Raw genomic sequence first — 288,358 nt, forward strand, 5'->3', positions numbered from 1 at the left:
TGAAATTGTTACAACGTTGAAGAGTTCAGAAGTACACCCATCTACATAATGAAACGAAACATGCAATCACAATTGTAAATAGAGAGGACTGAACAATAAGAAGTAGGACCCAGCTATCTCAGGTCTTAGATTTATCTGAATTTAAGAAAGGAGGGGTTCATGTTTCAGAACGTGGGAATACCTGCCAGACCCCACAGGAGCACAGCTGAGACGTGCGGAAGGGCCAGCTCCCATGGAGGAAACCAGGGCTTTGACGGGAGCATAATGGTGAGGCTTCAGTGTGTACTTGGCAAGTAGGGCCTGGGAAGGAGAGTGGGGAAGAAAAGAGGGAGGGAAGGAACCAATGAGTGACCTAATTATAAGCAGGCTCCTCCTGGTTATCATTTTTTTTTTTTTTTTTTTTAGACGGCATTATGTCCTTGTCCCCCAGGCTGGAATGCAGTGGCGCAAACCCGGCTCACTGCAACCTCCACCTCCCTGGTTCAAGCGGTTCTCCTGCCTCAGCCTCCCGAGTAGCTGAGATTACAGGAGCCCACCACCAGGTCCAACTAATTTTTGTATTTTTGGTAGAGAGGGGATTTCGCTATGACAGCCAGGCTGGTCTTCAACTCCTGACCTCAAGTGATCCACCTGCCTTGGCCTCCCAAAGTGCTGGGATTACAGGCGTGAGCCACCGAGCCTGGCCTCATCTTTTTAACCCTCACCATAAACAAGTGGGCAGCTCGCCCAGCCCCGGTTTTCTCGGTGCAGTCCTTCTGGCAGAAGGGGGAAGGGGCGGGGGGTGCAGCACCTGCAAAGGTGAAAGGCTCTGTACGATTTTGCAGGAAATGCAAAACACAGAGTGCAGAGCTCAGTTTCCTCGTGGCGTGATTCTTCCTGTGCCTTCCTCCCTGGAGCGACTGCATCCACCAAGGACCCTTCTCACCTGCATACCCACCTCCACAAGAGGAATATTCTCTTCCTCAACCAAAGTTCACGTTTGAAAAGATGATTCTAAGAGGCAAAGTGCTGAGTTTCCTCAAGTGAAATAGCACTTAGGCTAGTTAATCCACCCACCTTCACCGCATGTAAAACAGTCAATAACATACATAAGGGTCCTCATAAATGGCCACGCTATTAATGTTTTATTAGGAAAGCTGGTTCTCAGCACAAAATGGTTTCATTTTGAATTAACTTCAGCTCCTTGGTGTTGGCAGTCATACTGATGTCCTACCTTGAAATAGATTAAGAATGAAGCTGGATTTACAGCTACTTATTGGCTAATACTTTGGGTTATATGACTAAGCTTTGCAGAGAAATATCATCTTCCCAACTCAATGATTAGAAAACATCTGAAAATCTCAAACGCACATATGGATGTATCTGTTCCAGTGTTAAAGAAATTGCAGTGATAACATGAGAAAACATGGTTTCCTTGATCTGAAGTGTTGATTTTTAATTACTTTCGGCCCAGAGCTGAAAGTGGCAGAAGAGCAGCCCAGGAGCCGAGGGCTCGGTGCTGGCGTGGACGCTTTCCCAGTGCGCGGGGCATGCACAGGGTGCTTTCCCACTCAGAGGAGAACCTGGGAGAAAACACTACTGGATGTTATTTTCCCTGCAGCTGCTGAATGGGAGCGGGTTGAATCCAGGCCTCCCTCAGGCCATCTAGTTGGTGGGACCCAGGCGCCCTAGACCCTAACTGGACCCAACAGAAAGCTCTTGCTGACCAGGGAGCAATGAGACTGAGGACCCAAGTGTGGTCAGAGCCGTGGACTCGGCCTCGCCTGTCCAGAGGGCTGAGTACCCAAGTGTGAACGGAGCCATGGACTGGGCCTCGCCTGTCCAGAGGGCTGAGGACCCAAGTGTGATCGGAGCCGTGGACTGGGCCTCGCCTGTCCAGAGGACCCCTTTACTGTTTCAAGGGCACTGACAACACAAACTCCTCTTTTCTAGAACTTAAAAACTCCTGACTTTTTGCCCTCAGCACAGTACCCAGTGACTTTCTTCACCCACCCGTGTGGGCTCGCAAGGCAAACTGTCAGATGCACCTTTGGCCTTTTCTGTGGTCTCCCTCTAACCGCTAATGCCTCCTGGCTGCTGGGCTTTGCTTGGGCAGGGATTGGGGGAAGTGGAGACAGGGATGTCCTCACAGCCCTATCGGGAGCTGAGACCCCCGCCCAGCCCCACGGTTCCCCGTCTCAGGGAGGAGCAAAGCTTTCTCCTCCCCTCTTCTAGGCGTCCTCTTTCCTCTCCCGGAGGCTTGGCATGACCAGCCACCCACCGCTGAGCTCTGGCAGCCGCTCAGTCTGGGAGTTGCCCTCTCTGTGAGGCAGAAGAATAGGGTCTGGAGTCGGGGAACCTGAGGCTGATTCACGATTCACGCTGACTTCCTAGAACTAAATCAAAACGAAAGCCCCAACTTTCCAACCCCAGGTGGAAAGGACCAGAGGCTACTCCCTTTGCAATGCTCCCCCCTCCCCTTTTCTGAGTGGCAGATGGAAAAAATGAAAGTACCTCTGATTGGTCCCTTTCTGCAACCAATCAGGCTGGTCCCAGCCTTCATTTGCATAGGAGTATAACTTTGTAACTTCACTTCAGCCTCTGATTGGTCCCCTCCCACAACCAATCAGACTGATTGTAGGCCCCTCCTTCATTTATATAGGGTGTCAACCAAGTAATCAATGAGAAACCTCTAGAAGGTTTTCAAACCCCAGAAAATTCTGTAACCTGGTTTTTAATCTGCTTGCTCGGGTCACCTCCCACGCTGTGGAGTGTACTTTCATTTTCAGTAAATCTGTGCTTTGCTGCTTTATTCTTTCTTTTGTGCGTTTTGTCCAATTCTTGTCCAAGACGCCAAGAACCTGAACACCCCCCACCAGTAACATCTGTACCCTTGGAGCCAACCTTCTAACCAAACCAGAGAGATCCCAGCATGTTCCACCCCGCGGCATCTCCTGGTGGGAAAAGCGGTGCTAACCAGCTCGCGGAGCGGCCCGTTCTGAAATACTGAGCCTGCTTCATCAACGCCAGGTCCTGCCCTCTGCCTGGGCCAGACCTTACCTTGCGTGCAGTTTCCCCAAAGACGTTCTGGAGACGCCTAGATTAAAACCACTTGAGCAGTTCTAATCCTTAAGGGCTGCAACCCGTCTCCAAAACACCAATCAGATTCTCCTCAGGGAAAGGCAAAGCCCTGAGATCAGTATCTGAGACCATCAGATACTCACATTTTGCCCAGACACCTCCACTGAAATGTCTCTGATTTTGATGATGTTAGCTTTGGGCTTTCCCAATTTAACCCAGCACTTTCCAATACTGGCTGCAAATTGGTATCATCTGCAGAGTTTTAAAATAAGTACTGATGCCTGGCTCTTGCCCCAAAGATTCTGATGCAATTGGTGTGCAGTGTGGCCTTGGGAATTTCAAGGATCTGCTGATGGCTCCAATGAGCAGCCAAGGTTGAGAGCGCTGATTTAACTTGATGTTCACTGTTGACTTTTCAGTGTTTATCCTGCTTAGATGAGCTTCACCTGCTCCTGTTTTGTCTAGCGTTTGTATTATAAAGGAAATGCTGAATTACAGCGTATGCTTTTTGGCCACTGATAGATATATAGTAACTATAATCTTTTCCCCTTTAATTTTCCAATACAATAATCTATAGCATTGTTTTATCTAATAATAAGTTATTCTTGCATTCCAGTCAAATTTGCTACAGGATGTGTTGAAAGTAGGTTAGAACTGGGTGCCTCTCCTTTCCGTAACAGTAAAACCTCTCCTTCAAGATGTTCTTTCTCTGTCAGGGCCTCATAGTGGAATCAGACAACCCGAATTTGGATTTCAGCTTGATGGGATGAGAATAGCTCCTACTTCAAAAGCCCATGGAAGAGATAAAACGATACAATGCGTGGAAAGGACTGAGGTCAGTGTCTGGCACATGACAAAGCCACAGTAAATGGTAGCATTGCCATAGTCTCCATCGAGGCAGAAAGGAGATATTTGCCTATTGTGTCTTTTTCCTCTGCTCCTTCTCTCCTGCTCCACCCAGTGCTCCACCCGTGCCCCACTCAGCTTCCAGGATGAGGTAGATGCACACTCCCTGAGTTGCAGCACAAACCTCCAGCTGGCCCTGTGGGAAATGTCAAGCAGGTCGACGAGAATAGCCAGGACCCAGGCACCCTCCACCGTGAGTGCGGTGCAGAATTGTGGTCACTGCAAACAGAGATTGGCTGCAAATTGAAAATGCTCTGGGGAAGACAAGATGTGGGAGAAACTTCAATTCCTTAGGTGAATTGAGAGAAGTAATGATTTTCTGTCTACAGAGGACCTCGCTCTTCATCTGCAGTGGCAAACTAGAATGTGCAATTTCTGAGAGTGTGAAGCATTTTTATTTTCTGCCTTTTTACTGCAGTTGCTAAAAATCTATTTTTCTCTGACAGTTTCTGAAGACTGTACAAGTCGGGGAGAGGAAATTTTCAGCATTTCTGTTAACTCTACCATCTTAACTCAAAGTAATCTGTATAGAAGTTTACAAAAATGTAGAAAGAAAGCAATTTGATCCTATCGCCTTTCACATAGCTTGCTTGCTTCATTCGCACTGGATTTTCATTAGCACTGAGGGTTGAAACCACAGGTGACAAGTGCATTTATGAAGTAGAGGTAGGTGTGTAGGGTAGTATCTCCCTAGAATTCCAGTGATGTGCGCCCTAGATGGAAATGATTAAACTTGCATTTTTCTTTTTCTTTTTTTTTTTTTTTGAGACAGAATCTCGATCTCAGCTCACTGCAACCTCTGCCTCCCAGGTTCAAGTGATTCTCGTGCCTCAGCCTCTCAAGTAGCTGGAATTACAGGCATGTGCCACCACACCTGGCTAATTTTTGTGTTTTTAGTAGAGATGGGGTTATGGCGTGTTGGCCAGGCTGGTCTCGAACTCCTAACCTCTAATGATCCACCCGCTTTGGCCTCCCAAAGTGCTGGGATTACAGGTGTGAGCCCCTTTGTCCAGCCTAAACCTGCATTTTCTGTGCTAATTGTGATGGGACTTTGGTGTAGTCAATAGGTTGCCTGCTCATTTTTGGTTAATTAAGTGTCGCATCCACATATAACCAGTCAGAAATTATCTTCAAGGACTCAAATACCTAATTTCTATTTGTCCAGAAAACCAGACATTTCACACAAATGTTTTAATACATTTTTCTAAATATTTCAAAATATTCTTGGCCCACACTGAAGTTCACTGAAAAACACAATGCATTCATGCTCATGAAGGTCAGATGTTTTTTGGTGAAACCGCTTTCCAAGTAATTATTTTTCTGGTAAGAGTGAGTTGACTGACCTTACGGTAACTGAAATAGCTTTCCCGCGAAGCTCAAACACAACGGCTGTTCACTGTAGGGCAGAGCTTGTTCTTCATCAGAATTAAATTAGTTACCAATTGTTTGGGTGTTTGAAAATGGAAATTTCAGAGAAATAGCAGGAAGCTTTATTTGGAGGCACTTTTAATATCCTACCAGTGTTTATTCTTTTCTGCATGCCAAGAAATGAGTTTTCTCAGTGTACAGCAGATGCACCTGACAGCAGTAACTTAAGAAATGGGGGTTGCTAGGGGGAGGGTGCTAAGCGAAAGTGCTGTATAGACTGCATGCTTTTTACAAACAATTGTAGTTCTCCTGTCCAGCCCACCACCACTGGCTCACCCTCAAATAAACCCTGTGTCTTGTTTGCTGACTCTCTTCTTTGGCCTCTCGAACATGGCGTCATTGCTATTAAAGTCAAGAGGCAACTGGCATGACACTCGGTTTCACCACAGGAAAAACAATTCCATCCTATTAGGAGCCTGGCTGACGGCCCTTTGCCTGACAAAGTTTCTGTCTCCGCATGTTCTGTGTGTGTCTGAACTGTGGCTCCCAGTTAACCTTATCACATCGTCATGAATGCAGAAAGTGGTAAGTGGCCCATGCCTATGGAGAGGGATTCGAGAAGTTACTGCTCACCTCCCCCAGTGCCGCACTTCAGGTTTCTCCCTTGAGCATCATCCTTTGGATTCACGAAACATGAATCTGCTTAGCCCTCCTGCTCCGTGTCTCTGGGAAGTAAAAGGAATCTAAGAAGAAGTATTCATCACTAGAGGTTTTCCCACTTTTCTGCATGCAAAATGACAATTATTTCATAAGAAATTTAAGACCTACTTTTCCTTAAAAGTGTTTCAGTAAATAGACTAGAGCCTCAAAATGAATTTTTAGCAACCTTAATAGAGTTAGAATTTTTAAAATAGGCTTATTTTTAGAAAATAACCAATTGACTCTTTAAAAATGGGTGACCGATCTAGTGTCTTAGAAACAAAAACCAAGATTGACAAAGGCAAGATCCTTCTGTGGAAGATCAAGTGGAAGTCTGCTTTTTGCTTTAATGATTGTAGGGATATTACAGTACAGTCCTTAGAAAGAAACCAGGATGTCAATTGAGTGTAAATGGTATGCTCAAGAATTTAGAGGCTACATGCCTTCCTTTCGGTTCTTTGTACTTTCACACTTTCAAAAATATGTCCCTCCATGGTCAAACCTGAGACATCGTATTAGTCTGTTCTCACACTGCTAATAAAGACATACCCAAGACTGGGTAATTTATAAAGAAAGAAGGTTTAATTGACTCACAGTTCCACATGACTGGGGAGGCCTCGCAATCATGGTGGGAGGCAAAGGAGGAGCAAAGTTACATCTTACATGGTGGCAGGGAAAAGGGCATGTGCAGGGGAACAGCCCTTTAGAAAACCATCAGATCTCTTGAGACTTATTCACTATCACAAGAACAACAATGGAAAGACCTGCCTTCGTGATTCAATTACCTCCCACCAGGTCCCTCCCACGACATGTGGGGATTATGGGAGCTACAGATCACGATAAGATTTGGGTGGGGACACAGCCAAACCACACCAGAAGTGCTCCTCCCTGTGTCTTCTGTTTCAATCCTGGGAAAATTCCCCAGGAGCCCAGTGTAATTTCATTCTGTGAAATCCAAGTCAACGAATATTTAAAATTCCTGTCAGACAGAGAGAGGGTAATGCAATCAGCCTGAAACCCAAGGGCTGCCCAGAAAAACAGCAGACACACAGAGTAAAGCTCCTCACCGCCTCTGCACTGCTGAATAATGTAAAAGCCTGGTCACTGAGCCCCTGGGTCCAGCTCAGCCTCCTGCTAACAGTGGGTCAAACACAGAAAGTGCGTGAGGATTCCTGCCTTCCTCAAGCTTGACTCCTTTCCATTCTCCCAAATCCTGCATTTCTGCATTTGACAGTCATTTTCTCTAAACATGAGTTCCAACAGATCTTGTGTGCTCCAAATACTGTGACTGCAAAAAATCAAATCAAGGTTTTATTTATCAATATCCTCTTCAAGAAAAGATTAGTAAGTATCATTCTAATTATTGGAAAGGTTTACTTCTGAATATTCAGATGTGGCTATTCTCAAATATTCCCAGCTCCGTTGACTGACATATCATCACTCACATCTAGCAGGACTCCAGTACTGGACTAACACATCAGAATGTTCTTTGCTACAACGCCTGGTGGGACAAAATGTTCCTGCGAAGCATGGGGCCTTACATCACCCATGGTCCTCAGGCTCAGCTGACCCCCTGTCCTGGCATCCTGCAATTCTCTGGTCAGCTCACCTTCTTCCCCTCCCCACAGTAGAGGGGATTTCAGGGGAACTTGCAACCCTTCTGTCTCCTCTCTGGCCTTTGTCCTTGCTGATCCTGTCACCCCTTAATTTAAAATCCATAGAAGAACTTCCAGTTCCACCAAAAGTAAGTAGCCCCATTCTTCCCAGGCCTCCTGCTTTACATAATGAATTCCTGCACACAGCCATACTAAGGGACGCTCTGAAAGGCGGGAAGAAGGCAGGAGGCCGGGGCCTTGGTTCTCAAGGCCAGACGTGCCCTGGATTTCTGGCTTTCCCGTGGCTTCCTGCACACACCAGACAGGGCACTGCAGAGCCCACAAGCCAAGGCCACCAGCAGACACAGACACAAAGCTCCGCACACAGCCTGCCCCTGACCAAAGGACCAGAAAAACAGCCTCCAGCCGCGGGAAAACTTGTTGGCAAGTCCCATCCTACTCCAGTGAAACACCAAAGACACAAGTGCTCCCCACATCCGTGATTTCAGTGGGGAGGGGACTAATCCCTGTGAGTGTAAGTTTGTGGGTGGCTGCTCTGATTCCCTGCAGCGGGGTTGGCAGGATGGGGCAGGGAGTAGAACTTCCAGCCTCTACTGGGAGCTTGAATTAGCCATGGTTGGGGAACAGACGCCAGAAAAAAAAAAAAAAAATAGGGCTTCTCTCCAGCCCCACAAAACTGGTTATCAAACAGGAGCACACCAGGCCTACTCTCATGTCAGTCCACATCAGTCCACTGGATTTGGCCACTTTCTGAAGCTCTTGACCATGGGGCTTCTCCAGCCTGTGCCCTAGGGCTGTCTCTGCACCCACGGCTGATAGAGAGCACAGCCTGCTGAGGGGTTCCTCTTACACCATTCTTGCTCTCCTTTCACGCATTAGCCATGCTGCAGTATCAAGAACGACATTCCTAAGATCTAAATCTATCTTTCTGCTGAAATCCTTCCTCGGCTGCTCATTGCTCTCATGTTAAGAGTCAACCGTAATGAAGGGCTGGCCTTTGAGCCCCCTCACCAGGCTTTGCCTGCCTCTCTTGACCGTAGCTCCCCGCTGGCACCTGTCATCCCCCCACACCCCGGCGCTGTGCCTGCGCAGCCCCTCCAGGCTCCTCGCATCTGGCTTGGGCTTTACTCCTCCGGGGAGGCTGCACCCTGCCCAAGCTCAGCCTAACACCCTGCACTTGTCTCTGTAATAGGAGCTTGCCCCATGATATTTCAGCTTCTCTAGATTGGTCTGTGTCTTCCACTATCTAAGATTTCAGGAGGAAGTGACAGTCCCGTCCACAGCCCCATTTATCTGCGAAGAAATGAATAATTAAAAAGAATAAGCATGTTGCAGCCCCTCTAATTCTATTAAAAGTGCCTATTATCAGGACCCTAGCATCCATCACATTCACTCTTGTTAACATCTTTACAATGTTACACATTTTCCCTTATAAAATTCACATTTTTGATTTCCTCAACTTCTTTTTTATTTGCTTCTTCTCTTGCTTCCTCCAGCTTCTCCACTTACATTTTTCGTAGGTTTCCCTTAGGTCCTTGAAATTGGTCAATTACTCAGTCTATTCTAACACTCCAAAGATATTATTTTTCCTTCTCAGCCCTAATGAAAAGGTTAATTTCATGAGGTCTTGGTTGCTTTCTGATAAGTGGGTAAGATTATGGATGAGGATAAATATCTTTTAAGAGTGTTTGTACAGAACACAAAAAGAATTGATTATTCCCCCGCTAACTGATAGTTAGCTGCAGAAGATGTTCTATATAATTTGGATACCCTTCTTTTTTATAACCCTCTTGATTTGCATTTGTTCTGACAAGAATTTTTTTTGTCACTTTAGCAATGAAAACCTATGAAGTTTGTTAAAAGCAATCATCAGTGGAATGACTAATAATTCTGCTCAAAGGTGGTAAAATCTCTCTCCCTAAGACATTTTTTGAAAACATTTTTATAATTTGCATACAGTGCCATGTGTATAAAAGTTTTCCTAAGAACATCATTTTTAGCTAGAAATTAATCTAAATGTTTCATATTAGAAGAATGGTTAAATTAATTCAATTAATTATTATTGCAGCCTCTAAGAATAATTGTTTTGAAGATAATGTATTAACATTGGAACTTGCTAACTGTGTAGTTCTGAAGGTAAGCTGCAATCCATGTTACCATTACAATTATACAAAAAAGTAGAGGTATGGACAACGCTGGATATACCAGATGTTATTGAACTAACCCTATTACTTCACTGTGTGAAGCCCTTTCTCATTATTGTTGGACTTTCAGCTCTATGCTACATCCTCTTCTGCAAATGTTTCTTGAATTTCCCAAGTAATGTCCCCTGAATGCTAAAGCACCGATCTTTAAAAGACGTATGTTAGCTGTGTCTTCTGGCCTATCTCTTTTTGCTGATATGGGTTACCAAGAAACTAGATTACGGCTAAACATCATCAGTTGCCAAACCATTAAGATTACAATGGAGTGTCACCAATGAAGAGAAAAGGGCTTCCCCTGCTCCCATATCCCGAGCCAGAGGGGCTATTTCCAACCACTGCTGGTATAAAAACCCATGATACCAATGTGGCAAAGGATGCCGACCACAGTCCCAGACTGCCTGCAGCTACGGTGACAAAGCTGAACTCTGGTGCTGGAAATACCGATGAGTCCTCAACCTTTTTATAACATAACCTCCCTGAAAGTTCTGCTGAAGCTTATGTACCTCAGGTATGAATAATGTTTATATATATATATAACAAAACCCACAGGATTACAAAAGAAGCCAACCATAGTGAAATCCAGGTAGGTAAATACAAAGAACAAATATTTTATAGTGATACCCATTATAGGAGATCTTGCATTGAGTGTCATCTCTGCCACACCTTTAAAGTAGCAATGAACGCAAGTATTTTGAAGTATCTATGACTGTTGTAATGTGATAGAGATGCATCTGTGATTTTAATTAGGAATAAAACCATAAAGATAAATAGATAGATAAGGAGAGAGATACAGATAGAGAGAGAGAGAGAGAGAGAGAGATAATGATAGATACAGATGGATGGATAGATGGATGGATGGATGGATGGATGGATGGATGGATCAAGATAGATACAGATGATAGATAGATTAGATAGATGGATAGCTACATGATGGGAATAGATTGATAATTGATTGATTGATAGATGTAAATGGATGGATAGATAGGTAAATGGTAGATTAGAAAGATAGATGGATACATGATAAGAATAGATAGATGATTGATAGATACAAATGGATGGATGGATATAGATAGAAAACACAGATGGATGAGAGAGAGATGATAGACAGATAGATGATAGATTAGAGATAGATGGATAAATACATGATAAATGGTAGATAAATTAGAGATAGATATATAGATAGATGATAATTAGAGATAGATGTATAGATACATGATAGATGATAGATAGATAGGTAGATAGATACTGCATATAATACTAAGATTTGTTTCCCATGTTCACAATAGAATGAAATGTAAATTCAAGGTCGCAATTAGTAAAAATATGAATATAATTTTTCCCATCTAAGTTTGCAGACTCCTGAAATTCTACTCACAGACTTCAGGTGCAAGTGCTGTGTAGATGCCAGGGTGGGCTTCCCTGCAGTTTTTGGGTTTCTCTTTTCTGTTGGTCATAGAGCAAGGTTGCCTTGTGCTCCCAAGCCTGAAGGAGACCTTCAGTGAAAGCCTTTCAACTTGTAGTCCTGGCTCTACCTAGCACCTGGACATCAAAGCCCTTACCCTGATGGCATGAGAGTGGCGTTCCTGGACCCAGTTCTTAGCAGGTTGGTTTGCTGGGGGGGCACGTGGTCCCCAGACACTGTGGAGCCGCTTTCCAAACAGATCGTGGCTCATCCGTCATCCTGATCCTCCAGACGTGCCCAGTCATCTTGTTCCCAGCAGCAGAGAGCAAGTTCATGTTGGGAGCCCAGAATAAAGTTTAAATCACAAAGAAAAAATGATGGAAAACTTAGAGAAAAGACAGGAAGCCAGCCTCAGGAAATTAAATCCCTAGTGATCTAGCATAGGAGGCAGGGAATGCAACTTGCTGTGTGTAGAAAAGATGTTTTAGTCTTGACTATGTGTCACTGTAACGCCACGGCACATGGCTCGGTGGAAATCTAGGGGGTGGGGTACTTTATTCTAACCAAGTATCTCACAGCAAGCTACAGATCCACAAAAGTACAGATTTTAATAGTCTGACCAAAGTATGCACCTACATGTAAAAACAAATTATTATTAATTTTATAATAAGGGTACAATAAGAAAGGGTACAAGTTCAAAAATCATCTCCACTTTATTTCTAAAATAATTCTTCAAAAGAAGGCCACTTTAGACCTAATCTCGTACTTAAGATTAAATGCATCAACTGACAAACAGTGGTAAATTGCAATACATAGAATAGTCAGTCAAGTAGAAATTTTAAAGAATAAAATCAATATGTGTCATCACAAGTGGTATTTTAGTTATAAGAAATGACCTATTTTTCTATACACAATTCATTTCATAAAAAAATGTAATTCAAGAACATCACCTCCTTGTTTTCTAATCAATCACACGGCTCGGCACCTTGGATTAATATTTCGGGCTGTCAGACATGTTTTCCCAACAGTCACGCTCAATTTGTTTTACACTATTATATTAAATGCAGCATTATGATGAGTTATCCTCACAAAATACTTTGTTTATAAAATTCAGTAATTAAGAAGGTTCAATAGCATACTCTGAAATAGTTTATCACTGCTAAACAGCTTGATATTGGCTGATTGATGTACTTTTATGCCTATAATCATGTCATACCTACAAATTATGCCAAAGACTTGTTTTCTTGAGAAACAGACTACAGGATGCCAATGATTTCACTATTGAAATAGCACAGTGTGCATGAGCATATTTAAACAGTGTGAATTTGTAGTACTTTTTGGTCAAAACTGAATTTCTGATGGCTATCTAGACACATATAGTCTAGCTGCACACAGAATTTCATGCAAAATGTGCAATTAGTAGGCCATTGTGAAGAGGATAGGAAGGAGAAGGGTGAACTTACTTAGACTCTGTGTCTTTCTTTTTTGTATTTTTCAAAATGTTACTTAATTCTCAGTAAAATTCATATGTATACAAGTATTTTGATTAGCATGGGCCAGTATCCAATGGCCAAATGAGTTAATGTCAAGTGGCTAAGAAGAGAACTGAAAGAACACGAATAAAATTAAATTTGGAAAAAGAAATGACAGGTGCATCCTATGCTATTTCCCCACACTTTGCAGATAATAAATGATACCTAGAGTGCTGGTTATTAAAATCCTAACATTCCTCATCATAATTAAATTATCTTTGCTAAAACATAATCGAAGAAAGATAGTAAAGGATCTCTCCTTGATTGATTTCATGCTAGTTTCTTACTAATATAACGCCCTAAAATCTTTAAAAATGCATTAAACAGGATTTGGTGTTCTATTAATACACACGTCAAAACAATCACTTCCCTTAGACAGAGAACCATAGAATAGACGAGTAGGCAGAAATCTTAGCAGCCACCTCAGGCAATGTGAAATAGAAAAATAGTTAGTGGAATTCCCTCAGAATATTACATCAAATGTATCTCTATGCCATCCTAAATAGAAGACTACATATTAACCTAGTAACTATAGGTTAATACCATTATTGTAGGTTTTAACAAAAATCACTTTCCCTTTGTGTAAAATGTGTTATGTTTCCAATAATAACTCGTATTTTGTAAAATAAAAAAAGACATATGTACAGTCACAATAGTCACATCATTTAGTGACTATTCAACTCAGGGATTATTTAGTGACTATTCAACTCAGGGATTTATTATTACACATTATAGTAAATAATGAAAATGCCTTGCTATCACATAGTGAAGAAAAATATTTCACCCTGCAAAGCCTTTATGAATACTTCTATTAAGAGAACAAACAATCCATGTCATTGCCTTAGTTTTATTACTAAGCCAAAAAATGTATGGGTAAGTGAAACTAATAATTCAGAGATAAGTCTTTCTCTGATTCAGGAGAAAAATGTCCCACATCTTGCTTGAAAATTTTCTCAGAGATAAAAGTGGCATGCTACATTTTGCTTTCTTGCAGGCCTGAGGGGAATGCCTCTAATCCAGTGGTGCTTGTTGGGTGCAGTTCACTCATTCTGAAGTCAGTTCCTCTGCAGGACACAGTTCAGTAGACAGAGTTGAAGGTAAAGGCCTAGGTGTGCAGGTTTCCAAAAGAGGTGCTATAGACCCTCCGAAGAGCCCATGCCTGGACTGACAAAATTTAAACTGTGCAAATACATGTAAGTCATAACTATCTTGATATGAGGCCAAGGTGGGTGGATCATCTGAGGCCAGGAGTTCAAGACCAGCCTGACCAACATGGAGAAACCTCATCTCCACTAAAAATGCAAAATTAGCCAGGCATGGTGGCACATGCCTGTAATGCCAGCTACTCGAGAGGCAGGAGAATTGCTTGAATCTGGGAGCCGGAGGTTGCAGTGACCCAAGATTGCACCATTGCACTCCAGCCTGGGTGACAAGAGAAAAACTCTGTCTCAAAAAACTAAAAAATAATAAATAAAAATAAATACAAGAATAAACAACCAAGAGGAGCTTCTGGAATTCACATATACAGGGAATTTTTTTCACATTTGTAGGTGTCAAATACAAGTAACAAAAGAAAAAATCAGCTTCCCACATTTCTTTTACATTTCAGTTCATTGTAACTATCCCATATTTTATAGATAAAATCTTAAATAGACCTACAATAAGTGTAGCATATCTCATTCATTATAAGAAACAAAAGATAACCCAGTTAAAAGCCGAACAAAGGACATGAATAGATATTTCTCCAAAGAACACATAGAAATGGCCAATGGGAATAGGAAAAGATGTTTAATTTCACTAATCACCAGGGAGATGCAAATAAAAAACCACAATGAGATTTCCCTTCACACCTGTCAAGATGATCATTATAAAGAAAAAGAGAGGACAAGTGTTGATGAGCCTGTGGAGAGGCTGGAGCCTTGCACACTTTCAGTGGTGTTCAGCGATCTCGGGTGTCGATTTTTCTGGCCAGAAACCCCGGCGGTTGTGGTGCCTTTGCCTGAGTTCTTGTCCCACGTCCAGGAAGAATGAGGCATACAGACAAGTAAAGTGTGAAGAAGCAGCGTTCTATTAAGTGTTAGAACAGCTCAGAGGAGTGGGTAGTTCCTCTCTGCAGGCAGGTCATCCAGTGGAATGTTCAGCTCTTTGAAGTGGCCCTGGAGAGGGTAGCTCCTCTCTGCAGGCAGATCGCTTGGACATTTCTGCAGGTCTCTGAAGCTCGCAGCAGAAAGAGTAGCTCCTCTCTGCTGGCAGGTTGTCTCTGCAGCTCTCAGTGGAGAGGGCATTCCTCTCTGCAGCTGGCTGTCCCATCGTCTCCAGCTGTCAGCAGAGAGAGATTCTTCTCTGCAGCTGGTCATCCAGTCCTCTCTCTGCCCTCCTCACCTTCTGGTCATCCTCTGCCCTGGGCTCTGAGCCCAGGGATTTTTATGGACCTCACAGGGGAGGAAAGGCCTGCCAGTTGGTCCATGGGTGGCCATGGGCAGGCCTGGAAGAGGCACCAGGAGTCCCCACTCCAGTCTGCAGTCTGCTGGACTGGTAGCCTGGCCCTCCCTGGCCTGAAGGCGAGCCTTATCGGTGACCCACCGCTTCTGCCCAGGAATTAATCTGCCTGCCACTGCCATTCATGGCCCCAGGGCTCGGCTCCCACCCAGCTCTGAGATTGGAGTGGGCACCGGGAGCAGAGAGAGGCCAGGCAGCAGGAACAGACACCTCTGAGCCTGCAGCGATGGGGGGAAGTGGGTAGGGCCTTCCCGGGCCCCCAAGGGTGCAGGCTGCAGCGATGCCCAGGTCCTGAGCCTTATGCCACTCACTGGGCAGGCAGCCACAGGGGAGCTCCCTCCTGCCCTGCCAACTCAGAAGGGGTAGGATTCCTCCTTGTCCCTGGCACCTGCTTGCTCCATGGAGTGGGAGGCCCAGGTCTGCACCCACCCAGAAGGGTAGATCCTACCTGCTCCTGGCCCCTCCAAAAGCACAACGAGGCTCGGATCTACAGCCGCAGTTTAGGCAGCTGTAGTAGCCCCGCCCAGGAGGGTGGGTCTCCCACCAGCTGCACAGAGTCTGTAGCCCCAGCCATGCCTCCCTGCAGCAGCCGCCGTGATGACGGCAGCCACTGCCAGTGAGAATGGGAAAATGATGCCGCCACTACAGGAAACAGTATGGGGGTCTCTTAAAAAGTAAAAATGGAACTACCCTATGATCCGACAATCCCATTTATGGGAATAGACCCAAAATAATTAAAATCAGGGTCTCAAAGAGACACCTGCACTCCCATGTGTATTGCAGCATTGTGCACAACAGCCAAGATAAGGAAGCTGTCCAAATGTTTGCTGACTGATAAATGGATAAAGAAAATGTGGTATATCCATACCATGGGACATTATTCAGTCTCAACAAGAAATCCTGCCATTTTCAACAACAAGGCTAGGCCTAAAATACGTGATGCCAAAATAAATATCAGCCACAGAAGGACAAACACTGCCTGATTCCTCTACAGGAGGCTTCTGGAATAGTCAGAGGAGGGGATAGCAGGCCAGTGTTTAGTGGGACCTGGGGAAAGGGGTGTGGGGAGTTACTATCCAATGGGCATAAAGTTACAGTTAAGTGAGATGCATCGGTTCCAGAGACCTGCTGTACAGTGCAGTGCCCAGAACTAACACGGTTTTGTGTACTTCCAGTTAGTGTTAACAGGGTGGATCTCACATTAAACAAACAAAAACCAATGAGACACAAGACAACTCTTAGAGGCAATAAGTATGTGTATTGCCTGGTTGTGGTGACAGTGACAGAAGTGTATACAGAGGTCCAGACTGGCCAGATTGTATACATTAATGATGTGCGGTTGTTATATACTAACCATATCTCACCAAAGCCGGGGGTAAAAAAAAAAAAAAAAAAAAAAAACATAGACTAAAGATATATTATGTTTTTACTTCAAACCCCAGGATTAAGACTTATATGCCTTGATATCACATAGTGAAAAAGATTTAGCCCTGCAAAGGTGCAAAGGTTTTATTAACACCACTACTAAAAGAGCAAGTAATTTCCTTAGTTTTATTACTAATCCAAAAATATATAATTAAGTGAAACTAATAATTTAGAGGTAACTCTTTCTCTAATTCAGGAGAAAAATGCCTCACACTTTGCCTAAAAGATTTCTCAGAAATAAAAAGTGGCTTATGGCATTTTACTTTGGCTGATGGTGGTGGTTGTTCTCGATGTCCCGTCAACTCTCTGTGCATCGAGCTGGTAACTTTCAGTGAAGTGATTATTCTTCAGTCTGCAACAATTCATGAAACATGAAAAGTTTATTATTTTCAACCCAATTCAGAATATAAGTCACAGCTTCCAGTTAGATAAGCCATTTTCCTTACCTGAACATGAAACAGAAATATTGAGAAAATTTTAATCAAGTTAAAACACCAATGATTAGACAAATGCTTTTGGGAAATTAAGAAATGGGGCTTGGAATGGTCTTTGTATCCCATTGATTCTGTTCTAAGAATAGTCCCAGGAAATCTTTTAAAAAAATTTAATTGAAGTGTAAACTTTGGAGAGTTCTAGAATATGAAAACAACCACAAACTACCTAGCAAAAGCTAAATTTAAATGAAGAAAGGAATAATTATTATGAGCTCTCCTGGCCCTGCTCAAACTGTTGTCTCTACAACAGTTCTCCAGAAAGTGAAACCCAAAAACCCAACACTGGGATTGGCCACTTAGAAAATCTATTTCCAGCTGTGCATCCTCAGCTGTGTTCCTCCTCCCCTCCTCCCCAAGGCAGAGCAGCCATACCATGCCTCAAAATACCACATGGACCCCCAAAACATGCACATTGATCATGTAGCCATAAACATCAATAGCAAAAAAAAAAAAAAAAAAGCCAGATAAATTGGATTTACTTTTTTTCTGAGACCCCTGGTGGCAATTGGAGGAATGAAGACTGCTCAGTACTGAGCACACCTGCATCCCGGGCTACTCTAGGCCTCTTCAGTTCTCATCTCATTCCGTGCGTCCTCACAACCTCCAGGGAGGTGGGGCCTGCCAGGAAACGGAGGCACCAGTGAGTGAGGCAACCTGTCCAAGGATACACCCCTGGGAAACAGACCAGAGATCCATGGCCAGGTCCTCACTCTCTAGGCACACCAAACACACAAGCAAAGCTGGACACTCCTTAAGGTCGTGCACCTGTTTGGAGGCATGGCCAGCTTCTAGGAGAGCTTCCCTGAATGGATCCGATGCAGCCACACGCGGGCTGCTGTGAGCTCAGTGACTGAGGACCCTGGCCTCAATCACACGGGGCAGCCTGGAGGAACAGCCCAGCCCTCGGGGTGCTCCGCTGCCTGGGCTCCATTCCCCACCTAGTCCCCTCCACCTAAACTGTCCTCCCTGAGGACCCACGCCCCACACTGCCTAAACCCAGCACAGGCTTCCAGTCCCAACCCAGCGCCCTCTCGGCAAGCTCAATACCACGTGCTAATTCTCTGTGGCTTTGGTTACATCATTCTTGTTTTGTTTGTTGTTTGTTTTCCTTTTAACCATGATTCTGTTTGTTTCTCTGCTGGCTCTTCCCTGCCACCTAGATGTGAAGGAGGAGAGGTTTTCAGTTGTCTGTCCTAGGCTTTCTTCCATTCTCCTTTGCACACTTACCCTGGATAATTAGACCCTTTGTCATGTGTTCATCTACATCAGGCCCTCGGCTTCCCACCACACCTCAGTTTCCAGTGCTCTTTAGTGCAGCTGACCCCCATGCCCATGGAGTCCACAACACTCCCTCTCCACGTGGACCAGCTGTGGACACTTCTAAAGCCAGGTTCAGAGATTTCCCACCCACGCCTCCTCTGGCTTTAGTATTCCCAGCCTTTTATAAACCATCACGTGTCCCCAGTTGCTCTAGCTAAACCCTGAGCAACCGACCTGGGCCGTCTCTCCTTCTCCAGGTCTCCTGGACGCTGACTAACTCCGCTAGATGGGGCTCTGGGCTCCATCCCGCACTAAGATGTGCTTCCCCTCTCCCCTGTCTGGATTAGGGGTTTTCCTACGTCCACATTGGTTCTCCTTCAGTCTGCTCATCAGTCAGAACGGCCTTTCATACAAAGTAAGTGAATCCGATCCTTTAACTCACAAGCATCCAGTCCTCAGCAGCTTCCTCTTTCAAGCAGAGTAAAGCTCAAAATGCTGAATGCAACGTGGCCCCTAGGCCCTCAGACCCCTGTGTTCACCTCCTCAGTAGTAGTTATTCCACCTGACACAGGTTCTGTCCCTGCAGGGCTGTAGAAAGCCTCGATTCCTCCCCATGGGAGCTTCCATGTTCCCTTGTGGAGTCGTGACTCTGAATCCTCCTCTGAAACCCCATCTAATGCTGTCCTCGGGGCAGGCCTCACAAGCATCCAAGCCCCCTTCCTCCCAAGGATTATCTGTAGCGTCCCCCAAGCACCCTGTGGTTCCCAGTGAGGTGGTTTCCACACCTACAACTATTTAGCTATTTGTAATCACCTGGCTGAGGTTTGCCTGTGTGGAAAGGTTGCAGACCAGGTACGCCTTCTCAGCTCACAGCCCCACACCTGGCCCACGGCGGGCACACTCACTGCGTGTTTGCTGAATGGCTGATTCAAATCCAGCACATTCTCAGTAGCACAGACTTAAGTTAAAGCAATTTGAACATCAAATGAAATATAACAAGAATGTTCTTAGATGATGACAGAGCAGGAGCACCATCATCTTGGACAAACACCACCATTTTAAATTCCAGCTCTCTTTCTAACCTCATGCATTTCAAGAAAATTAATTCTCTTCTAACAACAAGAAGCCAGAAAAAGCAGACAGTAAAACACATAAAACAGCTCGGGCACAGAAGGAAGGGAGAAGTCTCTTGGGTAATCACCAAACTTCATATTTACACAATGGGCCCCAGTGAGACAGTGGGCCCTAATAAGCACATTCCTTTCCTTTTAGGTGCATGAAGATAGGGAAGCTAAAGGCAGACTGAGGAGTACGCCTGCAGCTGCAGGAAGATGTGTGGGAACAGACACAGAAACTCTTTCTCCCTAATAAGCAAGACAAAGAGATACAGACTAAAAGTTGGCCTAGGTGGTCTGGGAATGGGGTGAGAGCTGATAAAAACTCTGCTCTATACAGATAGCACACCTGGTCCTAACTGAACCATCAGGCCCTAGGAGGATAAGGTACCCCCTCCTCACGAGCCCCTGAACCCTTAAATACCCTTAGTGTGTAAGAGAAAAGGCTCCTGACCTAACTCGGCCAGAAACCTCTCTCAGGTTTATTCTCTAAAATAAATCTTTGACTGTTGAGCCACTTTTCATGTTGCTTTCTTCCTTCTTCAACTCTTACAGATGAGAAAGGTAATTAATCAGAAACACAATTGTGTCTTTCAAGGATCAGTGAGGCAGAACTAAAGCCAATGTTAAAAGCCAAGAAGCACATTTCTGACACTTAAAACATAGCAAAAGGGTAATTAATGCACAGAAAAAAATGAATAGAGCCAAGAGAGGCCAAAGCACATGAAATAGAAATGAGTGCCACACGAGAAAGATTAAAACCAAATTGCAAATGTTCTGCTTACACACTGAAATGAGGCTTCTATTAGGGACACTGAAAAAGAGCTTTTGAAGAAGTGTATTCTGGGATGGCTGCTTTTAAAAGGATGACCTCTTAAATAAATAAATCCAAAAAGCCAAGTTCCCTAGCAACCCGTTAAATTACAGATGCAAAGTAGGTACAATTGTTTCAGGGAATGAGACAGGTTTATCCAATATCAAGATTGCTATGAATATGTGTGTTTGTGGGTGTCACAGATATGTATATATAATAGATATTACTGAGAAGTTTGTCTCTTGTAGATCAATTTGATCATTTTAAACTGCATGTACTTCTGTTATTGGTTTAATTTAGTGTGCAAATATCTAGGTATATAATATAAAGATTAAATATTTTGATATTAAAATAATTTTTAAATTTCATAGCATCATTCCTCTGAATAATGCAAATAACTTAAAAACGTGTACCTGACTTGTTAACAGAATATTTGTGAAATGAGCAATTGAAATCTGAAAATTATTATCTAATGAAATTGACTGAGACCTGATAGAATTACCTGATTAATGTCTGATGATCAAGTAACTTTATTCTGTCTTCATTCATTCTTCTTCAATACATGTACACAAAATCATGCTATGCATCTATAACAGAGCATTTCTAAAATCTCATTTTGTTTTCTACAGGGAGGCTGATATGGTTTGGCTGTGTCCCCAGCCAAATCTGATCTTAAATTGTAACTCCTATAATTCCCAGGTGGGAGGGACCCAGTAGGAGATACTTGAATCATGGGGGCGGTTTCCCCCATACTGCTCTCGTGGTAGTGAGTAAGTCTCAGGAGAGCTGATGGTTTTATAAGGGGAAACCCCTTTTGCTTGGCTCTCATTCTTTCTTGCCTGACACCATTTAAGATGTCGCTTGCTCTTCTGCCATGATTGTCAGGCCTCCGTAGCCAAGTGGAACTATGAATTCAGTAAACCTCCTTTTCTTAACAAATTACCCAGTCTCAGGTATGCCTTTATCAGCAGTGTGAGAGTGGACTAATACAGAGGCAGAGAAAATATTCAAGATATGGGTTGGTCAGGGCCAGTTGTAGAAGAGAGGACACCCAGGGACATTTTATTTGGAAAATTGTCTTAGACATATTTTAAGTTCAAGGTAAAAAAAAAAAAATAGCAGAGGCACGTTCCATTCTTTTTGCATAATGTGAGGATTTGTAGATGCCAGGTGAGCAGTTCCAGTCACGTGGTCATATGGTGGCTCTGGGCTACCCAGGAGTGGCTGAGGGCTACTTTTGAGGGTGTGTGATTGTCCACTCCAAGTTGCTTGTCTTCTCCCATGGGCACTTTCCCTAAGCTCCACTGGCACCTTTTCCCCCAGTGATACGCTGAGACAGCAGTGTCTAGGGGTCGTGCAGCCCAGGTGGCAGGACCCACTCCACTTGGGACCTGCTCATGCTGCTCAAAAGACCATAGTGTCCATTGTGGCTTCCACTCCTGGGACTGAGGAATGAAAAACACGTGTCTCTCTAACACAGTGGTACTATCAAGCTCCTGCATCAGAAACTCATTTGACAACAGAACCTAAGATTGTGATATTATACACTTTTTTAAATACAAAGATTCTTGATACATCATTAGAATGAATTTTGATCTTGCACTCACAGCCATTTGTAAGTACTGCTGTATATCCTGAAATTTATGAAGGCAAGCTGTATAGGATGGATATATATATATATATGTAAACGTCCTACAGCCCTCCGATTTTATTTAAAAAAGGCTTGTATTAGACAGCACAGCTATCATGTTCAACCTTGGACTTGCATGCTGTAGGTTTTTTAGGAGCTGACCTCCTCCCCTTGCTTGCAGTTTGCCTTTGGTCCTCTTGAATCCCTTCTCTAGGGCAAGCTTGCTTTTGCTGTGGTTTGGGTATTTGTCCTCACCGTATCTCATGTCGAATTGTAATCCCCAGTGCTGGAGGTAGGGCCTGGTGGGAGGCATTTAGATCATGGGGGTGGATCCCTCATGGCTTGGCACTGTCTTCATGATAGTGAGTCCTCTTGAGATCTGGTCATTTAAATGTGTGTGTCACCTCCCCACCATCCCTGTCGCTTCTACTCCTGCCATGTGACTTGCCTGCTTCCACTTCACCTTCCACCATGATTGGAAGCTTCCTGTGGCCTCCTAGAAGTCAAGTACACGCCAGCACCAAGCTCCCTTTACAGCCTGGGGAATCGCAAGCCAATGAAACTTCTTTTCTTTATACATTGCCCAGTCTCAGATGTTTCTTTATAGTGATGCAAGAACAGCCTAACACAAAGCTTCTTCCCACAACAGGCCTTGGCTGTTCAGAATATTTGTAGATGGTGAAGATGATGTCTTAAGTTATGCTTCAGTGATTTTATTAAGGAAAGAATACTTCTCACTGGAAGTTTTTGCTTGTTTGTTTTTCCTAGATGTGTTCTAATGTCTGAGTAAAGACACTGAATTGTCATAAACATAAAAATGGGTTCCTTCATGAATATCAGTATGTGTTTCAGTGTGAATGTGAGTGTGTGACTGCAGGCTACGTCGACTAAGACACCTACAACACAACAGCACTGAGCAAGGCTTTAGCAAAACACCTTCGCTAGACCTCCATTTTCATCAGAGAAGGATGAATGGTTTGATTAAATTTTTGCCTTCTGCATAATTTTAAAGTTTTAATAATCTTGATTACTAAATGAATGAAATGAAGTAGAGGTAATAAGATCCTTATTCTAGCACACATATTGGACTGTAAAATTTTAGAAGAACAGCTTGGAAACTTTACTTTTCTGGCATCAAGATAGAGTTTAAAACTTTCTTGGCATATGTATCTTATGAAATGAGAGCCCTCAGACCAAATTATTCTGTTCTAATAATAAAAAAGAGTCATTTTAACCCCCAGCTATGTTGAGTCTCCATAATGAAGGTGTTCTATTTGTAACTGTTAATCAACTTAATTCTGCCCAGAAATTATGAGACTGCTTTGCAATTTTCTGCTACTCATGCATCTCCACTGCCTTGTGATCATGAAGGAAAGGGCTCATCTTCTGCCTTTGTGTCTCCAGCACACCATGCCCCACAGACATCTCTACTGCCTTGTGATTGTGAAGGAAAGGGCTCACCTTCTGCCTTAGTGTCCCCAGCATGTCATGCTCCACGGAGGCTGCTTTAATGAATTATTCACTGAATGATCACAACACCTTTTATTTTGACAGGTTCTCAACCCCATTGCCAGAAACTGTTGCACAGAAGGAGGATAAATGAGGCCCTGAACAAGCCTTTTCCAGGAAAGCAAGTGGCTTGGGTCAAGCACTATGTAAATCAAACTTCACCTTAAGGACTTCTAAAGAATCATTCTGAATGCTTAAGCCATCCAGCATGCTTTGCAGAAAACAAATATAAACCCAGAATCTCCAGAATTTAATTTTCTATGCTGTATTTCCATTTAAGAAATCTTAACAGTAAACTGTGAGGCAATGATATGCCCACGGATTGTTAGGTATGCATTATAAAATGAGCGTCAGTTGTGATGTAGATACATTTTCAACCAACAAAATTCATTCAATTACTAAAGTTTGCATCCCCTTTAAGGAGACAATTTCATCTAAGTCTGTACACTTGATTATTTATTGGACAGACAGGAATTAAATCTTATGAAAAATCTATCTGCCAGACAATGGGAATAAGCTTATTGGATGTAACATGTTCCATGCCCCAAAGAAGCCATGGTAGATGTAGGGGCAGATCACCACAGTAGGGATGCTGTAGGTGCAGTAGAAGAGGTGGTGGACGGAGCACAGGGGAAGGCTCCCACCCAGCCTGGCAGGTGAGTGCCTAGAGATGTCTGTGGAGCATGGTGTGCTGGGGACACTAAGGCTGGGGACACTAAGGGCCAGGGAAGGATTGTTAGATGGGACAACTAAGTGGAGTATTAAAGGATGGGTCTGAGTGGAGGGTGAGGGATACAGGTGTGCTGAGGAGAGTCCACAGGGTGAGATGTACATGGAAAGCACTGGGCGCCATAACCCTGGCAGGTGTATGACAGGTTAGGCAGCCAGGGAAGGAGGCGGGAGGAAGTGGCCCCAGTGTGGAGCCTGGATGAGCCCTGTTAGAGAGTATAGCCCACACCCTGTGGCAGCACGGAGAGGGGAGGGACTCCACAGCAGGTCACTCTGCCTCTGTGAGTTGGAGCATCTGTGGGTATTAGCTCATTCCACAGTCTGCCTTAGTGTGGCTGTGGGAAGTCTGAGCTTCACTGGCTTACTTCCTCCATACGATTGACTTGTTTAGCCAGACGTCCTTAGAATCTCTCTACTACATTTAAAATTCAGTCGATTGACTAGGATAGCTCAGTGGTAATTGATCCAAATCATTGCTTCCCCTTAAAGCAGACTCTGTACTGTAAACCTACTGATGCAATCTTCCATTTTTGAGGAATGTCATTTCTGTGAAAACTTATTTTGTTCTTTTTCAAGAATATTTGCTTCAATGGGTGATATGGTTTAGCTATGTCCCCAGCCAAATCTCATCTTGAATTGTAGTTCCCATAATCCCCACATGTCATTGGAGGCACCTGGTGGAAGGTAATTGAATCACAGGGGCAGTTTCCCCCATGCTATTCTCATGACAGTGAGTGAGTTCTCAGGAGATCTGATGGTTTTATAACTGTCTGGCATTTCCCTTGCTCGCACTCATTCTCTCTTCTGCGACCCTGTGAAGAGATGGCTTCCGCCTTGATTGTAAGTTTCCTGAGGTCTCCCTGGCCACACAGAACTGTGAGTCAATTAAACTTCCTTTCTTTATAAATCTCCCAGTCTTGTGCAGTTCTTTATAGCAGTGTGAGAATGGACTGATACAACCTGCTTCATTCTCACATCTAACATCCTTTCTCTTTTCCATTTAATATTTCTCCATTTTTTCACACTCTCTCTCATGTCCTGATTGCATTTTGAGCAGTGTCTAAGACCACGTCTTCTGCTTCCAATGGGATTTTCATTTGGTTGGGCTTTTCTCTCCTGTGTCTTTCTTGAGTATTGCAGCTCATTTTGCATCTCATTTTGCACCTTGTTCTTTCACCTTACAGTGATTTTCACAATACCAGTGGGAGGCAGTCACCGAGGCTGCCCCCCTCTATTCTGGGCCTGGTGCAGAATGCAGAGACAGTGGCATTCTGAGTGTTTCCAGTCCAGGTATTAAGGAGGCCTGGCAGCTGTGCTTCCCTTCCTGGAAAACACATTCCCATCTATGGTATTGTCTAAGCTCAAATTCCTTGAAATGAAGTGTTGTAAGAGCAGGTGTTAAAAGATTCAGCTCTTCTAGCAGTGTTTTAAACTGTTTTCAAAAGGAAGAAAAAAATGCATTTACCTATAAGGTTTTGCCTCTTGAGTTCATTTCAAATTTTAAAATATCAGAGTCAAAGACGGTAAGAAAATTCGCATGTATTTACACCAACAATTGCAAGTCCCAGAAAGAATTGTATGCCAGATTAGGTCTTCACAACAGATTGTTTTAAACTATTTTCTTTACCCTAACACCTGAGGAATTTGGACTTTTACCAGCAATTTTGACTCACACTTGCAGAAATGCTTAGAGGCAGAGTAAGGGCAGTGTGGGTGGGGAATGGGACAGGGTCACCTCTCGGAGTATGTAGGGACTCTGGGATGCTGGCACCCCTCCTCCCTTATCTACCTGACAAGCCACATTACTTTCACTCAATTCAGACTCTGAAATCCAAAGTCCTAGGCCAGGTCCTTTCAGTCGCCACCCTCTCTGTGTTGATTATGTGTGAAATAAGTCACTCTACGGAATTTCCACTGTGTCAGAGGTCACAGGAGAAGAACCATCACCCCCTCAGGTCAAGAACAGGTTAACTGTTCCAGGATCCTGATGGCTTCCATTTAATTCTTATTTAATCAGAGATTTGCAAAACAGAAACAGGAAGTATTTTAAATTAATTTACGAAGAGCTCTGGTTCTCCGCATCAGAAGGACAATATGACCTATGTGAACGCAAAATAGCTGAGACAGGTCTCAGTCAATTTAGGAAGTTCTTTTAAAAAAGACTAGTGGGAGTTCAGGTGGAGGGTATAAACACTGTGAGGTTAGTTAACCAGAAGCTTCGTAAACTTGAGTGTGTTCAGAAGTACACTTAGTGAGGATAAAATAGGCTATGCTGCAGTAATAAATCAACTGGACACTTCAGTGACTCAATGCAACAAAAGGTTTTTTTCTGGTTCACTTCATAGTGAGATGCATCTCACTGGCATCTCTCTTTAGTGACTCTTTTCCAAGTATTGACTTGGGGATCTTTCATGTTCTTGTCATGGAGCTTCAGAGCGGATGTTGAGGGAGATATATATATATATATATATATATATATTTTTTTTTTTTTTTTTTTTTTTTTTTTTTTTTGAGGGGGAGTCTTGCTCTGTCGCCCAGGCTGGAGTACACTGGTGTGATCTCGGCTCACTGCAACCTCCGACTCCCAGGTTTACGCCATTCTCCTGCCTTAGGCTCCTGAGTAACTGGGATTACAGGTGCCCGCCACCACACCCGGCTAATTTTAGTATTTTTAGTAGAAATAGGGTTTCACCATGTTGGCCAGGCTGGTCTTGAACTCCTGACCTCAGGTGATCCGCCTGCCTCGGCCTCCCAAAGTGCTGGGGTTACAGGCGTGAGCCACCACACTTGGCCGTTGAGGGATATTTTTAAGGGCAAGGCCTTGAAGTCCATTGGCCTTAACTCACTCACACTGAGCCCTGATCTAACTGCAAGGGAGACTGGGGAGTGCGGGCTTCTCGCATCCCCAGGGACAGACATTACCCACCACCCCAGGAGTATCCGGGTAGGTGGGTATCTTTTTAAGTTTGACATATCCAGATACCTATATATTTTTCCCTTTTACTGCATAACAAATTACTGCAAATTTAGTGTTTACAACAACACATTTATTAGTTTCCAGCTTCTTTGGGTCAGGAGGCTGAATGTGAGCTGCTGGGTCCTCCTGGGTCTCACTGGGATTAAGTCAAGGAGCAGGCTCAAGCGTCCCTCCCATCTGAGGCTCACGGTCCTCTTACAGGCTCACTGGCATCAGCAGAGCCATTGCCTGTGGCTGTAGGGCTGAGTTCCCATGTCCTTGACAGCTTTTGGCTACCTACCGCCCCCAGCTCCTGGAGGCCAACCTCAAGTCCCTGCCGTGTGGCCTCCACAGCAGGTCCCTGTGAGGCTGGTGGTCTCTTCAAGCCCAGCAAAGAACTCTCATTGCAGCCTGCAGTGTAACCATGGGAGCCATAGACCGTCATGGTCACAGCCCCCACCTGCACTCAGGGCGAGGACCACACAGGGTGTTTAAGTGAAGGCTCGTGCCTTGGAGGCCCTCTCAGAATTCCACCTACCTTGCTTACCTTCACAAATATCAGCTGCATCTCAAGGGCCAATAAGAGGTCTGCAGAGAAGCCACGAGCCAAAGAAAACTCCTTGGAACTTCTCTGCTCTTGACAAAGTCCTTAAGCGGTTGCAATAAAAACCCCATTGGCCACTCAAGACTCTTTCTGTTTTTGATATCTTTCCGTGGAGTCATCCATTCATTCAGCTGAGTGCTTGCCATGTGCTAGACACTGAGATGACAGCAGGGAACACGGCTGGTCAAGTCTCTAGGGAAAATTCTCCATTCACACCCCACTCACTGTGGAAACTTCCCATTCGCCTATGCTGACACACATGGTGCACAGGACTATGTGTGAATAATCGAATAAACCAGACCTGCATGTTCTCTTACAATATCCAGGAATCCTTCAAGTTAAATGACATTTTATCTTAATCATTCAGGTGATAGGAATACTACATGTTTAAATTCCTTTTGTTTGTGTTACTGCAGTACATGATCACAGCCACACCCATTGAACTGGGCATATTCACCATGCAGAAGATCTTCAAAGGAACAGGTCCTGTTGGGGAACTGAAATCCAAAGACAACCATATTTTAAGTAACACATTGGTGAAAAGACTTACATACCATGGGAAAAACATCTCAAGCTTAATCACCTATATTTAATTTACAACAGAAATAGGACTGCTCTCACATAGTTTCTAAAGCTTATTAAGTCCCTCAGAGAAGTATTAAATTACAGAGAGACAGTTTAGCCTCCCTGCCTTGGAAGTTCCATTTAGGTATTAACAGAGAATTAGAAATCTTATGAAGAGAGGTCTGCAATCATTGTGAGTGCTGCAATCTACACCTACCAAGGTGGAGAACAATATCACACAGGGTTCAAGTCTATGGAGTACTTCAGTCAGAGTAAGTGCTACCTTTGGCATTATTTTGCATCTTATTGAAATTCCAGATATAATATCACTCTACTGAGGCTCTTATACAGGAAGAGAAATTGAAGTTTGCAAGTGTAATCTTTGCAGTGGAGCCCTGTAATGGATCTGTGGATCTGTTTTAAGCCAGAGCTTATTCTGTGTGTCAATCATAAGATAATAGACCCATTAAATGTAACCATGTAAATATCCTCATTTCATTCCCACTACAAAACAAAAAGTGCCTGTGTTGCTCCTGCCTCCCACATTTTTATTGGCCTTCAGATTGGTGTGTCTTCTTTCTGTTTCCTTTCTTTGCTTGTTTAAATTCTGATTTTCGTTCATTTATCTACTTAGGCATATATAAGTTCTGAGTATATTTCGTTTTGGGTTAGACTATGAATTTTTTAGGGGAAATTAATCATGTTTTACTAGGGTTTATATCTAGTAGAATAACACATAAAGTGCCCTGCACATAGACCATTAATAAATGCTTGAGAGTAAGTGAATAAACCCATGAATGAGTATCTTAGTCTTGTAACATAAGTACCAAATATTCCTTAGCAGGAAAAGTCAACAGCACTCTCTCAACTATGAATTAACCCAGTCGTGGGGAAGTAAATGTAATGTTTGGTCAGTAATGTGACCTGACACTTAACATCTCTTAGAAGAAACAGCAGGTCCAGTGTCTAGAATCAGCTCTAATGGCAACAGATTGATGGCACCCTTGCATATTTACCCATTTTTAAGGTTTTTGTTTTTTTTTAGACAGCTGTTTCCTTAGATCTATAATCTTTAATTTATATTCCTGGTTTTGGGGTGGAACTGTATTTTGTGGTCATTTAATGGATCCCATTAAGAGGAGGTTTCAGATTCCATTACCTTTCTTTAGCTCAGTTGAATTATCTATCATTTTTATTGTTTATTGTATATTGTTTATGTTTGAATGTTGAATACTAATCTGCCAGAAGGAGAATTTTTTAAAAATTTCTCATTACGTTGAAAGCAGTCATTTAATTTCATTGTGCCCTAGTTTTATAATTATAATTGCAAGATCCTTGTGAAGAGCATAAGAAAAGCAGCAAAAGTCACTATTCAATTGAACTCAACGAAAACACAGAAGTGTCTTTACATGTATAATTATCCAAAGGTCTACCTGAAGCTCTTTCTACCCTCATCCAGGCTCTTTCGCCCTAAACTCAACCTGCATCTGAATCTTCTGGATATTAGCACAGAGGACCCTAGGCCCCACCCCGAGTGGCAGATTCCGTAAGTCTGTGGTGCGATCCTAGAGTCTGCTGCTCTACCACGTTCCTGGGAGATGGTGATGCTGCTGGTCCAAGGACCACACTCTGAAAACCACTGCCCAAAATTCACTTGAACTTCGCATCTTGGCTCAATTTTCACATCTTCAAAAAAGACTAGTTTTATTCCCAGGTATATTAGTCTATTTTCACACTACTGATAAAGACCTACCTGAGCCTGGGCAATTTACAAAAGAAAGAGGTTTAATGGACTCAGATTTTCATGTGGCTAGGGAGGCAATCATGACAGAAGGCAAAAGGCACATCTCACATGGTGGCAGATAAGAGAAGAGAATGAGAGCCAAGCTAAAGGGGTTCCCCTTATAAAACCATCAGATCTCATGAGACTTATTAACTACCATCAGAACAGTATGAGGGAAACTGCCCCCATGATTCAATTATCTCCTGCTGTGTGCCTCCCATAACATGAGGGAATTATGGGAGCTACAATTCAAGACGAGATTTGGGTGGGGACACAGTCAAATTGTATGACCAGAGAAAGTCAGGATTACCTGAAGGATTCTTTCAAGGTCATTTTTTTCCCTCACAGTGCCATACTTTGCCAATACACATTTGAAGCAATATCTTATTAACATCTATTTCTACTGCAATAAACTCTAAGATCAGCAGCTGGTCCGGAACTAGTTGGCTCAGAGGTGCATCCCGATGCTTCACACACACACAATAATTGTTGTACATTTCACTTTTGACAATGTCTTAGTTCTATTCAGTTGTTTTTTAAAGTAAATAATCCTGCAATAAACATGTTTTCTTTTGTATTTTAATTTTGTTTTATTTTATGGTATTGAATCCCATTCTTTTTTATGGTATGTGAAATACTTTATGAAAAGAAACATGATTTCTCCTAATCCCAATCCCAAACATTGGTAATGATGTGATTGACATATTACACTTTTATTTTACTGTGCATATTCTCAAACATATTTAGAAGTATCACATCACATTTCAAAATCTGTTTTGTAGGTGCTTTTTTCATTTAAAATAACTTGGATATCTTTCCATATCAATGCCTACATATCTATTGTAGGCTGTATGACAAATAGATACCAAGTGATTGGGCAATGTTCTTGTAAAGTATTTCTCAGTCACTTTAATAAAGATCATTTGTGTTGTTTCCACAGTTCTGCTGTGATAAGTTAAACATTTTTCCATATGCTTGTTAGTTATTTACAACATTTTTTCTGTGAATTGTCCTTTCATTTTCAAAGTTTTTGTATTATTATATTACCATTTTATCACAAAAGTAGTTAACAATAATACGTAGTTTTAAACAGAAGGAGGATATTTAATGTTCCCAATACAAAAAAAAAAAGACAATAAATGTTTGAGATGATGGATATTCTAATTTCTCTGATCTGATTGCTTTATATGATATGTATCACAACATCAGTACATACCCCATAAATATGTACAATCATCATGTGTCAATTTTAAAAGAAAGGATCATTTAAAGAGGTCCATTATCCAGCTTCAATAGCTCATTTTGTTAACCTCGTTCCATTCATAACCTCATACACGTGACTCTGATATGTATCAAAACAGCTCCCAGACATAGTACCCCTTTATAAAGACTACAGAATGTTTCTTAAATGGATTATAATATTTTAAATCATAACCATAATAAAATTTTAAAATTGTTTAATAAGCTTTTTTTAGAAAATATTTACATTTACAGGAAAAAAAATGTGAAGATAGTACAGAGAGCCCTTGCTATCCCACATCCAATTTCCCCTTTTATTAAGTCTTGGTGATTGTGGTAGATCTGTCACAATTAGTGAACTAACACTGACACAGTTTTGTTAAATCAAGTCCATTCTTTATTCTGGTTTCTTAGTTTTTGCCCAATATCCTTTCTGTGTTCCAGAATCCCACCCAGGACACTTTATGTTTAACATTCCTGTTCCGTGGGGCTCCCGTGGTGTGGGAGTTTCATAGACATTCCTCATTTTTGATGAGCTTGACATCTTGGGAACTGGTCAGAATGTCTGTCAATCTGGACTTGTCTGATGTGGTTCTCATGATTAGGTTGGGTTTCTGGGCTTCTCAGGAGGAAAGCCACAAAGCATCCACCCCTGCAGGTCATAGCAGAGCTCCACACCATCAGCAGGATGGTCACTGGTAATGTCAGCTTCCATCACCTCATTTTTTTCTCAAGTTTCAAAGCAGTAAAGTACTCTTTTTCCCCCATCCCATGCTGTACTTTTTTTTTTTTTTTAATTATTATACTTCAAGTTCCAGGGTACATGTGCACAACGTGCAGGTTTGTTACATAGGTATACATGTGCCATGTTGGTTTGCTGCACCCATCAACTCGTCACTTACATTAGGTATTTCTCCTAATCTATCGCTCCCCCAGCTCTCCACCCACTGACAGGCCCCAGTGTGTGATGTTCCCTGCCCCACGTCTATGTGTTCTCATTGGTCAGTTCCCACCTATTAATGAGAACATCTGGCGTTTGGTTTTCTGTCCTTGTGAAAGTTTGCTCAGAATGATGGTTTCCAGCTTCATCCATGTCCCTACAAAGGACATGAACTCATCCTTTTTTATGGTTGCATAGTATTCCATGGTGTATATGTGCCACATTTTCTTAATCCAATCTATCATTGATGGACACTTGGGTTGGTTCCAAGTCTTTGCTACTGTGAATAGTGCTGCAGTAAACATACGTGTGCATGTGTCTTTATAGCAGCATGATTTATAATCCTTTGGGTATATACCCAGTAATGGGATCACTGGGTCAAACGGTATTTCTAGTTCTAGATCCTTGAGGGATCGCCACACTGTATTCAACAATGGTTGAACTAATTTACACTCCCACCAACAGTGTAAAAGAGTTCCTATTTCTCCACATCCTCTCCAGCATCTGTTGTTTCCTGACTTTTTATTGATCACCATTCTAACTGGCATGAGATGGTATCTCACTGTGGTTTGATTTGCATTTCACTGATGACCAGTGATGATTAGTATTTTTTCACGTGTCTGTTGGCTGATGCATGTCTTCTTTTGAGAACTGTCTGTTCATATCCTCTGCCCACTTTTTGATGGGGTTGTTTTTTTCTTGCAAATTTATTTAAGTTCTTTGTAGATTCTGGGTATTAGCCCTTTGTCAGGTGGGAAGATTGCAAAAGTTCTTTCCCATTCTGTAGATTGCCTGTTCACTCTGATGATAGTACCTTTGGCTGTTCAGAAGCTCTTTAGTTTAAGTAAATCCCATTTGTCAATTTTGTCTTTTGTTGTCATTGCTTTTGGTGTTTTAGTCATGAACTCTTTGTCCATGCCTATGTCCTGAATGGTATTGTCTAGGTTTTCTTCTACGGTTTTTATGGTTTTAGGTCTTACATTTAAGTCTTTAATCCATCTTGAATTAATTTTTTATACAGTGTAAGGAAGGGATCCAGTTTCAGCTTTCTGCATATGGCTAGCCAGTTTTCCCAGCACCATTTATTAAATAGGGCATCCTTTCCCCATTGCTAGTTTTTGTCAGATTTGTCAAAAATAAGATGGTTGTAGATGTGTGATGTTATTTCTGAGGCCTCTATTCTATTCCATTGGTCTATATATCTGTTTTAGTACCAGTGTCATGCTGTTTTGGTTACTGTAGCCTTGTAGTAAAGTTTGAAATCAGGTAGTGTGATGCCTCCAGCTTTGTTCTTTTTGCTTAGGATTGTCTTGGCAATGCAGGCTCTATTTTGGTTCCATATGAACTTTAAAGTAGTTTTTTTCCAATTCTGTGAAGAAAGTCATTGGTAACTTCATGGGGATGGCATTGAATGCATAAATTACCTTGGCCAGTATGGCCATTTTCATGATATTGACTCTTCCTATCCATGAGCATGGAATATTCTTTCATTTGTGTCCTCTTTTATTTCATTGAGCCATGGTTTGTAGTTCTCCTCGAAGAGGTCCTTCACATCCCTTGTAAGTTGGATTCGCAGGTATTTTATTCTCTTTGTAGCAATTGTGAGTGGGAATTCACTCATGATTTGGCTCTCTCTTTGTATGTTATTTGTGTATAGAAATGCTTGTGATTTTTGCACATTCATTTTGTATTCTGAGACTTTGCTGAAGTTGCGTATCAGCTTAAGGAGATTTTGGCCTGAGATGATGGAGTTTTTTAAATATACAATCATGTCTCCTGCAAACAGGGACAATTTGACTTCCTCTTGTCCTAACTGAATACGCTTTATTTATTTCTCTTGCCTGATTGCCCTGGCCAGAACTTCCAACACTATGCTGAATAGATGAGGTGAAAGAGGGCATCCTTGTCTTGTGTTGGTTTTCAAAGGGAATGTTTCCAGTTTTTGCCCATTCAGTATGATATTGGCTGTGGGTTTGCCATAAATAGCTCTTATCATTTTGAGATATGTTCCATCAATACCTAGTTTATTGAAAGTTTTTAAAATGAAGGGCTGTTGAATTGTGTCAAAGGCCTTTTCTGCATCTATTGAGATAATCAAGTGGTTTTTGTCTTTGGTTATGTTTATGTGATGGATTGCGTTATTGATTTGTGTATGTAGAACCAGCCTTGCATCCCAGGGATGAAGTTGACTTGATCATGGTAGTTAAGCTTTTTGATGTGTTGCTGGATTCAGGTTGCCTATATTTTATTGAGGATTTTCACATTGATGTTCATCAGGGATATTGGTCTAAAATTCTCTTTTTTTGTTGTCTCTGCCAGGCTTCAGGATCAGGATGATGCTGGTCTCATAAAATGAGTTAGGGAGGATTCCCTCTTTTTCTATTGATTGGAATAATTTCAAAAGGAATGGTACCAGCTCCTCTTTGTACCTCTGGTAGAATTTGGCTGTGAATCCATCTGGTCCTGGACTTTTTTTGGTTGGTAGGCTATTAATTATTGCCTTAATTTCAGAAACTGTTATTGGTCTATTCAGAGATTCAACTTCTTCCTGGTTTAGTCTTGTGAGGGTGTATGTGTCCAGGAATTTATCCATAACTTCTAGATTTTCTAGTTTCATTGCATAGAGGTGTTTCTATTATTCTCTGATGGTAGTTTGTGTTTTTGTGGGATCGGTGGTGATATCCCCTTTATCATTTTTTAATGCACCTAGTTGATTCTTCTCTCTTTTCTTCTTTATTAGTCTTGCTAGAAGTCTATCTATTTTGATGATCTTTTCAAAACACCAGCTCCTGGATTCATTGATTTTTTGAAGGCATTTTTGTGTCTCTGTCTCCTTCAGTTCTGCTCTGATCTTAGTTATTTCTTGCCTTCTGCTAGGTTTTGAATTTGTTTGCTCTTGCTTCTCTAGTTCTTTTAATTGTGATGTTAGGGTGTTGATTTTAGATCTTTCCTGCTTTCTCTCATGGGCATTTAGTGCTATAAATTTCCCTCTACACACTGCTTTAAATGTGTCCCGTAGATTCTGGTACATTGTGTCTTTGTTCTCATTGGTTTCAAAGAACATCTTTATTTCTGCCTTCATTTCATTATTTACCCACTAGTCATTCAGGAGTAGGTTGTTTAGTTTCCATGTGGTTGTGCAATTTTGAGTGAGTTTCTTAATCCTGAGTTCTAATTTGATTGCACTGTGGTCTGAGAGACAGTTTGTTGTGATTTCTGTTCTTCTACATTTGCTGAGGAGTGTTCTACTACCAATTATGTGTTCAATTTTGGAATAAGTGCAATGTGGTGCTGAGAAGAATGTATATTCTGTTGACTTGGGGTGGAGAGTTCTGTAGATGTCTATTAGGTCTGCTTGATGCAGACCAAGCTGAGTTCAAGTCCTGGATATCCTTGTTATCTTTCGGTCTTGTTGATCTGTCTAATATTGACAATGGGGTGTTATAGTCCTCCCATTATTATTGTGTGGTAGTCTAAGTATCTTTGTAAGTCTCTAAGGACTTACTTTACAAATCTGGGTGCTTCTGTATTGGGTGCATATATATTTGGGATAGTTTGTTCTTCTTGTTGAATTGATGCCTTTACCATTATGTAATGGCCTTCTTTGTCTCTTTTGATCTTTGTTGGTTTAAAGTCTGTTTTTTCAGAGACTAGGATTGCAAACCCCCCCCCCTTTTTTTTTTTTTTTTTGCTTTCCATTTGCTTGGTAGATCTTCCTCCATCCCTTTATTTTGAGCCTATATGTGTCTCTGCACGTGAGATGGGTCTCCTGAATACAGCACCCTGATGGGTTTTGATTCTTTATCCAATTTGCCAGTCTCTGTATCTTAATTGGGGCATTTAGCTCATTTACATTTAAGGTTAATATTGTTATGTTTGAATTTGATCCTGTCATTATGATGTTAGCCGGTTATTTTGCCTGTTAATTGATGCAGTTTCTTCATAGCGTTGATGGTGTTTACAATTTGGCATGTTTTTGCAGTGGCTGGTACCAGTTGTTCCTTTCCATGTTTAGTGCTTCCTTCAGGAGCTCTTGTAAGGCAGGCTTGGTGGTGACAAAATCTCTCAGTATTTGCTTGTCTGTAAAATATTTTATTTCTCCTTCACTTATGAAGCTTAGTTTGGCTGGATATGAAATTCTGGGCAGAAAATTCTTTTGTTTAAGAATGTTGAATATTGGCCCCCACTCTCTTCTGGCTTGTAGGGTTTCTGCCGAGAGATCCACTGTTAGTCTGATGGGCTTCCCTTTGTGGGTAACCTGACTTTTCTCTCTGGCTGCCCTTAACATTTTTCCCTTAATTTCAACCTTGGTGAATCTGACCAAGTGTCTTGGGGTTGCTCTTCTCGAGGAGTATCTTTGTGGTGTTCTCTGTATTTCCTGAATTTGAATGTTGGCCTGCCTTGCTAGGGTGGGGAAGTTCTCCTGGATAGTATACTGGAGAGTATTTCTAACTTGGTTCCATCCTCCCCATCACTTTCAGGTACACCAATCAAACATAACTTTGGTCTTTTCACATATTCCCATATTTCTTGGAGACTTTGTTCGTTTCTTTTCACTCTTTTTTCTCTAATTTTGTCTTCTTGCTTTATTTAATTAATTTGATCTTCAATCACTAATATCCTTTCTTCCACTTGATCGAATTGGCTATTGAAGCTTGTGCATGCATCACAAAGTTCTTGTGCTGTGGTTTTCACCTCCATCAGGTCATTTAGGGTCTTCTCTACACTGTTTATTCTAGTTAGTCATTCATCTAACCTTTTATCAAGGTTTTTAGCTTCCTTGCCATGGGTTTGAACATCCTCCTTTAGCTAGGAGAAGTTTGTTATTACCAACCTTCTAAAGGCTACTTCTGTCAACTCAACTCGTCAAACTCATTCTCTGTCCAGTTTTGTCCATTGCTGTTAAGGAACTGCAATCCTTTGGAGGAGAAGAGATGCTCTGGTTTTTGGAATTTTCAGCTTTTCTGCTCTGGTTTCTCCCCATCTTTGTGGTTTATTCTACCTTTGGTCTTTGATGTTGGTGACCTACAGATGGGGTTTTGATGTGGATGTCCTTTTTGTTGATGTTCATGCTATTCTTATCTGTTTGTTAGTTTTCCTTCTAACAGTCAGGCCCCTCAGCAGCAGATCTGTTGGAGTTTGCTGGAGGTCCACTCCAGACCCTCAGCCTTCCCCAGCGGAGGCTGCAGAACAGCAAATGTTGCAGAACATCAAATATTGCTTCCTGCTCCTACCTCTGGAAGCTTCATCCCAGAGGGGCACCCACCTGTATGAGGTGTCTGTCAGCCCCTTTTGGGACATGTCTCCTAGACAGGCTACATGTGGGTCAGGGGCCCACTTGAGGAGGCAGTCTGTCTGTTCTCAGAGCTCGAATGCCATGCTGGGAGAAACACTGCTCTCTTCAGAGCTGTCAGACAGGGATGTTTAAGTCTGCAGACATCGTCAGCTGCCTTTTCTTCAGCTATGCCTTGCCCACAGAGGTGGATCCTTGAGAAGCAGTAGGCATTGCTGAGCTGCGGTGGGATCCGCACAGTTCAAGCTTCCTGGCCACTTTGTTTACTACTCAAGCCTCAGCAATGGCAGATGCCCCTCCTCCCACTAGGCTGCAGCCTCACAGGTTGATCTCAGACTGCTGCGCTAGCAGTGAGCAAGGCTCCGTGGGCATGGGACCCACCAAGCCAGGCACAGGAGGGAACCTACTGGTCTGTCAGTTGCTAAGACCATGGGGAAAAGCACAGTATTTGGGCGGGAGTGTACTGTTCCTCCAGGTACAGTCTGTCATGGCTTCCCTTGGCTAGAAAAGGGAAATTCCCCAAACTCTTGCGTTTCCTGGGTAAGGTGATGCCCACCCTGCTTCAGCTCACCCTCTGTGGGTTGCACCCACTGTCCAACCAGTCCCAGTGAGATAAACCAGGTACCTCAGTTGGAAATGCAGAAATCACCCATCTTCTGCACAGATCTCCCTGGGAGCCGCAGACAAGAGCTGTTCCTATTTGGCCATCTTGGAAGCGACCATCCTTTTTTTTTTTTTTTTTTTTTTTTTGAGATGGAGTCTCACTCTGTCACCAGGCTGAAGTGCAATGGTGTGATCTCATCTCACTGCCCATGCTGTACTCTTAAGAAGGAAGTTCCTGTTCACAACCCACACTGAAGGGTGGGGAGTGATGACCCTCCTCCTGAGAATGGAATATTTATATAAATTATTTTGAATTATTCTGCACAGGATAGTTTGCTATTCTGCTCTGTTCAGTTACTTGTTGATATCGTTTTCATATCAGTATGGACCCGTGGATGTTCATTGTATACTTTGGGTTATAATCCAGTGCTACATGGTTTGTTTTCTTGCTTTCATTGTTCCCTACTTGGCTATTCTGAGCCCTTCAGTTGACTCCTGTGTCTCTTGACGTATGCTGTGTGTGTGTGTGTGTGTGTGTGTGTGTGTGTGTGCGTGTGTTGAGCACTCCCTTGCTTTCTGGCAACAATGTGCACCTTGGATATTTCCTGCCCCAGTCCTAGCATCAGCCATTTATCCAAGGTGCCCTGCTGCCTTTTATGGAAGAATGGCCTTAGAAACCAAGATCTGCACACTAGGTTCACACGGCTGCTGGATGGCCAGTGCCCCTAGTCTCATCCTCTTCTCAGCTGACATGGAAGAGAATGCGTGTCTGCACTCTAATTCAATTACATGCGTGTATCTATAAACTCAGACGATTCTGCAGGCCTGTTAAAAGTAGAAATGTATGGAGCACTTGGGTGTCAGAACACAGGGAGCCTTGGTACCTGTGGTCAACTACAACACACTCATCTTTCACGTGTAGTGTTAATTGCTTCGCTTTTTATTTTTATCTTCTCCAGAATATAATATTGAATTGTTCATTCATCTTCCTACTTATTTTGTATTTCTATTTTCCACATTTACTCCCTAAGCCATTTAAAGTATGTTTTCTAAAGAAACAGCAGTGCCACCCACACCAGAAATAGAAACCTGAAAATGTGATCATTAGTAGCAGTGACAACAGTGTCCACGTGGTAAAGCACAGAGACTAAGCACATGCTTCTCGTTATTAACCCTTCAGCATGTCTGTTCCTTTTTGCATGTTCTTAAAGATCTAATTTTATGGTTTGGGAATCTCTAAAAACTCACAGATGCTAGAAACACCTTTAAGCTAAACTCGGTTTTCTTGAGAGGTTCTCTGTGGCCTGAGAAGTCAAAATTTTTAAAAAATATTTACTTGTCATGAAATATTCACCTAAAGTAGTAAAATAAGACATGTACTAGACTACTCATTTCTTAATGCCAGAAATCAAGTCTTATTAAAACTTCTATCTCTATTATTCAACCTAATACACCAGATACAGTCAACACTCATACCTCTTCATAGAACAAATTGGATAAATGATGAAGAATGGACAAATTAGCCCTGTGTCATTTTCACAAGTAATTGGAACTCAGTAGGTACCCATTACACTGATGACTGAATAAACATGCACTATAAAATATTTACATTAATATGCAAAATATCCTGTAGGGCTTACAGAAGGGATTAATATATTTAGCTATATAAGAAATATGTTAAATTGTTCTTATATGAAAATTTTTGTACGATTCTATTTGTGTTTGTATCAACTTAAGATTTAAATAAAATAGTATAAGAAATATCTACATATTTATGGAAATTTTCCTAGTACATTGCCATTACTTGGTTTTTCTTCCTCTTAGAGAATAAGGGCAAAGTTATATTAATGTTTATTTTCAAGCAAGAAATATGTTTTGGCTTCATGTGTATCATGAACCAAGAATAACTCTGTACTTATCACGATGACTCAGTCCAAAGAATGTTCTGATTTATTCAATTTTTCTCCCTAAATAAGTTAGAGTAGTTCATTCAGGAGCAATTAGAGTCTCACTTTTTAAATTGGATCTTAGGAGGGCATAAGACAATAAGAGAGAAGCATTTTTCTTCTGGTCTTACCTTCAGGAGACAGAAAGCTGTATGGCCTAGGAGAGGAAGGCATGGAGTCAGGGTCCTGGTCCCAGATCAGAGCGGCAACTTGCACATTGTGCTTAACCAAGAGGAATAAGCCTGACAGCTGAAAGGGGGACGCAGCAGCAGTCATGTTCCTGTCCAAGAAATTGATGTTACTGATTATCAATGGAGTTATTGATGTTCAATTTGTTTGTACAACACTTTCCCCAAGCATGCCCGGATTCTGAGAATCTCCAACCCAGGAATGGGAGAAGGGGTGTGTTAGGGACATAAGTGATTGGCTTCACTTCAAGCCCCTTTGTCCCTTATACCTCTCTACTACTCCAATAAATGCAATGAATTTTACAGTCCTTTTTCCTCTGGGTCTCTCCACCCCTCTCCATTCCTTCTGCTCTCATTTCTCCCTGGACTCCTGTTGAATCCCTCTGGGCTTTCCACACCCACTCTAACCTTTCCTGATGCCTTCTTCACACTTCATGCAGAATGATTTTTTAAAATTTTTATGCAAATCTAGTTGCATTATTTCTCTGCTCCAGACATTTCACTGGGTTCATGTCATGCTTAGAATGATGGTAAAAATCCTTAGCAGGTCTTGTAAGCTTCCAGCAGTCTGCTGCTTCTCCCTGATTCTCCAGTTGTTTCCAACCTGTCCTCCTTCCTGGATTTTCTTGGCATTCAAAGCTGGCCTTCTTTACATCCATCTAACAGAACATCTCTGTTTCTTCTTTGGAGATTTCAACATGCTCCATTCCTCCAAATCTATCCCCAACCCCAGGTTAACTAATATTCATAATACATTAAGGTGGTCTTCCTTGAGCACTCAATCAGGAGATGTCTCAGTGTTGTGCATCTTAATAACACTTGGAATGTTCCTCCATAGCCTGTTTCTGTTAACAGCTATTTATTGATGTGATTGCTTGTCTAATGCTTCTCATTCTCTTATTATAGAAGGACCCTGTATTTATCAGTCCTCACACTGCTATAAAGGAGACTGGATAATTTATAAAGAAATGAGGTTGAATTGATTCACGATTCTGCAGGCTACACAAAAAGCATGGCAGCCCATGTTTGGTTTCTGGGGAGGCCTCTGGAATCTTACAATCATGACTGAAGGCAAAGGGGCAGCCAACACTTTACATGGCTGGAGCAGGAGGGAGAGAGAGCAGGGAGTGCTACACACTTTTACACAACCAGATCCGATGAAAACTCACCCACCATCACAAGAACAGCACTGAGGAGAAGGTGCTAAACCATTTACGAAGCAACCACCCCCACGATCCAATCACCTCCTACCAGGCCCCACCCCAAATACTAAGAATTATATTTTGAGATGAGATTTGGGTGGGGACACAACTCCAAACCATATCAGACCTAAGGTCCTGACGCACCTCTGGTTCTCACACAGCATCCCAGTCTCCACCAGAGCAATGGGCATCTTGAAGACATTCAGTGACTATTTGTTGAATGACAGAAGGAAATGAATACTTTCCCAAGCTTAATTGTCCAGATGAAAGTGTTCTTTTCCATCAGATATTGTAGATGTGGAAGGAAGGATCAGAATGGACTATGATGAATTACGCAAGCCAGTGCGTCATTCACCCAGTAATAGTGTCCAAGAACAATAAGTATCCAAATATGACTTGAGGCACCCTCCTGGAGCCTGTGGGTTCTTCTGATGCAAAACGTGGTCTTTTCTTTCTGTTTTTAGGGGAAAATGCTTCATGATTCCAAGAACTTTCAATTGTATATTTGATAAAGTCTTCATCCTAGTTAAGTACTAATATTTAGGATTCATAATATTTGCCATTTATAGTTGCAATGACTGCTTTAGCAGGATTTACTGAAATGTCTTGCTAAGTACTTTTCTAAGAAATCTGGCTGCTATGCAACTCTTGGAAATATTGTCAAACTCACACTGTGCATCTACATAGACAGTTGGTATCCCCCAACTGTGTTTTCCAAGTAGGCTTTCTAAAAATCAGTTTATTATCACTGTTGTCATAAGGTGGTCAAGGAATTTTCAGTTGTTGTTACTCTTGCTTTTTAAACATTTTGATTCAAAACTAAATGAGTGTTTTGACTTCTAACATAATATACATGTCGCTGTTTGCATTACACACAGTCCTGCACTATTCAATTGCCAAAGCAGAAGCAAAATCATCCAAATATCCTTTGTATTTATTTATCAAGTGAGAATTCACTATTGTCACTAATTTATGTTCCATTTTTAGAATGGATAAGCTGGGGTTGGTGGTCCTTAGTGTTTCCTATCCTGCTTTCAATGCAAATCATCTAAAGAAATAACGCTTGAAAACCACAACTCCTGCTTATCTTTGAGAGGTATTGCTTTCAGAATTATTTAAGGTCTGGCCACCGAGTCATCACTAAATCAGCATAACAGATAAACTAATCACATAGACAACATCTGCAGAATTCAATAAGCATGTTGGTGCCTACATTGTCTGTTGCTGTGCAAAGAAGTAGCTAGGGATGAGATCTTGCTCTCTGGAGAAAAGAAAGTAAGAAGGGAAGAAAACAACACACCATTGAAATGCTGGATCTTATGTACCAAGGAATGTTTGCTATGGTTGGGTCTGGGGTGCTGGTGGGTTATTATGAAGCTTGGAGTTGGCCACAGAACAGCATTCAAGAGAGAAGACCACATACGTGTGTGTCTGCATTTGAATGGGAACTATTAAACTTGCCTGAATCCAAAAGAGGCAATATTCTGGAACATAGTTTAAAGCCAATTAATAACAGTAGCAGAAAACCACAATTGTGACTAGATGCTTGCTGAAAACCAGTTGTTCAGCAACCTCGGGCTGTATATGAAGAAAGAACACATGAACAATTATTTCAGAATTTCAAAACTGCCAGGGCTGGGAACATGGGCTCAGTGGAACTCAGGAGCAAGAGCTGCAGCCGTGAGGATAGACTGTCCTCGGCTTTGGTTCCCCTTGGCCCTGACCTTGATGGTGTGGGCATCTGGCACAACTGAGGCCTTCATTCCATTGTGAAGTACAAGCACCTGGCCAGGAACTGGAGATTCTGAAGGGAGGTAACAGGGAAGTTGGGCAGTTTGAGGTTGACCAGCAGAAAAGCAACAAAGTCTGTGGGCTCCAGAGAGCTGCTGCACCACTTCCACCCTCCACCTCTTCTGGAAGAGTTGCTCTCACCCACAGGAAAGGCAGCACTGGGAATTCCCTAGCTCAGCCAAGTGGACACATTACGTAGGCCCACACCAAGGAAGGGAAGACTGGAAACGCTCTCCATGTCTGCATGTCGTGGGGCTGCATGGCCCTTCCACCTGGGGACCCGGCCATGCCTCAGTCAGTGGGTCTAGATCTGTAAGCTGACCCAGACCCAGAAACGATGCAATAATGGGTGAGTTTTTGTGGGAGTGACAACCCCACTCTCCCATCATCCATCTTTCCCATCTGTTTTTTAGAGATTCGGTGCCCGTGCCCCCTCCCCGCCCACTGTCTCCATCTCTCTGTGCAGGGAAAGGCATCTGGGCTCCACTGTGACCTGCCCCTGCTCACCTGCCCAGCCTCCTGTGGCCAGGGTCCTGTCCTCCCCACTGCCACTAGCAAATCTCATCCCATAACAGTCTCTGCTATCGGCGGCCCTGCTTGACAGAGGAGGGCCACTGCTGGAAAGCTTAGAGACGGGTGCCCATTGCACCAGCACATCTCCTGGCTGTGAAGTGGCATCCCCTCCATCCTTCCACACGCACATCACTCAGTGGATCACGCAGCCACTTACACTATGATCACTGGAGCACACCCGCATCCCTCCACCACTGACCACAGAAACGGTGGTATTTCAATTTCACACAGCATGGAGCATCGCCTTTTCTGAACCTTGAGCTGCCATCCTAGCAGCAAATCTGCCTCCTGGGTTCTTGCCAGAGGGTTATGTTCTGTATCTCATGACTGCAGGGATGAGCATCTCTAAATAATCCTGAACCTCCCGACCTTTCGATCATGCGCTCCAAAAACCAGAGCCATTCACCTTCCCCATCTCAAGTTGGATATTCTGGCTGCATCGTGTGCCTTTGGGATGCTCCTGCACCTCCTTTTCCTTCTTTATCAGGCCCCCCATATTTCTGCTGGATATGTGACATTATCCTCATCAGCCTAGTGGCCAAGAGAAGTGAAGGCTGGACCTGAGGAAGATGCATGGCTCATTGTAGCGAGAGGTGCCACGGTGTCTCCAGGCAAGGTACAAGCATCGTTCCTTCTCGGGAAGGGCATCTCCTTTCTCCAGGCTTCAGGGGTTCCTAAGAGTCAGGGGGGGTTCACAATTTTCAGGGGCATCTCAGTCACCATACATGGGCATATTGGGCATACAAACCTGCACATACACACAAGTACACACATATATGTACACACACATCTCCACATACGTAGACACATATGTGAGTAGACATTTATTATTCTACATATTTGCAATTACTAAGTAATCTACATAATGTATGATCTTAAGCATAAACCTTATAAATTGTAGTTTATTTGATTCTCTGGGCAGTTCGTCTTCTTAATAGAGTAGATTTACATCAGAAAAGTATTCTGAATCAGAAAAGGTAAAAACTACTTTCTGGCTACGTTTCTGCCTTAGGAATCAAGGCAGAAGGTGAAGGGGAAACAGGCACGGCTGTCACACATCCTAAGTTTCCTACGGTCTCCCCAGTCATGCCTCCTTTACAGCCTGTGGAACTGTGAGTCAATTAAACCTCTTTCTTCATAAATCATCCAGTCTCAGGTATGTCTTTATAGCAGTGTGAGATCAGACTAATACAATCTCCAAGTAGTAATAAAAGCCTAGTTTTAAAAAATAGAGTGCAGGACACAGAAAAGACAGCCAGTGGGACCCAGAGGAGTGACATGAGCCAGACCCGGGCATGCCATGCACCACAGGTGCTCTCACTGAGAAAGGACTGGCAATTTGTGTTTGATCTCCTGGTATATAATGTTCAGTCTCTGGTGCACGCTGAAGGTAACTGCAGGTTGACAGGGCGTAGGGTTTCCTCATGAAGGTGGCTCATTCTCACCTAATGCTCTACTTGCCTGCAGTTAAAGGATCCATCTAAATATTTTCATGGATAGACATGACTTTAACAGTTGTGTCCAGTAATAAGGGTAGAGCCTTATTTTAAAGCTTATCTCATTTGAATGTGGACTTTAACAAGAATTCTGTTCAGAGGCCGAGTGAGGTCCCAGGAACCTGGTTTCCACTTGCCTGGTTTCCACTTCTAGTCCCAAGGATTTCAGATGCATTGTGAGTGAATGTTCTTCTCATCATTCCCACTAATACTTTTATAAACAACTCTTTAGGAAAAAAATCCAACTGTGAATTGGCACCCGGGTCACTGTTGACATTTATTGGGGGGACCAGCCCCCAATATTTCAATGTAGGTTATTTTCTATTTTCCCTAAGTGTCGGCCAGTCTGAGCAATAAAGAGAAAGAGTACAAAAGCGAGAAATTTTACAGCTGGGCCTCCGGGGGTGACATCACCTATTGGTAGGTTCCATGATGCCCTCTGAGCCACAAAACCAGCAAGTTTTTATTAGGGATTTCAAAAGGGGAGTGGGGTACAAACAGGGAGTAAGTTACAAAGATCACATGCTTCAAAGGGCAATAAAAGATCACAAGGGCAGAAGGGCAGAGCAAGATCATAAGGCCAGGGTGAAATTAGAATTACTGATGAGGTTGCATGTCCCGCTGGGTACATATTGTCTTGATAAGTATCTTAACAGGAAACAGGGTTTGAGAGCAGACAACCAGTCTGACTACAATTCACCAGGCTGGAATTTCCCAATCCTGGTAAGCCTAAGGGCACTGCAGGAAACGAGGGCGTATTTCATCCCTTATCTTCAACCACATATGACAGACACTTCCAGAGCGGTCGTTGATAGGCCTAGCCCTGGGAATGCATTACTTCCCCAGGGTTATTCTTTGCTGGGAAAAGAATTCAGCAATATTTCTCTTATTTGCTTTCTGCAAGAAGAAAAATATGACTCTGTTCTGCCCAGCTCTGCAGGCAGTCAGACCTTATGGTTATCTCCCTTGTTCCCTGAAAATCGCTGTTATCCTCTTCTTTTTCAATATGCCCAGATTTCATATCGTTCAAACACACATTTTACAAACAATTTGTACAGTTAAAGCAATCATCACAGGGTCCTGAGGCGACATACATCCTCAGCTTACGAAGATGATGGGATTAAGAGATTAAAGACAGGTGTAGGAAATTATAAGACTATTGATTGGGGAAGTGATAAATGTCCATGAAATCTTCAAAATTTATGTTCTTCTGCTGCGGCTTCAGCTGGTCCCTCCATTTGGTGTCCCTGACTTCCCACAACAGACATTGACTTATTCAGCAGCTGCTGCATGCCCCTCTCCAGGAATCTTCATAACCACCCAGAAAAGGTCATTTTGCTACAGCAGCCACAAAGAAGTTATTTCGGCAGATAGTGAGGGTAAAGGAGTCCTTGGCAAGGCTTACCTTTTAACAAAGAGCAACCCCAAATAATTTCTTTTGTAACAAAGAGCAGCCTGCAAGATGGAGCTGCAGACATAGATAAGCAAGGCGGAGGTTTGCACACGGTGAATGCCGGCAGCTGTGCCAACAGGGAAAGCCTGTGGGGGACCAGTTGTGTTCAACATGGAGGCCCCATCTTCCCTTTTCTTTGTCACTAAGTGTACAGCAAAAACAGCAGACAACGTGGCCCCGGCTGAGTAGAGAACCCATCTGCGTAATAAAAGACTGGGGGTGTGTGACCAGCCTCTTCGCAGGCTATGCAGACGGCACACCCAGTCCTGACCAGTTCTTCTGGGGCTGTGCAAATGGCACCCCTGGTCAGACCAATCTTTCATGCCCTCTGTAAATCACAGGGCTGCCTCCTCCAGCTCGTCTATAAAACCTCCTGCTCTTTTCCACAGACTGGAAGACCCGCTGGGGACTCCTCCGTCTGTAGGAGAGAGCACCTTTCTCTTTCTTTCATCTATTAAACCTCTGCTCTTAACCTCACTCCTTAGCGTGGGTGTCCCTGATTTCCTTGTTGGAGCCAACGAACCTCGGGTATTACCCCAGATGAAGGACGTGGCTTCAATGTTCTGTCCATCCCACAGAGCTTAATTCTTAGAACTGGATGTAGTGAGTGGGAGGTAAGAGTGAATACTCCAAAGTAAATATGATGTTGGTTTCCAGTAGTCTGCAACGTGCCTGCCTTAGCAGGCGCTACCTGGGGAAGTGGCTGAAGCACACAGGTAGAACTCAGTTGAACTGTGGACTGCAGTGGAGCTGGGGGTCCTGAGACAGCCAGGTCCTGCCCTCTACACCTGGGGATCTCTCAGACCCCAATCTCAGATTGCCACGTGGGCACCCACTTGTTTACCCATCCAGCACACACTGTGCTCCAGGGTGTTGCAGGCACAAAGCAGCCAAAGATCGTGAACCCCAGCAGTCCTGGGCTCTGAAGGGGATCATCCTTTCATTCATAAGGGGCTTGGCATGGAGAGGCTAATGCAGGCATTGATGGAATCTGACTTGTGACAATTGCAAAGAATAGAACAGGCCCAAGTGAACTGTCTCATGGACAGATCTGAGCTCCAGCTCCAGTCTCTAGCTGTTTCAGTCCTCCTGTGCCATCAAAGCCATTTATCAAGCACCCTCTGTGTACACACTGAGGTGAACACAGCACAAAATTCAAAGCATTATGCTCCCCAAATCCTAGAAGCATGATCTTTCTGAAAGGAAGGAGGATTATAACTTATGAAAATTACAACTAATATTATTTTTTATTTTGTTTGGATTTTCATTGTATTTTATAAAGAGATATTAGAAAATACAACCAATTGGTCCAGACAGTTTTAATACAGTATTGTAACTACACAGGTAGTTAAGCTCTATAAACACGTGCTATCCATTTACAATAAATGGAACATAATTTTTAGGAACTGGGCAAAGCAGAACATGTTCAAGGTGTGTTTCTGCATGTGTACTTGTGTGCATGTGTGTGCCTCTGTGTTGAATAATATGCACTGTGTGTATGTGTGTGTGTCTGTGTCGAATGAATGGCTTTTACTCAAATAGCTTACGTGTTCAAACACCATGGACCACTTTTTCCATACTCAAAATAGCATATTTTATTATGTTAAAATATGTGGATCCATTGTGGAGGCTAATACCTAGAATCCCAGCACTTTGGAGGGCGAGGCAGAAGGATCACTTTAGGCCAGGAGTTCAACACCAGCCAGGGCAACATAGTAAGACCCCATTTTTACAAAAAATAGAAAAAATTTGCAGTGTGTGGTGGCACACGCTTGTAGCCCTAGCTACTGGTGAAGCTGAGGTAGGAGGATCACTTGAGCCCAAGAGGTCATCACTGCAGAGAGCTATGATCATGCCACTGCACTCCAGCCTGGGCACAGAGTGAGACCTGTCTCTAAAAAGATAAAAATAAAAAATAAAAATAAATATGTGAGGAAAAGTATAGAAGATGAAATTCTTTTTCCTAGAAAAAAAGCGGCAGGATGAATTTCTCTGAAGTTCTTTTTTGTTCCAGTCTCAACTCAGGCTTAAATCAAAACAAAAAGATAAAAAGCGTCTTTCCCTTCACACTTAAAGAAAGGTCTCTACAGCAGCTTTTATCAATAATGAAATGATAAATCAAAAGTGATTTTGTTTTCTCCAAAACTCAAATGATTAAATATTAAATTACTTTGAAGAGTATCTGAATGCTGATACTCATAGAATTTTACTAAGTGGTTTGTCTACATCTTATTTCAGATGGGTATCTAGGAAAAGTTTCCAACAAAGGCAGCAGTCACTAGCAAGTGATAACTGATACGGCAATTACCGAGACTATAACAAACTCTTTTAGTGTATTTGCTTCATAAGCAGAGTGTGGGTAAGAAAACACAGAAAGGTTCAGGATGAATTATCTGGGGGGATGATTGTCCCTCTGAAAACTCACTTAAATTCCATCCCAACAGAACTTGGTGTTCTCTGGCCCTCGGTTACCTTCTGTGCTTTTCCCGACGCACACTAGTTTTCAGCCAGGGTCAACATTTCATGACACATTTGTTCATGGTCTGTCTTTGTTATGACAGAGCCAGTAGAGAAACAATGAAGTGCTTCCTGAGTAGTGTCTAAGTGAAGATTTAAGTCACTCATCTGGCACAAAAATTTTGTAAGTTGGGCAAATCATAGCTAAGAACTTGGTATACCATGTGGTTGCTGTAGACATAACCCCTCTCTTTGTTATAGGGGATTGGAGTTGGGATGCACCCTGTACCCAGAAGATGGATCTCCCCTTTGCTGAGGGAATGAATCCTCGCTGGTTCATTGTAAGCTCAAAATGCTCAATAATCACAGAGAAATGCCAGCCACCTCACAGAGGGCTGGCCAGGAGAGGAATGTCAGAGCCCGAGGCTGGCAGAAGAGTGTTCCAAGCATGAGGGGATGGGCATCTGCAAATGGAAAGTCAGAGCTCAAGCAAGGAAGTCAGGCATCCAAGTAGGGTGTGGGCCTGTGCTGGTGCAGTGACAGCATTGGGGGCTGGCTGAATGCAAGAGGATTGAGCATATTAGTAAATATCTTGTGTTAAAAAGAGCGAGTTTCTCAGTGTTGGAAAAGGGAACTGCAAATATGGAAGAGACCAGAAAACGTACTGTGGCATCGAGTGGAAATTGAAGTCATTGGTGTGAATTTATTAACTTCAATATAGATAAGCAGACTAGATGATTAGATAGATAGAATGGATGGATAGGTAAGTAGGTAGAGAGATTAGATATAGAGAGATGGATGGATGGATGGATTGATAGAGATAGATGGATGATAGATAGATAGATAGATAGATAGATAGATAGATAGATAGATAGATAGAGATAGATGATAGATAGATAGACATGTGTATGTATGTACATATTACACTCATATGTATATTCCCTAGTTCTGTCTACTGAAAGTGAAACCCCAATAGCCTTAAACTCACCAAATAAATCATGGCTTCTGACTTATGTTCTCCACGACAATAAACCAAACTTCCTTGCGGAAATGGCTAATTTTGAGATTGTAAAAGAAAGTGCAAGATGTGTGGGATGAGCCTAGAACATCTTGTGCCAGAAGGCAGAAAAGTGCTCGAAGAATGATGGAAACATGTCACAGGGACACAGAAGCCAACTGGAAGGGCTCCCAGTGGCCAAATAGAAGACAAATTGAGCCTCAGAATGAAAAACGACAGTGGGGAATTTTGATCTATTAAATAAAATAGAAAACTCTGAGTTCATTTTCATGTAAATAAAATGATTAAAAATTGATGAGAAATGGGACATTTAAACAGGTTATAATTATATATAAATACTTATTAATTACAAAAGTTAAAGAAAGGAATTTTAGCCTGAACACTGGAAGATACCACCTTGGCTAAGTGATCAAGGTGAACGTTATGAGTAATGGACCAATGTCAAAATCATGTTCCTCCTGATAGGATAGAGAGAATAGAACATCACTTCTGAGATATTCCTATCAAGGATGTACACCGTGAGTCCAGCTACAAGTAAATACTAAAGAAACCCATGTTGCGGGACTTTCTGCAAAATCACTCTTCTCTAACTTCACGAAGGTCAAGGAAAAGCTGAGGAGCTACTCCGGACTACAGGAAACTAAAGAGACACCACAGCTAAATCAACCTTGTGACTCTGAACAGCATCCTTTGCCATCATGAGACAGAGGATCCAACCTGAACAGGGCCCGAGGCTCAAAAGGTGGTGATGCACCCACACTAATTTCTTGATTCTAACAGTTACATGTGGGCCTGTTCTTGTTTTAAGGAAATGCAAACTGATGTATCTGGGGAGGACAGCGTATCGATTGTGTTGCCAACTTACTCTCAAGTGATTTGAGGAAAAGTTGTTCAGATTATATGTATAATTTTTCTATATATTTAGCATTGTTCTCAAAGTGCAAAAATAATTTATATTACTGAAAAAGATGAGAACTACCAAAAAAATCTTCCAGTCATAAAATTCTGTGAGTCAACAGATCCTCAGAAAAGAAATTTCTAAAAGACACACTTCAGGAGAAAATAAAAACTATTTTCCAGGAATGCTCTGAGTTGCAAGAAGGAAATGTTAAAAAAAAAAAAAAAAAAAAAAAATTTCACTGGTAAGCATGTGACTAAATCTATACTCACACAGACTGTATAAAACGGTACAGAATGCATTTCATTTGGTGGTTAGAATAAAAGAAATTACAGCTAAAATTCTGGACAAAATTAACATATTAAGTAGAAGGAATGCAATTGGATTTAAGTTGCCTAAAGCCCTTGTAATGCACAAGAGAGGCTAGCCATATTAAATTTGCATCTCGTTAAGTATGTATGTTAAATTTTTTATAACTAACAGAAGTAGGAAAACCACCAGTGGGTCTTTTCCATTAACCTGGTGTTTATTAAACTGCTGCTCATAAATGAAATCCAAGAGTTCCATGAATATCTTAGTAATACAGATGGAATATATGTATGATTATATTTACATTTTTGAGTAAGAGTGTCCATTAATCATAAAAATTTTGACGAGGTGGGTGACAGCTGCCATAACTATGAATCATTAAACTAGACTAAATTCTATAAGAAAAGGGTCATTGTCAATTTTATTCTGCCTCTCATACTGTTACCTATTCTTGAAAGCCTGATAGAACAAATGCATTCAAGGTATTAGGCATCTGTGATAATATTTACACATTTTTACTTGTTAAATTTGTTAGCCCATCTCTGATGATGAGGAAGTGACACGAGAGATTTTCACACAGTAGACAGAATGGAGAATGTCCTTGTCACACAGCCCCTTGTCAGTCTGGGAGCAAGATCAAAGTCTGTCTAAGCAATACCTTTGCCTCTTTGGAACTTATCCCACCACTTCGATGGCTAACCTTGGACTCTTCCTATAGAAACTGTGTACCCCTGGTCTTTAGCTCCTTTCCTTAAGCCATTTTCATGGCATCTTGTTTGGATATTTGTGGCTGATTTTGTTCTATCCTTGTTTCTTTCTTTCTGCCACCTTTTTCTTACTGTTTTCCAGGAAGCCATGCTGTGTCTCCATAACTTTGCCACCAGCAGCATTGGCGCACTCGAGTTCTAACTGAGTTTCTGGGTCTGTCCCCATCCAAGCACTCACAGGCACGGCCCATTAGCTTGCTGAAAGTGCCTACTGTTTGGTCCTAGATTAGCTTCAATTGCCGTCTCTTACATGATATAACATGCAGATTACATTTGTTTTATAATGAATAAAGGTCCCCTGTAATCACTGTATGAAAAAAAAAACAAATAATTTGTCACAGAGTATTGTCCCTTTTATAATTTGCCACTGAAAGGAATATTCAGAAACGTGAGGTATCCTAGCATTCAAGTGGGCTTAGTATTTTGACAACCCAGTGAGGGAAATGAAACACTGGCAGCTCTTAGTCACTCCATGATCCTTCAGCAGAAAAACATGAAATTGTCAAGAAGCCCATTCCTCTTTCCCGTTTCTTTCTTACTGTATAAATGTAAAGGATGAAATGACGGATTCTACCTTCTCTGAAGTGTGTCCTTGTATCTCTCCTAAAACTGAATAGTCTAGGAACCATGAATACAAAACAGTATGAATTGACCTATGATGCATACTTCAGTTATCATGAGATCTCATCTGGCATTATTGTTGTTAGTATTACGAATTCATCCTATCCTTGTGTCCCCTTTTCTTTTTCTACTTATTTACTATCTGCACTTTTTTCCCCTTAGGTACCCAATCAAAAACTACATAAAACAGAGAAAATAAAAGCTCATTAGTTTTCGTTGTTCCCACTGGTAGTATATCGAAATCTCAGTGCCATGTTCACTGACAGCCATAACAAGGCCTGATGCAAAGATCACCATTTACACATGCCTTTCATATGATTTCCCATTTTCTTAGGTCTACTGATTCACTATGTTGTTTTGCAACACTCATCTCCTGCAGTTATTCTCATTTGATCTCATTCTCTGTTTTCTAAATTAATGTAACCTAAAAATCAAATAAATCGAATAGATAAATGGCTCAGTAAAATATTTTTTGTTAATGTCCTAAGAGTTTTTTGTTTGTTCTTTCACATCTGGTATTGGTAGTGATTATCCTCTATTCCCCAGTTAAATTCATGGAACATGTTTTTCAGAAACTAATTCAAAATGTATATTTGACTGGATGAATTCTCATTACTTTTCCCACATGGGTGTTTGCTGACATCATAGCAGTCCGTACTGTATGTTTGAACAGCCTGTTTGTACATGGGCACACTTCCTGTGGTGACGGACTCACTACCTCTTGCGCTGCGAGGCCCTCTGAGAGTAAGGGAGGTCTCAAGACAAAGACTTGAGTCGTGCAATTGCAAACATTACAAACATCTTTCATGCAATAAAACTGTAAGAAATAAGAAAGAAAAACACAAGGAACCTGAATAAATATGAGAAATATGAGTGAATTTGAGCATCTTTTCATATGAAACTAGAGAAATGAATATCAAAACAGCAGAGGCTTATTTTTCACACCTCAGATTGTGAAAATTAAAACATGACCACGTTGTCACAGTAAAACTGAAACACACTCATATTGCTTGTTGGAATGCAAACTGGTACAAAGTTTGAAAAGGAATTTGACAATATCTAACAAAACCACATATGCACTTACCTTTTAATGCTGCTTTCCCATCTACCCTGAAATATTTAACAATTCAAAATACATGTCCACAAAGTTAATTATTGCACAATTGTTTGTAAGTGCAAAATAGTAGAAAAAATATCAATGCCTGTATGTTGGAGAAAAGAAAACTAAAATATAATGTATTCATGCAATGAAACACTATGCAGCTCTAAATAAATTATGATGATTCCTATGAACAAGTATGGAGTTATTTCCAGAACATGTTGTCACACACACACACACACACACACACACACACACACACATACACACACACACAGATAAATCCGAAACTATTAAGGAAGTGGAAAAATGGGGAAGGAAAGAAAACAGCGTAGAAAAAGGAGAGGGCAGTAGCATTTCTACGAAGATACATTTTTGAATGGTCCTGGATTACATGAGTGTAGAGAAATATGTATTTATATTATAACTGTGGGCCTGGCAGAAACATTCTCACCAGAGAATAGAGCCAGAGCCTATGCATATTAGAACTTTGAAAACTTCTGTTTCTTTGTTGTTGTTCATTTGTTTTTCTCCCCAATGATTTGTTTCACCACAAATGACTAAGGATGTAAACTGTGAAACAATGGCTCTCACTGGTGCTATCCCAGAAAAGAAAAGCACCTTCCTTTCTGTTCAAACTAGCTTGCACTCTCCATTAAAGAGAAAGCCCTGGAGTGTGAGGCGGGGGCAGATCCATGCACTAAGAGAGGGAAGGCCTTTTAGTATAGTTTGAAGTCAGGTAGCGTGATGCCTCCAGCTTTATTCTTTTGACTTAGGATTGTCTTGGCAATGCGGGCTCTTTTTTGGTTCCATATGAACTTTAAAGCAGTTTTTTACAATTCTGTGAAGAAACTCATTGGTAGCTTGATGGGGATGGCATTGAATCTATAAATTACCTTGGGCAGTATGGCCATTTTCACGATATTGATTCTTCCTATCCATGAGCATGGTATGTTCTTCCATTTGTTTATGTCTTCTTTTATTTCACTGAGCAGTGGTTTGTAGTTCTCCTTGAAGAGGTCCTTTACATCCCTTGTAAGTTGGATTCCTAGGTATTTTATTCTCTTTGAAGCAACTGTGAATGGAAGTTCATTCATGATTTGGCTCTCTGTTACTGGTGTATAAGAATGCTTGTGATTTTTGCACATTAATTTTGTATCCTGAGACTTTGCTGAAGTTGCTTATCAGCTTAAGGAGATTTTGGGCTGAGACAATGGAGTTTTCTAGATATACAATCATGTCATCTGCAAACAGGGACAATTTGAGTTCTTCTTTTCCTAACTGAATACCCTTTATTTCTTTCTCTTGCCTGATTGCCCTAGCCAGAACTTCCAACACTATGTTGAATAGGAGTGGTGCCAGTTTTCAAAGGGAATTTTTCCAGTTTTTGCCCATTCAGTATGATATTGGCTGTGGGTTTGTCATAAATAGCTCTTATTATTTTGAGATACATTCCATCAATACTGAATTTATTGAGCGTTTTTAGCATGAAGGGCTGTTGAATTTTGTCAAAGGCCTTTTCTGCATCTATTGAGATAATCATGTGGTTTTTGTCTTTGGTTCTGTTTATATGCTGGATTACGTTTATTGATTTGCGTTATGTTGAACCAGCCTTGCATCCCAGGGATGAAGCCCACTTGATCATGGTGGATAAGCATGATACTGGTATCAAAACAGAGATATAGACCAATGGAACAGAACAGAGTCCTCAGAAATAATACCACACATCTACAGCCATCTGATCTTTGACAAACCTGAGAAAAACAAGAAATGGGGAAAGGATTCGCTATTTAATAAATGGTGCTGGGAAAATTGGCTAGCCATAAAATGTTAGACCTAATACCATAAAAACCCTAGAAGAAAACCTAGGTAATACCATTCAGGACATAGGCATGGGCAAGGACTTCATGTCTAAAACACCAAAAGCAACGGCAACAAAAGTCAAAATTGACCAATGGGATCTAATTAAACTAAAGAGCTTCTGCACAGCAAAAGAAACTACCATCAGAGTGAACAGGCAACCTACAGAATGGGAGAAAATTTTTGCAATCTACTCATCTGACAAAGGGCTAATATCCAGAACCTACAAAGAACTCAAACAAATTTACAAGAAAAAAACAAACAACCCCATCAAAAAGTGGACAAAGGATATGAACAGACATTTCTCAAAAGAAGACATTCGTACAGCCAACAGACACATGAAAAAATGCTCATCATCACTCGCCATCAGAGAAATGCAAATCCAAACCACAATGAGATACCATCTCACACCAGTTAGAATGGCAATCATTAAAAAGTCAGGAAACAACAGATGCTGGAGAGGATGTGGAGAAATAGGAACACTTTTACACTGTTGGTGGGATTGAAACTAGTTCAACCATTATGGAAAACAGTATGGCGATTCCTCAAGGATCTAGAACTAGAAGTACCATATGACCCAGCCATCCCATTACTGGGTATATACCCAAAGGATTATAAATCATGCTGCTATAAAGACACATGCACACGTATGTTTATTGTGGCACTATTCACAATAGCAAAGACTTGGAATCAACCCAAATGTCCATCAGTGACAGACTGGATTAAGAAAATGTGGCACATATACACCATGGAATACTATGCAGCCATAAAAAAGGATGAGTTTGTGTCCTTTGTAGGGACATGGATGCAGCTGGAAACCATCATTCTCAGCAAACTATCGCAAGAACAGAAAACCAAACATCGCATGTTCTCACTCATAGGTGGGAACTGAACAATGAGATCACTTGGACTCGGGAAGGGGAACATCACACACCGGGGCCTATCATGGGGAGGGGGGAGCGGGGAGGGATTGCATTGGGAGTTATACCTGATGTAAATGACGAGTTGATGGGGCAGCACAGCAACATGGCACAAGTATACATCTGTAACAAACCTGCACGTTATGCACATGTACCCTAGAACTTAAAGTATAATAATAATAATAATAATTAAAAAAAAAAAGAAAAATAAAGGGCCAAAAGATGTCCACATCGTAATGCCTGAAAACTGTGGATCCATTAATTTATCCAGCAAAGGAGGATTAAGGTTGCCAATGTCATTCACTGATGAGCTGACCATAAAATAGGGATGGTATCTTGGATTATCCAAGTGGCACCAAGGAAATCATCACAAGTCTTTAAAAGTGGAAGAGCAAGTCAGAATAGGAGGTCAGAGTGACGCAATGTGAGAAAGACTCAACCAGCTATAACTGGCTTTGAAGATGGGAAGAGACCAGGACCTCTATATGCTGAAAAATTAGAGGAACTGATTCTCTTCTAGAGCTTCTAGAATTGAACACAGATTTTAGCCTAGTGAGTCCCATGTCAGATTTTTAACCTCTAGCATCATAGAATCATAAGTTGGCATTGTTTTAAGCCACGCAATTTGTGGTAGTTTGTTCCAGCAGCAATCTAAAACCCATATAATGATTTGTCACTATATGAGTGTTTTATTTTCATTTACACTAAAAGGCATAGTCTTTCCTTTGACAACCATAAAATCTGCCTGATTTTTAATCTTTCTCCTTGATTTATTTGTGAAGTAAAATAGAATTGTATTATGAAAAATGCTGATGAAATTCTCCTCAAATTCAGTATTTTGGAGGAAATTATTTAGTCTTAAGAATATTTCAACTCTGATTTACCTTATTCTCTCACTGTTCTTCAGCAGACCTGCTTTGAAGTTCCTTGGACTGAAAGTTAAATGTGTAAAGTAGATCAGTTCCCATCAGTCATTACTAATGAACATTTCTTATACGCCCAAGCCCCCAGAAAAATAATGGCTTAAGAAATCTACAGCTTATATTGGGAAGACAGAATTATCATAAACGAAACTGTTAGGAAACAAGTGTTAAAACACACGTAGACTAAAAATATAATGTGAGGGAAAGAGTAACTTCGAATCCTCATTAAAATTAAAGAGTAACTTCAGAAATCTTCATTAATATTGTACTTGAGGGACCTCAATGATGGCTAAGAAAGAGGTTGATATACAAGTAAATAATTGGTGTCATTTGTTAAGAAGTCTTGAAAACTTTGCCAAGCTAAGAACTGAAATTATTACAAAAATCACAATCCTCCAAACTCTACCCATTGACATTTTGTTGTAGAACTTTCCTTAAACTTTTAAGTATTAATTTTTCAGTGCAAATCTATTTTAAAATGAGATAAAATATACATAAACTTTTGACATACGTGGACGGGAAGATATCCAACTTCTAGTACAATTCACTTCTGGAATAAACTCTCCAGGTGACTTTAAACTCTAGTATCCTTAGGTCAGTTACTGTGGCCAGGCATCATATTACCGTATAACTTAGTGATACAACACAGTTGTCTCTTTCTTTTTAATTTTAAATACTTTTTCTGTTGCTCATAGATTCTATGGGTCAGGAATTTGATCAGAGTATAGTGAAGATAACCTAATTCTCTTCCACAAATCCTGGGGCTTCAACTCAAAGATAAAAATTCCGGAGTCTGGAATCGTCTACAGGCTTGCCCGCTACACCGGATGGAGCCTCCAGCCTCTCAGATTCTCTCCACTGGGACTCTCCAGAGGGCTACCTAGGGAGCTAGTTCAAGCTTTCTCATAATTTGGATGCTGGGATTGACAGGACAGGGACTATAGACCCTAGCAGTAGTATGAGTGTTAAGTCAGAGTAGAAGAAAAACACATGTGGGAGAGACGTATCTGTCCACTCTGTTGTGTGTGTATGTCTCTCTCTCTCTCTGTATGTCTCTCTGTGTGTGTGTCTGCGTTATTCTCCAACTATGCAAACCATAATCCACTAAGAAACCAAGGAGGTTGACTTTCAGCCCCCTGGTGATGAAATAAACATAACCTTACATGAAAGGTATTAAGGATTTCACATATAGATCACTTAGATTTTTTAATTGACTGGCTTGGAATTTTTTCAGCTCAGGAAAGCCATGACTCCTACAGAAAAAGTTCTTGGACCTAAAACACTGTTGGCATTTTCACAGATTCATCTCCAGGATAAAAACTCCACACCGTGGTAACAAATTACATTTTTCATTTTTATTTTTACTTTTATTTATTTATTTATTTTTGAGACGGAGTCTCACTCTGTCGCCCAGGTTGGAGTGTAGTGGCATGATCTCAGCTCACTGTAACCTTCACCCCCCAGGCTCAAGCAATTCTCCTGCCTCAGCCTCCTGAGTAGTTGGGGATTACATGCATGTGCCACCATGCCTAGCTAATTTTTGTATTTTTAGTAGAGACTGGGTTTCATCATATTGGCCAGGCTGGTCTTGAACTCCTGACCTCAAGTGATCTGCCCACCTCGGACTCCCAAAGTGCTGGAATCACAGGCGTGAGCCACCGCGTCCAGCCACACATTACATTTCTAACGGAAGGCTATGTCAGTGTGAATACATTGTCATCTTACAGTGGACCACTCTGCCATCACCAGGAGTGAGAAATCAGAAAGCCTTCTTGAGTCTTCCAGTTATATCAATAGCTTTGTTTTGCGGATGGATCCAGTTTTGTTATTATGAAGATTTCTAAAAGGAACCAATGATATTATACCAAACGCATCCCACATTCTAGGATGTGAAATCAAAACATATAGTCATAAATGAGACATTACAGAGACTAGAAGAGAGACAGAAGTTTTTCTCAGTAAAGTTAATGCAACACTAAATTATTAGGGCATTTCGTATGTATCAAAACTAGAAACAGAATTGGAATCAGGCCAACTGATAAAAAATTAACCCGAACTGTCATTTTATTTGCAAATTTAGTATTATTTAATTCATCATAAAATAGCATTGTATGAACATTAAATCTGAGGGATCCGAAATACCAGAGCGGACTGACATTTTGCTCATATTGTGAAAAGAAGCACTAGAGAAACTGGGCTATTAATGGGCTTTCGGGCATTTCCAAAGGGACAGGACAGTGGTTTTGTGAACAAAGAGGTAATGCTCACCATTAAAATGTACTTTCAGAAAGTTACCAAAATCTATTTCATTGAGAACTGACTAAATTCCATTGGATTTTCATCTGTTTCAGTGAAACGCAGAATTATTACAAAGCAAAAGATAAGAGTAATTTTGACCTCACAGAATATCCCAGTTATTTAACCTGAGTTTTCACAGACCCGTTCTGATGTGGCTTTTCTTAGCATGAAAGGAAGGCCATTTGTAAAGAAAGAGGAAGAAGTAAGTCACGGAATTCCGTAATGAGGCCAGAGAGTAACACTAATCCCAAAGAGACAGCTGAGACTTTCACCACCCCACGGCTAGGTGGAAATTGACAAGAAATTATAAAAAATATTATGCATATTTTAATAACTTCCTGCTTCAGAAACATTTGTAAAGAATCAGGAGTTGGCCAGGCACAGTGGCTCATGCCTGTAATCCCGGAACTGTGGGAGGCCAAGGCGGAAGGATCACCTGAGGTCAGGAGTTCAAGGCCAGCCTGGCCAACATGGTGAACCCCCATCTCGACTAAAAATACAAAATGAAGTCAGGCGTGGTGGTGCACATCTGTAATCCCAGCTACTCGGGAGGCTGAGGCAGGAGAATCCCTTGAACCCGGGAGGCAGAGGTTGCAGTGAGCCAAGATGGCACCACTGCACTCCAGCCTGGGCAACAGAGCGAGACTCTGTTTCAAAAACAACAAAAAAGAATCAGGAGTCAGAAGACAAAGCTCACTTTGGTTGTATTTTACCCCTCTAATAGGTAAACCTCTGGTCCATTTTAAAATTTGCTTCTCTACTTTCACTTCTGATAACAGCACTTTAAATTTGTATATTGAATAGAATGAACAAGTTGCTTTCTGTCTCACCTGATTGGTATGAAGTTGAAGAACGAAGCTTGAGAAAGAAAACCTAACTTGGGCAAGTCTTTCTTTGTAGTAAGGGGCAAAACTCAGACTTGGACAATGGGCTTCTGGACTGGAGCCGTAGTAGTCTTGCTGCACCATTGCCCTCAGAGCCCTGTGTCAACACCAGCACCCCGTCAACTCACACACGAGCCTGAGGAACAGGGACGCGCTGGTGCCATGGAGGATGCAGACACACAGAACGAGGGCTTCACCTTGAAGGAGGATTGAGACAACGGAAGGTTACAGAACTAATTAATTAATCCATTGAATAATTACTGACAATCTACTGTGTGTCAGGAAATATTCTAGACTCCAGGATACAAGAAAGACGAGGTCCCTCATGTCATCTGCAGAGAGAGAAGACAAAACACAGTGGCAGATGATGTCATCACTGCGTTAGGAAGATGGGCTCAGATTCTGACCAGCCTCCCACGGCTGGGAGTGGGAGACTGGGAGGCTGTTCCTCAGGAAAAAACTAACCTGACAATAAGCCAGTGACCGGGGGAGAAAGCAGAGGGCAGGGAGCCTTGGGGAGGATGGGAGAAGTGGGGGCTTTTAGAAGGGATGGGATTTCCAGGAAGTTTTGAAGAAAGGGTTCGATTTGCTTAATTGGAGGGGGTTAGGAAAACTGTAACAAACACCACAACCTCCCTCTGAAGTGTGGGCGCTTTTTTTGGCTACAGCGTGTTGTAGAGAATGCTTCTTTAGAGACAGAGACGTGGCAAGCATGGAATAGAGGATGTCTTTGTTTAGAAATAAGAGAGAATTTCTTTCATGACTGGGAAGAAAATTGCATCATTCCAGAACAATCGGAGAAGGTCACAATCAAAATGGTAACTCATGGGACAGATGATCCCTTTTTTAACCACCATGCCCCTCTCTTGAGATGAATAGAACCATAGTTGGTGGGACGAACTTGAAGTTTTACTTGGGCCAACATTTTAAAGTTGTATAGTCTTCCTCTGAAATTTACCATCTCATCATTTTTAGAAAATTATGATCATGCCATTGCCATTCATCTATGCTATGACAAATTACAGCTCTTCACATTAACAGTGTGCAATTCAGTTTATCACTGAGCCGCTTGCACCTAATGTACATTAAATTGATATTTTTTCTCAATTTGTAGAAGGAGGACACTGGCCTTGCAGTTGTAAACTCTGAGTTCAAATCTCGGTTCTACAATTAGTTATGTATCAAAGCCTATCTAATGCCAGGTTTCTCATACTGGAAATGGGTCTACGGACGTCTATCTGGCCTGTCTACTGAGGCTGTTGTAAACATAAAACATGTGAAAATACTTTAGAAACAGCAAAGATCTCGAAAGATCTATAAAGCCAAAGCTTTCTAACGTCTAACCATTACCATATGAAAATCTTATTTATTCTTTTCTTTTGAGTACTATTTCTAGATGCTTTTAGAGCTATCAAGAAATAAGCAGCCTGAAACCACATAGGATAAAAAGAAGACAAAATCATAGTGATGTTTAAGAGAAAAAGTTACTCATAACTTTTAAGTATATACAAGAGGCCTTGAAAATGTTAATATACACAAATGTCATGTTTCTAAGTACTTAGAACAAGCTTGACTAATTGGCATAAATATTAACCACGACTTTAAAAAGATTAATGTAGAACTCTTCCCTTTTTTCCATTTTGCTTCTCTGCAGTGGATTACAAGTGTAAATGGAGGAAACGCTAAAGCCTACATGCCGGGCCTTCGTATCATGATTGGTATCTTTTGGCTGCTAAATGGGCTGTCTTATTTCAAACTATGAAAGCACTGAATGCCCATCTGTGTTTTTGTAGCTATAAATACACACTTTTATTAGTATAGTTAACTACCTCGTTATAAAAATCTAAACTGTGGGATTGGCCACTGTACAGTCTCTCTAAAGAAAAAACAACTGAGTAATAACCATAATATTATATATATTTATAATATAATCATAATAATAACAAAAATCGTAGAATCAATGCCCTACCATTGTGTTCAAAGGAATGTAAAGGTTTTGGAAAAGGTGGCACAGAATTACTAAGTTATCATTATTTGGTTGAAAGTCGACCCAAAGTTAGAGAAGTTAACAATGATCCCACAGCCCTCAGGCAAATCAACAACGGAGTCATGAAGAAGTCAGAGTGGTAGGAAAGGTGGGGCACTGGGCTCCTCAGCCCTCCCTCCCATCACCACTGAGACGTCCCAGCCTTCCCACAAAGCTAGCAAGAAAAACACGCTCAGGAATTCTTCCAAGGAGACAAATATTGACGATGGAGTTCTTGGAAATCAAATGACATTGTTCCTTGCTTAACGCTTTCTCAGTAATGTGATTTCAATAAACATATTTGCTGAATTAACTACCTTTTTTAAATTTTTAGTGATTTTTTAAAAGTACATTTTTGGGCAACAGGATACCTGGAAATGGATAAATATGAAAAGCCAACAAAACCACCCACCATCACACAATTTCCTACTAGGAAGAGACCAAAGAATATTCAATCTGTTTCCTTCTAGTCTTTTACAGATAGATAGATACATGGCTTTGAAACATTGGGATAATCCTATATATGCATCTTATATTTTTCCTTAATATTTAATCAACATTCAATACATTTTTGTAAATAATTTTAATGTCAGCTATAATTCAGTAAGAAAAGTTAAAATTACGATAAATTAAGTATTTCTTGATGGTTAACTCTTTGGGAGTGAACACTGTGATGAATATCTATACATCTGTATCTATATCGATCTATACTGGTCTGTATTTCTGTTTTGTGTTAGTGCTCTAATTGGCACTACTGGGAAATTTTTACACATCAAAACAGATAATTAGATGTTGTCTTATCTTTCTTATGATATCACATCTCTAAAAATAGTTGTTACCCATAAGCAAGCATTCAAAGTTGGTGATAAAATGTGATCATCTTCTACTTTCTTGAAATAAAAAAGTCATTTACTTTTACTTTTAAAAATAAGTATACAAGATTTTCTTCTTTCTACATATATTTAATTTTCTAGTTATCACTGATTTCTATTAAAGGCTGATAAAATTGGGTTTTTACCTAATTTCAATTCTAATTGAAATTAGAAATTCCAGTTTTCTTCCCTGTCATAATTTCACTCAACAATGACCTGAAACAATGCAATTGTTTCTAATACGTTAGTTTTCACATGATGAGATCTATTGGCTGAATAAAACAGCTTTCATTTTTGTTAGCGTCTTTTAAGATGGGCTTTTTTTTTTTTTTTTTACTTTAAGTTCTGGGATACACGTGCAGAATGTGCAGGTTTGTGACATAGGTATACATGTCCCATGGTGGTCTGCTGCATCTAAGATAGGCATTCTCTATACGGAATGAGCTGATTAGTAGAAACACTGTTCTTTGATAAAACTGTAACTGTGATTTACTTTTCTTAGGGGAGCCTCACAAATATGAAGTTTTTATTGCCAAGCAGCAAATAACGTATTTTTTTTAATCACTGGTGATGTTTAGTAAAACATGTCTCTACAATTTAAACCAGAGAAACTGAAAACAATTGAGGGCAGAATTACATTGTTTCTGTTGAAAAACATATTTCAGCCTCCATCCCTGCTGAGGACAAATGGCACAAGTCCTTTATACTTGTCTCTCCCTTCTCATCCTACCGCGCCTGTTTTTATTAAACACTTTACATTGTCAAGGTTTGTGCCATTTTCTTTCTCCTTATTTCCCCGCAGCCGTTTGCTTTTCTTCCCTGGGAAAGTGGGGTGCATCTTCACCGCAGGGCACGCACCTGGCTCCTGCATCCCACAGCCCCCGATGCTGGCTCATTTCCCATCGGCTTGGGTTTCACGAGAAGTGTTGGTCTTGGGATGAGCCCCAGAGGCTCCTGGCTGCTGAACACCTAGATACTTGAACTCCATCTTGACTTGTGGAATATTCACGTTCCCAATGGCCTCATTTCAGAGCCCATCAAACCTGCATTCTGAGATCAAAGGACCTCACATCCTCCCTCTGCAGGTCTCTTGCTTCTGAATAAATATCCCAGGGATACTTCGTTTATCCCAGATATTCAATAACGTAAACCAGGATAGGTCTTGGTGTCTCTCCCTGTATCACTTTCTTGGAATAGACTGAACTGAAAAAGAAAGACTTGGAGAAATAATTTTGGTAGTTTCAAATCTAATGATAGTTTGGACCATTTTAATCTATTGGAAGTAGATTATTCTAAGCAAAATTAAAATGTTTGGATATTGTGTTTTTACTAAAACTGATGTATTTTAATTCAATAATGGTCCACAGGAAACAAAATGTGTTTTAATGAAAGAATACTATGTACTTATAATTAATATTATGTTTTTCCCAATAATTTGAAAAATGTATGTCACCGTCATAAAATTAACCAAGGGATATAACTATCTTCCATTTGGTAAATAGTTAACCACAAGCAATGCACATGGTTTAATATTTAGGGTTAAGTTTTCAGTATATTCCAAGAGTTAATGACACTATCTTTAGATGTAGGAGAATCAAGATTTTTTCTAGAAAGCTAGAATTCTAATTGTGATAAAAGGTTATTAACAAGTCTAAAAGACCAGAGGCTAATCAGTTATTTTAAACAATCAAACCAGGGTAAATGATATCTTGCTTTCCTAAAATTTTCTTACAATTTCCTTTTCGGGTAGCTTGATTTGACATTTATTCCATCCTTTATAAAAGCTAGTCCAAAAGAACAATGGAATTTTTATGGTACAGAAAACCACCTTTTCAAGTGACTTCAGTATTTGAATCAGAGGAACAACATTGTTTCACCTTGATTACCCAAAATATAATGCTTTTCCACTCTAGAAACACAGTTTTAATTTTTGGAATGGTTTAAGGTTAACGCGAGAGAAGTGTGGTTGATCTTAACACTATTTGACAGTGTGTGATCAATCTTTGGACACTTTTCTGCAGAGAAAAGTGTCTTTCTCTCACTTTTTAATAGTATATGAAACTTAAGAAAAGATTGTGTTGGGTAGACAAAACCTTTGATTTACTTTAAAGTATGATTATTTTATGTATGTTAAGTTGCAACATCTAATATTAAAGATGACGACTGGTATAGAAACATAGGTTTCATCCAATTGAGGCAGAAGTGATCTTTGTTAACATGAAAAAGAAAGATTTTGACTATGAGTAATATTGGTTGATATTTTGGAAGTTAGTGACAGAGAAAGATCTGTTTTTGGGTTGATGAATCTTTCTAACAAACCTTGCACAGGACCAGGATTGGGCACCACCCTCCTGACTTGCACACTGACAGTTCTTTTATGTTATTCATTTGAGCCATCTTTCTACATCCCTCTCTACATTAGCATAAAGTCCCACTGCACAAAACAGGATCATTTCCAAACCCACATTCCAATAACTCTAAAGATTAGGACTCCAGCCTTCTTTCTACTCAAGCTCAGAATGTCAGACGGACTTTTTCTTGCTCTATTACACTTGCTTCTCCTGCAATTTTCTGTAGAACATTTAGATCAACTCCTGGCTTACAGAGTAGTGTGTGTTGTGAAGCGTAACTCTGGGAAAAGTTACTCTACTAGAAGCCAAGAGATCTCGTTTCTAAGCCCAGTAAACGCAATGACCACCGGTGGCTTGGCAATCACCGCGCCTTTCTGAGATGTTGTTTGGTTTCCAACTGCAATGTGAAGATTTTACATTAGAATTAGCTCATCTCTGGATTCCTTTTAACTTAAAAAATGTGAACTTCTTGCATCTTTAATTTTAGAAGACTTTGTCTCTAGAACATAAAACACAGATTCCTGCTTTCACACTTTTCACATCTTCTTCGTAGCTTGGGATGATCATGAGAACATCATGCCTTTTGCGTTCTGTAACACGGTAAGAGCACACAAAGTTATCACAGCAGACACACATCGTGTGGGCATGTAGGGTGAAGAGGAGGCAGTTTTGGTCCAAGTCTGGACTTCCTGTGTAATTTTGGGCAACTCCTCCATCCTCTGTTTGTTTCAGCTGTAGTGATGATAACACACATGTCTTAGGGTTGTTGAGAGGATTCAAAGAAACCATTGGTTAAGGCATTGTTAGAGGGTGCAGTAAATGTGTATATTTGAATTGATTGTTTCCTTGGCTGTGTGGAATTGACCTCAAAAGATTCCACACAGCAAAGAAAACAATCAACAACATAAAGAGGCAATCTAGAGGAGAGGAGAAAGTAGCTGCAAGCTATTCAACTGACAAGGGATTATTAACCAGAATACATAAGGAACTCAAACAATTTGATAGCAGAAAAACAAATAATCTGATTAAAAATTGGGCCAAATATCTGAACAGGCATTTCTCAAGAGGACATACAATGGCCAATTGGTATCTAAACAAGATGCTCAGCATCACTAATCATCAGAAAAATGCAAATCAAAACCACAGTGAGATACCATTTCACTCCAGTTAAAATGGCCTTTATTAAAAAGATAAACAATAATGGATGCTGGTGAGAATGTGGAGAAAGGAGAATCTTCATATACGGTTGGTGGGAATGTAAATTAGTATAGCCACTATAGAGAACTGTACAAATGGTCCTCCAAAAACTAAAAATAGAACTCCCATAGGATCCAGTAATCTCACAGTTGGGTATATATACAAAGGAAATCGGTGTATCTAAGAGACAGTGTTGACTGTTGAAGCCCACTGATGCTGACTGGTTTTAAATTCTTGCCCAAGAATTCCAACAGTTGATTTTTCCTGGTGTCAGCTTTAGTTGTTTGTGGTTTCTCTCTCAGATCGGGGTATTCCTGGCTCTTGACATAGTGATTTTTCAACGGCACCGGGACATTGAGGTCATTGTCTTAGGAGATTCCTGATCCTCTTTCAACACCCCTTTGGAGCAGGCGGCTGCCCTGCCCTGGGCTGGCTTGTGGCCCTGGCTGCGTTCTGAGCTGCAGCTCCAGGCTGGTTTGTTTTTTGGAGCCATGCAGGGTTATTCCGAGCATCTCTGTTCTCCAGATGTGTTGGGCTCCTGCTCTGTCCCTGCTGGGGCCACGCTTGGGACTCAGCCACCACCCTGAGCCCTAGTGTCACTGGTCCTGGGTTCCCCATGGCCTTTGTGGTGGGGGAGGGTCCCTGTGTGGGCAACCACTCCTGGCTCCAGTGGGCAGTGCTGGCCGCCTTCCGGGCCCCTTGGATGCATGGGTGCCCGTAGTGGAGTGGGCATCAGGCTCCCCACCAGGTCTCTGCAGGGCCCCTTCCCACCCTTCAGCCGGAAGGAACAGGCTTTATTTCCTATGTCATTTTGTCTGAGCAGTTGAAAGCTGAAGCTCCTTTCAGTGCCAGGTGGAAAGGACATACGACAGAAAGGAAACCCAGGAACTCACGGCATCCTCATCCCTCCTCTCCTGAAGTCATGGACGGTCTTCCTTCCCACCTCCCAGAGCCTTTCTTGCCATCCTGTTCCCTAACATCAGAGGGACTGAGCTGTACTTACAGGAGAGGGCAGGGTATGGGCAGTCTACCCCTGCTGGTCCAGAAACTGCCTACAGCTTATTTATTTCTGTATCAAAAATGTCGAGTAACATCAAAGCAAAACTCAGACAATTATAACTGATGATGCGATGATGCCACTGCATTGAATAATGTCGGGTCTTCTTTTTTTCTGTAATTTCATTGCAGTATTTTCCTGTATAGAGGTTCATAGATGAGGGTCTGGAAAGTGGAGAGAAAGCCGGGAGCCCAGATGGAAGATGAAGGTCTACCCTCACCATCCTCGTGTCCCCAGCACCTGACAGGTAGGAAGCACAGGAGCTGAACATTTGCAGAAGTTGTTCTGAATCTCTGAAATGTGCACCATCTCAGGACCAGCACTCTCTCTTATCAAATCACAGAATCAGGAGAATAGTTATCTTTTTAGTCTTCCTTCTCATATTAAATGCAGATTATTTTCCTACAAGTATTATCTCATGTACTTAAAGTGCACAGAAAACTTAGAATGTGCAGATTATTACTTTCATTTCCCAGATGAGGAAATAGAAGCCCTGGGGGTATTTTGCTTAAAACTCATCTAGAACTTGGTAGAGTCAGAATTTGGACTGGGATCTTCTGATTCCAATCCTAGCGTGGCTTTGTTAGAGTTTAGGCTTGTTTAAAGGTCCATCATCCTGCAAAACCCTAATAACAAGTTGTGGGATCCAATAAATTGATGATTACCAGTAACTTCTGTCTGTCTCACAGGTAGAGGGAAAACACCATTGTTACTATAAAGACCTGACAACTTACTTTCATGAAGAATTACTACAAGTCTCTTAAGAGTCAACTTTCTGAGAATGATGGTTTCCAGCTGCATCCATGTCCCTACAAAGGACACGAACTCATCCTTTTTATGGCTGCATAGTATTCCATGGTGTATATGTGCCACATTTTCTTAATCCAGTCTGTCACTGACGGATATGTCAGCAAACTATTGCAAGAACAGAAAACCAAACACCGCATGTTCTCACTCATAGGTAGGAATTGAACAATTAGATCACTTGGACACAGGAAGGGGAACATCACATACTGGGGCCTATTATACTTAAAGTATAATAAAAAAAAAAATAAGAGTTAACTTCCTCACCTCGTCAGGCCTTAATTAACTAAACAAATATGCAATTACGGGAAAAGAAAGGGAGGGAAGAAGGAAGCTTTGTGGAGTGAAGTCATTTCTGAGCATAAACCTTGCATGAGACTTAAGTGGGAAGGCTGGTTGAAAACTCAGATTCCTGGGCCCTAGCCCTGAAAGCCTGCTGCAGGTAACCTGGATTCGCACCTCAGAATGCATTCTCATGATGTAATCCAGGTTGTTAGGGCAATGGGCAGTCCAGATATGACAGTTCCAGGATCTTTAGGATTCAAGAGGTAAGCAGGTCTGTATCCGGGATGCAATTCACCAAAAGTTAAGGTTGAAATTGAAATGTTAAAATTCCACTAAAATGTCTGACAAAAATTAGTTTTCAATTTCTTATGCGCATGCCAGGCATACTACACTCTGAACACTACAGGTAAAATTAATACATTGGTAACAGGTAGACAAGCAGAAGATAGGAGGGTCACTTGCTCTTCACCTTTTTGTTCAAAACCAGTTTTCTTCAGGTTGCAAAGTGAAGTTGCACCAGGTCTAAATTTACTTTATCTGTGGAGTCTGATTGCAACACGAAGACTGGCGAGGATTATCAACTGAAGCCACTTAGGTCCCAGCCGAAAACGGAAGGGAGCAAAATCAATCAAGCACCACCAGTCTTTCATTTCTCAAAAAACAGAACAAGTGCCAGAAAACTCTGTGGGGAAAAAAAAAAAAACAAATCTATCGCAAATCGGGGCTGGCTGGCTCCTGGCAACTCTCTTTCCAAGTGTTGTTCCATCTACCTTCTACGCAACTCTCAAATCTTTGTCTTCTGTTTTTTCTCTCTGAGCTGATGAAACTGATGGACAGCCAGTGATCCCAACTCCATTCTCAATTCACTGTAAGCATTTTCTGAAACACTGTTGCTCACAAGGTCCTTCTTAACAGTGACTTTATTGCACACTCTCCTGCTCAAACCCTTCTGGGCCGCTGCAGGTGGGAAGCAGACCCAGGACGGCCTGTCTATGAGTTGAGTGTTCCACGTTATCATTCACACCTGTGATGTACGAGATAGGCCGGCATTTAATGAAAATTGTCTGCTCATACATTCCTGGTGAATAATCCAAACTACAACTCTTTTTGGAAACAGTACAACATGCATTTGTTTAAATAAATAAGAGGGATTCATGCAGTTCATTCATATGCTGTACTCAACAGCCAACTACTAGGAAATCAATCCTGTGTCTAGTACTTCAATTCAGGAGATCATCAGGTTGCTATTAGAATTAGGATTACATGAAAAATTCTAAATTTTATTGTTAAGTAACAAAGGATGCACAAAGAAGAGCAGGTCTATTCTGGTAGCTTTGGGGTTAAGCTATGGTCAACACACTCACACATGCAGTATTGTGTATGCAAGAAATGGCTTTGCCATTAATGCTCCCAAGAAACTTGTAAGACAGTGGTTGCTTCTTTGGGGAATTTGAAATTAGGTGTACAGGAGAAGTTTATTTTTAGTTATATTTTCACTGCTTGCAAGTTTGTGTATTTTATGAATATTCTTTTAGTTAACATCCTATTTATGGAAGATGTTAATTGTAACAATGTTATAACAATATTACATTCTAATTATAATATAATGATATAATATAAAAATATAATAGGATATACTGTGAGAAGACAAATGTACATAAAAGTGCAATTAGATTTTTGTATGTTAGTGCACTCATAATAATCATTTAGTAACTCCATTTACTGAGTCTACTTTTTAAAATATTTAACATATTTCATTTTAGAAAGCAATACTATCCATGTATAATTAACACAAAGGATACAAAATTTTAGATATGAGAAGTAAGTTCAAGGGAACTGTGGTATATCATGATGACTACTGTTTAAAACAATGTATTGGATAGTAGAAAGTTGCTGAGAGTAGATTTTACATGTTTTCATCTCACCAAAAAAACATATGTATGTGAGGTGCCACATATGGTGAAATAGCTTGATTTAGCCATTTTACAATGTATACATATATCAAAGCATCATTTTGTACACCATAAGTATATACCATTTTTACTTGTTAATTAAAAATGATTAAAATAAAACTCAAGACCAAAAAAGTTTGAGCCACTTCATGTATGCATAGTGTTAATAATAATTTCTGAAAATTACAAAAACTCCCAAACTGTGCCATAAAATTAAGAAGTGAAATGTGATCGTTTAATAATAATTTTGCACATTTTATTCTTTTACTTAGGAAAAATCTAATAACAAAGTTTCTTATTTTTTCATGTTGAATAGAAAAATATAGATTCAAATATGTTTATTTTAAATGTTGTTTTGAATATAATTAAATACTTTTAATTAATTTATGCTTTTTTAAAAATGCTAGAGGCCAGATGCAGTGGCTTACGCCTGTAATCCCAACATTTTCGGAGGCCGAGGTGGGTGGATCACGAGGTCAGGAGATCAAGACTATCCTAGCTAATTTGGTGAAACCCCATCTCTACTAAAAATACAAAAAATTAGCCACGTGTGGTGGCATGCACCTGTAGTCCCAGCTATTCGGGAGGCTGAGGGAGGAGAATCGCTTGAACCCGGGGGGCGGAAGCTGCAGTGAGCTGAGATTATGCCACTGCACTCCAGCTTGGGCAACAAAGTGAGACTCTATCTCAAAAAAAAAAGCAAAAACAGAAATGAAAATATAATTTATATTCATAGGCAGAGAAACAGCATGGAAAATTTTTCAAATCTCAGGTTGAAAATGAAATAAGCCAAAGTATGTTATGACAGTAATGTCAATGAGACACACGTTACTATTTTAAAAGGTCTCATTTTCTCAGTTTGACTTTTTAAAACTAACCTAGGAATAAAAGTGGTAAACATTGTAGAGAAGCTCTAAGATGTAGCAATGATAAACATCATAGGAGGCGATGGATAAGCTGAGAAGCACGCAGTGTTACTGAGGGTGAAGTGTGGAAAATAGGTCGATTCTTGTCAGAGTACTTTAGAAACACATTCCAGTTCCATTGAAGATTCTTATGAAATTTTAAAAAAATAATTCTACAGTTCACTTTAAAGTTACATGAGCATCAGTAACCACCAAAGCAGAAAAAGATTAAGAAGAAGGGTCTGCTTTGCCAACACTAACTGTAGTTTAAAGCTTCAAATTTACACTGCTGCTAGTCTAAAAATAAACAGGTAGATTAGTGAAACAGAACAGAAAGCTAAGAAACAGATTGTAAATTTTAAAATATACATAACTTCAGTAAATGGCAAAGTGACATTTCAAATTAATGAGAAAAGGGTTCATAATTCAATGTTATTTCAGAATAATGTATTATTTAATACCTCTCTCATTTTACATTAGATACCAAAATAAAATGTATTAGCAACTAGATATAAAAGTATGAAACCATGAAAAATATAAAAATATATAACAATATTACAGCCTCTGAGTGAAGTGTACTTTTGTTATTGGTATAAGAAATAAAATGAACAAAAAAAGGAAACTATTCAATGATTTTCCTAAATTACAAACTATGTTTTATTTCCCTTTACTATGCATAATTTATCTCTAAGGAAAAAGATAAGAAAAAATGGTGAATTCGGAGTAATGCTTACTGTCTGGGAAAATTTCTTAAGAATTTTACGATTATTACCTTGCCCTGAGGTAAGCAGAACTGTAAAAAAGTGAGTTAGCTTTTAAATTCCAAATATTATGGAAAAAAAGAATGAAGAATCACATTAGCTAGACGGCAAGACAACAGCAATCATGTGAAAAATTATTTGAATACCAAACTTTGTTTCCTTAAAATGCATTAGTTGAGCAGAAATTATTATGCTCAGCAATTACAAATAACTTGAATGAGTTTTAGAAGTAAAATAAATCAACGTGGAGCCTTTCAGTGTTTCCTGGAATGGTCTCCTGAAGATGGGTCAGGGGGTCCACGGTGCCTGGGAGAACTCGGAAAGGATGAAGCCCTGGTCTGAGGTGGAAGCTCGGACGGTTGCACACCCACTGGAGAGGCGACCTTGAGACATTGCCCCAAACCTCGAGTTTTCATCCACAGTCAGGGAGTCACCTTGGAGGGATCAGGCATGTGACAGCTGGTCCAGCCACTTCCATGCAGGCCTGGACGGGCCTCACCTTCCCCTGGAGGAGGCCTGGCCTGGGACAGTTGGGCAGAGTGAGTGGAGTTGGAGCAATGCAGGCTCCACAGCCTCCTGCCCCTCCTTCTTTTCCCAGGACACCAATAAACCTATCTTCCTTCTTCTTAATATTGTGTGTTAAGTGCTTAAGTCAATCCTTCCACAAGGCGAAACAAGAAAGATTTAGATAAGCCTTTTTGCTTTAATTCAAGGTAATAGCTAGAGTCATCAAAGAGAAATCAAGAGCAACAGGGTGCTCAAGAAATGGGGATTTTTACAGATTCTACGCAGCGTGAAGTTGTGAGTGAAGACAAACCCGGAGGCTTGGCACAAGGCTGCAGCACAGAGAGTGCAACAAAGAGTTGATTGTAAAGAAGCTGAAGGTCAAGTTTCCTCCAGCTGCACACTCAGACCAGAGAGGCATGCTCTGGTTTCACATTGAAGACACAGGGATTCCAATGAATGAGGAAAAATGCAGCCCGTTATGGGGCCTTTTCCTTAGGCACTACTGAAACTGTATTCATTTGGAAAACACAATCCTAGATTTTTCAGACGTTCAGGATCGTGAAGACAGGAATAACTATCACAAGACATTTCAATATGTGAGTTTTCGATATTCTTACCAATCATATGCAATTCAAAATTAGAAAGAAGCTCATGGAAGTAGGTTGTAATCTAAGAATTTGTCAGGAAATGGTAAGATTTTTATAAACTCAGCTATTTAGGTTCATGCTTTGTGCCCATGGGCATACCTTCATGGTTTGTTCAAACTATTGTTTATCAACAAGGAGTCTCCAATTGAGAAGAGGGAGGCAAACAAAAACACCGTCTGTAAATACCAGAAGTCATCACCGAAAGCAAAGCTTCTGTTGCAGCTAATGTCAGACCTATGCAGTGTTAATTGGATATGGAGCTATAACTTAATAACTAAGACAGCCTTTCAGCACAGATTCCATGGCAACAAAGTCATACCTAGAAACCAGGCTTCACTTCCTTAGTGATAAGTGAATCAAAATATGTTTTATTTTGACGGCATGGTCAGTTTAGTAGAGGAAGTCACGTTGCTTTTACAAGGGAAAAGGAATTATATCTGAGGGGGAAGCTCTAATGTATAATCTGCTTTCATACTAACACAATTAGAAGTGTACACGGTTCGCCTGCTGGGGTTATCAAATGGGCAGTGGCTCTTGCTAGGATCAGTTGCACGAACACATTTAGACATCACTGTTTACAGCATTTCTGCCACTGAAGTATGTGGAAATTCAATACAGTAATACTACTTGCATGTTCTTAGCATTACGACAAATACCTAATGCTTGTAGGGCTTAAAACCTAAACGAGGGGTTGATGGGTGCAGCGAACCACCATGGCTCATGTATACCTATGTAGCAAACCTGCATGTTCAGCAAATGTATCCCAGAACTTAAAGGAAAAGAAAAAAATGATAATATGCATATTCTTATTTCTTATTCTCTGAAGCCTATTAAAATGCCTACCTAAATTTCCCTCAACACTTCAGTAAAGAAGGAAAAAGAAAAAATGGATTTGATGCTAACTTTTTATTTTAAGCAAAAATATTTCTCTTTTTCTAAGGTCATCTTAGAGTTCATTTAGAAAGCGTCCTTTTACTTAAGATAAACTTGCACATTTTTGCTCTTTTTTGGAGCTAAGATATATCTTATTTAATCTCGTCTCCTCTGGGTGTGATATTTATTTAGAGGGCCTTTCTAAATTTTGATACAGCTCACAACGTTAAACTTACTTTGAGATTCTCAATAGCTTTTAAGAGTAAAAGGGGATCCAGAAACCAAAAAGCTTGAGAAACATTGCCATCGGTTGTCACCTGATTTCACAGCATGGGGCTTCCGGCCTTAAAGAATGAGATACGGTATCGACAATGGACTCAAATACCATCCCAAAGCATTTTCTGCCATTAGAGGAAAAAGTTCTTCCCTCCAGCCCTGGAATAGGAAATTGCTCCAGGCCAGACTGATGCTCATTTGGAATCCCCCTAATTTGCACGTACATTTAACAATAATAATGCCAGCGTCAGTCTTTCCCAGCCTCTCCTTTTCCTCAGTATCTGATTCCTGCTACTAATTAACTCTGACTTTTGAGATAAGCGAGTTTGCCAAAATATTCCATTTGGTCTTGATTTCTTCTTAAGTTCCTTCAACTTTAAATAATAAAATAAAAGAACAGATGCACCACATTGTATTAATCAAGGAGGCTGCCAGCTCTTTTGGCCCCACAACAGCAATACACAGCCCTCAAATCCAGGGTTCTGCCAGGGCCGGGCTGAGCGTTTCATTGCATTCTCAGTTCCACGAGATTGATCGACGTAAACATCTCGGGGCACCTGTAGGTTCACTATACCAGATGCTGGGGATAACGGTATCAACGTTTAACATTTATTAACGTTATTGTGCTGCAAGTCATTCATAGCCCGGCTTATTGAAGCCACATGGCAATTTAGAGGGTAAATCCTCTTATTAACTTCATTTACAGATCAGAAAACTGGGGCTTGCAGTGGTTTATTAATGCATCCAATGATACAAAGTCTGCTTGCAATTCAGCCTCTCAGATGCCTAAGCTCTTAGCCACAGTATTCTCCTGCCCTAAAATAATGCTAATGATAACAATGATAGTAATAGAAAGTTGAATCCGTTTCTGCCCAGGAGAGGCTCACACCACCTAGAACGGAGAGAGAAAATAATGCAAACTAGAAAATGCTACTGTAAAGCTTTCCTATATGCATTTCATAAAGATTTGATGAATGCTTGAATAAATTAAGGATCTTGTTAAAAAGTTATCAAACTATGGCAAACAGTTTAACTGGTTCAACCCAGACGACTTGGAGAGGGCTGTAACCACATGGTGACATGCAAACCAAACCTCAATTCTTAAGAGTTTACGTCAGAAAAATGTGGGGACTTTCCAGGGAGCAGAAGGAAAGGAGAGCCCAGGAATGGTTTTATCCTGAACAAAGCTGTAAGGTGGTGAAAAGTCTGAAAAAAGGTAAGGAAAACTGTACCCAGGAGCCCAGTGGGCACCCATTGGGGCAGGAGACGAGGCTGGCACAGCAGGTTATGATCGACGGGGAAGAGCCGGGTGGCCGTCCCAGGATGCCCTTGACTTTCTCTAGGCAGGAAGAAGCCAGGGCAGGAGAGCCACGAAGAGACCTGACTCGGTGTTTCAGAAGCTCCAGTAAGGGTGGGCAAGGCGGATGTGTGAAAGAGAGCTGAGCAAGCGGAGCATTTAGTGGGCTGTGTGGGGTCCTGTGGTCCATTCATGCTCACAGTGAAGGGCTAGACGCTTGGTTTCCATCGCTATTCTGAGTCTCTGTGGTAGCTGCGAAGATTCCTCCAAGTTGTCTCAGGTATGAGGACTGACCCTGATCTCCGGATGGACCTTAAGGACCTTAAGCTCTGGATGCAGGGGGAGGGTGGACGCATGCACACGTGCACACACACAGACACGTGCACACAAGTACACATGCACACACACATAAACATGTGCATGTGCACACACACGTGCAGACACTTGCACACGTGCACACTCACAGACACGTGCACACGCACACACATGCACATGTGCATACACACACGCACACATGCACAAACATGCACACATGCACACGTACACATACATGCAGAGACACACATACACAAGCACAGAGACACACGCAAAGACACATGCACAAGTGCACAGAGACACATTCACAGATGCAGACATGCACACAGACACTTGCACACGTGCACAGACACGTGCACACATGCACACACACATGCTCATGTGCACACACATGCACATGCACAGACATGCACACATGCACACGTAGACACATACACACATGCACAGAGACACACACACATGCAGAGACACATGCACAAGTGCAGAGACACAGTCAGATGCAGAGACACATGCCCACGTGCACACATAGGCGCGCACACACGCACACACAGACACATGCTCACATCCACACACACATTCACAGATGCACACACACATGCACACTCACAAACATGCACACGTGCGCGCACACACACACGTACATGTGCACACACACATGCACACGCACAGACACATACACACGTGCACACACAGATGTCTGTTTCCACAAGAAGGAGGCTCTGTCTGGGCTATGGCCTTTAGTGTATTCTGCTTTTCAATGAAGTTTCATTTCTTGTTACCACTTCTGTCTAAGCCAGTGTATTAGTCCATTTTCATGCTGCTGATAAAGACATACCCGAGACTGGGAAGAAAAAGATGTTTAATTGAACTTACAGCTCCACATGGTTGGGGAGGCCTCAGAATCATGGCGGGAGGCGAAAGGTACTTCTTACGTGGCAGCAGCAAGACAGAATGAAGCAGCAGCAAAAGCGGAAAGCCCTGATAAACCCATGAGATCTCGTGAGACGTATTCACTATCATGAGAAAAGCATGGGAAAGACTCGTTCCCGTGAATCAATTATTTCCCCCTTGGTCTCTCCCACAACAGGTGGGAACTCTGGGAGACACAATTCAAGCTGCGATTTGAATGGGGACATAGCCAAACCATATCGGCCAGCAATCTGGATTTACCAAGGGCTGTGATCTCTTTCCTGAATTACGATTCTCACACTGTTGACCGAACACTGGGAAACATTCTATTCCATTTGCAGTACAGCTTCATGGCTCCTGTTGCTGCTGGGTAGTCTGAGTGTGGATCCAGGGAATTGCTGGAAATTCCACATCACTAACTATATTTCCAGTAGCCAACAACACAAAAATAAAACGGCGAGCTGAAAACAGAATAAGGCATCTTGGGCCTAACGCAATCTCCTGAATCTGAATTTGCATCTTGGTAAACCCTGTGGCAATGCGGAGACCCAGCCAGGTACTGCTTTTACATGTAAAGAATACTGTGAAACAACCTACAGTGCTGTGCACTGGGATTGCTTTTCTTGTGTTTTTCAATACTTTCCTATTTCCCACGAAGTATTTCAGAACTGATAATAATTGTCGAATGGCTTCCCAAATCTAGGGCCAACCTCCTTTTCCATTCCTGCCTCTCGTTCTACGCTTCTCGGTGACATTTTTGGGTCAGATGGGACTACCGGCTCTCTCTTGAAATACGGTGGTAATGTCTCTCTGCATTAACTTAATAAAGTCTTTTGTTTGTTTTATTTCACAGCTTTATTGTGGTATAATTGGTACACAAAAACCCTGCACATCTTTAATGCATATGATTTGATGGATTTGGGCATAGCTTACACCCATGAAACCATCACCAGATCGAGGTGATGAACATACCCATTCCATCCAAAAGTTTATTTGTGTCTCTGTGTATTTTTTATTTTTTTGGTAAGGGAAGACAAAGACAAGGCCAAGAATAGCACCAGAAAATATAAGAGGGTAGATCTCATGTAAAATGAGATTTACATTTCAAGTGCACGATGCAGTATTTACATTTTCAAGTGTGCAATGCAGCATTTTCAAGTGTACATCAGTGCAGTATTGTTAACTATAGGCACGGCGCTGTACTGCCGATGTCTAGAGCGATCCACCCTGCACAACTGAAACTCTACCCACTGAACAGCAACCCCTCCCCCCTCGCCCTAGTAATCACAATTTTACTTTCTGCTTCCATATGTTTATTTTAGAGACCTCATGTAAGTGAAATCATGCAGTATTCATCTTTCTGTGGCTGGCTTCTTTCTGTTAACATAATGTCCTCAAGGTGCATCCCTGTTGTTGCACGTGGCAGGATCTCCTTCTTGGTTAAGGACAAATAATATCCCACTCTAGGAATATACCACATTTTCCTTATCCATTCCTCTAATGATAGCTGTTTGGGTTGTTTCCATATCTTGGCTATTGAGAATAATACTGCAATGAACATGGGAGTGAAGATATCTTTTTGACATATACATTTCACTTCTCTTGGATTTTATATTGAAAAATGGAATTGCTGAATCATGTTGAATCAATCTATTTTGATTTTTTCATGAACCTCCATACTGCTCTCCACAATGGCTGCACTAATTTACAATCCTATCAACAACGTACAAGGTTTCTAATTTCTCTGCAATAGCATCAACACTTCTCTTTTTTAAATAATAGCTATTCTCACAGGTATGACATAATATCTCATTACGGTTTTGACTTGCATTTCCCTGATAATTAGTGATGTCGAGCATTTTCTCACAGACCCTGTTGGTCAATTGTATGTCTTCCTTGAAAAAAAAAATGGTTACTCAAGACTTTAATTCATTTTTAAAATCATATTATTAGACTATTATTGTTTTACTACTGAGTTGTAGGAGCTTTTTTTGTACATAGTTTGGACGCAAGCCTTTCATCAGCTGAGGCTGACGATGATTTGCAAATAGTTTTCCCCAATCCACAGGCTGCCAATCAACAAGGTGAAAAGTTGACCTATGGGTTCTGTTGATTGCTTTCTTTGCTGTGCAGAGCTTTAGCTTGATGTAGTACGACTTCTCTCTTCCTGCTTTTATTGCCTGGGCTTTTGATGTTCTGGTGAAGAAATCATTGGCAAGACCAACATCAAAAAGGTTTTCCCCTATGTTTTCTTTCAGGAGCTCGATGGTTTCAGGTCTTACATTTAAGATTTCTGACCCAGCTTGAGTTGATTTTTGTGTACGGTATAAGATAAGGCTTCAATTTTATTTTTTTGCATGTGGACATCCAGCTTTTCTAACACCATTGTTGAAGAGACAGTTCTTTCCCCAATGTGTGCTCTTGGGAAGTTGTCCAGTATCAGTTAACCATGTGGTTTGAATTTATTTCTAGGCTCTCTCTTCTGTTTCATTTATGTATATGTGTATTTATGCCATTGCCAGACCTTTTTCAATTACTGTTGGTTTGTAATATATTTTGAAATGAAGAAGTGTGATGGCTCCAGTTTTCAGAAAGATGTGATGTTCATGGATTGGAAGAGTGAACAACATTGTTAAAACATCCATGCTACCCAAAGTGACTCACAGATTCAGCGCAGTCCCCATCACAACCCCAGTAACATTTTTTACATAAATAGAAAAAAATCAATTCTAAAATTCACATGGAACCACTGAAGCTTTTTCTGTACCTGATATACCCCCAGCCAGTCTCTCTGTCTAGTCAACTCTTACTCATTTCCTTACTCATACCCATTAACTATTTTATTAACTCATTGACTATATTAAAATCCAGAGTGCTTTTGTTTTCTGAATTGGCCCCTTCTTTATGATTTTGCTCATACAATGTCTCAATACATTAAATGTATTTTAAAAGAAAATTGTTTATAAATCTTACGAATTGTAAAGTGATCCTCAAGGCATAGACCACACAGTGCTAGAAGCCCAGTAGGTGATGAGCAAGTATCTGTTAAGTGAGAAGGCAACCCAGTGGATGAAAGTCTCTGAGTGATTGGTCACTTCAGGTGTTGACTAGTTCCTCTCACCACCCCCAGCCCCATGGCTCAGCCTGGTGGTCCAAGAACTCTCCTTTCTTGACTACAACTCTGCTTCCAGCAGTGCCCTTCTCCCCTGACGCTGACTCTAAAATGGTGAGCTATAAGCTTTTTGAGAACAGAAGCCATAAGTCAAATTTTTCTTTATTCTACAATATTTGAAAATTGGTCTTGCACAGAACAAGTTCCAAATTTTGTTCTTGCACAGAACAAGTTCCAAATTTTGTTCTTGCACAGAACAAGTTCCAAATACAAGACTATTGACTGATTGAAAAGCATGTGCTATGAGTTGCTATGACTCAAACTGACGAACAACACCTGAAGTCCTTTCAGAAGAAAAGTTCCCTGAAAAGAACGTAGGAGGTTCTCATCGCTTCGCCAAATACCACTGTGCTTAACCTCTTCCCAAAGAGGAAGAAAGCCTTCCCTTCTGGCTAATCAGTTTCTCTTACTCATGTCGTCATTTGGCCACTTTTTAGAATACAAGATTACAGTGATATGACACTATGTTCACTGTCAGGGCAGTCACTAAAGATGACTGTCTTAAATTTAGAGTTTCTGTGTCAGAATCTTGACTCACTTTTCTCACACAACAAAGTGGGAAGAAGCAATCACTTGCTCAGGCTGGAATAGAATGAATGGCTTGGTGGTCATGGGCGTCTGTTCCTCACAACCAGCCTCTTCCTTTAAATGACATGGATGGTATCAACGTGCAGGCTGCCCAGAAGAAGGGGTGACACCTGTCACCATGGAGACCAAGAGCAGCTAACCATGCTGTTGGCTCCAACCTCTTCTCAGTGGCGGTGGGAACTGGATTTTGAGGACAGTGTTTCACAACTAACGGGATAAACCAATCGCTTCCAGAGTCGCTTCCAGAAGTGCTCTGAGATGCTAGGAAATGTTGGATTTCATTCCTAGCTGCAGAACTCCATTGCGGCAGGGCTTCTGACAATTCATTTACCTTCTCCGTGCTTCGACTTTCTCTACATTTCTATCAAATGTGTGCTAACTCAGGATGGAGTTCAGCTGGATACAGAATCAGAGGATAATTAAGTGTGAGAGAAAACTGCAAATCCACCATATATTTTTTAAATCCGGGTGTCAGTTAACTTTTTCAGCAAATAGAGCTTTTTACTGCGATTGTTGTCACCAATTGTTGGAGGGTGGAGGAGGGAAGTATTGTGGTGTGAGTGACAGGGCAGTTATCTTTGGATGCAGAGTTGGGACAAGGATAATCCCCTCCGTCCCCATACAGGCCAACTGCTCCTGTTTTGTTAACCAACAAATGGAAATTCCACCCTCTTGAAGAAATGATTTCAGGAGGAATATACACCTTACTTTGCAAATAATCACATAAATTAGTGGAAAATCTGTGTCTGGTATTTGTGAGAGAAGGCTGCGCACAAGTAACCACCCAGCAGAAGGTGCAGGAACTCACAAGTTGTTAGAACAACTGGACCTCCTGTTTCAGAGATGGTTCGATCAGGCAGGTGTAAAAGGAAGGATGGACGGATTCTAGCAACCCCGAGTTAGTGCGGGTAATAAATGACAAGATTAAAAGAAGCTATTGTAAATAAATCAGAGAGAGATAGTCATCAAGAGGTTATTTGTTTCTGTGGGATGAGTTGTCAGAGTCACTAAGTTTTTGGTGGAGAAAGGCATGTTAATATTCATGCTAACCTTGGAATGAGTGAGCTGACTGTCTGTAGCAGCAGCTAGCCCAGAAGTGGGTCTGTGTGTAAAGCCGGTGGTAGGTGAGCTGGGGAGGGAGCCCCTAGCAGTCAGCACTCACCCCTGGGAGCCCCACTCAGAGTCTATGCAAATCCCTAGAAAAGGCATCTCATTTCAGTAGCCAAAGCCCACCACCAGAATTATCAATCTTATTAAGGTTTTCTTTCATTGACTTATGCTAATTAAACAAATGTAATGCAAAACATTAAAAATGTGTTGTACAAAGAGGGCCTCATTTTTAATACAGAAACTTCCTATATTACAGATCACCCTAAGACTAGCAACGGTAACCAAAATGTGCATTGTTTTAAGTAAACACCATGGACATAGCAAATATTTATGCAACTTCTGTGTATTCAGAACACAAAACAGTCATTTTTTTCCAAATAACTTCACTGAGAAACTTCATAAACGACATTATAATTGCTCTCTTCAGGTGATTTTACTTTTACATTGGTGTCATCTTAGCCTAGAATCTCCCCGTGGGATGTACCACACAATGCAAGGAGAAGGTTACAGAAAGGCAAAGTCGCTGCAGGCTGCCTGGCTTTTAAGCTATGAGAGATTTCCCAATATATGATTTAGTTACGACTGTGTTATAACTCAAATCACGTGATATCGAGGAGTGATGCAATTGCTTAAAAACACTATGAAACTATTTTTATTGAGCCTAACAATGTCAACAGAAACAGACAATAAAAATTTCAGTCGAAACTTTACAAATTTTATGTAAATTAAATGACTGCCTTTTAAATTCACTAAGCTAGATCATTTAATTATTTCTATATGAATGATACTAGTTCAGAAAAACATTGTGTCGAAAGTTTTTTGTGTTAATATTAATACATAAAGCATTGAGATAGGGATTATTTTGAAAATGAATGCAGTCTAGGTTTAAATGCTTTATGTGTGTGAGTGGGTGTGATAGTGTGGTTGTGTGTGAAATATGATTGTGTGTGATTGTGTAGTGTGAGTATACGGTTGTGTAATTGTGTAGTTGTATGTGCATATGTGAGCACGTAGTTGTTTGTATGTTTGTGCAGTTGTTTGAATATATGATTGTGTGTATGACTGCATAGTTGTATGTGCATGTGTGAGTATATGGTCATGTGTGAGTGTGTATGATTGTGTAATTGTGTAAGTGTAGAGTTGTATGTGTGATTGGGTAGTCCTATATGCATGTGTGAGCATGTTATTGTGTGTATGTGATTGTGTTGTGTGTAATTGTGTATTTGAGTGTGTGAGTATATGGCTGTGTGTAATTATGTAGTCATATGTACATGTGAGAGCATGTGACCGTGTATGAATGTGTGTGATTGCAGTTGTGAGTTTGAGTATATGGTTGTGTGTGTGTGTAGTTATGGGTGCATGTGTGAGCATGTGGTTGTGTGTGAGTATAGGGTTGTGTGTGTGATTATGTAGCTGAATGTGCATGTGACAGCATGTGACCGTGTATGAATGTGTGTGATTGCAGTTGTGAGTTTGAGTATATGGTTGTGTCTGTGATTGTGCACTTATGCATGCATGTGTGAGCATGTGGTTGTGTGTGTGTAGTTTTGTGTGACTGTGTAGTATGTGTATGTGTGAGCATGTGGTTTTGCATGTGTGTGTAGTTGTATGCATGAGTACAGGGTTATGTGTGTGACTGTGTAGTTGTATGTACATGTGTGAGCATATGGTTGTGTATGTTTGTGAGGATAGGGTTGCGTGTGTGGTTATGTAGTCATATATGTATGTGTGTGCCTGTGGCTGTGCATATGTGAATGTGTAGTTGTGTGAGTATAGGGTTGTGTGTAACTGTGTAGTCGTATGTGCATGTGTGAGCACATGGCTGTGTGTATGTGTGATTGTAGTTGTGAGCTTGAGTATAGGGTTGTGATTGTATAGTTATGTGTGCATGTGTGAGTGTGTGTTTGTGAGTGTGTGTCTGAGCTACTGTGTGTATAGGAGAGGAGAATGGGGAGGGAGTAAACACTGCCTGTTATTAAATGTTAATGTTCTGCAAATTCCAAGTCTATGCAGCCGGGCGTTTACTTGAGAAGCTTCTCTGAACCATATAGACATCTAACAGAGATTCTTCACAAAGATTTTCATCCCTCTTTAATTCCATCATTAGGACCAAGATGAAAGGAACCCAGGCCAGGAGTGGGGGACAGTGCGATGTCCCCGCGTCCTCCTGGGCCCGAGCAGAGCTTGGCTTGGCACCAGGCTCCCCGGGTCGGCGCCTCCAAAGTGCGGCCAGCGCTTCCCTCTCAAGCATGAATTATTCACTTGTCATTTCAGAAGCGCGAGCTAGACTTCAATTTTAAACACAGGAGTAAATTTCCTTTGGGAGTCTTGATCTCACAATAATAAAAGGCATGAAGAAGGAAAGTGGATTGGCTTCTGACGTAAAGGTTAAGGAACCTATGAATATATGTGATACGGACCTGGCAAGCCTGACACTGTCTTCAGTCAAATGTGTTGGAAAGGAAGACGCCCTCTTTTTTGTGCTAGCTCATCTGCCTCGGCGAGCCCTTCTTCCCACTATGGAAAAGAAAATGCATCTTGTCTCTTCAAAGCGTTCTGGTTGGGTTGGGTTAATGGTCTCTTTCCAGTAAATATTCATTCGCATTCTGGAAGGGTCCTTGAGGCCCCCACTCAGCTCCGAGCCTTGTGGCTCCCCACTCGCTCTCCTTCCCTCTGGGTCACTCACTGCGAAGAATTCAAGGAGCGCCTAAGAGCCCACTCTGCAGAGCGGAACCCCTGCAGGGGCTGCCCGGGCCCTGCTCGCAAGAACCTGGCTGTCTCAGCAGGGACAGCATCTGGGGATGGGACCTGGCACGGCAGCTCTTCCCAGCACCGTGTCCCCTGCACCACTGCACAGCTTCGGTGGACGCGCCAGGGACCCCCGTGCTCAGCTTCCCGGCCACACACACTCAGGTTGCAGGACTCGGGCAGACCCGTGGAGCTCAGTTCCCACAAGGAACGAGCGCCTCTGCTCTGCCCTGCAGCCTCTGGGTAGGACCTTCCAGCTGTGCCTCGGTGCACCCGGTCTCCAGGTCCTGCCCGTTGAAGACCAGCCCCGGAGCGAGGCACACGTGCAGTCCGAGGTCCAAACGCGCACAAACGCTACACACCTCAAGAAATGGACATTTCTAGCCCCGAAAGATTCCACGTCTCCTCCTGTCTTCTCTCCCAAGTTTCTCACTTGGAAGTCGTGCCAGGTATGTGCCTGTGGGAAGGTCTCTTTGTGAACATAGAAAAGCCACCGCAGACGGTGTATAATCATTTGGTGTCAATTCTTTCACGCATCAACACGTTTTGCGATTCATTAGTATTGTTTTACAGAGCTGCAACTCTTTCATTTATATTACTGTATCGTTTTCTCTAAATGAATCATTACTCTACTTTTTTGTTTTACGGTTTGTTTGTTTTTAGACAGGGCCTTGCTTTGTTACCAGGGCTGGAGTGCAGTGGCATGATCTTGGCTCACTGCAACCTCCACTTCCCAGGCTCAAGTGATCCTGCCACCTCAGCCTCCTGGGACTACAGGTGCATGCCACTATGCTCAGCTAATTTTTTTTAAATTTATTTTTATTATTTTATTTTATTTTGAGACAGTCTTGCTCTGCAGCCCAGGCTGGAGTGCAGTGGCGCGATCTCTGCTCACTGCAAGCTCCGCCTCCCGGGTTCACACCATTCTCCTGCCTTAGCCTCCTGAGTATCTGGGACTACAGGCACCCGCCACCACGCCCGGCTAATTTTTTGTATTTTTCGTAGAGACTGGGTTTCACTGTGTTACCCAGGATGGTCTCAATCACCTGCCCTCGTGATCCGCCCGCCTCAGCCTCCCAAAGTGCTGGGATTACAGGCATGAGCCACTGTGCCCGGCCAGCTAATTTTTTAAAACGTTTTTTGTAGAGACAAGGTCTCACTATATTTTTCAGACTCATCCATCTCACTCTTGATGGCCCATGGGCTGGTTTCACCCTGGGGTTATTTCGAACAGTGCTGCTGTGGGTGGGTTTTGCATGTCTCCTGGTGCATGTGTGTATGCATTTCTGCAGCATTTCACATTTTTGGTGCTATTGTAAATGAGGCATATTTTAAAATGCTTACTTTTAAATCATTGTTCTCAGTAATGCCACATACTAATTTGTATCCAGCAACCTTGCAAAACTCACATATTATTTATAATATTTTATATAAAGATTTATTTTATTTTTCTAAGTATATAATCTTATATGAAAATGATGAGTGTTTTTCCCTTGCTGATTTTTTTTTTCTTTTTTCCATATTACACTGGCCTGATTTCCCATAAAAGGTTGAATGGAATTGTTGAGAATAGCTCACCTTGTTTCTATTCTCAAAGAGAAAGCTTCTGCATTTACCTTTTGAAGTCAGTTGTTTCTTAGTGACCGAATTCTCTCCTCACCTTGCTGCTGTAAGCACTCGAGGACGTTTCTCTGTGGTTCCTTCTTTGCAGGGTGGTCATACTTCCCTTTCTCTATTATGCACCCGAGGAACACTTCCTGATGAAATAAATTTGAAATTATGGGTGGTTTCTCTATTAAAGGAAAATCACCTGTGCTGAGAAACTGCTGCAACAAATACTGATCAGAGAATAAAGGGATGACTACAAAGATGATTAATAGAATTAATACTTTCTTAAATGTTAGGACTTGGCTTGAACCTTAAAAAGGAAAGGTTGAGACTTGGTTTCAGGAAGTTTCATCCAATATCATGACTTTTCATAAATCACACTTGGGATTGGTTAAGAGACTTGAGACTTCAGTAAAGGTGTACTTAACTGCGAAAGGTTTTCCTTGAGGACAGTATGGCGATGTGGCCCCAGGCTACTCACCTGTCTCAGGTTAGAGTTCTGCTTCTCTCCAGCCTTGGTGGAGGACATGGAGGGGTCAGCAGATCTGGCATTCTGGGTAATCCTGGCTTCTTGGGTCATTCCTAGGTCCCAGGGCAGAACTCGTCACTGGCTCTCTTTATGAAGATGGTGATGGCCCCTGTCAGAGAGGAGAGGAGGATGGGTTTGCAGAAGCAAGAGGTTAAAGGAAGGCACAGTAAACCAAGCAGGCGCAGGCAGCACAATGCTTCATGGCCATGTGGCTTGGAAGGCTGGGCAGAGGGCTGGGTCAGGTGGAGAGTACTGAAAGCAAAAGCAAAAGGTAGGGTTTAGAACAGCTGTGACAAGACCATCAGGATAAGGAGTCTGAAAGTTGTTCCATGAGGAACGTTCATCAACGCTGTGGGCAGCAGAGAGGAAACTCACGTAAAGCAGATTCTGAGAAAGTGAATGGGATTACAATGGATAAATTTGATGAGTGGAATAAAAACACGATGGGCAGAAATAATAGGTTTAATAATCTCAGTCTCAAGGAATGATGAATTGAACTAGGATGGTGCATTTGGAAGATACGTGGCAATGAATGCAAAAGACGTTTTCTAAGTAAATCCAGGATGATGTGATGGCTGTTGGGAAAGAAGGAAGGATCTTAGGTGTTTCCCACATTTTGAGGCTTGGAGATAGGGTGTTCTTGGCAAACAAGAGGTGTAAAGGAGAAACAATCAATTTGGATTTCAAGAATTAGGCAAGTATGGTATGTCCAAGTGGGAGTATTTAATAGGTAGTGAGAGAACAGCACGAGAATCTGAATGGAAGTATTGATTCAGGATTCGGGTATAGATTATTGGAACTATAAGAGCTGATATAATCACCAAGAAAAGGAGATCTGCAAAGAAGTTTAACCAACTGAGTTCTGTGGCACATTTAGATTATAGTAGAGGAAATGGAACCAACCAGAAGACAAAGAGTAAATGTCAGAAAAGGAAATTAGAAAGATAATATTCAAACCGTGTGGAATCACAGTAGCTAAGGAAAGAGAATTTCAATCAGACAGTGTTAAATGCTTCAGAGAAGTCCAGGAAACAGTGAATGGCTGAACTGGACCAGGACAAATTCATCATCACTTCCGTGAGAGAGGCACTGCTCTCAATAGTAATGGGTCAGCAGGATGAGGAGAGACAGACAGACGGACAGATGGATAGATAGGCAGACAGATGCTTTTATTATTTATTTATTTTTTTTTTTTTGAGATGGAGTCTCTCTCTGTTGCCCAGGCTGGAGTGTCGTGGTGCAATCTTGGGTCACTGCAACCTCCACCTCCCGGGTTCAAGTGATTCTCCTGCCTCAGCCTCCCAAGTAGCTGGGATTACAGGCACCCGCCACCATGTCCAGCTAATTTTTATATTTTTAGCAGAGATGGGGTTTCACCATGTTGGACAGGCTGGTCTCAAACTCCTGACCTCAGGTGATCCGCCTGGCTCAGCCTCCCAAAGTGCTGGGATTACAGGCATGAGCCACCACTCCCGGCCTCATATATTTTTATATATAGGCTTTCATATAAGAAACTTCCATATAAGAGACTTTCATATATGTTTATATGTGGGCTTTCGTATAAGCTTCTTTTGATAAACCCTGACAGAATTTTTTTCAGTTTTTATTTTAGGTTCGGTGGTATGAGGGCAGGTTTTCTTCTTTGTTTGTTTGGAAATTAAGTATATGTTTAATAGTTTATATGATTTTTAAAATTTATTTTTATTATACTTTAAGTTCTAGAGTACAGTTCTAGACTCCCTCAGTGGAGGTAATTATAAATCATCTTTCATTTCACTCTCAAATCTGTCCTTGATGATAGATTAAATGTTTACCACACTTTTGAAGTTTACAAGGCATCTCTATTGCTACATATTAATCTATGTGCACAATGTGCAGGTTTGTTACACAGGTATACATGTGCCATATTTGTTTGTTTGCTGCACCCATCAACTCATCATTTACATTAGGTATTTCTCCTAACGCTATCCCTCCCCCGTCTCCCACCCCACCTCAGTTCCTGGTGTGTGATGTTCCCTGCCCTGTGTCCATGTGTTCCCATTGTTCAATTCCCACCTATGAGTGAGAACATGCAGTGTTTGGCTCTCTGTCCTTGTGATAGTTTGCTGAGAATGATGGTTTCCAGCTTCATCCATGTCCCTGCAAAGGACATGAACTCACACCGGAAGACAGTGTGGCGATTCCTCTAGGATCTATAACTAGAAATACCATTTGACCCAGCGATCCCATTACTGGGTATATACCCAAAGGATTATAAATCATGCTACTATAAAGACACACTCACATGTATGTTTATTGAGGCACTATTCACAATAGCAAAGACTTGGAACCAACCCAAATGTCCATCAATGACAGACTGGATTAAGAAAATGTGGCACATATACAACATGGAATACTACGCAGCCATAAAAAGAGTACAGATTTGTTTAAATGGGTATATTGTGTGATGCTGAGATGTGGTGTGGAAATGATCTCATTACCAAGGTAGTGAGCATAGTGGCCAATCGTCAGTTTTTCAGCTCTTGCCCCACACTTTCTCCTTCCCCTTCTTTTCATCCCCAGTGTCTATTGTTGCCATCTTTGTGTCCATGACCAAACCCAGTGTTCAGTTCCGACTTATAAGTGAAAATATGCATATTTGGTTTTCTGTCCTGTGTTAATTTGCTTAGAATAACACTTCCACTTCCATCCGCATTGCTACAAAGGACATGGGTTCATTCTTTTTCATGGCTGCATAGTATCCCATGATGTATATGTGCATCTTCTTTATCCAATAATATGCTCCATTACATTTCTTTTGGGGGTTAAATCATCTTTTAGTTCATTTTTTGGTCTCTTTGAAATCCAAAAAAACAAAACAAAAAAGCAAACAAAACAACAACTGAAACAATGAGCTCACTACTTATGGTAAGTCTCTCATTCAATTAGATTTACTTTCGAAGGATAAATATCTCATGACTTTTTTCTTAGAATCCACAATACCTTGTTGGAAGGTCTCCCCCACCAAGTGTGTTTGTACCTTTATTACTTCCCATTGATCTGAGGACCAGAAACTCTCAATAATCCCAGAGCTCATTATTGCTCTCTTGTCATGTGTTGCCGTTTGTATAAATCATCCACATTTAAGTGGATGATGCTTAAGTTATTTTTAAGTAACTTTTTTTATGACAGGGTCTCAGTTTGTCACCCAGGCTAGAGTGCAGTGGCATGATCATGGCTCACTGCAGCCTTAACCTCCTGAGTTCAAGTGATCCTCCCACTTCAGCCTCCCAAGGAGCTGGGACCACAGGTGCACACCACCACGCCCAACTAATGTTTTGTATTTTTTTGTAGAGATGAGGTTTTGCCATGTTGCACAGGCTGGTCTCAAACTCCTGCGCTCAAGCAATCTGCCTGCCTCAGTCTCCCAATAAACTGGATCCCTTGAATAATTTGATTGTTAAAAGTTGAGAGTCCTAAGAGGCCAAAGCCTCCATGTTTCCTAAGACTCCTGAGTTACAAGTATGTCATTTGTGTATGCATGTAGTTATGGGTTCACTTGGAAGTCACGGCCCCTGAGTGGGCTGACCACACATCCTAGCCTGGCCTGAGCAGTTCTAGACTCCCTCAGTGGGGGTAATTATAAATCACCTTTCATTTCACTCTTAAATCTGTCCTTGTCTTGATGATAGATTAAATGTTTACCACACCTTTGAAGTTTACAAGGCATCTCTATTACTACATATTAATCTATATTACTATATTACTACATCTATATTATCATACAGTAATGTAAAAAAAAACTTCCAAATTACACACAAGGAATCCATATGCTGAAGATTCTGCCATAAAAATTCAGCATACCTCAAGTACCCTGCCCACGTAATTACTCAGATGGTTAACAGGGATGTTTCTAAATACATTATCCCTTTAAATATATAGATAGACACTGTTAATCCTTGTTCCTGTCCCAGTTCCCTTAGGTTTACAACATATTATCAGGGCATTAGTTTATAAAAAATAAAAATGAATAATATAATCAGGACATTAATTTATAATCAGGGCATTCATTTATAAATGCCCTCATTATATTATTCATATAATAAATATATATGGGCTGAATTTAGTGGTTAATACACGTTCTTTGGACAGATAATCTTTTGTATTTTCTGATTAAGCGTGTGTATTTTGAAAACTTTGGTAACAGTGTTATAATTTAATGTTAATAATTTTTTTCAAAAAAATTACTTGTATTAATGCTTGGCTCTGATAAACATTTTATTTACGCAGACTTCCAGAAGCGCCGATTAACGTCTTCTAAGTAAAAACTCAAGAAACTGAGTAAAACAAAGGAGATTTAGGACTCACTGAAATACAACGATGAAGAATAAATATTCAGACAAAAACCTGGTATATTGTCTTGCTTCAGAGGAAGATGTCAGATACCACTGCATCTGAAGACATTTTGAAAACAAATTGTTGAATTTTTGGTATGCGAAGTGTTTTATTTGTGACTCAGATTTCTTCCTCTTACAGAAAATCATTTCACTCTGCGTTAACTTTAATAAGGTAAGACAAGAGCAAAGAAGAGGTCACCACGGCTTACCCGGGTTCCACATGGTGCAGATTTCATGAACCCTGACACGAAGCAGAGGCAGAGGCAGACATTTGTGTTCTCTTACTGACACTTCACCAGGTTTCTCTCAGTCTCATCAGGAACCTGTGGGAAATTGAGTGTATTTTCACTGGCTGCAGTTTGAAACACTGCCCTACAGAATGTCTTGCTGCTGTCGGTCTTCACATCCACACAATGTACTGCAAGAGTCTACGTTTACCTTCAAGCCAGCCCCTTCTGTGAGGTCAACATTTATTCTCTCAGTGTTTTGTACATATTCATGTGGGTTTTTTAGTTTTTTTTTTTATTTCATTTTTAAATTTATTTATTTATTTATTTATTTATTGAGACAGAGTTTTACTCTTTCGCCCAGGCTGGAGTGCAGTGGCTTGATCTCAGCTCACTACAACCTCCGCCTTCCTGTTTCAAGCAATTCTCCTGCCTCAGCCTCCCAAGTAGCTGGGATTACAGGAGCCCACCACCACACCCGGCTAACTTTTGTATTTTTAGTAGAGACGGGATTGGCCATCTCTACTAAAAGACCACGTTGGCCAGGCTGGTCTCAAACTCCTGACCTTGTGATCTGCCCACCTCGGCCTCCTAAAGTGCCAGGATTACAGGCATGAGCCACCACCCCTGGCTCAGTTTTTATTTTTATTGATACATAATAATCATACATATGTATGGGATACATCTGATAGTTTGATACATGCATACAATGTGCAGTGATCAAGTCGGAGTAACTAGGATATCCATCACCTCAGACATTTTTCATGTATTTGTGGTGGAAACATTCCATGACATTCATTCACTTGCATAGATACAAAATGCTAAATGAATGAGGATAAGAAAACCATGAGGAGTTCTAATGGTGCTGAAATTGCCTTGGGTCCAGGGTCGTGTGAACCTCAAAACTGAAAACCAGACACCTTCCAGAACAAAAGTCTGCACATCAGGAAGATCCAGATAAAAGGAACAAGAAGAACAGAGAAAACAACCTCAGAAATTGCGAGTTCGTCTCTTTTATCACACCCTGAAGCCCACATAATTTCTTTTTTAAGGGACAGGGAGAACTCTCAAGCTGTGAGACTAGAAAGCTGTCCTGGTTCAATTATCCCTCCAAAAAGTAAAGGAAAAACATTTCACTTAAAAATCAGCAAACACACAGAATCCCAGTCAATTCTCACATAAAATTACAAGAAAAAGAATTAAGTACAAAATAATTTATCTGAAAAGAAGTACATCACGGGCAATGAGGTTTACTCTAAAAATTCAAGAGTGGTTCAGTATTAGAAAGTACATTGACATGGTTTGGCTGTATCCCCACCCGAATTTCATCTTTAATTATGATCCTCACATGTCGTGGGAGGGACTGGAGGGAGGTAATTGAATCATGGGGTCCGTTTTTCCCATGTTGTTCTCGTGATAGTGGGTGAGTTCTCATGAGATATGATGGTTTTATAAAGTCTAACATTTCCCCTGCTCGCACTCATTCTCTCTCCTGCCGCCCTGTGAAGAGGTCCTTCCACCATGATTGTAAGTTTCCTGAGGACTCCTCAACCATGTGGAACTGTGAGTCAATTAAACGTTTTTTAAAAAATCACCCAGTCTCAGGTATTTCTTCATAGCAGCATGAGAATGGACTAATACACACATTAACGAAACATTAAAGGTAAGAAAAAAAGCATGATTTTCATATATATATACACACATACATATGACATTTGACATAATTCATCACTCGTTAATGTTAAAAACAAACAAATAGAAATTTGTGATATTTCTCGTATGCCTCAGCCCAAATGCATCACCTCTCTTAAGGAAGAAAAACTCGAGGTTTCCACTAAAGTTAGGAGCAAGGTGTTAGGAATAAAATCAGAAACAAACAACTAGAAAGGAGGAAATGAGCTAACTGGAATTTATGATGTGAGCATTAACACAAAAATAAGATAATTTAATAAGGTAGCAGATTGTAAAATTGATATAGAGAAATAACTCATATATATATTATATACAAAATATCTATTTCTACATATACATAATGGATTAGAAGATACATGTGTGTATTAGAATTTATAACAAAAGAGATCACTTCATTAATAACAAAAAAAGAAAAGATAATATCTAAGTGAATTTAATAACAAGTAAACTCTAAAATATTTACTTAATGAACAATTAGAATTTAAAATTTAGAAAAGCCATTTGCAACAGCACCAAAAATGAAGCACTTATTAGTATAAAGCTAACAAAATATGTGTAGGATTTTTATGGAAAACTGTAGAATTCTAATGAAAGAAATCAAAAATCTAAAGAAATGGAGTGACAGTCTATGATCATAAATTGGAAGACTCAATATTGCTAACATATCAATTATTCCCAATTGGATCTAAAGATTCAACTTAATTCCGAGAAAATTCCCAGCAAAATATTTTGCAGATATTGCAAAACTGATTCTAAAATGTATACGGAAAGAGAAAGAACCTAAAATAGCCAAAACATTACTGAAGAAGAACAAAGATGGAAGACACACTACGTGATTTCAATATTTACTATGAAGCTACAATAATCAAGACAACGTGCTATTGCTGAAATCATAGACAGATAGATCAATAGAAGAGAATAGAAAGCCCACACAAAAATAGTCAACTGATTCTTAAAAGACCTGAAGGAAACTCAACAGAAAAAGGATACTTTTCTCAACAAATGATGCTGTAAATGTTGAATGTCCTTATGCAAATAATCATAATGCTGATTAAAAAAAATGTAGACACAGATCTTACATCTTACACAGAAATTAATGCAAAATGGATCACAGGCACAAGCGCAAAATACAAAACTATAAAACTTTTTAAAGAAAGCTTAGAAAATATTACAAGACTTGGTATTGAATGTTTCAATAAACGTTACTAGGTATATTTAAGGTATACAACATGATGTTATAGAATACATATGGTTTGCTAGGCCACTCTTGTGTTGCTATAAAGGAACACCTGAGACTGGGTAATTTATAAGAAAAGAAGTGTAATTGGATCCTGGTTCTTCAGGCTGTCAAGCACGGCACCAGCATCTGTCTGGCTTCTGGGGAGGCTTCAGGAAGCTTTTACTCATGGTAGAAGGTGAAGCAGAAGCAAGTATTAAGTGTTGCATACCAAATGGTGGTTGGATGTGGAGAACCATGAACTCTCATCCACCGCTAACGGCAGGTCAAGTTTTGTTAGCACTTTGGAGAACTAGTTTTCAGCCCTTTATAAAGTTGACAATGGGTATATCTCAGGACTAAGCATTTCTGTGCCTAGGTATATTGCCTCAAAGTATTTTCAAAAACAAGCATCTCCAAAATAAGAAAATATGTAAAAGGAATGGTTAATGCAACAATGGTTTACAAAAACACTAATAAGAACCTAATTGTTAAAGTCAGAGGTAACTGAAAAGCACATGTGGTAGAATCAAAGGCTAAGCACTGCATCTCAGTTCCCCTCACTGATTTGACCTATAGAACTTGTCAGAAACATAACTTCAAATAAACCAGGCATCTATGCATGTTTTCTAAAATCACACTGAACTGCGCTATTTGTTAATGGCTTTGTAACTAGGAAAATAATAAAATTATGCAGAACTATAGTTAATAATATTGCATTGTATATTGAACATTTCCTAACTCTAAAGAATAGATTTTAGGTGCTCTTACCACACACACACACACACACACACACACACGGACACACAGTAACCAAGATTATAAGTATCTTAATTCACTTGTAGCGATCATTTCACTATGTGTGTATATTAAAACAGCATAGTGTACACATTAAATATTATATATATAATAAAAATATAAAATAAAATAAGAATACAAATGTGGATGTGAAGGTTGTTCCAAGTGAAATGGTTACTCATTAGAAACATAGGAGGGGAATAAGAGCTGGGAGGAGCTCAGGGAGCATGTCACCTGTGTATGTAATACTTTAGTTCTCTAAAAACAATCTAAAATATGTATGCCACAATATATTAACATTTGTGCATTCAGTGGCAGTCATGTGGGCATTTATGTTCTCCTCTCTGTACCTATGTATAGATTTAATACATTTTATTTAAAAAGTTAATTTCCCTAAACTAATTCTTTCTTTATATCTCTTTATGCTTGCTTGTGGCACCTTCACCTTGAACACACAGCAATAAAAGAAATCTTTTACTGTGATGTTTTTTCCTTCCCTTACTCTCTCACATCCAAATAATTACCAACTCCAGCTAATTCTCTGTAGAGTTTCTTATATCCAAATGTGCTTTCCTCTTTCTTCTGTCATTCTGTTACCCATTGACCCAGCCCCACATCTCACCTTGTGAAGATGCATAACCGGGCCTGCAGAGACGGGGAATGGGCCACACCCCATGCAGGTGGGTGGGTGCGGACAGGGATGGGCCAGGGATGGGGCAGAGTCTCTGTCTCCCGGAACCAAAAAGGGACGTGGCTATGGGGATGTAGTAGCAAGGGTACCATAAAGGATTGTGCTAAAAGAAACAACACAGAGGCCTAAGTGCTAGAATGTGGAAGAGTAGCTGGGAGAACCCACACAAGGTTGCTCATGAAGCAAGCAACAAAAGCACACAAGCCCAGCGTTGGCAGGACCTGTTCCATGTGTAGGACACTGTATTTGCTGCTTTCATGCATGGTCCTTCACTCGGCCCTTCCAGAAACTCTTGAAGATAGATGATCATTTGTTGAAACTCAGGGAGTTTAAACATCTAGTCTACTGGAAAAGTTCCTATGAAGGTTGTTAACACCATGCACTCACAGATATATGTAATACAATCTCTCTCTATTAAATATGATCATGGTTACTAATTCTAGAACCATTCAGAAATTTAAAATAGAAACAGTTACAATGGCAATTTCTAAGTTTTAAACTGTAAGATGATTGAGAAATTTAAAAGTCTCAAAAGAAGGAAATAGTCTTACAACTTCAATAAGAATTTTCTTGTCACAAAAATGATATCGCCTCTTGCCTAGGGTAGACTCCTATTTATGCTGGGTTCAGTGTAGTCCAACATCAACTAGGTTGAATTCTCTTGAATTTCAGAATTCCCGTGCTGCAGTATAACGGATGATAGTGAGCAGGTGTTGGCAACCTATAGCCTGAGGCCCAAACATGCAGAGTCTACACCAATGACACCGTCTACACCACGTTCACCCTTCTACCTTGTCATTAGTAGCAAATGTTGGACAAAGCGGAGTGACACCTTGTGAGGACATTCTCCCTTCACAAATGGAATCGACAGCCTTGTAAAAGGGTGAGAACTTTTATTGCAATTATGCATCATCTCTCTCTATACTACAATCGGGTGATCTTCTTCAATGGCATGGTTTGAATTTGCATTACAAGAGAAAATATAAGGAAGTTTCTAACAGCGCTAAAATAATGAACTGAAAATCATCTTTTATTTATAATCACTCTAAGAAAGGTCCTGATTGGTGAATCTCAATCACTGCATTTTCCATATGTTAAAAACTGTGGTGACTGAAAGAGCTGATAAGTACCACAGTTTCCAAGAGACCTTTTCTACCTCATTGACCACGTAGCCAAAACCCCACTGTGCAACCTGATAAATGGGGTGCAGGCCCTCAAACCGTGCGTGCCCAACTGTGTAGAGTAGCTGGTGCAGGCTGTGCAGTCACCTCACTTCAGCCAAGGTTCAGAGCTGGGTTAAGCTCTGAGCTCACAGGAGCAGCCACAGGCTCGCCCTCTCCTTACAGAGTGCCATCCCTAATCCATTGCTATGCAGCCTGCATGTCCCCAAAATGTGTGTCCCTGACATAATGGATAAGGAATATTTGATCCAGAAGTTCAGAGGATCAGAGTTCTTGGGGCACAGAAGAATATTTTAGTGTACTTACAAATGATTCTAAACGCCAATGCAAGGCATTCATCATAAACAATAATTTCAGTGCAAGAATAATCAATTTGGTGTATAATGTATCAGACAACAGAAAGGTGCCAACTGAATTATTTTCTCCTAAGACCTTCCTAGTACCCTCAGCATGTCAGGTGACTAACAGGCCGTAAGTAATATATTTGTTGAATGAAGAAATGTGCTGAGAATTCAAGATTTTACAAAAATTTACGAGAGTTTGTAAACTCCATTAGGCTAAAAAAATTTTTTAGAATTACCACTTGTTATTCATATTATTAGAATCTTATACACTAGACTATTTATTTATAATAAAGATATTTTATATAATTATACTTATAGTATTATAAATATACAAAATTAAATCACCTCCCAATAACGTGGGTTTACATTGCCAAAGGGGTAGAAAAGGAGAATTACCTGGTTTTCCCTTAAGGATTGTAACATTCTATGCCTTCTCCAAAATTGTAAAGTTTAGCCTTGTGTATCAAAGAAGCAACTGATCTTAAATTTACAGACCAATAGTATATGATTTGATTTGGGAAACTGGAAGGGACAATGGCAATTTAAAACAATTATTTGGGGCAATTTTTCTTATCAGTAATAAGAAAAAACAACAATGCAGGTTCCAGTCGTTAAACTTATTTAGCTTAAGCTCTTGAGTAAGTTTTGGGAACAAACAGTTGATGCACATATTGTGTGCAAGTTGTTACTTTCTTATTAATATCATATCCTTGTATTACTAATAATGTCAGTCTAATTAATAGACACAGAAGAAGCTGAATTAGGAGGAAGATGTTTAATTCAATTTCTATCATGCTTTGTTATCTTTATCATTATCAAAATGGAGAGGCCTGGAAAGCATTTGAAGATTTTTAGTTAAATACTGCAGAACAACCTAAGCAGGAGATACACATTTGAGGTTAATCATCATATGGATAATAATTGGTATCTCAGAAGGACATGAAGCCAAGTGAGTGTCTAACTTCTATCTCCCTCTCTCCTCGATCTAGAAGGAAAAATGATTTCCTGCTGAAAACGAAGGATTTGTCAAAGGCAGTCTCAGACAACAGTAACCACGTTTTCCAGATTCCTGACTTTTGACAAAACACAGAGAACTCCACAAAGTTGCAAATTTGATAGTACCTTAAGATTTGTTTCAAATATGTACACTTAAGTATATTAAAGATGGCAATCTAGGGAGAGTATGTTCTGGGTATGGTCTTGCCTGCATTCCACATTGGTTGATATTGATCACAAGAATTTACAAATATTAACTTTTTTTTCTATTCTCTCTATCACTCACAATGACCGACTCATTTCTTCTCTTCCAAGATGGCTGTTTGGATAAGAAGAATGACGGTTCCTGGTGTAGTCTGCACTTCAGGCAATGGAGTAATACGGAGTATTACCAGGTTTCCACATTCATATCTGGCGTCTGGCATCAACCTCACCCACAGAGACTATTCAGTACTCACTTTCTTTTGTTTGTTTGTTTGAGATGGAGTCTCGCTCTGTCGCCCAGGCTGGAGTGCAGTGGCCGAGTCTCAGCTCACTGCAAGCTCCGCCTCCCGGGTTTACGTCATTCTCCTGCCTCAGCCTCCCGAGTAGCTGGGACTACAGGCGCCGCCACCTCGCCTGGCTAGTTTTTTGTATTTTTTAGTAGAGACGGGGTTTCACCGTGTTACCCAGGATGGTCTCGATCTCCTGACCTCGTGATCCACCCGTCTCGGCCTCCCAAAGTGCTGGGATTACAGGCTTGAGCCACTGCGCCCGGCCCAGTACTCACTTTCACCTGGACATCATCCCCTCCAAACACAAACGTTACTTGGTGTCACTGTCACCCTTCTTTTCCTCACTAACCTTTTTAAAATCAAAATCTCTAGCCAAGCCCCCACCAGCATCTTGAAATTGTGTCCCCAGAACAACAATGTTCAAACCTAACCCCCAGTACCTGGGTGGCCTCACTTCAAAAGAGGGTTTTTGAAATGTAACCAAGTTAATATGGGGTCCTAATGAATATGGGTGGGCCCTAATACAAGGACTGGTGTCCTTGTAAGGAGAGGGGGTCACGGAGCCACACAGACAAGGGGAAGGATTCCATGAGAAGGAGGAGGAAAAACTGGAGTGATGCAGGCACAAGCCAAGGAACTGAGGAGCTACCAGAACCCAGAACCACAAGAACACGGAAACACCAGAGCCAGGAACCACCAGGACCAGGAGCCACCAGTAAATGAAACTACCAGAATCAGGAACCACCAGAACAAGGGACCATCAGAACCCAGAACTATCAGAACCTGCAACACCAGAACCAGGAGCCAGCAGTACCTAGAGCCACCAGAACCAGGAATCATCAGTAACTGACACCACCAGAGCCTGGAACCATCAGTACCTGGAACCACCAGTACTTGGCACCACGAGAATCTGGGACCACCAGAACCTGGAATCACCAGAACCAGGAACCATTCGTACCTGGAACCACAAGAACCAGAAACCATCAGTACCTGGAACCACAAGAACCAGAAACCATCAGTACCTGGAACCACAAGAACCAGGAACCATCAGTACCTGGCACCACCAGAACGTGCAACTGCCAGTACCAGAACCAGAACCAGGAACCACAGCACCTGGCACCACCAGAACCCGGAACCATCAGTACATGGAACCGCCAGTACCTAGAACCACCAGAACCTGGAACCACCAGAACCTGAAAACACCAGAACCTGAAAACACCAGAACCTGGAACCACCAGAACCTGGAAACACCAGAACCTGGAAACACCAGAACCTGGAACCACCAGAACCTGAAAACACCAGAACCTGAAAACACCAGAACCTGGAACCACCAGCACCAGAAACCATCAGTACCTGGCACCACCAGAACCTGGAATAGGGAAGGAAAGATTCTTCCTAAAGTCTGCAGAGGGAGTGTGGCCCTAACGACACCCTGATTTTGAACTTCCGGCCTCCAGAACTGTGAGCGAATAAACTTTATTTGTTATAAGGCCCGATTGTGGTAACGTGTTACCGCACCCACTAGACATCATTACAACCCCTATTGGCTCTCCTGCCCCAACCATCATAGCTAAAGTTTCTAAGAAGCTTAATCTCTCCCTCTGAAGTTCCATAACAGACCAATCTCTCTGCTACGTTCTGGCAACTGTGAAAGCAGTAAGTAAGTGGTCAGGACAAGCTTTGTATTTAGTGCTCTTTGTTTCATAATCCCAGAGATAATGATGCAGACCCCTTGTCCTCTCACCTGCTGTGGGGCCCTGTTCATATACAGGGGCCAATTCCATTCACCACATAGTGAACAAATGCAAGACCTCTATGGCCCCAGGAGAAATAATGCATTAATAAAATTAAACTGCCATGTAACTAGCTGAAAAAGCCTCCCCAGGAAGCAAGAAAGGGCTTAAGGCAACTGGAATACTGGCATCCCAGAGGCCTTTGGGAGGAAGGTGTGTGAAAATTAAACATGAGAGACATTTAACTCCCACACAGCCACTTCCTTAGCCATTTTGACTTTGTTCAGTTTTAGTTTTGCCCCCAGGATCAGACTCGCTACTCCCTGTAGATGGAAGCTGCAAAACTATAAATCCATTTAGCTGCAAACCCTTGGAACAATTTTTTTGAATACTCTTGGTTTATTTGTTATTTCTTACATAGATAAACAATGCAATGCAATAAATATTCCACAATACTATGGGCGGCAAAACTAGTATTTGGAATAATTATTTTTCCAAATTCCTTGTGTGCTTTTTTCTCTTTGCCTTCCTTACTGCTTTAAAAAAAAAAAAAATCCCTGTTCCTATGGAAACAATAATGGTACTACTATTCCCTGAGTGTAATGCCTAAGACAAAAATGATTGTGTAGAAATATACCTTCTAGGTATGGTCTTTTATTCCCAAAATGTCTATTCATATCAATACCTTGTTATAATACCAAAAAATTAGAAAAATAAAATTCAAACTAAGACTATTCTTTAAATAAGACTAAATTCACTTTCAAAATTCTTAGATATGAATTTTTATCCTTACGTCATTTCTTCATTCATCTGTTCAACAAATATTTACTAAATGCCCACCCTTTGGTAGTGAATTTATCATAGTGAATCTATTTTCTGCTAATATGATGAAGCTTTCAAAAAGAAGCATTAAATGTGTGACTTATAATTCCATAATCCTTAAGGACTTAAAATGACAAAAGTGTCCTTTAAATTTTCACATTTTTAGAAGGATTAAGAAGCTTCATTACTTTTTAAAAAAGAAATTCCTGTAATAAAGCAATTGCTCAGTTTTGTCAATTGTGGTAGCATCTCATTACATGTTTGTTAATTATCTTTTAATCTTCATGACTGAAATTTAAGCAATCTTAAAGTAGTAAACAAAGACATTAATTCTGAGATGCTCAAAACAGGCTCATTGTTGATCATTTATGAGGAACGGGGCAATGTATATGTTTCACTGTTAAAATAGTCTAAATCCTAAACCTGTGTAATTTAACTGGAATTCACACAATGCTTTATAGGCAAGTGAAAATGATCCCTTGGCTTGCTTAACTTTACAACTCTAGTTGTTCTGTTTGCTCAGATGCCAGGGTCCAGTATTAGAGACAGAAGCCACATCAAATAGCCAGAAAAATGAAAGAACTACTAAGAAACAGAGAAAATAAAACATTTTCTCTAAAAGCTAAAGGCATTGTGAAGACAACAGCCATCAACAAAACAAGGACTTCAGTTCTACAACTACGTGGAACAGAATTCTGCCAGCATCCTGAGTGAGTGGATTCCTTCTCAGAGCCTCTGGAGAGGAGCAGCGCCCAGGATTCTGACTCTCAGAACTCTGAGATGAACATAAACCCATGTTTTTTAAGCTGTTCAGTTTGTGGTAATTTGTTCCTGGAGCAGTAGAAAACTAACATGATACCCATTTAATATTCAAAATTTATTGTTCTTCAAAATTCATGGCTGAAATTTCTCTAAAATTACTGCATACTTGGCTCTGTTCTCTATCAAGAAGACTTACTAGAATGGCTCAGGCTCATAGTCATTGGCAAAGCTTATTTCCTAGCAGTGACACCAGGCCATGTTTAGTGTGTGCCCAACATGACTGACTGATTCCCCACATACTGCTGGTCTTCTCTTTTCAGCTGTTCACTGTTTTCCTGTTTTCACACTTCTAAGCATCGTGTCTCACTATCAGCAAAGTGACTGGCGCTGAGCCTGTTTTGCTATTAGGATAAATTGAAGGATGTAGGTTTCTAAAAATCATAACTGTGTGCTACACAAAGTCAGTCATTTTGCATAGCTCCTCCTTGACTTTCATATCTCTCGTGCAGTGATTGAAGGCTGGTGTTGACCTGAGGTTAAAATGATACCTGCCTTCATGGACCTTCCCTCCAGCCAGTCAATATGAGCAATCTGTTCATTATTTATTTCAAAGCAACATAACTGATGACATGGAACTGTCCCATCTTCGTGTGAGGAATACTCTACAGCTGGTATTCATCACCAGAAATTCTTATCTTCCTTATGCAGGTCTTAGTTAAATCACACTTTAAAAGAAGTGTGGCTGATCTTAATTACTCTGAGATCAATCTTGAGCTGTTTTTTTCACATGAATGTACAAATGAATGATGGAATGCACATGAAAAATCACACTTGGAATTTGAGTTTAAGGATGTAGAGCTGCTAAATAAATTACTCTGAACTCAGTACTCTGAACTAAGCCACCATTTTTCACGCTTTTTTCATGACATGGAAAATTTCCAACTTCCATTCATGTGTTTATCTGGATTTTCTGCTGTGGATATTACAAGGCTGAAAGCTTGGCATTGGCTGGGCTACATTATCATCTGAAGGCTCAGCTGGGGAAGAATCCATTTCTGAGCTCGCCTAGGTTGCTGGCAGAATACCTTTCCTTATGGTTGTACAACCAAGGGCTATTAGGAGGGTGCCATCCTTGGGCCCTAGAGACTCCCCAGAGCTCACAGCCACATGCACTTTTCCAGCATGATTTTCAGCTCCATGCAGCCCACAGACGGCTCCAGCTCATCTGCCCTTGCATTCTTATTTAATGTGATATACACACAGAAGGGACAGCCTATCACCCCTGTCAGGTTACAGAACCTAAGCATGGGGCAAACCATCACCTTTGTTGTCACTGATTTGTAAGTAGCAAGTTATCAACCTGGCTCACACTCCAGGGCAAGGAGTAGGTCAAAGGTGCAGATGGTAGCAGGTGGGATGACTGGGAGATACCTTAGGGTGTGTCCACATCTGTGAGCTCTGTCTTGGCTTGCTCAGGCTCAGTGGGATATTAGCAGCATTCAGACGTGTTACACAGTGAGGAAATGGACCGCTGCGAAGGGGAGGAGCCAAACCGGACAGGCCCTGGAGAGGCATGCGGATTTCCTTAGAGGATCACTGAGTGTTGTTCATGAGATGTACGAAACCTGTAAGTTTCAAGATGCTAATAGGAAAAAGATCTGAGGGAGCGCAACATTGAAGATAAAAGAGAGGGGCATGGTTTCCTCAAAGCTGTGAGGGTCTGGCCCCCAGCAGAAGTGAATGCACTGTCTTCCCACAGCTGTGCGGGGTGGGGCGGGGCCAGGCGTCCCATTTTCCCATTTAACCAGGGAGCAGGAAGGTGGTGTGGGCACAGATGCCAGGGAAGGATGGAACTGGAGCCAGCAAGTTGAGGGTTTCTTTGCCTGATAGCTTCTATTTTCTCTGTAAAGCAAGGCCCAAGGCCAACTGTGGAAAAGGAAAGGTATATATGCTGAGGAACTGGAGGTTTAGCAGGGTCTGGAAGGTTTAAAACAGTCCTTACAGAGAACCCTTCAGTGAGTTAGCATTAGGATTATAGTATGATTGTTAGGTAGCATTGAGCACGCAATTGGAGTCGGTGGCTATAGGGACATGACCTGCCCCCATTTCTAGAGCTGTGCTGGAGTTGGCTGCTGCCAGCTCACAGTTGGACTATTCTCTGAAGAACTGCCTGCAGCTACTAGGAGCTACCTCACTCTGAGATGCCTAAAAGTCTACTCTCCTGCAACCTGGGGGAGTCCACAGCCAACCACGTTTAACACAGGGATACAACAGTGGACCCAAGCACACCTCGGAGCTCCCCCTGGCATCAGGCTGAGCTTAGCCTTCAGTTAATACCAGGCTTTGTTCAGTGTCTCCTGGCTCTGCTGGTTTTGCCTGAGAATACTTATAGATCATCTGCAAAGACCATCAGTCCAGGATCTGCTTCTAGGGAACCCAGCCTAAGAAAGTAGCTAAGAACCCCAGTGGCACCAGTTACCTCAAACGCAGCAAGTGATTTGTTTCATCTAAAGTTAAAGTTGTGCCAAAAGGCTATGAAAATATTGGGTGATAACTTTTTGTTTTTATGAGAGGGAGTTTCACTCATCACCCAGGCTGGAGTGCAATGGCATGATCTCGGCTTACTGAAACCTCTGCCTCCTGGGTTCAAGGAATTCTCCTGCCTCAGTCTCCCGAGTAGCTGGGATTACAGGTGTGCACCGCCACGCCCGGTTTTGTATTTTTTAGTAGAGATGGAGTTTCACCACGTTGGCCAGGCTGGTCTCAAACTCCTGACCTCATGTGATCCACCTGCCTTGGCATCCCAAAGTGCTGGGAGAAATTTTTATATTGTTAAAAATAAGGATGAATTTAAGTTTACATAAAGCTGACTTGACTGGATAGAGTTCCTAATTTTGCAGTCTACTTTTAATAGTCAAGCTGAATGTTAATATTTTAGAGGAAACCAAGTATTCTGTGACTGCTACAGTCTTACTTCAGAGCCTCATCTTCTTCTGGACGGTGCCTGTGTTGTGTTCACCATGATATCCTTAGCATGATGGACTGGATGAAAGGTATCCAGATTCCAATCTTGCCTTCTTCCAGTCTCTTTCCCTGCTACTACCAGAAATATGCCCCTGATATGCAAATATTTTCACGTTACTTTCCTGCTGAAAACCTTTCAATAACCCCAGTTGCCTACAGAGTGCATTCTAACTTAGTCATAACTGACCAGTTCAATTGTCTGAAGCCTTCCTCTTGTCAAGCGTGATTTCTTCACTCTCTCCTCACCCTCTGTACCGTATTTATGTGAGTTATTTACACATCTTTAAGTATCTTGCCCCTTTCACATCTCTGGGTTATCTGTGAACCTGACAACTCACTGAGGGTGTAGTGCTTCTTTTCTCCCTGTATAAAATGGTCTTCTTCCCACTTCAAGCACCCTTTACATCATGTTAATACTTCGGAGATAGCATCTGTAATTATCTCATTGGACACAGCTGCCTACACATTTCCATTTCCTATTAAACTCAGAGATCCAGGAGTCCTGGGTCTACGTTGCATTCCTTTGCTGAACGGGAACTAGCAGATCCAGGAGTCCCGGGTCTACGTTGCGTTCCTTTGCTGGATGGGAACCAGCAGATCCAGGAGTCCTGGGGTCTACCTTGCGTTCCTTTGCTGAATGGGAACTAGCAGATCCAGGAGTCCTGGGTCTATGTTGTGTTCCTTTGCTGAACGGGAACTAGCCTGTGCCCATCTCTAAAGCTCCGGTGGGAGAAGATAGCAGGAACAACCTAAAATGTACCCATCAGAAAAGCAGATGGTCAGAAAAAATGCAAGAGTAGCCTTCTGGTGCTTGGGAACACTAAACAGCCTTCAGCACTACACCTGTAGACCATTCTACAGAGTGAAATCACCAAGGCAAAGCACGAACATGCAAAATACATGTCTACTTATAGACTGAAAGAGACACTTGTTTGCAGTAAGAGCCAAAGCCAGAAGGCAGACCATTCCTCGCCCTCCCTTGGCTGGGAGGGTACACAGTGGACAATCCAAACATTTCACCTCTTTGTGCATGTCCACAAATGGCTGCACAAGCATAGTGAGTGTTGATTTCGGAGTTAAAAGCTATTTTAGCAAGTAGGTGAATTCACAAATATAGAATCCATGAATAATGAGGGTCAACGGCCTTTTCCTAAACCACCATCTCATCTTAACAATTTTTGTGTGTGCTCATTAGTGGACTGAAAACAGGAAAAAGAGAAGACGTTTTTGTAGTCAGGCTTTCGGACAGCAGGGGCAGGCCCCCTGGATAATGAACAAGCACCATCATCTTCTAGAATAGTAGACAGTGACTGAGTTCTAACATATCTTCATGAGATAATTCCTTTGTATGGCATTTCTGATTTTTAAAATTATAATTAAAAGAATAAATTCTAAAATAAACTAACTCATAACCCTCATTCCATTTCCACATCACATCTCTTACTTTGTTCTGATATATTTCTCATTAACAATAGAAGATATTACTACTATTATAGGTAATTATTTCTTTTTCACCTCTTTTGGCAACTGAAGAAATAGCATGAGCTTTCAGAACTACACAGACTTGCTTTTGCAGCAAATGATTTAGTTCTTCTGGGTCTAATTTTCCACCTCTAAGTCCTCACCTGAAATGACTCTTGAAAAGTACCCACCGGGTCCATAATAGATGCTAAATAATTATCTCTCTCTCTCTGCACACACCCATTCACACTCAAGCGTTTCTTTCATTGAAAACTCCAGGGAAAGTGTATATTTAAAAAGAATATTAAATCACACAGCTAAAGTCAACATAATGACTCTAGTGCTTGCAAAAGGCGGCAATGAGGTCTGCTACTGGCTCTCTCAGCAGCCTCCGTCTCTGTTACATTCCCCTTCTCTCTCGTCTCAGCCTGCCGTTCTCTGTAACAGTCTTTTCCAGCTACACCAGTCTTCCTAAATTGCTCAGAGAGCCCGAGCATTCTTCTTCTTCTTCTTTTTTTTAAAAAAAAAAAAACATAACACAGAGTCTTGCTCTATCACCCAGGCTGGAGTGCAGTGGCATGATCTTAGCTCACTGCAACCTCTGCCTTTCAGGATCAAGTGATTCTCCTGCCTCAGCCTCCTGAGTGAGATTACAGGCACCCGCCGAGCTCAGGCATTCTTCTGTCTTAAGTTCTGTATGTGAGCTGTTCCCTCTGCTTGCAAGCCCTTTACAGCCATTCCTATGCCAGCTGCTTCTCAGCCTATTTCATCTTTGCAGAAGCCCCCAGCCTTCCCTTTCTATGGGAGGCATTGTCTCCTGGTCTCCGGTTTAGCCCTCGTGTGTGCTTCCTCGCAGTGTGTACTTACTCCATTTGCCTGTTTGCCTATTTTTTACTTTTCTCATCCTCTAGAACAGGGTCTGAAAAACTATAGCCTGGGGCAAAACGTGGCCAACCTCTGGATTTTGTACAACCTGAAAGCCAAGAATGCATTTTACATTTCTAAGTAGAAAAATTCAAAATAGGGATATTTTGTGATGTATATTTAAAAATGCATGGGAAATTCAAATTCCAGTGTCCATCAAGTTTTTGGCAACACCACTACACTCATTCATCTAGACATTGTTTATGGCTGTCTTTAGGATACAGTGACAGAGTTCAGTAGCAGCAACGGAGCCTGTACGGTCCAGAAAGCCTAAACTTGTAACATCTGGACTTTCACAGGATAAGTCTTTCGACCTCAGGCCTAGAATACAAAGTCCACAATGTCAGGTTCACTTCCGTTTTCTTTGCTTTTGCATCCTTTGCTTAACACGGTGCCTAGAAGAGAAGGCCGTGCTTAATAAAAGTGGCTGAATGAAGACGATTCCCTGGGAATCTTGGTGTCATTATTCTTAGTGGGAGCAAGGCTACAGAAAATAAACAATACTTCACTTACAGATTCTAAAATTCCTTTGGTTCTAAGTCATGCAGATATTTCAAAAAATAATGAGACCAACTGAAGTGACCCAATGCTTTCTTCTCACTTTGAGTTATAATATTTACAGAAATCTCCTAGACGTACTTAGACATATAGACATAGAGTGTCTTTCTATTTTTATTTTTATTTTTTTTGAGACGGAGTCTCGCTCTGTCACCCAGGCTGGAGTGCATGCAGTGGCGCAATCCCAGCTCACTGCAACCTCCGTCTCCCAGGTTCAAGTGATCCTCCTGCCTCTGCCTCCCAAGTAGCTGGGACTATAGCTTCTAAGCATTTTACATTTAATAATTTATCATTGCAACAATTCCTAAGGTGGATATTATTACTATTCTTATCCTACAGATGAGTAAACTGAGCCTAAGCATAGCTAAGTGACATATACAAAATTACAAAGCTAGGAAGTGGTGGTGAGGAACTTAACTTTAGGCAGTCTGGCTCCAGATTTTATATTTCAACACTACGCCCTACTACCATTATGGTAAGAATAAAATAGCTAGCATTTGTTTAGTACTTACTATGTGACAGGATAAGTTCTAAGTGATTTTCTCATACTCACTTATTTAATATTCACAATAAACCAAAGAAGTAAGTATTATAATTCCTATGTTGCAGATGACAAACTGAAGCATATAAAGATTGTCGTATCTTTCCTGGCTGCCGTGACAAAATACCTTAGACTGGGTACCTTATAAACAACAGTCACTGGTCATTAGAGAAATGCAAATCAAAACACAATGAAATACCGTCTCATACTAGTTAGAATGGCGATCATTAAAAAGTCAAGAAACAACAGATGCTGGAGAGGATATGGAGAAATAGTAATTCTTCTTTTACACTGTTGGTGGGAGTGTAAATTAGTTCAACCATTGTGGAAGCAGTGTGGCGATTCCTCAAGGATCTAGAACTAGAAATACCATTTGACCCAGCAATCCCATTACTGGGTATATACCCAAAAGATTATAAATCATTCTACTATAAAGACACACGCACGCGTAGGCTTATTTTGGCACCATTCACGATAGCAAAGACTTGGAACCAACCCAAATGTCCATCAACAATAGACTGGATTAAGAAAATGTGGCACATATACACCATGGAATACTATGCAGCCATGAAAAAGGATGAGTTCATGTCCTTTGTAGGGACGCGGATGAAGCTGGAAAGCATCATTCTCAGCAAACTATCACAAAAACAGAAAACCAACCCCGCATGTTCTCACTCATAAGTGGGAACTGAACAATGAGAACACATGGACATAGGGAGGGGAACATCACACACCAGGGCCTGTCGGGGGTGGGGGATTAGGGATAATATTATGAACAATACCTAATGTAGGTGACGGGTTGACAGGTGCAGCAAACCACCATGGCACATGTATACCTATGTAACAAAACTGCACGTTCTGCACATGTACCCCAGAACTTAAAATATAAGAAAAAAAATTTTTAAAAAGAAAATGCACCAAGAACTAACACTTTCCTCATATTCCAGTGGCTTTTATCCATGAAAGCCTAGCCTTTCTATTCTTTCTCTGAGCCTTGGAAGGATTTCTTTCTAAGGGAAAGACTTATCTTGCCATGTTCCTCTGAGATTCCCTGCTATTCCTCTGAGATTCCCTGCCATGCCTTCTTTTCCTAAGAAGTGAAGTTTTTTCAAACGGTGCATATAACTCAAGTGCAGCCACGATGATATGAACAGTGGTGTTCAAGTTTGTGCATGTTCCTACATTACGACTGCCACCAAGCCAACAGCAATTGTAAATCGATGTCAATTCAAACACACTTTCAAATTTTAAGAATCTTAAAATGTGAAAAAAGTGAACATACTAAAATAAATTAAATATAGAAATAATTAACATTTGGAAAACTTATTAAGTGCCAGTCATGTTTCCAAATCCATGACGTTTATTAACCAATTTAATTGTAACAATATGCAAACCTGTATAGTAGACTGTATCACAAATGAAGAACAAGGAGTGTTCCAATAACAGGGCATTTATGCCCAGGCCATCAATGCAGTTTGCTGCTTCAGCAAGGCACCACCATTGTCAATCACAGGACAAGACTGTTGAGGAAAGAATAAGACCTTAGAATAGTCCAAGAAAAGAAAAAAAAAAAAAAAAAGTATTTCAATACAGTTTCCCATAGCGTTGCCATATAAGGTACAGAACACCCAGTTAAACTTGAACTGAGTTAAAATAAATTCTGTTTTAGTATAAGTATAAGCCATATATAGCATGGGATATACTTATACTAAAACATATGATTCATTTCTTTTCTGAAATTCAAATTTAACTGGGTATCCGGTATTTTTACTTCCTAAGTCTGGAAAACCTCTCTCCTATGCCAGACCAAAGTGCTTCTTTATACAACTTTACAAAATCTCACTTCCTTTCCAGAGAAGAGGGAGAAGCTCATGGGTTTTCAACATACTTCACACACTGTCTATTTTTACAAGAGTACACATAGAACTTTTCGTGTGCCAGATATCTTATGTATGTTTTTACTGGTCCTCAGAACAGCCTGACGAGGACAGTACTTCTAGCCACATTTTATAGATGAATGAATTGAAATAAGTTAAATCATATATTCAAGGTTACACAGAAAATGCGTTAAAACTAATACAGAAACCCTTTTTTGTCTGACTGCAGAGGCCAAGCTCTTTGTAGTGAAAACCATGACTTTGTCCTGTATTTTCCATCTTGACTATTCAGAACCATTTATTCCAAGTGAACAAAATTATTGCTTCGTGTCAGTTCCTGTGAAACAGTGGGGATTATTGCCAAAAGGGAGGAGGGAGAGTGTGTGCTTCTGTACTTCCTGTAATCACTATTCCACGGAGACTAGGACTGAGTCACCAACCCGATGTGGATCCACCCCCCACTGGTACATCAACGAAGAGCAAAAAAAGAAATCCATGCTAATTTCACGTGCTAATGGAAAGCCTCATGAACGAATCAATAAGTATGTGTTCTCCACATCCAAGAGGAGTAGCTCTGTTCAGCAAAAACGTTCACTCTCAGATGACAGAAAATTAAAAGAAAGATTTTTCTTCCCACGTTGTTGACTTGCAGCCAGATGCAGTAGACATTAACTTAAGTATGGCTCGGGCTATATGATTATAATCTTCAAGATTTTTTGCTTTTTATGTCAGCAAAAGACGGACCACAGTCGCTCCACTATGCCTTTGGCAGTTTTTGTAATTCTTTATCACTCAATCATTTAATGTCCTCTATGGTAACATAAATTGCAATTTGTAAATTAAGAGAATCAGATTCCAAAAACTCACTATATCTTGTAGTTCATTTTTGTCTTCTAATTCTAAACACAGGCCTGCATTTGGGGAAAAAGAAATGTGAGTATATTTTTAAAAGTTTCTTTTTGTTAAATGGATGGGGCTGAGGGAACTATGAGAAAAACATGAGTCTTGTAAAATATCTAACTGAAAAGCTATAGGCTGAGATTTATTTACCAATATAGGAGTATTAGTTGACAGCCATCATTTCCATTGTTAATTTTGAGAAAAGAGACTCTGTAATAATGTAAGATTCATTCGAGATAACGTAGTTCCAGTGTCAACAGAGCTTGTTTCTCTTCATTAACAGGAAAGGAAGTCTCTTGAAGTTTTCTGAGTACCCCTATTTTGGTTTGGTGGTTTTTGTTTTTTTTTTTTGTTTTTTGTTTTTTTTTGCATGCTGTTATTTCCTTTGTTTTAGTTTTTGGCATTTTTTTAAGCGTCCAGGTTTTTTGTAGCAATTGTGAAGTGGAAAGTTAGGTCTGTTTTGAGGTTTATTGGGGGTTATTTTGGAGGTTTAGACTAAGTGGATAGTAGTTTTAATTGTAAATTTATAATTTTATTAGTCTTTTTTGTTTGATCTCTTTGTCTCTCTGTCTCTCTCTTTCAGTTAAGGTATAAGTAATTGATCAGCAAGGTTAACCAAATTATGAGTCTGAGAAATTGTCCAACTCAGGCATTGTCTTTTAATTATTGTCAATTTTTTATGTACTCTATAAAATTGAAACTGAGAATATCATTTTGATGATTAGTATAACTTTCTTTAGATAATCTTTTTTGTTTGCCAGTACTTTATTTCAATTTCTTTCTTTTACATTTTTGCACATAGAGCTTTACAACCAGAAACTGTGATTTATTAACAGGTTAAGTAATATTTTTGCTTTAATGCTTCTATGTGGTTTTCATTTTGAAATCTCAACATTGTTCATACATTTTGATTATATAAAATGGAATATATCTTCAAATTATATATATATGTCTATATGTGTGTGTGTGTGTGTGTGTGTGTATATATATATATGTTTTTTAATTTCCACAGGTTATTGTGGTACAGGTGGTGTTTGGTCACGAGTAAGTTCTGTGGTGATTTGTGGAATTTTGGTGCACCCATCACACGAGCAGTATACACCACATCCTGTTCGTAGACTTTTATCCTTCGCCCCAGTCCCACCCTTCCCCTCAAGTTCCCAAAGTCCATTGTATCATTCTTATGCTTTTGCGTCCTCATAGCTTAGCTCCCACATATCAGTAAGAACATACAATGTTTGGTTTTCCATTCCTGAGTCACTTCACTTAGAATAATAGTCTCCAATCTCATCCAGGTCACTGTGAATGCCATTCATTCATTCATTTTTATGGTTGAGTAGTATTCCATTTTGTGTATGTGTGTGTGTATCAGTTTCTTTATCCACTCTTTGATTGATGGGCATTTGGGTTGGTTCCACAATTTTGCAATTGTGAATTGTGCCACTATAAACATGTGTGTGCAAGTATCTTTTTCGTATAATGACTCTTTTCCTCTAGGTAGATATCCAGTAGTGGGATTGCTGCATCAAATGGTAGTTCTACCTCTTTTAGTTCTTTAAGGAATCTCCACACTCTTTTCCATAGTGGTTGTACTGGTTTACAGTCCCACCAGCGGTGTAAAAGTGTTCCCTGATCACAGCATCTATGCCAACATCTATTGTTTTTGATTTTTTGATTATGGCCATTCTTGCAGGAGTAAGGTGGTATCGCATTGTGATTTTGATTTGCATTTCCCTGATTATTAGTGATGTTAAGCATTTTTTCATATGTTTTCTGGCCATTTATATACCTTCTTTTGAGAATTGTCTATTCACGTCCTTAGCCAGCTTTTGATGGGATTGTTTCTTTCTTGCTAATGTTTGAGTTTGTTGTAGATTCTGGATATTAGTCCTTTGTCAGATGTATACATTGTGAAGATTTTCTCCCACTCTGAGGGCTGTGTGTTTACTCTCCTGACTGTTCCTTTTGCCATGCAAAAGCTCTTTAATTTAATTAAGTCCCACCTATTTATCTTTGGTTTTATTGCATTTGCTTTTGGGTTCTTGGTCATGAAATCCTTGCCTAAGCCAATGTCTGGAAGGGTTTTTCCAATGTTATCTTCTAGAATTTGTATAATTTCAGGTCTTAAAGTCCTTAATCCATCTTGAGTTGATTTTTGTACAAGATAAGAGAGGAGGATCCAATTTCATTCTCATACATGTGGTTAGTCAATTATCCCAGCACCATTTTTGAAAAGGGCATCCTTTCCCCACTTTATGTTTTTGTTTGCTTTGTCGAAGATCAGTTGGTTGTAAATATTTGGGTTTATTTCTGGGTTCTCTATTCTGTTCCATTGGTCTATCTAAATACCACCATTATTCTTCACAGAATTTGAAAAAACAACTCTAAAATCCATACGGAACCAAAAAAAGAGCCCACATAGCCAAAGCAAGACTAAGCAAAAAGAACAAGTCTGGAGGCATCACACTACCTGATTTCAAACTATACTATAAGGCCATAGCCACCAAAACACTATGGTACTGGTATAAAGAAATTAGATTATCTTGAATATTGTTTAAAGATTTTTTAAATCTCTCAACATATGTCAGTATCGACTTAGCAGGATTTTGCCAACATTGCTGTATTTTCTTCTAGTCTACGACTTTTTGGAAGACTAAATGGATGGCTTGGAGCAAAGTCTTTGTAACCTCACAGGCACACACGTGATCTTCTTTTGTAATTAAGTAGCTAAGACACACTTTAAAAACCCCTTCTTTTGTGTCTAGCTACTTATTTTTTACCTTTTAAAAAAATTAACATGTGAACTAGTTGATATAGATCAGAAAAACCACAGTCGTAACTTTGGTGTTAAGCTTTCTGGCAAAACCAATAGGGTCCTCGTGGAAATTAGATTTTTATTATTATTATTTTTTGAAACAGGGTCTTGCTGTGTCACCCAGGCTGGAGTGCAGGGGCCTGATTATAGCTCATCACAACCTCAACACCCTGGGCTCAAACGATCCTCCCACATCAGCTTCCCAAGTAGCTGGGACTACAGGCACATGCCATCATTTTTGCCTATTTGTTTGTATTTTTTTGTAGAGACGGGGTTTCACCATGTTGGCCAGGCTGGTCTCAGTCCCCTGGGCTCAAGTGATCCTCCTGCCTCAGCCTCCCAAAATGCTGGGATTATAGGTGTGAGCCACTGTGCCTGGCCAGGAAATCTCTCACCTCTGTCTTTAAGGTTTACCTTTGATGATGGCTGATAAACTAAGGTGGGCTTTCCTCTGCCAGATATTCGCCGTTTCTGAAATTAAGCTAGAACAGCAGGAGAGGGAGGAGGGGATCAAAGGAGGCAAAGGTGAGCGGAGGTGAGACGGTTCAGACAGGGAAGGGAAGAAATAAGGAAGCAGGAGAGAATCAGCTTTGGCTGCTTATTTATTCATTTATTTTAGAGAGCTTGTTTCTTCCTTTAGGGCAAGAATTTTGTCAGAGCCTCTTGTAGATGCTTTTAAGTACTATAGGAAGGAAGTCTCCCAATTATTTTGTTTCATTTTAGAGCCAGTACTTTCCATTGTAAAGTAAATCCATTAATTTTGATATTTTAAAGGTGTATCACTTTGGCTATTGTGTGGCTTTTTTTATGGGTGAAGTAAAACCATTTTACTTTTTAGATATTGACAGGAGGTGGTGCCATAAGTATTGGACATGAATATAGCTGGAGTTTCTAAGGACGAATCACTCTTGAGGAACACTTAGTTTCACATGGACAGCTACCTATAATTTGGGTTCTCTTTTTAAGAAATTAAAGATTGAAAGGGAAAGATGTTTTGGATCTGATGTGCTGCTTAATAAGAACTGTATTTTGAGGTGTCACTCACGAGTCACTTTTTCCCTCTCACATGTCTTGGTAAAACCCAGGAATCCTGGGATCTTAAGGCACTGAGAGGTCAGCCCTTCATATGTTGCCACCAGGCTAAGCAAGAATTTTTGAATGTTTCTGGGGGGATAATTTCACTTGAGATTGTTTTATGTCGTGAGCAATGACCTTCGTGGCCTAAGGTGATTTTCGGCCAGGAGAAATAGTGTTCCTCACTCTGGGGACTTACATTTGTCCTCATAGAAAAATTTTTATTGGCTTTGGTCACTTCAAAAAGGGACCTCAGATATGTCCAATAAACAGCTTCCGAGTTTTGTTTTTTTAATTATAAATTAACATTTTTAATTGTAAATCTTCCCTAAGCCATAAAGTATTCACTCTTCTTGAGACAGAGAAATTTTTTTACTGACCAAAATTTGAATAAGGGAAAAGGCTGTACAAATTTTAATAAGTAGCTTAACAAACAACCCTTAACCTCAGAGAAAAGCGAAGATCACAAATTTGTGAACAGCACAATTTCTAGAGAACAAAAACAAAATGTCTACCTTAGAGCAGAGCTTCACTGTCAGCTGCATCAAGTGCGGAATCAGGTCACCTGAATAAAGTCTAAATCTCACCCTAAACCAGACAGATTTAAAATCTGAGAGGAGCCTTGCCAGAGACCCTTGCCAGCCCTGGCGAGGTTGGGTAAATGAAAGCTGTGTGTGCTGGTACCCAGGCCCTTCTTGTCAGCGAAACAGTGAGAATCACTGCAGGCTAGCTTAAGGTCCCATCTGGGTCGCCAAAATGCCAACCTACTAAAGAATCAGAGTCTAGTTTAAAGAGAGTTTATTTCAATGTAAAGTTTGAACAAAGCCATCCAGGGAACACATCTTCTAAAGGACCAAAGTCAGTGTTCCAAAGTATAGAAGTTTAGGTTCAATTATATAGACAAAGTTGAAGGAAGTTTAACAGAATTTCAACATCTTATTATATAAGTTTTAATGCATCATTATGATGATCTGAATAGTCGAGGTGGTCTTTTTTGAGGGGAGTATATTCAACATTTCACACTGAAGATGGAACACTCATGGGGTTTTGGCATCACCTGGTCTGAGGTGCAAGGTAATAGAAGAGGCAGTTAATCTAAAACAGCAATCAGTGATTGGAAAGAGAGCAGGCCTGGTCTCTGGTCTCCCCTCGTCATTTATGAAACAAAAACAATGAGGGAAAGAGTTCATCTATAGTCTAAAAAATAAAAGTTATTAATTTATATAACTTTATATAACGTTATATAAAGTTTATATATGCTATGTGCTATGTGACTCATCCCCAAGGCTTACCTTCTCCCTTGGATAATGAAGTTACAGGAGCCTAAAATTATATTATGTTTTATTTTATGCAAGTTTTAAAATTACCATGGAAGGTAAAAATGTGCTGGAAGAAAACCACAATTGCATTTTTAATTTTCATGTTTGGAATTTGTCTTTACTCTTGTTATCCAGGCCCACACCTGCCTACTTTGAGTGGAATATCTGGGTCTGTTTAAGGGAGATAATTGTACCCAGAAAGGGGGCCGCTGTGTAAAGTAACAAACAAAGCCTGGTGGAGCAGGTCACAGAGTTCAAGGACATTATCAGGGCAACATAACACCAAAGCATGTGGTCAGAGAGCTGGTAGGGAAAACATCATAGATTCCATTCAAAGTAGACTCACAGGAGTAACTAATACCAAACTCAAGATTCTATTCTCACCTCTCCATTGTTCTAGTATTACTTCACTGCACTTTGAGCAAATAGAAATACAACCTTAAACGATCACATTCTTTATTTATATATTCATTGTGATGGTTAATACTGAGTGTCAGCTTGATTGGATTGAAAGATACAGGTATTGATCCTGGGTGTGTCTGTAAGGGTGTTGCCAAAGGAGATGAACATTTGAGTCAGTGGGCTGGGAAAGGCAGACCCACGTTTAATCTGGGTGGGAACCATCTAATCAGCTGTCAGGGCAGCTAGAATATAAGCAGGCAGCAAAACGTCAACAGAGAGACTGGCCTCGCCTCCCAGCCTACATCTTTCTCCCGTGCTGGATGCTTCCTGCCCTCAAACATCGGATTCCAAGTTCTTCAGTTTTGGAACTTGTACTGGCTCTCCTTGCTCCTCGGCCTGCAGACGGCCTGTTGTGGGACCTTGTGATCATGTGAATTAATAATAAACTCCATTTATATGTATATCTATTCCATTAGTCCTGTCCCTCTAGGGAAACCTAACTAATACATTCATTCATTCAATAATTATCTTGAGTGCTTACTCTGTGCCAGGCACTGTTTTAGGCACAGGGGATTCGGCAATAAAAAGAAAGAAATGCTGCCCTCTTGTAGCTCACATTCCAGCTAGGGAAATCAGGTGATACCATAAATAAGTCAAATGCACAGTATGTTAAGGGATGATAGGTGCTAAGCAGGAAAGAAACAAAGCACAGAAAGTGGATACAGAGTATTGAGGAGGTAGTGTACAATTTTATATGGGGTACCCAAGGAAGGCCTTGCTGGGGTTGCATTTGAATAAAACCTTGAAAGGATATGAGAGGAAACACTGGGTGACTTCTAAGGAAATAATACCCAATTTGAATGGGTAAAAGTAATGATCCAGTACTATACAAGTATACAGAAGGGAGAGCAAAAACCACACGATCATCTCAACCCATACAGAAAAAGCACCTGACAAAATGCAACAGCATTTCATGATAAACACTCAACAAAGCAGAAGCAGAAGAAAACTACCTCAGCATAATAGAATCCATATACGAAAACCCACAACTAACACCGTTCTCGATGGTGAGAGACTGAAAGCATTTCCTCTAAGATCAGGAACGGGACAGAGATGTGCACTCTTACTACTTCTGTTCAAGACAGTACTAGAAGTCTCAGCCAGAACAATTAGCCAAGTGAAAGAAATAAAAGCCACCCTCATTCAAAAGAAGGAAGTAAAATTATCTCTATTCACAAATGACATGAGCATTTATGTGGAAAATCCTAAAGATTGCAAACACACAATCCTGTCAAAATAAACAAACAGTTTCAGCAAAGTGGCAAAATATAAGATTAACACACAAAAATCAGTTGCATTTCTGTAAACTAGCAATGACCAATCCAAAAATAAAATTAAGAAAATAATTCCATTTACTGTAGCCTCAAAAATACTTAACCAAGGGGGTAAAATACTTGTACACTGAAAACCATGAAATTTTGCTAAAATAAATCAGAGAAGATACAAATAACTGGAAAGACATCCTGTGCTCACGAACTAGAAGGTTTAATATTGTTAAAACATCCATATTAACCAAAGCAATATACAGATCATTGTAATCCCTTACAAATTCCCAATGGTATTGTGTTGCAGTAATAGGAACATAATTCTAAAATTTATGTGAAATCTCAGGAAACTCCCAAATAGTCAGAACAATCTTCCAAAAGAAGAACAAAGTTGGAGGTCTCCCACTTTCTGATTTCAAAAATATTACAAACCAAAAGTAATCTCTATGGGGTGGTTACTGGCTTAAGGACAGATGTACGTGTGTGTGTGTGTGTGTGTGGATACAGCCATTCACCAAGCGCTGGATTCTGCTTCAAGCCGGTTTCCACTGTCATTGCAAGGTGGCTGCAGTGGTTCCACATTTTGCCCCTAAAACCACAATGTCCAGGGAAGGAAGAGAGTATATCTCTCCCTTTTTACTTTTACTCTCCCTTTTATAATACTCCCAAGTGTGTGTGTGTGTGTGTGTGTGTGTGTGTGTGTGTGTGTGTGTGTGTGTGTGTAGGCACCTTTCTTAATCCTGGTTCATCGTCTTAAAAATGAATAGTGTTCAATTCAGGGTAATGGGGTAGTTTTGGTGGATCAACACTAATCTGTATATTTTGGAAAATTAATTTAAAAATTCATGCCCAATGAAAAATGCTTGGGACCACACTACATGAAGATACACTGAACTCAATATAACTTGATTAAGTAATAGCTTCTGAAACACAGAAATTTGTGCTGATTCATTTTCAAATGCAGATAATAATATCTATTCAAAGAAGGTCTCACAATGCAGATCACAAAGATAAAACAGTACGTTGACCTCAGAGAAAAGATGATATCATGATATCTAGTTTGAAATAGAAGAGCATGACCTTCATAACTGACTTGTTGGTGTGAGGCATTAGCTGTATTCTCCATATGCCAATTGGGAGCTCAGAAAATTGATATATCAAGATGTATTTGATGACAATCAACATAGATCATAGTGAATGAGATCCCCCAAGAAGAATATTTAGTGGGAAAAAGAGCACAGCAAAGTGCCCTGGTCATACTATTATTTAAGTATCATTCACACAAAGATGAACCAGCAGAAGAAAATGTAAAAATCAAGAACATGAAAAGATATCCAGAAAAGTCTGGTGTCATCAGCAAAGTATTCTAGTAAGGAAAAAAGGCATCTTTGAATGATGCCACTGCAAACTACCACAGTGACGAGGACAGAGACGCAAGGCGTTGAGCTGAAAGCGAATGAGGTGGGAAGCAGGGGAGACCCTGGTATTGCTGTCTTGTCTTTCAAGAAGCTTGACTGGGCTATGGGAAAAAGAAAGCAGTGAAGGGGAACTAAGTACGCATGTGTGTTTCTAAGGTGAGGGTAAGTCAGGAAAAGGGGCAAGCTGAAGATACAAGAGAGAAAGAAAACAAAACAGGATTCCAGAGAAAATCAGAGGGTACAAATGGGGTGGTGGAGAAGGAGCTTTGAGCCCAGGAAGAACCCCACCCCCACACTCGTCCCTCTGCACGAGAAGGGAAAAGCCCAGTTCTCAGGGTGTCTGCTGTGCAGGGCAGAAGCCGAGTGTCATGGTGCAGGATATGAGAGCAGCAATGAGGGCACAGACATCGTTCAAATAATGCTGGAAATCAAACAGCAGAGAGAGCCCAGCTGAGCAGCAGCGGAGGGTCTGATAGGGAAATAGCCGGCCACAGTCTGCTTGGGTGGCTTTAGACTGTTAACGCTGTAAGTCTTTTGCACATCTTTACTATGACATCCAACAGCCACGTGGGGAATCTGCACACATTCCTTCCCCCTGAATAATGAATTATCAGCCACTATCAAGAGGAGAAATCATAGGTCTATAGAAATTACTACAATAAATCATTTCTGGCGACGTGGCTCAGGGGCTTAGAATTATCATCGTCATCGTTATCTAATCAGCTAATATTTTCTGCCGCCTTACAAAGTTGCAGGAGCTATGCCAAGTGCTCTTCGTATGTTAATTCATTTAATCCTCCCCACAGTCTTGAGATGGGAAGCTTCATCATTCCTGCCGCTGAACCAAGCGATGGCTCACACCCAGCCCAGGGTCGAGCAGCCAACAGCTGGACCAGGCAGTGCCCAGCAACTAAGCAAGTGCCCTCAGCCAGCAGGTTCTCATCTGGACCAGGTGCCCTGAGGATATGCAGTCTCACAACAATCACTTCCTTTTCTTTGGCCACTTTTCAGGCTGCTAATATTTCAAAAAAAAAAAAAAGTTTCTTTGGTTAACTTAAAAAAAAAAAAGGCAGAGATTGATTCACTTTTGAATGTGCCATTTTTTCCAATGATATATTTAATTTGAATTCTCTTTTTTCATTTAGAGCAGTACTTTAACAATTAATGCAAGTGGATAAATTCAGAGAAAATAGGAAATTTTGTCATATCAGAAATTACTACTTGGAAAGAAAAATAATTAGAATTTACATTTTAAGTTTAAAAAATAAAAACAGATTAATAATCAGGAAGCTTGGGAATTAAACACTATATTTCAACTGCGTGAAAAAGTGATTTCCTCCGAAAAACTACTTTAGAAAGAATGCTGTCTTCTGAGAACTGGAATTTATTTATTTCCTCAACAAATATATAATTTACATATACATAATTCATAGATATATGTAGAAAGAGGGAGAGAGAGAGAGAGACAGGGTCTCACTCTGTGGCCCAGGCTGGAGTGCAGTGACATGAACACAGCTCCCTGCAACCTCGACTTCCTGGGCTCCCGTGATCCTCCTGCCTCAACCTCCTGAAGTGTTGCAATTACAGAGGCATGCCACCCCACCCAGCCAACAAATCAATTCTAACATTATACTTTAAGATACAGAGGATAAAATAATTTACATCATATAAATCAGCTTATTTAACTGTTTTGGTTTCAAGCAATGAGCTTGGGCCTTCTAAAAGACAGTTCCCTTAGTCAAGTCTTGTAAGAAAATAGAACCAGATGTTTGACCCTCAATAACTCCAACGCCAATGACTCAGGGGACAACCTGTGAGGTGGACAAGGTCCCCTACTGCCATGTGTATTCTCCATGGATCCTGACACACATGTGCAGACAACAGGAGAGAAAGAAGGGCTTCCTGGAGAATGAAAAGCTGAGAGGAACTTAGAGGTAAACTGTACCTTAAGGAATCTTTGAGCCCATCCCCTGAGCTTCACATGGGCTAATTCTTAATATCCCTGTTTTGGAAACTGGGTTCAAAACCATTAATTAACATATCGAAAAATAAGAAACTAAGAAGTGGTGCAATAAGGCCACTAAAATAGGTCTCCAGTCTCTTAGTGTTCATTTCGGTACAGAACAATGTATGTCCCTACATGTAGGTAACATCCTCAATGCTGTTTCTTCCTTAGTTTCTGTAGAGAACCCAGTTTAATTGCAACTGGGAAATGCATGATTGTTTCAAGGCTCGTGCTTGGAAATCCATCAGGATGAGATATCGCAGCTCTAAGTGTCCCTGAGAGAGCCATTCTGATGCTGAAGCTGAGTAGTTTCTACTTGTAATAACGAGCTTATGCAAAATGACAGTCACCTCTCATGCGCTGATGAACTAATAAAATAAATTTTGTAAAATGACATGGGTGCTTTTGCTAAAAATTCATACTTTATTTGATTGGTTGTTTTTCAACAGAACTTTGAAGGATCTTGGTGAAATAGAAAAACATGGGTCTTCTGAAGTTACTGTTTCATTTTATAAATAAAATAAAACAACTTGAAATATGAGAATCATAGCAATTATTATTTCACCCTCCAGGTGGTATCTTTGCCTGTTAACATTTAAAATATTAAACCTGTCAAATTCACGTAGGGTCCGTTACTGCCCAAGCACCACTGCTATCTTCATAGCTTTGACATTTTCAAAATTTCTAGGGAGCAATATGAAAACCACGACCACACGTAGCCATGTTTTCCTGACTTAATTTGTGAGGCAGAAGCAACGAAAATTAAACTGACCATTTTAAGAATTTTTCTATTTTGGCTTGGTATTCATTTTTGTTTCATTCATTAACCCAACACACAATGATTGGCAGTCCTTCCTGTGCCTGTACTGTTCTCAGTGCAGGGAGGGCATCATGAACAAAACAGACAGAGCCCCCGCCTTCATGGATCTTAATTACAGCTTTGGGAGGAGAAGGACGTAAGTACTGAGTCGAAAAAACACGTCATGTTTCAGGCGGCAATTCACACTAAGTAGAAAGATAAAGCAAAGGCAGGCCACGGCGTGCGGAGGGTGGGTTGTAATCTTAATGACATAATCAGAAGGGAACTTACCAAGAAGGTGATGAGAAAAAACTTGAAAGAAGGGAGAGCACGTTCCCGATACAGGAACCAACAAGCCCCAAAGTCTGCAGGCGCAGGCGGGGTTGCTCCTGGCTGTTTGATGCTCTAAGAATCCAAAGAGTGAGCGGGGTTGGAACTGACGGAGTGAAGCAGAGGAGTTCACGCCCGAGAGGTGATGGTGGCATGTTTCCCCTACATTAAATAGATCAATAAACTTTATCTTATTTGTATTCCTGTTTTAATTAAATGAGGAGCAAAACCCTTTGCCTTAATAAAACAAAAAATCTCAGGGACATAAATGTGATCGACAGGTCACCACAAAAGGCCTCTTAGACAGTCTTATAAAATTCAAGTTTTGTAAATTTTGTGTTAAAGAATTCAGGTAAGTTCATTTAGTAGCGCACATGAAGATCAAGTTCAAAGGTCAAGGTAAATGTCCTATGACTTGCTAGTTCCTCGTTGCCGCCATTTGCTGACTTTGAATTCACCTATTTACCTTCCTCCGACTCTTCTGTGCGGTTCTTTTTGCCAAACCCCCCCAAATCTGTGCTTGTATGCTCAGATGTTCTAACTGCCCCTGTAAATCACCACCAAGCCCCATCTGCATCTAACGCCGTCTGCTTTTCTATCACAAGAAGAAACACCATTGCTCCAAACAGCTTCCTTCCAGGCTAACTCAGGACCTTGATTCTTCCATTACGGCTACACATTTTATTATTAACCTCACCATAGTTGTGCCATTTAATATTCTGCAATGGTTATAAATTGTACTAATACTGTACATCAGTCTCAAGAATTAACATATTTTCCTTATTGTTAAGAACTCTGCCTGACCCAGTCAGCAGTCACGCCCTGTTGGAGGTATCATTACAACACTCACATCTCTGTTACAAATCCACATTTGCCCATACCACTGTCACTCACTTAGCTCAACTGAGGACTTCTCATCTGAATTATTTTAAAGATTTTCCAATACAGCATTCAGTCTGACAATGCAAAATACCCTCATTTATAAAAATACTAGTAAGATGGATATTTTGGGACTGGAAAGGAACTCTTTTATCTAACTCACTTACCTGATGCATGGACTTTTGTTCATGTGTTTGCTTGTTTTTTAATTTCTCCCAGGTAGTTTTCAGTCTTCCATTTGTAGCAGAACTCTTCTGGTGAGAGAATTCACAAAATCTAAAAGTGGATACGTTTTCTAACCATTCAAATTATAAGGCGTTAATAATCAAATGCAGCAGTGTATTAAAAAATACACCATGGCCAAGTGGATTTTCCCCAGGTGAGCAAAGATGGTTCAACATTCCACAATCCATCAATGTGACCCACCGTATCAGCTGGATAAAGAAGAAAAAATGTATTACCATATCAACAGAAGCAGAAAAGCATTTGACAAAAGCAACACTCGTTCGTGAGAAAAACTCTCAGAAAACTAGAAAGAGAGAACAAGAGTCAAATTCATAAAGAGCATCTACAAACATCCTGCAACTAATATTATACTTAACGGTGAAAGACTTACATTTTTTTCTTAAGATCAGGGAGATAAAAAGATGTCCGATCTCAGCACTCATTCAACATACTACTGGAAATTCTAACTAGCACAAGAAGGCAAGATGAAGAAACAGAGGCATCTAATGGCTCGATATAGGAAAGATGTCAGTTCTCTCCAAATTTGATCTATAGGTTTAATTCCATTCCTAGAAAAATCCCAGGAAGGTATTTGTAGACATAAACAGGCTTATTTAAAAATTTCTTTGGAAAGGCACAGAGCCTAGAGTATCTAAAACAATTCTGAAAAAAAAAAAAAACCAAGAGTGGGAATGAGCATTCTTGCTTGATGTGAAGAGCTACCACTAGAGCTACAGTAACCAAGACAGTGTGGTATAGGCCGAGGACAGACACAGAGATCAACAGAAAAGAATTTAAAAACCCAGGAATGAACCCACACAAATACATCCATCTGACTTTTGGCAAAGGATCAAAAGCAATTCAATAGAAGAATATCCTTCAACAAATGGTAATGGCGCAACTAGACAATAATAAACGGAGGAGGAGGAGGGACAGGAAGAGGACAAGAAGAAAATGGAGAAAGAAAACAGAATTTTGATCTAAACCTCACACCTTATACAACAAAACTCACAATTATTGACCTAAATATAAAATATAACGTAGGTGGCAAGCCACCCAGGTGCCAAGGCAAGAGACTGAAGGCACAAGCTGTTCCAGTATAATAAAGAAAATAATTATAATAAGTTATACTAGAAATAGGATATAGAGATGATTATGAATATTATCAATCATTAGTTTGTAGTAGTAATCTTTGTATTATTATTATAATAATCTCTGTTTTATAAGTATAAACTAGGGAAAACCAGGCCATACAGAGTCAGGAGCTGAAGGGACACTGCAAGAGGTGACCAGAAGGCAAGAGTGTGAGCCCTCTGTCATGCCCAGATAAGGGCCACTTGAGGGCTCCTTGGTCTAGCGGTAGCGCCAGTGTCTGGGACGACACCCGTTACATAGCAGACCTTGGTCTAGTGGTAACGCCAGTGCCTGGGAAGACACCCGTTACTTAGCAGACTGGGAAAGGGAGTCTCCCTTTCCCTGGGCGAGTTAGAGAACACTCTGTTCCACCACCTCTTGTGGGAGACCTGACATTAGCCAGGCCTGCCTGCAGTCATCCCGAGGCTTCGACGCCTCCCTGTGGTGCTGTGCTTCAGTGGTTACGCTCCTTGTCCACTTTCGTGTTCCGCCTGTACACCTGGTGCCTCTCTTAAGTTCTTAGAAGATAGCAGTAGCAAAATTAGTGAAAGTATTAAAGTCTTTGATCTCACTGATAAGTGCATAGAAGAAATGCTGACGTATGCTGTCCTCCCTCTCCGCCTCAGCTACGGCAAAGGGAAAGGCTCCCCGTTCAGTGGACACATGGACTCGTGTGACCGTATCAATCACTTGAGATGACTCACTTTCCTTGCCCTGCCCCCTTGCCTTGCATACAATAAATAGCAGTGCATCCAGGCATTCGGGGCCACCACCAGACTCCGTGCATTGGTGGTAGTGGTCCCCTAGGCCCAGCTGTCTTTCTCTCTCTCTTTATCTCATGTCTTTATTTTTCTATGATCTCTTGTCACCACATATGAAGAGAAAACCCACAGGCCCCGTAGGACTGGACCCTACAATATAAAACTATACAACTTTTAGGGAAAAATATAGAACATAACCTATGGAAACTAGGACTAGGCAAAGAGCTCTTAGTCTTCACACCAAAAGCACAATTCAGAAAAAGAAATACTGATAAATTGGACCTCATCAAAATTAAACAGTTTGATCTGTGGAATACCCATTAAGAGGATAAAGAGACAACCTACAAATTAGGAGAAAATATTTGCAAACCACAGACCCAATACAGGGCTAACATACAGAATAATAAATAACTCAAAATTAAACATTAATAAAGCAAATATCCAATTCAAAAATGGGGAAAACGCAAGATAAATGTCACTGAAGTGGTTAGACAGATGATACATCAATGCATGAAAAGATGTCCAACATCATTAGCGGCAGGAAAACACCAAATAAAACTACAGCGAAACATCACTGTAGCGGAAGTAAAAAAAAAAAAAGTCATAAAACCAAATGCTGTTAGAAAGGTGGAGAAACTGGGTCACTCATACATTGTCGGTGGGAATTTAACATGGAACAGCCACTCAGGAAAACAGCATGGCGGCTTCTTACTCTTGACAGCTGACCCAGAGAAATGGAAACATGTTCACACAAAAACCTATATAGAAGTTTTACTCACAAGAGCCCATATTGAAAGCAACCTAACCAGCCTTCCATGGATGAATAAACGGCAGTGCATTCACCCCAAAAATACCACTCAGCAATGAAAAGGAGTACAAAGAAAAGTGTTGGTACACATAACAACTCGACGTCACAGGAATTATGCTAACTATGCCAGTCTCAAAGAATTCCCTATTGTCTGAATCCATTTATATGGCATTATTAAAATGCTGCATTTGTGGAGATGGGAAACAGATGAGCAGTTGCCAATTATTAGGGAGTGGAGAGGAAGAGAGGCAGCCGTGGCTGTAAAAGAGGTACGCAGGGGGCTCTTGTGTTGGGTTTGTCCTTGTGTGTTTTTTCTTGTCTTGGTGGGCACACAAATCTACAGGTGATAAAACTGCAAAGAACTACAGGCACACACGCACGCACCATGCACACACACACAATATTCTCAGGTTTACAAAGAAGCTGCAAAAGAGAATTCCCGCATGTTAACATGTGACTACCCTTCCTTTACTGCCTATACATGCGGTTCGTGTGTGTGCGTGTCCGCGTGTTTCAGAAAATTGTGAGTACAAGTTGCAGACATCATTGATGCTTTATCTATTAAAATTTCAGTGTGTATTTCTAAAAATAGACCATTTCATAACCACAATCTGATTCTGAAAATGAAGAGGTGAATGTGGACAGCATCCTATATTTCCACCCACAGACTTGATCCGGGTTTGCCGGTTACCCTCGTGTTCCTGATCTGGTGCAGGAGCCAATCCCGACCATCCTCACATTTAGTTGGGCGTCTTCTTAGTCCCTTGTAATCAGGGACAATTCCTCCATCTTTCTTTGTGTTTCACAATCTTGACACTAAAGAGTGGGGAGCAGTTGTTTTGAAGTATAACTTCCATTTGGGTTCGCTGGATGCTTCCTCCTGATTAGATCTAGGTTATGAAAGTTTGGAGATGCACAGAGGCGAGGTGATGTGTTATTGTCAGTACGTTCCTTGTGTCTAAGGGCGCAGGAGCTCAGCTCATCCCATCACTGCAATGTTAATTTGATCACGTGATTACTGCATTAAGATGGAACCTGCTATAAAGTTCCTATTTTTCCTTCGGCAACTAATAAATATTTATATATTCTGTAACTAACAAATATATAGATATCTTGTTTTTCTGCCTATTTCTGCATAATTTTAATGACCATTGGTAATTCTTCCCCAACTAGTTACCAAATGATGAGATTTTAATTCCATCTTCCCTTTATCTTTATTGGCTAGATTCCTACCATATGGAAGAGGTTTCCCTTCTCTTCCATTTATTTATTATCTATTTGTACATCCCCAGTGTGCATTTGTAGATTCTCATTCTATTCAGGGTGACACATCCATTGCCATCAATTACTCTGTCACTCAAATTGTCCCAGACTTGGCCAGTGGGACCCCCACATCTCATGAGCCCTTGCTAACCATCTGGTAATGGGGCAGCTGGAGCCTTTCTTGCCCCAGCACAAGCATCAGCTACATCTCTAACGAACCCAGGTTACCGTTACTGAAAGAACAATATTTACAAGCCAGAATTGAGTGCTAGGCATGCTTGCTGCTACTAGAAATGTATGTATATAAAGGGCAAAGACGGGAAATTTGTATGCATAAATGCAGATATAGATACACACACTTCTATATCTATACCTATGTCCATTTCCATTTATCATCTATATCTATTTTTTAAATTCTATACATGTGTGTCAAAAATCATGCGCTCACACTGATCCCTCTGATCCCAATCCAACACCAGACGGTTTCTTCTAGGCTTGCCCCACTCACGTTATTCCCGGTACCACAATCTATTTACTTATTTTCTTATGAAAAGCTGCAGAGAGTAGTTGCGTCATTTCTAAACCACACTTCCGTATTTACAGAGCCAAAGCACGGTGCTCACAAACAGTGCATCCCAGAGCCACTTAGACTCACTCTCCTCTCCTCACCCTTCCCTGTGCTGAGGCCACTCATTTGAAAAACGTTAAGTTCACTCATTTTATTCTGTTTTTATTTCTTTTTGTATTTCTCTCTTTCCATACTTGTGGATTTTATATATTTATTCACTTTTAGACTGGGAAACATTAAGTTTGTTCTAAAAGTCAACATAGAAAGGTAAACTAGGCAAGGGACCACTACCCCATCCTTCCATGCATCCCCAAGGCATCCGACCTCATTGTTCCTGGTGTAGGATACCAGAGCTTATGGAGGGGAGAGGTCAGTGAGGCAACTAAACCCCACAGGATACCTGAGCTCATGGAGGGGAGAGCTCAATGAGGCCACCAAAACCTCACAGAGCCTGGCTTGCAGTCACCACCCCTGAACACAGCTGCACGAATGTCCCATAAGAAACCAGCAGAATATGTGCTGAGAACAAGCAATAATATTTCTTGTCTAAAAAAGGGAGCTTTGTTTCACTTACATTAAGATATGTTTCTGCATGAACCCCTTCTATTTTGCAACTGGACAAATTTCTTCCCAATTCCTTGCTCGTAGAACATTTCTTTTTCTACTACTGCATTAGTATTTATTGCAGACTTCTTTAGTGGTCTTATTTATTTGTCAACACTTTAGAACTTTTCAGAAAACTTGGAAATCCCCTAACCACATTTGTATGAATCAGCACATTGTCAAATATTCTAATATCTCTCTCTAGTGAACTCACAGAAAAGAACTATCCACCGATGCCACCACAACAGGAAGAATCCTTCTATGAAAGTCTGGTTAGAATCTTCTGTAACTTAAGACACATCCACGATCTGTTGCCTACAAGATGGAACTAAATTACTTTTCACGGCATACAAATCTTTTTGTAACACAATCCCTGTCTGTCCCCTCCAATCTCACACCCCCCACAGCTGACCTCCGTGAATCTTAATTCCAGCCTCACACTAGACTTGTACTCGCTGGGTTTATCCTGCTGCTTCACGCCTACTGGTCTCTGTAGAAATTGGTTCATCTGCCCATGATGTCTCTCTCCTTCTTGTATAGATGTGTACTCAAGAAACATCACTGCACTGATGCTATCCCTGGATGCTGTCAAGAGTTTGCCATGCTAAAATCTGTCTTGACTTCTCTTCAAACAAGTCTGTGCTGAGTTACAGCATCTTCCAGACTACTCTCCTTCTCTCGGCCTCTCCCCGTGTGTCTCTCTCTCTACCTCTCTTTCTCCCTCCTCTATCTGTCTAGAAGAATACTCCTTATTTAGATCAGACAAACAATCCTAATTAGTTTCGTATCTCCAGTGCCCCGTACATGACAGGTACCTGAAAAAAATGAGTCAATCCATTAATGTTCAAGGGTGGAGACTAGTATGTATATTTTTAATTGGATTAAAGTGAAATGAAATGAACAGAAAGATGCTCTGCCAGGAAGTTAAACTTCATTCCTCTGCATCAATTATCAAAATTACCCTAGAGTTTTTCCTACAGTCTGTGTGCTAATTCAATATAAAATTTCAGCCCAAATATTTAAAAATTTATCACAAAATATACTTAGAAAAACAAACTAAATTCCAGGGAAAGCTAAAAAAAAAGCCTCAATCAAATATAGTTTTAAAAATTATTTTAGAAGTCATATTATCAAATCAGAATCTTATTAAAAGAAAGCTTTAGTATTTTTAATTATTTAGTAATATTTTATCTCATAACCCAAAATTTAAATATAAACATTAACTTCAAAAGCAAAATTATATGTCTTTTAGAAAAAAATTGTAGCATTTTTAATTCCTTTTATAAGGTTAGCATAAGCCTAAAAGCAAAATCTAAGCATGACCCTGGAAACAGTATTGTGAGGCTCTGACATATAAAGGGCTATTAAGTTGTCACTCCCGATCTTACAATACGAAAAGAACAGGGCAAACTGAAAAAAATTCAATGAATTTTCTTAGAGCCATCAGAGACTGAGATTACAGGGCCAAGTACCACCTCAACATCTTGGAGACAGTCACCAGGATTTGCTCACCTAGAGCAGAAGACACTGGCGATACGAACCGGTAGGGACATGTCAGTGGTCACTCTGATGAATTGCTGTGCACACCAGTATCTGGGGTCTGCAGAACCAGACACCTACTGTTGTCACTTTCCACCCAGATATCCTACCAGCTCTCACAACAGAGATCCATGAAAGATTCCTCATGGCTTCAGCAGAGAAAGGAAGAGTGATCACGTTGAAATTCACCCAGAACCTTCTTTATCGCAAAAGCTTACAAGAGGAAAGACTCTGTCAGAGCTTTTTCCCAGGTGGGAAGAACAGCCCTCCCACTCTGGAACCTCTAGTCTTCTTGTCTCACCTATATGCAAACACACACACACACACACACACACACACAAACACATATGCATACATGGATACAAAACAAAGCCAACACAGTGAGGGCCTTAAGGAAATAGACTGGAGAGCACTGCAGCCAAGGAAGTGAGTAGGGAACAGGAGAAGGAAAAGCTGCACCACAGTGAACACTGTGAAAGTCCCAGCTTCAAGAAGCAGGCCAAGAAAATGCTGAGATTTAATCTGGAGGAGATGGGATGCTCCCTTCCCCCACGCCTTATCTCCATACCAGCTGCGCTCGCCATAACAGTGGATTCCAGCTGAAGGAGCTCCAAGGCGCTCTCTGAAGAACAGAAACTAGGGAAATCCAAAGTCAAGAGAGGAGGCAAAGACAAGGACAACGGAGGATTTAAAAGTCTCCAGGAACTACAGCTGTAGCTCATGTTAGAAACAACCCAGTTCTAGCCAGACAAGCTTAAATCCTCACACTAAAAGTGTATGTCCCTCAGCTCCTGCGATGCAATAGTGTCTGGTTTTCAAAAAAAATTACAAGATGTGCCAAAAGGCTAGAGATGAGTAATTATCAGGATCAGACACAGATATGATACTCACATTGGAATTATCATACAATTATCTTTTCTGCTTTTTCCATTAGGGCTCTTAACATTAACATGTTAAAGCTGGGAACAGACAGGTGCTGTGAGCAGAGAGATTAAAACTCACAGAAAGAATCAAGATGAAGCATGATAAGTCAAACATAGTGAGAGAAATGAAGAAAGCCTTTGATAGGCTCATGAGTAGACTCAACACAGCAGAGTTATATACATCAATGAGGCTGAGCACAGTGGCTCATGTCTGTAATCCTAGCACTTTGGGAGGCCGAGGTGGGCAGATCACTTGAGATCAGGAGTTTGGAACAAGCCTGACCAACATGGTGAAACCCAGTCTCTACTAAAAATACAAAAATTAGCTGGGCATGGTGATGCCTGCCTGTAATCCCAGCTACTCGGGAGCCTGAGACAGGAGAATTGCTTGAACCTGGAAGGTAGAGGTTGCAGTGAGCCGAGATCGTGCCCCTGCACTCCAGCCTGGGTGACAGAGATGAGACTCTGTCAAAAATCAGTCAGTCAATCAATCAGAGACTGCAGATAAGTCAACAGACTTTTCCTAAACTGAAACATGTAGAAGAAAATCATGAAAAATACAGAACTGAATGCCCAAGGACTCTGAAGTATAACATACAACTAATGGGAATACTAGGAGGGTGAGAAAGAACCAAGCAAAGATATACTTGAATAATAGCCAAAATCTTTCCAAAATTAATAACACATACCAAACCACAGACTCACGGTGTTAAGAGAATGTGGAGCAACACACATATTAAAACCAAAAAAGAATCCACACACAGACCTATCATATTCAAACCACAGCGGACTAAAGACGATAAGAAAATCCTCTTAAAACAGAGGAGGGGAAATCTTAACTACAAAGGAAGCAGGATAAGAATTGCTGTGGACTTCTCATCAGCACTAAATTATTCAGGTGGAAAAGAGAGTGAAATATTTAAACAGTTGAAAGTAAAAGAAATACCAACTTAAAATTCTATATGGAGTAAAGTTATCCTTTAAAATGAAGGACAAAAAAGACTTTCTCTGACCTCAAAAATGCAAGAACAGAGAAATCATCTCCAGCAGTCCTATGCTCCAAAAAATGATAGTAGTTCTTCGGACAGGAAAATATGATTAGTCAGAAACTTGCATCTGCATGAAGAACATTAGGGAAGGAATGAATAGAAAATAAGACTCAACTATATGTTGTTTACAAGAATACATATTAAATATGAGAATCAGATAGGTATAAAGTAATCGTGACAGCTTGGTGTTGGTGGAAGAGTCTAATTGTATCCAATTTTATCAATTGTATGAAAATGTTTGAAACCTCACTGAAGGAGAATGGGGAAAGGTGCTGATCGAAGGAACTTTGGGAATGAGCAGAGTCTGCAAGATTAAAATCCAACTCTGCTGCACATAAGTACTGTGCCCTAGTTGACAGGTTGTTCCCCATGGGGGTACACAGTAACAATTCTGAATCTGCTATGCATGTACTGAAATTGACCAGTGACATGAACGGATGGTGGCTGGTGGAGCCAAGTTCCTCACTGTTGGAGAGAAAGTCACAGAAAACGAAGCTGACATGGCAGGAAGAACCCATGTACTAAAGGATTCGAGTTGAAGACATATTAGCAGAGAAAGAAGCCCAGAAGGAGTGAGCCTGGCGCTCCAGGCCTTCTCACAGGGAACCCTGCAGTGTTGATATGAGAGCATCTGAACGTGGAATAAAAAACAAAAAGCAAGAAACACGGGTAGTTAAAACTACACTTAGTCTTCATCATAACCTGCTCCACAGCAAGCTCTACACAAGACCAATTATTTTTAAATTTAACTATTATCAACATAAATACTTTAACCTTACGTGAACCTCCTAAGGGATTGTAGACATTATACACCTGGCTATTTTTTGTATTTTTAGTAGAGACAGGGTTTCACCCTGTTGGCCAGGCTGGTCTTGAACTCCTGACCTCAAGTGATCTGCCCACCTCAGCCTCCCAAAGTCCTGGGATTACAGGTGGCACTGTCCTTTTGATCAGACATCTAGAGAGTTTCCACTCCAGGTCTGGGAATCTTCTGGGTTTCCAATCTGCCTGCATCACCCTGGTTCATCATCCAGCAGGACCCCGGGTTCTCTGCCAGGTGACACTAGGGAAGGATGTTCCTTGGGTCGTTGAGAGACAAGTGCAGGACATTTTCAGTGTCTGTTTGAAATCACAGCTTGAATTTCATAGACAAAGTCTTTGTCATCACTGCATATGCTTTTATGGGACTCCTTAATGTTTCCAAAGTTTATACCTCACTTCCTGAATACACTACAAGCTTATTGCAGAAAGGCTCCCACACCCTTCGGTTCTTGGATATGCCTGCAATACGGGGCCTTAAATACAGGACCAAAGATAGGATATTAAAAATGGTACCTATTCAAGAATTTAACATCAACTTCTTCATTTTATAGACCAGCCAGCTGAGAAAAGCTGAGAATTTAAAAGATCTAAGATATGTGCCACCACGATGTCCATACAAAAGAAAAGGAAGATGTGATCATCTGAATACTTCTTTTGTAAAGACTTCATATGCAGAGACACTTAGAACCTCCATTAAACGTAAAGTTTGTTTTTCAGATGTCAGCCAGGAGATGAAGCCAGCTACAGCTGATAAACTTATGTTTTAGACAAGCACACTTTTCTATTCCTTATACACTGATTAAAGGGTTTACACATTTGCAATTATTTTGAATACACATCAAGACAAGTGGTTTCCTGGGGTGATAGCAATCTAAAGAGAAAGCAACATTTTTCAGAGCAGGAATCTTTTCAGGGCTGTGTTCCCACCTGCTGTTCTAGTTTATGTATTCAGTGCATAACATCTGCAATGGCATGTCAGAAAGCTTTTGTCTAAAAAAAAGTATAAATGTGAAAAGTATAAAATATAGAAAGGAAACATCAAATTTCTGCTGTAACCATAGCAGAACTTACTATGTAAAAGTAAAAATATTCTGAAAATTCAGCCATGCATTGATATATACATACCAGAAGTAGACTTAATTACATAAAGTCTGATTAAAATAAAACATATCTCAGTCATTTTATATTAGCATATCATTTGACTTAAGTGTACCAGCAATCTTGCCTACCCTGCTGGGCTGCTGTGTTGGTTAGCATTCTACTGGAAATATGTCTCTGTGAGTTTAAGGCATTTCCAAAAAAGTTCCTCATTTGTCTACAGATGTGCATTCTTGAATCATTAGGCCCATTTCCACATTAGCAGAGAAAGAAGCCCGGAAGGAGTGAGCCCGGCTCCAGGCCTCCTCACAGGGGACTCTGCAGTGTTGATGTGAGAGCGTCTGAACATGGAATAAAAAAAGAAAAGCAAGAAACATGTTAAAACTACACTTCGTCTTCATCATAATCTTGTCCACCGCAAGCTTTATGCAGAGACCAATTAGTTTTAAGTTTAACTATTATCAATATAAATACTTTAACCTTACGTGGCTAAAATTCCACAGTAAAAGCTATTGGATATTTGTGTGTCTGTGCGGTTGTGTGTGTGTTTGTGTGTATTATGCCGTACGTGATGGCTAGCATACTACCAAATGGTTTATAAGTAATGAGTGCTCATAAATTAAGTCCACATGCTCTTCAAGTTCACACAAATTTAGTACTCTTTGATAAATAAAAATTGTTTTGAAATTATTGATAAAATCAAGGCTAGGCGCAGTGGCTCACACCTGTAATCTCAGCACTTTGGGAGGCCGAGGTGAGCAGATCACCTGAGGTCGGGAGTTCGAGACCAGTCTGACCAACATGGAGAAACCCTGTCTCTACTAAACATATAAAATTAGCTGGGAGTGGTGGTGCACACCTGTAATCCCAGCTACTTGGGAGGCTGAGGCAGGAGAATCATCTGAATCTGGGAGGCGGAGGTTGTGATGAGCTGAGATCGTGCCACTGCACTCCAGCCTGGGCAACAAGAATGAAACTCCATCTCAAAAAAAAAAAAAAAAAAAAAAAATCAAAAAATTTTGGATGTCTTAAAAATTGTTAGCATTTTTGCCTGGGTCTACTAATCATTTTATATTTACCTCTGTTGGATATTTTAAGATGTCACGGCACAAAGGTTGTAATAAAATAATCCCATTCAAACATAATCTTTAAGTGATTTTTTTTTTTTGACAAATAAGACTAATTTAATGCTGTTGATTCAATAAAAACAGCTAAATCTTCTAGGTTAGTGGTAAAAATACCCATGTATTTAACTTTAAGTTTCTTCCTTAGATGAACACCTGATATTCACTGGCTACAAAAAGGATTAATAAAAAATTAACTTGAAATAATAAGTAGCTTTGTCTAATATCTTAAGTTTTCAGAAGTGACATAAACTGTTAAAAAAGAATGAAAGAACTAATTACATACAAATAGGATAAATGCTTGGAGGTAAACATTTTGTGTAATTTATATCTTTACATTATTTTGAATTAAATAATTAGTAAAAGCTCATTAGATGTATGGGTTATTCCCAGTTAAGAAGGGATTATGATATGAAAAAACACATGTTTCTAAAAATTACAGAATTACTTCATCTATAAAATGCTGACATCTGAAAAAAGTTCAGGATTTCTTGCTTCCTAGGTTTCCACTAAAACTTAAGGTTACTAAGAATAAGAATTCTAACGAATATAAAATTCTGTAAGTTGTATTCTTATTGGAAACATAAATGATAATTTTATGTAATTTGGAGATTATTTAAAAGTTATTTATAAAACAAGGTATAAAAAGAGTAAGTAGGAGAGAGGGAGGTAAAAGGGTTAGATATATAAAGATGTATTTTTGGTAAGGAAGATTACAAAAAAATAATTTTGGGCTTGGTGTGGCGGCTCATGCCTGTAATCCTAGCACTTTGGGAGGCCGAGGTGGGCAGGTCACTTGAGGTCAGGAGTTCGAGACCAGCCTGGCCAACATAGTGAAACCCCTTCCCTACTAAAAATACAAAAATTAGCTGGGCATGGTGGCGAGTGCCTGTAATCCCAGCTATTCGGGAGGCTGAGGCAGGAGAATTGCTTGAACCTGGGAGGTGGAGGTTGCAGTCAGCCAAAACTGTGCCATTGCTCTCCAGCCTGGGGAGCAAGAGCAAAACTCAGTCTCAAAAAAGAAAAAATAATTTTGTATAAGAAAGCACTTTATATGATGAATTTTTATCCTAAAATGAAATGACTAATGGTTATTTTAAAAAGATAGTGTAGGACAAATCAGAAGGTCCAAGCATTTCATAGACGGTTTGTTGAAGTCATGATAAAGTTTGTGAACAAAGAAATCTAATTTATTAAAATAAGGCTTGATATTTATTTTCAATTTTAATTGAGGAAAATAAGGGATCTTTACATTCTAATATCCTTATTTTACTTTAAGAAAATACATTTGAACTTTAATTAGACAAATTCAGTTAATATACACCAAAAACCTTTCTAACCAAAGATAAATAAATAAATAAACTTTTTAGTATGTTGGCATGAGGTACTGGGAAACCTACAGTAGCAATTTGAGTAGGCACTACCTAGAAATAGATAAAATCCTGAAAGGAGACATACTCACCATCATCATCATTACCATCATCATTCTTATTCTCATCACCATCACCATCATCATTATCATTATCATCACCACGATTACCATGATTCTTATCATCACCACCATCACCATCACCACCATCACCATTACCATGATTCTTACGATCACTGTCATCATCACTATTGCCATCATCACCATTATCATCATCATCACCATCACCAACATCATCACCACTATAGCCATCACAATTAGCAAAGAAAATATTTACATAGGGCTTACTTCGCACTAGCCACCATTCTAAATACTGTCATGTATTAACATAATGATCCATGACCTATGTACCATTATTATCCCCATTTTGCCGATGAGAAAAGTGAAGCACAGAAAGAATAAATAACTTGTCCTGCTAATTGAAAAAAACTTGATTCAAATCCTGGCTTCTGGCTCTTGTCAAGGACTGTCAGTTCCTGTGTTATATTGCCCCTCGGTCATGAAAACAAGTCATCATTTTCAATACTATGGTGAGGTCATTCTGCAGCTCAGTATATTAATTATAAAGGAAGAAAAATACACGTTTTACTTACTAGGTGGACGTTGTAATGTCTACATTTTGGTTGGTAATACCATGAATCAAATATGTACTTGTGACATCTAGTATTTTATCCAGGAAACCATTAGATATCATGAAAATGACTCTATAGATTATCTTTACTTTGATATGTGTAGTTATCAAAAAGAATCATACACTGACTTTTGAAAGAAAATATCTTTTCCAATAAAATATTTCTGTAATTTGAGGAAAGACAACCTCCTTCACAGCACATTTTTTCATGTAAAAATGTGAGGTTTCGTAATTTAAAATTGCATTCTTCCAATGCTTTGATTAAAAAAAATTGTTTTATTTTGTTTCATTTTAAAAATGTATTCCTAAGTGCTATTTGAATTAGTATCCCACAGAGAAGGTATATTTTAAATTATATAAATGAAACACTTCCAAAAAAGAAATTCTTAGTAAAATGCTTCCACAAAATAATTTTTTAATCAGATAGTAGTTATTTAAATATATTTTATAAATTCATGACCACACTGTATCTAAATAATCGTCATATCAAATGTCAGAAGTAGGGGTAACCATCTGGAAAAGACCAATACATTTTTCTCAAGATCATTAACCGACAAATTAGTGCATGCTTTTTATTCCACAATATGCCTACAAAAGTTCCACAAGAACAATACTATTACTAACACCAACAATATGAAGTGACTTATACAGGAAAGAAAATCATCATGTTGACACCAGACTTTCAACAGTGATGCTTCATGTCAAAGACAGTGGAGTTACATATTTAAGATACTCAAGGCCAGGCACGGTGGCTCACGCCTGTAATCCCAGCACTTTGGGAGGCCGAGGCAGGCGGATCACATGAATTCAGGAGTTCGAGACCAGCCTGCCCAACATGGTGAAACCCTCTCTACTAAAAATACAAAAATTAGCTGGGCATGGTGGTGCATGCCTGTAATCCCAGTTACTCAGGAGGCTGAGCAAGGAGAATCTCTTGAACCCGGGAGGCAGAGGTTGCAGTGAGGCGAGATTGTACCATTGCGCTCCAGCCTGGGCAACAAGAGCAAAACTCCGCCTCAAAAAAAAAAAAAATGCCCAACAAAAGAAAATGTGAGACACTTTCACGTACAGCTGAATTGTCTTTCAAGAAGAAAGGAATATCAACAGGCAAGAACTCAGAGAATTGTGTTCCCATGGAACGTTCCTGAAGATTCTTTCTGATAACTCACTTCAGACACCCAAAATCACTGGAGAAACAATGGCACAAAGGCTGAAGGTGAGCATTAAATGCCCACTTTACATTTGTTTATCTGTACTTGGCCAGTGGATCATTGCTGTTTTCTTTTCATTTAAAGTCAATAGTTTTATGAGGTTATATGTCAGGATTGTTAATTTTGTGCTGATTTTCCTAGGTACCCAGTGTGCCTTTTTGATATATAATGTCAACTCTTTTAGTCCAAGAAAATTTTAGTAAAATATATTTGTTCTCTTCCATTGCTCTTCCACTCCATTGCTTGGATATTCTTTTCAGAAATTCTGATTGTGCGCATATTTGATATTTTGGCCCATCTACCGTATTTCATCACTACCTTCCAGGGAGCCCCTGTTGTCAAAGAGAATGAGCCCAAGGCCCGGGGAAGGAAGTTAACTTAGTCACATCTGAACACATAAAAAAGAGAATGATGCACATTGCATGGTACAATTGCATGAACTTCAACACATGCCCCAAAGACATCATGACAAGAGGTGCCCATCACCTTCCGGAACTGACCAGCCGGAATCCCCGCAGGCTTGCAAAGCACCGGACCCTCCTCGCCTGTCCCCACATTGAACTGATATCAGGCTCTCCATGGGAATCCCACCCCACGAATAGCCCCGGGTTTCTCGCAATCCACGGAGCAAGGGAGCAAACTCTCCTCTAAGGCTCCCCTTGCCACCAACCCACACGGAAGCGCTGTTTGTCCAGGGTCTGCTGCCTGCCCTGCGTGAGCCTCCTGCGGCTCCATCGTGAGTGGCTTCTGAGAGACGAGACACACGCAGCCTCAGGGGGAAACCTCAACCCCTTCTCCTTCTGTCCCAACACCCACCCAGGGCCCAAGTCCACCGATGCTTTCCTTCCACCCTAAAGTCAGCGGCTTCTCTCCATCCACAATGTTACCATCACCCCCCAGCATCCTCACGAATCAGGGATTGCTGCACAATGACTGTGTCTCCTGGATGACCTCTTAATTGCCAGTTTTTTTAAAATTTCTTCTCTTATATTAGCTTCTTGTGGCTGATGTAACAAAATAACCACAAACTGGATTGCCTAAGAGAACAGAAATGTATTTGCTCACAGTTCTGGAGTATGTAAGTCTGAAATCCAGGTATGGGCAGGGCCTCTCTCCCTCTAAAGGCTCTAGAGGAGGATACTTCCTTCCCCTCCAGCTCCAGGTGGCTCCCAGTGATCCCCGTAGTTCCTTGGCCTGTGGCTGCCTCCCTCCAGTCTCCGTCTCTGTCATCACAGGGCTGTCCTCTCTGCATCTGCATCTCCAAGTCTTCCTCAGAGGAGAACACCAGTCATACTGGACTAGAGGCAACCCTAATCCAGCACCACCTCATCTTAAAACCTCACTTCCACATGAGGTCACACCCACAGATACCAGGCTCTGGACTTGGACATATCTTTTTGGGGAACACACTTCAACCCAGTACCTGTGCCTTGTCATGAGCTTAAATGTATCAAATCCGTGGGTAAGAAAAATCTGGCAGAAATGCTGAAATATTGGTTAATTTAGGAAGAGTTTAGTAGGTGCAAAACATAATTCAAACCCCATAAAATAATTTTTTTCAGAGTTAGATATATGTATATTCAAAAATATTTAAACTCAAACAAATGGTACAAGCACTTACAGAAGTTAGCCTGGGAATATTCTAGATGACTACTGTGTGGCATTAAGTGAAAACTGGTGTTCATTTTAATGAAGGCACATGGGGAAAATAACATTGTCTGAACATATCTGAAACGTTGTGTTTCAATCTAATTCTGCATTTCAAACTTAAAATTTGGTAGCCTGTCACAGAAAGTATCTGAAAAGTCAATCACATAAGGAACCAGTAGAGAAGCAGAGCGTATAATTTAGCCTTGAGAGGGAAGACCGGGAGCCAAGGAGAAGGAGCTCACCTCAACTGTCTGAAGTGTTGACTGACAGAAACAGGTTTGGAAATGCTGTGAGGTAGTAAATGAGATAACAAGGAAGGGTGGGCCAAGGCTTCAGGAGCCCAGGTTTCAGGTCAGGGTTTTTCTGTTTTTTGTTTCCTAGTTCCAGCTCATTTTTATTGCTAAGTCAAAGGAAGTTTTATTTATTTATTTTGCTTTAAGTTCTAGGGTACACATGCACAACGTGCAGGTTTGTTACAAACGTATTCATGTGCCATGTTGGCGTGTTGCACCCATTAACTCGTCATTTACATTAGGTATATCTCCTAATGCTATCCCTCCCCCCTCCCCCCACCCCCATAGCAGGCCCCGGTGTGTGATGTTCCCCTTCCTGTGTCCAGGTGTTCTCACTGTTCCATTCCCACCTATGAGGGAGAGCATGCAGTGTTTGGTTTTTTGCCCTTGCAATAGTTTGCTGAGTATGATGGTTTCCAGCTTCATCCATGTCCCTACAAAGGACATGAACTCATCCTTTTTTATGGCTGCATAGTATTCCATTGTGTATATGTGCCACATTTTCTTAATCCAGTCCATCACTGATGGACATTTGGGTCGGTTCCAAGTCTTTGCCATTGTGAATAGTGCTGCAATAAACATACATGGGCATGTGTCTTTATAGCAGCATGATTTATAATCCTTTGGGTATATACCCAGTAATGGGATGGCTGAGTCAAATGGTATTTCTAGTTCTAGATCCTTGAGGAATCGCCACACTGTCTTCCACAATGGTTGAACTAGTTTACAGTCCCACCAACAGTGTAAAAGTGTTCCTATTTCTCCACATCCTCTCCAGCACCTGTTGTTTCCTGACTTTTTAATGATCACCATTCTAAAGATGGTGTGAGATGGTATCTCATTGTGGTTTTGATTTGCATTTCTCTGATGGCCAGTGATGATGAGAATTTTTTCATGTGTCTGTTGGCTGCATAAATGTCCTCTTTTGAGAAGTGTCTGTTCATATCGTTTGTCCACTTTTTGATGGGGTTGTTTTTTTCTTGTAAATTAGGTCACGGTCAGTTTAAGTAATACCCTTCTACACCTCAGAGCTATCCAGTAGAATAAGCTATGTGGAAAGCAGTGAGTTCCACACTGCTGGAGGTGTTCAATCAGAGAATGGATGAGCTTCCAACAACGCTGGACGCAACATTTCCACTCAACTAGAGTCTTGTGCTAGAGAACCTCTTAGGGCCCTTGTAAAAACATCAAATCATAAGGTGAACAAGCCTCATACCAGCAAATGGATGCACAATTCCCGTTTTCCAGCTGTCACAGCAAAGTATTAATTCAAGATTACTGAATAGCGTTTTGCTGTTGTTGTTGCGGTGAAGATTTAAATTCAACTTTCTTCCCAAATTATTACACATATGAATTACAGGTTTTAATACAAATGTATACCTTATTATGTAAATAATGTATATACATATTTCCAAAAAGTTTCAAAATGTCACATGAATAAAAGAGTTATCTAAAAGGTCAACATGTAAATTCCTAGAAACAATGGCTGTTTATGATCATATATTCAGGATTTCTGTACACTTTCTCTGACTAATGAAAATTGATGTCTGGGGCGGCTTTGGCACTCAGGAGACATGAATGTGCTCATTCTTTTTATAACAGGGAATGTGAATGACTTGTAATACGGAGGCTCCCTTATCATACTGAATGTAAACTGAAATTAAACTAGGATGTGTGAATAACTGCATTAAGGAAGTGAGTAACCCAGCCTCTACAAAACAAGAAATCAGTAAATTTTCTGGAAAAATGAATAGAAGTATATTGATCGTGTGAGAAACAATGCAGTTTCCCAAACGAGTATTTTGTGGCCCTCCTTGTCGTATTGCTGGGAGGACCACGTTGTGAGTTTGGGCAAGTAACAGTGAATAGAAATTTTACTTCAAATTACATATAATTACCTCTTCGTGCTGCCAAAAAAAAAAAAGGAAAAGAAGAAAAAGAAATACCATCTTCTCTTGTCCATCCCTATTTTCCTTAAGTTCTACTCATGGCATAGTTGGAGTCGTTATTATCCTAACACGAAGACTGGACAGACAAGTGGCTGCACTGAATAGTGAGGAGGAGGTGAAACAGTTCCCTCCATTCCAGTGAGGCCTGCGATGAGGACAGCGCACTGAGCTCTATTGAGTGGCACGTGGGTAATGACAGATTGGCTTGAAAATGGTTTTCATCACAAGGACAGCTAGGAATAAAGAGCTGGAGGGGTGAGTTACAGCTCTGGCAGGGAACTGCTTGAGCATGGCCTTTCACATTTAGGCCACACTCCATCGTATCTCCAGCATGCATGCTGTCTACGCTGGACCGTAAAATCCGTGGGAATGATAAACTATGGGAATGATGTGAACTCAATTCTCAGCCATCCGAAAGAAAAACACAACTTACATACTTACAAAGCCAGGGAAAAATCCAAACCCCTTTCAAATTACAGAAAGTAGATATTTGAGTCACGGATGTGCAGAGTTGCTTCTTTTAAAAAAATCAGAGTAATAGAATGAATGGATTTTATAGGACGGCACGACCTAGGAGACAGGAGTCCAGAAAAGTGTCAGGGAGCTGAGGAGATTGGATTCGGTAATTTGGGGGCTGATGCAAAAGAGTAAGTGGCAAGTGATATAAGAATTTTAACCCAGAAGACAGCTGTGCATGTGAGGCAGGTATGTGTGTGTGTGTGTATCTATCTCACCTAAAAGGAGGCAAACCCAGTCAACCCGAGTCCCATTGCCCAAAGGGATGCCTACCAAGCTCCATTTGTGTCTCTCGAACCCCTCTCTGACCTGTGGGGAAGGAGGAAGCCCCTGGCCTGTCCCTGGAGGCTCCCCACACTCGAAGAGCAGCCTTGAGGGAGGGAGCAGGAGCCTCCTCCAGCCCCAGAACAGGGGCACGGGGCACAGAGCTCACCCCCCGAAAGTGCTTTCTCAGTCATGGTTTCCACTAGAAACATGCAGAACACGTCATTCTGAATCCACTCATTTCTCCTCTAGCCATACAAGCTACAAGAAGAAAGACAGGAAAAAACTGCCCACCAACCCAATTATCACGAAATAAAAGAAATCTGTGAACTCTCGACTGCATGTAAGGGCTGCCAAAAACAACAAAGACCAAGAACGTTTTCATAGATCCTCAAGGGAGTCCAAGGTGTTCCAACAGGTGAGAAAAGGGGTGCGGGGATTTCAGACATTGTCAAGAGCAAGCACAGTCAGGAGAGACCCACCCCAACAAGGACCCGCCGAAGGCAGCATCAGCTTAGACGGGCACAAGGTCCGCAGGGTAGGGGAGGTAGGGGATGCCTCAAGGGGGAGATCTGGCAGATATCAGAAAGCAACGTAACAACGAATCTTCTAAAAATTAGGGACTCTTCAGGGGTCTGAGTCTGGTTGGGTCCTCAGAGACAGATGATGCATTGCTGCACCCCCATGTGCCTCTGACCATATAGTTGCCCATGGGGACTTTCTGTAAGGTTAGCAAACAGAATCCAATGGCACACTGCAGACAAACATGTCATGACCAGAGACAGTGTATTCCAGAGATGCAAAGGGGCATTAGGAAATCTGTTCTATAATCCATATTAGTAGGTCTAAGAACAAAAAGTTATATGACTATCTCTATGCCTATTGAAAACTCTTTTGACAAAGCACGTCTATCCTTGATTTTAAAAAATTAAATATCAAAGAAGGTATTGGATTCCACTTACTGTGAATCAAAGAAAATACTTTTACTCAACTCAGGAAAAAGACAAGAATCGACACTGTCACTATTAGAAGAATCCACTGCAAATGTTTGCTAAAGCAACTAGACATAAAAGAAATCGGATGTCCAAAATCTAATAAAAAGGAGTAAAATATATTTATTTTAACTTTTTTTGCAGATTATATTTATACATATATAATCCAACAGAAACCACTAATCCACTGAAAAACTACTACAAAGGATAAAAAGTCAGTAAGGTCACAGGACAAAATGAAGTGCAGAAATCGGCAGTCCCTCTGTAATGGTTAAAACATCACCAACCAGAGCCATAGAAACCAGCTAGAAGGTGCAAGGGAAGAAAAGATATTACTAGCAAGAATAGCAACTAAGCAGATAAGAAAATGCCTTGGAGTCCTGTTAACAGGAAAGGTGAAGCAAAAACAGATAAATAGTAAGTTGATAAAAATCTGAAAGACACACAAGTACATTTGAACACAAGGAACGGCGTGCAGGCCGACCTCAGAGATATTGTGGGTTCAGTTCCAGACCCTTATCACAACAAAGCCAGTCACACAATGCTTTTGTTTCCCAATGCATTTAAAAGTTATGTTTATGCTATACTGTAGCCTATAACACGTGCAACAGCACTGTGTCTACAAAACAATGTACGTACCCTCATTAAATATTGCATTGCTAAAAAAATGCTGTCATTCATCTGGGCATTCAGTGAGCCATAATCTTTTTGTGGTGGAGATGCTTCAGCGTTGATGGCTGCTGACTGATCAAGGGGTAGCTGCTGAAGGTTGGGGTAGCTATGGAATTTTATTAAAATAAGGTGACAATGAAGTTTGCTGCATTAATTGACTGTTCCTTTTGTGAAAGATTTCCTCATGGCAAGCAATGATGTTTGACAGCATTTTACCCACAGTAGAACTCCTTTCAAAATTGGAGTCCATCTCTCAAAGTTCTCCACCACTTTACCAATTAAGTTTACCTAATATTCTAAATCTTTTGTTGTCATTTCAACATTGTTCACAGCATCTTCACCAGGAGTAGATTCCACTTAAGAAACCACTTTCTCAGCTCATCTGCAAGAAGCGATTTCTCATCCTTTCAAATTTATCATGAGATTGCAGCAATTCAGCCCCATCTTCAGGCCCCACTTCTCCTTCCAGTTCTCTCATGATTTCCACACGTGCAATCACTTCCTCCACTGAAGGCATGAACCCTGTAAAGTCATCCAGGATAACTCAAACTTTTTAAAACCTCCTATGAATGTTGATATTTTGATCCCCTCCCATGACTCACAAATGTTCCTCCTGGCATCTAAAATGATGAATCCTTTCCTGGTTTCCAATTTACCTTGCCCAGACCCAGCAGGGGAATCACTTTTTATGGCAGTCTAATGAAATGTCTTTTTTGTGTATTCCTTTTTAAAGTTTTTTATGTATTTGTGTATTTATTTTTTAAGAAATAATTTTACATATTCATGGAGTACATAGTGATGTTTTGATCCATATAATATATGGTATCAGATCAGGGTCATCGCATATCTATCATCTGAGACATGTATCAGTTCTTCATGTTGGAAAAGTTTAATATCCCCCTTCTAGCCCTTTGAAACTTTATGTTACTATTGACTGTAGTCATCCTACAGTAGTATCAGACCCTAGAACTTATTCTTCCTATCAAGCTGTAACCTTGTATCCTTCAGCAAATTTCTCCCTATCCCTCCCTTCTTCCTGCCCTTCCCAGCCTCTAGTTTCCTCTGTTCTACTTTTTACTTCTATAAGATAAACATTTTTTAGCTTCCACATAGGAGAGAGCACTTGCAGTGTTTTAACTTTCTTTTCTAGCTTATTTCATTTAACATAGTGCCCTCCAGTTTCATCCATGATGCCGAAAATGACAGAATTTTATTCCTTTTGTGGCTGAGTAGCACTCTATGGTTATATATACCACGTTTCCTATATTTCTTAAATAGTAACACTCAAAAGTCAAAATTACTCTTTGATCCATGAGCTGCAGAATAGATGTTGGGTTAGCAGGCATGAAAGCAACCTTAAAATCTGGACACCCAGAGTTCATCCCTGGCGGGAATGTAAACGTGTAAAATCAGGATGAACATTAATTGGGTTAATGTCATTAACTGGGTTAATGTAGCAAGGCTGCAGACGTTTACAGCCTGTGGCTCAGAAATTCTACTTTCAGGTGCCAAACAGAGTTCTTGCTGATGGGCTCTGGGAAGGAGGCACGGAAAAGTTCACAGCAGCAAAACTGCATCATGTGAAAAGATGGGGAGGGCAGGTACAGAAAGGGTACAACAAATAAGCATTGCAGGGTGCTCACAGGATGCATCCTACACAGAAAACGAATCAAACTCCAGTTAGGTACATAACTAGCTTGGTCTCGTCTTGAGTTGAAAAGAATATGCATGTGTGACACAAAGAAAAGGCAAAGAAAGATGATTGAGGGTTTTGGTTATGTAGGAATGGGGAGAAAACGCCAAAGGACTTCAAAATGAACAGGAATTGCCTTAAACTGCGTGTGGTCCCATGCAGTTGTTTTCTTCCATCCTCACAGTCTCTAAGCATTTATGTATATTCAGTACTTTAAAAACAATGACACAAAAAGCCTGCTTTCCTCATCCCCTCTCCAGCTCTGGGCATCTTGCTTGCTGAGGGCAGTGCTGAGAACTGGCTGCCAGACCTGGCACTTAAGGCACGGTGGAGTCAAGGATGAAATTGTTTGATCTTTCCAGTGTACCATAATTTTTCTGGGTGTTCTATAAAAGATATAGCTGTCGGCCGGGCGCGGTGGCTCAAGCCTGTAATCCCAGCACTTTGGGAGGCCGAGACAGGCGGATCACGAGGTCAGGAGATCAAGACCATCCTGGCTAACACAGTGAAATCCCGTCTCTACTAAAAATACAAAAAATTAGCCAGGCGTGGTGGCAGGCGCCTGTAGTCCCAGCTACTCGGGAGACTGAGGCAGGAGAATGGCGTGAACCCGGGAGGCAGAGCTTGCAGTGAGCTGAGATCCGGCCACTGCACTCCAGCCTGGGTGACAGAGCGAGACTCCGTCTCAAAAAAAAAAAAAAAAAAGATATAGCTGTCATATAACTCGCACCTCAAAGCATTCATTTCAGGATTATTTGAAATAATCTATAAGGAGCACTTACACAGTATCTGGTTTAAAGAAATCACTCCAAGAATTTTAGTGTTTATTAATATGTTGTGTTTAGCATTATTTTATCCATAGGGAAAAACTAAAATGGGTAATAGGGTCAGGTTTCTGTTTTGGCTTGGTTTGATTTGGTTTTTCAAACTGGAGTTTTAGAGGTCACAATCTTGAAATACTGTGGCTCAGGCTTGAGCAGAAGAAAGAGGAGATTGTTAGAAACACACAGGAAGACCTGCAGTCTCCTATACGGAGTCACCGTCACCGTTCATGCCCTGCCCTTTTTTTAAAAAAAAGAGAGTCTCGCTCTGTCACCCAGGCTGGAGTGCAGTGGCACAATCTTGGCTCACTGCAACCTCTCCTCCCAGGTTCAAGGGATTCTGCTGCCTCAGCCTCCTGAGAAGATAGGACTACAGGTGTGTGCCACCACACCCAGCTAATTTTTTGTATTTTTAGTAGAGATGGGGTTTCACCGTGTTAGCCAGGATGGTCTCCCTCTCCTGACCTCATGATCTGCCCACCTCGGCTTCCCAAAGTGCTGGGATTACAGGCGTGAGCCACCGCGCCCGGCCCTGCCTTTCTTAAGAAAATACAATTATCAATGTTGATAATATTTTAAGCTTCTTTGAAAATCAAATGTGCTGTGCAGAGAAAAGCTCTTTGAAAATTTTTACAGTTGAGTTTGAAAGACACTTTTATTATCAATATCCCTAGTGACAGAGAGAAAAAAAATTTGAACTTTATTCTTCTCACATGTGTTATTGAAAATTCTTGATTTTGTAATAGAGATCCAAAATTTCCATAATAGTTCAAGTCAGAAGTTCTACCCAATGGTTTGGTACATTTTACATAATTTGATTTCACTCTAAAAAACAAACATATTGTCTGTTAGTCTGCATTTTCATTGCTGAAAATTTAGAGAATGAGTATCCTTATTAGGATATATATTGTCCTAATAACTCCATTATTAAATATACCTGAAATCATGAGTGTCTTTCAAATAAATCAAAAACAGTTTATGAAGAAAGTACATTTCGAAATTAATTCAGATCTAGTCCCTAGTTTGCCCTCACAACTTTGTTCTACCTCCTTACTCAAATTCACAATATTTTTCAATAAGCAGGAATCTGACTACGTCAAATGGAAAGAAATAGAGCTGGTGTATCAGCTATTCCACAAGGTAATTTGTTTTTGAAGTGAGTGAAGCTACTCATTAGACCAAGGCTTTAAAAATGCAAACCAGGACTAGAACCGTTGCCCACAAATTGTAACACAGGGTCATAACCAAGGCTGGAAGAATGCTGCAATGACACGCACACACACAAAAGCCCACAGACAGTGCGTTAATGCCATGAAGCCAGCAGGGCCCTCAGATGGGCGCTCACACCTCGCAGCGGCACCAGCCAAGCTGCTGACGGGGAGAGCTGAGGCTGAAGGGTGGACGGCCCTGTCTTTCTTCCACTGCTGTTGTTCAGCCTTACCTATTCAGACAGACTCAGGAAGAAATTGTGCAAATCTGGGAAATGTAGAAGCACTGGATTTCAGAATTCCCCCTTTCTCTTGGTGTCTCCACCAATCCAGGCTGGGCACTTTTTTCCCAGTCTGAGCCCTGACCTTCCCGTGAGCTCCTGGGTGGTATATTGAGGGTAGAAGACTAAAATATGAAACCCAGACAACAGTATGGTAAACTGACCTTGTTCTACTAGGAATCTGAAAACTCAGGGAAGAGTTTTCAGAACTCTGAAGGAACAATAGAGAATCTCAGCAGTCTTCTTTCAATGTGAAGGGGGAAATTTTTTTAAAAAAGACTGGAGACCATTATTCTAAGTGAAGTAACTCAGGAACGGAAAACCAAACATCATATGTTCTCACTCATAAGTGGGAGCTGAGAGACGAAGTTGTAAAGGCCTAAGAATGATACAATGGACTTTGGGGACTCAGGGGAAAGGGTAGCAAGGAATAGAAGACTACATATCGGGTACAGTGTACACTGCTTGGGGGATGGGTGCACCAAAATCTCTGAAATCACCACTAAGGAACTGACTCATGTAACCACATACAACCTGTTCCCCCAAAAATCTATTGAAATAAAAATAATTTTTTAAAAATTAAAAAGCAGCATTTTCATAAGATCACATGAAGTGTAAGATAACAGAAATACTGAAGCCACATGAGGACCTACGAGTAGGGAAGGATGGCCGGAAGAAAGGGTGCTGCAGAAGGAAGCATTGAAAGAGAAGCAGGAGAATGAGATCGTCTAAGTGTTTATGGGGAACTGGGTGTTGATTCCTTTCAGGTTTGCAGAACTTGGGAAGAGGGTAGTGAATCCTCAGTGAGGAGGGAAATAGCACAATATTAAAGAAAACAAGGTCATCTTTAATGGGATAATCCAGACTCAAACCTTTCGGAAAAAAACACTATTGCTTCTCTCCTTCCCTCAGGAAGCAGTTTGGGTTTTGTGAACACACGCAGAGTTTTAACACGGGATCCTCCATGTAGCGTTACTGATCTGAGGGGACTGCGCTGACTCTGGCTGGGTTTTCACTTCGCTTTTTGGGTCTGTTCTCCTCATGTCCCCAGTCGCAGCCTCTCCCCTCTGCTACCTGCCCAGCATGTTCAGCAACAAGAACCCACAGGCAACCATTTCCCCGGCGACTTCCTATCAGAAACAGGGTCACCTCTTATTGATCTTCAGAATTTCTTTCCCATAAAAATATAGGGCCATTGAAATCTTTTTTTATTTTTATTTTTATTTTTGAGACAGAGTCTGGCTCTGTCGCCCAGGCTGGAGTGCAGTGGTGTGATCTCGGCTCACTGCAACCTCCGCCTCCCGAGTTCAAGCGATCCTCCCGCCTCAGCTTTCCAAGTAGCTGGGATTACAGGCGCCTGCCACCACCTCTGGCTAATTTTTGTATTTTTAGTAGAGACAGGGTTTTGCCTTCCCAGAGCTGCGGAAAGTGACTGTCACTGTGTTTAATCTCAGCTCCAGCAGCCAGCAGAAACCTCGGCCCGAAACAGGGGCTCCCTGCGCCCTGCACTTTCCACGCGGAGCCCAGCGTGCCCTCCCCTGCAAAGCCCCTGACCACAGCCCTCCATGCCCGCGATGGCTCTACTGTGCAGGGTACCCACGGCACAGGGCGGCCCCACTCCTCGTTCGCAGCTGTGAGCGCTGCCCATTGGATTCCTGGCCACCATCCTTTGTTTAGCCTGTGCTATGCCTGGTCACTTTCTTTTGGACACCTCACTGCCTGCTTGTGCCAGTGTCCACCAAATGTAAGGTTTTTCCAGCAGGGTGAACGTCCTATGCCAGAGGCTCCATCCATGGCAATAGTTCCCTGAGAGTCACCTAGACACAGAACACCTCATTCCTGACTGTTTTCCAACCAATTTGGTTTCATTGAAAATAACGAGTCATGCCCAGTCCCATGCCAACGAGTGAGAGAGGCAGACACGTGTCACAATGTCCTGGTGGGAAATCCTGTCATTTTTAAATGGCAGATGTACCAAGCATTCAGGTGCTCCAGGACAGTCCCTGAACCCAATCTCAGCAATCACCACTGAGCGTGTGCTAGATTTCCGCATATCACCAGAGGTGCACAGCACCGCCTTCTGCACACGTGGAATCAGAATCACACACGTTTGACCCTGATGAGCAACAGAATTACCACCTGGGAAAAACGATCCTTCTGTTGCCGGAAAAATTCCCCCAGCTCACTGGAATAAGCCAAGCACCAGCTTTGCTGATAACCCAGGACTTGGCACTATTGTTCCAGAGGCCACACTCTGATTCTGTCCAGTTCACTCTTTACCTAAATTAGACCTTGACCCGGAAGATGTGTCTGGAGAGCTCCTGCGGTCACGCTCGATGATGGAGGCAGGTGTGGAAAAGGAACAAAGAATCCACCTTGGAGAGCTCGGAGTCTATTACAGAAACTAACACAAAAACTGTTAAGTGCCAGGTAATGCAGTCAGCAATAAGAGCCGGAAGAAGGACACAATGGGCTTTAGGGACTCACGGGGAAAGGGTGGGAAGGGAGAGATAAAAGACTACAAATTGGGTTCAGTGTATACTGCTTGGGAGATGGGCGCACCCAAATCTCACAAATCACTGCTAAAGAACTTATCCTGTAACTAAATACCACCTGTTCCTCAAAAAACCTATGGAATTTTTTTAAGATGTTAGGGACGCGTATCTCCACACTAAAGGTGCAAAGGGGCATTTACTGGCCAAGTGATTGAGGATAACTAGGAAAGTAAAAGCTACCAAGGGTCATCCAGAGACTGAGACGGAGGAGCCAAGGTAGAAGGATGAAGACACCTGTGCATGCAGAGGTACGTGGGGGCACGGCGGGGAGGAGCCACTGACAGGTGTGAGGCTTCTCCGGGAGAGGCCTTTACAGCCAATAGAGACGTCCTGAGGAGAGACAGCAAGGGAGCCCCATGGGCAGGGCTGAGTTTTAAATGGATGAGTCGCTGTGATATGGAGGATGATTCCACGGTAGGCATGATTGAAGGGAGGGAATCAAATTGAAAGCCCCTCTATCCATGCATTGGGCAGTGATTATTGATTGTCTCTACTATGTTATGGGAAAGATGGAGTGCTTGTGCCGTGGATAGAGCAGGAAGCATGAGCCCGTTTCCAGAACTGTGATGAGTTCTACAAAGGAGACACGTGGGGTGTTAGGAGTCCATGAAACAGAGGCACTGCTCAGAGGAAATGCTCTCTGGGGATCCCTCTCTAACTGGAAGCCTGCAGCTTTGTGGTCAGTCCACGTGTGGGCTGTGGCAGCAATTGGTCCACAGAGGCAGGGAGGGGTGCTGGGGCCTGGGCAGAATGAACAGCATGGATTCATGGGACTGCAGACCAGAGGGAGGAGGAAGAGCAAAACAGCAGAGGCAGAACAAGAGTGCAAGAGTGTGTGATGGAGCTGGTCTCTTCGGCAAGAACCAGCGTTTCATGGACCAGGCTACCATGCAGAGCCATGAGCATGCAAGTCACTGTCCCATCTGAGCCCCTGGAAGGGGAGTGCTCACCTGCAGCCTCTGTTTGCCCTTGGTCAAGGACGTCCCCTTGGGAATGGATTCCCTGGCCCTGCCAGGTTCATGCGTCCACCAGAAAAGCTGTGAGGGATCCTGGGGCATCCAAGACCGTCACAGTGTCACGCCTGCAGGAGGTGCCTCAATAAGCAAATTTGGTAAAAGTGCTTATTGCATAAACACGTTAATGTTACTGCTTGGGGAGAGACATGACATTCAAATAGTTTTTCTCATTTATTTGGCTTTTTACATGCTCTGATCCACAAAATGGCAGTGTTCCTTAGACACAGGCAGAGCAAAGATTCCACAAACACAGAAAGAGCAAAGACGAGCACTTTTGTTTCAAAGGCTTGGACAACCTTTTCATTACACCAGCCACAACGACATAAAAAATTAAAGGTAAAACCTAATTGAGTTTCCTTGGTCACAAGTGGAAATCTCCAATAATGCTTTCTATGTTCAAACACATGGGGAACTTCACAATGGAAAATATAACACAATTATTTTATTATTACAATTCAAAATCAGGAGAGGTCACGCAGGCCCAAATGACAACCTACTCAGTAAAGACTCAAACCAGTGAGCATATTGAAACCATTATGTAGAAAACATGGAGGATCACCCTTCCAGGATGCCCTTATTAGTACTGGAAGCTAAAAATCTGTAGAAGATGCTGTATATTTGTTGGCTCTGCTAGGTTTCAAGTGTTTTTATTTGTTTTAATTTGATTTGGTCTGGCTTTTGAGAGAGGATCTTGCTCTGTTGCCCAGGCTGGAGTGCAGTGGTGCAACCTCAGCTCACTGCATCCTCAACCTCCTGGGCTCAAGTGAACCTCCCACCTCAGCCTCCCAAGCAGCTGAAACCACAGGCAAGCATTACACATCCGGCTTTTTTTTTTTTTTTTTTTTTGTATTTTTTATAGAGACAAGGTCTCACTATATTGCGTGGGCTAGACTCAAACTCCTGACTCAAACAATCCTCCTGCATCGGCCTCCCAGTCACAGTGGCTCACATCTGGGATTACACGTATGAGCCACGGCAATTGATCTAGTTTACAAGTCTTTAGTAATTTATTTTTGCAAAAAAAAAAATGACATTAGGTACTATGATAATTAAAAAACAAATACCTTCATTACGCATCACCCTCTCTAAAAGTCAGCAGAGATGATTCCTTCTGTGATCCTGCTCCTCCATTCACAAACCACAGCAGAACTGGGACTGTAAGAATCTGCAGGAGAAGCTTCTCAAAAGCAGACATGAGATCTTATTCATCTTTCTAGTCTGATATTTACCTGGAACCTAGCCCGTACTCTTCAAGAACTGTGCAAGGTTTGGTTATTACCATATTTAAAAGCTAACAAGTTAGGCTTTGAGATGTGTTTACATTCTCCTTTAAAAAAAATGGATTTTTCTATTGTGGATTTATTTATCAAGGATAGATTTTTTTTAATGACTGATATTTTTTAAATGCCTGGTCTGGGTTTATGTGATGATATTTTTTCTCCAAAGACAACAATAATGAGTAATATAAGATAAATCCTAACTTTAAGACTTTTTTTTTTTTTTGAGACGGAGTCTCACTGTGTCTCCCAGGCTGGAGTGCTGTCATGCTATCTTTGCTCACTGCAAGCTCTGCCTCCTGGGTTCACACCATTCTCCTGCCTCAGCCTCCCGAGTAGCTGGGACTACAGGCGCCTGCCATCACGCCTGGCTAATTGTTTTGTTTTGTTTTGTTTTAGTAGAGATGGGGTTTCACCATGTTAGCCAGGATGGTTTTGATCTCCTGACCTCGTGATCTGCCCGTCTCAGCCTCCCGAAGTGCTGGGATTACAGGCGTGAGCCACCGCACCCGGCCTAGACATTCTTACATTTACAAAATAAATTCTATTTGAACATGCTTTACTATTTTTTAAAAAAAAAAGCAACCTTGATTTTCATGAACTAAGCTTTATTTTATGTCAAATCATACCTTCCATTAATATATGATATGCTATTATACATCATTTAATCTAAAATTGACAATTACCCTCATTTGAAAAATAGTAATATTTTGTTATTCTTTAAACAAATTTTTTATCAAAATTAGAACTGACACTGAATACATGACTTTTAGTTTTCAGCGAGTTAAATCATTACATTTATAATGCTGCTTTCGGTACCTTCATGTTACGTATTGAGCACCTGAAAGCATTTCACAGTTTGCTTGTTACACGGAGCAGGTTAACAACATGTGAGTCTAAAGTAAGAAAAGATCATAAACAGACACCTCTCAAAAGAAGAAATACAAGCAGCCAACAAACATATGAAAAAATGTTCATCGTCACTAACGCTCAGAGAAATGCAAATCAAAACCACCATGAGCTATCATCTCACACCAGACAGAATGGCTATTATAAAAATTCCAATAGTAATGGATGCTGGCAAGGCTGCAGAGAAGAGGGAATGCCTACACACTGCTGGGGGAATGTAAGTTAGTTCAGCCACTGTGGAAAGCAGTTTGGAGATTTATCAAATAACTAAAAACAGAGCTACTATTCAAGCCAGAAATCCCATTACTGGGTATATATCCAAAAGAAAATAAATCATTTTACCAAAAAGACAAGACTCTCCATGTCCATCACAGAATGATTTACAATAGCAAAGATATAGAATCAGCCTAGGTGCTCATCAATGGTGGATTGAATAAGAAAATATGGTACCTATACCTCATGGAATACTACACAGCCTTGAAAAGAATGAAATCATGTTCTTTACAGCAACATGGATGTAGGTGGAGGCCATAATCCTAAAATAATGAATGCAGGACAGAAAACCAAATACCACATGTTCTCACTTATACGTGGGAGATAAACATTGAGCACACAGGGACATGAAGCTGAGAACAGCAGTCACTGCGGACTTCTAGAGGAGGGAGGAAAGGAGTAGGGGATGGGCTTAAAAACTACGTCTTGGGGACTGTACTCACTGCCTGGGTGACCGGATCATTTGTACCCTAAACCTTAGCATCACGTAATATACCCATGTAACAAACCTACACAACCCCCTGTATCTACAATAAAAGTTGAAATTATGTTTTTTTTAAAAGGTAAGCATTATTGTTCGTTAAAAGAATCTCCTTCTGTGTTTTGGGGCTAGGCTCTTTGTTGCCAGGTTTGATCACAAGGTAAGATGCTGTATCATTGATTTTCTAGGGGGTCTAGAATAAACTCATTTTATTACCTTATTTCTGGAATATACAACATTAAACCTAATTTAACCCACTGTATGTAAAAGGGCTTTTAGCCTACTACTTATTATCAATATTCATGAAAATATATATATAATGGTCTGAAAATTCTCATCATAAAATTCTATATTAGCCTTAAAGATGGAAAACACTATAATTCAGATCCAAAATCATCAGTTGTTTCTCTTTTATTATGTTTTATTTTATTTTATACACCATACAATGCCTCTGTTGGGCAATGTATTTCCACAAGATATATGTTCCATACTGCACTAGTAGATTATGCTACTTAGTATTGTTTTGTGACATTTATTAGAATAGAAGGAAAATAATACACGTAAACTAAACATCTTCAGCCTCTGTGCTAACAGTAGCCATACACTCAAGATCTTTCCAACCAAGTAGTTGTTCCTTGTTCATCTCTCTAAAGGCATTAATTACTTGTATTCACAATGATTTACCTATCACTTTATTGTAGTCAGAGAAAAAAAATTTCAAATGTAAGAAATATGATGTCGTTTCTGTTTTGGAAAATTATTACACTGGTGATGTCATAAAAGCTGAAAATGAAATTTCCTAATTCTACACTTAACACATTTCCTGGATTTTCCTTAGAAGTAAGGTGTCATTAAAGATTCAGAAATAATTTCAATTATTCATTGCTTTTGAGTTGTGAAATAATCCCAAATTGCTAAATAATTTTTTTAAAATAAAGGATTCAAGTTTCTAACTCTACCCAAAATGGAGTAACTCACTGCAAACTATGGATACCACAAAGTGCAACTAAAAACAACAAACAAAATACAAATACTGATCTATCGAAAATAACAGCAAGCAGACCACAGTGCATTTCTTGTTTTGTTTTGTTTTGTTTTTTTCTGTTTTTTTTTTTTTTGTGTGTGTGTTTTTCTTTTATCTCCAGCTTTGACCCAAGCATAGGCTGGCTAAGGCAGGTCACTGAACAATACAAACGGACAACAAAATCTTAAGAAGAGACTGTCCTTGTCAACAGAGAAATGGAACAATGGGCTTCTCTGAGCTTCCAGAGAATGGGAGAAATTATTTTTTCCTCTCTCTCTCCCTCTGTCTCTCTCTTTCTCTCTCTCCCTCTCTGTCTCTCTCTCCAGGCCTGCCATGAGGGCTGCCTCAGTTACAGAGTTGCACTACATACAAATCGTAAGAGAAAACCCACCCATTAAAGAGAACAGCCATAAAAGGAAGCTCTAGTTGTACAAAGATTGAGGAGGATAAAAATCCTTTTTTTCTATTCATTTTCTCTCCTTGCTTCACCCTGCAGGTAGGACCAGTCAACAGCACTGTGTGCCAAGGACAGTGGCTAAAACTCTGAAAATATTTCTAAACAACAGAGCAAAAGCTTTGAAAGCAAAACTGATATTGAAAAAAGAAAAAAATGAATTAGTCAGAGATCCCCAGAGAAAAAGAACCAATAGGAAAATACATATAAATGTACAGGTTCAAATAATGAAAAAGAAAGCAAAGAGAGGAGGTCAGAAAAATAAAAAAGAATAAAAATAAAATAATAAAACAATAGGTCTAAACACATTTCAATTATTAAATTAAGAGATCTAATGACACTAACAGACAGAAATTGCTGGGTTGACTTAAAAAAAAAAACAAACCAAGATCCAACTGGATTCTGCCTTAAGAAAATTTACTTTAACTATAATGGTATAGGCATATTAAAAGTAAATGAAAGGACAAATATCCACAATGCAAAAGAAAACTAGAGTGTCTCTATTAACATTAAAACAAATCAAGTTTAGAACAAAAAAGTTACCAGGGATAAAACACACACACACACACAAACACACACACACGTAGGTGAACATATCCAAGATGAACCAGGTACCAATGATGGAAGCACCAAAGCTGCAATGTGAGATCTAGTATTGCAGTCAGAATCAGTACTGAACAGGGTGATGTAGGAGTATGTATACTCCCTCATGTTCATTCAAAGAATAAAAGCCATATTCCTTTTAGCCTAGATAATATAAATCACAAAATTGTTCATGAATGTCAGGAGCTCTCTTCATCTGTCATTACTACATCTCCCTCATCATTTGAAGAAAACAAGATTGTATTGGAGGAACAAAGTTCCAGAGAATAAATTAGTTTAATGGAGAAAGGAAAGAAGAATGCTACACCAACCAGGAATACAACTTCTAAAGTGACCAGTAATTTGAGAGTAAGAAGTAGATTTGCCAAGCCTAAACCAAATCTTGAGAAGATTTTAGGGACCAACAGGTTTGATGATTATCAGGAAGTTTCCAGTTTCTGTGTAACCAATGGGGAAGAACTGGAAACTCAAAGAGAAACAGAGAAAAATGCTTCCGAAACAACAGAACTAGAAGATAAAAACCTCAGACCAGTTACAACAGCAGAGAATAAAGAACAGAGCAAATCGGCATGCGTACGTGGTATCCAAGGGACCAGGATTTCTCAAGAAGTAAACCTAACTGAGAGAAATGAAAATCAAGGAGAGCGCTCTCAAGAGGCTCACGTGTTGTCAGTTGCTCCAGTTGCTTCCTCTGAGACACAGCCCTGCACACTTGGTTTGCAGAGGGGTCTTGGTGAAAATTCTTTTGAAAAGCCCCAGATAAAGCACTCTAAAGGAGACAATGTGCTTACACTTCCTGTGCCAGGGTAAACACCAATAAGTATTCCAGAAGTCCAACAAGAAAACATAATCAGTCCTCAAGACCTAACAGTGAATCCAGTTGCTAATGTACCTCAAGATGGAGAAGATGAACAAGCATTTATTTTAACGCCGGTGGAAATCCAACCAATCTCCTTTTTCCATTAAACTACTAGAGAGTAGAAGAAATAACCGAAGCCACCGCACAGTTAATGCCAAAACCCTTCACTGCCAGCTCCCGTATTGGTCAAATCCGTGAATACTGAAGAAAGGGGTGGCATGAGTATTTGTTTCCCAGCAACTTCAGTTGGTCAAGATGACATGGGTTTATCTATTTTTGAAAGAGGTGATTCTAAAAAGCTTCCTGATAATTTAGATCTTGTACCTAGGAAGAGATTTCATTGCAGGCTTGATGAAAATGACCACGTTCCTCCTGCCAAAAACTGTTCACTCACTTTAAGAGATGATTGTCAAGCATAGACCTCTGAGGTGCACTCAAAGGAATTAACAAAGGTTTTTGAGGAAACAGGGGAGTCTCGCAAGGGACAAGATATTTTTCCTACCTCAGGAAGCACATTGACAACTCCAGAACCTCAAACAGAGCAAGTTGAACCAACTTTTCGGAGTACAGGATCTAGATCTCCCGATACACACATAGACAATTCTCTGCCTCAGTTACCTCAGAATGAAATGATTGTGTCTGATAAGGAAGAAAGAAGTGACGCTGCTCCTAAGTCTGAGCAAATCATCATCTTCAAAAGCCCCACTATCCAGACCTGGCAGAAGACCCTTGGGATGTTTTATCTTTCACGTGTTCAAAGAATAGTTTGGAATCTGATGGACCTAGTCAGGTCTATAGTAAGAAACGCCGAAAGCCTCTTATACCTGCATTAAGACAGAATCTGAAAAGATCCAATGCATCCAGTGAAAGCCAGAAAAAGAAGCAGGAGTCCTCTGATCTGCTTGCATCTCCAAGTGTTATTAATACTCAATCTGAGAATATTAGCAGCTCATCAACTCAGGTTTTTTGTGATCAGCCCTTACTGAAAGAAGGACACAAAAGTGGCCAAAAGAGGCCCCTGAAGGGAAGCCAACCACGGCCTCTGAATATTTCTTCAATGATGTCTTCATTGAAGTGGATGAAACAGAATAAAACAATCTTTTGTCTTTTTCTTTTTTAAATTAAGTCTAGGATTTCCAGAGTCAATTACATCAACAAAACAGTATTTAGAGCAAAACATCAATGTCTATTTTTCTTTAGGTTGATTTTGAATATTTAATGAGCTTGATTTGAAGCTTTTGTAATCAGTGGAAAACATTCCTGAGGTTCCTTTCATTCTGATTGATTTAGCATTTTGCAAAGAGCAAGCAATTAAGACTGCTTTCTCAGACAGAAATAACAACTCTTGTTTACAATTTGACTCTTCCTGTGCTAAGCACACATGGACATTTGGGAATGTTGTGGATATATGTCTCTGTATGAATTGCATTGCAGACAGATTTGGGGTTGATTGTATCATATTTAATGTTTAGAAACTTCTTTTGTGAAGTTTGTTTATTTTTATTTTTAGAGGAAGATGATGAAGGATGAAGATCTTTTCAGTTGCTTCTAAGTACAGTCATTTTTCACATGATGTTGAAGTCAATGACAGATCGCATATATGACAGTGGTCCCATACAATTAAAATGGAGATAAAAAATTCCTATCATCTAGTGACATTATAGCCATCATAACACAGTGCGTTGCTCTTTTATGTTTAGACCTGTTTAGATACACGGATACTTACTATTGCGTTACAACTGCCTACAGTATTCAACACAGTAACACACTATAGAGGTTTGTAGCCAAGGAGTGATAGGCTATACCACATAGCCTCGGACTGTAGGGTGTGCAGCAGTCTGTACATCTCAGTGTTTGTAAGTACACTCAGCGTTGTTCCACACAAGATCACCTAACAAGGCATTTCTTAGAACATATAGTTAAGGGACACATGACTGTATATGAAAACAAATTGTCAAACTCCACTTTAGTATGGTAAATGTTAGATAACTTTTCTATTATCAGCTGTTTGTCTGACTGAAAAACACATACTTTTTCAGTTTATGGTGATGTAACATGAGTCCTAATTGAAAAACTAGTATTTAAACATAATTATTTCTAAAGATGACACAACAAAGAGCTTATTTATTTTTACATTTTTTATTTAAAAGGATATTCAGTTTTAGCTATTTTCACCCCTCAGATTATAAAGAAGGCATTAACAATTTTATGTTTGTCTCCTTTTTCTCTTTACTTTTAAATATATTTAAAATGATATAACTAAAAATGTTTGGCCAGTATATGTTTGGAACACTTTTTTCCCTAAATTTAATGTATTGACTTTGTATTGTGAATTTTTCTGTTTTTCTTATTTCTGGGATATTCTCAGGATTTTCATGAGGGTAGGGGAAACTCAACTTTATGAGACAAATTTTCATACAAAACGCAATCTCCTTTGTACACGCACAGACATATATTAGTTTTTAAAAAGCCAATTTCTTCATAGATTTTTTTACCATTAAATTCTCAAGAAACACTTAGATCTTTAAGCATGGAACACAATCATGATGTTAAAAATAGAAAATAAGACTTTACTGCATGTTCTCACTCATAGGTGGGAATTGAACAGTGAGAATATTTGGACACAGGGTGGGGAACACATCACACAGTAGGGCCTGACATGGGGTGGGGGTAGGGGGTAGGGATAGCATTAGAAGAAATACCTAATGTACATGACGAGCTAATGGGTGCAGCACACCAACATGGCACATGTATACATATGTAACAAACCTACCCATTGTGCACATGCACCCTAGAATTTAAAGTATAATAATAAATTAAAAATAAAGTTAGTGATTATCATCAATGTGAATTTAAGGTTTTAATTTCAAGATTTGATGATTGACACGTATAATTCTACGATCTACTCAAGCAGATCTGTAGTGGTTCCCTTTAGACTTCTCAAACGGCAAATTTACTCTGATTTTATTTGAAAAGCCTCTTGGATTGATAATACATTATCTCAGGAGTTGGAAACCTTCTGCAAACTATTTTGGGTTTGCAGGCCAGAGGGTCTGTCTGGCAGCTACTCCGCTCTGCAATTTCAGTGTGAAAGAAGCCATGGACGGTACTTGAATGAAGGACTGTTGCTGGACTGGCCTTTTAGTTTGACCGCTATATTAGACCCCAAGTTTTCTTACCCTAAGGTGCTGATGTCTGTAGGTATGAGTTATTTGTCACTGAAGTCATGAGTTGTGCCTAAAAGTTAGAACTGTGTTCATTGTATTATGTAATGATCAGTATTTCAATTGGGAAGATATTTTAGAGTCTAGATAATTAAGTTTGTATATTGAAAAAATGGTGGCCAGTTTTTAAATTCCTTAACAGAAGAGAATTATGTCTCAGCAGGTATAACAGTTATGCTAATTTATTGAAACTACTGCTATGAGAGCACTTCTTTCTCATTGTCTTTTAGTGAAATTTATGGCTTATCACTTTGTCAGACAGGAGGCTATATAATTCTGAGTGGAAACTGTCTACAAGTAGGCATTTATTTCGTGATTAATATGTCAGAGAAATCATGGTAGTAAATCACATTGCCATTTTAATACCCTGTTTTTGTAAGTTTTTAAAACTCATATTCTGGAAAGATTTCATTCTCTTAACGTTAGTTTGGGAGTTAGATTGCCATGATTAAACTATTATTTATCCTTGTGTAATAATAATTTTTAACTTTAACAATGTTCTCTTTTTAATATATAATAAGCTAGTTTTATAGAAGATAGAATTTCTTGCTATATAAAGAATACAGGGACTCACTGTATTAGAGAATCAAGTCAGCCAGCTAAATTATCCTACCACTATATCCTTAAACCTAATTTTGGAAAAGAGAAAGTTAATCAGTGTATTTACCTTACATGGTGGCAAGAACTATGTTAGGCCTGATTCATGTAAAGAAGATGTTGCGAAGAATTTATTTCATAAATCTTAAAGAAGATATGATTAATGGTTTTCATCTTTTCTTGACTTTTTCTCCTAAACACTTATGTTTTAGCAAGTGATCAACCTGAGGGTTTGACGCCTAATTGTCGGTAAATGGTTGAGGCATGACAAAAATATTAATATCCATTGTTTACCATCATGTTATTTGAAACAAAAGTGCCCGTGTGTACTCTCTTGCTTGACGAAGTCTTTGACAAAAAAAATCATGTCATTTATAAATTTTCTTGTTCTAAAGAAGTTGTGTTATATATATATGTATATATATAAATTATGTAAATAAGTTATTTTATACAGAAAAAGGATAAAGTAATCAAGAAAACATAAGAGCCTTAAATGAGCATACACCTAACAGAGCTCCAAAATACATGAAGGAAAAACTATTAGAACTAAAAGTTTAAAAAACCCAGATGTGGAAAAACTATTAGAAGTATTAAAAAAAACCCAGATGACACATTTTTAAATCTCCAAGCACCTGGAAATCAAAAGCACACTTTCAAATAACCAAGGGGCCAAACAACAGATTGACAGAAATTTTTGAAAAACATTTTTTAAACTGAATGAAATGGTGATATAACATATGAAAATCCTTGCTAAAATAGTGCTCACAGGGAAACTTGAGCATTAAATATTTAATTAGAAAATTAAAAGGTCTAAACTCAATCATATAGTTTCCACTTTAAGAAACTAGAAAAAATAAAGGACATTTCAATGAGGCTCATGGGGCTGTGAAGCTAAGAGCTATTAACACTATGACCAAGGACTGAAATTCTCTGTAGGATCCATAGCACTGAATGGTGCAATATTTTCCTGAGGAAGTATAAGACTTAGCCGTTTATAATTATGACATGATAATCCATAATTGTTGATGTGGGAAAGTAAATACATTTCTCAAAGTTTAAGTAGATTTTCTTTTTTTTAAAGGAAAAAAGAAATAGACCCACAGTAAGCAGAAGGGCTAAATAATAAAGATAAGAACCAAAATCAATAAAATTTGAAACAGAAAAACAATGGAAAAAAATTGATGAAACCAAAAGCTGATTCTTTAAAGAGACCAAGAAGAGGCAGTGACCTAGCAAAAAAAGACAGGTATATCGCAAAGAAATCTCTGAACAAACATACCCAATAAAAATCAAAACAAGCCAGGCAGAGAAAACAAATAAATAGCTAATTTTTCACCGCAAAACCAGATGTACATCCACAGGAAACAATAGCAAACAGGAAACCAGGACCTCCCCAGACAGATTAAGTTGCCAGTGACTGACCCTAACTAGAGGGGAGTAGATGAGCTCTCTGATCAATAATTCAAAATAGCAGTTTTAAGAAAACTCAGTGATCTTTAAAATAACATGGAAAACTCAGAAATGTATTAGATAAATATAACAAAGAGATTTAAATTTTTTTCACTTTTTTTTATACTTTAAGTTCTGCGATAGATGTGCAGAACATGCGGGTTTGTTGCATAGGTACACAGGTGCCATTGTGGTTTGCTGCAACCATCAACCCGTCACCTACACTAGATATTTCTCCTAATACTATACCCCTCCTAGCCCCCCAACCGCCGAAAGGCCCCGGTGTGTGATGTTCCCCTCCCTGTGTCCATGTGTTCTCATTGTTCAACTCCCACTTATGAGAGAGAACATGCAATGTTTGGTTTTCTGTTCCTGTGTTAATTTGCTGAGAATGATGGGTTCCAGCTTCATCCATGTCCCTGCAAAGGACACGAACTCATTCTTTTTTATGGCTGCATGGTATTTCACGGTGTATATGTGCCACATTTTATTTATCCAGTCTATCATTGATGGGCATTTGGGTTGGTTCCAAGTCTTTGCTATTGCAAATAGTACTCCAGTAAACATATGTGTGCTTGTGTCTTTATAGAATGATTTATAAACCTTTGGGTATATACTCAGTAATGGGATTGCTGGGTCAAATGGTATTCCTGGTTCTAGATCTTTGAGGAATTACCACGCTGTCTTCCACAATGGTTGAACTAATTTACACTCCCACCAACAGTGCAAAAGCGTTCCTATTTCTCCACATCCTCTCCAGCATCTGTTGTTTCCTGACTTTTTAATGATCGCCATTCTAACTGGCACGAGTTGGCATCTCATTGTGGTTTTGATTTGCGTTTCTCTAATGACCAGTGATAAGGAGCTTTCTTTCATGTTTGTTGGCTGCATAAATATCTTCTTTTGAGGATTGTGTGTTCATATCCTTTGTCCACTTTTTGACTGGCTTGGTTTTTTCTTGTAAATTTGTTTAAGTTCCTTGTAGATTCTGGGTATTAGCCCTTTGTCACATGAATAGATTGCAAAAATGTTCTCCCATTCTGTAGGTTGTCTGTTCACTCTGGTGGTCATTTATTTTGCTGTGCAGAAGCTCTTTAGTTTAATTAGATCCCATGTGTCAATTTTGGCTTTTGTTGCCATTGCTTTTGGCATTTTAGTCATGAAGTCTTTGCGCCTGCCTATGACCTGAATGGCACTGTCTAGGTTTTCTTCTAGGGTTTTTATGGTTTTAGGACTTACATTTAAGTCTTTAATCCATCTTGAGTTAATTTTTGTATAAGGTATAAGGAAGAGGGCCAGTTTCAGTTTTGCACATATGGCTAGCCAGTTTTCCCAACACCATTTATTAAATAGGAAATCCTTTCCCCATTGCTTGTTTTTGTCAGGTTTGTCAAAGATCAGATGGTTGCAGATATGTGGCATTATTTCTGAGGCCTCTGTTCTGTTCCATTGGTCTACATACCATGTTCATAAAGCAAGTTCTTAGAGACCTACAGAGAGACCTAGACTCCCATACAATAATAGTGGGAGACTTTAACACCCCACTGTCAATATTAGACAGATCAATGAGACAGAAAATTAACAAGGATATTCAGGACTTGAACTCAGCTCTAGACCAAGCAGACCTAATAGACATCTACAGCACTCTCCACCCCACATCAACAGAATATACATTCTTCTTAGCACCACAGCACACTTATTCTACAATTGACCACATAATTGGAAGTAAAACACTCCTCAGCAAATGCAAAAGAACAGAAATCATAACAAACATTCTCTCAGACCACAGTGCAATCAAATTAAAACTCAGGATTAAGAAACTCACTAAAAACTGCACAACTACATGAAAACTGAACCACCTGCTCCTGAATAACTACTGGGTAAATAATGAAATTAAGACAGAAACAAATAAGTTCTTTGAAACCAGTGAGAACAAAGACACAACGTACCAGAATCTCTGGGACACAGCTAAAGCAGTGTTTACAAGGAAATTTATAGTACTAAGTTCCCACAGGAGAAAGGAGGAAAAATCTAAAATTGACACCCTAACATCACAATTAAAAGAACTAGAGAAGCAAGAGCAAACAAATTCAAAAGCTAGCAGAAGACAAGAAATAACTAAGATCAGAGCAGAACTGAAGGAGATAGAGACACAAAAAAACCCTTCAAAAAATCAATGAATCGAGGAGTTGGTTTTTTGAAAAGATTAACAAAATAGATAGACCACCAGCCAGACTAATAAAGAAGAAAAGAGAGAAGAATCAAATAGACACAATAAAAACTGATAAAGGGGATATCACCACTGATCCCACAGAAATGCCAACTACTATCAGAGAATACTATAAACACCTCTACGCAAATAAACTAGAAAATCTAGAAGAAATTGATAAATCCCTGGACACATACACCCTTCCAAGACTAAACCAGGAAGAAGTTGAATACCTGAATAGACCAATAACAAGTTCTGAAATTGAGGCAGTAATTAATAGCTTACCAACCAAAAAAAATCCAGGACCAGATGATTCACAGCTGAATTCTACCCAAGGTACAAAGAAGAGCTGGTACCATTCCTTCTGAAACTATTCCAATCAATAGAAAAAGAGGGACTCCTCCCTAACTCATTTTATGAAGCCAGCATTATCTGATACCAAAACCTGGCACAGGCTTTGGTATCAAAAAGAGAAAATTTCAGGCCAATATCCCTGATGAACAACGATGCAAAAATCCTCAACAAAATACTGGCAAACCGAATCCAAGCAGCACATCAAAAAAGCTTATCCACCACAATCAAGTCAGCTTCATCCCTGGGATGCAAGACTGGTTCAACATATGCAAATCAATAAACGTAATCCATCACATAAACAGAACCAATGACAAAAACCACATGATTATCTCAATAGATGCAGAAAAGGCCTTTGATAAAATTCAACACTGCTTCATGCTAAAAACTCTCAATAAACTAGGTATTGATGGAACATATCTCAAAATAACAAAAGCTATTTATGACAAACTCACAGCCAGTATCATGCTGCATGGGCAAAAGCTCGAAGCATTTCCTTTGAAAACAGGCACAAGACAAGGATGCCCTCTCTCACCACTCCTGTTCAACACAGTATTGGAAGTTCTGGCCAGGGCAATCAGGCAAGAGAAAAAAATAAAGTATATTCGAACAGAAAGAGAGGAAGTCAAATTATCTCTGTTTGCAGATGACATGATTGTATATTTACAAAACCCCATCATCTCAACTCCAAATCTTTTTAAGCTGATCAGCAACTTCAGCAAAGTCTCAGGATAAAAAAATCAATGTGCAAAAATCACAAACATTCCTATACATCAAAAATTGACAGCCAAATCATGAGTGACCTCCCATTCACAACTGCTACAAAAAGAATAAAATATCTAGGAATACAACTTACAAGGGATGTGAAGGACCTCTTTGAGGAGAACTACAAACCGCTGCTCAAGGAAATAAGAGAAGACACAAACAAATGGAAAAACATTCCATGCTCATGGATAGGAAGAATCAATATCGTGAAAATGGCCATACTGCCCAAAGCAATTCATAGATTCAATGCCATCCCCATCAAGCTACCACTGACTTTCTTCACAGAACTAGAAAAAACTACTTTAAATTTCATATGGAACCCAACAAGAGCCCTTATAGCCAAGACGATCCTAAGCAAAAAGAACAAAGTTGGAGGCATCAAAAGCTACCTCACTTCAGCAGAGATTGAAATAATTTTTAAAAATCAAGCACAAATTCCAAAACTGAGAAATGTATTTGTTAAACTGAAAATTTCATTACAGGCTCTCAACGTTAGAACAGATCAAGCAGAGGAAAGTATCAGTTAGTTCAAAGACAGCCTATTGAAAAATACACAGTCCGAGAGGATAAAAGAGAAAAAAATATAAAGGAATGAAGAACACCTACAAGACATTAAAAAAAACTGAAAAGACCAAATCTAAGAATTATTGATGTTTGAGAAGGAGCTGAGCAATGGCAGATATTATCTCAACTCAGTTAAAATGGTTTTTGTTACAAAGACAAGGAGTAATGGATGCTGATGAGGATTTGGAGAAAGGGAAACCCTCGTATACTATTGCTGGGAATGTAAACTAGCACAGCCATTAGGGAAAACAGTGTGGAGATTCTTCAAAATCCTAAAAATAAAACTACTATATGATCCAGCAGTTCCATTACTTGGAATATATCCAAAAGAAAGAAAATCCACATATTGAAGAGATATCTGCCCTCCCATGTTTGTTAAAGCACTATGCACAATAGCCAAGATGTGGAGTCAGCCTAAGTGCCCATCCATGGATAAATGGATACAGAAAATGTGACAGATATACAAAATAGAATACTATTCTGCCATAAAAAGAATGAAATCTTGTTATTTGCAGCTACACAGATGGAGCTGGAGGCCATTATGTTAGGTGAAATAAGCTAAGCACAGAAAGACAAATATTGCACTTTCTGTCTCATATGTGGAAGCTAAGAAAGTGAAACTCAGGAACATAAAGAATAGAACGGTGGTTACCAGAGGCTGGGAAGGGTGGTGGAGGGAGACAAAGAGAGGTTGATTGATGGGTACAAGAAAATAGTTAAAAGAAATAAGCTTTTGTGTTCAATAAATTAGTAGAGTGACTATAGTAAACAATAATCCATTTTATATTTCAAGATAGCAGAATCAATCAAATGTTCCCAGCATGATAAAAAGATAAATGTTTAAGGTGATGGTTATCCCAATCACCTTGATTTTATTATTAAACATTATATGAGTATATCGAAATATCACATATACCCCTAAAATATGTACAACTATTATATAGCATTAAAAATATTTAAGATCAGAAAAATGATAAATCTCTAGCTAAAATTACCAAAAAAGAAGGGAGACGCCAATTAGCAATATCAAAAATGAATAAAGAATATCTCTACAAACACTACAGACATAAAATGGATTGCAAAAGAAATTATGGATTGCATAAATTTCACAACTTAAACTAGAACAATACATTAAAAGACACATAGTCACAAAAATAATAAAATTCCTAGGAATACAGTGAACCAAGGAGGTGAAAGGTCTCTACAATAAGAATTACAAAATATTGCTCAAAGAACTCAAAGATGACACAAACAAATGGAAAGACATTCCATGCTCATGGATAGGAAGAATCAATATCATTAAAATGGCCATACTGCCCAAAGCAATTTACAGATTCAATGGTATTCCAATCAAACTACTAATGATGTTCCTCACAGAACTAGAAAACAACTATATATATACATATATGTAGTAAGCGTTAACTCGCCATTTAAAGAGGTTACAGTAGACAAGGCTACATATATATACATATATACAGTAAGCGTAACTCACCATTTAAAAAGGTTACAGTAGACAAGGCTACATAATCATCTCAACACATGAAAAAGTATTTGGTAAAATTTATTATTTATTCATAATACTTTTTAAAACTTAAGCAAACTAGGAGGAATAAAGGTAACTTCCTTAACCTAACAAAAGGCATCTACAAAAAATTCTAATCTCATATTTAATGGATGGTCTAAAATGAAGAACAGGAGAAAGACATTCACACATAACACTTGCATTTGACATTGTACTAGATGTACTATATATATATGTATATATACACACACACACACATATATTTTTTTTTTGAGATAGAGTTTCACTCTCGTTGCTGGGGGTACAGTGGCGTGACCTCGGCTCACTGTAACCTTCACTTCCCAGGTTCAAGTGATTCTCCTACCTCAGCCTCCCGAGTAGCTGGGATTACAGGAATGTACCACCATGTCCAGCTAATTTGTTAGATAAAAACTATTTTAAAATTCATATGGAACCAAAAAAAGAGCCCAAATAGCCAGGGTAATCCAAGCAAAAAGCACAAGGCAGGAGGTGTCATGATACCCAACTTCAAATTACACTACAGGGCCACAATAACCAGAATACCATGGAACTAGTACAAAAACTGACACATAGACCAATGGAACAGAATAGAGGGTCCAGAAATAAGGCTATATACATACAATCATCTGATCTTCAACAAAACTGACAAAAACGATCAATGGCCATATGCAGAAGATTGAAACTTGACCTCTTTCTCATACCATATATAAAAATCAACTAAGAACGGATTAAATACTCAAATGTAAAACACAAAACTATAAAAATCCTGGAAAACAACCTAAGCAATACCAATCTGGACACAGGAACTGGCAAAGATTTCATGATAAAGAACGCCAAAAGAAACTGCAATAAAAACACAAATTCACAGAGGAGATCTAATTAAACTTAAGAGCTTCTTTGCAGCATAAGAAAACATCAACAGAGTGAAAAGAAAACCTATAGAATGGGAGAAGATATTTACAAACTATGTATCTGACAAAGCTTTAATATTCAGCATCTATAAGGAACTTAAAACAAATTTACAAGAAAAAAACTAACAACCCATTAAAAAGTGGGCACAGGACATGAACAAACACTTTTCAAAAGAAGACATAAAGCAGCCAACGAGCACATGAAAAGAAGTTCAACATCACTGATTGTTAGAGGAATGCAAATCAAAACCACAATGAGACACCATCTCACACGATTAAGAACGGCTATTACTAAACAGTCAAAAAATAACAAACGCTGGCAATGTTGCAGCAAAAAGAGAACATTTATACACTATTGGTGGGTTGAACTAATTTACAGTTAGTAAATTCATTGTAAATTAGTTATAAATTAATTGCAAATTAGTTCAACCATTGTGGCAAGCACTGTAGGAATTCCTCAAATAGCTAAAAACAGAACTACTCTTCAATCCAGCAATCCCATTACTGGGTATGTACCCAAAGGAATACGAATTGTTCTGTCATAAAAATACAAGCACATGTATGTTCACTGCAGTAATAGCAAAGACATGGATTTAATGTAAATGCCCATCAGTAGGAGAATGGATGAAGAAAATATGGTACCTATACACTATGGAATACTATGCAGTCATAAAAGTGAACAAAAACCCCCGTGACACAAGTTTACCTATATAACAAACCCGCTTGTGTACCCCTGAATCTAAAATAAAAGTTTTCTGAAAAGTAAGACACACCATGCCAAAACTCACTGAAAAAGTAGATAATCTAAATAATCCTAGACCTGTTAAAGAAATTGAATTTATAATGCAAAACCTTTAGACAAGGAAAACTCAAGGCCAGATAGTTTCACTGGCAAATTCTACCAAATATTTCAGAAAGAAATAATACCAATTTTACACAGGCTCTTAAAAAAAAAAAATACTCTTGAATTCTTTTATGAGGCCAGAAGCTCCCTAACCCCAAATCAGGAAAAAATTATATAAAAAGAAACCTATAACTAATAGCCCTCATGAATATAAACATGTTCAACCAAATATTAAACACAACAATGTATAAGAAGGTGAGTACATCACACCAAGTGAGATTTCTTCTGAAAATGCGTATTTGCTTCAACATTTGAACATCAGTAAGCGTAACTCGCCATTTAAAAAGATTACAGTAGATAAGGCTACATAATCATCTCAACACATGAGAAAAAGTATTTGGTAAAATTTATTATTCATTCATAACACTTTTTAAAACTTAAGCAAACTAGGAGGAATCAAAGTAACTTCCTTAACCTAACAAAAGGCATCTACAAAAAATTCTAATCTCATACTTAATGGATGGTCTAAAATGAAGAGCAGGAGAAAGACATTCACACATAACATTTGTATTCGCATTGTACTAGATGTCCGAACAAGTGCCATAAGGCAAGGCAAAGGAATAAAAGGAGCAAAAATCTTAGAAAACTGTCTATATTCACAGATGGCATGATTGTCTGTATTGAAAATCCCATGACATTTATTTATTTATTTTTTTTTTTGAGACAGAGTCTCGCTCTCTCACCCAGGCTGGAGTGCAGTGATGCATTCACTGTGCACTGCAACCTCCACTTCCCGGGTTCAAGCGATTCTCCTGTCTCAGTCTCCTGAATAGCTGGGATTACAGGCGTCCACCACCACACCCAGCTAATTTTTGTATTTTTCTAGAGACAGGGTTTCACCATGTTGGCTAGGCTGGTCTCAAACTCCTGACCTCAAGTGATCTACCCTCCTCGGCCTCCCAAAGTGCTGAGATTACAGGTGTGAGCCATCGCGCCCGGCTGACACTTATTTTTTTAACAAATAAGTGAGTTTTCCAAGGATGTAGACATTTCATCAAACAAACATGCAAATGACAATAAACATATAAAATAGTCTGAAAATCATTAGCCGTCTCTACTAAAAAAAATACAAAAAACTAGCCGGGCGAGGTGGCGGCGCCTGTAGTCCCAGCTACTCGGGAGGCTGAGGCAGGAGAATGGCGTGAACCCGGGAGGCGGAGCTTGCAGTGAGCCGAGATCGCGCCACTGCACTCCAGCCTGGGTGACAGAGCCAGACTCCGTCTCAAAAAAAAAAAAAAAAAAAAAAGAAAGAAAATGTAAATTAAAGCTATAACGAAAAAAAAACATGTTTATGGGGATGGCTAAAATTTTTTATAAATCCAGACAGTATCAAATACTAACCAGATTGCACAGTAAATAGAACTCTCATGCATCACTGGGAGGGCTGTGAAAGGGCACAGCCCATCTGGAACACACTGGTCAGTTCCTCACAAAGTTAAACATGTATTCACCATGAACACAGCAATCCTATTTCTAGATATTCATTCAAAAGTAGACTTGAACACTGAAAAATCTGTGTTCACACACACCCCCCCCCCCCACGGTGAATGTTTATAGCAGATTTCTCACAATTCACAAACCCTGGAAACATCTTCAATGTCTCTCAACTGGGAAAAGGATTAATAAACTGGTACCTACATAAAGTAGAGAATATCACCCATCAATTTAAAAGGGGAAACGGTCATTGGTAGACACATAACATGCATGAATCTCAAATGCATTACCCTATGAAAGAAGCCATATTCTAAAGGCTACATGTTACCTACATGTTATGTGACTCCATTTTTATGACTTTCTTGGAGATTAAAAAACAGAATGAAGGAAAGCAAATCAGCGATTTCCAGGGATTAAACGTTTGACTTCAAAGGGCCACCAGGAGGGAACTTTTTCAACGGTGATCAAACTATTCTGTATTTTGATTATGATGGCATTTGCATGACTATGCATTTGTCAAAACTCATAGACCTGAACAGTGAAAATGCTATTGTGTATACATTTAAAAATAAATTTAAAAGAAACACAACCCAATAATGAAAGTGGATCCTCAGAAATAGATAATTTATAATCACTCACAAATGTATTGTTGTGTATACTTCTCTACAGCATTTGAAACTTTCTATTTTATATAATTGAAATTTGTGTGTGTATATATCCTATAATAACATAATACATTACATTATAGTTCAGTGAATGCAGGAAACAGGAATAGCGTATATATGTATGCCATTGTCTGGCAGAGGTAATAATCCATAAATGTTTGTTAGATACATAATTTAATAGAAAAAACTTATCCCTGATGACACAGAACTGGCTCTCCTGCATAACTCTCTCAGTTCATAGCCAGTGGAAACAGCAGATTCGAAGGGGCAAAGAAATGGGTAGAAAAAGTTATTCTGACAGAAAAAAAGTGATCAATGTTAACCCCACATAGACAGCAGAGTACAGAATAATAAAACTCAAACACACAGATTTGTGTGTGCATGTGTTTTACATACCAAATAGGTGTCATTCATCTCTATACAATTTCAAATAATAATTGACATGGAAAGGGGGCCTTATAAATTAAAAGTTTTATTGTATAAAATATTCTTTAGAAAACTTTAGCAAATAAAATAAATTATGAAAAAATTAATTTTTATCTATTTAGTTATTTTGAGATTAACTTATAAGACTAGCTAATTTTTATATTTTGGGTAGATATGGGGTTTCACTATGTTGGCCAGGCTGATCTCGAACTCCTGGGCTCCAGTGATCCACCCGCCTCAGCCTCCCAAAATGCTGAGATTACAGGTGTGAGCAACTGCGCCCAGTATGCTGCCTTCATACTCTATATGGACATTCAGTGAACCTCTGTTAAATTAATAAATGTCGAGTGATGTTACCATACCCTTCCTGAGTACTAGTTCTGAGAAAAAGTAAGCATTAAAAAAATGTTTAAAAGGATAACATACACAAAACCAAGTTTTATGTGTGTGTGCCTGTATGTGTGTTCATTTGTGTGTGTGTAAAAGAAGGATGCATCAATGCCTATACCTAACTTACATATGGCTTTTCTTCTTAACATTTTTTAAAAAACAACTTACCTTTCAAGAATTGAATAAGGATGTCAATAAGCTAAATTTCTACCAAATGATAAATGGTACAACTAATAGTAAATATATAATAATAATAAATGCATATGCAGCCATATACATTAGGCAAACAGAATCATAGCAGAAATTTAACAATGATGCAAATTTTGTGGGGCATTTTAATTATGTGGTTTTAATACTTTTAAAGGTATAAAATAATTGAGGGAATTTACATAAATATATTAAGGATGAATAAATAATGGCAAAAACCACAATGACTATTGCACAGTGATTGTCCAACCTAATAATGTGGGCAAGTACCCTTGACTGGAAGCGTCACCCAGGTAGGGTACGGTAACATCACTCGACGTTTATTAATTTAACAGAGGTTCACTGAATGTCCATACAGAGTATGAAGGCAGCATTAAGCACGTCTCTAATCATTCAAAAAGATCACGCGGAGCAGCAGACAGAGTAGAGCATCAAACATTGTGAACCAACACCAATGTCATGCATTTAATGATAGAAACTAGGCTTATACTTCTAGAATAAAAATCAGGTTGACAGTGAAACACATTTTACGTAACAAGGACAAAGAGAAAGAAGGAGGCAGGGAGCCCCGGGGAATGACTGTGAGTGGACGACGCCCGGTTCCTGCTGGTGCTGCCTCCTTCCGGGATCATATTCAGCCTCTGAACAATCCGAGAGGATACAAAAAATTCACCAAAAGATTGAACCATTAAAAGTGATAAACTATAACATTAAGAATCGAGTCACTTAAATGTAAAAAATAAAAATATAGAATAACAACACGAAATTGAGAAACTTATGAGTTATCCAAAGCATTACAATATATTCATTGCTAAAGTCAATCATACTAAAAAAGAAATTCAGGTGTTATATAAAATATTACTCAGCATCCAACAAAGAAGTCAGTCACAGAGCATGTTTTATGAGCTGAATAATGGCCATTATCAAAAACCTAGCCTGGCAAACAGTCAAGTAAATGGCACCAAGTATGAGTCATTACAAATTATTATAAGACAGAAATGTATCATCTAGACACTTTTCTGCAAACTCAATTCGAAGCAGCACTAGGATCTCCTGGCTTACTTTCCACAGGGACTCTTTCTTTTAGCATTACATGTCTTATTTTTTGAAGATTAAAAGTCACAAATTCAAGTAATGACTATTATTAAACTTCAAGAAATATTTCCAAATGAATACCATGTACCAAATGTTCTAGAATCTCTAATGGTCTAGAATTTATGAACATGACTATAAAACTATATTTATTAGTAATGATGAAATCAATGGTTCATATTGTAACCCTGGGGACAACAAAGGACACTGAGAAATCGGGATCGTGGCTGTCTCAAAAGTTACGTCACTTGACACTCAGCACTTGCTTTGTATTAATTTTTTTTTTTTTTTTTTTAGACAGAATCTCACTTTGTCACCCAGGCTGGAGTGCAGTGGCGCGATCTCAGCTCACTGCAATCTTAACCTCCCGAGTTCAAGCGACTCTCCTGCCTCAGTCTCCCGAGTATCTGGGACTACAGGCACATGACCCACGCCCGGCTAATTTTTATATTTTTAGTAGACATGGAGTTCTGCCATGTTAGCCAGGCTGGTCTCAAACTCCTGACCTCATGATCTGCCCTCCTCGGCCTCCCAAAGTGCTGGGATTACAGGCATGAGCCACCACGCCCAGCCTTGCTTTGTACTGTTGTCACCATGACTTGGTACAAAGCCTACCTTCTGTTATTTATCCTATAACTGACATTCTGCCATGCAAAGGATATAGATAATAAACAACATATACTTACATTCAAGGTCTGATTTCTAAGTAGGTTTGATGGTCAGCCCCCTGAAAGAACACAGGAATAGTGGAGAAATAAGTGTGAGCCCACTTTGTAGTCACCTATTTGGGACTCGGGGTTGTAGAGGAGCCCTCTAAGATCACAGGTGATCACAAAAGGCTAGAATGGAGGCTTCATGAGACAGCCTGCTCGTTTCTATGGGGATAGTCACACACACCATCCAGGTAAGGCTTGACAGAATCCGCCTCTATCAAGTGCAGGACTCACACGCCTCCAGCCACTTCATCTCCTGCTGAGCTTCCAGGTTCCCGGAGGGAGTGCAGAATGGAGAAACAGGTATTCAGCCTCGCTTTTGATTCGGATCAGCAGCAGCTGCTGAGGCAGCTGAACCCCCTCCCCACCACCATCCCCCACCCAACCCCGCCCCAGGGTTCAGCAGACTGTTCCTGGTGCTGCTGTAATGAATGTCCATTTGGGTTAAAACATCACCAGAAACCCCAGAGGGAAGGAATCCTTCTAACCATCATCCTCCAGCAGGCTCAGTGAAGTGGAACCACGGAACAAATTCCATCTTCTGCCTCTTTGGTATCGTCCCCAAGCTATGTAAAATGTAAACACAACAGAACAAAGCTATTCATCTTTGATGGAGAACATTTGCTCAAAATTTGGAGGACCTTGTTTCTCAGCATCCACAAAGCTGAAAATATTTACTATCTGCCCTTCCATGAAAGTTTGCTGCCCCTAGAAGAAAATCCCAGGTAAATTAATCCAAATAGCTTTATCTTCAGGAACTTCCTAGAATATAAAAGGTTAAGGCAGAGTTTGAATGGAGAACTGGAAGCTAGCACAGTTTTGTTAATCTTTGTGGTTTTGTATAGTGGAATTTAATTTATATATTTTTGGATTATATGTTAGGTGGCCCTTTAGTCATAAAATTAAATGACTAAATTTTTTTTGCAAAGATCTTTAGATAATTACTTTGTTCACTTTTGAGATTACCAAGGAAGCTTGCAATGTCTATTCTTTTGCTAATACCCCTTAAGACTGGTTGAGGCCGCAGTAACAATGCTTTGCAAAACAGGCATTCACCATTGCAAACATATGATATGCACACTCCCAAATAGACATAGGGAAGCAGAGCCGATTTTTTATTGTGCCCCATGAAACATCAGCAACTCCTGCTAACTTTTAGCACTACGTGAGAATGTGACTAGTGAGAAGATCTAGATGAATCCGTTTATGGAAAATCACACATTAGAACAGTATGTGAGGTGTCCACATAATGCCACACATTGTTAGGTGAAGCTGCTTTAAGATCATTAAAAAACCAGTGTTGCATACTGACACAATGGAATAAAACTGTAGCAATGAGAATGAGCAGCCCACAACCGCAAGCGATTATGCGGCTGCATCTCATGAAGGTGATGCTATGCTCAAGAGAAGAGGCCATAGACTAAGCACATGCTGTATAACTTGAATTACATAAAGTACAAAAATGGGCAGAAAGCTCTTGGAAATTAAGATATGGCCACACACGGCGGTGGCTGTGACTGGAAGGGACTTGAGGGGGTTCCAGGGTCTTGATCTGGATGTTGGTTGCATGGTTGTGTTCAGCTCATAATCTACACTTTATGATGTATAAACTTTTCAGAATGCATATTATATTTTTAGCTTTTAAAAATGTAAAAGAGGCCGAGTGCGGTGGCTCACGCCTGTAATCCCAGCACTTTGGGAGGCCAAGGCAGACGGATCATGAGGTCAGCAGTTTGAGACCAGCCTGGCCAATATGGTGAAACCCCATCTCTACTAAAACTACAAAAATTAGCCAGGCGTGGTGGCACGTGCCTGTAGTCCCAGTTACTTGGGAGGCTGAGGCACAAGAATCACTTGAACCTGGGAGGCGGAGGTTGCAGTGAGCCGAGATCATGCCACTGCACTGTAGCTTGGGTAACAGAGCAAGACTCTGTCTCAAAAAAAAATGTAAAAGAAATTAGAACTGGGTCCATCCAGCCTCTGTTGAGCATATGACAAATGTAAAATCACGAGAGAGAACACATATTAAGGAGTGATTTTACCCTTGCCACCTGAGCTGCGGTGAATAACACTGGATCCCCCTGAGTAACATGGAGCCGGTGGAGGTGTGCCCTTACTGCCTGGCTCTGGGGAAAGCAGGGGAGGGTTCCAGCTCTGGTGGAACATGACCACAAGGGAAGCCAGAAGAAAACCAGGCCTCTGGAAGCCCCGGACCTTGCGGGTGTGCGTAAAGGTAGCATGGAAGCAAACGTCCAAGGCTTAGTGTCCTCTTTGCCTCTTGCCCAGGATTTCCCAAGCCTATTTCAGTTATTGATGCCAGCTTCATGGACTGAGGAGCCATATGATTTCACAGCAAATGAGAGAGGAAGTATTCATGACAATTATAAGCCTATGGATATTCCAGCTCTGATAGTCTCTCCATGAAGCAGAACATTCACCAAGCTAGTCACCAGCAGTGACGAGAGCCCTCAATGTGGGTGTGTGAGCAGCCTTTCCAGGGGTAACCCGATGATGCAGCTCTGAGTGATATGTGCAAAGTGGCTGACTCCAGACCACGACTTATCCACAAGGCTGCTGCTGTGCTCTTTTTTGGTGGCACCTGGTCCCCAGTGGAGGAGTTAGAGGTTCTTGAAAATCCCACAAGGTAAAATCTTCTTTTCCAAGAAGAAATGGTAAAAAACACCAAGGAGAGTTTCAGCGATGCATCTCGGTCTCAGTCTGCACAGCTCCAGGTTGCTGAGGAGGGCAGGAAAAATACATGACTGGACATAAAATTAAAATTGAAGGAAATCCCATGACCTCAAAATGGAGAGAAAGAAACTGAGCTTCTCTTTCTGGGATCTTGAATGACTTGAATAATGGCGGTGATTGAAACTGTGCTGGATCACAGTGTCCTGCAAAAATCCAGGTACCACTGGAACCTGAGAATGTGACCTTATTTAAAAACAGGGTCTTTGCAGCTAAGTGAGTTCACACTGGACTATGATGGGCCCTAAATCCAATCTGACTGGTGCTCTTATAAAAAAAAAAAAAGAGGAAAACACGTGTGAAGGCTGGCAGAGGTGGGAGGATGTGGCTGCATACCAAGGAACGTACAGACTGCCAGGAGCCACCATCAGCTGTAAGAGATGAAGTCCTTCCCAAGACCCTTCAGAGAGAACACAGCCCTGCTGACCCTGCATTTTAGACGATAGCATGGATTTCTGTGGTTTTAAACCCCCCAGGTTGTAGTTTTCATCACAGGAGCCACAAGCAACTAGTGACCTGGTCTTTGGAGATCTGCATGACTGGATGTGAGAAGAGGTGGTAGAAATGGCTGTTGTGTACTCAGGGAGCATCTCACAGCACTCGGAGCATTACATGAAGATATGGGCTCCCTAGGAAGAACAACAAACCAATATTCACTATTTTATTTTTATTTAGAGCTGCTAAGGCCATCAAACCCAGATAAGAAATTTATGTCTGGCTGGGTGCAGTGACTCAGGCCTATAATCTCAGCACTTTGGGAGGCTGAGGTGGAAGGACTGCTTAAACCCAGAAGTTCCAGACCAGCTTGGGCAACATAGTGAGACCCTCATCTCTATAAAAAAAATTTTTGAAAGCCAGATGTTGCGGGTCACACCTGTGGTCCCAGCTACTCAGGAGGCTGAGGCAGAAGGATTGCTTAAGCCCAGGAGGTCAAGGCTGCAGTGAACCGAGACTGCACCACTACACTCCAGCCTGGGTGACAGAGCAAGATGCTGTATCAAAAAGTCTGATGCATCTGGATTAAACATTCTGAACTTAGGCAGTCTAACTGGAAAGCCACAAATCAATGACTCCTAGGTTCAGACTTCTTGTTAGAAACGGACAGCCAAGAGTGTGGAACGTGCTCCCGGTGCCCAGCCAACTGCTGTCCCAGCTGAGCCCGCCTGGACCAAGGGACAGGACATCCTCCATTTTCAGTCACTATGAAGAAACTATTTCTCATTTTGAGTCGTTTTGTTAGATCATTCTGATGCCCCTCTCAGGTTCATGAAGCAGGTGCAAGATTCATCGGCCTGTTTTGAGCTTGCTGGGAACACTTACATCCGGAATAAATGTCAGCAGACTCAACTCAAATGTGGCATTTCTTGCCCATGTTGACAATGCCTCTAATAGAGAGATTCACTTTCTCCCTTGTTTTCTGGTGTTAGAGTTAGAACACCAAATGTTCATGCACCTCTGCTTTGCAGATTCAGAAACCTCAACGAAAACAGCCCATTAACTGAGGGAGAAACCCCAGGTCTACGCAGCTCAGCGCTGGACGCTCGGGACAGGGCCATCATCCACCTGCTTCCACACCAACGGCAGGAATAAGGAAGTGAGTAACCCCAGACCTCCGAATATTCCAGGAAAAACCCCCTCCTCTAGTTCCCCACCTCCCTCAGTGCCTCACCAGCACTACCTGCCTGGAGTCCCTCTGGAATAATCGTATTTTACTGCGTAGTCCTGTTAATAGAACTCTCCAAGAAGCTCAGGAGTCCCAGTTCCTCATTCCCCAGACACACCTCCCCAAACCGTCCCAAGCACCTCCCTTCTCATCCCTCTGCCCAACGTTCCTGGCTCCTGGGCCCGTCCACTGTGCCCTCTGCAGATCACATCATCCACAGCAATTTCCTACCTCATGACATTTCTCTCTAAATGCCCTGCGCTTTCTCGCTATAAGAGAAGCAGGGTCTTCCCCGAGGGAGCTGCTTCATTGCGCTCTCCAGGGGTGGATGCAGTGAGCGTCCTCACTCTTCCTCTCCCCCTACCCTGGTGTTCTCAAGTCAGTAGGAGGAGTAGGGGTCCTCAGAGCCCCCTGGTTCCACTTCTAGACGTTACAGCTTTTCTCTGTTCTGAAAACCCTCAAGGTTAACTGTTGTACCCACCTTCCCTCTTTCTCATGGTAATTGTCTGCTGCTCCCAGGCCAGGTCCCTGACAGTCCTAGAATGAGTTCCTGTCACTGCCACTCCCCACACCATTTCTGCCACAATCTGTGATTTTCACATCAATGTCCATGATCCTTTCAAAATCCTGGCATCTTTGATTTATTCTCTTTTGATAGCCTTTCCCCTAGGCTAACTCAACCACTGGTTCCCATGACGATAGAGTTGCTAAAAACTACATCCCGGTAAAACTCCACACCTCAGTAAGTCCAGCGTCCCCAACTTCCTCAGTGATTCGCCCCCCTGAGCCCTACAGTTTATCCTAAACCCTTTGCACTGCCCCATCCTCCACCATCCTCACTTCCCTCCGTCCCAAGCTGACTTGCCATGGTTGTCATCCCCTCGCTCAGATGCTCAACTCCACCCGTGGCCTTTTTCCCTCCTTACTGCTGTCCAGGCCCCAACTCTATCGCTCTACACAATGTGCACATTGCTAAACAAATCCGGAGAAAAGCATGTCGCCGGGTTAAGGGAACTCACTTCAATCTCTGATCACCGATTTCCGATGTGCCCTCAGCATTCTACGGCAACACACAACACTCCATCACCCTTTCACAGTGTGTCCCCACCTCGGCGTTGTTGGCACTTTGTCCCAGGGGCCCTGCTGTGTGGGCTGCCCTGTGCACTGTGGGATATTGAGATGCATCTCCGGCCTCTGCTCACCCAAGGCCAGTATCATTTTTTTCTCCCCCAAATTGTGACAACCACGAGTGTCTCCAGACACTGCCCAATGTCCCAGGGAGAGCAAAATCGCCCCCATTTGAAGACTATCTATCTATAGATACCACTTCCAACATGTCTTTCCTCGTTGTCACTCTCTGCTGGTTCCTGTATCTGGTATTTGATTAAGAAGATTGACGAAACCCAGTCTCTACTAAAAGTACAAAAATAAGCCAGGCATGGTGGTGCGTGCCCGTAATCCCAGCTACTCAGGAGGCTGAGGCAAGAGAATCGCTTGAACCTGGGAGGCGGAGGTTGCAGTGAGCCGAGATTGCACCACTGCACTCCAACCTGGGCAACAAGAGTGAGACTCTGTCTCAAAAAAAAAAAAAAAAAAGATTCATACACCAGAAAACGTCTTCAATCTCCCACTGTCCAATGGACTCATCTGCAGCTGTTACCTTATTCTCGCTTTCTCTCTCTTCATTCTTTAGGACGCAGTCATGCACCCCTTTAAATTCAACTCCTTCACGTGGGCGCTAGAACACAAGGACTTTCTTCCTGAAACTCTGCCTTCCCGGGTGCATCACCTGTTTTCCCTTTCTCCTGGGTTGTGTGCATTAGCACACAAATGTCATTTAACTTTTTCCACCTTCTCAAAAATCCTTTTGATTCTATAACAGATGTCAACCATTTTTTCTATATTTTTCCTCAAGAAGTGTCACTCCTGCGAGTTTTCTAACTCACGTTCACCAGTTCTCTTCCCATGTCCTCTGAATTGCACTGGAGTTTACAAGTCATCCTCTCAACCCATTGATACATCCTGCGTATTGTTATCTCGGTGGCTTTCGTGGAACCGCTCACATCCTCCTTCTGAAACACTTTTCTATTTGGTTTCCGGGATGCAATGGTCTCCTTGATTTTCTCTTACCTCACTCATTTCTGATTCTTAATCATTTTTGCTGGTTTTTCTTTCTCTCTCCATATTGGAAAGTTTACAGTGCCCCAGAGCACGTGTTCGGAATTTCTCGTCTTCTCTCAATACCCTCACTCCTTTGTTGACAGCATGCGGTCCGTGGCTCTGAACAGATCTACAGCATGGTGGCTCATAAAGGCACATCTCCTCCCCAGACCCCGCTCCTGGACTCCGGTCTCACACATCCATGTATCTACTCAAAGTGTTTCATTTGCTGTCTAGCAGCCATCTCTACATAAACACTTGAAATCCAAACTTGTTTTTCCTCTCGTTTTCCTCGTATCAGTCAACGGCAGCTGCATCATCAGACCAATCACCAGAGCCTCATTGCTGAATCCTCTTTTCCTCATCTTCTGTATCCTGCCTTTCATCAAATTTGTTAGCTCCTGCTTCAAAATGGGTAATTAATTAATATTCATTTTTATTGCTTGTCTCCAACTACAAAGTAAGCTCCATGAAGAGCAGAGATGTTACTTCTTTTGTTCATTGATGTATTGGCAACAGCAGATGTTTAACAAATACTTGCTACATTAAGAAATAAATGAATGAAAGTGTAGTTGGTCTCCTGGGGGGGCACTGCTGCTACTTGTTTTAAAACAGAAAAGTTGGTATTTATTAAAATATGAAAATGTCATGGAATCTAAACCTTTATTTCAAAATGACACACAGAAGTTTCTGACCTTAAAGAAACAGTGTATGAATCAATGTAGAAACCAAGTGTAAGAACATTTTGAAACAGATTTTTTCATTGCTCTTCAGTATAGCAGGTTCTTCTCTGCCAGTGTCCTCTTTCCAAGACACTCAGTGCTCTCAAAATCAACTTATAAAAATGATTCAGTGGATAATTTTTTACCCAACATGTCTGTAAGGCACAGTAATAAGTTTCTCCTTTTCTGCAGGAGTGACAGTAGTAAAGGACTATTTTATACATTATTAGACAAAATATTAAAGATGCTCCCATGTCGGTGGCATGCCACATGCCGGCTTATTCCTCACGCATGTGGGTGTCCCCAGGGCCAGCTGCAACCTCTGCTCTGCAGGGTGGCCTGGGAGGCAGGACCCCCACCTCGGGAACACTGCCGGCCCTCAAGGTAACGGGTTACCCTTTCCTTGTTTTGAGAGGTGCCACCGGCAGCGCCTTCAGCTGGACTCTGCTGCTGTTAGACTGAACACGCTGGGGTCACCGTAAAGTGGGGGCTAGGAGTGGGCAGAAGGGGTGCATCCTTTTCTGATGAAGTCTCCATCTCTTAGGTCCTGATATGGTTTGGATATTTGTCCCACCAAAATCTCATGTTACATTGTGATCCCCAGCGCTGGAGGCGGGGCCCGGAGGGAGGCATCGGGGTCACGAGGATGGATCCCTCATGGCTTGGTGCTGTCTTCCCAACAGTGAGCTCTCCAGAGATCTGGTTGTTGCAGAGTGTGGCACCTCCCCGCCTCTCTTTCTTGCTCCGGGTCTCATCGTGTGACTTGCTGGCTCCCCATTGCCTTCCACCAGCTTCCTGAGAACTCGCTAATGTAGATCTGCCAGCGTCAGGCTTCTCGTATGGCCTGCAGAACCACGAGCCAATCCAATTTCTTTCCTCTATAAATCACCCAGTGTCAGGTATTTCTTTCATTTATTATTTATTTATTTATTTATTGAGACGGAGTCTGGCTCTGTCACCCAGGCTGGAGTGCAGTGGCGCGATCTCAGCTCACTGCAAGCTCTGCCTCCTGGGTTCCCGCCATTCTCCTGCCTCAGCCTCCCGAGTAGCTGGGACTACAGGCGCCCGCAACCTCGCCTGGTTAATTTTTTGTATTTTTAGTAGAGACGGGGTTTCACCGTGTTAGCCAGGATGGTCTCAATCTCCTGACCTCGTGATCTGCCCGCCTCGGCCTCCTAAAGTACTGGGATTACAGGGGTGAGCCACAGCACCTCGCCAGGTATTTCTTTATAGCAATGTAACCATGGCCCAATACAGGGCCCCAGGGCTTGGGGTGTGGCCTTCACAACGTTCCCACCCCTCCCCCAGGGTCCCAGCCTCCCCACCTGCTGGCTTCCCTGTCTTCAGCCTCCTTGTTCTTTTCCCAAAAAGCCCCACCTCCAGCAAGGCCAGGGCAGGCTGAGTGGGGCCCTTCCTCCAGGAGGGAGCTGTTTCTGCGTGTCCCGATGGACAGTCTCCCTTGGAGGGTAGGTCTGTGATACATAGAAGGGTATCTCCCCTCCCTCTCTCAGTCATAAGGGGCTTTTTCCCAGGTCCTTGATGTGAGAACCTGGGGGGTTTCTGCAAGGTGAGCCCCTGAATGTGAGCCCAAGGCCACCCATGGCATAGCCCGGAGGAGCCACTTGCTCTCCGCTAATCCACTCTCCAGCCTGAGACCTTTGTCAAAGCCACCGGCCCAGCACGAGGTCCTACCACGCACCATTCAGGGACTTCTACTCCAGAGAAGCAAACCGCTGGTGCCACATTGAGTTGGATTCTCCTGTGTCTTCAGATCTGGGCTGGCAGTTTGCTTTGCAAGCTCAGCTGTTTGATGGGGGAAGGAAAGTCGGTGATTTCAGTGTCCCACCTTCTCTTGAGGTCATGCAGGGAGCGTCTGCCTCTGTGTCCTTTCTGCATCGGAGCTGCAGTGGGGGTGGAGTAGTTCATCTGGTGGCCTAGAAATTTATAGATTCTGGTTTTGTGTCATATGCTTATCGGTTCTAATGGGTTTTATTTGGGTGGAATCTTTAAGTTCTTCTAAATATAAGACCATGTGGTCTGTAAACAAGGCTAATTTAACTTCTTCCTCTCCAATTCAGATACCCTTTATGTCTTTCTCTTGCCTAATTGCTCTGGCTAGGACTTCCAGTATTACATGGAACAAACTCAGTAAAGACACAGATGACGCAAACTATCAGTCAATCGACTTGATGTAACTGACATTTATAGAATATGCCATCCTGCAACAGCAGAATACACCATCGGGAATATCCATATAGATATTCTGCCATCCAGAATACGCCATATGGAATATGCCATCCAGCCACAGCAGAATACATGTCCTTCCTATCTTCTCAAGTGTACAGGGAACACGCACCAAGACAGATCACATTCTGATCCATAAAGTCCACCTTCACAAATAACCCGTTCCTCACTTCACAGTGAGCTCTCAAGCACCATGACTCTGACTCCTGTTCTAAGGAGCAGCAACTTCGTAGCTCCAACACCTCATCACATGTTACGAGGCCGCACTGCAAACCATCGCCATCTCTGCAATACACACCCTATGCTCTAACTAATGGACCTTTTTAATTTTCCTTGCATTATGAAAACTAGTGCAAAATGAGAATTGTGGGAATATAGTAAGACTGGAAAAGAATTCCTAGTACCCAATTCCTTGTGGAATTGCAGCAAGGGTTGCAGGTACTAATATCATCCCTGCTGTAGGGTCTTCAAAGCCTTGTTTTGGTCTCTAGAGAAATTGAAAAAATAATTGTTCAGACACACATCTGAAAACAGAAAACAACCACTTAAGAGATGATGCTGTAAGTCTCATGGTGGGAAGAAAAATGCAAGAGAATTAATTCAAATTCTCCAGGGTTCTATATACAGCATGATAATATCTCACGTTTGTTAATGACTGAAAGGAAACAGCATCACTGACTGTTTACAGCACATAGTTGATTACAAGTGGTTTATAGTTCGTGCACCAAAGTAATGAAGAGATTATATAACAAAATCTCACTGGAGAAAACACATTGACAGTCTTTGCCAACATTTGCTGCAGGTTGGGCCGTGAGGGCCGGAGAGGTCTGCGTGCAGGTGAGAGGCCAATGGCCAACTATCCGAGGGTAGGAGGGGCACCTTCTTCCCATCGCAAGAGTGGAATAGGGAAGAGCTATTTTTACTCATGAAAGAGATCATGCACTTCAGCCAATAAGCCCAGGAGTCATTACATCAATATCAAATAATACATAATGCACACTGAGTCTGAATTGTTCACGGATAAAGCACCAAGCGCGACCAGATACTGGGAGGGGGAAGCCGCCTATGTGAGGGGTATTTTTGTTTGTTTTGTTCAAGAAGGAGTCTTGCTCTGTTACCCAGGCTGGAGTGCAGTGGCGTGATCTCAGCTCACTGCAACTCCGCCTCCTGGGTTCAAGCAATTCTCCTGCCTCAGCCTCCTGAGTAGCTGGGATTACAAGTGCCTGCTCACCGCGCCCAGCTAATTTTTGTATTTTTAGTAGAGACGGGATTTCACCATCTTGGCCAGGCTGGTCTTGAACTCCTGACCTCATGATCCACCCGCCTCGGCTTCCCAAAGTGCTGGGATTACAGGTGTGAGCCACCGCACCTGGCCTGTGTGAGGGGTTTTATCACCACTTCCACCTGCCCCCCCACTGCAGCTGCACAGCACCAGAGCCAGCAACTGTCAAGACATTCATAAGAAATGGAAGGGGTGGGCCCCCTTAGAACTGCAATTAAAATTTTTAAAAATAGGTTTAGCTCATGTCATGGAGAATGTTCCCATTACTGATTTACTAGTTATGTTCTGATAACTCAATCATCTCCCCCAGAAAGCTTTAAAATCTGTCCATCTGTTTCCTAGTCCTCAAATTCTAAAAATACACTAAAAAATGAAACATCTATAATTGAGACTGAATGTGACCACATTGTTTCCATCGTGTACCATTTATACATCATAAACTCTCAAAACTAAAGAGTTTCAAAAGTTTCATAACTCCCGTGCTTGCCAGAGTTACGACCTTCACTTTAAATATATATATACACACACTCACAGGAGTAAATCCCAGTCAGTGCCCTAGGCAGCCCTGCTTACACCTTTCATGCTGCCTCCTAGGCGGTGAGCACTCGGTGCTTGTGGGATGGGCAACCCTAGGTCACGGAGCAGGTGCCATGGGCATCACTTTTCAGGTCACCTGCACTCATTCCAGCAGGGGTCTGAACACCGTGATTCCTGGACAGACCAAAGGGGTTTGTGAGCCAACTGAAGGTACCTGCAGTAATGTGTGTGAGTGCTTGTGGATATGTGTGAGCATGCATTGTATACGTGTGTCTCCATGTATATATGTGTGCCTGCGTGTGCCCATGTGTGCCTGTGGATACCTGTGAGTGTGTGTTGTAGGTATGTGTGTATCTTTGTGTATATGGGTGTGTATATGAGTGTGCGAGAGTGCCTGTGTGTGTCTGTGGATACGTGTGTGTTGTATGTATATATGTGCCTTGTATATTTGTATGTATGTGTCTGTGTGCATGTTAGAGTGCCTGTGGATGTGTGTGTGATGTTGGTATGTGTGTATCTCTGTATGTGTGTATGTTTGTGTGTCTCCGTGTATGTATGTGTGTGTCTGCATGTATGAGTGCTTGTGGATGCATGAGTGTGTACTGTAGGTATGTATCTCTGTGTGTATGTGCGTGTGTCTGTGGATACATGTGTGTATTCTATGTATATGTCTCTGTATTTGTATACATGTGTCTGTGTGTTAGAGTGCCTGTGGATGTGTGTGTGTGATGTTGGTATGCACCTCTGTATGTATGTCTGTGTGTCTCTGTATGTGTGTGTCTCTGTGTCAGTGCCTGTGGATGCATGAGTGTGCACTGTAGGTATGTGTATCTCTGTATGTGTGCAAGTATATATGTCTGTGTGTGTCTGTGTGTGTGTACAAGTGTGTCTGTCTCTGTATGTGTGCAAGTGTATGTCTGTGTGTCTGTGTGTGTCTCTGTGTACAAGTGTATATGTCTGTATGTGTCTGTGTGTGTGTACAAGTGTATATGTCTGTGTGTGTACAAGTGTATATGTCTGTGTGTGTCTGTGTGTGTGTACAAGTGTATATGTCTGTATGTGTCTGTGTGTGTGTACAAGTGTATATGTCTGTGTGTGTCTGTGTGTGTGTACAAGTGTATATGTCTGTGTACAAGTGTATATGTCTGTGTGTCTGTGTGTGTACAAGTGTATATGTGTGTGTCTGTGTGTACAAGTGTATATGTCTGTGTGTGTCTGTGTGTGTGTACAAGTGTATATGTCTGTGTGTGTGTCTCTGTATGTGTACAAGTGTATGTGTCTGTGTGTGTGTATATGTCTGTGTGTGTCTCTGTGTGTGTGTGTACAAGTGTATATGTGTGTGTGTGTGTGTGTCTGTGTGTATGTGTGTGTGTGTACAAGTGTATGTGTCTGTGTGTGTGCCCATGTGGAGGGAGCAGAGGGAGGCTGTGCTTTTTTCCCAGGAGAGAGTCCTCAGCTGTCATCAGGGTCTCAGGATGGGTCTGTGCACCAGCCCCTTCTAAATAAATACAGGAACCATGGCAAAAGGAAGGCTGGCTGGTACTGTCAGTTCTGATTAAGATCACGCTTTCCACGTTTTATAAATCTGCCTCTACCCAGACAGGCTGTAATCAGGGGGTACACTGATTTTTTTCTTAAACCAGCTTGCTCTTGTTGGTCTTGATTGTTATTGGCTCAAAGGCATCGCAGTTAGGCGGTTACCATGTGAAGCTTCACCAGAACTTGACGAGGAATGTGCCACCACCTTGTAAAAGTTAAATTATGAAATCAACACCTGAGAGAAAAGATGGACAAACATCTGAAAACACAAGATATCTCCCAAGACTGCCAAAACGTCCCCCCCAAGCTGATCCACTGCACACTGGGAAATGCTGCATTCACCCAGAAAGAGGCGGCCAGCACTGAGTCCTGCACGGGGAGGCCAGAGGCTCACGGGGCCACGGACATGGAAGTATATTTTCCAGAGCTGAGGAAGCCTAAGCTAGGATTCTTTTTGTATTCCAATGCCTTTGGTGAAGCCATTCTTACTGTGGCTGAGGACCTCGAGAATTTACCCCATGAGTTAATATTCTAGAATCTAGAGCCTGGAAGGCCGAAAGCATTGTCACACGTGATATCTGGTTATAGTGGCTGAACCCCAACTTAAGGAAATAGTGTGTTTTATACACTATGAAACATTACTTGGTGGAGGGGATTGCCATTTGCAAGAGCTAGGACAGAACTACGGTATTCTGAAAAGGAGAGAGGGAGATGCCAAGAGGTCCCAGAAAAGGGAAACAGAGTCAGAGATTTAGAAGTTTTGTGGCGCTGTCGACCACGAAGGTGTAAGGTGTGGGGAAGAGCAAGTCCAGCTGGGGCTGTACCGGTGAAAAACTCGAGATGGCGTCTCTGACTGTCCCACAACCTCTGTGGCAATGCTCAATAACGCATCTGTGCAAGCGACTTTTTACGTTGGATAAATCCTTTGCTTTCATATGTTGAAACGGCTTCTCAGGGTGAGCAGAGTGGCTTTCCATTCAGACTGCAGGCACTGAAAGACTGGTGGATGGTGTGGGCTTATGGCACGTTCTGTTTTACACTCTTTGTATTACACTCTTGGTGAAGTTGTGTCTACCACTGAGAAATGGATACGCTCTCTTGTGTATTAACGAACTCAGTTCTTGGTTGTGTCTACCGCTGAGAAATGGATATGGTTTCTTGTGTATTAACAAACTCAGAACGTAGACAAGGGTGAATTTAAGAAGAGAATGACTGCCACTCCGGCAGCCCTCTTGGAAACCAGCCTAAAGGTTTTCCCCCGTAGCGATGCCCTGATTGCCATCAGCTGCCTGCAGCTCCCTCAGGGTCTGCACAGGCTCTCTCTGTAGAGATGTGGGTGTGCTCTAAAGAGGCCACTTAGGTCCTGTCCAAGAAGCTCTCCTGTCCTGCTGAGGACGGAGCTCCTGGTGACTTGCAGTCCACCCCGACACTTTGGGAGGCCAAGGTGGGCAGATTGCTTGAGCTTAGGGGTTAAAGACCAGCCTGGGCAACATAGCAAGACCACATCTCTACACATTTTTTTTAATAGTCATGGTGTTGTGTGCCTATAGTCCCAGCTACTCTGGAGGCTGAGGTAGGAGGATCTCTTGAGTCCAGGAGTAAGAGGCTGCAGTGTGCTGTGATCACACCCTGCACTCCAGTCTGGGCGACAGAGCGAGACTCTGCCTCTAAAATCACAAAAATAAGAGAATACAATCACTCTGTCTTGACCTCCTCTGCCCTAACTTGAAGTTCTGAGGATCACACGGCTGAAATCACATAAACAACACCTTTACCACTGATTGAGCCGGGAGATAATGTCTTGTAACAGGGCCTGCTCTTTGTGAGTCTGCAGCTCACAGGCGAAATGACCCTAGAAGGTTATCTAGTCTGACTGGGCCCAGTTTACTCACCATGAAGCGTGATGCTAGTACTTATCGCACAGGGTTTCGTGAAGCCTGGGTGTACCTTTGCCGTCTCCTCCTTCTACCAAGCGCACCTGAGAGACCCTCGCTTTATTCACGTAATTTCCGTTGTTCCCCATCCCACTCCCCACAGGGCAACCAAGTCATCCTATCAATTGGAACAATTTTGTTTTGTATTTTTTCGCAGAACAATCTGATTTTCTCCTGATTCTCCTGCAAAGTAGTGGAAGCCTGTGTCACAGGTTAGACTCCACTCGAAGGTGACTTTAAGGTGAAGACCAGCATATGTCAGGGCTTATTTACATGAAGGGAGCTCTCTTGGGATCAATAAAGAGAAGGTAAAAGCGGGGCCGAGACACAGCCTCAAGAGGGACCATTCCCCCGACACGGGGAGCTGGGATGGTGTTGAGTTGTTCTGAATTACACTGAGGGGCTGGGTTTTTCACACCCTGTCTGGAGTGGAGGCTGCCCCAGGAAGGCCATAACCTTGAGGGCCAGGCAGCTCTCCACAGCAGTGACATGGGAGGCATCTGACAGCTGACAACTGTGGGGAATGTATCCTCTGTCCTGGGGGGGAAACGGCTGCCCACCCCCCAGTGCCCACCAGAGCCTGTGCCACCGGCTGGCTGCTCTCACTGTATAAAATGTTTGCTCTTATTAATATTCTGTATTCACTCAGGAAAACAGCTCTTCCATGCCTGTGTTATCCCAGGACTTCTTGTAAAGATATAATCACAAAGAATGAATGACTCTTTCCTTCTGTGCCTGCCGTATTTCAGTTGGCACAATGTCCTCCAGGTCCAGCCAAATATTGTCCTGTTGAACTTGCAGGAGCTACCGAAGACAGTCAGACTCAGGAAGCAGAGGGTAGAGTGGTGGGTGCCGGGGCTGGGGGAGGAGGGGAACAGGGTTTGTTCACGGGGTGAAATGTTTCTGGTATGTGTGACGATAAGCTCCTGGGATCCACGGTGCAGCATAGTGCCTGTAGTTAATGTTGTATGCACTTAGAAGTTTTTGAGATCTCGTCTTGTGTTCTGATTGTAGTGGTGTATGTATGACACTGTGTGCTTGTCAAAGCTCATAGAACTGCACGACACAGAGCCCTAATGTACACGATGGACTTTAGTTAATAATAATGCGTCAATAATGGTTCATCAGTGGTAATCAATGTACACACCAGTGTAAGATGACAATAGGAGAGATTGTGGCAGGAAGGAGAGACAGCACACGGGAATTCTCTGTACGTGTGTACCATTTTCCTGTAAACCTAAAATGTCTCTAACAATTAAAACTTATTAGTTTTTAACATTTTTTAATGTGAGGCTAAAGAGAAAAAAGGCAAAATGTTTGAGCTTGCATTTTTTTTCCTGTAAACCTAAAACTGCTCTAAAACTTAAAACTTACTAGTTTTTAAAATTTTTAAATCTGAGGTTAAAGAGAAAAAAGGCACAATTTTTGAGCTTGCATTTTAAGTTCTGGCTTGGCTATCTGACCTGCATTTTGATGTCCCCTGTCTAAATCAGGCCATAGTGGGGGAAGCAGGTTGGGAGGTAGGAATAAGAGAAATAAATTTTGTTTGGAGCACATTAAGTTTAGTTTCTGCTACACCATGCAAAAGCCAACTGCAATAATGGTTTAATTGCCATTTGCCTCTCCCACTTCCAGCAATTTTCTTGGAACAAGGCCCTGATATGACTCAGCAAAATGATAGATTATAGAAGAACCACAATATTTTATTATATTGAAAGATCCAATAAATGCTGAGCAAAGTTAATCTATTTCTCATATAAATTATGAATTATATATGCACCAGATTTCATGGCACCCTCTATAACTTAGTTAGATAACTCACAAAAGCCCCTGGACATTTCAAAAATAATTTCTACTGGACCAGCATTCAGAATTGTCCTAGGGTCACAGGATTATTATGTGAACATTATCTTTGGTCTGGCAATGTGAATAGCCAGATTTATGGGTTAATCCTTGCAGAGTTTTAAATTTTCACCAAATAATTGAATGAGACCAAACCATTCCCGAAATTGAACTGGCATATTTCATAGAATATTTCAACATGGAATGCCTGTAAAAGAGGAAAAGTGTCTTTCTTTGAAGAGTTATGCTATTCCCCATGGATGGCACGGTTGTCTCCAGCAAGTGTTTTTAAATTTGTTTCTGTCTCTATTTTAGACATGCATAGAAATGCACTATCTAGTTAGTACAGGTACAAATTAAAAGAGACAATGGCTCTTCTGGCCAGGAATACTGTTTAGGTGGTTTATAATATGTCTGAGTATTACAGAAGTACACAAAGACTGAATGTACCCTACATGACAAACTTGTCTCTCTGCTTCTGATACTACAGCTCACTGTTCATTTGGATTAACTTTAGTTGGAGACATCCTAGGCAATTGGTCTCCAGAGGCAATTACTTCTTGGAATTTTTTTTTCAATGCATATCAAAATCTAATAAACTAGAACATTTTATGAGATAAGACTTTGCTTGCATATGAGCAATTAAAACCCGATTACCTATGAGTTGCAACTTTTCTTCTATTGCTCTCCTTTGCCAGTTCATGATGGTTCTGATCTGGAATTTTGTCTTTCCAAAATGTAAGGAGCCAGTTCTTGAAACAGTGACCATCCCACCATCCTGGAGGCTGCTTTTCTCCCTGGCCCCTGGCTTTGGAGTTCCTCTTTGAGATCTCATAAAACGCTGGCCTAAATGCATCTTCTGCCTTGGTCAGTAGTCAAGGCGTTGGCCTATTCAGTGGGTTGAAGGATGAGAAGTGTCCTGAGTTTTGTGTTTGGGGGTCTTGGGTGGTCCTAGTTAACCAAGCAGATTCCCCAGGAGCACCTTCTTCCCTTTAGTCTGATTCTCCTCAAACATGTGTCTTAAACACTGATACTCAGCCAGTTTATTTGGCATGTTCTTACAAGTGGAGTGAGAACAGGCTGGTGGCATGAGCCAGGCACAGTCAGGGGTCAGACGACCACTGAGCAGGAGGCTCTTGGCTCTGAGACCATTCTCAGAGCTTAAGGGATTCATATTTTTCTCTCTCACCTGTTTACAGTCTGTGCCAGTTACCAGGTGTTTCTTTCATAAAGGGAGTTAAAGATGGTTTTGTAAGGATAAGCTTTGCTTTATGGTTTATGGAAGCTGCATCTGTGCTTCAGTGGTCTTGTTTCCAGGGCAACCAGGTTTTTAGGGGGTTTTGTTTGTCTGTTTGAGACAAAGTCTCACTTTGTCGCCCAGGCTGGATTGCAGTGGTGCAATCTCAGCTCACTGCAACCTCCACCTCCTGGGTTCAAGGGATTCTCATGCCTCAGCCTCCCAAGTGGCTGAGATTACAGGTGCCCGCCACCACACCCAGCTAATTTTTATATTTTTAGTAGAGACAGCATTTCACCATATTAACCAGGCTGGTCTCAAACTCCTGACCTCAAGCGACTCACCTGTCTCAGCCTCCCAAAGTGCTGAGATTACAGGCGTGAACCACCGTGCCCAGCTGCAACCAGGGTTTAACGTCTTGTTTTTCACAGAGAACTAACAATCCCTGGGCCAGGTTGCTCTGGGAGTCTGGAAAGTCCTGTCCTGTGAGGTCTCTGGGAAGTCTCCGGCTCTGGTTGTCATGGAGACAAAGAAAGTCCCCTGGCCTTATCATTATCTACTATTGAGCGGCACATAATGTTGGCCTTGCTGGCCTTGTGAGAGTCTTCATTAGGCCTTTTGTCTAACATTTATTTCATAGCCAAGAAATATCACTTATGGTATGCTATAAAGTTAAAAAGATACGTTCACATCCTAACTCCCAAAACCTATGAATGCAACTTTACTTGGGAAGAAAGCCTTTGCTGACATAATTAAATTAAGTATCTCAAAATGGGATTATCTTGGATTACCTAACGTTCAATTGCAAGTGTCCCTATGAGAGACACACATGGAGAAGAGGAGAAGTCCATGTGAACACGGAGACAGAGACTGGAGCGATGCAGACACAGCCACAGAAAGTCAGAAGCCACCAGAAGTGGCAAGATGCAGGAAGCTCCTCCCCTGGGGCCCTCAAAGAGGGCACGACCCTGCTCACGCCTGGACGTCAGACTTCTAGTTCTGGAACTGTGAGACGGTCAATTTAAATTTAGATGTGTTAAGCCACCCAGCTCAAAGTAATGCATAACAGTAGCCCTGGTAAAACTAGCATGCCCCGAAACCATGTGCTACAGTAACCACACCTCAGGCCAACAAGAGGAGAAAAAAAGAACATCCATCCGTAGATGTGAGTTCTAGATAGATGAAATACATATCTATATGTAGATCTATATAGATCTATGTAGATATATACATAGAGAGAGAGAGATGAGGTCTCACTGTGTTACCCAGATTGGTCCTAAACTCCCGAGCTCAAGTGAGCCTCCCACCTCGGCCTCCCAAAGTGTTAGGATTACAGGCGTGAGCCGGCGTGCCTGGCCAGATAGATGGATTCTTAATTTTATAAATCGTTGTCACTGCCCCACTTACAGGAATAGAATTCTTAGCAAAGTCTAAAAGAGAAAACCACAACTCTGCAAAATGCTTCTATTCTTGCTGTATCAACCCCTCATAACTCATCTCATTCTTATCTTGAGCACAATCCACTCATCTCCCACTCTTTTTTTAACACGTGTGGAGTCCCCGAATATTAATGACATCATGTGCTTCTCATGTTTAGAGATTTTTCCACAGAACTTACCTTCCATTGGTTATGAGTATACAAAGACCAAGTGAATAGTTTATTAGGGACTTTGTCCTACTTAGAGGCAGGTGCTTTTGCCCCTTGCAGAAAGCTGCACAATTTAGTCTCCACTGTGCACCTATGACCACAATCACAGGGTGACCTGTATGGATTCTGCGTATTCCTGGCCTGCTGTCATGCTCCTTGCCTGAAGAACAGAAACGCATTGCAGTCTCCACTGACAGTTACGCTATCCCTTTCATGTGTACCGTGCTAACTTCTGAGGGGCTGGGTACTCAGGGGAAGAAATAATACCAGTAATAGTTGTATATTTACTGACTTACTTAAAGCTTCTTAGACAAGCATATTTTTAATGCTACAATTTCCAAAATGTGTAATTTTTATTACAAGAGTTTGTTGTTCTTAACAACTCATAGGAGACGAACCGTACACTCTCTTTTATCTATTTCCTTTGTCCCCATTTTGACTCTGAGTTGATAATGCGTCAGTGTCTTGATGCAATTAGAATCCTGCTTACCAAAATACCCATGGGACACACCAGACTCCTGTCAAGACAAGTAACATCAACTTGCTTCCTTTACAAAGTAAGGAAATAGTTCATTGTCTCAGAAGTAATAATAGCAGGATGAGTGTTGGTAACACTTCTGGGGGATGGGAAAATGTGTAATGATCCAGCTGTGATTGTTCACAGTCATCGGCATGCCAATCATAAATAATATGGAAAGCAATTATAGAAACTGTATTATAAATAATAAATCAATAAGCATTTAAGGTATAATTCTAAAGATGGTGTTTGATAAATTCATAAATGTAAATACGCAAGAAAAAATAAATTATTTAAAGAGTGCTAACCCTTGAGATATGTTACACAATCTTCAGCATTATTATGGAATTTTAAATTGCCTAAGGTGCCAAGTGAGTAAGATAAGCAGCTGATTTCCCATCAGAAACCATGAAGGCCAGAAGACAGTAGGAAGCATCTTCCAAGTGCTAAAAGAAAGAGGGCCAACTAAGAACACCATCTGATGCAAAACTGACCTCAAAAATTAAGGTGAGTTTAAGACATTTCAAGACCAAACCAACAAAGAACCTGCTCTATAAGAAACACAAAAGACAGTCCTTTAGGCTGAGATGAACAGACCATACAAAGCAGCTCCAATCCACATGAGGGAACAAAGAGTGCCCATAAAGAAAATTACACAGCTAAAAATTAAAGACAATAAAATATTTTTTCTTGGTAACCTTTTTCTTCTATTTGATTCAAAAACCAACTTCATAAGGCAAAAATTACAAATCCGTGTTACTGGGTGTGTAAGGTATAAAATTCATGTGAAAATAACGGCAAGGGTTGGGGAGAAGTAGAGCTATAAAGGAACCATGTTTTCCTATGAGTTAAGAGTTAATTTTCTATTAACCCAAACCAGATTGTTACAGTGAAGATGCTCATTATAACACCCAGGACAACCCCTAAAACCACACACACGCACACACACACATATGCATGTGTATTGCTCATTATAATACCCAGGATAACCCCTAAAACTACATATACACACACACACACACACACACGTATGCATGTGTATTGCTCATTATAATACCCAGGACAACCCCTAAAACTACACACACACACACACACACACACACACGTATGCATGTGTATGTATATGCGTATATATGACTCATCTGTATATATATAACAAGGAAATTAAAATGGCATACTATAGATTTCATGCAAAAGAAGACAGTAATAGGAGAATTGAAACACAAACAATATGTAAGACATACAGAAAACAGCAAAATGGCAAATTAAAATCCAATGAATAATAGCATTAAATGTAAATTGATCAATCCAATTAAAAAAAGAAATAGCCCAAATGAATTTTTTAAAGCATAATAAAACTACGTTTTCTATAAGAGACATAGTTTTTCTTCAAAGACAAAAAGGTAGTGAAAGTAAAAGAACTGAAAAAGATATCTCATGCAAAGACACCCCTACCCCCACAAAAAAGAACTAGAAGGGCATCCTAATTTGTGAAAAAATAGGCTTTAAGACAAAAAAAGTATTTTACTAAAAAAAGAAAGACATTTTATAATAAAGGATCAATACATTCAGAATAAATAACAATTATCAACATATATGCATCCAACAAGAAAGTCTCAAATACGTTGAAGAATGGAAAGAATTGAAGCAATAAAGAAACAATATGATAATAATAGTTGGAAAATTAATAACCCAACTTTCAAATCAATAAGCAGAATATGAACAAGAAAATACAAGACTTGAAAAACACTGTGAATCAGCCAAAACCAATCGATTCCTACAGAATCTTCACCCAACAAAAGCAGAGTACAGATTACTCTCAAGTGCACATGGAAGATTCTCCAGAATAGGCCATATATTAAGTCATAATACATGTCTCAATTAATTTAAGAGGATGGAAATTATACAAAGTATGTTCTCCAACAACAAAGAAATTACATTAAAAATAAAAGGAAACAAGGGAAGTTTTTTAAAGGTGGAAATTAACACGCTGCAAGAATAAACAATGAGGAAAATAACAAATGAAATTAGAAAATACTTTGAGAAGAATAAAAAAGAAAATACAACATAGAAAAATTGATGCGATGCAATTAAACTAGTGCGTAGAGGGAAATTTATGGCTGTAAACATTTCTAAGAAAAGTAAGAAAGAACTGGCATCAATAACCTAACCTTTCATCTAAAAAAAAAATAGGAAAACATAGCAATTTACATCCACTGTAGGAAGAGAAGGGGAAATAATAAAGATCAGGGCTGAAACGGGGAATAAAAAGTAAGCAAATTATATAACCTAAATGGACAAATTCCTAGAAAGATGCAACTTACTAAAAATGGCTCAAAAATCAGCAATCTGAATAAATGCATAATAAGCAAAGACATAGATTCCATAATCAAAAAACTTTATATAAAGAAAAAACTTTATATAAAGGAAAAACCAGAACCAGATGATCTAACAGGTGCATCCTTCCAAACTTAAAACACGTATTAGCATCAACTTATCGCAAACACTTCTACAAATAGAAAAGAGAAAGCTTCCTAACTCATTCTATAAGAATGGCATTACCCCGACAATGGAGCCAGAGACAACAGAGAAGAATAAAAATATAGAGCAATATCCTTTAAAGACATAAATGCAAAGCTCTCAAAAAAAAAATCACGCAAACAAAATTTAACAGCAAATAAAAAGAATCATACATCTTGACCAACTAAGATTTATCCTAGTAATGCAAGGTTGTTTCAACATACCTAACCCCAATCTATGTAATACACCATATTAATAGAATAAAGGACAAAAGTCATGGATAATATAAGCTGAGAGAAATGCAACATTTTCATGACAAAACACACACACTAGAGTGTATAAACGAGTTCAGAAAGATTACTGCACACAAGATCAATATACAAATTTTCATTTTAATGCCACATGCTAGCAATTTTAAAAAATCCAAAAATGAGTTAAGAAAACAATTTCATTTACAATAGCATCAGAAGAATAATATACTAAGGAATAAATTTAACCAAAAAAGAACAAGACTTGTACAACTGAAAAACTACAAAACATCATTGAAAGCAATTAAAGAAAACATAAATAAACAAAGACAACCTGTGTTCATACATTATAAGGCTTGGTAATGTTAAAATGGCAGTATGTTCCAATTTACCTTGAGATTCAATGCAATTTCTATCTCACCCCACTACCTTTTTATAGAAATTGGCAAGTGGATCTGCCTTTTAAGGAAATACCATGAACCAAGAATAGCCAAAACCATCTTGAAAATGAAGAACGAAGTTGGAGGACCCAATTTTGAAGTTAACTACACAGCTGCAATCATCAAGGGTGTATGGTGTGGGTGTTTAAAGAAAGTAAAATCTTGTTGGATGATCTCAATAGTGAGTGGAGATGAAACAGGATGGAATCAGTGGACTTGATAGTTTAGGAGAATTTTCCAAATTTGGGCAAGAGAGAGAAAAAAAACAGACTAAAAAAAAATAAAAAGAACAGAAACAGAACCTCAGGCACCTATGGGACACTCATAAGGTCAAAGATGCATTTACCACTGTCTTATACAAAAACGAGACAGTAGGGCTGAAATAGTCCCAGAAATTGCAGTTGTAAAAGTTCCAAATTTTTCAAAAGAAATAAACCTACAGATTCAAAACCCTGCGTGAAGCTCAACCTCATAAACCTGAAGAAATCCATGCCAAGACAGATGTGATGGTCAAAAACCTGAAAAATATAGCCAAAGAAACAATTTTGAAATTAGCCAGAAAGAAAAGACATTAAATTGTAGGAAAATACCAGTTCAATGGCAATGGGTTTCTCAACTGCGCCAGCAGAGGCCAGAAGGAAATGACACGCACATTCAGGGCCGAAAGAAAGGAACTATCAACTGTGGAGGCCACATCCGGTGAGACTATATTTCAGGAATGAAGGAAATTAAAGATATTCTCAGAAAAAGGAAAACTAACAGAATGGGTCCCTAGTCAACAAGGATAAAAGGATCAATACACCAGGAAGACACATAATCCCTGAATGGAAATACAACAAAAGACAGTCTCAAAATGCACGGGGAGTAAACCGGATGGAGTTGAACAGTGATCAGCAAACCCACAGTTAGAGTTGAGGATGTCCTCACTGCCTTCTCAGCAACTGATAAAACTACGAGGCAAAAATTCAGCAAGCGCACAGAAGATCTGAACAACATGATCAACCTACTGAATTCACTGGCATAAACACTGCAGCCAACATCAGGAGAACACACAATTATTTTCATGCGCCCATGAAGCATTCACAAAGATAGATCATATCCTGGCACAGAAAAACAAACCCAAACAAAATGAAGAGAACTGACATCTTACAGAGCATGTGCTCCAATTATAAAGGAATCCAACTAGAAATCATGAACAGAACAACAGGAAATTCGCTAAATACTTGGAAATTAAACATGACACTTCTAATTTACTCATAGGCCAAAGAGGAAGTCTTGAAGGATATTTAAAAAAAAAAAAAAGATAACTGGAAGAAGGTGAAAATGCAACATATCAACATACGTGCAATACTACGGTGATGATGGTGTATTTACAGCACTACATGGTTACGTTAGAAGAGAGAGTCTCAAATTGACAACAATTCTCTGTCAAGAAGCTGGAAAACGATCACAATAAAATGAAACAGCATAAGGAAGAAAACAATACATACATAATAAATGATATTATATATAATACAAATATTAGAGCAGAAATCAACAAAACTGAACAAAGGAAAATAGAGAAAACTTCTGAAACAAAAAGCTTGTTCATCAGAAAAGTTTTTTAAAAATGATAATACTGTAGCAAAATGATAAAAGTAAAGAGAAGAAATAACTATTCTACAATCAGAAGTAACAGGGTATTATTACTACTGGTCCTGTAGCCATTAAAAGCATATTCAGGGAATGCTATGATCAAATTCATGATAATAAATTTAATGAGTTAGAGGAGATAAACCAATTTCTCAAAATGCATGGTACTCTTTTTTTTTTGGCTACCATGACAATTATCAGAAACCTAGTAGCATAAAACAACAGAAGCTTATTATCTCACAGTTCTCAAATCAGAAGTATGAAATGGGTCTCATGGGGTTAAAACCAGGTTGTGAGGCCTGCACGGTGGTTCATGCCTGAAATCCCAGCTCTTTGGGAGGCCGGGGCTGGCAGATCACAAGGTCAGGAGACAGAGACCATCCTGGCCAACATGGTGAAACCCCGTCTCTACTAAAATGCAAAAAAAATTAGACGGGCATGGTGGCGGGCGCCTGTAGTCCCAGCTATTCAGGAGGCTGAGGCAGGAGAATCACTTGAACCTGGGAGGTGGAGGTTGCAGTGAGCTGAGACCACGTCATTGCACTCCAGCCTGGGTGACAGAGTGAGAGTCCGTCTCAAAAAACAAACAAACAAACAAACAAACAAACAGGTCGTGGGCTGGGCTGGTTTGTTCTGAAGGCTCCTGGAGAGGATCCATTTTCTTACCTTTTTGGCTTTCTAGAGCAGCAGTCCCCACCCTTTTTGGCACCAGGGACCAGTTTTGTGGAAGACAATTTTTCCACAGACCAAGGGTAGGGCAGCATAAGGAAGAAAATGGTTTCGGGGTGATTCAAGTGTGTTTCATTTATTGTGCACTTTATTTTATTATATTGCAATATATAATGAAATAATTATAGATACTCACCATCATGTAGAATCAGTGGGAGGCCTGAGCCTGTTTTCCTGCACCTAGACGGTCCCATCTGGGGGTGATGGGAAACAGTGACCAGTCATCAGGCGTTAGATTCTCATAAGGAGCGCGCAGCCTGGATCCCTCGCATGCCCCGTTCACAATAGGGTTTGCACTCTTGTGAGAATCAAATGCCGCCGCTGATGTGACAGGAGGCAGAGTTCAGGTGGTAATGCAAGCGACGGGGAGTAGCAGTAAACACAGACAAAGCTTCGCTAGCTCACCACTCACTCACCTCCTGCTGCGGCCCAGTTCCTAACAGAATTGGGGACCCCTGCTCTAAAGGCTGTGCTCGTTCTCAGGCTGTGGCCCCCTTCTTCTAGCTCCAAAGCCAGCAACATTGAACTCGGGAGTTCCCTAGCTGCCATCTTTATCGGTTCTCTCCAGCCTTCCTCTTCCCCTTCTAAGGACTCTTTTGATGACATTGGGACCATCTGGATAACACGCACCATCGCCTCATTTTAAGGTGGAGGTTATTAGCATCTGAATTCCACGTGTCATCTTAATTCCTCTTTGCCATGTAACCTAAGTCATTCAGAGACTCCGGGGATTACAATGTGGCTATCTTCGAGGTGCTGTAATTCTGTCTACCGTGTCACAAACCACCAAAACTCAACCAAGATTAAATAGATCATCTAAATAGCACTATCACCATTAAAGAAATTGAATTAGTAATTAATGAGCTCCCAAAAAGAAATCTCCAGGCTCAGATGGTTTCACTGAAAAATCTGACTACACTTTTAAGAATTAACACCAATTTAACAAACCTCTCCCAAAAATAGAAGAGAAACATTTTTATACTCATTTTGTGAGGCCAGTATTAATGATACCAAAACCAAACACAGTACACACTGATCAAAACTACAGACAAATATCTCTCATGAACTTCAACAGTATCACTGTCAAATTATTAGCGAATTAATGAATAAAAAGAGTATAACATGAACAAGTGCACGGCTAATTTAACATTCAAAATTAATCAATGTAATTACCGTATCAACAGTCTAAAGAAGAAAAAAATGATGTGATCCTGATAACTGCTGCAGAAAAAGCATTCGACAAATCCAACATTTCTTAATGATAAAAACTTGCAGCAAACTAGGAACGCAGAAGAATTACATCAACAAAAATCCCACAGCTGACATTGTACCGAATGGTGCGTGCTTTCCCTACTGTCAGAAAATAAAGAGGCTATCGGCCCTCACCATGTATTCAAAATAGTAGTGGGAGTTCTAACCAGAACAACAGGCCACAAAAGGAAATAAAAGGCATTCACATAAGGAAGGAAGAAATAAAACTATTACAATTTGCAAATGACATGATTGTATATGGAGAAAAGAAATCTACAAAAAACAAAACCTTCTAAAACTCATATGTTTAGCAAGTTCAGAGAATACAAGGTAACATTTACTCACATTTCTTATACTAACAATGAACATGTGGAAAACGAAGTTAAAAGCACAATGACATTTATACTCACTTCAAAAAAATGAAATAAACTAATAGAAAAATTGTTCTTGCACCAACTAATACTTAGGTAAATACTTCACAAAACATACATGAGGTCTACGTGCAAAACCTACATAATACTGACGCTGGTAACTTCAGAGAAAGGAGTAATCCCGCCCTTGTTCAGATTTGACTAGAACGACATGGACTCCTAAGGATTCTTACTGATGCGTGATATCCGAAAACATATTGTATGCCTCAGAGTATGAAAGGAAGAAACTTAACGTCACATGGGCATTTTTAATTTCCCCTTGATAAAGTTTCCTTTATTTAGCAATTTCATTAATTTACTCATGTATGTATTCAATGAATCTTTCCTCATTGCTGCTCCTACAATATATGCTATAGAAAAATGGCAAAGATGAAAAAGAAAGCTTTCTTTCAACAAACTTTACAACTGAATAACAGATGTAGATAATCACAAAACCAACTATAAGAAAATCATCCTTTTCTAAGAATTTAAATTGTACATTCAGAAAGTCGATCTGTATGTGAATAGATATATCAAGTTACATTAATACGAGCAGAAATGATGAATATTATATGCTTATAATCTATTTGGTTGTGTTTCTACCTAAACTACAATTGACAAGTTTGCTTTTGCGTAAATATCTGCACATATTTCAGCACAATTGTCTTCAGTGGCTGTTTTAGAGCCCTGGCTTCCCGTGTCCTAATAAAGAGATACATTCTTTTTTTTTCTTACTAAGCATTTTTACAACACCTACTTCAGACCAGGCTCAGTTGCTCATGCCTGTAATCCCAACACCAAGGTGGAGGCCAAGGCAAAAGGCTCTCTCAAGAGAGCCCAGGAGTTCGAGGCCAGCCTGGGCAACATGGTGAAACGGCATCTCTACCAAAAACACAAAAATTAGCCAGGTGTGGTGGTGCATACCTGTAGTCCCCGCTACTGCAGAGGCTGAGGTGGGAGGCAGAGGTTACTGTGAGCTGAGCTGAGATTCCACTGTTGCACAGCAGCCTGGGCAACAGAGCCAGACCCTGTCTCAAAGCAAACAACAAAAAAAGAATACCTATTGTATATTCTAAGCATCGAAGACGGAAAACAGAACAGTAATTCCTTGCCTGTCTAGAAGCTTCTAGTCACACTGTCCTCTTCTTTCAGTTCCCTTTATAAAATGGTATCAAAATATAAGTTTGCAATAATTTGTTAGCATCCATTTTCACCCAGTACAATCCAATCACAGTTAAATTAGTAAGTGACCTGCTTTGAGAATTTCTAGTCCTGATATTAATGATGATTTTATGGAAAAACATAAAGAACTGAAGAAACCTGGAAAAGTGATGAATAAAAAACTTAAGTCATAGCTTCGGTCCATGAAAAAATCAAATGCATATTGTGGGGCTTACAAAAAAGTGTGAGTTCTAAGTTTAGACAAGAAGAATGTGTTTTATTTAATTAGAGGACTTTACAGAGGAGAAAAAGGTATCAGAAACTCTTCAGATGAAAAAAAATGTAAGAGTACTTAGTGAAACTGATGATACTCATTTCCATGCTAAAATATTCCAACATTACAACTGTAATTAAAGCACACTGAGGATAATTATTTAACATCCCCCCCTTTCATACTGTGGGCTTAATAAATGCATGGCTCTTCTCTCTCATTTCCTTCCTCATCCCCAGAAGGCAGCCCGACGGGAGGTGTGGGGCAGGTGCGGGCAGCGCACTCAGGAAGAAATGAACAGCACGAGTTCTGTGTGAAAGTGGAGTGGGGTGCTGTGGGTGAGATGACCTCCAGCCCGCCTGGGAGGGGCTTCCACAGCTTCTCAGCAACATCCTGGCACAGGCTCTGCCCCACCCGTGAAACTACAGCTCTTTCCAGCACTTGAGAATTGAGGCCTGTGTGTTCACTTATTTAGTGAGCATGTATCCAGCTCCAAACCTGTGCCAGACAGCGCTTGCGACGGTGCTCACACCTACTGGGCCGGAGCTCTTGCTGCCCTCCTGAAAAAATGCAGAGGCGGTCCCCAGTGGGGACCCTCCTGTCCCATTTTAATCTGGGGAGAAGTACTCACAAGCTCTCTGCTAGTGAACTTCCTGGCGTCTCCATTCAGTTAGACCAAGACAGGCACACACAATCGCTCATGCTGGACTTCAGAGATGTGAGAAAGCGCCTTAAATCTAAGCAGACCTCATGTCTACACTTCTGTCCGTGAATACTGACTATATCCTTCTATTGATCCCAGGGTTCTCATCTCAAGTTCTTCTCAGTATCGAGACACACATCCCAAATTGTACCTTCTGGAATCACTGTATCCTCTCATTTTTGCAGAAAAGCCTCTCCATCCCCTTTGCCTTCACTGAAATCTGATACTTCACTGTGGGCACTGATTCCTAGTAACCCCTGGAGATGGGAGCTTCTTGCCCTCCCACACGCTGGCCCCCAAGAGGAATGAGACCCCAGGAAAGGGAGTGGAGTTGGCATTGCCCTGACACCATCATCACTCCCCTCTGCTGCTCTCCCTGTCTCCACTCACCCCTTCGGCTGGAGCATGCTCTAAGCAGGGTCACCCTATCACCGCACCTCCCAGGCACTTGCCTCCCTTTGCTGAAGACCCTGTTCTGTATCCCAAACCCGCAGTGATCTGGGATGTCTCGGCTATTCCTGAGGAGCGTCACTATCCCCAGACAACATTAAGTCTGAAGACCTTCAGCTCCGCCTGCTCTGCTGGATCACGGTGCCAAGCCCTGGATCATGTCATCACCTAGAAATACTTCTCAAAAGTTATCCACACCACTGTGTGTTTTCTACAAGCCTCCCTGATCCTCATTCCTGACTGAGTCTCCAGTGCCATGAGCCTTCTGCCTTTTTCTGTTATCCAACCGTGACTTTCCTCACTCAGAACTTCTCTTAAACTGAAATAACCCCATTTCTTTGTTATGGTTGTTGTCGAGATGGAGTCTCACTCTGTTGCCCAGGCTGGAGCGTAGTGGAACAATCTCGGCTCACTGCAACCTCCACCTCCTGGGTGCAAGCGATTCTCCTGCCTCAGCCTCCTGAGTAACTGGGACTACAGGCACGTGACACCACACCTGGCTATTTTTATTTTATTTATTTATTTTATTTATTTATTTATTGTAAATGGAGTCTTGCTGTGTCACCCAGGCTGGAGTGCAGTGGTGGGATCTGGCTCACTGCAACCTCCACCTCCTGGGTTCATGCAATTCTCCTGCCTGAGCCTCCTGAGTAGCTGGGATTACAGGCATGCACTACTACACCCAGCTAATTTTTGTATTTTTAGTAGAGACAAGTCTTTGCCATATTGGCCAGGCTGGTTCTGAACTCCTGACCTCAAGTTGTCCACCCACCTCAGCCTCCCAAAGTGCTGGGTTTACAGGCATGAGCCACTGCACCTGGCCAATAACCCCATTTCTTCCACCTGATCTGCTCAGGAAACAAATGATCTGAAATATTTAATGCTATAATTTACCTTTGATATCTTCTAAAACTAGGTATCTAGCAAACAAAACAAAACAAAACAAAACAAAAACAAAAACAAAAAAAAAAAAACTTCTACAACTGCTCCAAAATGCTGTCAAAACACATATGTATGGAGAGCCCACAGTCCTCCAGGCATGGGCACTATGAAAATGGTGATGGCACAAGAAATAAAACACAGTTTTGTGGGGAGGAGGACAGTGATAATGCACATAACCACAAAATATCAACTCAATGATCACAAGAAGGCAAAGTGCATCAAATATGTAGAAATCCAGGGGTTCCTACTGACACACACAGACATCATATTTGGAGATTGCTGGGATAGCTACTCGTTTTTCTGAAAATCAGTAAATAAAGGGTAAGAGTCAAGCATTTGTGCTGCTTTTCTGTATCAAACAGAAAACTAAGTAGGTGGTGAGAGAGCCTTATTGAGGAAACCCAACTAGTAAGTTCAGCAGAAATTGTACGTTAGGAAAATCACCACTTTGTAACCTCTGAGGACATCAAGGATCTGGACAGTAATCATCGATGGATACAATTCATCAGGTGGAGAGAAGGAAGCACGATGACAGAAGAGAAGACTCCCAGCCCTATCTTCCACGGAAACACTGATTTAATAACCATCCCTGGGGGAAAAAAAATGCTGTCATGAGAGCTTCAGGATTCAGGTAAGAGGTAGAGGTGCCAGAAGAGGGAAAAACTTGATGAAGGATGAATCAAGGGGCAATTGAATCCATTGATCAATCTTAATGTTACATGTCAATCAAATAATGGTAGAGGCAGTCTCTGAGTCCCTTGCACACTAGGTGTGTCCACACTGCACTGTAATTCTGCCAGCATTGTTCTGATCCAGTTCAACCCCAAGACCTGTGAGAACGGGCAACTTTTCTTTGGTTCTCGTTGAATTCAATTACATGAACAGTCTCTAGAAGAGCAGAAGAGAACGTCTTAACTCTGGGAACTCTATTAACCTGGAAAAGGGAGACTATCCTGGAGGCACGGGAATGCACTCCGATTGCCTTGCGAGTCCTGTGAAATGACATCCTTCTGAGAACCTTTCCTCTCAGAGAGCATTCTTGCTTCAGATGAGCCCATTTGTGTCAGCACTGTGAGAAGCCACATCCCTGTCACCCTTCTCAGGCCCTGAGAGGTGCTGACTTAAGAGGTCATCTTAGCACAGCTTTTCAAACTATGAGAATCACTTTATGTCATGCTCAAGACAATCACAAAGAGGAAAGAATTTGATCTCAACACTCCTTTGCTGCCCTTCTCAAATAAGAGGAGAAAGAAGGATTTCTCTTCGAGATAAGGACAGTCTGTGTGCCACTCATCACGTGCTACGGTGATTACTGAAGGCATTATGTTTCACGTGGGCGTTCAAGGCTGAAACCCAGATACTCTAATCACAAACCACTTCAGTCCACACTCCTGGCTCCCACAAATTGTTATTTGTCAGAAGACAGCTGCTTATTCTCTTAAACAGTTCTGAGAAATCAGTTGTTGCCAGGTGCAGTCGGCTAAAGCCCTCTGCCAAGCTCTCATTTCCTAGACCTTGACAACACCTGCATCAACCCACTCTAATAAGGAGACTCAGACCCACCAGACATTCCTGAGATCTCCCTCGCCTGGCAGCTCAGTACAGAAGCGATGTCATCAGGGTTCAAATACTGATCTTATCACGGCGACATTTGCAACCATCAGGAGACAAGAGACATGCCAACATGTCAGAGATCACAACACACACATCCATGAACTAATGGAAGCTGCTCTTTGGTTCAGAGGAAACGGGAACTAAGTATTCTGCATTTGTTTATATTGCAGTCCCACAGAGAGAAGACAACGAAACATCTCTAGGTAAAGGGCAACTCTATTTTATCCATCCATCACCTTTGATGGTTAGGATTTCCTAGGATTGGATGAGCCTCTAACATCCCTCCCTAATTCTCTCCTCCCATAGTCTCTATTCCAAGTTAAGTGACTCGAAGCTTTGGCGATTGGGGATGTGAGAGGAAACCAGCACTCCCACTGGAAGCACTGGAGGAGGTGGAGAGGAAGCTCCACGGTCTTACTACAAGGCTGAGGATTTGGGGAGGATGTTATTGATCAAAATGAAATGAGAGGAAAATTTACTAGTCTAGGGGTTAGAACCTTCAAGTCCTTAACTAGGCTACTAAGACAGGTGAGCTCCCCCTTTAAAAGGAGCAGGGCAGAGGGAAGGATGAATGCGCTGAACCCTTGCTGCGTGCAGCACCCAAGCTGTGCTGTGCTGTGTACGTACCAGCCGTGGGTCCTCACACGGACTCTACAAAACAGTTACAGTCATTACCAGGATTTTACAAAGGACAGTAGTGAGGGCACAAATGGAAATAACTTGCCAAAGTCACGCTGCTGGTGGATAGTGGAAACAGGACGCACACCTGGCACCTGGCTGCAGGTACCTGAACCGCGCTGATGTCCTCTTTCCTCGTTCAGCTCTCCTTGAAGGAAATGAATGTGGATGATGTGAACGTGGATCGACTGGGGCATAGATCCCAGTGTGGTTTCCTGATGTATGGGAGCATACTGTACAGCTTTTGTCTATAAGAATCATTCTCATGCAGGCAAAGCGCTCTTGACCCCGACACAGACTTTGAGTCTTGAGATTTTTTTCACTCAATGGAAAGCAGAGGGCAAGAAAGACTCAGAGGAGGGAGTGGTGAATTACGGGGAAAACTCATGCCACTGGCAGTTCACCAACCACCCCGGCCGTCTCTCTCTTTGTATGTCCACCTTAGTTCACCATTGACTTTCCAAGGAAGAGGACAGGCAAATAATTCAAGTGGGAGAAACACTCTCCTATTATCACACCAACACACAGGAGAGATTGCAGAAAAAGGAAAATCCCAACAGCCTGTTTTTAAAATAGGGTATTTCACAGGGAACTCAGAGTTTTTATGCCAAAAGTTCCGCCGGTAATGCACCATCCATAGCACACTGGATCTTTACCCATCCCGTCTAGAGCTTCTCCATGAAGGCATTGCAGAGGCCTTCAGCTCCTCACCCTGCAGGAGTCAGCAGCATCCATCAACCTTCTCTCCTACAGAGGAGATCAAAGATTCAGCTCAATGCCATAAATGCAATGGTTCTCAAAATCTGGTCCCAGAACCGGCATCACCTGAGAACTTGTTAGAAATACAAATTCTTGGGCTCCACCCCAGCCCTACTGAATCAGAACTTCTGGGGCTGGGCCCAGCAACCTGTTTTACCAAAGCTCTCCAGGTGATCCTAAGCCTCAGTGGGTGTCAGCACCAAGTGTAGACCAGTGGGCCTCAAGTGCTTATTACATCCACCTAGGAGAGTTTTCAAACTCCTAACGCCTCGGCCACAGGGCATGCGATGAAGTAGTCCTATGATGAGATCCGAGCCTCAGGAAAGTCTAAGGCTCCCCAGCAGATTCCATTGTGCAGCCAGTCTTGAGAGCAGCATTCTAGTGGATGTGCTTGTCAGGGAAACAGGCTTCACTTGTGCAGCGAGACCAGCAAAGGGGGAACTGAAGCACTACTGGGGTAACAAGCCCATTATGCTCAGCAAGGAGGTTGTGTAATCTCAGTAGGAATGGGAATTTTTGCTGAGGCCAGAGTAGTTGGGACCACTGTGAGCCAAGTGTGCACTGTGTGTGCCGAGTGTGTGTGTGTCAAGAATGCACTGTGTGAGCCAAGTGTGCACCGTGTGTGCCAGGCAGGTGCTGTGTGTTCCAAGAGTGCACGGTGTGCTGAGTGTGGGCTGTGTAAGCCAAGTGTGTGCCAAGTGTGCCAAGCGTGTGCTGTGTAAGCTGAGTGAACTTCGTGTGCTGAGCATGCACTGTGTGTGCCGAGCATGTGCTGTGTGCCAAGTGTATGCTGTGTGTGCTAAGCGTGCATTGTGTGTGCCAAGTGTTCATTGTGTGTGCTGGGTGTGCACTGTTGTAAGTTGAGCATACACTGTCTGACCTAAGCACATGTAGAAATGATTCTGCTGCCCAGAAGAAGGGATAGGACTGTGAGTCCAACTTAGGCTGCACCCTGGGGTCCCCTGGGGAAGGTTTGTAACCACCGACATACGTGCTTTGGGAAGCTTGGTATCCGGATTTTAAAAGCTGTGTGAGTAATGCTGGCATGTAGCAAAGGTTGACAACTTGGAGTCATGGTTGGAAGCTCCCTTTGACAACCAGCAGTTCCAGTGCATGGGGTGGGGACACAGTAGCCCTTTACTTCCGACAGCCAATGCATCCCCATTTCTTACAGAAATTCTACCTGTGTGGCGGTGGGACCTGGAGCTGTCACACTGGAGACTCCTTTCTGGGGCTGAGGAGGCTCCTGCAGGAACCTGGAGCTGAGTGCGTGTATGGAGCACTCAGTACATGCAGCAGGCAAGTTCCTGCCCAGAGAGGGGATTGGACTCCTGCCTCTGGCCAGGGAGCTTGTGTGCTATTTTTCATGCCTGGGCCAAGCAGGCTAACTCAACGGTGAAAGGACTTCAGCATGGAGTTGAATGGCCCGATGTAGATCACACCAACATAAGCTGTTTTCTTTACTATTTTCTTTACTATTTTACTCAACGAGCCTGAAAAATGTGTCTCTAGAGAAAATCAGCTAAGTCCTGCTGGGTGGGGAAGCTCTTGGCACAGGGGATGGTTCAGCTTTCATCTGAGTCACCAAAGCAGAGAAGGAAGATGGGGCATGAGGAGCTGGTGGTGGAAGACTTGGGGTCCCACTGGGCCCTGGAGATAAGCACTTGGAGGCACCCCCGACACTGGCAGAAGAAGAAAACAGTCCGGGGTCCTGCCAAGGAGGGAGAATTGACGCGCGGAGAAGACCAGGCTGCACCGTGAAGATTGCCTGTTACAGTCAAGAGACTCCAGGACCCCATAGAGCCGAGCTGTCTGCCAGACAGAGCCCACATTCATTTCAACACCGGCATGCCAAATGCCCAGACACAGAGGCCCGAAGCAAACAGAAGTGTGGGGTTTTAAGTACTCAAATTCAGGAGACATCAAGAAGATTGGAGACCGGGGCATCACTGGCAGACATTTCTAAATGTTAGGGCAGAATGTACCTGAGTCACCCTCTAAAGAAAGAAGGATCTGTGTTCGTGTGTTTCGTGTTGCTATAAGGACTACCTGAGATTGGCCAATTTATAAAGAAAAGAGTTTTATTTGGCTCACAGTTCTGCAGGCTGTGCAAGCATAATTCCAGCACCTGCTCAACTCCCAGTGATGCCTCAGGAAGCTTTATTCATGGTGGACGGTGAAGAGGGGAGCAGGCATGTCATATGGCAGGAGACGGAGCAGAGAAAGGGGTTAGGAGTTGCCAGGTTCTTCTAACAACCAGCTCTCCCTGTGAACTGGTAGAGAACTCACTTCTTACCTCAAGGGCAGCACCAAGCCATTCAGGAGGGATCCGCCCCGTGACTCACACCTCCCCCCGACCCCACTTCTAACACTGGGGATCACATTCAACATGAGATTTGGAGGGGACAAACATCCAAACTATATCAGAAGTCTTTTGGTTTCTGCTCAAAAATGTGGAGACGTGAAGGCTGTCACTCCCATCCACAAAGGGAAAGTGAACAAACTGACCATCAGACCATCAGGAAACAGAGGTCAGAATGCATACTTCAACCCCAAATCTGCAGACAGGCTCCTGCAGAGAGTCAGGGTTGAGACCACTGATCTGGAGCAGGAGCCACTGAAGCTCACCGGAACCCTCCAATGGTGGTGCTCATGAACCCCTGGAGGCCAGTGTGGACTATCTGGAGGCTGCAGGGTGGGGCTGCAGAGCTACGTGATCCTCTGCACTTTCACGGCCTTACCTTGAAGAACCCAGTGGGTGCTCACAGTAACAATCCAAGAGAGAGACCCTCATGGCACCACCGGTGGAGGAAAAAGCAATCATTTTGAAATACACCCAGAGCCTTCTTCCATATACCAAAGGCCCTCCCTCCAGAGGGAAATACTGTGCCAGAGTCTTATCCCTGCTGGGGGAAAAGAATTCCTCCCACTCCTGCCCTCCCAGCATTCCTGTACCACCTGAGGGGGACCGTAGGAAGCACAGACTGCAGGGTGGAGTGTCAGGAAACACTGGGAGGCATCTGCCGGGGCAGCAGCAGCAACACGGGCATAACGTCAGTGCCACTGGAGGAACAGGAAGAGCCGTGGCCCCAAGACACCGGGGCGAGGTGAGCCTGCGACTTAATCCTAAGGTTACAGGGTGTTCCTCCTTCCCCCAGACGTTACCACCACCACGAGATTCCAGGGTAGTAACTGTGATTACAGCCACAAGAGCTGAGAGACACAGAGTTCCTCTGAACAGACGTCTGTAGGAAAGCTCACAGTCCAGAGAGAGTAGAACAAGCTCACCAGGGTGCACCTGGATTAGGTGCCGCAGGCAAGTGATAAGCAAAGCCCAGATGCTAACCAGGCTGGCACAAATCGTCACCAGAAGGTCCTGTTCTCTCCATTTCCTATGACGCGATGTCCAGCTTTCAACAGAAAGTGCACGGCACCTGCAATGCAGGAAGAGCAGGGCCCAAAGCGACAAAGCCAGCAGGAGAACCGGCTCAGGTGGGACAGACGCCGGGAGGAGCAGACGGGGAATGTGAGTGACTGTTATGAGGGTGCCAATTTCTTAACCTATTAATGTGATAATACATTCACATATGTTAATTGGACTATTCGTATGGAATGGTCCACAGGCAGTCTGGCTAAAAGAAAATAACCAGGGCTGCCCAGGACGGGGGCAGGTCACAAACACCTTGCAGGGCAGGTCACCAGAAACAACCTTGCAGGTCCTCAGAATGCTCAACAGAAAACGACCCCACCACCCAGCAGCGCCACTCCCAAATGTACACACAGGAGAGGTGAAGACTCGTCCACACAAAACTTCTGTGAGGTTAGATTACACACAACAGAAAATCGTGAAGTGTGAATAAAGTTGTAAAATAAAAATGTATTGTAAAATAAACATTGTAAACAAAAATTCACCGGAGTGTCATCAGTTGGTTATTCTCTGTACCATGCCAATGGCACCTAAGAAGAGACCCCACGGTGTTTGTTCTTTGAGCGCTGCTGTGTTCCAGGCACCATTCCAAGCTCTAAGGAGTCCTGAAACGAAGCAAACGAGCCCCGTTACTGAGCAGCACGTACAGCCCCGCGGAATGGGTTTCTGTGAATCCACAAGCACAATGTTCATGGAAAGGGGGCGGCCAGTCTGGGAGCTACCGATCCTGACTGTGGCCGCCCGGCCCCACGTGAGTCTTGCTTGTGGTATGTGTTAGACAAGACGCCAAAACCATGTTGAACTGGGCTGTGTGCGAAGACAAATGTTATTTTTAGTCCTCATGACGTTGGTATCCTTACTCCAAATTTACGGATGAAAATGTATATCAAAACATCATATTGTACACCTAAAATATATAAACTATTTCTTAATATTTTGTAAATAATGAAAATAAAGACATTGCAGCTTCTATAAAAATAAAATACTACAAAAAATAAGAAAGGAAGCTTTAAGAATTGAAGCATTTGGGCCAGGTGCAGTGGCTCACGCCTGTAATCCCAGCACTTTGGGAGGCCGAGGAGGGTGGATCACCTGAGGTCAGGAGTTCAAGACCAGCCTGGTCAACATGGTGAAACCGCATCTCTACCAAAAAACACAAAAATTAGCTGGGCGTGATGGCAGGCGCCTGTAATCCCAGCTGCTCAGGAGGCTGAGGCAGGAGAATTGCTTGAACCCGGGAGGTGGAGGTTGCAGTGAGCCGAGATCACGCCACTGCACTCCAGCTTGGGTGACAAGAGGGGAACCCTGTCTCAAAAAAAAAAAAAAAAGAATTTAAGCATTTTGTCAAGAATCCAAACACTGGTAACTAGTATGGATTTGAAGGGTGGCATTTTTTACTTTTAGCTGCAGTATTTTACTGCCCGCTAGCCCACTCCCAGTAGTCTATTACATGAGAGAATTTGCACTTAGAGGACACAGCGGGTCTCTCACTTGTGGCGCTGCAGACGTTGCTTCTGGACGATCGCATGGTGCTGGGTGCCTTTCTGATCATTGAGAGATGCTTGGCAGCATCCCCATCCCCACCCACTACAGCCCGCAGAAGGCCCTTCCCAGGCCACAACAGTCTGCGTGGCCTCTGGACCCTGCTGAAGTCCCCCTACGCGACAGTGACCCTCCACTGAGAGGCACTGCTATGAGGCAATTCAGATCAGTGGTTGCACCTGTTTCGAGATTTTACTTATAATATCTAAATACTGTAGGCATGTGGCTATCAGCAAGAGGATATGTGCATAGTTAAATACTGTAGGATAATGGGAAGCATACCTTTTAGGCTAGTCATATTTTTATTATTTTGCTTAGATTACATATTTTTACTATGGAGCAAATTCTAAGGAGACTGGTTGAATAAGCTAGCTGAGCATAATCGGAGATGAAAATTGTAACAGTGGTTCATTTTTAGCTTGATAGAGAGTAACTTTTCAAAATATATTAAACGTAAAGATGTCCTAAGGAATTTTCAGAGACTTCTGGAGACAAAATCAAAAACAAGTTTTTGTTCTAGTGCCCTCTGTTGCTAGAATTGCTCCTATAGAACTACTCACTTGCTGACAGCAATGTAACACTCTGGAAAAATACATCTGAAGAATAACTGCTTGAAGACACTGGAGAGTTACAAAACGCAGGGACAACGCAGATGTTCCAGCCACGAAATGAGGAACTGCCCTGCAAGCAGCACCCACAAGACTCCACCTCCCGGGGTGGGGCTCCCAGCGAGGCAGAGCACAGCCCTAAAATCAGAAACCGGGGAGGGATTTGAAAGGGGACCAAGGAAACCTGCTGGGGCGATGGAAATGCGTTATGTATGGATTGGGGTGGTTGTTACACATGTTTATACATTTGTCAAAACTTTTTTTAAATGCACACTTAAAATCATCAGTGTTATTGTCTTTAAATTTTACCCCAATAAGGAAGCAGAAGTACATCAGTGCCTGACAAGAAACAACAATGTTTCTTATACAAGGAAGTCATCAGCGCCTTGAGGAGTTTAATGGCCCAGATGGACGTGCGGCCGGGCTTAGAAAGAGGCCTCGCAGGGCCTAGGACAGAACTGTTTGTTCTCGTTTGCTTATTTTCATGGCTTTGTTGAGATATAACTCACAGAGCAACGATGCCCTCATTTAAAATGTACAATTCAATGGTTTTCAGTGCATTCACAGATGTGTGCAACCATTGCCGCAATTTTAGAAGATTTTCATCACAAAAACCCGCTTTTTTAACTCACGCTAAAACTTGGTTGTGTTGTAAATATCAATTTTCTTTCCTTCTTTTTCTATTTATTAAGTACTGCCTCTCAGCTCCCACTTGAGAGTTCAGTAGGGGAAAAATATGATCTAAATGTCAAATGTGAATTATAGCTTAGAGCAAGCCAAAATTTAAATCAGTATTTCCAAACCGAAGGGTATTACCCGTTAGCTGGTCACGACCCTTAGCTTAGTGGGTTTTCATTATCATTTGTTTTTAAAAAAAGAAAAAGAGAACAGAATAGAAAATATCAGCGTGTGCTACACAGAATGTCAGTATTATTTGATGAAATATGTTTCAGGGGTGTGTGTATGTTGGTTCTTACTGCAAAATCTGTTTGTTACCATGGAGTCAGTGAAAAAATAGAAAAGACAGGTATTTAAACCATCCCTTTGGCTGTTTTTGGTCTTCTTTGGGTGAAAATGCCCCATCTCTGCCACCTTGTCCTGCCCCTCCCCTCAGATGCTGCAGCTGGGGTGTGAGGTGGGGAGCAGGGCCATGAGTATGGGTCCTAGGCTTGGTCAGGGTGTGAGGTGGAGAGCAGGGCCATGAATGTGGGTCCTGGGCTTGGTCAGGGATGCACTTAGTGGGAATCTAACGGAACTCGAATGACCCCCTTCTCCCTCCGGCCTATTGTCTTGCTGCAAAATCCTAAGAATCTGAGTGTTATTCCATGTTTCTTCTTTGTACTCCTACTGTAGAAAATGGACTCTCCTTCACCTTCCCCTCCCTCTAGGCTAAGAAGGACATGGAGGCACCTCAAGATCTCTTCTAAACGTTATCTGTCGACATCTAGGAAAATAAGAGGGCCAGCATTTCTCCAGGCGAACTTGAGGACTCGGGTGCCCATCAGCAGAGAGAAAAAGCTCCTTTCCTGCCAGGGTTTGGCGTGGGTGTTGAGGTGGAGGAGACCAGCATGGCATGTGTATACCTATGTAACAAACCTGCACATTCTCCACATATATCCCAGAACTTAAAGTATAATTTAAAAATGAAAAAAAAAAAAAAAAAAGATGTTGTTGGAAGGCCTAGAGACAGAACCATCATATAATATTTTTTTCCTAGGACATAGTCAAAACTACACAACTCACCTCACTCTGGACTGTCAAAACCCAACTCATTCGTAGATCATGCACTACCAGCAATTATCTAGAAATTTTAAGTTGAAAAGTGCTTCAAATTTGGCCTAAATTATGCGCAGATAATTAGTGTAATTAGAAAAGTAATGCAGCTCAGAAAACCTGCACACAGAAGTGTGATAAAATAATCTTAGTATTAAATGACAAGGACATACACATAGTTCAAACACAATTCTAGTTTCAAAAAAGCCCTTGGGGAAAAGGAGAATATCATTAAGGTCTCCAGATTATTAATTAAGCCACCTGCTTTATTCTGCTAGTAAGGCTTTCTTATGTTTTACTCCATTAAGATAAAATTTCCTTTTGACAAAGGAAATTTAGGATAATAGTCATTTTACCTATTTATGCCAAGTTTATTGAACCTATGTGGTTGCTTTTCCTTTAAATGATTGTATCATAACATTATTGAGAAGTAATCTATTATTTACTTCCCAAATAACCACAAAGTGAGTTGACATTTTCATTAAAGGAAAAAGAGAAAATTATTATGTCTGGGACATTCATCTAATAAATACATTTTACTGACCTTTCATATGTTAAAGTCCATGACATTTTTAAAATTTTTTTTGCTCATTTGGGAATCTCAGAAAAGAAAAGATAATGAGAAGGGAATCTGAAGCTCAAATTTTAAAAAAAGAAGAAGAAACACCAACTTACTGGGAACTGGAGTGTCAATGGCCCGGGATCTAAAGCCTTTAAGTACCATAAAATCCCTGCATGCATACATTGATTTCAGAATCCTGACATACAGTTCTTTGTGCAATGCTGGTCTTGGCACTCACAATTTATTTAAACAGCATGTTACGCTCTAGAGGTTTGCTTCTGCTTAAGATGTGGAAAGCCAGGGGACTATGGTTACCTTGGGCTCAGAGCAGGGCGAGGATTCAAAAGGCATTGGGTTCCAAAGGGTTTGTGTCCCTGCCTCCCTTTTCTCTCTGCAGGCCGGAGATGCCTGCAGCATGGACCGGGTCTTCCTCCGCTCTGGCTCCCCGCCGGGTGCTCAGTCATCATTGCTGATTTCTCAGTGCTAGAATCAGTCAAGCAAAGGCTGGAGCAGGAGGCCTCTGGTTCTGCTGGTCCAGACTTGGCACTGGGCAAGCCTGGGCATCTGGCCATAAAATCAGGTTTTTTTTTTTCACTGCCCCTGTCCTTTCTCCAGAGGGCAGAGAAACTACCTCATGGATACAGGAGAAAAGGGTGTCCTGTGTCTTCCCACTGAAGACAGCTGAGGAAAGAATCAGTGAGCTTAAAGCTAGGTTGAGAGAAGTCGCATGAACTAAAACACAAAGAAGAACAAAAGCGAGAAAAGGGTGGGGGATAAGGAAGAAGAAACCACTGGGATACTACACTTGGTCTAACACAGGTGTAATCGATACCCTAGGAAGAAAGACAGGAATAAACAAGAGAGAAGAAATATGTTCCAGAATTAAAGAAGATCACAGATCCCAGAAGCTCCGGATAGCTTGAGAAGGAAAAACAACAAACAAAAATACCCTCAAACATCTAGGGGAAAAAATAAAGAGAAAATCTTGAAAGCAACTAGGAGAAAGAGCATTACACATTGCTTACAGAGGAACACCAAAGAGAATCTCAGCACACTTCTCCTCAGAAGTAACACGAGCCAGAAGGTAATAGAGGGACATCTTTAAAATAATGAAAGAGAAAATGATTGTCAGAGAGAATTTCATACTCACAGAAAATATCTTCCCCAGAAAAGGTAAAATAAAGATTTTCCAGACCAAAAGAGAAGCTGAGAAAATATATGACCAGCAGTTCTGCTGTACACGAAATGCTAAAATTCTTCAGGCAGGAGTGTGATGCCAAATGGTCATTGGGATTACACAAAGAAACGAAGCTCTGGAAATGGTAAAATGCAGGTAAATCTAAAACACGTTTTAATTTTCATTCACTTTAAACATATAACTGAGGTCAAACACTAAAACAGTAACAGTACATTATTCCGTCTCTCACATATTGTGTTAGGCAGAATAATAGACCCTAAAGATGTCCACATCCTAAACCCTGAAACCTTCAATTATATCATCTTCCATGGCAGGGGGACTTGGCAGATGGGATTAAATTAAGGACTTTGAGGTGGGAAGGTTTTCCTGGCTTATCTGCGGGGGGTTCAATCTAACCACAAGCGCCTTAAAAACAGAAGCCATCCCCTGGTTGTGGTCAGGGAGGTGGGACTACGGGAGAACAGGCAGCAACAGAGGCCTAGCTGGTCCTGGAGGTGGACGAAGGGGCTGTAGCCATGAATGCAATGGCCTCCGGAAGCTGGAGAAGACAGGGAAACCTTCTTCCCTGGAGCCTCCAGAAAGGGGCACACCCTGCGAACATCTGGACTGCAGCTCAGGGAGACTTTTGCTGACCTTCTGGCCTCCAGAATTGTAAGATAATAAATTTGCCTAATTTTTGTGGTAAGGTGTTGCAGCAGTAATTTTCTACGAAAATGAATATAACAACTAATATGTAGAAGTAAAATATGTAAGAATCACACAAAGAGCATGCAAAAAGTATCTAAGATTTTACTATAAATGAAGTGGTAAAATATCATTTGAAGACAGGATATGATGAGAATATGAGAAGCCTTTACTCTTACTAGCACAGGTGTATACTTTAACCTTAAAGCAACTATTTTAAAACTTTTAAAAATGCTTCATAGTATGCCAATACTGGAAAAAATGTGGAACTATAGAAAGTAGTCAATTAATAAATGAGTACACTATTAATAAAATGAGAAGTCAGAATACTGGGAGAAAACATTTGCAAATACCTGATAAAGGACTTACCCAAAAGACATATATATATGTAAAGAATTCTTACAACTCAACAGAAAGACAAACAATCCAATTTTAGAAGGGCAACATGGCTGGGCACGGTGGCTCATGCCTGTAATCCCAGCACTTTGGGAGGCCAAGGCGGGTGGATCACTGGGTCAGGAGTTCAAGACCAGCCTGACCAACCTGGTGAAACCCCGTCTCTACTAAAAATACAAAAATTAGATGGGCGTGGTGGTGCATGCCTGTAATCCCAGGAGGCAGAGGTTGCAGTGAGCTGAGATCGTGCCATTGCACTCCAGACTGGGCAACAGAGGGAGACTCTGTCTCAAAAAAAAAAAAAAAAAAAAGGTTGGGGGGAGGTGGGGCAACATATTTCAGTAGACATTTCACCAACGAGGAGACACAGGCAGCAAATGAGCATGCACAGAAAGCTGCTCATCATCATCGGCTATTAAGAAAATGAAAATCAATACACAGCCACTAAAATGGCTTTTTTTGATTTAAAAAGTTAAAACCCAGACACCTGCTGACAGCAAAAGCCAGCAAGAATGCAGAGCAGCTGAAACCTTCACGCACTGCAGTGGGGAGTGAAAAATCACACACACACTATGGAAAACAGTTTGAAAGTGTCTTCAAAATTCAACAGACACCCGCCGTGTTGACTCGGCAATCTACCATAGGCATTCTGCCAATAGAAATAAAAAGATCTGTGGAAAGAAAAAAAAAAAAAACCTGCAGGCAAATGTTTACCATAGCTTTGTTCATAATCTCAAAAAAAAAAAAAAAAAAAAAACCCAAAAACAAAACCAAAAAACCAGAAACAGCCCCAAGGTCCAGCAGCTGGCGGCTGGAGACACAAATCAGAGCACGCACACCCTTGCAGCACTGCTGCAGCCATAAGCTACTGTCTCCTGCAAATGCATCACTCTCAGAGCACTGCTGCAGCAATAAGCTACTGCCTCCTGCAAATGCATCCATCTCAGAAGCCTTATGTCATTAAATGGGGGAAGACAGACACTGAGGCTACACACCGTATGAGCCCATCTGTCTGACACGCTGGGCAAAGCAAGCAGTGGCCGCCAGGAGCTGGCGCTGGGGGAGAGAATGGACTCCAAAGCCTCACAAGGAAACTCTATGGTGGTGCTGGTTACACAGCTGAACGTATTTGTCACATCTCACTGACCTGCACATTCAAAAGGATGGATTCTACTCTGTAAACAATTCTACCTCCATACACATGGCTTTTAAATAAATGGCAGAACTAGCCCCTTAGGAGGAGAAACTGAGAGCAGGAGTTAGCAGGTTCTCTGCCTTCTTCCTGGGCGGGGCTCACTTCCTCTCACAGGCCGAGGAAGAGGAACAGGAAGGCGGCGGGTCTTCAGGGCTGGATCCGCCTCTGACGGCCGCTCCTTCCCGCCTCTCGGTGCTGCCCGCGGCACCCAGGCTCGGGGCTGGCTGCACTTGGAGGATGCCGCTTTCTCATCCCCAGCGGCTAGCCAAGCCCAGGAGGAGACCCTCTGGCTCTGACTTTTCTTGTCCTGGAACAGAGCAGGCTGCAATTCTGAGCCAAGCTTTTCTTGCCCTTAGCTCGGGTGGAAAACAACGAAAACATGTGGGAGTTAGAGGTGCGTCTGACACGTGGACCTCAGAGCCGGTGCCTGCTTCCAGCGTGCAATGCAGGTTCTGTGAAACAGACATGTTTGGGGAAATAAATATTTCTTTTACAAAATGGGTAAGCGCTTCTCTGAAAAAACTCTTAAGTGCTGAAAACTTATTGAAAACTTATTTGTAAACTGAAATACAGCTCACTGGTTTATTCATTAAATTTAATTAATTTTAATGATCTCTAATTGTATAGGTTCAATTGCTGACAGTAAGAACCATTCCAGCCAGATTAAGCAAACAGAGGCTTATCAGCAGGGATGAGGTGGCCTCCCGAATCACTGGTGCGGCAAAGGCTCCTCACCCCAGGAGAGTGGTGCCCAACCGTGGGGAGCAGGGTAGCCTCCTCCTCAGCAGGGTCACATCAGGGTGCTGAGGCCTCCACCCGCATCCGTGACACAACCCGGGGGCTTCTGCCCAGCCTCCCACCCAATTGTTCATTCAAGCTGATTTGCAAGGGATCTGGGAAATGTGGTTTTTAGCTCCAGGCTTGGCTGGATAGGGAGGAACACTAGAGGAGGTCAGAATGGAGTGTGAGCTAGCTCAGCCCGATAAACACACTTGGTTGGTCACAGACATAGCTCTTTGTTAAAGCCCATCCACAAACATGTAAGACACAGAAAACCAAAGTGCAGTAATGAATACAGCACCAATAACTGAGAGGGGAGCGTGTGCTTTTCAAAACAGGACGAGCAGAAGAATGCCGTGCAGGCAGGGCTGTTGCTGTGGAGAAGACATCACAAGAAGCCACCACAGTGTTCCAGAGAGTCTCCGGTCCTAAAAACTACTTTATGGCAAGTGCGACATGCAAAGCCTGTTTAGGTTTTTAGATAATAGATCTGGGGCAAGATCTAGAGACTCCAGCTGAGCTAACACATGATGTCTGACATCTGGAAAGTTACCAGAGTCACTGTGGTAGGACTTCCACCCACAATAAAACCGGAGGACTTGAAGGACCTCCAATCTAGCCAGTCTGAATATCTCCCAGGAGAAATGGCTCAGGAAATGGACATTCGTCCAATTTCCTGAGAAAAGAAGACTGCTTTTAAATTCAGTCTCAGTAACTGTGAACACAGAACACCAGCCCACAAAAGGAAATGTTAACTACATAACCATCAAATAGAAGAGAGAATTGTGCAAAGTAGAATGTGTGAGGGGACGGTATTATGAATGAGAATAGCACTAGTCTCTGAACAAGATGAAGGAGCAGCCATCATCAGATTTTACAGATTCTGGGATCATCCACCAGCTCCTATACCAGGGTCTGAGACTCCCTCGTTAGATGCAATGTTCTTTTTGATTAAAACATTATTTCCTCCTGGAGTGTTATTGAAAAGGCAAAATTCACTAGATTTTCCAATGTTAATACCCTAGGTGAATTATTTAATTTCATCACTTTCTTTCATAAATGTAAAAGGACTACCTATCTAAGGACATTCTTGGAATAAGCAACCTTGAAGGAAACCAGAAGTTGGGCTAAAGTAGGTAGTAACCAGGTGGTGGGAATGGGGCCTCTACCAGGCACTTCAGATGCAGAGAATAAAATACAGTCCCTGGCCTCAGTGCACTTCCAGTCTAATTGAGAATACCAGAGAGGCACACAAAAAGGTAACTAAAAACAAAACAGAAGATTGGTACAAGCAAGATCATCCATAAAGGTTTAGAGAGGGAAAACTAAAATATTGACAAGAAAAACTGCAAGAATAATTGGGCCATTCTATAACCATATACCCTTAGAGTTTGAAAGGGCTTTTCATGGAGGCTATGACAACTGCCTGCGCTCGGAGGTACTATCCCTATCTGGAGTTACCTGTGCGTGTGGACATCTCCAGTCAGGAAACTTGCGTCGTGAGTCAGCTTATTCCAATTCTGTTGTTAAAATGGTCTTTCTGCATGTCTTCAAAATTGACTTTCTTTTACATTTCACCCAGAGGTCTCAGTTACCCTTGGGAGCTACAAACATTTTGACCACTTTGCTCCTACTCAGTATTCTTCAAATAGTGAAAGAAATGTGTGTTGTCCTTAAGCTTTCTCCTTTACAGAGAAGCTTTATCTACTAAATGTCTGTCACCATGTTTTCCTTGAGATGGGCCTGAAATTTGTCATCATTCCAAAGGGGATTCAAAACACGGTACAAAAAAAAAAAGAGTATGGCTTAGCCTTGGCCGTTTCCATGGAGAGACAATGGCTCACATGCGGCAGGTTTTGGAAATTAGTTTGCAAAGATAGGTGAGGGTCGGAGCGTGAAGGTTCTTGAGTGTGGGGCTAAGTCTGTACTTCGTCTACCTGCAGAGAAGCCACCAAATATTGCCCAGGAGATGATTTACTGGTGGGAAGCACCTTTTCAAAACATGTCCCAGATGTCAACCTTGACATCCAACTTGCAGAATTCCAAATGAAATGGACTCCAATGCTACTCCTCATGGGATGAAATTCAGTGATCAAGAAGTGGGGGTTGGCTGGCATTTTTCTTGTCATGTATGAGCTGAGTGTACTTAATAATTGCATCTTGTTGACTAACATATTATTTCCTCATTCTGCACTGCTGCACCTCTGCTGAATAGGGATCCTCCCCTGTACCTTGGCTACAAAGCTTCCAGCATCCAGCGCATTTGTGGGTGCTGCTGACTTATTGAACATTTGTGACAACCAAAGGCTCTTCTATTTCTGTTTCACAGTCTGCACCACCTGCTTCCAAACTTTCTGTTTCCTATAATCACGCCCTCTCCTTCAGGTTTTCTCTATAAACTTGATTACCCTCAGTTTATGATGCAAAGAATTTTGTTTCCCATCTCCTGCCGGGCTCTTGACTTGACTTCGCATATTCAACACCTAATCATTTGCCTGCCAAATGGAGAGAAATAGACTTCAGACTACGCCCTTTGACAGAACAGAAAGGTTGACAGATGCTCTCAGAAGCCCCTGTTTCCCTTCTCCCTCCCCAATCAACCACTGTGAGTTGTTGCTGAAGGGAATCATGTGCCACTTTATTTCCCTACTAATATAATTTCCTCCACTGGAGAGACAGAAACAGCTATAACTAGTTTTTATTTATAAACAAGATTTTTCTTTATCTCCTTTATGGAAAGATTAATTCCACAGTGATCTATAGAATAGAAAAAGAAACTGAAAAAGTTAAAGCATTGAGTAAGGCATTAAAACAGTCCAGAAGTGATGTGAAATTAAACTTGTGCTGTGGCAAGAGAGGACAGGAATGAAGCAAGAGAATGAAGAAGAGGAAATCAAATGAATAAACCTAATGAAAAGAAAAAATGAGTCAAGGTGGAATCCAGCATTTTCCAGCCAGGTAACTGAGGTCATCCATCCATGTGCTAACCTGTGTGATAGACATGTATCAGGGGCTGAAGAAGAAGGGCTCTAGGTGCTGGCCTTTAGGAGTAGAAGGGCACAAGCTCCTACTAATGTTCTAGTGGGAGAAATAGACAATCAGAACACAAATAAATGGCCAAGATGATTTCAGACAGCCAGAAGCGCTGAGAAGACCATGAAACAAAGTGAGGGAACACGGCTGGGTTGGGGGAGGCAGGGCCTGCTTTAGATTAGGCAATGAAATAAGGCTTCCTTTTGAAACTGATAATGAAATAGAAATTAGGATAATATCAAGGTGGTGGCTGTGCAGATGCTCAGGGCAGACTATTCCAAAAGAAGGGTCAAGAAAAGCAAATGGTTTAAGAACAAACTAAGCATAATTGAGGGGAAAAAGACCTATGGGATCCCATGCAGTGTGAGGATGAGGGGGTGGAGGGTGAAGTTGGGGAAGTGGTTAAACAGGAGGTCATGTGGAAATGAGGTGACAATGGTAATGGTTAGGTACGATGCGTGTCCCTTTGTAAATACTCAGCAAATGACAATTATCTTCCCAATATGGTTTGAATGCGTCCCCACCCAAATCTCTTCTTGAATTCCCAGGTGTTGTGGGAGGGGCCCAGTAGGAGGTAATTGAATCATGGGGGCAGGTCTTCCCTGTGCTGTTCTCATGATAGCGAGTTAAGTCTCATGAGGTCTGCTGGTTTTAAAAAGGAGCATTTCCCTGCACAAGCTCTGCTCTCTTTACCTGCTGCCATCCATGTAAGACATGACTTGCTCTTCCTTGCTTTCCACCATGATTGTGAGGCCTTTCCAGTCATGTGGAACTGTAAGTCCATTAAACCTCTTTTTCTTCTGTCTTGGGTATGACTTTATCAGCAGGGTGAAAAAAGACTAATATACATTCCTTATCTAATTATTATTACAGCTTCAGCTGGCTTGCAGCCTATGCTATACTGCTGGAGAATATAGCATGGACAGTAGGAATAAAAAATTAATCATTCCTCATAATTAATCATGTGAATTCAAAGGAAAAACAAGAAGCAAGTGATTTACATAATTGGAAGATGAGGAAACCTTGCTGTTATGAATATGATGAAAAGAATCCATAACTGCATATCTTGCTGGTAGGAGTGTACATTTGCATAATTTTTAGAAATGTGAGTTAATGAAATTTACCAACAGCATTAAACACATGTGCCTTTTGATTCAGATTCCATTTCTTAAAAATATTTAAGCATGGTAATAGTGAATTCAATGTGTGTGTGCAAATATTTCATTAAAAGGATATTCCTGTGCTATTGAATGTCTTAAAGAAAACTGGAAACAACCTAAATGTTTATCAGCAAGGAGTGGTTACATTATTAAACTTCCACATATCTGACCACAGTTCAATCACTGAAACTGCTGTTACTAAAGGTATACTTATTGACACTGAAAGACATTTCTGATATCTTGCTTAATGAGAGAGACAGTGTAGAAATATTATTGTGGTATGATTGCTCAGATGGACTTTTTTGTCTGCTCACCATTTCCTTGAGGGAACTCCCTCTCCCTCTTTTCCTAGTCCTGTGGGTGGCATGGGGTTTGGGGCAAAGCACTTTACCAAGTGGGGTATCCCCCTGCCACCGTGATCAGCTCAGGAGTGAGCTTGTAATCCTGCTGGACCAACGAGAGTCCTCCCTGGTGTTTCTGCTGGTGCTTACAGGAAAACAGCATTCTCTTTTGCTGGGAGATTTTCAACTAAAGCCAGTCCATCTTCTTGAAAGAGGCCATCATTGCCATGTCATGTTGTGAGCCAACCTGGTTTGAGCCCCTGTAATTAGCAGTGTCACCCACTGGGCTTTTCAGTTGTATGAGGGAGTGAATTCATTTTCTACTTAGAAGAGTTTGACTTAACCTTCTGTGTTTTGAAACTGAAAGAATCATAGCCAATAAGAAACCACTTTTTTAGTGAAAGTGCATAGAAAAGCACCTGGAAGGAAGGATCTAAACCAACACATTGATGATGGTTATTTACAGATTTGTGGATCTTATTTTCTATATTAAGTATATGATATTTTGTAATTTTCTTTTAGTAAATAGAACTCACTTCATATCCAACAAAAAGAAGAGGTTAAAATGGGGTAACAGGAGAAGAAGTAAGGTTGGGTCAAGATTTAGAGAAACCAAGAGTACTGTTTCAACCATGTTAGTTTGAAACGCATGCTACACACTCATATGGTGACACTGAGCAGGACTTTGTCTACCTGAGTTCAGAGCTCAATGAAGGAAGTTACCACCAACACACAAAATTGGGGTTATACATTCTACAGAATGTATTTAGGTAAGCAGAGCCTACATATAGCAATTGAGACCTAAGGGATGCCAACACAGAAACTCTACCAGAGGAGAAAAGTCAGCCCAATCAGTAAAGACAGAATAAAGGAAAAGCCACTGTGGAATGAGGCAAACCTGGGAGGATGTCATGGAGAGGAGAGTGCTTCAAAAAGGAAGGAGTTGTCCGTGGTGCTGATTGCTGCAATTTGGTCGATGAAGACCAAGACAGAGCAAGACATGGGATCCAGCCAGCTCGTGATGGATGGCTGATATGGTTTGGCTGTGTCCCCACCCACATCTGATCTTGAATTTAGCTCCCATAATTCCCAGGTGTCATAGGAAGAACATGGAAGGTAGGAACTGAATCATGGGGGCAGGTCTGTCCCATGCTGTTCTCTTGATAGTGAGTAAGTCTCGTGAGATCTGATGGCTTGATAAAGGGGAATTCCCCTGCACAGACTCTCTTGTCTGCCACCATGTAAGACGAGTCTTTGCTCTGGCTTCATCTTCCACCATGATTTTGAAGCCTTGCCAGCCATGTGGAACTGTGAGTCCATTAAACCTCTTTTTCTTTATAAATTGCCCAGTCTTAGGCATTTCTTTATTGTAGTATGCTAATACAATAACCTTGAGGGGGTAATTTCAGACAGATGTGTGAGCAGAGCACAGGAGTAAGTCCAGGAAGGAAAAGGGGGCTGAAATTAAGCTCTTAATTACAGTCAACTGGAGAAGTATTTTACTGTGAGGAGACCTAAGAATAAAGCCTTCCTGTTAAGAGGGAGTGGTGTAGGGGGTCAGATTCTATCATTTATATATTTCGGTATAGGAAATACTAGAGCATGTTTGTGTGTTGATAAGAAGATGTTGAAGAAAGATTATGAACTTTCAAGGAAGGAAGGGCTTAATTATAGGCTTGAAAGAATAAGGAAATGGAATTTATAATACAAGTGAAGAGATTAACTTTATATAAAAGGAGGAAGTGAAAGCAGAGAGAGTGAATATAGATGAAGGTAGATTGGTAGATTCAAAAGTGATAAAATAAGAGCAATTCCTTCTAATCATTTCTAACCAATTTCTCAGTGCAGTGTGAAACAAGATCATCATCCAAGTGGAAAGGTTTAAAGAGAAAAAGGTTGAAACAGTTGTTTTTGAGCAATGAGAGAATGTAGTGGTATTTTTAGGTTTTCTTGAGGGTTTACTTGAGACTTACTGACATGAATTAAAGTCAGAATGTATTAGTCCATTTTCATACTGCTATGAAGAAATACCCAAGACTGGGTAATTTATAAAGAAAAGGCCGGGCGCGGTGGCTCAAGCCTGTAATCCCAGCACTTTGGGAGGCCGAGACGGGCGGATCACGAGGTCAGGAGATCGAGACCATCCTGGATAACACGGTGAAACCCCGTCTCTACTAAAAAATACAAAAAACTAGCTGGGCGAGGTGGCGGGCGCCTGTAGTCCCAGCTACTTGGGAGGCTGAGGCAGGAGAATGGCGTAAACCCGGGAGGCGGAGCTTGCAGTGAGCTGAGATCCAGCCACTGCACTCCAGCTCGGGTGACAGAGCGAGACTCCGTCTCAAAAAATAAAAATAAAAAAATAAAAAATAAAAAAAAAATGTATAAAGAAAAAGAGGTTTAATTGACTCACAGTTCCACATGGCTGGGGAGTCCTCGCAATCATGGCAGAAGATGAAGGAGGAGCAAAGACATGTCTTACATGGTGGCAGACAAGAGAGCACATGCAGGGGAACTCCCCTTTATAAAACAATCAGATCTCATGAGACTTATTCACTATCACAAGACCAACACAGGAAAACCCAGCCCCATGATTCAGTTACCTCCTACCCGATCCCTCCCCTCCCATGACATGCAGGGATTATGGGAGCTACAATTAAAGATGAGATTTGGGTGGGGACACAGCCAAACCATATCAGAGACCAATGACAAAAGCTTGTTGGTTGAAACTACCAGTAATTTCATCACAATTTAATAGTAATAAAATGAATCTTTTAAATTATCTGGCCTAGTCATTCACAAAATAAAAGCATCCATTGAAACATCCTTAACTGGTAGTTGGTCACTAATAGAATTTCTTCTATACTGGTATTAGTTACAACGACTTCTGCCTACCCCTGGAAGTTCACAAAATGGAAACATCCTAATTATGCAACAAGTACAATCTTTGTTGCTATATTGATATGGACCTGATGTCTGGTTTTGTCATGAACAGGCCATGTAGCAGGGATGGCCACCTCTGAGTCTTGGTTTTCTCGTTTCTAAAGACGAAAAATCACATTTACCATGAGGGATGTTAAACTGAGATTGCAGTCAGCACTCCTTATCTGTGAGTTTGTAATCTGCAGATATGAAGGCTGGCTGTGCTAAGGCATTTGGTATCTGGAATTTGAACAACTGCAGATCCTTGCAAGGTCCTAGAACCAGTCCACCGTAGATAAGAGGGTCAACCTTACTTGAATATGTTTAATAATGCACCAATTATTTCAATATATGAATATGTTTAATATATGAATATTTAATATGTGAATATTAAACGTATTTGAATATTAAATATTCAATTAAATATTAAATATTTGAATATTAAACATATTTGGATATGTTTAATAATGCACCACTAAAGAATATGTTTAATAATGCACCAATTATTTAAAAACTTATTACCTCTAACTTAAACTCAGCAATTTATCATTCCTAAAAAGAAAAAAAACTTCATAACACTTTTTCTTAGAAAAATCACTGAGTAAAAATCATTATCTTTAAAAGGTACTTCACACAATAAAGTCCTAATGCATCCAAGTTAGACTTCTCTAATTACAATGGAGTTGAAACATGAAAATTACCTCCCTCACTGCTTTTAAAAATTTTGGAGCCCATTTCCTAAACATGTATTGTCTTTCCTACTTCATTCTGAAAAGCAAACAAACAGGAAAGCAAATTAAAATACAGGCTATTAAGCGATTCCTTCCTGCAGAGTGATGAGGAAGGTGTCAGTTGCACATCACATAGAAGAAATCTTCATTCCTTATATGCCTGGTTTCTCCCACCACAACATTCTTGAGCAAATTCCCTGATATAAAATGCTCCCAACTTGCCCTCTTGAAGATAAGCCCAGAAGCAGTTTTTCTCAACATTAGCCTTATAAAAAATGACGGAAATAATTCAGTGCCAGAGTTTGAAAAAGCACTCGTTCAGTTCCCCAGAAAATAAAATTCTTAAAACATATACATAGGAATCAATAATAAAAATAAGTATCTATGACAAAGCAAGGAGGTAAACAAAAAAGGAATTTTTTTTTTTTTTTTTTTTTTTTTTTTTGAGACGGAGTCTGGCTCTGTCGCCCAGGCTGGGGTGCAATGGCCAGATCTCAGCTCACTGCAAGCTCCGCCTCCCGGGTTTACGCCATTCTCCTGCCTCAGCCTCCCGAGTAGCTGGGACTACAGGCGCCGCCACCTCACCCAGCTAGTTTTTGTGTATTTTTTAGTAGAGACGGGGTTTCACCGTGTTATCCAGGATGGTCTCGATCTCCTGACCTCGTGATCCGCCCGTCTTGGCCTCCCAAAGTGCTGGGATTACAGGCTTGAGCCACCGTGCCCAGCCACAAAAAAGGAATTTAACATACATAAAATGTGACACACTGTAAAATAAAGATACGTAACCTTCGATGTGTGCAGATCCCATGTGCTTCTGTAAAATACTGTCTTTATAAAGTAAACACTTCACATGTCATTCCCATAGGCTACAAACAATGACAGATTGGATGGAAAAGAAAAGTGTTCCTAATCTCAGCGTCGTTTTGGTTGTCTGTTTTTGTTTAATGTATTCTGGAATGAGATAGAGAGAAGCTCTGGAACTGCAGAATCAGCCTAACTAGACAGGTGAGACTGCAGGGGGGGCGGGGTATAGACATCCCTACACATTAGGGAAGGTGCTGGCAGTCATCTAGAGCCAGGAAATGATGACAGACTGCAAGAAAGTAAAACAAGCTGGTCTCTGAAGCTATTAAAGTATACAGATTTCCACTTTGGAATCATTTCTCGTTTGCTTTAAGAACATCCGTATTACACCTCATATTGTGTTAGATATCTCCATCATACACAGGGCAGGTGATAGAAAAATTGTTCAAATGTAGATTGGAGTATTTGCAAACACTGAAGGAAACTTACACACTGTAGGGACTCTAGGTTGAGGCGTTCTTACACAAGAGAAGAAACCCACGTTCTTTACATTCGGTATTCAAAACAGTTATATTTGGAGCAAAGCTTGCTTATTAATGTACCTAATTAAATTAAACTGAGCCAGTAACACTGTTGAAGCCCTAAGAGCTGACTTTGGACTCAAGACCTATAAGTAGATAGTTTATTATTCCTTAAGCAACTGTCTTTGCCTAGGTATAGACATGACTGATCTATCGTAAAACTGTCTGTCCCTAGTCATGTGGACTAATGTGACGTCTACTGCTGCTCAGTTTCTTACAATTGAAGCTGAGTATGTTCATACCGAAGTCACATTTTCCCAGGTTTCTCCAATTTAGCCTGTAAACAGACCCCTTCAAGCAACATCCAGGAATAAAATGGACATTTTAGGGGGTTTTGGTTTCAAAAAGAAAATAAAAACAATTACCTAGCTATCTAAATTTTTGTAAATGATTTAAAATCCTTTAAAGAAAATAATGGGAATCCTCGGAGGAACTACGACAAGTAGGATTTGTAACTGATTAGATCTCTTGGTTAAGTCCAAACATGCAATGAAGAGTAGAGAAACATTGAGAAAATGAACAGGTCGTTTTGTGTGCAGATCTGACCCAGAGCAAAACCGTAGCTCTCACCAGTCAATTCACACAGAACAGGTGAGCTGGATGGCCCCAGCACACCCAAGTAAAACAAGTTTGGAGCCTGCTCTGTACATAGTTTCACAGGAGGAGGCACAGGGAAGCCCAGGCATGCTCCTCCTAAGCTCCTGCGCACACCAGCGGTGAATGAGATGAGAAGGAAATTTAAAAAGACCCATCTTGCAGCCATGGCCCTACTTTTCCTCCACTTCACTGCCTTTTCCTCCCACAATCTGATAATGGGAGAGGGGGTGATGACTCAGGACGCTTCCACAGATGTCAGGGACTTAGTAACACCAGAGTCACACAAAAGTGAATGATGCCTTCCCCAGCAGAGGCCCATGAGTCACATGGCAGCTTCACAGAACTCAGCTTAGATTTCTCTTGGGCTTTACATGGTTAACTTCAAGGAAACTTGAAAAGTCCAGGTTCATATGACAGGAGTCAAAGATCATATCAGGGCATTCCCTGAACTAACACAAGAAGTGATCTTCCTCTTGAAACCTTAGGGAAAAGCAAACCACGGCAGGAATCACCCAACACTTTATTCTAAGAGGTCTCTGAATCTATAAAATGCCTGTTAAACAAAAGGGTCAAAATGCTCTCAAATCAGCAGTTCTAGTACCCAAAAGAGATGGAAATCTCAGTCATGTGGACTAGATTTCTCCAGGGATAAGTTACCTTCTGATGGGACACCGAATTCAGACTTCTATGATGTTGATTTCTTGATGAATCCCAGCTTCCATCTTCCTCTCTCCCCACCCTCAAGCTATGAATGGGAACATCCAAAGACACAAATGTTCTTCATTTTCACTCATGGGAAAGTTGTGAGAGCCATATATTGAAAGAAGGTCAGAGCCTTAAAAGAAAATTGACACTCAGACCAACTGCCTAATTTTTTTCAGCAGTTCTACAGAATCCTAGAGTGGCGAAGTGGCTACTCAAATGCATTCAGCGAGTTAAAAACTCAACTGGGGGTTGGGCATGGTGGCTCACGCCTGTATCCCAGCACTTTGGGAGGCCAAGGTGGACGGATCATGAGGTCAGGAGTTCAAGACCAGCCTGGCCAAGACAGTGAAACCCCATCTCTACTAAAAATACAAAAATTAACTGGACGTCGTGGCCACCTGTAATCCCAGCTACTTGGGAGACTGAGGCAGAGAATCACTTGAATCCAGGAGGCGGAGGTTGCAATGAGCCAAGATCACGCCACTGCACTCCACCCTAGGCAACAGAGCAAGACTCCATAAAACAAAACAAAACAAAACAAAACTGGGGAGACATAAGCCAAGGGCCCAAGACCTTGTAGATTTTATTTTCCATTAATACCATTCCTTGTATAATAATAATAATAATAAAATGTCACCCCTAGTTTCAGGACTTTGGCATTCAAATTAACTTTAGGCTCATAGCTTAAATTTAACAGAAGTGTTCATAGTGATAGTTCAGAGATATGGCAGAAAATCTTTCTTCAAATATCTCTTCTATGCTATTTTATGTCTTGAAGTCTGGAATAATTATAATAGAAAAGCAATCAAGAAACCTGGGCTCCTTGGCTGAGCTTTTCTGATGCACACATGGCAGTGCAGTGCTTTCAGGGTATGTCTAAGGTTAGCATTTCCTCACTTTCTTAAAGGCCAGCCTGAGGTGATGCCTAATGCATTGGAACTGTGGTCATAAATTTAAATTTGGTTCACTCTTGTAGCCAATAGTAAGAATTGTGGCTTCCTGGACCACTGTTTCCCTCGGCAAGAGCAGCTGAGATGCAGAGTGGGCCCTAACCAGCCACTCCAGCTCTCATGATTGATCCAAAGACAGTTGCATAATCAAAATAGATTTGATCAGGGTTTCTCTCCCAGTAATTTAAAATGTGGAATAAGAAGACCCAGAGACTGAGAACACTGGGGATGAAATTCATTTAACGGCAGCATGCAAGAGGCAATAGCCCTTCAGTTCCCTTGCCCGAGACATTCCATGCTGTGAGACAATTAACTATCCAGGGAGGAAAGAGATAAAATCGCCTCTCTTATCACACCCCAAAATCAACTACAGATGGATTAAAACATTCAATGTAAAGGAAGTAAAACAAACTACAAAAGCACTGGGGAGAAAAACAAAAAACCCTAACAAACTCAACTTTAAAAAATGTAAAACTTCTGTGCTACAAAAGATAGTCCTAACACATTACAGTGTGAGTGACAGAATGGATGGGAAGCGTCACTCTACACATATCTGATAAAGATCAATACACAATCATACAATAGCCTCAAACCCACAATCATGTACACACTGGAAATAGTCAAAGGGAATGCATTGACCATTTTCAGAGCATGGATTATAATCGTTCCTGTAAGAGTGAGTCTCGGTGACTTTACGGATGAGGGGGTAGGATGCGCAAGGAAAATGGTGCAGGGAAGAGAGGATTTGGGAGGGCAAACCAGCCTCTGCTGTGGTCTGGGCAAGATGGCTTGGCAAAAGGAAAGGTAAAGTCATGTGGACACATTGCAGGAATGTCTTAGAGGATAACCAACAGGATGGGACAGGGATTTGAGGGTGGAAGTAAAAGAAGGCGTCATCAAGGACAATGCCCAGTTCAGCTCTGGGGAAGATAAAGGCAGCCTTTACTGAGAAGCAGATCATGGGACAGGAAGGAGTTTGGGCTTTGGGTGTTGCCGTCATTTATTTTTAAATACTTAAGCAGAGACAGCACAATCAATACATGTGGAAAGATTAGTTTTTGTGTGTGTATCCTTGGGGTGTTGGCTAATATTTGAATGATTCCAACCTAGAATATACACTTCACAAACCACACTGGAACATCTACAAACTCTTTAACTTGTCTTACTTAGGGTCAGCACCAGAGTTTGTGTATTAACGTAACAGATGCTAGTAGTCACCTTTCACCAGTGAAATGAAAGCCGTTCGACACATGAACTGGACAGACGTGCTGCATGGACCCTCCTTTGTTGCATGAACAGGGTATAAAAACCTGACAACTACAGGAGGCTTAGAGCTCCTTGCCGGCCTATGTCTGCCACTCAGAAATTTCACACACATAGTCCTGATAAGCAGATTCACTAAGACCTGCTGCTGATACTGCTGCTTCTCTCCCAAGTAAACCTTTCATGCAAGGACCTCATCAAAGAGCCTAAAAGAATGTAGAGAGGCTGGGTGTCGTCAAGAGCAGGCTGGATCACCCTTTATGCCCTGCTGCTGGTCGTGTTTCTAGACATGACAGAATTCAGTGTGATTCTTGCTTCCCTGGTGACACGCCACATGGTAGCTAGGTTGTAGAAAGAAAGATGTTAGCCATCATCTACTTCTAACTATCAGAAGCTATCAAACTTTCTGATAAAAAAGTAACAAAAGTGAGGAAAACCAAAGAGCATTAAATTTGAGGTGCTCTGTAGACTTTCATGTGGCAGTTACAAACAGGCAGTTGGATATATAGGTCTAAAGTTTAAGAATATATAATTTGGAGCCCTAAAAATATAGTTCATATTTAAAGCAATAGGATTGGTGAGTTCACCAGGTAAATGACTGCAGAGAAAAAGAAAGAATGTGAGCAAGATTTGAAGGGCCCCAATATTTAAAAATAGTGTAGAAGAAAGAAGAATTAGTAAAGGGCCAATGGAAGGAGGCAGAGAATTAGCAAAAACCCACAAGAAGAGAATGTTATGGAAGCCAAAACAAGAGAAACGTTCAGGAAGAAAAGATGTGGCAAGCTGTGCCACCCACTACCTTGGGTTTTGTATAAAATTTGGATTTGGAGGGGAGAACCTGTTCTGCAACCCCATAGTGTGTCTGATACCAGGTCTGCTGATCTGTGACCCCACCAGCTGTCTTACACAGCCCATTACATGCTAGGTGGTCTGTAAATTATAATGGAGCTACAGCAACACTTTGCAGTCGTAGAAACAGACTTTCAAATAAATAGCCTTCATTCTATGCACGAAAATGCTCTGAAATAAGCAACACTTAACTCATGTGTTTATTATCTGTGTGAACAAATCAGGCTAGAGTGTTCACAGAGATCAAGCTTCTCACATCACAAAGAAAAGATAAAATAGGTTGAAGAACATGTCATGACTTGAAAATAGCTCCAAAATAGTTGAAAAAAATACAAGATGTGAGTATGGTACATCAGTCACATTAAAAAAAAAACACACACACACACAAAAGTTGGCCGGGCGCGGTGGCTCACGCCTGTAATCCCAGCACTTTGGAAGGCCGAGGCGGGCAGATCACGAGATCAGGAGATTCAGACCATTCTGGCTAACACGGTGAAACCCCGTTTCTACTAAAAATACAAAACAAAACAAAACAAAACAAAAAACCTAGCCAGGCGAGATGGCGGCGCCTGTAGTCCCAGCTACTCGGGAGACTGAGGCAGGAGAATGGCGGGAACCCGGGAGGCGGAGCTTGCAGTGAGCTGAGATCCGGCCACTGCACTCCAGCCTGGGCCACAGAGGGAGACTCCGTCTCAAAAAAAAAAGAAAAGAAAAAAAAGTTACATGTGTTTGCTTCTTTATTGTTTTTAATGTCAATCGCATAGAAAAAAACAGAATGAGTTTACAAAGCTAACTGCAACAATGACTTCTGGGAAGACCATATTAACCTTAAATCATGAGGGTTACATGATTTAAGAATATATGTAATTGTTGAAAATAAGCCGTATGTCTGCTCATTGATGAAACGTGAAAATAGGTATAAATAATAGATTAAAGTCTCCCATAACCTCACAACCTAGAGATAACTGTTGTTACTATTTTGGCGCAGGTGGGGATCATCATGGCGGAGGGGAGGAAGGACCGGGCCGCAGCTCTGACTCGGACACACAGCAGTGTGCAGAGGCCTGCATGGTGAATCTTAGCTCCAGAACGACCGGAGGAACAAACCAGGAAACCCGAGGGGACCCACAGACCCTCTGAAGGAAGCGGATTGCACCTGCAAGACCCGAAGACACCCCCAATACTACTGTGAATGCCCAAACTGCGGGAGTGGGAAAGAGAGTTCCTCCGCCCAGAACACACACCCGCACTGGGGAAACGGATGGTCTAGTCTGCAGAAGTTTCTGGCCTTACCTGGAGCTGGGTCAATTTAGAGAGCCAAGCGAAACACGGGGTAGAGGAAGCAGCGGGAGAGGCCCTGGGAGCTGGCTGGGTCCCCACGCAGACCATTCCTGCCTGGCAACGCAGGGATCCACCCAGGGCGGCCAGAGGCACGGGGGAAGCGCAACAGGGAGGAGGAAGTCTCCAGCTGAACTTTGTAACAATTTGAAACAGGTGAGAAGCTTCCCGCCAAAACTGGGGGGAGGGCCCGAATCTGGCGCGCAGACTCCATAGGCGGGGAAAGAACTAAGCCTTTTTCTTTCTCACCTGACAGGCAGGTAGCCTGGGGCAAGGTCTCAGCCCTGCACGCCGTCCTCCTGAAAACAGACTTGGGGCTGTTATGGGGGGCACAGTGGGAGTGAGACTGGCCCTTCAGACTGCACGGGAACGGGGTGAGACCTGTGGCTGCTGGCTTTCCCCCACTTCCCTGACAACCTGCCTGACTCAGCAAAGGCAGCCATAATCCTCCTACACAACTCCCTTCACCTGGGAACCTCATTCCACTCCCTCACAGCAGCCGCAGCAAGACCCGCCCAGGCAGAGTCTGAGCTCAGACAAGCATAGCCCTGTCCCCACCTGATGGTCCTTCTCTACCCACCCTGGTAGACAAAGGGCATATACTTGGGAGGTCTAGGGCCGCACCCACCACCTGATCCTCCCTGTACTCCCACAGCTGATGCTTTCTGAGAAATGCCAGCTTTTGGCAGGAGGCCACCCAGCACAAAAGTAGTGTTTTAAACCCCCAAAGCTAAGAACCCTCACAGAGACCATCTCACCCCTGTGCCACCTCCACTGGAACAGCTGCTGGTATCCATGGTCGAGAGACCCACAGATGGTCCACATCACAGGACTCTGTGCAGACAGCCCCCAGTACCAGCCCAGACATGGGTAGAATTGCTAGGTGGCTAGACCCAGAAGAGAGATAACAATCACTACAGCTTGGTTCTCAGGGAGCCATATCCATAGGAAAAGGTGGACAGTACTATATCAAGGGAACACCCCGTGGGACAAAAGAATCTGAACAACAGCCTTCAGCCCTAGACCTTTCCCTCTGACAGAGCCTACTCAAACTAGAAGGAACCAGAAAACCAACTCTGGTAATATGACAAAACAAGGCTCTTCAACACCCCAGAAAAATCACAGTAGCTTGCCAACAATGGATCCAAACCAAGAAGAAATCCCTGATTTACCTGAAAAATAATTCGGGAGGTTAGTTATTAGGCTAATAAGGGAGGCACCAGAGAAAGACAAAGCCCAATGCAAGGAAATAAAAAAATAAAAAAAAAATACAAGGAGGGAAGGGAGAAATGTTCAAGGTAATAGATAGCATAAAGAAAAAAATGACCGAAACTTCAGGAAACATTAGACACACATAAAGAAATGCAAAATGCTCTGGAAAGTCTCAGCAATGTAACTGAACAAGTAGAAGAAACAAATTCAGAGCTCGAGACAAGGTCTTCAAATTGACCCAATCCAACAAAGACAAAACGAAGAAGAAAATATGAGCAAAGCCTCCAAGAAGTCTGGGGATTATGTTAAACGACCAAACCTAAGAATATTCGGTATTCCTGAGGAAGAAGAGAAATCTAAAAGTCTGGAAAACATATTTGGGGGAATAATGGAGGAAAACTTCCCCAGCCTTGCTAGAGATCTAGACATCCAAATACAAGAGGCACAAACAATACCTAGGAAATTCATCGCAAAAAGATCATTTCCTAGGCACATTGTCACCAGGTTATCTAAAGTTAAGAAAAAGGAAAGAATCTTAAGAGCTGTGAGGAAAAGCACGAAGTAACTTATAAAGGAAAACCTATCGTATTAACAACAGATTTCTCAGCAGAAACCCTACAAGCTAGAAGGGTTTGGGGCCCTATCTGTAGCCTCCTCAAACAAAACAATTATCAGCCAAAAATTTTGTATCCAGCTAAATAAAGCATCGTATATAAAGATACAGTCTTTTTTCAGACAAGCAAATGCTGAGAGAATTCACCACTACCAAGCCACCACTACAAGAACTGCTAAAAGGAGTTCTAAATCTTGAAACAAATCCTGGAAACACATCAAATCGGACCTCTTTAAAACATAAATCTCACAGGACCTATAAAACAAAAATACAATTTAAAAGCAAAAAACAACAACAACAACAACAAAAACAAGGTACACAAGCAACAAATAGAATGATGAATGGAATGGTACCTCACATCTCAATACTAACACTGAATGTAAATGACCTAAATGTTCCACTTAAAAGATACAGAACTGCAGAATAGATAAGAAGTCACTAGCCAACTATCTGCTGCCTTCAGGAGACTCACCTAACACGTAAGGACTCAAATAAACTTGAAGTCAAGGGGTGGAAAAAGGCATTTCATGCAAATGGACACCAAAAGTGAGCAGGGGTAGCTATTCTTATATCAGACAAAACAAACTTTAAAGCAACAGAAGTTAAAAGAGACAAAGAGGGACACTATATAATGGTAAAATGCCTTGTCCAGCAGGAAAATATCACAATCCTAAACGTATATGCACACTCAAAGAAGAGTTGGTACCAATCCCTTTGACATAATTCCACAAGATGAAGAAAGAGGAACCCTCCCTAAGTCATTTTATGAAGCTAGCTTCACCCTAATACCAAAATGAAGAAAGGACGTAACCAAAAAAGAAAACCACAGACCGATATCCCTGATGAAAATAGATACTAAAATCCGTAACAAAATACTAGCCAACTGAATCCAACAACATATCAAAAAGATTATCCACCATGATCAAGTGGGTTTCATATCAGGGATGCAGGGTTAGTTTAACATGCACAAGTCAATAAATGTGATTTACCACATAAACATAATTAGAAACAAAAATCACATGATTGTGCAGACTGTGTCGAATGCAGAAAAAGCATTTGACAAAATCCAGCATCCTTTTTGATTAAAACTCTCAGTAAAATCAGCATACAAGGGACATACCTCAATGTAATGAAAGCCATCTATGACAAACCCACAGCCAATATAATAGTGAATGGAGAAAAGTTGAAAGCATTCCTTCTGAGAACTGAAACAAGACAAGGATTCCCACTCTCACCACTCCTCTTCAACATAGTACTGGAAGTCCTAGACAGAGTAATCAGACAAGAGAAAGAAATAAAGGGCATCCAAATTGGTAAAGAGGATGTCAACTGTCACTTTTTGCTGATGATATGATCATTTATCTCAAAAACCCTAAAGACTCCTCCAAGCTCCTAGAACTGATAAAAGAATTCAGCAAAGTTTCTGGACACAAGATTAATGTACACAATTAGTAGCTCTTCTATACACTAACATTGACCAAACAGAGAATCAAGTCAGGAACTCAACCCCTTTTACAACAGCTGCAAAAAATAAAAATAAAATAAAATATGTCTGTTGGCTACATAAATGTCTTCTTTTAAGAAGTGCCTGTTCATATCCTTTGCCCACTTTTTGATGGGGTTGTTTGTTTTTCTTGTAAATTTGTTTAAGTTCTTTGTAGATTCTGGACATTAGCCCTTTGTCAGATGGATAGATTGCAAAAATTTTCTCCCATTCTGCAGGTTGCCTGTTCACTCTGATGATAGTTTCTTTTGCTCTGCAGAAGCTCTTTAGTTTAATTAGATCCCATTTGTCTACTTTGGCTTTTTTTGCCATTGCTTTTTGTGTTTTAGTCATGAAATCTTTGTCCATGCAAAAATGCTCATCATCACTGGTCATCAGAAAAATGCAAATCAAAACCACAATGAGATACCATCTCAGTCCAGTTAGAATGGCGATCATTAAAAAGTCAGGAAACAACAGATGCTGGAGAGGAGGTGGAGAAATAAGAATGCTTTTACATTGGTGGTGGGAGTGTAAATTAGTTCAACCATTGTGGAAGACAGTGTGGCGATTCCTCAGGGATCTACAATTAGAAATACCATTGATCCAGCAATCCCATTACTGGGCATATACCCACAGGATTACAAATCATTCTATGATAAAGACACATGCACACTTAGGTTTACTGCGGCACTATTCACAATAGCAAAGACTTGGAACCAACCCAAACGGATTAAGAAAATGTGACACATATACACCATGGAATGCTATGCAGCCATGAAAAAAGGATGAGTTCATGTCCTTTGCAGGGACATGGATGAAGCTGGAAACCATCATTCTCAGCAAACTATCACAAGGACAGAAAACCAAACACCGCATGTTCTCACTCATAGGTTGGAGTTGAACAATGAGAACACATGGACACAGGGCAAGGAATATCACAAACCAGGGCTGGTCAGGGGGTGGGGGGCTTGCGGGCAGATAGCATTAGCAGAAATATGTAACGTAAATGACAAGTTGATGGGTGTAGCAAACCAACATGGCACATGTATACCTATGTAACAAACCTGCACGTTGTACACATGTACCCTACAACTTGAAGTATAATAAATAAATTAATTAATTAATTAAAATACTTTGGAATATACCTAACCAAGGAGGCGAAAGACCTCTACAAGGAAAACTACAAAACACTGCTGAAAGAAATCATAGATGACACAAACAAATAGAAACACATCCCATGCTCATGGATAGGTAAAATCAATATTGTGAAAATGATCATAATGCCAAAAGCAATCTACAAATTCAATGCCATTGCCATCACAAAACCGCCATCATTCTTCACAGAATTACAAAAAACAGTTCTAAAATTCATATGGAACCAAAAAAGAGCCCATATAGCCAAAGCAAGACTAAGCAAAAAGAACAAATCTGGAAGCATTACACTACCTGATTTCAAACCATACTGTAAGGTCATAGTCATGAAAACAGCATGATACTGGTATAACAATAGGCACACAGACCAATATAACAGAATAGAGAACCCAGAAATAAACCCAAATATTTACAGCCAACTGATCTTCAACAAAGCAAACAAAAACAAAAAGTGGGGAAAGGACATCCTTTTCAACAAATAGTGCTGAGTTAATTGGTTAGCCACATATAGGAGAATGAAACTGGATCCTCATCTCTCACCTTATACAAAAATCAATTTAAGATGGACTAAGAACTTATATCTAAGACCTGAAACTATAAAAATTCTAGAAGATAACATTGGAAAAGTCCTTCTAGACATTGGCCTAGGCAAAGATTTCATGACCAAGAACCCAAAAACAAATGCAATAAAAACAAAGATAGGCTGGGCGCGGTGGCTCAAGCCTGTAATCCCAGCACTTTGGGAGGCCGAGACGGGCGGATCACGAGGTCAGGAGATCGAGACCATCCTGGCTAACACGGTGAAACCCCGTCTCTACTAAAAAATACAGAAAACTAGCCGGGCGCGGTGGCGGGCGCCTGTAGTCCCAACTACTCGGGAGGCTGAGGCAGGAGAATGGCGTGAACCCGGGAGGCGGAGCTTGCAGTGAGCTGAGATCTGGCCACTGCACTCCAGCCTGGGGGACAGAGTGAGACTCCGTCTCAAAAAAAAAAAAAAAAAAAAAAAAAAAAACAAAGATAAATAGCTGGGATTTAACTAAAGAGCTTTTGCACAGCAAAGGGAACAGTCAGCAGAGTATACAGACAACCCACAGAGTGGGAGAAATATCTTCACAATCTATACATCTGACAAAGGAGTAGTATCCAGAATCTACAATGAACTCAAACAAATCAGCAAGGAAAACAATCCCATCAAAAAGTGGGCTAAGGACATGAATAGACAATTCTCAAAAGAAGATCCACAAATGGCCACAAACACTTGAAAAAATACTCGGCATCACTAATGATCAGGGAAATGCCAATCAAAATCACAATGTGATACCACCTTACTCCTGCAAGAACGGCCATAATCAAAAAAATCAATGATACTGTGAACAGGGAACACTTCTACACTGCTGGTGGGAATGTAAACTAGCACAACCACTGTGGAAAACAGTGTGGAGATACCTTAAAGAACTAAAAGTAGAACTACCATTTGATCCAGCAATCCCACTCCTGGGTATCTACCCATAGGAAAAGAAGTCATTATCATCAGAGTGAACAGGCAACCTACAGAATAAGAGAAAATTTTTGCAATCTATCCATCTGACAAAGGGCTAATATCCAGAATCTACAAAGAACTTAAACAAATTTACAAGAAAAAAACAAACAACCCTATCAAAAAGTGGGTGAGGGATATGAACAGACACTTCTCAAAAGAAGACATTTATGTGGCCAACAAACATGAAAAAAGCTCATCATCACTGGTCATTAGAGAAACGCAAATCAAAGCCACAACGAGATACCATCTCACACCAGTTAGAATGGCGTCCAGTAAAAAGTCAGGAAACAACAGATGCTGAAGAAGATGTGGAGAAATAGAAACGCTTTTTTTTTTTTTTTTTTGGTGGGAGTGTAAATTTGTTTTGTTGTTGTTTGTTTGTTTGTTTTTTGAGATGGAGTCTTCCTCTGCTGCCCAGGCTAGAGTGCAGTGGCATGATCTCAGCTCACTGCAACCTCTGCCTCCTGGGTTCAAGCGATTCTCCTGCCTCAACCCCCCAAGTAGCTGGGATTACAAGTGCTCGCCACCACAGCCAGCTAATTTTTGTATTTTTAGTAGAGACAGGGTTTCACCATCTTGACCACGCTGGTCTCAAACTCCTGACCTCGTGATCCACTCTCGGATTACAGGCGTGAGCTACCATGCCCAGCCAATTAATATCGCTCATTATGCATACATGACTGTCTGCAGCTGGAACTAACCTTTCGAATGTGTTTTTGAAGCTACAATTATTAAATCAAAGGATCTTAAATATAACTGTATGTCTTGACAAATATTGTAAAATGGCTTTAAAAACAGTTGCACCAATTTATTCTTCCACTAACGGTGAGAGGAATAGTTGTGTCTGGGTCCAGATCAACGCTGAATATGATTTGGGCTTCTCATGTTTGCGGATTTATAGTTGACCAGTATCTCTTTTAGAATTGTTGAAATAAAACCTTGTTGCTTATTAAGACACATTTCCATTTCCCATGAATCACAGATGTAGAGTCTTCTCTGCCAAGTGTGTAGACTCTGATCATTGAAGACTATGAACTCAATGTCTGTGAAATTTCTGGCAATTTTCCCTAGTTTATTTTTTCATTTTTTATTTTGTTTGTAAAACTTTTTTTCATTTTTTACAAAATTTTATTTGTATGTTGTCAAGTAAGCAATCTAAGCAATGGAAATATCACAAATGAAAATGCCCACGTATTTGTTAGGTGTGGTCCCTTGTTCCAGTTTGCTCATAATCTACTGTATTCATCAGGATTCTCCAGAGAAGCGGAAGGATCTATATGGACATACAGAAAGAGGTTTATCATGAGGGATGGGTTCATGCCATTATGAACACTGATAAACAAGATTAACTAAATCTCAAGAAGTTATCGGCTAGACGCAGTGACTCACACCTATAATCCCGGCATTTTGGGAGGCTGAGGCAGGCAGATCTCTTGAGCCCAGGAATTCAAAACCAGCCCAGGCAAAATAGAAAAACCTGTCTCTACAAAAATACAAAAATTAGCCAGGCATGGTGGCGTGAGCCTGTAACCCCAGATACTCGGGAAGCTGAGGTGGGAGGATGGATGGGGCCTGGAGGTCAACACAGCAGTGAGCCGAGATTGCACCACCACTGTCTAGCCTAAGTGACAGCGCGAGACCCTGTCTCAAGAAAAAACAAATAAAAAGAAGTTATGCTTCCCCCTGGCCTATATAATGTGCCATCTGCAAGCTGGTGTTCCAGGAAAGCTGGTGGTGCAGATCCCAGGCCAAACCCAAAGGTCTGAGAACCAGAAGCACCAATGTCTAAGGGCGGGAGAAGGAGGAGGTCCCAGCTCAGGGAGAGCCAATTCCCCCTCCTCTGCCTTTGTTCTGTTCAGGCCCTCAGCGGACTGGATGGTGCCCACCCACACTGGGGAGGGCAATCTTTTTCCCCATCCACTGGGGATTGGTTATCTCCGCCAGAAACAACCTCACAGACACGCCCAGGAGAAATGTGTGGGCAGCTACCTGGACATCCCTCAGCCCAGTCACACTGACGTGAAGTTAATCCTCACATCTTCTGAAGGGAGGCAGTATCATTTTTAAGACAGGGTCACAAATGACCAGAGAAGTAAGCGTAGGCCGGGTAAGAATATAGCTTCCTGAGATCTTAATTTACCATATTTCTCCCCTTTTACCCCTTTCTCAACCTACATAATGTGTACGTTCTGTGCTTCCTTGCCTGGGGAAGGTTATTTTCTAAAACCTTAGAACATTCAGAAAAAAAGTAAAAACTGCACGTGGAAATAATGTAAGAGGGACTGGCAGGGAACCTTCCTGGATGAAGTGTGAATAGTCTGCTGGTCCCATGAACACCGGGAACTGAGTGCAGAATCTTAGAAGGTCCCACATCTACGACAGCTTCAAGGGAATCAAATTCAGCATCTCAGGAAAGCCAGATCCAGGCTCTACTTCCCCGGGTCCAAAGTTAACCAGCCCACACCTCCAGGGCGTGGATGATGTGGGCTGAGGACACTGGCACCCCTCGGTGGGTACCAGTGTGATTAGATGACCAGTAACACACTGACCACAGGACACACAGCATCAGGCCTGCCCCCAGGAGCCCCGAGAGTGAACCCAGTGGCTGTTGCTGCCCAGAGGGTGAAATGGGAGGAGACAGGGAGTCAACATTGTTTCAGCTGGCTTAAAAAAACAGTCTCATTGTACATATCTTGGAACTGGAGTTTGTAGACCAGAGTTTATTACTCCTCCAGCCAGACTATGGTGGAGCCACTGAAACCACATTAAGCCATTCAGATTTTTATCACTGTCCAGGGCCATCAGCCAGTGATAGTCTCTGGGAAGCTCAAATGGGGGACAGGTGGTGTGACAGGAGGGAGGCTGGCCTCACAGAGCTTGAGTCAAAATTATGAGAGCTAATATCCAAGGGGTGAAACAGACATAAATATGATCAGATGATGCGCTTAGAATCCATTCCAAGGGGCTAAGCTTTAGGAAGTTAGTTTATAGCACAGCCAGCCAAGGACCCCAGGTCAGAGGAAGAGAAAGTGACAAGGGGGGTGTGGAGCCCACAGAATCCTCTGAGAGTAGCGGCAGACACAGAAACTTGACTGAGTATTTTCTTCCTCCTGCAAACCTGCTCTTCAGGGCAGAGAGAGGCAAGGATTTGCCACCGTGCACCCACTGAGGGACCCTGACCCACAGGGTCTTCCAATGCAAGGAGCCAGTTTCCATCACTCCTCAGAGCCTCATCCTTCATTAACGCCGGTAGCTCTGCGGGAGGCCAGCACTCCCTCGATATTTATTCATTCTCAGTCCAGACAAGGGGCCCGAAGTGGAGGAAGTGGAGGAAAAGCTCCCGGGGATGGCTAGAGATGGGATGGAAAGAAGTGGAGAATGTGCACAGATGCAGAAAAACGGAATAAGAAAGGCACGTTAGGGGCCCAGGCCGCGTGCCCCTCAGGAAGCTGGGGGCTGTGCTGAGAGCTCCTCCAGAGACCAAGGCCAGGAGGTCAGTGGGCCCCACAATGCCTAGAAGCAGCATCCTTGGGCTGCCAGCGCTGGTGGACAATGGTTCTCAAACCCGCCCGAGTGTCAGGAGGGCTTGTTAGACCTGGTCTGCGGGTCCGTCCCTCACGTTTCAGCTTCAGCAGATCCAGGGTAACGCCCAGAAATTTGCATCTCTAACAACTTCCATGGTGAAGCTGAGGTGGCTGGTGCAGGCACCACACTGTGAGAACCACTGGGTGGGGAACGACGGGGCTTGCTCACACAGAAGACCCCTTACACACAGGCATGAGCCACGACACCAACCGAGGAAGGACCTGTGTTCCTGCTCCTGGTGGCACCACCACCAGCATCACCCCAATCTCATTACAAATGCACTCTCAGACTCAGCCTCGCAGCTTCCAGACACAGGTCTGCAAGTCCGGATCCCAGGTGACCCAGGTGCACACTAAGGTGAGAAGGAATTGTGCTATCAACAGAATCACGGTAAAAAAGGGGAATGCCATTGCTAGACCCTGCCCCTTTTAAACATTTCCTGAGAGGATGGGGGAGATTTGGATATGACTGAATTATTGGCCAAATATGAACACCCCTTCCCCAACACCCCCCCCAACATCCCTTCCCCAACACCCCCCAACACACTCTCCCCAACACCCCCCAACACACTCTCCCCAACACCCCCCAACACACTCTCCCCAACACCCCCCAACACACTCTCCCCAACACCCCCCAACACACTCTCCCCAACATCCCCCCAACACCTCCTTGCCCAACACACCTCCCCAACACCCTTTCCCCAACAGCCCCTCTATAACACCCCCTCCCAACACCCCTTCCCCAACACTCCTCCCCAACACCCCCTCGCAACACCCCTTCCCCAACACCCCCTCCCCAACACCCTCTCCCAACATCCTTTCCCCAACACCCCCTCCCAAAACCCCTCCCCAACACCCCCTCCCCAACACCCTCTCCCAACATCCTTTCCCCAACACCCCCTCCCAACATCCCTTCACCAACACCCCTTCCCCAACACCCCTTCCCCAACACCCCCTCCCCAACACCCCTCCCTAACCTCTCCCCAACACCCCCTCCAATACCTCCAGCAGCCCTCCCCAACTCCCCTCCCCAACCCCCCTCCCCAACACCCCCAACACCCCCTCCAACACCCCCCAACACCCCCTCCCCAACACCCCCTCAACATCCCCTCCCCAACATACATGCATGTCTCCTCCACTGCAGGCCACAAGGGGGGGGTGCCCTCACCCTGCTTTCACCAGACGGCCTTTCCCGAGCAAGATGGCCGTGGCCCTTACCAGAGCCCTCCAGCCTTGGCTCTTTAGGGCTTTGGGATAATTCAGAGTAGAGACATCTCTGGCTTATGATTTCTACTGATCTTAACAATGTGAGCATGAACAACGGAGCTAGGAAATGACTCCGTTTCTCAGTGGGATTGTAGGAGCCTTATCTCCTTCCAGTCCCACCACTGCCATCGGCAAAGCAAGGCACCCGCGCTATTAACAAAGGAGGCCAGGAGACCGTCTGCCAGGGGTGTCTTCTGGGGAAGCTCCTCTCTTTTCTGACAGGTAAGGCCAATCCAGTCAGTCAGATGGCACCAGTAAGCCAGGCTCTCCTCCAGGGCCCCGGGGCATCTCCCACGATTGCGAGTCTTCTCTTCTCAACGTCCAGAGTAAGCTTCCATCGCCATTTTGGAAAACACTTCTCATTGCAGTGCAGTTATTTAGTATAAATAACTATAGAGGAAGCTGTACGCTGGTGATTGGCTGGTGCACAACAGCTGAGATGGGGCTGGCCTCCCCATCCTGCAGGAGCCAGCACCCCCACCCACAAGATTCCCACAACCAGGGGCTCCCTTCCGCAACAGGAGGGACCGACATCTGCAAGGACAGAGCCCCTGACCTTCCCACACAGCTGCCAGCAGCTGGCACCCCACACCAGCAGTGGGGATTTCCCCACAAAACCGCTTTCCCACGGAGGGCTGGTCCTTCCCTGGAATGCGGACTCTCAGTGTGTGCCCATGAAGGAAGACGGAAGATGGGCGAGCTAAGCCTTCTTCTGCTGGAACCATGGCCTAATTACATTTTCCCCATAAGCCCTGTTCCTCACCCACACCACGTGGTTTTGAAGAACTCGCCCCAAATGCTGTGAGTGCAGAAGGTGGTCCTCTTGCTCACACCAGGCAGGTGACTGTGGATCCCACCTGATGGAAGGTGGTCCTCTTGCTCACACCAGGCAGGTGACCGTGGGCCCCACGTGATGTGAGTGCTACAGACATCGTGGGACCGAAGGACCAAGTGCCCTGGCTGGAGGCCCCTCACCTGCCGGGAGCTGCCAAGACCTCACCCGGGCAGGTGTGGAGCCTGCTGGACACAGAGCAGGATGGGGAAGGGAAGTCACCTTCCTCCCTGATTTCTCACTGCCCTCCATGCCTTTCTGCTTGAAGAGCTGCCCTGTCTAAGCCCCTAACTATCTCGACTCAAGAGAACACACTCCTTGTTATTCCCTGAGGAGTCGCAGAGCTGAAGCCCCGCAGGGACTAGCTTGGGGCGACGTTTACCCAGGACACTGAGTTAGTTGGCATGGAAGGAGCCTCAGACTAGAGCCAGAAAACAGTGCCCTGCATGTCTTGTTGTTGTTTGCATTTTCATGATTGTGTCACTTAATCTGAGTCTCCACCTCCTAATCTAAAAGATAAATACAGCATCCAACCTTTCTTCCACTACAGTGCATTGCAAAACCAAATTCCCTCAAGACAGGTAGCGCAGGCAGATGGCAGTGCCCTGGAGTCCTGAGCACGGTGCAAGGGAGAGGCTCCATGTGGTCTGTGGCTGCCCACGGCCCTGCTTAGGACAGTCACTGACCCAAATTTGATGCCTCTGCTGGAAATAGCTGAAGCCCACAGGATGTCTGAGGCAGCTGGGACCGCTAGGACAAAATACCACAGTCCGGGTGGCTTATAGGCAGCAGAAGCCACTTGTAGGAGTCAGGAGGCTGGAGGTCCAAGATCAAGTCCCCGCAGGTTTGGTGTCCCGTGAGAACCACTCCCCAGCTCCTGGCTACCTTCTCACCACACCCTCACATGGTGGGACAGGCGAGGCAGCTCTCAGGGGTCCCGTTCATAAGGGCACTCGCCTCATCTTTGAGGGCTTTGTCCCGGTGAGCTAACCCCCTCCCAAAGCCCCATCTGCTCACCCCCATGCTGGAGAGGAGGATTTCCAGGCATGGATTTGGGAGAGACACACAGATAGCCCATTGCCCTGGGGATCCCTGGTTTCTCAATATGCAAAAGGAGATGCTGGGAATCAGTGATTTTTTTAAGTCCTTTCCAGCTCTGGAATTCAATTAATTCTGTCCCATCAGCATGAAGTATCTGAGAGGCAGTCAGTGACGTAAGCTGTTATTTTTGCTGCTATGGGTGACTGGGGGTCCAGGGAGCTGCTATCCAGGCTCCCACAGGAGAGACGCAGACTCAAGAACCATATCCCTCTGCAGGGCTCGGCGATGAGCTGGGGGCCCACTGAGCACCGTTGGCAGTTTAATAGGGAACTTTTGAGACCCAGAGACCCTGGTGTCCTAGGGCACATGGCCAGTGGCCACAGATGTCCCCGGATGAGATGGCCAGGCAGGCCCAGCCCACCTGCCGTCAGGTTCTTGCTGCAAGGTGATGGGCTATTCCAGCCAGGTCACCGCTGGCACCACACCCGGGCAGGGGAGCTGCCTGCCATGCACTCCTGGGTAGACTCCTGTGTGCAGAGTTCTCCAGCCCCTGGCTCTCCTTGGTCCCGCCCTTAGCCCTGCACACGCTGTGGGCTGACACCTGGCCCAGTCTCTCTCACATCCCTGCCCCCACTGGTGAAGGAGCTGGGACAACTCCAGGCAGAGAGGCCCCTGGGAGTTTCACAACCCGGCGTGGGGGCAGCAGCAAGAGGGTGGGAGGTGGGAGTGCTCTGCCCTGAGCATTTTTTTAAGTTCAAGCTGCAATCCAGAAACCCGTGGTTCCAGGCTGTTGCCCCTGCAGTTGTGAAGGGAACTGTTGTGTGCACGTGGAGTGGTGCTAAAGTGGTGGGTGAGAAACTCGGGCACACCACACTGCAGGTCCAATCAAGACCCAACGCACAGTGAGCCAGTTATCCCCTGTGACTGCCCCTGATGTGTCTCCTGTCCCATGGTCTCAGGCGCCCGTGGCATGTGGCTCCACCTGCTTCTGGAAACCATGTGATACCAGCTGTGCCCCATGGGGCATCCCCCTCCCCTCCACCCAGGGCCCCACACACCCCGTGGGCAGAGCACAATCAGACACTCCAGCCGAGCTCTCAGCCCTGACCATGGTCACCTTGGTCATCATGGCTGATGTCTGTGACTCGGTTTCATTGAGAAAAGAAATAGAAATTTCACCTAGTCCGTTGAGCATGATGTGTGAGGATTAAATTAGTGCACATGGGTGCGTGTCTGGGACCACGTTTCTCCTCTCCCTTGTGGGATGATGCCATCTTCAACGCCCAGCCTCCTCCGGGCGTCCGTGCTGCTGACTGTCAGGCTCAGAGGTCAGCCGGGGTGGTTCCTCCACCCACTCCTCCCTCATCATCTCTCACCCACTCCCGGATCCAGCCTCCCTCTACGTGTCTCCTTCCTCTCACCCCCCGTGAGGCTGCCCCACCGCCCTGCCACCCTTGGCACCTCCACTTGAAAACCCACTTTTTGCCAGCCCTCCCCATAAGAATGCAGACTCATGTCATTCCTCCTAAAGAGGGCATTTTGCCTGTCAGTTTTCATTTCTGAACACTTGTTTGTCATGCAAAAGCCGTGAGTGTCTGAGTTGCTTAATTTCTTCATTGAATGCATTACTTATTTAAGAAAAATGCCAATCTTTTCCTTTCCTCGAGATTGGAAACCGAAAACATAGAATAACATTAGGCACAACAGCATTTGTAACGTTCTTGGCATTGCTTTTAAAATAAACGATACCTTGTTTGTAGCTTTCTAAGTACACTGTCTACAGTGTGCTACACATCAGTTCCTCCTGCTCTCCTGCTCCTTTTGTGAAAATAAAAATTCCTGTCTCAGCCTTTCACCAGAGATTGCTTTCTGTATTTGGATACATTTTCCTGTTTTCCAGTGCATTTCTATGGTTACACAATGTTTACTAATTAGTTTGTTTAATTACATTAGTCAGCAACGGATAGACCATCCCAGTAAGTAGCTAACATTGTTTTCATCTCTTCATGTCAAACCTCAGACTGTCACTTAATAAAGAGCTATGCCTTCAAGCCAGCATGTCTCACCATGAAGAATGCTTCGTGTCAACACTGTGCAAATGGACTGCATGTTGTTTAAAGTCATTGGAATACCTGGATGTTTCCCCATTAGAAATGAGAAAGCAGAGAATCGGTGTGGCAGCTAGCATTGCACTATGTGTATAGACTTTGATTAATAGGCACTGGTTGATAGATTTCAGGTACAGGGGGAAAAAAGCAGGGTTTTTAAATTTAAAGCACCCAATTGGTGCTGAATAGCCCCGCTCACTTTCCAGTGCCGCACATCACAAAGAAAGGTCTTGGCTTCTCCAAGGCTTCATCTCTGATGGACAGAAAGACTTGATGTGCGGCATTCAGCCTTCTGACCACACAAAAGGCTTCTACATTTGGCGATTACAGTGTGAGTCAAAGGCAGACGTTCTGCTAAGTTGAACATTTAGTCTGCCTGTAATTCACTGACGAGGTCACTTTGTTCTTTAATGAAGAATCACCTCCAAACCAATGAAGAGAAGGAGAAAGAAGGCCTCACCCAGGCAGGTGCATGTGGTAGGAACCAAGAGGCAGACACATTTTCAAAAGGCTTCACCCAGGCAGGTGCACACGATAGGAACAGCGAGGCAACCGCTTTCTCATTTGAGCTGTCACGTTGGAGAAAGGGAGGGGACGGGGGGAGGTTGGGATCCTGTCCTTCCTATTTGTAGTGACGTTTCGAACTGAAGAGGATTTCCCAGGATGCACTGGTATCTTAGAAAGATTCGTCTCTGGAGCCCAGAGTGATTAGAAATGTCTTCTTGGATAGTTGATGTTTTCCAGTTTCTTTTACAGAAAACTCTATTCGTCTTTTCTCTCAATTTCAAGAGGGCTGTGATTGTGCAGACAAGTTTACTTCTCCAAACTTTGATTTTCGTAGCCTCCAAAGAAACTTCAGAAGGAAACCACTGGAGGCTAACTGACACCCCGGCACTGGGAATAAACGATGGCACGTGGTGTTCATTCCCTGCTTAGTGGATATAATCTTGTCTTGATACTGTTTACATTTCACGAAGACGTGCGTTGCAACGAGGCAATCCCATGAAAGGTGTCCGTGGCCTGGAGTTCTTGGACAGACTGCACTTCAGCTCCTAGGAATCCAGTGGCCCAAACTGCTCCCTAAGGGAACATGCATGAGTTTCTTATGGCTGCTGAAACAAATTACCTTAAACATGATGGCTTAAAACAACATATTTTCTTTTTTCCTCTTACAATTCTGAAGGCCAAAAGTCCAGAATGAGCTTCACTGAGCTGCAGCCAAGGGATTTGTGCTGCCGGTTCCCTGTGCAGGCTCCAGGGTGGGATCCGTCTTTGGCCTTTCCAGGTTCCAGATGCCATGTATGCTCTTTTGTTCATGGTCCCTTCTTCTGTTTTCAAAGCCAGCCATGTGGCATCTTCGACCCCCTTCCATCCTCTCTCACTGCTCACATCCACTCATAACCTTCTCTGCCCTTGATCCTCCTGCCTCCCTCTTAGAAGGGCCCCTGTGAGGACACCATGGTCCCTCAGATAATCCAGGATGGTTTTTCCCAGCGTCCTCTACATGTTTTCACCGTGTACTGGTATGGCCAGTGTTGAGCAGAGGCAACCGCTGGAAGGCTTCTGCTGAGTGTTTGGTCTGCCTCTTGGGCTGTGGGACTCCCTCGTGGGTTTGCAATGACTATTCAGGAGGGGCTGCTCCAAGCATTGCAAGATGTTTTCCACCTGATGCCAGCTGTGGTCTGGCATCCCCAGAGGAGATGAGGGGATGACTATGGTCAAATTGCTGAAGAGACAAGTAAATGTGGGTAGCACTGTTGGCAAAAATAAAAATAGCCCAGTGAGTGTTGCATTACAAGGTTGGTTCTGTGCAGTGGACTCCAACGTCCCGGCCCAGGCTACTCCCCAGACTAGACAGAACCAGGCTATGAAGAGCCAGAAGGCCAAGCAGTGGCCTGCAAAGGGTGCCACAGCCTAGGGGCCTGGGGACCTAGACCTGTGTGGTCACAATATGGACAGGTGACACTCCCATTCCGGTCTTTGTGGTCAGGAACGGCTGCATTCCATTGGGGAGTGGTGACCTGCACAGGGTGAGTGCCACAGCCCAAGGGCCTAGGGACCCAGACCTGTGTGGTCACAGTGTGGACAGGTGATGCTCCCATTCCGGGTCTTTGTGGTCAGGAACGGCTGCATTCCTTTGGGGAGGATGCTTTTGGTTAAAACCATATTTGACTTTCCTTGGCCTCTTTCTGCCACTGCACTGATGTGAGTGTGGATCCACAACCGTGGTTTCTGCTTTCTGAGTCAGATCATTCTTAGTCTTACTAATGGAATCGCCTTCGCAGCTGGAAATTTTGGTAAAGCTTGTGGCTTACGCAGACACCTCTCATCTGGATAAATAGTGAAGGGGTCGCAGCTCAAGGTTCACCTTCTGTGCAGCGCTGTCCCAGTGGGGACAGGCCTGGGGGCTGAGACGGAGGAGGGGGAACTGGAGGAGGTGTGATGTAGTCCCCCTGGGCCCCATAGTGTCGTCTCATTTTAAGGGCAAAGAAAGGCATTTGGGATGTAGTAAATGCATTTTGAAAAGGAGGTGTGGCCCCTAATGGCCAGGAGTTCAGCAAAAGCACAGCCTTGTGCAGGAGGGAGAGTGCTTTAGAAGATTATACATTGTTTTATAAACAGCAGGATTTGTAGAAGTAAGTGCTCTACCAGGCCCCTCCCCTGAGGCTGCTGAAATAGGAGAAAAATCTTTGTGATTTTTTGTGATTTTAGGGTTATGTAAAATGTTCTTAAATATGATACTAAAAGCATAATCCATAGAGGAAAGATCAAAAAATTAGACTTTCAAATGAAAAAGCTAATTGTACTTCTAAAGACACAATTAGGAAAATGAAAAGATAAGAGCCAGATGGAAAGAAAAATGTTTACAAATCAAGTATCTGAAAAAAAAACTTGTTTCTAGAATGTATAAAAAAACTTTCAGAGTCAACAATATGAAAACACATAACCCAACATTAAAAAATAGGCAAAAGATTTGAACAAACATTTCACCAAAGAGGATATATGGCTGGCCAAAAAATAAAGTGGAAAGAAGCCAACATCTTTAATCCTAAAGAAACTGCGAGACACCACAACACAGCTCTTAGGATGAAAAACAAACCCTGACATGAGCAAGTGCTGGGGTAGACGTTGAGCAGCCAAACGTTGCTGACGAAAATGCAAATGGCACAGCCTCTGTGAAAACAGTGGTGGCCCTTTAAATGTAAATGCTAAACATTCACTTAATATGACACCTAGCAATCCCATTTCTAGGCATGTACCGAAGTGAAATTTTAAAAGCTGACACATGAATATTTATAATTTCATAATTTCCAAAAACTGGAAAGAATTCAAGTGTTTCTCAACTGGGGAATAGATAACGAATGTGGATATGAACCATCCAAGCCATGAAACAGTCCTCATAAGAAGGAATAAACTGCAGCAACAGGCATGGGCCTCACATCCATTAGCTAAGCAGAGAAGCCAACCTCCGACGTCTGCAGACTCCGATTGCATTCACAACATTCTCAAAAAGGCAAATTGCAGGCACGAAGACTATGCCAGTGGTTGCCAAGGGCTCAAGGGAGAAGACAACTAGTATTCCCAACTGTTCTCCGTATTTCTTAGTGAGAATTCATAATACAAGTTCGTCAAAGGGAAAATCTGGTTCACTTGGCCAACCTATCAAGTAAGGCCATCAGGACCGGCTCCCCCTGGATAACTGGTCAGCCAGATACACACACAGCAGCTCCCTACTCTGTCTGAGACATACAGAATATAAGTGAAATTACTGACAAAAGATAATCAAAGAAAGCACAATTCATATTGCAAATGAAATTAAGATAAAAACTCAAAGAAATTGTTAATAAGACGTAAGCAAAAACAAACAGAAAAGATGATCTAACAATTATGAATTGATACTGATTTGTTATATTACATTTTAAACTCAAAAAATCTCATATTGAGAAAAACTCCTGCAAATAAAGCAAGCGTGTAGAAATCCCACCAAGTCCACCTACCCAATGCCCACAAAACACAAAGCTGAAATACAAGACATGGAGAATTAAAACTTTAAAGAACAGGCGAGTTAAAACAGTCAAATGCAAACCAATAGGAAAGAAGTTTCCAATATTACTATTGGAAAAAATAGAATTCAAGATTCAATGTCTTAATCAATAATTAAAAAGTCATTGTTTTACTGATAAAACGTATCATGTACAAGTAAGGATGTAACTAAGACCATGAGTTATGATTCTCCCTCTCTCTCTCTCTCTCTCTCACACACACACACACACACACACAGGCTCATTCTCTCTTTGACCAAAAATACAAATGTACCCAATAGTAGTAAAAGACTTTAACACATCTCTCAATCAAGTAGGTAAGATGAAAACAGAAATTGAGGGTAGGGTCAGCAAACTACAACCCCCAGGCCAAATGCAGCTCATGGTAATAGATATTTATTCTGTACATGTGGAGAATATTTCACCTCCCTTCCTAGAAACCAACTATCAGTCCACACAGAAGATCTCAGCAAATTCCAAAAAGATAAATTGTATGGGCTAAGTTTTCCTAGCCACATGCAACAAAACTAAAAATTTATAACAAAAAGCACACACCAAAAAATACTCAACAATTGGAAATTCTAAGAACTTTTCTAAACACACAAAAAAGTTACATTGCTGTTTTGATATTATTATAATTAATATCAACACATAAAGAAGTAAATATAAAGAGAACAAAAAAAAGTTGTCAAGATTTTAAAATATGGATATATGGAGCCACCACTTCAATATTTATCCTGAGGCGAGAAGTAAAAATTTGATCAAAGACTTAGTTTTAGTGCACTTCTCTGTAGTTTTGTTTATAAAAGAAAAAATAAGAAGCCTAGATATGAAACAATAGAATGCATTCATTATGGTAAATGCATACAAACGAACACTGGATCATGTATCCATCAACTTAGGAATGTGATCAAACATTTTTATTAACCAGAGCAGGCTCCCAAACAACAATAACATGATTCTGGGTAGTTTTAAATCTTCCTGTTGATGTGTCCCTATCTCCAATTGCTTTACTTCTATAATTACATGAAAACCATCAATATATTTTATTAAAAAACCTTACCCTACTTCTCCAAAAATGAGCACAGGAGAAAAGATACGATTCATAATATCATAATAATATGATACAATTCTCAGCACATAAAATACAATGAATTCTATTTGAATAGCATATTTTCTTATTCTTAAATTTAATGATATGTTAATGTACTTATGCCTTACATTTGCAAGTACAGTCAATGCTAAAAAATGTTTCAGCAACAAAGTAAGCCATATTCCATCTAATACAAACTTGACACATTTCTTTGGATGTTGAAGAATCATCTCCTCTCAGGAATAAGTGTCAGTCACTCCAAATCAGCAGTCACTGATGTCTTCTCTACATTCGGCTCCCCAAATGTAGACACCTGTTTGTGGTGCAGAGGAGGGGAGATCTCTGTGGTCAAAAAGCTGAGACACTGAATTAATCTGGTCTCTTTACTAGAGTATGTCTCCGAATCTTAACAGGCTAATCATATTTCCTCTATATTTCCAAGAGAGGCTGTAGGTTTCAGGCATACTCAAAGCTTTTAGATATTGCTTGATTTTTGGTTTTGTATTTGTTTTTAATCCTAGAATTGTTTTTTTATGAAGCATCTGACACCATTGCTAATACCATTAGTATTGTGCCAAACATGCTTCAGCAAACTCAGCAATAAACAAGCAATTTGGGCTTCTAAAAATGCAAAAAGATTTTTTGGCAGGTTGAAAACTGTTAAATGCCTTCCTGTTTGATGTAGTCCCACTTGCTTATTTCTGCTTTTGTTGCCTAACTTTTGGTATAATATCCAAAAATCATTGCCAATGCTAACAGCAAGGAGACTTCCGCTTCTGTTTCCTCCTAAGAAGTTTCATGGTTGTAGGTCTTACATTTAAGTCTTTCAGTCATTTTTGAGTTGACTTTTGCATCTGGTGTGAGACGAGGTCCAGCTTTATTCTTTCGCATGTGGATATCTAGCTTTCCCAATACCATTTATTAAAGAGACTGTCTTCTCCCCATTGTGTCTTCTTGGTGGCCTTGTCAAAAATTACTTGACCATATATATTATATGGGTTTATTACTGGGCTCTTTGTCCTGGTTCTATCTATCCATCTGTCTGTTTTAATGCCAGTACCACACTGTTCTGATTACTATAGATTTGTAACTTAATTCTAAATTAGTAAGCGTGGTCTCACCATCTTTGTCTTTCTCAAAAAGTTTTTGGATCTTTGGGGTCTTTTGTGGTGGCATACAAATTTTAGAATTTTTTTCTATTTCTGTGAAAAATGCTGGAATGAAATGTTGGAATTCTGATAGGATTTGCATTGACTCTGTCTATCACTGGGTAGCATGGGCATTTTAACAATATTAATTCTTCCAACCAAGACATAATAATGGTCAACAAGAATATGAAAAGGTGTTCAACATCACTAACCATCAGGGAAATGCAAATCAAAAGCACAAGGAAATAGCACCTCTCACCTGCCAGGATAGCTACTGCCAAAAAGACAAGAGATAATAAATATTGGTGAGGATGTGGAGAAAGGGGAATTCTTGTACATGTTGGTGGAAATGAAAATTGGTAGAGCTGTTATGGAAAACAGCATGTAGCTTCCTCAGAAAAGTAATGATAGAGCCACTGTATGACCCAACAATCCCACTTCTGATATATTCCCAAAGGACATGAAATCAGCACCTCGTAGAGATGGCTGCCAGTCCCCATGTTCATTGCAGCAGTTTTCACAATAGCCAAGATATGAAAGCAATCTTTGTGTCCCTGGACAGATGAATGGATAAAGAAATGATGGTATATACATGCATTTGGATATTATTCAGCCTTAAAAAGAGACCCTGCCATTTGTGACAACACGGATGAACCCTAGAAGATATTATGCTAGGCGAAATAAGCCAGACACAGACAGAAAAATATGCATGATCTCACTTTGATAGGGAATCTTTAAAAAAGTCAAATATACAGAAAGAGAGAACAGTGTTTACCAAAGGCAGAAAAGGGGAAGAAATGAGGACATGTAGGTCAGAAGGTACTAAGTGACAATTATGTAGGATGAAAGGACCAGAGATCTAATGTGCAGCATCAGGATTCTAAAATTAATATATTGCATTGTACAATTATAATAGTTATAATAACATAATATATTAATAATATAATTATAACTATAATTATTATATTTAATAATAGTGTAGTGTGTACCAAAAAATTGCTAAGAGCAGATTTTGGTGCTGTTACCACACACACAAAACTACCATATCCATGGCTATGGAAGGTGATGGGATGTTAATTTTCTGGACTATAGTAATCATTTCACGATATATCTGTATATTAAAGCAATATATATACCTTTTTAAAGTCTCACTGGGCTTTATGAGCTCATGTGCCCTAGGCTACAATTATCACACCAATGGCTTAACATGTGTATGGTAAGAAAAGCACTCAAAGCAAAGTAAAGATGTGAAAAGATTCCTCTCGTGGACCAGAGCCTGCCGAGATTTTGGGAGAAGGCTGGAAATGAAGATTCCACTTTTATGAGATAAACTATTCTGATTCAAATCAACCCTGTTTATTCAGAACTGCTGCACCACTGGTGGGCACCCAGGTGCAGCAATGCTCATGCATATTCCTGGCTGGACATTCCTTTAGTCACAACCTGGCACTTAGTTTTCGACAGAGTGATGTGCACCGGGGGCAGCCAGCTTTTTCAGTAAAGAGCCAAACAGTAAGTCCTCTAGGTCCTGTGGGCCACACGGTCTCCCTCAGCGTTCTTCAAACCCGCCACTGTGGCACCAAAGCACAGGGGAGCAGCTGTGTTCCAGTAGTATCTCACTCAGGGACACTGAGACTGGGATTTCCTGTAATTCTCATGTGTCTCAAAATCTTCTTCTTTTAATTTTTTCCAACAATTTGAACATGTAAAGATCATTCTTAGCCCCATAGCTGGCATCTGGCCCTCAGGTTGTTGTAGGATGTGAGCCTCTGGTAGACACTACTACTCTTTCTTGGGAACATTTTCTCTATCACATTCCAGTTTCCCATAACAACTTTTCTGCTATTCAGTATGTGTTATTCAAGATAAAACTTGACATTGCAATCATCATTTCTAATACACTATTCGTCGCACCTGCTTTGTTTCTTTAATTGCTAGTTCTGCACGATGCAAGACGGTTTTCATGCGAATTGTTCCACATTTCTTGCCGATTTAAAACTCATGGTGCTTTGACTGTGGTGCTGTTTTGTTTTATTTCGTTCAATTTAATGGCCACATGTTTTGAGCAGGAGCTTTAAGAAATATATAGTTCTTCTAAGTGCTGTGGTCATAGCAAAATTCTTTCCGGGATCATCACTGGTTGTCCATCCATCGATCTTAACTTTGAATGAGACATAAGATCATTACCTGCTTGCATTATTAATGGAATCCCAAATACATAGACTTTCTCCTGACAACTTATTTTTATACAAGTAATATTTGTTTATTAAAATAAGCCATTTTTGAAAAAAAAAATCTGCCGTTCCTAGACCTAAGACTTCCCAAATGCATTCGGCGTAGATGTGTTCTTTCACGCTGTGTTTTGCTTTTCACTGTCACTTCCTATGCACACATTCAATCATGGATACAGCCACGTGTTTGACTGTGCTGTGGCAGTCCACTCTATTATCAGGACATAGGTTGTTGAAACATGCCATTTGCTTGGATTTTCGGGGAGGTTTCCAAGCTCTTCCTCTTACACAATGTCACCGAAGTTATATTTGTCCAACTTCAAAGGGAGTTATTTCCTTGAGATTCATCCCCCAAAGTTGAATTTCAAATCGAGAAGCACTAGCAGCGCTATTTTTATTGGATATTGCCACATACGAAGTGTTTCAAAATAATCCCCACAACCTTGGCTTTTGTCCTTTTAATGTACTTGTACTGCGTTAGCGTGGGTGGCACAGTAACAGGCTTTCATCTGCATTTTCTGATTTAGCTGCACTTCTCTTCAGTTGATGATTTTCCGTTTGTATTCACTTATATTGTCTGTGATATTGTGAAAGTCCTCTCGGCAGTTGGCAGTGTTGCTGAGGACACATGGAAACACTTCTGAAAGAATTTATTGGGAAAATATATTTCCAGTGCCCAGGATTTTGGAACAGAGATGCTCCTTCTCTGCTGCCAGAGACCATCTCAACTCCAGATTTGGAATTTAGTTTTGAAGAGCCCATTCCTCCCACCTTCACCCAATCTGCCAAGGACACACCAGACGTCATTCCAGCAAGCCAGCTTCCTGTCCCCATGCTGTTCGCACAGCTCCTAAGCCATTCATCGCCACCCAGCATGACGTGTTTCCCCGACGTCCTGGCACGTGCTCCCTTGGCAAGTGTTTATTGAGTACTGACTACGCGAGGTGCTCTAAGTGTGAACAAGAGAGGCGTGGCTCCAGCTCTCATTAAGCTTCAGTTCCTGGGCGCGGGACTTACTTAGACGTTACTTAGACATTTAAAACTTTCAGTGACCTCAGTGCAGAGGGGTCTGTGGCAAATAATGCTGTGGCATAAATGTTCACTTAGTCAAGTTTAGATTTGACACAGCCTGTGGGATGCCAATGGTCGCTCTGAGTCCTTGTCTTCCCCTCCGCACTGCACGCACCTTTCTTCCTGAAACACCTTCCTCACTTGGCTATGGGATGTCACACGCTCCTGGCGTATGTCCTACAACATAGGTGTTTACTCTTCTTCTTTCAACCCATTCAACACTGGAGCGCTCTGGGCTCGTTCTTCATCCCTCTGATCCATCGACACTCAATTTGGATGACCCATGATTCTAAATGCAATGCATTCCTGATTTGATGATACTCACAATTGTATCTCCAGTCCCAACTTTTCTGCTAAACTCCATGTTTACATATTTCTACTCTCTACTTGATAATCTCCATTCGGATGTCCAAAAAGCACTTCCAATTTTAAAATGTCCAGATAGCTTTGATTCCTCATTCCCCAGCCTCCATTCTACATAAATCAGTCCCATTTCAGTAGCTCAGATAAAAATACTGAGAGTTATCTTGTGTTTCTCTTTCACTTCTACTTCTCCAGCCAATCCTGTTGACTCTAACTTCAAGTTACATCCCAAATAAGCCACTTTTCACTGCCCAAATCACCACTACCAAATCCATGCCACTATCACGTATCATTTACCTAAAATAAAAGTTTTCTGCCCTGAGGGTTCTGCCCTTCCATGGTTTACTCTCCGCACAGCAACTGGAGCAGTCTTTCAAAAATTCAAACCTGAGTGTGCGCTCGGAGTGAAATTCAGACCCCCCGCGACAGCCTTGCAGAGTGAGCCCTGACTCCCTGAGTGCAGATCCCGTCAGCCTTCCTGCCACATCAGGACCAGGCCTGACCGTGGGCTTTGCCTCTCCCACTCCTTGGCGATGGGTGAAGTGCAGGACCAGGCCTGACCGTGGGCCTTGCCTCTCCCATTCCTTGGCGATGGGTGAGGTGCAGGACCAGGCCTGACCGTGGGCCTTGCCTCTCCCACTCTTGGCAATGGGTGAGGTGCTACATGGTTGCTTCGGGTCCGTCTGATCCAGCAAACGTGTACCTCTACGTCTCTGAACGTTTGATCTCTTGTTGACCTAACAGGAAAAGCTGAATCTGCACTCCCAGGTTGTAGTACTAAGGCTTGGCCCAAATTGCAGAAGTAGAGAAGCTGACTTGAGCCAAACCTTAGTACTGCAGCCTGGGAGCGTAGATTTAAGGAGCCCGAATGTACATTCTCATTAGCAGCAGTAACAAGTGAACTTTTAAAGGGAAAGAAGAGGCAGTTTCTGAGTTGGTTACCAAGAATTTACATTAAAATAACATGAGCTATTCATTGGCTAGACACCGTTAAGCTTCAGAGTAGGGGTTAGAGTGTCCAGTGTCCAGTGCAGCGTTATTCAGTTGACTTATAACTGCTCATGGCAACAGCAAGCAGTTTCAGGGGAACGCACAGCCCAAAGTCGGGGGAGCGGGACGCGATTACCATCTCCTTTTAATGCTTCTCTGGGCCTGATCATTTAAAAGGACTTGCATTGCACAGATAAATGTTCTAGTCTTTCCTCACTCTTTTATTTGGAATAAACACAGCTGTTCACTGCCGATAACGGCTGTGTCATTTGTACAGGACTAACCCTTCTGCAGGTAACAACAATAAACTCAGAATGAAATACAGAAAACAACTATGGAAGGCATTGGAGAGAGATAAGGGGCAGGAAGACGTGGGAGTTGGGTCACTCCCTGAAAAAAGGAGCTCCACCTCCCCAGCATACGTGTGCCCGTGCGCGTGCAGGGAAGCTGCGACTCAGAAGTCGACTGACTTTCAGACTCCAGAGGTCAGAGGACGGAGCACAAGGCTGGCAGAGCTACCAGAAAGTGAGGGGGTGGATATCTCAGAAGGAGGAAGCTGCAGAACGCAGAGCAAGAGCCAGAAAACTCTGTGTGTATGAATAAACCATACACATGCATCTGTGTGTATACGTATACCCACATATATATCATGTATGCTTATGTGTGTGTACACATATAAAGATATGTATACACACATTAAATATATTTAGTATACTAAATATTGCTAAATATCAAATAATTGTTTATGATATTAATAATTTAGTAAACAATTAATATAATAAATAATGTTTATTGTATTACATTAATTATTGTATACAATTATTAATATGATAAACATTATTGTGTTAAACATTCATTAATATATTAAATATATTAATTACTGGTTAATTGATATATTTGATAATTATATTTATTATTGGTTAATTGATATATTTAATCTATTAACTACATTTTTTAATAATATATTTAGTATGCAAAATGTTTAATATAGTGAATATATTTATAAATGTAATAAATCTATGTACTGTCTAAAATGCTGACAATAATATTTTAGTAAGGTTGTCTTTGAGATGACTTCACAGCAGTCTGTAGAAGTGTGAGGTGCTTATGCTGAAAGTTGCGTCCTGCCGTGCCAGGCTTTACAAGTGGCCTTTAGTACAATCTTCTTCACAGATTATTAATAGCTCCTTCAAGGACTGCCTAGACCTTAGATAACAGCAGGAAACACAAGCGTTGTCTCTAGCAGAATCATAGACTAGGCAGCCACACTGACAGAGGGTCACAAGCACCAGAGATCCCAGCGGAAGAACAGGCGCCCTCAGCCACATCAGGATTTCAAAACAGTCGCGGGACAATTACTGGCACACTTACTGGCCTCCAGGCTGCACACATTCACCAATGTCCATGTTTGTTGCTAATATTTGTAGTGTCTCAAGTCAGGGCAGCACAGATATCAATCTTATACTGACCAGACTCTTCATGCAGCCGTGTTCCATGGTGCATGGGTGGCAAATGCTCCAAAAAGTGAGTTTAGTATTTTACTTCATATTAGCTATATTTGGGGTGGTGAGTTGGACCAGCCAGAAAAAAAGCGTCTTGTAAGAGGAATACCATATTGCCACTTTCCCAGAAATTCCCAATCCTGATATGCTTTGGAAATTTAAATTGTTTTGTTTTTTTTTTTAATTGAATACTCTGCTCATGTTACCGAACAGAACTGGGGCCAGCTCTCCCATGCAGTAAGAGCAGATGTCCACACGAAGGCTTGCAGTGGAGACAGGGAGGTGTTTATTTGCAGGGCACTGAGCACGGGGGACCATGAGGCTAGTGCAATGCCTTGCAGGAAAGGGGTTTTAAAGGCAGGGGTAAATTTCAGAAAAACAGAAATTACAGGGAAAATAGTAAATCAATATGAAGGTTATACACTGGTTTTGGTCTAAAAGGGTGAATTATCTTGAGGTGGGGGCTTACAGGTCATAGACGGATTCAAAGATTTTCTGATTTGCAACTGGTTAAAGAAGAGAAAATGTGTTTAAACGTTGGGGTCAGCAGAAAGGAACCTCAGCTCTGGCTTACGGGTGTGACCTCCTCTAGGCCCCTTGGGAAGAAATTTAGAACAACGAGCAGTGGTCCGAGTTCAGTCTCAGCTTCCCTTTATCTGAGGTCTGTGTGCCAGTAGATCTGTTTGGTGGGGGGCCAGGCTCCCCCAAAACAACTCAGGGAATGTACGAGGATGTTATCTTTAGCTTCTATGGGGAACCAAACCTCCCACGACTCTAGCTTCCTTGGCAATTGTTTTAAGCTACTATTACCTTCTTGCTTATCACATTGCTTATTTACTTCTCAGGGCTAGCTAAGCACTTGGAATTTCCCCCCGAAAGAACTCAAGATTTTCGTGTATTTCCACGTGCGGAGGGACCCGCAGGCCCCAAGAAGGACCTGCTCCATCTCATTCACAAGCACGTATATTCCTACTTCTCTCTTTTATCTCATACTGAGAAATGAAATTCCTTAGGTGATTACGTGACAAACATACATTTAAGTAAACACATTTTTGGTAAAATGTCACTGCTGAAACAGAGAAGGAGGAAGAGAAGGAGGAGGACGGGAAATAGGAGAGGTGAATAAATGTAAATCCTAATCCTGTTTTACTTCTTTATCTTTTCTAAAGGGTTACGAACTGCATGAATAGAAAACGTGGTCTTGCCTTTACTGCTAAGGCTGCCAGGTCCCTCAAGATGAGGAGAAACCAACATTTCCGCAACCCCCCACCCCACAAAAAAAAAACCCTGAGCCATGGAGGAAAAACCTTCAATTGTGACAAAAATAGAAAAAAAAAAAAAAAAACACAGAAAATTAAAATGCTCTAAAAATCTACTGGGGACAAGTGGATATTTTACTCACAAATGGGTTTTTTACTGAGTATCATCTGGGTTACTGTCGTATTGTCCACAAAACAGACCTAATATGCTACAACATGCATAACTCTGAGGAGTGCCCCACGTATTCACACAAAGCAACTGTGAAAACTGAAAATGGCAAAAAGAACTGGTAAAATATATTAGAATTTCAAAATTATGCAAACTACCATACCCAAGAGGGTTTGACCAGAGTTTATTTGTATTTTAATTTAGCTTTTATTCATAATGTAATCATGTAGGTATATGCCTTACGGGCATGAGGAAGAAGTTCTTACATGAAAGAGGGTATAATAATAAAAATATAGATACTCAGCAGAGGCTGCTGGCAAATTAAAAAACGAAAACTAATAATGTGGTGTGCTACAGGGAAGGCAATTTAGCTTCAGCCCAGTTGCAGCTCACTGCCTTGGTAGGAACCAGGCCTTTCTTTTTGTTCTGGACCATCAAATAATGATTACATGTTATTAGAGCAAAATTAAGTGTTAAAGTTCATTTGTCAAAAAATGAATAACATAATAAAGTAATATTTAGGCCACCTTCCTTCTAAGAATTTTAGTTTTATTCCAGTAAATGAACCATAAAGCCCTTCAATGTTAAAGCTGGAAAGAACCTTAGAAATAACCGTATTTTTCCAGTAAACTGAAGCTCCACACAGTGAGCTGGGGGCTGAGAGAGGCTATCCTTCCACATTCTTCTCAGTATTTCAGCTAGGTTCCCAGCAAGGACCCACTGAAAGTCCTGAAAAGGGAGTGCTTTTCCTAAATCCTCTCTGATGGGAACAGAGTCCCTGGTCTCAGCCTCATCTAGATCTTCCCAGGAAGGTCATCCTATGGCAACCGCTGTTGTCTATGATGAGGATTCAAACACAGAAATCACTTAAAGAACTATCCATCTGTACCACAGACACACACAAATTACTAAAGGAAAAAAAAATCCTATTAAACTCAACCTAGAAAATAAACCCTACAACAGAACCTGCTCTGTTAAATTAATGGAATGAAAACTAGATTTTAAAGGATGGCTCTAAAATAATGCTACAGCTTTTCAAACCTGGATATTCCCCCTCTGCACCAGGCAGGATAGATTTGGGAATCCGTGTGATACTAGACATGTCTGATGCCCAAAGCGAACTGGGAGACTGAGTCAGGACCCAAGTCCATGCCCCAACAGACCCTTTATTCTATCTCTGAGAATTCTAAGAATTAAAGTCAGAAAAGCCCCCAAAATATAAGCATCATGAAATGCTGCCAAAAGCAGGTAAGGCCTGGCTTAGTCTTTTATTTGGCAATGACAGCTGTGATTAAGCAAACCAAGGTACCCAGTCACATTGAAAAGACAAACATTCTTCTTAAAACTTGGAAAATATCCCAAGTCTAGTTTAAAACCTAGCTATATTTTTCCAAACCCATCAAACTTCTTGGTTTCTTGCAATTCAAATCTGTTCAAGGAAATCATCTGTCTTCAAAGGAATTAACTGCCTTTCAAGGTGTAGCAAATCTTATCTGTGTTTGAGAAAAGACTTCTGCAAGAAAAAAGTTCTCACTATAGAAATCGGAAACTCTCCTTGACAAGTTGACAAAAGGTAGACAGCCAGTTAAAAAGAGAATATAGGATTTAGGTATCGTGTGATTAAATTCCCTCTAGAAAATAACTCACTGAAAAATTACCCAATTATCAGAACCTCCTATCTTTAGACACATTAGAAGTGTTTCTTCATTTAATGGTCAACATTTATTAAGCTCGTATAATGAGATTTATGAAGGTTAATCAGCACTGAGATAAAAAGATAGATTCCTGTGCTCAAGGAATTTGAAGTCTACTAAAGGAAGACAGGCTAACAATTTAGAACAGGATGGACAAACTTTTTCCACAAAGCGTGAGATCGTGAATTTTTTTCCCTTTGCCCACCGTTTGGACTCTGCTGCATGACTCAGCTCCACTGTTGCAGTGTGAAATCAGCCATAGACAGTCCCTAAATGGCAGGCATGGCCATACACCCTCAAAACTTACCACCACAGGTAATGGAGACTGTCAAGACCATAAAACACAAGGAAACACTGAGAAACTTTCGCAGACCAAAGGAGTCCGGGAGACACGATGGCCACATTAGCTAGGATGCCCCAGGAAGACTCGGGTAAAAGGAGTGGATGGCTGGAGAGAAGCAACACTGAACAAATCGCCTCCTCCTCTGCTCCCGGGCAGAAGTCAGCACCAACGACAAAAGGACTGTCTCATGCTAGTCAAATCACTCACTGCTCAAGAGTCCAGTCCTCTACCCAGGCTGAACCACAATATCGTTTTTTAAATACCAATGGATAAAAGTTGGAAGAGAACAATTTGAATCTCCAAGCAATTTTTTTTTTCTAGTTGTGGAGGCTCAACCCAACCTCTTACTGACAGCTTCTTTATTTAGGTAAAATATTTTAATAGTTCATTTTGCATACAAGAGAAATAGAGGCTGTATTTAGGAACAGAAAGGATTAAAACTGTGAGGTACTAAACTGTGATAGATAATTGAGTAGATGGTCACCACTCTTGCACGGGAATTTGTATCACTGCAGATTAAGCTTCCCTTTAGAAAATGTGACTTGGTTTTCTCTAAGGAGGCCTCAATTCCAAATATTGGGAGAAGTTGGACAATTTCTCAACAGGACAGAAGACAGGAGTGAGGGAGAGAGATCCTGGGGATGCCCTGGGTCTGCGCGCCCTTCTGCTGGTGCAGCTCATGTCTCCTGGACTCCCCATCTCTAGTCAAGCTCCATGAGGAGGCACCATCTGGGGGATGTGCTCCCGCCATCCTGAGCAGATGCCAGTGTGTGCACCTGGGAGCACCCAGGCTGGGGAGCAGACGCCCAGGGACCAGCCTGGGAAACAGGATGTGGTCAAAGACAGAAGAAGGCATCCAATGCCAATCAACTGGCTGAAAGGACACAGTGCAACCAGAGCAGTGTGAGAAATGAAGAAAACCCTGGCAAAATTCCCTTGACTACTTGGCAAAGGAAATCTGGTTAGAAGGAAGGAGGGAGAGGGAGAGAGGATAGACTAGGCATCCTAGATCCAATAGGAAGGGCACTTAATTTATTATTATTTGCACACTAAACTGAAATGTGAAGTCCTTGTGCTGAAGCTTGGAGTCTCAGGATTGCATGTCAATATATATATATTCTTTTTCTAGTTATTTTTTGTTTATTTCAGATGGAGACAAAATATATGCAAATACATGAAAGTTATCATGCAGTAACATGAAATTATGCTTCTGATTTTGCTTTTTGTTTTCAAAAAGAGACAGATATGATGCAGTTATTAACCTCATTAACCTAAAAATGAGATCATGTCCTTTGCGGCAACATGAGTGGAGCTGGAGGCAACTATCCTTAGCAAACTAATGCAGGAACAGAAAACCAAATACCACATGTTCTCACATGGAAGTGGGAGCTAAATGGTGAGAACACACAAACACATAGAGGGGAACAGCAAACACTAGGGCCTACTGCAGGGTGCAGGCTGGGAGGAGGGAGAAGATCAGGAAAAATAACTAATGGCTCCTAGGCTTAATAGCCAAGTGATGAAATAATCTGTATAACCAACTCCCATGACAAGAGTTTACCTATGTAATGAACCTGCTTGTGTACTCCGAACTGAAAAGTTTAAAAAATATGCACATATAAGTGTAATGAATATGTTTATAATAAGTGTGTGTATGCATATACACACAGAAAGAGATGTCCATTTTTTAACTTGCTATTCTGTGTAAAGGGCCGTATTGTCTGTAGAAGCCGTGCAAGCTAAGATCCGTGAGGGTCATGACTTTTCTGCCTTCTTCATGGGCCTGCTCAACACCCAACAACAACGGGAAATAACTACTTTTGAGGCAGGAAAATAGGGTCTGGAGCCAGGGAACATAAGGCCGATTGACACATCAGCTATACCAGGAAATGTCCTCTCCATAGGGCGGATGCTGTAACAGACTTTGTAACTTTACTTCATCCTAAAGCCGATTCACACATCAGCTACACCAGGAAATGTCCTCTCCATAGGGCGGATGCTGTAACAGACTTTGTAACTTCACTTCATCCTAAAGCCGATTCACACATCAGCTACACCAGGAAATGTCCTCTCCATAGGGCGGATGCTGTAACAGACTTTGTAACTTCACTTCCTCCTCTCCATTTACATAGGGGATACCCAAAGTCATCCATGGAATCCTCTAGAGGATATTTAAACTCCCCAAAATTCTGTGACAGGATCTTTGAGCCCCTGTGCTCCGGCCGCTCCCACACTGTGGAGTGTACTTTCATTTTCAATAAATCCCTTCACTGCTTCCTGGCTTTGTTTGTGTGTTTTGTTGAATTCTTTGTTGAAGACGCCAAGCACTGGGACACCATCCACGTTTAACATATTTTGGCGAGCCAGCCAGGAGGAAGAGGTAAGCCTGAAGTTTGGGATTTATTCTTCTCTTTTCTTCCTTCTGCTCCATACAGGGGAATATCTTTCTCTCTCTTTTCCTTTCCAACCTGAGACCCTTGGTGGCCAGGCCAGTACCTAAACATGGAAGCAACTGCAGGTTTCTGGCCATGGCCAGTGAAACTAAGCGGTTTCCATGTGGAGAAGCCTGACTGCCACCGCCTGGTTCGCTTAAGGGCCCTGGATCTTTTTCATGGGTTTTTTTTTTCCTTTCTTCTTCAGTCCTTCTGTGGCTGTTTCCTAGTAGCTCCTTGGAAATTGAGGGCAATTGGCTGGGGTCACTCCCTAGTGCTGCCTGAAGGCCTAGGAATGAATGGGAATAATTGCCCTGCCTCAAAGCGCGGATTTTTAAAATCTTTTCTACGTGTGGTCCTTGATCCCTATGTGCAGCACAGCTCGGAGCAAACCCGCACATTTCAGGGGACTTAAACCTTCTTTTCTTACATTCTTCCCTTATCATACTCACTGGCTATGGAGCAGAAAGGCCCACCCGGCCTCCAATTCTTATTACAGCTCATGGCTGTTCTTATAAAGCTCATAGTATGCTCTGGGAGGGGGAACCTGCATGTGTCACCAGAGACGTCTGGAACGCTAAGACTGGACCCCACGGGAGGACGTTCCGTGGGTCCTGCAGACCCCAACCACTCCAGAGAGGATGCTCTTGGCAGAGGTTCTGAGGCCTAGTGTTAAACCCACCGTAGAATTTTCTCTTGCAGGTGCAATGCTGTTTGGCCCAACACTGTTTGGAATCTGGAGTTTACTGTTGAATGGGAAAGTGGGATAGCGTTGCATGTATCCAGGCTTTCCTGCTGCGGTTCTAAGCAGGGGGCCTGGTTAACATGTGACGCCCTCCTTTGATACGGTTTGGCCCCCATGCTCTTTGGAGTCTGGGGAGGTCTGGCCTGTAAAACTCACACTGCCATGGAGACTGCTTTACCCAAAAGTTTGGTTCACAGCCTTCATTGGATTATCTATTGGGGCAAAGTAAAACCAGCAAGCTTGTATTCCTATCTCATGGCTAAGGTCCCAAGCTCTTGGATCTTCATTTATCTGTGTGTGTGTATACAGGTCTAGAGGTGTTTATTTACATGTACACTTATTGTTATCTGTTGCATCTACCAAATTAGCTTGTAAGTAAAAGAGTACTCATAAATTAAGTAAATAAGTCTGAGCAATTTTCAGGTTCATGTGACTTAAAGTATAACTTTACTAGACAAGCTAGCTTTGAAATTATTGGTGGAATAAAAATAGAAATGCCTTCAGAATTGTCAGTGTACATTTTGTCTGAATTTTATGTTTGTCTTTGGAAGTAAACCTTATCAGAACATAACTTACCAGGTTGTATGTTAAAATTTGCCATTATAACATGCAAATAAGACTATTGGAAACAGTTTTACATGCAAGGTGTGTAAGAACAGTAGAATGTGTTTTTTGTAATAAAAGATTATACAAGGTTTTTGCTTCTTTAAAATTTCTGAATCATCATTTTGTCAAAATAAATAGTTTATGATCATCTGGAATTCCAAAATCAAACTTCGGTTTTAAAATCGTCTTTCCTAATGCCTGGCTTTCTGGATGGATCAGAGGGCCCTTGAAAACATCCAGAAAAGAGGTAAACAGGATTATTTGATATGTTTAGGTACATGGGATTGCCAAAATGATATTCAGTCTTCTTTAGGGTCTACATTTTTATGAATTATACTAATATACGTTCCCAAATTGTATGGGATTTCTAAAATAGCATATACTGTCAATTATAATTATGGTTATTAAGTTATTGCAAATCACAAAAATAACCAATTTTCTTGTCAGTGCTATGCACTTAATTTGGAAAAACAACTGGTGTCCAAGTGGAAGTAAGTCTAATGTTAATTAAGCATGGACTCATGGAGAACCAGGATGGCCACCTTGTCTTTCCTGAGTCCTTAAAGCTTTTGTTGTTAAAAGTTCTGCATTCCATGACTCATCATGGAAAAGATATAATGATCCAAATTGAATACATTGGTGTGGTGACTTACAAATTGCTAAAATAGTTTATGACCAATACTTGATCCCACATTCCTGGGAAAACAATTAAAGCTTCAAGTACATTTGCTGACGTGGTGAACCATTTAAACATTATATAAAGGAATTTCATTCAATTACTACTTTCAATGTATGTTTTCTGGTTGTATAAAAGTCTTCCCATGCAAGAGGGCTGATGTTATAACAGTAGGTTATTATGCTAGTGTATTTTCACCTGGTAAAAAAGCTTCTCATGGTTTGGATCTTCTGAGAACATTGGTGAAAGATTGTCCTTGCCATCCACATTACAACAAAACTTCAGGACCACGGGCTTTGGGTTCATGGTCTTGCAACTGAGAAGGGTCCCTCCACACTTTTGGAACTGTACACGCTTTGGAACCCTTAAGGTAAAACTAACCAGGGAACTTTCTACCAAAAAGAGACTTCAGAGATCATACAATCTCTGATGTATGTGAACAGCTTTCCGCAAGTTCACAGATTCAGACTTCAAGATCATGAAACTCTTATCTTTGAACGCTTTTTCTTGCTTGTGTCTCTATGAACAATAGAAGTGGAAGCGGGGTCTGTTCTGTACACTAATGGGGTGTACTTTTATTTGTGAAGGAGTTTGCAGCCTTATACATGGATAATCTTATAATGAAACTATGGCACGAGAACAACATGACGCATGCACAAGCTTCAATAGCCAATTGATCAAGTGGAAGAAAGGGTATCAGTGATTGAAGAGCAAATTAATGAAATAAAGTTAGAAGAGAAGTTTGGAGAAAAAAAAAGAGTAAAAAGAAACAAGGCCTCCAAGAAATATGGGACTACATAAAAAGACCAAATCTACGTTTGATTGGTGTACCTGAAAGTGACAGGGAGAATAGAACCAAGTTGGAAAACATTCTACAGGATATTATCCGGGAGAACTTCCCCAACCTAGCAAGATAGGCCAACAATCAAATTCAGGAAATACAAAAAACATCACAAAGATACTCCTCGAGAAGAGCAACCCCAAGACACATAATTGTCAGATTCGCCAAGGTTGAAATGAAGGAAAAAATGTTAAGGGCAGCCAGAGAGAAAAGCAGGTTACCCACAAAGGGAAACCCATCAGACTAACAGCGGATCTCTCAGCAGAAACTCTACAAGCCAGAGAGAGTGGGGACCAATATTCGACATTCTTAAAGAAAATAATTTTCAACCCAGAATTTCATATCCAGCCAAACTAAGCTTAATAAGTGAAGGAGAAATAAAATATTTTACAGACAAGCAAATGCTGAGAGATTTTGTCACCACCAGGCCTGCCTTACAAGAGCTCCAGAAGGAAGCACTAAACATGGAAAGAACAACTGGTACCAGCCACTGCAAAAACATGCAAAAGCAACTGGTACCAGCCACTGCAAAAACATGCCAAATTGTAAAGGTCATCAACACTAGAAAGAAACAGCATCAACTAATGGGCAAAATAACCAGCTAGCATCATAATGACAGGATCAAATTCACACATAACAATATTAACCTTAAATGTAAATGGGATAAATGTCCCAATTAAAAGACACAGACTGGCAAATTGAATAAAGAGTCAAGACCCATCAGTGTATTCAGGAGACCCATCTCACATGCAGAGACACATATAGGCTCAAAATAAAGGGATGGAGGAAGATCTAACAAGCAAATGGAAAGGAAAAAAAAGAAGGGGTTGCAATCCTAGTCTCTGATAAAACAGACTTTAAACCAACAAAGATCAAAAGAGACAAAGAAGGCCATTACATAATGGTAAAGGGATCGATTCAATAAGAAGAGCTAACTATCTTAAATATATATGCACCCAATACAGGAGCACCTAGATTCATAAAGCAAGTCCTAAGAGACCTACAAAGAAACTCAGAATCCCATACAATAATAATGGGAGAATTTAACACCCCACTGTTAATATTAGACAGATTAATGAGACAGAAGATTAAGAAGGATATCCAGGACTTGAACTCAGCTCTAAAACAAGCAGACCTAATAGACATCTACACAACTCTCCATCCCAAATCAACAGAATATATATTCTTCTCAGCACCACATTGCACTTATTCCAAAATTGACCACATAGTTGGAAGTAAAGCACTCCCCAGCAAATGTAAAAGAACAGAAATCACAACAAACTGTGTCTCAGATCGCACTGCAATCAAATTATAACTCAGGATTAAGAAACTCACTCAAAACCACACAACTACATGTAAACTGAACAACCTGCTCCTGAATGACTACTGGGTAAATAAAGAAATAAAAGGCAGAAATAAAGATGTTCTTTGAAACCAATGAAAACAAACACACAACATACCAGAATCTATGGGACACATTTCAAGTAGTGTGTAGAGGGAAATTTACAGCACTAAATGCCCACAAGAGAAAGCAAGAAAGTTCTAAAATCAATACCCTAACATCACAATTAAAACAACTGGAGAAGCAAGAGCAAACAAATTCAAAAGCTAGCAGAAGGCAAGAAATAACTAAGATCAGAGCAGAACTGAAGGAGATAGACACACAAAAACCCTTCAAAAAAAAAAAAAAAAAAATCAATGAATCCAGGAGGTGGTTTTTTGAAAAGATCAACAAAACTGATAGACCACTAGCAAGACTAGCAAGACTAATAAAGAAGAAAAGAGAAAAGAATCAAATAGACACAATAAAAAACGATAAAGGGGATATCACCACTGATCCCACAGAAATACAAACTACCATCAGAGAGTACTATAAAAACCTCTATGCAAATAAACTAGAAATTCTAGAAGAAATGGATAAATTCCTACACACATACACCCTCCCAAGACTAAACCAGGAAGAAGCTGAATCTCTGAATAGAACGGTAACAGGCTCTGAAATTGAGGCAATAATTAATATCCTATCAACCAAAAAAAAGTCCAGGACCAGACGGATTCACAGTCAAATTCTATTAGAGGTACAAAGAGGAGCTGGTATCATTCCTTCTGAAACTATTTCAACCAACAGAAAAAGAGGGAATCTTCCCTAACTCATTTTAGAAGACCAGCATCATCCTGATACCAAAGCCTGGGAGAGACACAACAAAAAAAGAGAATTTTAGAACAATATCCCTGATGAACAGTGATGCGAAAATCCTCAATAAAATACTAGCAAACCGAATCCAGCAGCACATCAAAAAGCTTATCCACCACAATCAATTTGGCTTCATCCCTGGGATGTGAGGCTGGTTCAACATATGCAAATCAATAAATGTAATCCATCACATAAACACAACCAAAGGCAAAAACCACATGATTATCTCAAGATGCAGAAAAGGCCTTTGACAAAATTCAACAGCCCTTCATGCTAAAAACTCAATAAATTAGGTATTGGTGGGACGTATCTCAAAATGATGAGTTATTTATGACAAACCCACAGCCAATATCATACTGAATGGTCAAAAACTGGAAGCATTCCCTTGGAAAACTGGCACAAAACAGGGATGCCCTCTCTTACCACTCCTATTCAACATAGTGTTGGAAGTTCTGGCCAGGGCAATCAGGCAGGAGAAAGAAATAAAGGGTATTCAATTAGGAAAAGAGGAAGTCAAATTGTCCCTGTTTGCAGATGACATGATTATATATTTAGAAAACCCCATCGTCTCAGCCCAAAATCTCCTGATAAGCAACTTCAGCAAAGTCTCAGGATACAAAATCAATTGCGAAAATCACAGGCATTCCTATACACCAGTAACAGACAAACAGAGAGCCAAATCAAGAGTGAACTCCCATTCACAATTACTTCAAAGAGAATAAAATACCTAGGAATCCAATTTACAAGGGATATGAATGACCTCTTCAGGGAGAACTACAAACCACTGCTCAACGAAATAAAAGCAGACACAAACAAATGGAAGAACATTCCATGCTCATGGATAGGAAGAATCAACATCATGAAAATGGCCGTACTGCCCAAGTTAATTTATTGATTCAATGCCATCCCCATCAAGCTACCAATGACTTTCTTCACAGAACTGGAAAAAACTACTTTAAAATTCATATGGAACCAAAGAAGAGCCCTCATTGCCAAGACAATCCTAAACCAAAAGAACAAAGCTGGAGGCACCACACTACCTGACTTCAAACTATACTACAAGGCTACAGTAACAAAAACAGCATGGTACTGGTACCAAAACAGAGATATAGACCAATGGAACAGAACAGAGGCCTCAGAAATAATACCACACATATACAACCATCTGATCTTTGACAAACCCGACAAAAACAAGAAATGGGGAAAAGATTCCCTATTTAATAAATGGTGCTGGGAAAACTGACTAGCCATATGTAGAAAGCTGAAACTGGATCCCTTCCTTACATCTTATACAAAAATTAATTCAAGATGAATTAAAGACTTAAATGTTAGACCTAAAAGCATAAAAACCCTAGAAGAAAACCTAGGTAATACCATTCAGGACATAGGCATGGGCAAGGATTTCATGTCTGAAACACCAAAAGCAATGGCAACGAAAGCCAAAATTGACCAATGGAATCTAATTAAACTAAGGAGCTTCTGCACAGCAAAAGAAACTACCATCAGAGTGAACAGGCAACCTACAGAATGGGAGAAAATTTTTGCAATCTACCCATCTGACAAAGGGCTAATATCCAGAATCTACAAAGAACTTAAACATATTTATAAGAAAAAAAAATCAAACAACCCCATCAAAAAGTGGGTGAAGGATATGAACAGACACTTCTCAAAAGAAAACATTTATGCAGCCAAAAGACACATGAAAAAATGTTCATCGTCACCGGCCATCAGAGAAATGCAAATCAAAACCACAATAAGACACCATCTCACACCAGTTAGAATGGTGATCATTAAAAAGTCAGGAAACAACAGATGCTGGAAAGGATGTGGAGAAACAGGAACACTTTATACAGTTGGTGGAAGTGTAAACTAGTCCAACCATTGTGGAAAACAGTGTGGCGATTCCTCAGGGATCTAGAATTAGAAATACCAATTGACCCAGCAATCCCATTACTGGGTGTTTACCCAAAGGATTATAAATCATGCTACTATAAAGGCACATGCACACATATGTTTATTGTGGCACTATTCACAATAGCAAAGACTTCGAATCACCCAAATGTCCATCAATGATAGACTGGATTAAGAAAATGTGGCACATATACACTGTGGAATACTATGCAGCCATAAAAAAGGGTGAGTTCATGTCCTTTGAAGGGACATGGATGCAGCTGGGAACCATGATTCTGAGCAAACTATCACAAGGACAGAAAACCAAACACCAGATGTTCTCACTCATAGGTGGGAACTGAACAATGAGAACACTTGAACACAGGGCAGGGAACATCACACACCAGGGCCTGTTGTGGGGTGGGGGGTAAAGGGAGGGATAACATTAGGATAAATACCTGATGTAAATGACGAGATAATGGGTGCAGCAAACCAACATGGCACATGTATACCTATGTAACAAACCTGCATGCTATGCACATGTACCCTAAAACTTAAAGTATAATAATAATAATAAAATTCTCAAGTGAAGCCACTGCTCCTAGATTTCTCCTTGTGGGAAGATTTTTTTATTATTACTAACCCAATCACTTTACTGTGTGTTATTTTATAGTCCTTTTTCCCTATAAGGTCAATAATATTGTTCTTCCTTTCATCTTGATTTTAGTCATTTAATTCTTTTCTCTGTTTTTCTTTGTCAGTCTTGTTAAGGCTTTTTCAACCTTTCAAATGTTTTCAAAGACTGACTTTTGGTTTCATTGATTTTTTTGCTATTCTGTTTCTATTCTCTAGTTCATCTGTTTCCACTTTAATCTATACTGCTTCCTTCTTTCTGCTAGCTTTGGATTTAGTTTGCTCTTTTTTTTCTAGTGTCTTAAGGTTGAAGGTTATATTATTGATTTGAGGTATTTCTTCTTTTTTAACATAGGTGTTTACAACTATAACCTTCCCTCTGAGACCTGCTTTTGTTACTTCTCATGATTTTTGGTGTCTTTTTAACTCACCACCATGGTTTCCTATTTACCTTTTGATATCTTTTTGGATCTATTCATTATTTAGGAGCAAGTGTTCAATTTCAACATATTTGTGAATTTCCCAAGTTCCCTTCTGTTATTGAGTTCTCATTCCCTTCCACTGTTGTCAGGTAATATATTTTGTATATCATCAGTCCTTTGAAATCAAATTGAATATGCTTGATGGTGTAATGTAGAGTGTACTTAGAGAATGCTTCATGTACACTTGAAAGTTGTTGCTGGGTAGAGAGCTCTATAGATACCTATTAGGCGTGGATGATGTACACCATCGTCAAGTTTTCTTCGGCTTGCTAATCTTCTATGTCTTCTATTCATTATTGAAAATGAGGTCTTCAGGTCTACTACCATTGAAGTCTCTATTTCTGCCTTTGATTCTGTCCATTTTTGCTTCTATTTTTCCTCTATTTTTGCTTCTATTTTTGCTCTATTTTGCTCTATATTTGTCCATTTTTGCTCTATTTCTGCCTTTGATTCTGTCCATACATTTTGGGACTTTTTTGTCAAATGCAGACATGTTTGTTTTCTTTTCTGAGACAGGGCCTCACTCTTGTCACCCAGGCTGGAGTACAGTGGTACAATCTCAGCTCACTGCAACCTCTGCCTCCCAGGCTCAAGCATGAGGGAAGCTCCCACTTCAGCTTCCCTCGTAGCTTGGATTACAGGCATGCACCACCACATCCGAATAATTTTTTGTATTTTTAGTACAAACGGGGTTTCACCATGTTGCCCAGGCTGGTCTCAAACTTCTGAGCTCAAGCAATCCACCACCTTGGCCTCCAAACGTGCTACCATTACAGGCATGAGCCACCACACCCAACCTTATAATTGTCTTATCTTCTTGATGGGTTGACATTTTTATTATTATAAAAGTATTATTTGTCTCTATTAACAAATTTTGTATTAAAGCCTATTGTATCTGATATTAGCATGGCCAATCCAGCTCTGTTTGGTTGCAAATATGTTTGCATGGCATATCCTGTTCCATCCTTTTACTCTCAGTCAATTTGTGTCTTTTATTCTACTGTGATTCTGTTGCAGACAGCACATAGTTGGAGCATTTTTTAATGCATTCTGCCAGTCTCTGCCTTTTAGTTGAAGCGTTTCATTCATTTAATGTAACTACTAGTAAAGCGAGATTTATACATGCCATTTTCTCTATGTCCTACGTCTTTTTTTCCAGTTCCTTCATCACTACCTTCCTTTGTGTTGAATAGTTATTTCCTACTGTACCATTTCAAGCTTCTTGTCATTTCATTTACTATGTATAGTCATTTCCCTAGTGGTTACTCTCACAATCACAATTACCATCTCAAATGACACAAGTCCCTTCCAAGTTAATGCCAACTTAATTTTAATAGTATACAAAAACTTTGTTCCTATATAGCTTCATTCTTCTCCCCCATATGGTGTTATTTTCACATATTACATATCTATAAATAATGTGCCAATCAACATACATTTAAATTATATTATTCAGTTGTCTTTTTAATTATAGAGGAAATAAAAGGTGTAATTACAAGCAAACGTGCAAACATACACTCTTTCCTGTATACTTATGTAGTTACCTTTCCTGGTGCTCTTTATTTCTTCATTTAGAATTGAGTTGCTGTTTAATTTCCTTTCATTTCAGCCTGAAGGACTCCTTTTAGTATTTCTTGTGGGTTAGGTCTATCAGCAGCAAACTATCTCAGCTTTCATTTATCTGGAAATGTGTTAATTTTTTTCTTTATATTTAAAGGCTAGTTTTGTAGGATATAGTATTCTTGGTTAAGGCTGGGTACAGTGGCTCAAGCCTGTAATCCCAACACTTTGGGAGGCCGAGGCGAGCGGATCACAAGGTCAAGAGATCGAGACCATCCTGGCCAACACAGTGAAACCCCGTTTCTACTAAAAATACAAAAATTAGCTGGGCGTGGTGGCGGGTACCTGTAGTCCCAGCTAATCAGGAGGCTGAGGCAGGAGGCTCACTTGAACCCAGGAGAAGGACTTTGCAGTGAGCCGAGATCGTGCCACTGCACTCCAGCCTGGTGACAGAGTGAGACTCCATCTCAAAAAAAAAAAAAACACAAAAGAATTCTTGGTTAAGAATCCTTCCCTCCCATCCCCTCCCCTCCCCTCCCCTTCCCTTCGCTTTGAATATGTCATCCCACTGTCTTCTATCATTGTTTTGATGAGACGTTAACTATTAATCACACAATTTTGGCGTAATAATTCACTTCTCTCTTGATGCTTTCAATAGTTTTCTCTTTGTCTTTCAACAGTTTAATTGTCATATTAGGCTGTTCTTGCATTACTAAAAAGATAAACCCAAGACTGGGTAATTTATAAAGAAAAGAGGTTTAGTTGGCTCATGGTTCTGCAGGCTTTACAGGAAGTATGGTGCCGGCCTCCGCCTGTCTTCTAGTGAAGCCTCAGGAAGCTTTCAATTATGGTGGAGGGTGAAGGGGGAGTAGATACATCACCTGGCAAAAGCAGGAGCAAGCAAGAATGAGTGGGGCAGGGTGAAAGTGCCACATAGGTTCAAATGACCATATCTCACAAGAACTCACTGTCATGAAGACAGCACCAAGCCATGAGGGAGCCGTCCCCCATCATCTAAACACTCCTATCCCCATGATGTAGACACTCCCACCAGGCCCTACCTCCAGCAGTGGGGATTACAATTGAACATGAGATTCGGGTGGGGACAAATATCCAAACTATATCAATTACGATGTGTCTAGGCATGCATCTCTTTGAAATTCTCCTATCCGGAGTTTGTTGAACTTCTTGGATGTTAGATACATGTCTTTTATCAAATTTATAGAGTTTCAATGACCAAGGGCATAAAACATGTAACAATTCAGTCTTAAAACTGAGTCTATTAAAACAAAAACTACCATAGAGAGTCTTTCAGGTAACTTTGTACTCTGGGGGGTTTCCTCTTAATAAGGCTTCTGCCTGATCACTCATTTGCCACTTGATATTTCTGTCAATTTGTCTTAACAATCTATCTTCTTCTTTTTTTTTTTTTTTTTTTTTTTTTTTTTTTTTTTTTTTCCCTGAAACAGAGTTTCACTCTTGTTGCCCAGGCTGGAGTGCAATGGCATTATCTCAGCTCACTGAAACTTCTGCCTCCTGGGTTCAAGGGATTCACCTGCTTCAGCCTTCCAAGTAGCTGGGATTACAGGTAGGTGCCACCACGCCCAGCTAATTTTTGTTTTAGTAGAGACAGGGTTTTGCCATGTGGCCAGGTTGGTCTCGAACTCCCGACCTCAGGTGATCTGCCTGCCTCAGCCTTCCAAAGTGCTGGGATTACAGGCATGAGCCACCACACCCGGCCTACCTTCTTTCTTAAAATTATATAGTTACATTCCTTGGGTGACAAGAAATATATATTATATTCATTTTTATTCCTGACAATGCCTAACATCGTGAATTGCATACAGACGTTCAAAAAAAGTTTATTGATTGGCAAAATGAAAAAAAATGTTTCAACTTAAAGAAACTTTTATTTTGGGACCACAACTATTATTCATTAAAGTAACGTAATCTTCCTGAAATCACATTTATGAAATGTTTTCTTGTAAAAGAAAATTTATAGTAACTTATACATTCAACATGAACCCTATCAGCATATTCTTTATTTTTTCAATTGTTCAGATAATACATTTAAGATTTATGGATATTTACTTTACCAGTATTCTGTAACTACAGTGTAATCACCCTAGGTAGAAACAAATTTCTGAAATTTCATTTATTCCTTCCCCATCTATTATTTCTTAACAGACATTCATCATACACTTAATTTAGACTTCAGAGAATAGAATGCCGTTTATATATATTAATACCCTTATCTGAAGTCTCTGCAAGCATTTTCTTCTCTCACAGTTATTCTCAAAATGTCAAATGTGTTTAATCCCATTTTACAAAATAGAGTAAAAGGCAATTAGCAGCTTTCAGTGTACCAATTTAAGTTTTTAAATGACAGCTTTAAAACTTAATAATATACTCCTCAGGAGAACGCTATGTACAAAAAAATGATAACACCTGCACAAAATTATTTCCGGAACACCACTTCTCAGGCCTGGCCCCCCAAGCTGTAGAATCCTAGAATCTTAGAAGATATCTTAATGGACACGTGCTACAACATCCCAGCCAAGGAAGGGTGCAAGGGCCTAAAGGGGGCTCCCAGAGCACAGGACTCACCGCCTTCAGAAACAGCCTGTATCCCTTCGCAGACTCTAAAATTCCTATTGTTATAGTTATGAATGGTTTAAGAACTAAGAAAGGAACATTACTGCCTGCACCCACCAATATCTACCAATTATCTAAAAAGAGATTGCAGGTGTCAAGGGGGAGGAGACAGAGGCAGAGAATTCCTTCTCTACATCCCATGAACATGTGGATGGGCTTCTTGGATGAGCATAGTGAAAGTTCTGAGTTCACCTAAACACAAGACCGATGAGCAGGTGAGTTGCCAGGGGTTGGGGGCAAAGCCATGGGAGTCAGGCCCCGATTATGAAGGAGGGCAATGGATTAGAAGAGCCAGGGAAGTCCTCAAAGACACAGACAGTAGAGAAACTTTGTGCAAGGTCAAGAGAAACCCGTCTGGTGAGAGGCCAGTGAGGTAAAAAGTGCGATGCTACAGAAAGGGAAGAAGGAAGACACCTCGAACTACAACACACCCTCATGGATGGATGCCTCAGCAACTACCTAACCCATCATATATGCCCGTGTTTATGCATTCACAAGAAAACCATCAACCCTGGATTTTTTCCTGCAATATTAAGTAATATTTTATTCTATCATTAAATAGTACCTACACCTTGAGATGATGATACTGGAATATGCATTTTTAAAACGGCTTCAACTGAAGACATAATATTCTCTTAACTGCTGAGTCTATGAATTCTTTAAATATTTTTCACTTAAAAAAAACGTAAATGACCCACTGATCTTATTTACACCATAATTGCGGTCATTTTTGTATTTGTTTTTAAAATGATCTTAACCAGAGATGACAACACCAATGAACCAGAATCTCTTCTCTTGCATGTAGAGAAAATCATATCAAGGCCGGGCGCGGTGGCTCACACTTGTAATCCCAGCACTTTAGGAGGCCAAGGCGGGCAGATCACAAGGTCAGGAGATTGAGATCATCTTGGCCAACATGGTGAAACCCTGTCTCTACTAAACTACAAAAAAATCAGCCAGGCATGGTGGTGCGTACCTGTGATCCCAGCTACTTGGGAGGCTGAGGCAGGGGAATCCCTTGAACCTGAGAGGCAGAGGTTGCAGTGAGCTGAGATCGCGCCACTGCACTCCAGCCTTGCAACAGAACAAGACTCAGTCTCAAAATAAAAAAAACAGAAAACCATATCAAATGTGTGTAAGTGTGCAAAAGGAAGATATGAAGCTGCTTCTTACTAATCAACAAGCCAAAGTGGAATAAAAAATCAGGCAACTCTCTGCAGCATTAAAGATGTGGCCAGAGGAACTCACTAGAAAGCAGACAATATTAAAAGGCATTACACTTGAAATCTATTGATTTTATCTCAGTGTCTTTCAAAATTTTAATCACTACAGAGAGATTAGACTGGGACAATCTCAGGACCCAGATGTAATATTCCGTGGCCAAGTCCTTTATTTTAGGCTCACTGCCACCTCCGTCTCCTGGGTTCAAGTGATTCTCCTGCCTCAGCCTCCCGAGTAACTGGGATTACAGACGCCCATCACCACACTCATCTAATTTTTCTATTTTTAGTAGAGACAGGGTTTCACCATGTTGCTCAGGCTGGTCTCGAACTCCTGACCTCATGATCTGCCGGCCTCAGCCTCCCAAAGTGCTGACATTACAGGCATGAGCCATCCCGCCCAGCTGGGGGGATTTTCTATATAGATAATCATGTCAGCTGTAAATAAAGACAATTTAATCCCTCTTTTCTGCTCTATATGCCTTTTCCTTTTTTTTCTTGCCTTATTGCAGTGACTATAACTTCCATACCTTGTTAAATAAGAACAGGTGTCCTTGCCTTTTTCCTTATCTAAGGGAAAAGCATTCCGTCTTTCACTATTAAAACATGATGTTAGCTCTAGAGTTTTATTGTAGATGCTATTTATTAAATTGAGGACATTTTCCTCTACTCCTAGGTTACTGAGAATGTTTTTAATCATGAATGGGTGCTGGATTTTGTCAAATGCTTCTTCTGTGTCAATCATGATAGTCCAATTTTCCTTTAGTAGCCTGCTAATACGGCAAATAACAGATTGATTTTACACTGTTGATCCAGCTTTGCATTCCTGGAATAAACCCCTCTTGGTCATGGTATATAGTTCCCTTTAAACCTTTCTGGATATGATGTATCAACATTTTGTTGAAGATTTTGTGTTTATATTCATGAGATAGAGGTCTGTAGTTTTCCATCATTTTGTATTTTCTCTATTGACATATATTAAAAGTACATTATTGTCATATGAAAGTCTGGGAACAATTTCATATTTACAAAAGAATCCTTACATGAAAAAAGATTGGGAATTGCCAGGCTAAATGGTCACTTTACCAGGCTGAATGTCCCTTTCACGTTTATGGAACTATAATTCAATTTATGAAACTATAATTCAATTTATGAAGAATATTCAGGTATTAGAGAGTGATGAAAAGACATTCTGGTGAAGGTATCAGGCATCAGTAATTTTAAAAAGCAAGTGCTCATCCAAGCGGAAAAAAAGCTAGTTACCTAAAATGGGGGCATCAATTTGCCTTCTGACTTTTTTCTAGTAACATTCAAAATTCCGAGTTGGGTCTAGAGATATCTTAATAAAAATAAACTGCAATAAAATAGTTTCATCTGACATTGTTTTTCAGGTATAAAAGCAACAAATTAATATTCTCAAGTATGCAGCAACTAAAGAATACAGTGTCTTCAAGAACTTTATGGAAACAAAATTATTTCCATTTTGTTTGGGGAAAAAAGCACACTTTTAAACTAGAGCATTTTAAGGAACAAATTTTATTTTCAATTGAAGAAAACTGGTTCCAGTTACAAAGGCCAATTATATTTCATGCAGAACACAGAGGTAGAATGATGGAGGATGACTAGATTTGGCATTAACTGAATTAATACAAACTCTTAGTTTTTGGCTTTTGGCTTTGTCAGCTTGCTGGCATTCATGCTAGATCTATAAATAATGAGATAAATTGTATGGCCAGCTCTCTAGAGAATAATTATAACAGCATCTGGTAAAAGAAGATCCACGTTCAGTACTGCTTTCATATCAGCATTTAAACAATCACATTGTATTAGTCCGTTTTCACATTGCTGATAAAGACATACCCGAGACTGGGCAATTTAGTAAAGAAAGTGGTTTAATTGACTTACGGTTCCACGTGGTGGGGGAAGCCTCACAATCACAGCAGAGAGTAAGGAGGAGCAAGTCACATCTTACATGGATGGCAGCAGGTAAAGAGAGAATGTACCAGTAGGGGAAATGCTAGATGCTTATAAAACCATCAGATCTCGTGAGAACTCACTATCATAAGAACGGATGGGAGAAACCGTCTCCATAATTCAATTATCTCCACCTGCCAGTCCTTAACACGTGAGGATTATTATAATTCAAGGTAAGATTTAGGTGGGGACACAGAGCCAAACCATATCACACATTATTAAAATTTTAAAATACAGTACACATAGATTTTTTTCCTTACTCATACTACTTATGTTATCAGGAGATAATTTAAAACCTTTAAGTACAGGGAAAGTTTATTTATCTCTTAGAGATAATGATGTAGTTAAAAATTAGCAGTCACATAGAAAGACATGCAAATATTTAAACACTGAGTTAAAACACTGGGTTCAAAACTTCACATCTAACAATTTTGAATCCTATTTTAACCCTTAATGTTTGAGAGAAACAAACTGAATGCATAGGTGCCCTTTTCCACCAAGCTATTTTATTTTATTCTTTTGAGGGGAAAGTTATAACAATCTCTGAAAGTCTTTCAAGTTATCAAACTCCTTCATGCTTTTGAAAACTTATGAATTTCTGTAGCTAGGGTAATGTAATAGTTAAACAGATATTTTATTGATCTGATCAATGTAAGCAATACAAATTCTGAATGATTTAAATTCCATGTACATAATTTTTTTCACAGAACCATAGAAGCTTAGACTTTAAAAGACCATCTGCTCAATTTGATTGGTTATCTGCTCTGAAAATGCAGATGCTATTTATTTTAAAAAGCCTGGACTCCACCTTCACCTTTAAACCAATTAAATCAGGTAGTAGATCTCACAAGGTGGTCTCTGGACCAGCTGCAAATCCTTGGGCCCCATCCCAAATCTACTGAATGAGAAATTCTGGAGATGTGGCCAACAATCTGTATTCAACAAGCTCTGCAGGTGATTCTGATGCCTGATAAAATATGAGACTCTCTGATCTAAGGTAAGGCCAAAGCATCACAGGTACTTTCAACTGCCCAGCTCATTCAAATGTGCAGCCAGTTCCCAACTCACTGACCTTTTCCAAATCCTTCTCGTATGCATGAGGATACCAAAGACAGAACTTCCAGTAGCAATGAAAAAACAGAATTCAGACCAAACCCTCAGTATCCTAATGTTCATTTTATCCTTTCTAGAATGATCCACAACTACTCTCCTCACTTAGGCAGATAGAACTGAAGAGAGTAAAAGATTTGTT

General features: G+C 41.3%; 3 long non-coding RNA genes and 2 pseudogenes across 9 annotated transcripts; 4 read left to right on the forward strand and 1 right to left on the reverse strand.

The window, feature by feature from the left end:
• Nucleotides 1-16,902: 16,902 nt before the first annotated feature.
• LOC105489289 (uncharacterized) lies at nt 16,903-186,362 on the reverse strand. 4 transcript variants are annotated; one of them, XR_011617151.1, is made up of 10 exons: nt 186,134-186,362; nt 177,115-177,155; nt 124,887-124,973; nt 123,802-124,002; nt 110,971-111,096; nt 92,322-92,435; nt 87,689-87,845; nt 87,260-87,356; nt 40,322-40,470; nt 16,903-17,063 (listed from the first exon to the last, which is right to left on the reverse strand). It is a non-coding gene; the product is annotated as an uncharacterized lncRNA (long non-coding RNA). The 4 variants fall into 4 exon arrangements; XR_011617152.1 differs by lacking the exon at nt 186,134-186,362 and adding an exon at nt 177,326-177,431; XR_011617150.1 differs by lacking the exons at nt 177,115-177,155; nt 186,134-186,362 and adding an exon at nt 130,053-130,395.
• LOC139360118 (transcription factor TFIIIB component B'' homolog) lies at nt 152,178-163,771 on the forward strand (annotated as a pseudogene).
• LOC112427968 (small nucleolar RNA SNORA25) lies at nt 164,376-164,501 on the forward strand (annotated as a pseudogene).
• A 4,251-nt stretch (nt 186,363-190,613) lies between the features above and the next one.
• Nucleotides 190,614-197,905, forward strand: LOC105489290 (uncharacterized). 2 transcript variants are annotated; one of them, XR_011617154.1, is made up of 3 exons: nt 190,614-190,992; nt 192,128-192,278; nt 197,579-197,905. It is a non-coding gene; the product is annotated as an uncharacterized lncRNA (long non-coding RNA). The 2 variants fall into 2 exon arrangements; XR_011617155.1 differs by having other exon boundaries at nt 197,618-197,905.
• Nucleotides 197,906-255,298: 57,393 nt separating this feature from the next.
• Nucleotides 255,299-267,100, forward strand: LOC139360078 (uncharacterized). Of its 3 annotated transcripts, none has more exons than XR_011617160.1 (3): nt 255,299-255,322; nt 266,579-266,690; nt 266,903-267,100. It is a non-coding gene; the product is annotated as an uncharacterized lncRNA (long non-coding RNA). The 3 variants fall into 3 exon arrangements; XR_011617158.1 differs by having other exon boundaries at nt 255,303-255,381; XR_011617159.1 differs by lacking the exon at nt 255,299-255,322 and adding an exon at nt 264,578-264,716.
• The last annotated feature ends 21,258 nt before the right edge of the window (nt 267,101-288,358 follow it).

Source organism: Macaca nemestrina, chromosome 19, assembly GCF_043159975.1.
Source record: "Macaca nemestrina isolate mMacNem1 chromosome 19, mMacNem.hap1, whole genome shotgun sequence".
NCBI lineage: Eukaryota > Metazoa > Chordata > Mammalia > Primates > Cercopithecidae > Macaca > Macaca nemestrina.